Below are 288,358 nucleotides of genomic sequence, written 5' to 3'. Positions count from 1 at the left end.
AGATAGCAGAAAGCGAAGAGGAACTCAAGAGCTTCTTGATAAAAGTGAAAGAGAAGAGTGAAAAAGCTGGGTTAAAACTCAATTTTCAAAAAACAAAGATCATGGCACCCAGACCCATCACTTCATGGCAAATAGATAGGGAAACAATGGAAACAGTGTCAGACTTTATTTTCTTGGGCTCCAAAATCACTGCAGATGGTGACTGCAGCCATGAAATTAAAAGACACTTGCTCCTTGGAAGAAAAGCTATGACCAACCTAGACAGCATATTAAAAAGCAGAGACATTACTTTGCCAACAAAGGTCCATATTGTCAAAGCTATGGTTTTTCCAGTAGTGATGTATGGATGTGAGAGTTGGACTGTGAAGAAGGCTGAGCGCCAAAGAATTGATGCTTTTGAACTGTGGTGTTGGAGAAGACTCTTGAGAGTCCCTTCGACCGCAAGAAGATCAAACCAGTCAATCCTAAAGCAAATTAATCCTGTATATCCGCTAGAAGGACTGATGCTGAAGCTGAAACTCCAATATTTGGCCACCTGATGCAAAGAACTGACTGACTGGAAAAGACCCTGATGTTGGGAAAGATTGAAGGCAGGTGGAGAAGGGGATGACAGAGGACAAGATGGTTGGATGGCATGGACATGAGTCTGAGCAAGCTCTGGGAGTTGGTGATGGACAGAGAAGCCTGGCAAGCTGCAGTCCATGGGGTCCCAAAGGGTCAGACACGACTGAGAGACTGAACTGAACTAACTGAACCGGTATCTGAGCGGCAACAGTGTCAGGGGCTGAGCAGGCAGACTGGAGAAGACGGGGCCTGCCTTTGTCCACAGGGTGACAACACAATGATTTAAGTATCGTGTATCACATTCCTGATACACTGCCCGGTGCCCACGAGGCTGTGGAAACCAAGGGCATTTTTTTTTTCTTTCCATTTTTCAAATCATTTCTTACTGAGGTATAGTTTACTTACTTATGTACATTTCAGGTATACAACATAGTGTTTCACAATTTTTAAAAATTGTATTTCCTCCATTTATAGTTATTATAAAATATTGGCTATATTCACGAAACGCATTTCATCAGGAAATGGAGGGTCAGAGGAGGCTTCCTGGACTAGGGGCTCTTTCATCTCAATTTTGAGGGATAAGTAAAATTTGGCTAGAAAACAAAGCATAGGGGCAGGAACACAGGGCCTCTGACGCCAAGGGCACAGCAGGTGCATGGATGTGGGGGCGAAGAGCAGGATGCAGCATCTGGGGAACTGCAAGAAGCATTTGTGGCCAAGCTTGGCTGGGGGGATGGGAGGAGCCGAGTTCAGCCAGGGAGCAGGGGCAAGATCGGAAGGGGCCTCTAGGTGAGCAAAGGGGCGGGACTAAGATACTAAGCATCGGTGAGCCGGCAGCATCTGTGAGCCGGCGTTCTTGGGGTGGGGAGATGAGGCATCAACCTTTGAGTCCACGACCCAGAAGGACACGAAAGCAGGAAGGAAGGACCCAGAGGCAGGGCCTGTTGTCAACATGAGGTGCCCAAACCGCATTTCAGCTGTTCCTCCCTCCTGGTTTCCACCTCTCAGAATCAGCATCTCTGGTTATCATTTACCCCGCACACTCCCAGGGAGCAAGTTATCCCCCTAAACACGCCCAGGATGTGGCTCACAAACTTCCTGCCCACATCCTCCCCGCTCAGCTCAGCAGCCCAGACGGGCAATGGTTGGGAAGTTGTTCTGGAAAACTCCCCACCACACTACCCTGGGGAAACAGCAGTTTGGGAAGAGGCCGGGCTCCTTGAAAGATCAGCAAGAATAAGACCCCATATCTAACCTAAGTAGCAATGGGGGACTGTACACACGGGGACCACACCTGCGCTTCCCATGCCCAGAGAACGTCTAGAAGGAAATACAAGACCCTGGCAACAAGGCTTGTCATTGGTGAGTGGTAACTGAGAGAAAGTGGAGGGTGGGAAAGAGATTGGCTCTGTGTACTTCTGGCCTCATGAACTTTCATAATGTGCACGTACTTCTTTCATCAAGAAAAATAAGCAAGAACAGCGAACAACAGGAAGGATCGTTCTAGGAGCAGAATGGAAGCCCCCTAAGTCTTTAGGGAAATGGTGCAGGGGCTGGGTCTTAGGCTTACCCGCAGGAGCAGTGAGGGTCTCACAGGCATCCTGACCTAATGCAGGTGGGACACAAAGGGGAAAACTGGCAGGAAGAAAATACACTGAAGAATGAATAAAACTACTCTGGAAAATGAGTCCTTATGGCTGGTGAGGCCCTCAAAAGATTCAGCCTCATGAAGGTCTACCAGAAGATGAGTTTTGCTGAAAGATGCCAGCTCCAGTCCTGGGAAGTTGGGATGTCTGAGCAAGGGGTGGGGGTGGGGGCGGGGGCAAAGGCCAGGTCAGGCCACACATTTTAGGCCACTGTAACTCTTTAGATGTCTCTCTCAGGGTACCAGAGGGCCACTGGAGAGTCTTTTGCCTTTCCCACCTCACACATGTGTCAGTTGAGAGATACCATAATAAATTCCCAGACATATTTTGCTGAGTTTATAAAAGAACCTATAATTTCATTTTATCTATCTCTCAACTCTTGGCTGCTGCTGCTGCTAAGTCGCTTCAGTTGTGTCCGACTCTGTGCGACCCCATAGATGGCAGCCCACCAGGCTCCCCCGTCCCTGGGATTCTCCAGGCAAGAACACTGGAGTGGGTTGCCATTTCCTTCTCCAATGCATGAAAGTGAAAAGTGAAAGTGAAGTCGCTCAGTCATGTTGGATCTTAGCGACCCCATGGACTGCAGCCCACCAGGCTCCTCCGTCCATGGGATTGTCCAGGCAAGAGTACTGGAGTGGGGTGCCATTGCCTTCTCTGCTCAACTCTTGGACTCACAAACTAAAAATAAAAAGAATAAGTACACTTATTCTACCATTTTAAGGGTTAAGAGTTTATACAACAATCAGATACATGATTTTAAAACCCCCAAGTATAAAAATCACTCCTTTCAGAAAATTTTCCAATTCTTAAATCTACTGATTCACAAAATTTTTGAGAGAACTTTTTCTGAGAAGATCTTGGTTTGGATATTTTTTCAAAGTGGAACTGTGTATCTTAGGAAAGGTGTTCCCCTGAGAATGTTTCAAATATATCTTCACTTCCCACAGAACATGTATTGAGTGCCTAAAAATTAACTCACACTCATTCAAACCTCAGAGTCTGAATGCACTTTCCTAAATCATTCTAACAAAGACATCAATGATGTCAAAACCCTGAATTGTGAAACAGAACTTCTGTTCTCTTTCTAACCTCATTATTAAAACAGATTTTTTAAGGTTTGTTCATAACAGGATTGCCATTTTCCATGCTGCCTACCGATTATAAACAGAAGTAATTTTAAAGCCAAACTAAAACTCTCTCTGAAATATTCAAGATGTATTACCATCTGGTTTTATATCAGCATTTGAGCAGGTCCAAAAATCACTACATTACCAAGGATTCCCAAAAATAGTTCATCTCCCTTGCAAAGCACATATTCCTCTCAAAATACTTTCAAGTCACAAACTTTGAAAACTCACCTAATTTTTCAGATTATACCAGACATCCATGTACATCATCCATTGTATGTCAGACATCCTGTATGTCATACATACTTATATGTGTAAGTGATTTATCACTGATCACTCAGTAATACTAAACAAAGCTATTTTTATCATTAGGTCTTTTAGAAACTACTAATTTGTGAAAATAAAGCATACCTGATTACTTGGAAGCTGGTAGGAAGTGAAGGATAATAGTCTTTATTTGCAAATGTACACACTATGTAAAAATATGAATCTTTCCAGTCCTGAAAAAAGAGGTATCCCCAAAACTTACATAAATCCATCAGCCTCATTTCCAAACACAAAAGCGACAACAGCATTTCTCCAGAGGATGCTCAGCTAAAAATCAGCATGTGCAATTAAAGAGGAAATGGCAGGTGAGGAGATAAAGATGGGTTTCTAACTGAACCAGCCATAGTGCTCCAAGAAAGGCCCTTAGTAAGAGAATGGCCATAGGATTATCTAATTGTCTTAAATAGATTTCAATTGTTTATAAAATAAATAAGACCTAAATCTGGTATCTAAACATAAACAAATCTTTAGATGAAATTTATTTATAAGAAATCTTTTGCTTTCCCCAACTTAAAAAAAAATTGCTTTTTAGAAAATGTTTCTCAGTTCATTCATTCAACAATCTTGAGTACTGATTTCCAAGTAAAAATGGATGTTCATCCTGCCCCAAAGAGTTTACCATCCAGTAGTAGCAAGAAGACATGACAATAAATACCGTCTTTTACTTTTCACCATGACTATCACCTCCCGGCAACACACACACCACACTCACACACACCACACACACATGCACACACGGGCACACACTCCACACTTCTCTGCCATCTCACAGCACTGTATTCCATAGCAATCCTCTTTAAAATGTTAACTGGTTCAACCTGACCATTTCATTGGATATAACAGCTGTTCACCAAGCCAGCCTATTCCATTTATCCCATCTCTGTCAACCACCTCCTTGGAGAATACTGGGGGCTCCTTCTGAGTCTTTTTTAAAAATACATTTACTGTGCTTTCTGAAACATACCATTTTCCTTTAAATACTAATTTAAACAAGTTCAAAAGTAAGCTTTTATTGCTTAATCTCTATTGACTTTCTTCCCCTTCAAAACTATGAAAAGGATTGAGCAAAAGTCTATCAACATGCAAGTGATGTTTTAAAAGCTCTTAATATTTCATATTACAAATAGATTTAGGAAACTAAAGAATAAAACCAACAACCCTAACAATGCAGCCACAGACCACCTAGAGGGTCTAAAATATAAAACACACACATGTGCACACACATTAAAGTTACTCTAGTTAAAATGAGAAAATATATAGTTTAACTTTTGCATTTTTTGGTTTAACTGTACCAGAACAAGTTGAAAGCAACTTGGGAACAAATTAATGTACCACAGAAAGCAACAAAAATCATGATGCCATGTATACCCCAATGCCAACATTTTATAGGCAAGAAGTTACAAGAGTTAAATTACTTGCTATAAAAAGGGGTAAAATCATTTTAAAGAGAAACAGAACCCTTTTCATAAAGCAATATTATAATTCCATATGCATTATGCAACAGTCTTTTCCTATTATAAGAAATGGAACAAAATTTTTAAGATAACCCAACTGAACAGGCATAATATGCAAACCCAAAATTTCCTAATTTTTTTCTTATTCTGATTAAGCACATCAAATGTAGGATTCTTCTCCCAAAGGAAAGACTTGCTCAATATTTCTCCACATTCAGGTCCTCATTCAAATAATCACATTATAAAGTCATAACAGCTCTATCAGTCAGAGTAACTATTATTCTGTTTGTAAATCATCTCCCTTCCTGCCATTCCTCTTTCTTTACATATGGAAATTACAGGGTCAGATTTGGAGCCCACCACCAGCCACGGCAACCAAATTATCCTCCAGGGATGTCAATAGGGCTGTTACTCTTGTTTCAGCATTTTTATAAAAAAAAAAGGAAGGAGTAGCTATTTTCAGGGATCAGAATTCCTCTTGATCAGATTTCTGGCTCATTGGTAAATGCTTCTACCCTGAAATTATCCTTGGCTGCTAAATATGTGGCAAAAAAAAAAAAAAAAAAAGCCAAGATGTGGTACAGTGTTTCCAAATAGATATTGCTTCAAGGAATATACACTGAGTTTTGCAGGGAACACTTGGTCAAATTCTAATATTCCCCCATGGGAGCCAACACCAATTTCCAGCAGCAGCTCTAACTGTGCAGAATGGAATTTTAAAAACACACAGGGTAGTATATTCCAGCAGACACAGCCCTTCCTTCTACTCTGCGGTTGTTACATGAGACACCTTGTATGATACTCATTACTTAGAATATAAATCTGTTAAGGCCATAAATTAATCACAAAATGCATATAATACATTCTTTTTCCTAGCATTAAAAAGAAAAAAAAAACTGTGGATTCCGCCAAGGTTGAGCTGAAGCTGAATGTCACTGCTTAAGCTTATGAATCACTGCACATTAATAAGAATAAACAGCACATGCACATTTCTATAGGCTGCAAATGTTAGTAGAGAAAATGCATGTCATGGGGCTTCCTAACAGGGAAACTGGATTATCCATAGGCAAAAAGCATTCAGTTTTCTTAGTTCTTCTCGATTATGATAAATATTTTTGTTTCCAAGGCCACTGAAAACTTGCAAGGGGATCCTCCCATTTTTGTTTCATTAAAATGTTCAGATGATTTTATTCTAAACCTCAGGCAAATGTAATTCAGGGGTGGGGGTGGGGAAGAGAGGTCGTACTACAATATTACACTCATTTGGTAGCATGAGGTTCAAAATACCAGTCTCAAGGATATATATTTGTCACATGTCAGCCCAGGCTGAAGGCATCCACCAAGAGAATATTTTCACTATTTCAGCTGGCAGCCAGAATTGACTGCCACAAACCTGCATACTGATGACAGCCTAGACTCCCAGTCTTCTTCTTAACTACCTCTTGCCTCTGCAGAGGAGAGAAGCCATTTTACTAATTTATAAGCATCTGACTATGTAACCATCAAAAAAATATTTACTCATCAATAATAGTCAACTAAAAGCAAAAGTGCATCCCATAGGAGTCAGAGAATAAAACCGGCAACACCCATAAAATACATCGATCAACAAGACTCTGAATACTCACTAAAAGCAGCCACCGCCAGGGCCAGTGTGACGATAATGGAGAACCAGGAGACCCACAATGCCTTCTTTCTGTAGTTCTGGGCTTCATGAGGTTTTAGCCGAGTGCTGCTTTCTAGTAAGCCTGACAAACACAAGGAGAAAAGGAAGTTAGGCATTTCCTTATTAAGAAACCCACAACTAGAGCTATATGTTCTTATCCAAGGATTATAAACCAACAGCCTGCGGGCCAAGATGGGGGGGGTTGTTAATTGAAATATAGTTGATTTATAATATTGTGCTAGTTTCAGTGTGCAGCAAAGTGATTCAGTTATCCAAGAGGTGTTTTAGGAGAGTGGCATGGAAATCAAGCTTTGGGGCATCTCTTGAAAGATCGCTAGCTCAAGCGTATCTGGTTCATGTTCCCACAGGGAAATGCCAGCTGTCTTCTTTATAAAGGAGTCTGCCAGCCCACCAACCTCTGACCTGAGGACATATGACCCCAGCCATGCCCCTTCCCCTGTATTAACTCCCTTGGCTCACTGACTCAAGCCAGGTGCAGCTCCTTCTAACGAAGCCTTTCGTTAAGAAAACAGCATGAATAGCCCACATCTGGTTGGGCTTTTGGGCTCCTCAACTGCAGCACCATTTTGCGTTGATCCACCATCCTGGCCCGTACTGGTGGACCAGGTTTTGCCCACAGCAATGAGTCATGGAATACAAATGCCCTCGTGGCTCCCCTCATCAATTAACAGGACCATTTCTCTTTAACCACAACCAACAGCCACCTGACCTAAATTACATGCCAAGTTTTCTTCTCTCCTCTTTCTGCTCTATAGTATCTATTCCTTTGTATCAAGCTTATGTCAAAAAATTCTCAGACTATTAAGCAGGGTAAACCTGCTAAAACTAGGGGTCACTTCCCAGGCGTGCCACATACAATAAAGGTTTGATTTCATGTCCTCTGCTTTTGGCACTGAGTCCTCAACAACAGAAATTCAGGATGCCTCTGAGACAATGCCCAAGTTTCAACAGCCTTGAGTCAAAGAATAAAACATCAGTATGATCTTGATGGACATTTTTTCTTCTCCTTTGAAAAGAGATCATATACGGCATCTCTTAGTTGCATGGAGAACCAGATTCTCAGCCCAGCATCCCACTGGTGGTTCAGATGGTAAAGAATCTGCCTGCAATATGGGAGACCTGGGCTCCATCCATCCTTGGGTTGGGAAGATCTCCTGGAGGAGGGCATGGCAATTCACTCCAGTATTCTTGCCTGGAGAATCCCCATGGACAGAGGAGCCTGGCGGGCTACACTCCATGGGATCGCAGAGAGTCGGACACAGCTGAGTGACTAAGCACACATTCCACATAAACAGGACACCGTCTCTAGCCAAACAACCCGTTATATACTTTGTAGAGGTGGAACAGCCTTATCACAACGGCTCCAAATGATGAAGAAACTGGTAATCGGGGTTTAACCACCCATGTGTAAAATACTACACAGCATGCAACAAATCACACTTACACATTGTGTAAAAAGGCATCTTCCCACTAGACTGACTGGGTACGACATTAAACACTGGGTTACTGAAAACTGCATCATGTTCGAAATATAACAAGGACCCTGTCAAAGTTTCCCAGTTCCATTAACTACTCAGACCACAAGTCCTGAACAACGGGGAAAAGTCATGAAGCCTGCTTAGTGAGTCCAGTGTACAGCCAGATTTTTCAGTCATTGAAACCTGCAGACACATTTAAAACCAAAAGGGAGATGAATTTGCAAAAGGTAGGTATAAACTCCATCACCTCACTGCAAAAATCTCACCAAACCTTCCTTTAAAAAATGCACTTGGACAGAAAAAAGAAAAACCACCTCTCATCACATTATGCCCTGGGTACAAATGATTTCAAACTGTCCCTTGGTCTACTTCTTTTTGTCCCTTTGTCTATTTCCCTAGCTGCTAAAAACACACATTTTAATTTTCAACTGCAATCACCCTTGATTCCAGTTTAAGCTACAACCGAAAATATTATGCAGGTCCCACTGACTCCCTATAATTTATTTCCCTTTTCCCAAATGACACAAATCTTTCTTTCATCCTGGCCAATTGATTTTCAAGAGAAGTGAAGCTGTAACATTTAAGTACTGATTCAAGTAAGCAGTTCATTTCCTGGGTACTTTGACAGCAACAATCTCAAGAGGTTATCCACTGGGGGTGAAAAAACAAGGTTCCTTCTAGAAGATTTAATTTTCTAAGAGAAACAACCATGATCTGGGTTTCTGATTCCAACACATGACATTTATTTTTTCCTTCCAAAGCCAACTGTTTCCAACAATGTGACTGGAGCTGACTGCACAGCCAATCAACACACCTCACCCCTGAGGGGGCCAGCACTCCCCTTGGAGGAGTGTGGGCTGCCAGCTCACCTGGGCTGCGCTGTCCTGCGAGGGTGCTGCAGGATTGCACCTGGTCAGCAGGCTTCATAGTTCTTCCCCAGATCTGATCCTGTATGCGCTTCCCCATGAGATGTTTCACACTTTAAACGCTGGAGTAAATGTAATGGAGACTGTCCAGGAAGGGAGAAACTTTCCCATTCCTATTCAACCTTCACTTGCTTCCTACTAGTTTTCCTTCCTAAAAAGAGAGCTAAAACCTAGAATGGATAACTCTCCACTCCTCAAAGTGAAGTGGGATATAATGATTTATGAAGACCCGGCTTATAAATGAATTGTCTGCACACAGGTTCCTCTACCTCCCCCCTCCAACCTGTGTTAGCTGCATGCAGCGTTAGCTGCACTGTGTTAGTGCAAGCCAGAGATGTGATGAGAATTTCTAAAATTTTCAGGAAGCTGTGTTTCAAAGGTAGAAGAAAGGTAGCACAGCCTACAGAAGCCAAGGCAGGTCTCACATTTGCACACAAGGCTGGCTCCTAGAATAGGCCTTTAGTTGGCCTCCACATTCAAATTGTTAATCTCACTCAAATTTCACCTATTTGTAATTTGGACCCTGGCATAAGGTAAGCATAAGTAAGCATAAGGGTTGTATTAATGAAGGACTGATACTAGGGTTGGAGAGATGCAAATATACACAGGGAGGTTGACGCCATCAGTCATTTCCATGCTAGTATGAATTAGTTCCCATTACTTTCTCCTAAGAACTGGTCATGCTTGCATTCTCAGAAAGAAGGGGAATATTCGTTAGATAGGAAGGCAGTAGAAAATGCTGAAGCAGGTAACACTCTTAGGGCCCTAAGCCTTGGGGCAGAATGATGGGAAACACTTGTGGGGAGAAGAGTGGCACTGAAAGGGAGGGTGTGGAAATGCCTAAGACAAACTTGGCCTATGTTTTGTTTGTTTTAGTCAGTCTTGGACCACAAAGCTCTTGCTCCCTGAACTACAAGGCTCAACCAAATGGCACTGCAGTTACTGACAATATGAGCTAGCTAGGTTTCTGGGAACCAGCCCACATCACTTCTATGGGGGAAGGAAAAAAAATCTCTAAAGTTCCCAAACACTAGATTTTTATAAGCAAGCCTTTGATCCAAGTTCGATTGAGACTGTTAACAGGGTCCTGACAGCTCAGAAGGAACTTATGGCAAAAGAGAAGGCCAAATACGGGAATAGAACCAGGTGTCTGCCCTCCCACACACCCAGAGGTAGGTATTTAGGTTTAGAAGACAAGCAAGCCAGGCATGAGGTAGAGATACATAGCAGGCAGCTGCCCAGGCCTCCTCCTCCCCAAAGCCTCTCACTATTAGGAAAAATGTACCAGTAGTAGCAATCGAACCATTCCCAAGGGATACAAAAAAAATCGATATTGAAAAGATGCAGCCCCATAAGAAAAAATAACACAAACACAAAATATTTTAAGAAACCTCCCTAGATAAGCTTCTGATTTATTTAATAGAAATGACTCATTCAGCATTAACTCTTGGCTGCCAGGAACGGGTCAAACAGAAGAATGTCACACTGACTTTCAGCTTTCAAGGCCACACCGAGCCGGGTTCTTTGGGGGACAGGACTCATCTTAACAGACTGGCAGTGTGTGACACGCAGCGCTTTTACACAGTGACAGTTTATGAACAGTGAATGCTTTCATGCAATAACATAATGGAAAATGAAATTCAGTTGACCAGTGAAAAATAACCTTAAGAATGAATTCAGAAGGGCTTTTTATGCTTGAGCCCGAGCTACAAAATGACACTAAATATTAACTCGCCCTAGCACGTTTTTCCCCTCCTATCCTTTTGTGAGATAGGGAGAAATAGGCCAGCTTGATACAGACGACCTGCAGTGCTACAAAAATAAGCCCATCCCAAAGTTCGGTCTTTCTTCAATACAAAGATTTTAAATCCTACAACATCAGTTGCAGAGAGAAAGGTAATTAACACGATCTACAATAAAAATGATAGGTTTTGTTGGGTGCTTGTGATGTCACCCATCATCAGCTTGAAAATGATAATCGAGTTAGGTGAGAATAGGAGGAGAAACTGCAACATAGGTGCGGAACTCGTTGCAACCGGCGTGGCTCCAGTTCTCGCCCGAGCATCCCTGACGATTCTCTGAGAATTGCCGTTTCCATATCATTCTGGGTTTCACATGCTACAGTTTAAAATTTCTCAGAGGAACGAGATCGTGCCTCCGAACACTAAACCGGAATAAAAATGTACAGGAGATACCAAGAATATACAGAAACCTGCTAAGACTGAAATATACAAATCCGCCACAGCCAACAAAATAAGGCTTCCAAGAACAGGGGGTGGAGGTGGCGACGAGCCGCTCCCCCCGGAACGGCCGGCTGTCAGAATCCCGTTTCGGCCACTAACCGGTTTTAGCAGAGCCATTGAGTCTTTTTGAGGGGGCCGATTTGGATTCGATTCTACAAGAAACAAAAAAGGTACAGACGTGGCCAAGAAGCGGGCTGAAAGGAAACTAGGGAGGGAAAAAAAGAGAGATGTAGGAGGAGGAGATAGACATAGGAATGAATAGGGCAGTCTCTCGCGTTTTATGTGGGCAATTCAAAGGGGTAACCGGCTATCTGTCGGAGGGTCGGGCTTGGCCTCCTGGGATAGGGACGTTTGCCAGCGTCCAGGGATTTTGAAGAGGCTGGGATGCGCGCTCCGAGAACCACCAGGTTCCAGCGGCATCCATCCAGGATTGGTGGTCCAAATCCAAGTGTCCCAGTCCTCTGTACCATCGGCAGACAGCGGGGCAGCGACCCACGATAAACTGGGTCCCTAGTAAATGAGGGTCGGAGGTCACCCGACTCCCCTTCGCCGGGGCAGTCGCCCCTCGAAGCTGAATCCGCAGAGGGAAGTTCTCCCTGGTAAACCCACGGAGCCGAACGGGGCTTGGGAAGGAGCATGCTACCGGGAGCGCTCGGCTCGGAAAGCGGAGGTGGGGGTGGAAATCACACACACACGCCTCCAGGAAACTTTTCCAGTGGGCGCTGGAGGAGCCAAGGCTGGCCGAGAGGAGGGTGAGGGCCCCGGCGGGGTCTCCCAGGAGGCAGTCGGGTTCTCGGGTTCCGGCGGAGGCGCCGCGACTCGGGCGGTGCCGGCCGCGGAAGGTGGGGCTGCCGCCCTCAGCTCTCCACGCTTTCGCGGGAAGTCGGAGCTCCGCGCCCCAGCGCGCTCAGAGGCGCCGAGCCCGGCCCCACCCGCCAGCGGAAAGGCGGGCCCCGAGCAGCGGCTCCTCATCGCGCCCGCCCGGCCGGGGAAAGGGGCCGGGCCAGGGGAAGGGGCCCGGGGCGGCGCGCGCTCACCTCGGTCCTCCAGCCCGTCGCTGAACTGGCCGCTCTCGCTGATACGCAGCTGCCGCTCCTCCTCGGGCTGCGGCGGCTCGCGCGCCGGGGAGCTCAGCGGGCCGGAGGCGGTGGCCAAGGGCGCGTGGCCCCTGGGCGGCGGCGGGACTGCGGGACCCGGGGTGCTGCGGCGCTCGCTGCCCGCGGCCGTCTCCATGGCGCGGGGCGGCGGGTCCGGGCGGCGACGACGAGCGCGGCGGGGACTCGAGTCAGAAGTGCGAGGCGCCGCGGCTCGGAGCGGGCGGAGGGACCGACCGACCGCGCGGGCGCCGCGGAGTGGAGGTGCGGCGGCGGCAGGGGGCGGGGGGGTGTGCGGGAGCCGCGCGGCTCGCGTGGCCGGTGGCAGAGACTCGGGCCCAGCAGCAGCTGCCGCGCTCCGCCCCCGGGGGCAGGTGCGTGCGGCAGGGACCCGCCCCGAGGCCCCGGCGCCGGAGCCCGCGCCCCGAGGCCGGTGGGGAGGGAGGGATCCGGCCAGGCCTGAAGCCCGGAGGCTCGGGGTGTGGGCTGGACTACTGGGAAAGCCGGGACCGGCAGAAACCCGAGCAGGGCCTGCTGAGGGTGTGATGGGAGACCCGCCCCACTCGTGCCGCGGGATGGTGACCAGAGGAGATCACCTCGGACCCGCTTCCTTTACTGTCCGAGAAGGCTGCGCCCGAGCTTGGTTAGGAAAGCGGTCAGCGCCCTAATGTGGCACCCTTCTCCTCTGGAGCTGCACGGGCTTCACAGACTATGCAGGATCTCCTGCCTGGGCTGCCATCCTCATCGCCCATCTCAGGAGAACGAGGTTCACCTGCCTCCACCCCCACCGGTGTTGGGTCTTCTAAGAGCGTCGATTACCCTCTAGCACCAACTTAAAGAGACCGGGTATCTTAGGACCACAGGGCGTTCTATAGAAGTTTGGACCCTAACCGCGCCCCCCTTCCCCCCCGCCCCCAACTACTACCATTGAGACTGCCCTTGGACCATATATCCAGCCAGTCCGCCACCAGCTATTTCCTCTCTGAGTAGCCAAGTCTTGCTGATACTTTAGGCTTTAGATCGAAGCCTCCCTCCTACTGGAAGTCCTCCGCTGGCTTCCTTGGCGCTTCCTCCCTCCTCTGACCGCGCGGAGCTCGACCCTGGCGCGCGGTCCGGCTCGTCTCCGCAGCGAACCAAAGAGGTGGGTGCACCCTGGGACCCACGCCCTGTGGTGTAACCCGGAGAGGTGCCAAGGGGGACCGGCCATTTATCAGATTCGGCTTGAATATAATATCCGTATCCAGATTCACAAAGCTAGATTTCCTCTTCCTAAGTATATCATTCTTAAGATTTAATGAGTCTTCTAAAATGCCAATTCCTCATTTAAAGCCTGCCTACTGTGGGGGAGGGCACCGTTTTTTGAAAAGTAACCAGTTTCTCATTCTCGCTTTGCCTGCGATGGAAATCCGAGTGGGATTAAAATACCTTTGTCGTGCAGTGGAAATATCACTAGCACTGGGAAGAGGGTCTCATTTTGTTGCTGCTGTTGGGTTTGATTGAGAATATCTGAGTTGACCTTGGCCAATTTACTTTACCTTTTTTAAGCAATAACTACAAACTTTAAGAGGTGGACAAGGGCATTTCAAAGGCCCCTTCTTGCTAGGAAAGGAGGAAGGGGGGGGGGGAGAAAAACGCTATTATTATTTGAGCACACACAAAAATAAATAAATTTTACCCACTGGTCTTGCTTCTGTCTTCTGAGGGGCTTCCCTGATGGCTCAGTTGGTTAAGAATCTGCCCGCAATGCGGGAGACCTGGGTTTGATCCCTGGGTTGGGAAGATCCCCTGGAGAAAGGAAAGGCTACCCACTCCAGTATTCCGGCCCAGAGAATTCCGAGGACTAAAGAGTCGGCGAGACTGAGCGACTTCCAATTTGGGGCTTCCCTGAGAGTTCAGTTGGTAAATAATCTGCCTGTAGTGCAGGAGACCCAGGTTCGATTCTTGGGCTGGGAAGATCCGCTTGAGAAAGGAAACGCTACCCACTCCAGTGTTCTTGCCTGGAGAATCCCAGGGATGGGGGAGCCTGGTGGGCTGCCGTCTATGGGGTCACACAGAGTTGGACACGACTGAAGTGACTTAGCATAGCATAGCATAGTCCATGGGGTCGTAAAGAGTCGGATAGACTGAGTGACTTTCACTTTCACTCTGAGGTAGAAAGCCTTCAGGTATTTGCAGACAACTCTTACTTCCTCCCACCCAGACTTTTCTCCAGGTTTTCCCATTTAATTCCTGTCAATAGCTCGCAAACATTAGAATCACCTGGGGAGTTTACCAACAAAAATACTTTACTGCAGGAAATTCTAATACCATAGGTGAAAACGTGGCTATTTTTTAAAACTCCTTCCCCATTTTTAACTCATCTGGAGAAGTTTTTTCTTTTTTAAATTTATTTAAACGCTGACTCCTTGTTATTTGAGATTCTGATTCAGTAGATCTGGGATCTGGCTGAGAATCTTCATTTGAATAACACAGATTCTGATGTAGACGGCTTGCTCTACCACCACCTTTGAGAGTCTCACTAACTGCCCTCCACAATCTTGGCTAATCTGGCCCCTGCTCACTCATCATCTCTCTCCCTCCTTCCCTCTGTCACAAACACACCCAAGATCTGTGTTCTCTCAAAGGCTAAAGTATCCTTGTTCTTTCCTCTGGTCCCTCAGATGGTTCTCTAGTCCATCACTTCACAACTGTAATGTGCAGTTGAACACCCGAGATTCTTGTTAAAATGCAGATTCTAAATCTGTCTGGGGTACAGGCTAAGATTTCTAACAAGCCCCCAGACACTGCTGAAGCTGCTGGTCTGAAGACCACACTCTCAAAGCAAGGATCCAGGAGTTATTTATTATTCATGGAATAAATATATTTCCTTCAAGTTGCAGCAGCCCTGGCTCAATAAGCCATTCTTGTCTCCTCCAGAAAGATTTCTCTGACTCCAGCTCTCCCCGGGCTCTCCTTTTTGCGGACTGTAAGTGTTTAATAACTCACTGCTGATGGAAGCAGGGGATGTGGTGCATGCCTGATTCCTGTCTTCACTCACCCACATCTACCTGGGGGAACAATCTCTGCTGACTGACTGGGAGATAATATTAGCTTACATCCTGGAGCATGTACTGTGTGCCAGGCACCTCACTAAGTGTTTTACATGAATTGTTTCCATCCCTTAACTACTACTCTCCTCATTTTACAAAGGAAAACTCAAGGCAAATCTCCTGTTTAAAAAAACTATACTCCAATAAAAGTTAATTCAAAAAAAAAGATGGCAAATCTCCTGTTAAACTTTAGCACTACAGCCCACAACAGTACCGCCCCCTAGGGGTATTTTGGAAATTTACAGATGCTTTAATTGGGTCTAACAACAAGGGGCTGAAAAAGGCGATGGCACCCCACTCCAGTACTCTTGCCTGGAAAGTACTCCAGTACCCCAGTACTCCAGTACTCCTCCCATGGACGGAGGAGCCTGGTGGGCTGCAGTGCATGGGGTCGCGAAGAGTCGGACTCGACTGCGCGACTTCACTTTCACTTTTCACTTTTATGCATTGGAGAAGAAAATGGCAACCCACTCCAGTGTTCTTGCCTGGAGAATCCCAGGGACAGGGGAGCCTGGTGGGCTGCCGTCTACCGGGTCGCACAGAGTCGGACACGACTGAAGCGACTTAGCAGCAGCAGCAACAACAACAACAAGGGGCAGAAGGAAGTGGCATTTAAGTGGAGGGTAGAGGAGGTTGCAGAAAGTCCTGCCAGGCCAGGATTTTGCAGCGCAGTGATTGTTTGTGTCCTGCATGGGCTTCATATGTCAGATTGGACATTTGAGGCAGTTAAAATATGCTTCTATTACATTAGACCTTCAACTCCGTTTTCCATATAAACAAAATATTTTTGCACCACTTGAATACACAGTGCATTTTCTGTAGATGCAACTACTGTATAAATCTAGGGAAGACTACTTTGTTCACTGTTTTGAAAAATCAGGACAATGACACCAGTCCCACTCATGGCTTGTGAGTCAACAATCAATACATCAGCACCTGTCAAATGTGTAACTGTCACAGGCCCAGTAATTCCAAACGTGTATCTAGATATTTTTATTTAGCTCTAACCTCAAAATGTCAAAAAATAAAGAAAAAGTGTTAATAATATACCAGAGTCTTGTCTTACTGCTCTTAAACTTAAATTTGTATAAATACCTAACTACAGAGTTTTGTGAAGAGAATGCACTGGCCATAGCAAACACCCTCTTCCAACAGCACAAGAGACAACTCTACGCATGAACATCACCAGATGGTCAATACAGAAATCAGATTGATTATATTCTTTGCAGCCAAAGATGGAGAAGCTCTATGTGGTCAGCAAAAACAAGACCAGGACCAGACTGTGGCTCAGATCATGAACTCTTTATTGCCAAATTCAGACTTAAATTGAAGAAAGTAGGGAAAACCACTAGACCATTCAGGTGTGATCTAAATCAAATCCCTTACGATTATACAGTGGAAGTGAAAAACAGATTCAAAGGATTAGTTCTGATAGAGTGCCTGAAGAACTTTGGATTGAGGTTTGTGACATTGTACAGGAGGCAGTGATCAAAACCATCCCCAAAGAAAAACAAATGCAAAAAGGCAAAATTGTTGTCTGAACAGGCCTTATAAATAGCTGAGAAAGGAAGAGAAGTGAAAGGCATAGGAGAAAAGGAAAGATATACCCATCTGAATGCAGAGTTCCAAATAGCAAGGAGAGATAAGAAAGCCTTCCTCAGTGATCAATGCAAAGAAATAAAGGAAAATATTAGAATGGGAAAGACTAGAGATCTCTTCAAGAAAACTAGAGATACCAAGGGAATATTTTATGCAAAGATGGGCACAATAAAGACAGAAATGGTATGAACCTAACAGAAGTGGAAGATATTAAAAAGAGGTGGCAAGAATACACAGAAGAACTATACAAAAAAGATCTTCATGACCCAGATAACCATGATGGTGTGATCACTCACCTAGAGCCAGACACCTTGGAGTGCAAAGTCAAGTGGGCCTTAGGAAGCATTACTATGAACAAAGCTAATGGAGGTGATGAAATTTCAGCTGAGCTATTTCAAATCCTAAAAGATGATGCTGTGAAAGTGCTGCACTCAATACGCCAGCCAATTTGGAAAACTCAGCAGTGGCCACAGGACTGGAAGGGCAATGCCAAAGAATGTTCAAACTACTGCACAACTGCACTCATTTTATATGCTAGCAAAGTAATGCTCAAAATTCTCCAAGCCAGGCTTCAACAGTACGTGAACTGTGAACTTCAGATGTTCAAGCTGGTTTTAGAAAAGGTAGAAGAAACAGAGATCAAATTGCCAACATCCATTGGAACATAGAAAAAGCAAGAGAATTCCAGAAAAACAGCTATTTTTGCTTCATTGGCTAAAGCCTTTGACTATGTGGATCACAACAAACTGTAGAAAATTCTTAAAGAGATGGGAATACCAGAGCACCTTACCTGCCTCCTGAGAAACCTATATGCAGGTCAAGAAGCAACTAGACATGGAACAACAAACTGGTTCCAAATTGGGAAAGGAGTACATCAGGGCTGTATACTTTTGAAGGAGGAAAGGAACAGGCTGAGCTGACACCATCTTGAAAAAGAAGGAAACTCCATCCTACATTCCCAGTGAACTGCAGACTATGTGCCTGGTAGCAATGGAGATCACATACCTACAGCTGAACAGTCCTCCTGGACTGATAGACACCAGATTCCATACTAAGATTTCCCTTCACCGTAAAGAATGTAATAATCCCCTATGTAGTCAATCACCTTTGTAATCTTTATGGCACCCACTGATATAGGTTACAATGTATAACCAGCTGACCCTTCTGATTATGAATCATGTCTATAACCTGACTGTATCCCCCTTTAACATTTTCCAGTCTAGGTTTAAGGAATTTGGGGATGTGGACTTGAGCACATACACCTAAGATATATAAGGTTTTCATAAAAGTATTTCGGGGTCCCTGGCTAAAGAAGAAACTCTGCCTCGGACCCACCAGTGTAATAAACTGCACTCCACTACCCACGCTGTCCTGAGTGAGTCTGTTTCCCACAGAGTTTGGCTATAACACTGTCACCCTGCTTATTTAACTTAAATGAAGAGTACATCATGCGAAATGTCAGGCTAGATGAAGCATAAGCCAGAATCAAGATTGCCAGGAGAAAGATCAATAACCTCAGATATGCAGATGACACCACCCTTATGGCAGAAAGCAAAGAGGAACTAAAGAGCCTCTTGATGAAGGCGAGAAAAGAGAGTCAAAAAGCTGACTTAAAACTCAACATCCAGAAAACTAAGATCATGGCAACCAGTCCCATAGTTTCATAACAAACAGATGAGGAAACAATGGAAACAGTGACAGACTTTATTTTCTTGGGTTCCAAAATCACTGCAGATGGCGACTGCATCCATGAAATTAAAAGACCCTTGCTCCTTGAAAGAAAAGCTGTGACAAACGTAGACAGTATATTAAAAAGCAGAGACATAACTTTGCCAACAAAGGTCTGTCTAGTCAAAGCTATGGTTTTTCTGGAAGTTATGTATGGATGTGAGAGTTGGACCATAAAGAAGGCTAAGCACTGAAGAATTGATGCTTTTGAACTGTGGTGTTGGAGAAGACTCTTGAGAGTCCCTTGGACTGCAAGGAGATCCAACCAATCCATCCTAAAGGAAATCAGTCCTGGGTGTTCATTGGAAGGACTGATGTTGAAGCTGAAACTCCAATATTTTGGCCACCTGATGTGAAGAGCTGACTCATTTGAAAAGCCCCTGATGTTGGGAAAGATTGAAGGTAGGAGGAGAAGGGGATGACAGAGGATGAGATGGTTAGATGGCATTACCGACTCAATGGACATGAGTTTGGGTGGACTCCAGTAGTTGGTGATGGACAGGGAGGCCTGGAGTGCTTCGGTTCATGGGGTCGCAAAGAGTCAGACACGACTGAGTGACTGAACTGAACTGAACTGTTATAAAAGGGAAGGCTTAACTGTCACAACCAAGAGGAACCTAAGGAGACATGACAATTAAATGTATTATTTCCTAGATGGGATCCTGGGACAGAAAAAGAATATTAGGTTAAATTTTAAAACATCTGAACAACTGGGGTCTTAGTTAATAATAATGTATCAATTTGTTGTTGTTCAGTCACTAAGTTGTGTCCAATTATTTGTGACCCTATGGACCGTAGCATGCTAGCCTCCTCTGTCCTCCACTATCTCCTGGAGTCTGCTCAAATTCACATCCAAATGTATCAGTTATACTTCACTAATTAAAGCAACGTACCATGCTAACATAAGACGTCAATAATAGGGGAAACGGAGTGCCAGGTTTATGGCAACTTTCTATACTACCTTCTCATTTTTCCTGCAATCTATCAAGAAAAAAATCTATCCTAAAAAGTAAAGTCTACTTTAAAAAAATAAAATAAAATTAAGTGGGGAGAGATGAGAAGGCTTGAGTCTGAGAGGTAGACATCCTAACCTTAAATTTTGCCCATTGCCGAAGAGAAACCATGGAAAGACAAAGTACATGAGGTACTTTAATAATACTTTAAAGTTTCTTGGAAATTTTAATATGGTTATCAGGAGTACAATGTTCATGAATAATGGTGAGAAAGGATTTTGTTGTTCGACTCTTTGCAACACCAGGGACTGCAGCATGCAGGCTTCCCTGTCCTTCACTGTGTCCCATAGTTTGCTCAAACTCATGTGCATAGAGTCAGTGATACCATCCAACCAACTCATCCTCTGTAGTCCCCTTCTCCTCCTGCCTTCAGTCTTTCCCAGCATCAGGGTCTTTTCCAATGAATCAGTTTTTCACATCAGGTAGCCAAAATATTGGAGCTTCAGTTTCAGCATCAGTCCTTCCAATGAATATTCAGGACTCATTTCCTGTAGGATTGACTAGTTTGATCTCCTTGCAGCCCAAGGGATTCTCAATAGTCTTCTCCAACACTACATTTTGAAAGCATCAATTCTTTGGTACTCAGCCAAGAATTAAACTAATAGTCACAATTTTAATCCAGTTCCACTAGCTTTTCCTGGGACTTGTCAGTATATTTAAGGATTTTGGAAATTTTGTGAATTTTGTGAAATCTCAAATTCTTAAAACAGGGCTTCCACCAGGACACTCTGGAAAGTCACATTTGGGTAAAAGCACATGAACATGTAACCTGACTACTGAAATATACAGATTGAGTGGTATCTTTTTTTGCTGTTTATTCCCTTTTACATGTTCAATACAGGCATGCCTCATTTGGGGGCTTTTCTGGTGGCTCAGATGGTAAAAAATCTGCCTGCAATGCAGGAGACCTGGGTTTGATCCCTGGGTCAGGAAGATCTCCTGGAGAAGAGAAGCAACCCACTCCAGTATTCTTGCCTGGAGAATTCTACAGACAGAGGAACCTGGCAGGCTACACTCCATGGGATTGAAAAGAGTCTGACACAGCTGAGTGACTTTCACATCACATGCTTCATTTTATTGTAGATAGCATTTTTTTAAAAACTGAAGGTTTGTGGCAACCCTCATTTAGCAAGTCTGCGTGTATGTGCATGCTAAGTCACTTCAGTGTTCGACTCTTCAAAGCTATGGACCATAGCCAGCCAGGCTTCTCTGTCCATAGGATTCTCCAGGCAAGAATACTGGAGTGGGATGCCATGCCCTCCTCCAGGGGATCTTCCCGACACAGGGATCAAACCCATGTCTCTTATGTCTCCTGCATTGGCAGGCAGGCTCTTGACCACTAGCACCACCTGGGAAGCCCATTCACCAAGTCTATTGACATCATTTTTCAAAAGCATTTGCTCATTTGTGTTTCACATTTTTCTAATTCTCAAGATATTTCAAACTTTAAAAATTATTATTAGGTTTGTTATGATCTGTGATCAGTAATATTTGATGTTACCATTGTAATTGTTTTGAGTGAGTGAAGTCGCTCAGTCATGTCCGACTCTTTGCAACCCCATGGACTGTAGCCTGCCAGGCTCCTCCATCCATGGGATTTTCCAGGCAAGAGTAATGCAATGGGTTGCCATTTCCTTCTCCATGGGATCTTCCCAACCCAGGGATCAAACCCTGGTCTCCCGCACTGCAGGCAGTCTCTTTACCATCTGGGGCTCCACAAACCAAGCCCACATAAGATGGTGACCTTACTTGATAAATGTGGTGTGTGTTCTGACTGCTCTGTCACCAGCCATCAGGCCAATTAATAACCCTACACTGGCATCTAAGTGTTCAAATAAAAGGAAGATTCACACTTCTCTCACTGTAGGTCAAAGACTAGAAATGAGTAAGCTTGTGAGGAAAGCATTACAAAAGCTGAGATAAGCCAAAAAGCTAGACCTCTCGCCCTAAACAGTTAGCCTCCTTGCAAATACAAAGGAAAAGTTCTTGAAGGAACTAAATGTTACTCCAGGGAACACATGAATGGTTAGAAAGCAAAACAGCCTTACTGCTGATATGAAAAAAGCTTCGGTGGTCTGGATAGAGAATCAGACCAAACACAATATTCCCTTAAGCCAAAGCCCCCTCAGAACAAAGCCCTAATTCTCTTCAATGTAATGAAGGTTAAGAGAGGTAAGGAAGGTGCATAAGAAAAGTTTGAAGCCAGATCCCTAATCCTAGGTATTTATGCAAGAAAGTGAAGGACAAGAAGCCCAAAAAAACAAAGCAGGCAATAAGAGCCTCAGCTGCAGTTACGTCTGGTACAGCCACTTGCTAAGTTCATGACTTCTAAGGATATGGCAGGAAAGAGTCCACTTAGCCCTCACTACCCTGTAAAGCAGGTATTAACAGTATTTCCATCTTAGGGATAAGGTTAAGTACCATTGCTAATGAACCCAGGAGTGGAGCTCCCTGAGCCCTGCTCTTAACCAATACACTGTTTGGCTGCTGTTGTTGTTGTTGTTGATTTGTGTCCAACTCTGCAACCCCATGGACTATAACCCACCAGGCTTCTCTGACCATGGAATTTTCCAGGCAAGAATATTGGAGCAAGTTGCCATTTCCCTCCCCAGGGGAACTTCCTGACCCAGGGATCAAACCCACATCTCCTGCATTGGCAGGCAAATTTTTTTTACCACTGAGTCACAAGGGAAGCCTGCTTTTAAGGGACTTAAAAGAATGGTCTAGTCCTGCATCCCTACCGTTGACATCTGCTCTTAAGCAATGCATCTTAACTCTACCTGCATGTTATAATCTTCTGGGCTAGAGAGACTGACTTGCCCTCATTTGCTAAGGATATTTCTGGTCTTAACAACAACAACAACAACAAGAAACAGTTCTGGAAAAATGGGACAGTAAGGATATACTTTAGAATCCTAAGGTCCTAATCAACTCCCTGATCAATTGGAACAGAACCACTAAGGGTGGAACCTAGGCATGAGTGTTTTTGGAAGACCCCCAGCTTATTCCAACGTGTAGCCAAGTTGAGAAAGCACTTCTCCAGGAAAGTGCTTCTTAACTTGGAATGCGCACAAGAACCACCTGGTGATCTTGGTAAGTTGCAGATTTCCATTCAATAGGCCTGGTGTGGGCCCCAGTTTTCTGCATTTCTAACTAACTCCTGCTGCTGCTGCTAAGTCACTTCAGTCGTGTCCGACTCTGTGCGACCCCAGAGATGGCAGCCCACCAGGCTCCCCCATCCCTGGGATTCTTCAGGCAAGAACACCGGAGTGGGTTACCATTTCCTTCTCCAATGCATGAAAGTGAAAGGTGAAAGTTAAGTCATTCAGTCGTGTCCGACTCTTAGCGACCCCATGGACTGCAGCCTATCAACTCCTAGGTGATGCCAATACTGGCATATGACCCACCCTCAGAATAGAAAGGGTCAAGGGTCTGGAATGCATGAGCAATAGGTTTGGTTTCTACTTCAAAAGACTCGCAATATAGTCAGGAATGGAGGACATATGGGGAAAAAACTGACAAAAGGGAAAAAGTCAAATCAACAAAACATGAGTAACTAGTAATACAGTAAAGAGAGGGAGCAGGACCTAGGGCATTACCCTCTGGGATTTATCAATGCTCAACACACACACAGTGGTCATTCAACACGGAGAAAATGGCAATCTGGACAAGTTTCAGGAGGATGAATACTAACAGTGATACATAGAGGGGCATCCCAGGAAAGGGCTTCCCCAGTAACTCAGCACTCAAGAATCTGCCTGCCATGCAGGAGACGTAGCTTCCATCCCTGGGTTGGGAAGATCCCTTGGAGGAGGGCATGGCTACCAACTCTAGTGCCTAGAGAATCCCATGGACAGAGGAGCCTGGAGGGCTACAGTTCATACAGTTGCAAAAAAGTTGGATGCAACTGAAATGACTTAACACACACACACTGCTTCCACTATCTCATGCTAATTCCTTTCAGTTCAGTTCAGTCGCTCAGTCATGTCCAACTTTCTTCAACCCCATGACTGCAGCACACCAGGCTTCCCTGTCCATCACCAACTCCTAGAGCTTGCTCAAACTCAGGTCCATCAAGTTGCTGATGCCATCCAACCATCTCATGCTCTGTAGTCCCCTTCTCCTCCTGCCTTCAATGTTTCCCAGCATCAGGGTCTTTTCCAATGAGTCAGTTTTTCACATCAGGTGGCCAAAGTATTGCAGCTTCAGCTTCAGCATCAGTCCTTCCAATGAATATTCAGAACTGATTTGTTTTAGGATTGACTGGTTTGATCTCCTTGCAGTCCAAGGGACTCTCAAGAGTCTTCTCCAACACCACAACTCAAAAGCATCAATTCTTCAGTGCTCAGCCTTCTTCATGGTCCAACTCTCACATCCATACATAGCTAATTCCCTAGCCAGGTATTGATACCTTGCCTGTTTGTGGGAATTTTCTGAGGCCTACCTATGTCACCAGAATATTCAGGGCTTCCCTGGTGGCTCTGACAGTAAAGAATCTGCCTGAAATATGGGAGACCTGGGTTTTATACCTGGGTCTGGAAGATCCCCTGGAGAAGAGAATGGCTACCCACTCCAGTATTCTTGCCTGGAGAATTCCATGGACAGAAGAGCCTGGTGAGCTATAGTCCATGGGGTCACAAAGAGAGGGACATAACTGAGCAACTAACACTTTCACTTCATTGCAGGAAAGGGCAAATATAGGCATGAAGATTCTGTGATAAAATTAGCTCAAACTTTGTGTAAATGTATACAGACCCACAATTCTCTCCATATAGTGCTTACCTATGGGAGGAAGGGGGTTGGAGTGAGGATGAGGACAGGTCCCGTTGAACAGGCTTCTGGCATGGCTGGGGAAGTTCTAGTTTTTGACCTGGGGAGCACTTGCTTTATAGTAATTTGCTACACCACACTTTTTTTTTTATTTGTGTGGTGTGCAATGTGTGTGTTTTATTTTGCAATCAAAATATTTATAAAAATTCTCTCCAGAATAACCATCTAGATTGTGAGGGTAGGTCTTCCTTGGCAGAAGCAGATTGTACTGTACTGAACCCCATCAGAAGTTGCCAGGGGACACTGAGCAGGATTAATGAGACATCACAGCTCAATGGGCCATCAAAGATAGGGAGGAAGAGGGAATTAAAAAGAATGAAGTACAAAGGGGAAAATGGGGTCACATAAACTCAAAAAAAAGAAAAAAAAACACTTGCATTTTCTTTTGCTAATGTAAAAATAAAAGTTATGGTGTCTCAGTTCAGTTCAGTTCAGTCGCTCAGTCGTGTCCAACTCTTTGCGACCCCATGAATCACAGCACGCCAGGCCTCCCTGTCCATCACCAACTCCCGGAGTTCACTCAAACTCATGTCCATCAAGTTGGTGATGCCATCCAGGCATCTCATCCTCTGTCGTCCCCTTTTCCTCCTACCCCCAATCCCTCCCAGCATCAGAGTCTTTTCCAATGAGTCAACTCTTCGCATGAGTTGGCCAAAGTACTGGAGTTTCAGCTTTAGCTGAAACTGGAATGGTGTCTACTTTCCCCCAATTCTCCTCTCATCTCCCCAGAGCCCTAAGATGCAAGCCCCCAAGTCAATAAAGGTAGGTTGAAGATTCTCAGGTTTTGGGGAAGAAAGATAACATGTTCTGCCTTGGACATGCTGAGTTTGGATAATTACAGCTCCATTCACTGTCAGCTTGAGCCAGCCCCCTAAAAATACCTCCTCTTGACTTCACTCTCCCTCACTCCTTACAAGCAGCAGGTAATTGTTGACTGACCTCTGTGGATTCCACCTTCTTGACATCTATTATATCAGACCTACCTTTTCTATCAGGCTCCTCTTGTTTTATTGCAGGCCCCCACCATCTCTTGCCTGTATCATCGCAGTGGTCTCCCTGCCAATGTGTCTTCCTCTGATCCAACTCCTTCCACCTTCTGTTATACAGCACTTTTTCCAAAAAGTTACTCTGACCATGCTGCTCCTCTGCTACTGTTTATAGAATAAAGGTTTTAAAAATCTGTTCAGTTGGTGGGGAAAGCCCTCTTCATCTGTGTCCTGCTGCCATTCTCTCACGACTCTCCCCATTCCTCTAGTCCCTATCTCTTCAACTAGGCAAAATCTCCTTGGGTTCCCAAACTTGCCTGGATAATTCATTCACACCTCTGTGCTTTTGCCTTTGTGATTCTCTCTTCCTAGAAGAGCTTTCTAGACACTCTCTCAATCCCAGCCAAATACAGGCATACCCAGTTACCTTCTGTTCTTTCTACAGTTCCATTCTCTGCGTGCCTTTCCTGATACACCCACCTGCTAAGGTGTTCTGATCTTTCCTCCTGTTTCTCTCCCACTATTCGTACGCTATCCATACTTCTGTTATAGCCTGAATAACACTTTATTTCTCTAATTTTGATTATACACCTACTTCTGTCTGCTTGATGGGAAATTTCTCAAGGCAGGAACACAGTTTTTTCATCCTAGTGTTTTAGGCATTTATCACAATGCATGCAGAGAGTTTTTTTTAAAAGTGTTGAAGGAATAAATGAATAAACTCAGCTACTCCCATATCAAGCGCTTGTGAAAGCTGTTCAGTCATGTCCAACTCTTTGCAACCCCATAGACTATACAGTCCATGGAATTCTCCAGTCCAGATATGGAGTGGGTAGCCTTTCCCTTCTCCAGGGGATCTTCCCAACCCAGGGATCAAACCCAGGGATCCGGCATTGCAGGTGGATTCTTTACCAACTAAGCTATCAGGGAAGCCCTATATCAAGCATTAGTTAACTGCTAAAATGGGGGGGGGGGGAATGTATCATTTGTACCATCCCCTTAAAAGATGGCAGACACCCCCTCGCACCTTGGTCTCAATGGCAGACGCTTTTGAATTTACATGGTTTTAAACTTGGCAGACCCTCTTCTGAAAGCCTGCATTGTTTTTATGTAAATCTTTTACTGAAGTTCAACATATTGCTTTGGCCAAAAAGGTCATCCTGGTTTTTCTGTAAAATGTTGTGGGAAAACCTGAACAACCTTTTGGTTCAACCCATTACATGCAGGAGAGTACACAAATCCTAAGGTGGAAGCTCAGTTTTCACAAAGCAAAGTTCCACATGGAGCCAATTCAATAAACAGAATATTATCAGTCCCCTCAAAGTTTCACCACTGTCCACCATCAGCCACATAGTTTATGATTCAGTGGTTAGGACTCTGCACTGGATGAATCACAAGCTGGAATCAAGATTGCCAAGAAAAATATCAACAACCTCAGATATGTAGATGATACCACTCTATTGCAGAAAGTGAAGAGGAACTAAAAAGCCTCTGGATGAGGGTGAAAGAGGGAAAACTAAGAAAACTAAGATCATGGCATCTGGTCCTATCACTTCATGGCAAATAGATGGGGAAACAGTGGAAACAGTGACAGATTATTTTCTTGGGCTCAAAATCACTGTGGACAGTGACTGCAGCCATTAAATGAAAAGGACACTTGCTCCTTGGAATAAGAGCTATGACAAACCTGCTGCTAAGTCACTTCAGTCGTGTCCGACTCTGTGCAACCCCGTAGACGGCAGCCTACCAGGCTCCCACGTCCCTGGGATTCTCCAGGCAAGAACACTGGAGTGGGTTGCCATTTCCTTCTCCAATGGATGAAAGGAAAAGTGACAAACCTAGACAGTATATTAAAAAGCAGAGATATATCACCTTCCCAACAAAGGTCCGTCTAGTCAAAGCTATGGTTTTTCCAGTAGTCATGTATAGATGTGAGAGCTGGGCCATAAAGAAAGCTGAGCGTTGAAGAACTGATGCTTTCAAATTGTGCTGGAGAAGAATCTTCAGAGTTCCTTGGACTTCATGGAGATCAAACCAGTCAATCATAAAGGAAATCAGTCCTGAATATTCGTTGAAAGGACTGATGCTGAAGCTAAAGCTACAATGCTTTGCAAAGAGCCAGCTCTTTGGAAAAGAACCTGATGCTGGGAAAGACTGAGGGCAAAAGAAGAAGGGGGCAACAGAGGATGAGATGGTTGGATGGCATCACTGACTCAAAGGACATGAGTCTGAGCAAACTCCAGGAGAGAGTGAAGGACAGGGCAGCCTGGCCTGCTGCAGTACATGGGGTTGCAAAGAGTCAGACATAATTTAGAGACTGAACAACAACACACTTGATTTACAGTGTGTTAGTTTCAGGTGTACAGTGAAGTGATTCAGTTATACATAGAAGCTATGCTTTTTTGTTTATTTGTCTTTGACTGTGTCAAGTGGTATGTGGGATCTTTGTTCCTTGACCAGAGATTGAACCCAAGCCCCCTGCAGTGGAAGTGCAGAGTCTTAACCACTAGAAGGCCAGGAAAGTCACCATGGCATGTGGATTCTTTTGAGGTTAAAGTAATGGAGACTATGTGGGGTCAAGAGAAACTTTTACCCTCCCTTAACTACCTAGAAGAATTTGTTTGTTTATTTTTGACTGCACCGTGTGGCTTGTGGGCTCTTAGCTCCCCAGTCAGGGACTGAAAAGGCATTTGGCAGTGAAAGCACTGAGTCCTAACCACCAGTCAGCCAGGGAATTCCCTAGAAGAATTTAAATTGGAGATCTTTCCCAAAATGGGTATCATCATCTGAGTGACCCATCTGTATGAGAGGGCAAACAGGTAATCACCCACCATCTGCTCCCCTTCTTATCATCCTGTGAATGACACTCCTGTCCTTGGAAGCCCCGGAACCTACCCCATTCCTCAGCTCAGGATGGCTATATCCCTCATTTTACCTTTCTATCTTTGAATCTCCCATGTATTTGGGGTTCCTGGATATGCAAAATTTATTTTTTCTTGTATTAATCTGTCTCACATCCATTTGATTATTAGACCAGCCAAAAGGACCATTGAAGGGTAGAGGAAAATTCTTTCTCCCCAACACTGCCAAAAGGGCCACGTGCTTCTTCAGAGAGGGGAGAAGGGAGGGAAAGGAAAGCAAAGCAGAGAGAAACTCAACAACCATGGAGTGAACATCACAGGCTTCATTCTGATCTAACCAAATCTGGCCACATGCTTATTTATGAACACACCATTGAGGCCTGGGGAATGCCAAGTATTGACTGGGTCAATTCCGATTCCTGAATTCAACCTTTGTGGCAGAAAGTATGAAATTGTCCTAGTCGGCTCCATGAATAGGGCCAATTTCTAGAGGTGGACATGGGGTCCTTTCCATTCAAACTCAAGTCACTATACAATGGGGCACGCAGCCATGGGTGGATGCTGGGGAGGACATCATGTTACTCACTACAGTGAACATCCTTTGAAAAAAAAATCCTTTGAGTCTCTTTTATTTTTTTGGTCTAAACATACACTCAACTATACATAAACTTATCTAATTTTAAAATAAAATGGGAAAATAAAAAGAAAAAAATGGGATCACAGTATTCTGTAACACATTATTCTGCAACTTTATATACATATAAAGCTACCTCAGGTTTAAAATTACAGGATATTCTATCATGCTGCTAAGTCACTTCAGTCGTGTCCGACTCTGTGTGACCCCATAGACGGCAGCCCACCAGGATCCCTTGTCCCTGGGATTCTCCAGGCAAGAACACTGGAGTGGATTGCCATTTCCTTCTCCAATGCATGAAAGTGAAAAGTGAAAGTGAAGTCTCTCAGTCGTGTCCGACTCTTAGCGACCCCATGGACTGCAGCCTACCAGGCTCCTCTGTCCATGGGGTTTTCCAGGCAAGAATACTGGAGTGGGGTGCCATTATAGGTAAGCAATAATTTATTTAACCATTTCTTTAATTGGTGAACATTTAAACTGTTTTAAACATTTCTTTTACAAAAATTCTATGTTGACCATTTCATTCTGAACAATATCGTAAACTGAAGATGTAATTTTTAAAAATTTATTTGTTTTTAATTGGAAGATAATTACAATGTTGTATTGGTTTCTTCCATACATCAACATGAATCAGCCATAATTTTTGAAAGCTATTTTTTAAATGATTTTTATAAACACAAGAGGACACAGTGTTCTTTAAAGGTCAGCAGGTACATCTCTACCAGTCTCTATCCAAAGAACAATTTCCTTTTCTTTTATCACTTTGTTTAATATAGATACAAGCTATACTGTCTCTGTCAAGGGCATAGTAAATATTTCTTTGGTGATTTATATTGAAAGGAAATAAAAGTCAGATGCAGAAACAGAGTTCAGACTGGGAGATGTAAAACTGTTATTGGACCAAAGAGGAACCTGAAATTGATGAAACTGGAGGATTGAAATGAAGCCCAGGAGTTACCCAGCCATCCCCCTGTCTTCACACCAGAATCTATTCAAACACACCCAGACACTTTGCTAGAAGGCTACCTGGAAGGGATTTGAAGTCTTAATGCAAAACATTTGATACAAATACAAAGAACTTTCCTTCCCATTGCCATCAACCATAAGCACAATGTTTTTGTCCTCTCCTCCCTAATATTTTTCTAGTTTTTTTTTTTCCAAACCATAACTCTGTCCCTTTTATTCATGACCCTGAAGAGTTGACTCAGTATCTGAATGAGGTCTCCCGGTGATCTGCTCCTTTCTGTCAGAGGCTTTCTGAGGTGTAATCTAAAACCTTCTTGCTATAGCTCGGGCCTGTGTTCTCTCAGCCTGCCTTTGAGAAAAAGGATCTATTTCTGTGCTCTCATTTCTTATGGGTGTCAGAGCCTATCTGTCTTCCTCTCCCTTTCCAGCTCTGAGATGCCTGTTACAGGTTGCCTGTGTTGCCCCAAAATTGATTTGTTAAAGACCTAAGTCCCAGTACTTCAGAATGTGACTGGAGGTGGGGGCCTTTAAAGAGGTAATTAAGTTAGGGTGGACCCAAGACACAGGAGACATGAGTTCCATCCCTGGGTCTGGAAGATCCCCTGGAGGAGAAAATGGCTACCCACTGCAGTGTTCTTCCCTGAGAAATCCCATGGACAGAGGAGTCTGGCAAGCTACAGTCCAAGGGGTCAGAAAAAGTCAGACATGACTGAGCAACTAAACAGTCATGCATGGACCTGAATTTAATATGACCAGGTACTTACAAGAACAGGAGGTTAGGACACACACACAAACACACACAGAGGAAAGACCATGAAAGATACAGGGAAAAGGCAGTCATCTACAAGCCAAAGAGAAGGGCCTCAGAAGAAACCAACCCCACTGACACTTTGATCTTAGACTTCCAGCCTCTAGTACTGAGAGAAGACAAATGTCTGTTGTTTCAGCCAACCAGTCTATGGTACTTTGTTATGGCAGCCCTAACTAACAAATACAATGCCCAAGCCCAAGCATGCGATGGAAACTCCTGACTGGACTGGATGGAGCTCCCTTGACCTTCCATCCCTGTCTGGGTGTCCCTGGGTCCCTTCTCCCTTGTGTCCTCTTGGACTTCTGATGGCAGTGATCCCAGGAGCAGGAAGACCTCTGCTCCTTCCAGGTTCTGTTGGCTACCGCCCTTACTATCCCATAGAGTGCTTTTCCAATCTCGGAGCACTAAGAATCACTGTTTTGTGAATGCAGAGTCCCAGATCAGGACTCCGGAGACTCAGATTCACTCTTGAGTGATGGGGCTAAGAGCCTGTACTTCTAATAAATGCTCCCAGGTAATTCTAAGAAACCCCATCAGAGATATTTCCTCTCCCCTATCTCTCTAACCCAGTGGTCTTCCCCTCTTGACTGCCCATTACAGTCACTGGAGGAACTTTAGAAACCTATGGCCAAGCCCACCCAAGATAATCTAAGTTAATTAATTTGGGGTAGAGCCTTGACATAGTGTCTTTTTAAAATTCGTTTAGGTGATTTCTATGCAGTCAAAGGCAGAATGACTGGTCCAGCCCCATGGGCTTTTCCCTAAGGTCTGGCCACTCTCATAGTCACCAGAATTGAGCAAGAGCCTCCTAATGTCTCCCACCCAACTCACTCTCCACAATGCAGTCAGAGAAACAGCTTGAAAACACGAGTTAAGGGAATTCCCTGGTGGTCCAGGAGTTGGGACCTGGAGCTCTCATTGCCAGGGCCCTGGGTTTGATCCTTGGTTAGGAGGACTAAAATCTTACAAGCCACGTGGCTCTACACACACACACACACACACACACACCCCAAAGAAAAGAAAACATGAGTCTAGTCATGTCTTTCCCCAGTGAAAAGTCCATCAACAGCTCCTCGTTATGTCGGGTTAGTATTTCCTAACTCCTTAACCTGACAACCAAAGTGCTCCATGTTCTGACCCCTGAAGGGCCTCTCCCCCTTCAATGCCTAAACTCCAGCCACACTCACATCTTGGGTTCCCCCGAATCACCATGTTCCCTCACCACTCTGCCTTTACCTTTGCTTTCCCACTACCTGGAATGTGTTTCCATCTGGCTAATGCCCTCAGCTCCGTGATGATGTGGCCTGGGAAACTTTCTCTAACACCCTCCCCATGGCAAGGCTGGGAGATGAGCCTCCTTTTCGGAAGCCCACCAGTGCCTGCCTCTATCAGAGCATGTGTGACCCTGTATTGGAATTGCTACTTGTCTGTCTCTTTCACCTGACTGTGAGCATCTTTCCTTTCAACCTCTCTGGGTCTCAACACAGTGTACAGGTACACAGGAGGGCTTGGTGAACATTGTTTGAATAAACAAATGAATGAATGCCTTGCCCTTTCCCAGCTATCCCCAGTGCCCGCTGTCCGCTCTCTCAAACCCATCCACAAACAGGCTTGTCTTCCTCAGTTCTGCTCAAATCTCAGGCTATTTGCCCCAGGCCTCATCCCAGCCCAGCTCTAGAAGTGAGAACAGGTAACAGAATCAGGGATACTCTGGGGCAAGAATTTTCCAGTCTTTAATACTCATATGTTGTTGTTGTTGCTTAGTTGCTAAGTCGTGTCCAACTCTTTTTTTGACCCCTGAACTGTCCACAAAAGAATTTCTCAGGGAAGAATACTGGAGTGGGTTGCCATTTCCTTCTCCAAGGGATCTTCCCAACTCAAAGGTGAAACCCACGTCTCCTGCGTTGGCAGACGGGTTCCTTACCACTGAGCCACCAGGGAAGCCCTTAATACTCATGACCACTATACAAAGTCATCATCACATGACTCCATTTTACAGTGGAGGAAACTGAGGCTCAGAGAAGTTGAAAGTGACTTTCCCACAACCACCTAGATGGGGGGTAAGGGCTGGGAGCAGTTAGCCAGGCCTGAAACCACAGAATCTGATCTGGAACCACAAGTGTCCACCCTTCCAGCTGGACCATGTGTACAACCACTGAAAGGAGAGGCAGCTGTGTAGGTGGGAAGGAGAAACAGCTGCCCAAGACTCAGCCTCAGTGACTCAGCTCCCATGAATGGTCCTTGAGCAGTCCCCCTGTTCCACAGCCCTCAGTGTTTCTGCCATTGGTCATGGCATATGCAAATGACCTGTCTGTAATTGAGTCACCAAATTACAGGGTGACCTGTAATTTGAGGGTGGTGTAATTGGAGCCACCCTCCATCAAATATATTTAGAATGTGTGATCCATAGCGACAAGGGCTTTTGCCCATTTTGTTTACTGACGTATCCCAAGGGTCTAGAATAGTAGCTGGCATAAGGTAGTTGTTTAATAAAAATATTCCTTAGGGGGCTTCCCTGGTGGTCCAATGGGTAAGAATCTACCCTGCAGTGCAGGGGACACAGGTTCCATCCCTGGTCTGGGAAGATTCCACATGCCACAGGGCAGCTAAGCCCATGTGAGGCAACTACTGAGCCCATGTGCCTAGAGCCTGTGCTCCACAGCGAGAGAAGCCACCACAGTGAGAAGTCTGCCCGCTGCAATGAAGAGTAGCCCCTGCTCACCGCAACTAGAGAAAGCCGGCACGCAGCCATGAAGACCCAGCACAGCCGACAGTAAAATAAATAATGTAAATTAAAAATATGTACACGTATATATTCCTTGGTTCAATGAAAGAAAGAGTGAATGAACAACCACTCTATTAAAAGAACTCAATGTAGTTTTTCTCTGAACTGTGCAGGATTTTAGAAGCCAATTCTCCGAGCAACCCATCTATAATGGCTGAAGTATTTGTTCTTCTCTCTCCTTCATGATATATTCTTCCATTTTTCTCATGAAGAGACTGAAAATTGTAAGTACTGATAGGGTAGAAATCAGAAATTTTCTGATAAAAAGCCCCTTAGTAGGTAAAAAAAAAAAAAAAATGTCCTGATACCACTTTCACTCCAAAATAGTAATCCCGGCGGCACTACCTCATGGGGCCATGAGGCTCTGTAGCTGTTTTTAAACTTGAAAATTGAGTCTAATTCATCACCCTGAGCTGTTGCTCATCACCTTGACACTGACTTTTAAGTCTTGGTCCGACCTTGAGCTTTCATCTCGAGATTCCAACACTGTTGAAACAGGCTCAGATTGTTCTATATCCAAACACAACACATTTAAGAAAGACCTCTTCTATGACTCTTTGATCTAATGGAAATGAAGAGACAAGTGACTGGGTTCTAGTTCACCCTTAGCCAGAGCAGTGTCCTCATACATCTCTAGACCTTGAGTTCTTAATATCTGCAAAAGACATTGGGGCTTCCCTAACAGCCCAGTTGATAAAAAATCTCCCTGCAATGCAGGAGACCCCAGTTTGATTCCTGGGTCTGGAAGATCCCCTGGAGAAGGGATAGGCTACCCACTCCAGTATTCTTGAGCTTTCCTGGTGGCTCAGACAGTAAAAAAATCCACCTGCAGTGCAGAAGACCTGGGTTCAATCCCTGGTTTGGGAAGATCCCCTAGAGAAGGGAACAGCTACCCACTCCAGTATTCTGGCCTGAAGGAGAGCCTTGCAGGCTACAGTCCACGCGGTCACAAAGAGTCAGACACGACTGAGTGACTTTGACTTCTGTGTAAAAGACATATGTATTTATTGTGTCTAACCAAAAAGAAAGCCAGACTAATAATTGTGCAAAACTGAGAGAGTTAGATGAGGCCACAGAGGTTATCTAAGTTTGGCTGAGGTTCCATGATACAGATGAGGATTTTTTTTTTTTTTTTGGTTGCACCATATGGCATGTGAGATCTTAGTTCCCCAACCAGGGATCAAACCCGAACCCCCTGCCTCACATGTGAGGCTTCCCTAATGGATCAGTGGTGAAGAATCCACCTGCAATGCAGGGGACACTGGAGATTCAGGCTCAATCCCTGGTCAGGAAGATCCCCTAGAGAGGGGCATGGCAACCCTCTCCAGTATTCTTGCCTGGAGAATCCCATGGACAGGGGAGCCTGGTGGACTACAGTCCATAGGGTCACAAAAAGGCAGACACGACTGAATACCAATACCACCATCCTCACGTATGAAAACAGAAGGTTCTGGAGAGATGCTTTTTTCTCCATTCCCACCAAAAAAAAAAAAAAATGCCTCATATACCCATCACTCCCTGAAGTCTTTTAATGGGAAACTATATTTTTTATTACCCAAATATGTATCTAGCTTCCAAAATGCCCTAGAGAAGAAGTTGCAATATGTCATATTCACATGGAGGCATGTGTAAGTGTTAGTCACTCAGCTGTGTCCTACTCTTTGTGACTCCATGGACTGTAGGTCCCTCCGTCCATGGAATTTTCCAGGCAAAAATACTGGAGTGAGTTGCCATCCCTTCTCCAGGGGATCTTCCTGATCCAGGGATCGAACCCAGGTCTCCCACATTGCAGGCAGTTTCTTTACCATCTGAGCCACCAGGAAAACCCACATGAAGGCATAGTTACAGGATATTCAATCCCCTCCTGAGAAGAGACTTTACTGCAGGGAGGGGCGTGGCCACATGAGATGCAGTCAGGTGATGTGGAGGAGGACAAAGAGGAAAGTTGGTGTGTACTTCCCCATGTCCCCCAGAACCAGCCAGACCTGGAGTGGCTCATATCTGCAAGAACTCATCAGAACTCCCAACCCACAGTGAGTAGATTCCTAAAATTTCCCTGGAGGAATAAACATAGTAGCAAAAACCACAATAAGACAGAAAGTCCCATGAAGACACCCTGCCTTGCTGGGGTTCAGCAAAGGCCAAAAATATCCCTGAGATATCCCTTTTAGCAAGCTCCTTTCCCAACTTCAGATCCTTGCCTGCTGGAAAGACCTGGGGGAAGACGGCTCTGCTGGGGGATTTCTGGCTGGATCAGATTCTCTAGACCAGGGGTCCCCAAACTCTGGGATCTAATGCCTGGTGATCTGAGGTGAAGCTGATGTAATAATAATAGAAATAAAGTGCACAATAAATGTAATGCACTTGAATCATCCCAAAACTATTCCCCGCCCCATCTATGAAAAAGCTCTCTTCCATGAAACCAGTTCCTGGTGTCAAAAAAGGTTGAGAACCATTGTACCTAGACATAGTTACATCTTCAGAGCTTCTTTCTAGCTGATCTGCGTCCTGGTCATTCATTACCCAGGTGCAAGGGCTGGTAATTCTCTCACTGGAAAAGCTGGAAGGTTGGAATAAAAGGAATAGGACCCAGAATCAGGAGAAACTGATTTCTGGTGTGCTAATTCTCACTTTCTGATGATGGAGCTGGTGATATGCCCTTGGGAAATCTAGCCTGTCTCCTGGAATGCTTCCTCCTGCAAGTGACAGCTAGCTGTGCTCAGTGCAGCTGAGAAGTTTTTCAAGTGCAACAAACAGAAATCGATGACAGGCCTGCCCCGGCTTGTGTAACTGGGAAGGACAGGATGTATCATGCATGACAGATCCAGGACTGCACCATATTGTCAGGACCGCTGCTTTCTCTCCAGCCACCTCTTGGTGCTGCTGCTTCTCCCTGGATGCTGGCTTAGTCTCCTTGACCTCAGAAGGGCTCTTTCCACATAGCAGGGAAGATGACCCCTCACAGAACCCAGGTTCAAACCCTTCCAGCATCTCAGAAGCAGATTTTTCTCTTGGTTTCCACAAAACAGCCCCAATAAGTGTTCTGATTGGATGTTATTGGGGCCAATTAGCCTGGCTTGAGCATGCACTCACTTCTGAACAAGTCTCTGCAGCCCAAAGGAGATGGTGCACTGGGCCAGCCATGTCATATGCCCACATATGGTTGAAATCGGGTGGGGGTGGGGAAGCAAGCTGTGTTATCAGTGGGAAGGACAGGAGGAAAATCATCAGTTCAGTTCAGTTCAGTCACTCAGTCATGTCCAACTCTTTGCGACCCCATGAACCGCAGGCCTCCCTGCTCAAAACCAACTCCCAGAGTCCACCCAAACCCATGTCCATTGAGTCAGTGATGCCATCCAACCATCTCATCCTCTGTTGTCCCCTTCTCTTCCTACCCTCAATCTTTCCCAGCATCAGGGTCTTTTCAAATGAGTCAGCTCTTCGCATCAGATGGCCAAAGTATTGGAATTTCAGCTTCAACATCAGTCCCACCATTGAACACTTAGGACTGATCTCCTTTAAGATGGACTGGTTGGATCTCCTTGCAGTCCAAGGGACCTCAAGAGTCTTCTCCAATACCACAGTTCAGAAGCATCAATTCTTCGGTGCTCAGCTTTCCTTACAGTCCAACTCTCACATCCATACATGACCACTGGAAAAACCATAGCCTTGACTAGACGGACCTTTGTTGACAAAGTAATGTCTCTGCTTTTGAATATGCTATCTAGGTTGGTCATAATTTTCCTTCCTAGGAGTAAGTGTCTTTTAATTTCATGGCTGCAGTCACCATCTGCAGTGATTTTGGAGCCCAGAAAAATAAAGTCAGCCACTGTTTCCACTGTTTCCCCATCTATTTGCCATGAAGTGATGGGACCAGATGCCATCATCTTCGTTTTCTGAATGTTGAGTTTTAAGCCAACTTTTTCACTCTCCTCTTTCACCTTCATCAAGAGACTCTTTATTTCTTCACTTTCTACCATAAGGGTGGTGTCATCTGCATATCTGAGGTTATTGATATTTCTCCCGGCAATCTTGATTCCAGCTTGTGCTTCTTCCAGCCCAGCGTTTCTCATGATGGACTCTGCATATAAGTTAAATAAGCAGGGTGACAATATACAGCCTTGACGTACTTGGAACCAGTCTGTTGTTCCATGTCCAGTTCTAACTGTTGCTTCCTGACCTGCATACAGGTTTCTCAAGAGGCAAGTCAGGTGGTCTGGTATTCCCATCTCTTTCAGAATTTTCCACAGTTTATTGTGATCCACACAGTCAAAGGCTTTGGCATAGTCAATAAAGCAGAAATAGATATTTTTCTGGAACGCTCTTGCTTTTTCAATGATCCAGTGGATGTCGGCAATTTGATCTCTGGTTCATCTGCCTTTTCTAAAACCAGCTTGAACATCTGGAAGTTCATAGTTCACGTATTGCTGAAGCTTCAATAAAGCTTTGCTGAAGCCTTGGAGAATTTTAAGCATTACTTTACTAGCATGTGAGATGAGTGCAATTGTGCGGTAGTTTGAGCATTCTTTGGCATTGCTTTTCTTTGGGATTGGAATGAAAACTGACCTTTTCCAGTCCTGTGGCCACTGCTGAGTTTTCCAGATTTGCTGGCATATTGAGTGCAGCACTTTCACAGCATCATCTTTCAGGAAAATCATGCCATCAGATAAAATCCATGACTGCCTCAGCCCCCAGCTTGCCTGCTTGCCTGCGGGTGTCCGATAGCCATGGTCCACGGCGGATGATGCAGGACAACGCTGAGACAGAAGCCAGGGAAAGGATGAAATAAGAGTGAACCCAGAGGGTGGAGAGCCTGTGAAGGTGAAATTTCTCCTCTTATACTTGGGAAGCAGTAGTTTCAAAGAGGAGAAACCTCCCCTCCATGGACAGGGAGCCCAGAGTCATGTCACACCTCCAGAAGCTATGTGAGGTAACTTTACTGGGGACAGCACCTCCACAATTTCACTCTGAAAAAATACAAAGAGTAGCTTTGCACTCATAGGGCTTGTCCGAGGTTCTATAGAAGCAAGACCTGAGATGGAGATTCTCGGTAGGAACTCTCTGGGGAGAACAGGAATGAGGGAAGTGGGAGAGGATAGAGGAAGAAACCGAGAAGGAAGTGGCGCATCTGAGTTCTGACCTCAGTCTGACCCCGCAGGGAGCTCTGTAGCTCTGATGGCACCAGACTTATCCAGCCTTGAGACAAGGGACTGGGCTTCTGCAGCCCATATCTGTCAGTCCTTGGCTGACAGAGGGAAGCAATCATTTCTAGGCAGCCCAGGGCTCAGAAGGAGGAAACAGCTGAGAGCTGTGAGCAGCCAACATTCCCAACTGTGGGGGGAAGGGTAGCCAAGTAAACGTGATGAGGGTGGACCCAACAGCACCCCCTAGAGGGCTCTAGTGAGATAATGTAGCCATCAAAATGCCGCAAACTCTCATCACCATCATTTTCTCTCTGTTGTATAAAGGTAAGAGAAAACATCACATAATTCACGGTTCTCTGCCAGATACTGCACTCAGTGATGTAAGCATGTGTAGGCAGTAGCAGTCTAGACAGACATAGGTTCATATCCTGTGCCAGCCCTGCCCTGGACTAGTTATGTGATTTGGGGCACGTAATTTAACCTTCTTGAGCCTGAAAAGGTTCCTGCTTCCAATTCCAATGTGTGTGTGTGCGTGTAGGCTTCCCACACCAACAAAATCAATATCTACAGAGATACAATTAGATTCCACAGGTAAAGAGTTCAGTCCCACAAGACTGCCCTTCACCTCAAATGTCAGGTGCAAGCTGAGGTTGTTACCTGTGCTTCTAACTGACTGGCTATAAATCAGAAGCTCCCATGACCTGTTCTTTGGGTTTGATGAATTTTCTAGAAGAGTTCACAGAACCATTTACTCACTAGATTGTCAATTTCTTACAAAGGATATCAAAGGATATGAATCAACAACCAGATGAAGAGATACACTGGGTGAGGTTCCCAACAAAGGAGCTTCTGTCCTTGGGAAGCTTGGAGTCTGGCCCAGCAGAACATGGAAGTATTCTGGTTTACCAAGGTAGCTCTCCAAAAGCCCTCTTTTTTTTGTTTTTGTTTGTTTGTTTGTTTTTTGTTTGTTTGTTTTATGCAGGCTTCATTACATAGACATGATTGATTAACTCATTGACCACTGGGGACTGAATCAACTTCCAGCCCCTCTTCCCTCCCTGGAAATCATGGGTGAGACTGAAAGTTCCAACCCTTTCTTCCTATGTGGTTGCTATGGCAACACCCTCCCCACTTAGATGCTTTACAGAAGTCGCCTCATTAACATAAACCTAGTTGTGGTAGAAAGGGCTTGTTATAACTAACAAGGCACCAATTTAACCTTCTTGGCTCTGAAGACATTCTTTTTTTCAGGAATTAAGGACAAGAGACCAAATATTATAACAAAAGATGTTCCCATTCCTCTTATTGCTCAGGAAATGTCAAGGGTTTGGGGAGCTGTGGATGAAGACCAAATATATCTGAGAAATATACTCTGATCATCTGGTGGACCTAATTGTATATATTTCTTATAAATCATAATATTGTTAGCCTCAGAGTTCTAATCCATAGAATGGGATAATAGTCAGAATTACCTCTTGGGGCTGTTGCAAGGATGATGTGAGGTCACCTCTGAGATGTTCTTGGTGCTTGAAACAGAAGAGCTCTCAAGTGATTCTTAGTTATTATTAGTTTCTGGGACCAGCCTGTCTAAAAGACCAATGCTTTAGCTTACAGACATGTGGAGGTCACTGACTGATTTCACAAAAGACAGGAGTAAGAATTTGCATTATGCACAAGATGAAGCCAGCTGTGATTAAGGAAGCGAATCTGTTCTCAAAAAGAGGATGCGAGAGCACAGCCTGAGCCTGTCTGGGGAGGGGGAAGGGGGCCCTGGTAGCAGTTCCTCTGGTCCACACAGATCACTGCTCGGAACCAAGGGGCCTCACCCTGGGCTTCTGAGAAGACTTGTCAGCCTGAGGTCACTACCTGTCATTTGGTGGATCAGCTTTTCCTGTCTGTAACCAAAGAGGAGGTGTGTCTAGGTACAGATTAGCTCAGGCTCTGCCATCAGACAAAGTGGGGTGTGCCCTCACGCTGCACCCTAACAGGTGGGTGGCCAGGACCATGTTACTTGGTGCCTCTAAGTTTCATTTCCTTCTCAGTTAATGGCAGAAAATCATATCTGCATCTAGGGTTATGATAATTAAATAACATTTGTAAACACTTCAATCAGTGCCTGCTCCCAAAGAGCAGCTGCTGTTGTTGTTATGGATGTTTATTTGTTCAATTAACGTTTACTGACTGCCTACTATGTGTCAGCCCTGTTCTTGGTAGTGGGAAGTCTTTGCCAGGAAAAAAACATGAGGTTTCTGCTCTTAGGGAGCTTACATTCCAATAAAAATGGTTAATAATATAACCAAGAAATGGTTAATAAATAACCAAGAAAAACTCCAAGGTAGTTGTCATGTAGGAATTAAAACAGGATATGGGATAGAGAGTGATGAACTAGAGCCTTTAGTCTTGAGAAAGGCCTCCCTGAGGAGGTGAGGTTCAGGCTGAGATCTAAAAACAGGATGGTACCAATGATGACATCATGTAGAGAAAAGGAAGTTTCAGGACCAGAAGGCAACGGATGCAAAGGTCCAGAGGTGGAAACAAGTTGTGTGTGGTTAGAGCAAGCTCAGTATGTTTGAGGGACACACACATCTCAGGTGGCTGAAGTACAATAAGGGAAGGTGGCAGACAGGTAAGTGGTGAGTTTGGAACAGTAGACAGAAGGGGCCACTTAGGACTTTTATAAGTCAGGTGACGAGGCTGGGTCTTGATCTAAATGGAATAGAAAGCAACAGGATTTGGGGAATTTGCTGGTGGTCCAGTGGTTAGGCCTCTGCACTTGTACTGCTGAGGGCCCAGGTTCAATCCCTGGTTGGAAAACTAAGACTCTGCAAGTCACACAACCAAAAAAAAAAAAAAGAAAGAAAGGAAACCAACAGGATTTTAAGCCAAAAAGAGACATAATTTGAAATAAGCTTGTAAAAGTTCACCTGGATAATTTCATTCAGTATTTAAAGTAATAATACCTCCTACATATCTGTCAGAAAATTGAGGATACCGGAACACTTCCCACTTCATTAGATGAGGCTGGCATTATCCTAACAACAAAGCCAGATAGACATCACAAGAAAACTAAAGACTGATCCACATGAACATCAGTGCAAAAATTCTTAATAAACAATAGCAATCTGAATCCAGTAATATGCCTTTAATGACTTTTCCCCTGATCCTCCAGCTGCAGCCTTGAGACCTTCCTCTTCCAGCTCCACCCACGGTCTATATTATATTTCCAATATTAGGTCTATCAAATCTCAAACACTTGTAAAAAATGCATTTGACAAATGCAACACCATTCATGATAAAAGTTCTCAATAAAATAGGAAATGAAGGGAAATTCCTCAGTCTGTAAAGGGGTATCTGTGGAAAACCTACAGCTAACTTCATACTTAATATGAAACACTGATTGGTTTACCCTGAGATGAAGAACAAGGCATAGATGTCTCCTCTCATCGGCCTATTTCATGTACTTGAGGTTCTAGTCACTGCAGTAAGGCAACAAAAAGAGATAAAACAACTCTATAAAGAAAGCTGAGCACCGAAGAATTGATGCTTTTGAACTGTGGTGTTGGAGAAGACTCTTGAGAGTCCCTTGGTCTGCAAGGAGATCAAATCAGTCAATCCTAAAGGAAATCAGTCCTGAATATTCATAGGAAGGACTGATGCTGAAGCTGAAGCTCTGATACTTTGGCCACCTGATGCAAAGAACTGGCTCACTGGAAAAGACCCTGATGCTGGGAAAGACTGAAGGTAGGAGGGGAAGGGGAAAACAGAGGATGAGATGGTTGGATGGCATCACAGACTCAATGGACATGAGTTTGAGCAAGCCCCGGGAGTTGGTGATGGACAGGGAAGCCTGGCATGCTTCAGTTAATGGGGTTGCAAAGAGTCGGACATGACTGAGCGACTCAACTGAAATTGGATAGAACGAAGAAATTGGAAAGAACGAAGTAAAAAACTCTCTTTATTTACAGATGACATGATTCTGTATGTAGAAAATCCTAAGGAATCTATCAAAAAACAAACATGCAAGCAAACAAACTCAAACTCCTACGGCTAATACAGTCATGACTAATACTCTAATTTTTAAATGAGCGAAGAATTTGAATAGACATTTCACCAGAAAAGACTTCCAAAAGCCTATTAAGCACACACACACACACACAAAAAGCTAGTTGTTTCAGGAGCTACTGAATAGCACAGGGCACTCTTCTCAACACACTGTAATAACTTATACGGGAAAAGAATCTAAAAACATATGGATACATGTATATGAATAACTGATTCACTTTGCTGTACAGTTGCAACTAGTGCGACATTGTAAATCAACTATACTCCAAAAATTTTTAATTAAATGAAACTGAAAAAAATAAAGTTTTAGAATGCTTAACTTTGGTTTTGGTTCCTATAAACTTTCCCAGTGATCCTCTTAAATGTCATGAGCAAAGGTGTCCTGTTCCCGTTCACATTCTTCAGCCCTGGGACTACCAAGACCAAAACCAGCATTCTCCATGAGCTCTGTTCTTTCTCACTTGAATTCTGTTGCCCAGAGGGGTGAGCACCAATCCCAAAGGAGGGTATGGCTTTGGAGGAGAAAGGCTAACCAGGGCTGTTGTCTCTGGTTGCCCATGCCATGCCCTCTCACTGGGGAACATACTGAAGTGATCTAATCACAACTCTTAGATGAACCACAGAAACTATCTACTTTCAGTGAATTCACAAGCATTCCCACAAACCTTCTAAATAAGTCTTCCTCCCTTTTCTCTCTGGCTATGCCTCCTTCTTCTCGAGACTATTGACAGAAGATGTGCAAGCCTGAGTTTGAAACCTCATATACTACCTCACAAACCACGTGGCCTAGAAGTTCTGGGACTCAATGAGCTTATCGGTGAAGGAAGAATGGAACAAAGTCAGTGGTTCTTAACCCTAGCTGCATATGAAAAACACTAGAGGAGTGTTTAAAAATTACTGATGTCTGGCTACACTCCCAGATACTTGTGTCAAAATCTGAGTGGTAGGAGGCAGGCCTTAGTGTTGTTAGAAGATCCCCAAGGTGATTCCCATTGCAGCCAGGGCTCAGAATCATTGATCTGTGTGATCATTAAAGGTTCTTGAAGCTCTTTCTTTGATCTATATTTTCCTTGGCTTCCCCATCTTCCCCCCGACCACCATTACAAGGCCAAGGTAAGTAGCAGTCTGTGACTGGCCAGTACCCAGGGAGTGAATCCACTCAGTTTGACAAGGACCACATCTGGCCTGGCTGCTGAAGAACCAGTAAGTATTAAAAGTGTATTTTTGAGCAAGTAAGGAAAACCAACTTTCATGGATGCATTTAAGACCTTGCCTTTAGTATCTCCTTAATCAGCTGTCCCCAGCCTTTTTGGCATCAGGGACCTGATTTGTGGAAAACAAATTTTCCATGGATGGGTGGACAGTGGATGGTTTCAGAATGATTCAAGTGTATAACATTTATAGGGAACTTTATTATTATTACATCAGCTCCAGTTCAGATCATCAGGCATTAGACCCTGGACATTGGGGACCTCTGCCCTAAATGAAGAAGAACTACCACTTTATGGGGATCAGGAGTTATATCTCTTAAAGACATTGTCCAGAAGTCTCCAAATACTACAGAAAGGCAAAAATGGGCTGTTTTCTCGTCTTTTGTTTCTGCCCAGTGAAGTGAAGCAAGGGGAGAGTACATTGGCTTTGCAAAACGAAGACTATTTTTAAATATTAATTTGACTTTTTGGATTGATCAGATGTCAACATTAGGCAACAGAATCCTGTGAAATTTGACGAAGCTAAATTATATGGAAATCTTTAGCTATATTTTCTATGGATTTAGAAATTACCCATTATTCTTTATGTTATGAATAATCCCCAGATCTGTAAAACAAAGAATGTAAAGACAGAGTGTGAAAGCTTCAAGTTGCCTTCTTCCTGGAATTCCCTGGAGGTTCAGGGAAGACTCTGTGCTTTCACTGCTGAGGGCTTGTTGGGGAACTAAGATCCCATAGGCTGTGCAGCACAGCCAAATAAATAAAAATAAATACAATAAAACAAACTGCCTTCTTCCCATTTTAGCCAAAATGATTCTAAACTTCCTGTGATGTTCTCCACCTCAGCACAGGGCACCATCTAAAAACCCTAAAGTATCCTCAACCCTGCTCTTTCATGCTTATATGCCTAGTTCAGTTCAGTTCAGTCGCTCAGTCGTGTCCAACTCTTTGCAACCCCATGAATCGCAGCATGCCAGGCCTCCCTGTCCATCACCAACTCCCAGAGTTCACTCAGACTCACGTCCATCGAGTCAGTGATGCCATCCAGCCATTTCATCCTCTGCTGTCCCCTTTTCCTCCTGCCCCCAATCCCTCCCAGCATCAGAGTCTTTTCCAATGAGTCAACTCTTCGCATGAGGTGGCCAAAGTACTGGAGTTTCAGCTTTAGCATCATTCCCTCCAAAGAAATCCCAGGGCTAATCTCCTTCAGAATGGACTGGTTGGATCTCCTTGCAGTCCAAGGGACTCTCAAGAGTCTTCTCCAACACCACAGTTCAAAAGCATCAATTCTTCAGCGCTCAGCCTTCTTAACAGTCCAACTCTCACATCCATACATGACCACAGGAAAAACCATAGCCTTGACTAGATGGACCTTTGTTGGCAAAGTAATGTCTCTGCTTTTCAATATGCTATCTAGGCTGGACATAACTTTCCTTACAAGGAGTAAGCGTCTTTTAATTTCATGGCTGCAGTCACCATCTGCAGTGATTTTGGAGCCCAAAAAAATAAAGTCTGACACTGTTTCCATTGTTTCCCCATCTATTTCCCATGAGACCAGATGCCATGATCTTCGTTTTCTGAATGTTGAGCTTTAAGCCAACTTTTTCACTCTCCACTTTCACTTTCATCAAGAGGCTTTTTAGTTCCTCTTCACTTTCTGCCATAAGGGTGGTGTCATCTGCATATCTGAGGTTATTGATATTTCTCCTGGCAATCTTGATTCCAGCTTGTGCTTCTTCCAGCCCAGCATTTCTCATGATGTACTCTGCATAGAAGTTAAATAAGCAGGGTGACAATATACAGCCTTGACATACTCCTTATCCTATTTGGAACCAGTCTGTTGTTCCATGTCCAGTTCTAACTGTTGCTTCCTGACCTGGATAGAGGTTTCTCAAGAGGCAGGTCAGGTGGTCTGGTATTCCCATCTCTTTCAGAATTTTCCACAGTTTATTGTGATCCACACAGTCAAAGGCTTTGGCATAGTCAATAAAGCAGAAATAGATGTTTTTCTGGAACTCTCTTGCTTTTTCCATGATCCAGTGGATGTTGGCAATTTGATCTCTGGTTCCTCTGCCTTTTCTAAAACCAGCTTGAACATCAGGAAGTTCACGGTTCACATATTGCTGAAGCCTGGCTTGGAGAATTTTGAGCATTACTTTACTAGCATGTGAGATGAGTACAATTGCGTGGTAGTTTGAGAATGCTTTGGCATTGCCTTTCTTTGGGATCAGAATGAAAACTGAGCTTTTCCAGTCCTGTGGCCAGTGCTGAGTTTTCCAGATTTGCTGGCATATTGAGTGCAGCACTTCACAGCATCATCTTTCAGGATTTGAAATAGCTCAACTGGAATTCCATCACCTCCACTAGCTTTGTTGGTAGTGATGCTTCCTAAGGCCCACTTGACTTCACATTCCAGGATGTCTGGCTCTAGGTCAGTGATCACACCATTGTGATTATCTGGTGAAGATCTTTTTTGTACAGTTCGTCTGTGTATTCTTGCCACCTCTTCTTGATATCTTCTGCTTCTGTTAGGTCCATACCATTTCTGTCCTTTATCGAGCCCATCTTTGCATGAAATATTCCCTTGGTATCTCTAATTTTCTTGAAGAGATCTCTAGTCTTTCCCATTCTGTTGTTTTCCTCTATTTCTTTGCATTGATTGCTGAGGAAGGCTTTCTTACCTCTTCTTGCTATTCTTTGGAACTCTGCATTCAGATGTTTTTATCTTTCCTTTTCTCCTTTGCTTTTCACTTCTCTTCTTCTCACAGCCATTTGTAAGGCATCCCCAGACAGCCATTTTGCCTTTTTGCATTTCTTTTCCATGGGGATGGTCTTGATTCCTGTCTCCTGTACAATGTCATGAACGTCATTCCATAGTTCATCAGGCACTCTATCTATCAGATAGGCCCTTAAATCAGGCACTCTATCTATCAGATAGGCCCTTATATCTATTTCTCACTTCCACTGTATAATCATAAGGGGTTTGATTTAGGTCATACCTGAATGGTCTAGTGGTTTTCCCTACTTTCTTGAATTTGGTAATAAGGAGTTCATGATCTGAGCCACAGTCAGCTCTTGGTCTTGTTTTTTTATATGCCAAAACCATCAACAAATCCTGTTGGCAAGACTCCATGATATAGCCCCAGTCTGACCTTTTCTCACCAGTCTTTTTTAAGCACATCTCTTTCTTGGATCTGGTTCAACACCCATTTTCTTTGTTGTTGTTGTTCAATCGCTAAATTGTGTCTCACTCTTTGAGACCCCATGGACTTAGCACACCAGTCTCCTCTGTCTTCACTATCTCCCAGAGTTTGCTCGAACTCATGTCCATTGAGTTGGTGATTCCATCCAGCCATCTCATCCTCTGTCGTCCCCTTCTCCTCCTGCCCTCAATCTTTCCCAGCATCAGGGTCTTTTCCAATGAGGCAGCTCTTTGCATCAGGTGGTCAAAGCATGGGAGCTTCAGCATCAGTCCTTCCAATGAATATTCAGGCTCAATGTCCTTTAGAATTGACCCATAGGGTGCTGGCCTAGCTAATCTCTGAGGTCCCTGCTAGACCCCAGAGTCTAGATGCCTAATCACAGAGGGGAGTGAACACTGAGCAAGTGTGCACCGCATGCCAGGTGCTCTACCTTTGTTATTCATTCATCCTTCTACCAATGCAGTGAGGCAGGTATCACTATCCCCCCCCTTGAAGAGATGAGGCAACTGAGACTGATGCTTCTGGTTGCCAAACCAGGGCCTCCACCACTTGCCTCCTCATTAACCAGGCCTGATTTTGTTGGGGATGACAATGAGCCCAGGTCCTCGTGAATCAGCAAGTCAAGATTAGTCACAACCAGTTTTGGTGACCATATGCTGTTTTACTCATGGTTGGTACTGATGCAGGCATGAGAGATACAAAGACAAGACTGTTGAGGGTTCCTGGGAAAGTGTTTTCTCCTTCATGAGAGAAAAAGGAGTAGAAGAGAAAGCCCTTTATGCCTCGCTCCTACTGCTTCAGGCTTTGGATATTATCAGGAAAAGAAGTGAAGCTGGAGGCGTCGTCAGTCTATGGCAAGCAAGAGGCAGAGATGGGACGCATCTAAGGATGCAGGAGGAAAGGATACGTTTGGTCGTTGATGGTCTCATTGAGGCTGGTATGCCTATCTCTGGGCTTTTTCTCCAGCAAATCACAAATATCCTTATGAATGAAGCCAGGCAAGTTGAAAATCCTGTCACATGGAACTCAGCGCATCCTGACACAGAAGTAACTTGCCAAGGAAATGCAGCTAGGAAGTGGCAGCACCAGGCTGCAAAGCCGAATCTGTCTCTGAAACTACATACTTTTTAAACATGATTTCTTGTTATCTGTTTCTCTTTTTCAACATTCTATAAGCTCTATGAGTGTGAGGGAGCTTATATTTCTTTTTACTTGCTATTGTGGTCTGGGCAGCTAACGTGGTGCCTGGCATTTAATAGGTAGTTAATAAATATACATGAAAAGAATAAATTACTTAAAGTATAACAGAGAGGGAAAGGAAGGAAAAGAAGTGGAGACTAGTGTAACAACTCTTTTAAAAAGACTGGCTTAGAGGAGAGAGAATAAGTAGTGGTTACAAAGGACAAAGAGAACAGCGAGACCGTTAATATGACAGATGGAAGAAAAGGATGGGAGAGAAATAGGATCTTCAAATCAAGACTGTCTATGGACAACCCCAGGTGGCATCATTTACATGGCATTTCATGCGGATGACACCTCCTATGGCTGTGTGATGCAGCAGCCCAGCTGCGTATAAGAAAGAAGCGATTACTGATGGAAAAAAAGATAGAGCCAAGGCTTAGAGCACAGGTTAGCCCTAATTGGGGTACTCATCCTTTGAGATTGGACAAACAAATATATTAGGGATAAACTGAAAGGCAGGAAATAAGAACAGTTTCTGCCAAACAACCTAATTTTTGGTCACATAAGGAGATGAAGCCACCTGACTATGAGGGAGCTGGGTTGTGTGAAAAGCTTAAGGAAAGTGATGAGGATTTGGAAGGGAAGAGGAAATTGACTAAAGACAAGTAAAAGGATGTAACTAAACCCCGAGCTACTCTTCAAGGATCATGGACCTGGTCCAGCACCAACAGAGGGCCCTGGCAGACCTGGGATCATCACAGAGAAAGGAAAGGAGGCACCAGGATTAAGTGGTGAAGGCTAGAAGGGTGTCTTCCATCACAACCTCTGATCTACAAATGGTTTCAAAACTAATTTTAAAGTAAGTTATCAGGACTCAGAAAGCATTGTCCTATTGGAATGATTGTTTATACTGGTTCAATTCTCCAGCCAGCAACCTGCCAAAGCCCATTTATCCTTTAAGGTCCCTGAAGTCCTGAGCTAATGCTGTATTAGTACTTGAATGTCACCTCTCATGATTGCGAATTAACAATCTTTTAAGGGAAGGGAAAAGGTATTATTCCAAGTTACAGAACAGTAAGCCAGGAACACTTCTGCCCACTATCCATCTCTGAGTCTCTCCCACAGTATTCCTGCCTAACGTGTAGTGAGAGTTTTGGTCAGGGCCAGCCCCTTTGGTAGAACGAAACCTCTATGCACCCAGAACTTGTTAGTTGCATTCACTGACCAGGCACTGGACGGTATGCATTTGTAAAGGGACCAAGAGCTCCCCCAGGAGTTCTGAATTGCACACTACAGACAACGCCCTCACTCAGGCTTGGGGACTGCACTGTTGGAGAAGGGCACACTCTCAGGCAAATCTCTCTTTGGTGGAGAGGTCATTTCTATGTCATAATGCTTGACCAATGAAAGGGTCTTTAGAGTTTGACCTAGCAGTTCTGTTGCTAAAAATCTACCTTATTAAAATACCTGCACAATTTTAAATTTTAAACTAATTTTTAAAGGATATTAGGTACTGTAAATATGTCTGTGCACCATAAATTAACTATAAATAGATTACTATCCCAGTGAAAATACCAAAGGACCTTTTCTTTTTCTTTCTTTTTTTTTTAATCTAACAAGCTGATTCTAAAGTTCACATGGAAAAATAAACATACTAGAAAAACCAAAAGTTTTCTGAAAATGAGAAGAAATGAGAGAGACAAACCCTAGCAGATATTAAAATGCACTGTTAAAACTACAATAATTAAGTCAACTATACTCCAATAGAAATTTATTTTAAAAACTATAATAATTAACAGAATTACCTGGAGACTAACCTGTGAACAGACATGCAGTTCAATTCAATAGGCTAGAGCCCAGAAATAAACACAAATGCTTGTGAAAAATTGCTATTGGATCAAGGATTCCGTTCAAGCCAGTGGGGAACAGCATTGGAACAACTGGGTTGTCAGGGAGCAAAAAAGAACTGAGTCTCTCATCTGATCCCTATACCTAATAAATTCCAGATGACTCTAGATATAAACAATAAAGAGAAAAACTCTAAAAGTATTAGGATAAAGTATGAAAGAATATCTTATAATAAAGGAATGGAGGCAAGTCAGAAATAGAGACAAAGATGTACAGAACAAACATCTGGACGCTAGGGGATGAGGGGGGTTGAGATAAATTAGGAGACTGGAATTGACATCTATACACCAATATATATAAATAGATAATTAATGAGAATGTGCTCAGTGCTCTGTGGTGACCTAAATGGGAAGGAAATCCAAAAAGAGGGGATATGTGTATACATATAGCTGATTCATTTCACTGTACAGTAGAAACTAACACAACATTGTTAAACAATTATACCTCTATTTGGAAAAAAAAAAAAAAAAAAACAAATCAGGGGTTTTCCTGGTGGTCCAGCGGTTGAGACTCCGAGCTCCCAAGGAAGGGGGCCTGCGGATCAATTCCTCATCAGAGAACTAGATCTCACATATTGCAACTAAAAATCCCACAGGCCACAAAGAAGACCTGGCACAGCCAAATACATTTAAAAATATATATATCCATTACAAAGTTCTTCCTTTCTTAAAAATTTAAAAGGGATGCAGAGTAGGACTCGGTCATCTCTGGGGGTCATTACTCTACCCACCACTAAGCTGATGCCTCTTCTGTCCCAGCCACCAAGGATACAGCAGGACCACAGACACACGACCCTGGCCTCATAGAGTTCACATTCCCTCAGGGGGTCTCGGGGAGGGAGACAATAAACACAAATAAAATAAATCCTGTGCAATGGTGATTAGTTCTATGGAAAGGAGCAGAGCAAGAAAGGATTCAAAGGCAAGTTGAAGCTTGGTGGAGGGATTTAGAGCCAGGAAGCTTCCTGGGTGGCTCAGTGGTAAAGAACCCACCTGCCAATGTAGGAGGCTTGGGCTTGATCCCTGGATCAGGAAGATCCACTGGAGAAGGAAATGGCAACCTACTCCAGAATTCCTGCTGGGAAATCCCATGGACAGAGGAGCCTGGTGGGCTCATCTGTGGGGTCGCAAAGAGTCAGACACAAATGAGCAACTAACCATGCACACACAGCCTTCACTGGAAAGGGGACACTGGTATGAAGAGCTGCAGAAGGTGAGGGAGCTGCTGTGCACACACCTGGGGAAGAGCATTTCAGGTGGAGCGGCAGCAAGTGCAAAGGCCTGGAGGCTGCTGTGCATCTAATACGTTCATAGGGCAGAAGGTGACCAGTGTAACTGGGGGAGGGTCAGAGAGATGTGAAGGAAAAAGGCCAGAGACAGTGGGGAATCTTTTTCTTCCAAGTAAGATAGAGCCTCTGGATGAATCTGAGCAGAGATGTAACAAGATCTGCCTCCTAAAATTCTATTCAAATGCAAGGGAGGAAGCGAAGACGCTATCATGGTAATTGTGGTAGAGAGTGATAACGTGGTTCATGGTATATCAGTGGAGGTAAAGAGAAGCAATTTGATTTTATGATATGACAGGATATGACACATATGCTAGCCAGGTCTACAGACAGTTTGTAGGGTGTGAGAGAAATGGAGAAGTCAAGGATGACCCTAAAGCTTTAGGTCTGAGCATTGGAAAGATGGAGCTGCCATCACTGGAGAAAGAGGTTCGTGAGAGAAGCAGATTGGAGGGTGATAATTAGTTCAGTCTTGGAATATTAATCTTGAGAGTCTATGTTAATATTAATAAATGTTAATAAAAATGTTAATTTTGAGACTTCCAAGTAGAGCTGCTGAATGGGCAGTTGTAAATCCAAATCTTGAGTTCAGAAAAGAAGGCCAATTAGAGATACGAACTGGGAGTCAGAAAAATGGCATTTTAAAACATGCAATAGGAGAGGGTGTGGAGAAAAGGGAACCCTCTTACACTGTTGGTGGGAATGCAAACTAGTACCTCCACTAAGGAGAACAGCGTGGAGATTCCTTAAAAAACTGGAAACAGAACTGCCTTATGACCCAGCAATCCCACTGCTGGGCATGCACACTGAGAAAACCAGAAGGGAAAGAGACATGTGTAGCCCAATGTTGGTCGCAGCACTGTTTATAATAGCCAGGACATGGAAGCAACCTAGATGTCCATCAGCAGATGAATGGATAAGAAAGCTATGGTACATATACACAATGGAGTATTACTCAGCCATTAAAAAGAATACATTTGAATCAGTTCTAATGAGGTGGATGAAACTGGAGCCGATTATACAGAGTGAAGTAAGCCAGAAAGAAAAACACCAATACAGTATACTAATGCATATATATGGAATTTAGAAAGATGGTAACGATAACCCTGTATGCGAGACAGCAAAAGAGACACTGATGTATAGAACAGTCTTTTGGACTCTGTGGGAGAGAGCGAGGGTGAAATGATTTGGGAGAATGGCATTGAAACATGTATAATATCATATAAGAAACGAATCACCAGTCCAGGTTTGATGCAGGATACTGGATGCTTGGGGCTGGTGCACTGGGATGACCCAGAGGGATGGTATGGGGAGGGAGGTGGGAGGGGGGTTCAGGATGGGGAATATGTGTATACCTGTGGCAGATTCATGTTGATGTATGGCAAAACCATACAATATTGTAAAGTAATTAGCCTCCAATTAAAATAAATAAATTAAAAATAAAAACACGCAATAGGGACCTCTCTGGTGGTTCAGGGGCTACGACTGAGTCCCCAGTGTAGGAGGCTCAGGTTCGGTCCCTTGTCAGGGAAATAGATCCCACACGCTGCAACTAAGAGTTTGCACGCTGCAACTAAAAACCTGCCACAGCCAAATACATAAATAAATATCTTTTAAATAAAATAAATAAAAACACAAGCTTGAACAATGGTCCACCAATTGGCAAAGCAAATGTCTGAACCCAGATCTTGCTTCTGCCTTTCTACATTGGAGATTTGAGGTGGAGAACTGGCTGTTTTCATTATCCTTTGTCTTGCTTAGAACAATTCATTTCTATTTTTCTTTTTTTTTAGTAGGAAAGCATTTCATGTTAAATTTAGAGGCCAAAAACCAGATAATAAACACCAAAAAGGTAAATAACCTCTAATCTTATTAAGCATAATCACTCTTAGCCATTTGATAGATTTCCTTTCAGACTCTTGATGATGTCTATATTTTGTATGCCACATGATGCCCAAAAAGTATTAGTCAGTTTTACCTTTTAATAAAGAAATATGGGGCTTCTTTGATGGCTCAGTGGTAAAGAATTCACCTGCCAAGCAGGAGATGTGGGTTCGATCTCTGGGTCAGGAAGATCCCCAGGAGAAGGAAATGGTAACCCACTCTAGTATTGGTGCCTGGGAGATCCCATGGACAGAGGAGCCTGGTGGCCTAGAGTCCAGGGGGTGGCAAAACAGTTCGACATGACTTAGCAACTAAACAACAACAAAGAAATATGAGAAAGGAAACGCAGGGCCCCTTGGGAGAGTCACCTGGCAAATATCCATCCATGAAATAGCGTCACTATCCTACTGCAGGTTCTCTGCAAAAGATGCTTCATTTTGCAGAAGTGCTTCGCCCAACCACTCAGCTCTGCCATCTATAGAGCAGACAAGGAGCCTAGTTCTCTGATGTGCAGCTGTGGCATTGGGTGGATAAACACATAAATGGGCACTTGGTTGGTGTGACTGTCTTATGGTTAACGTGCCTCACCACCACAGGACTTCCGCCCACAGTTGGGTGAGAGGCTGGTTCTGTGGCAGCAGGAAATTTACTTCCTTATACAAACTGTTAGGTTCAGGAAAAGTTATTCAGCAGTGGTTTCATAGTGCAAAGACAAAACCCATGGGAATTCATTTTGTCTTTTTAGTTCCCAGAACATCTCATTCAGAGAGGAACTGTCATCTTTCTATTCCTGACCTGGTACAAGGCTCAGAGCTAATGACCTGCCTGCATTTTGCCTGAAATCTTGGAAAATGTGAGACCCAAAGAGAGAGCAGCTGCTCCAAATACTGATTTGCAAAGGGAGTAGAGGGTGTGGGGCAAAACCTGCTGGCCCCTCTCCCTCCCCCATCCTTCCAGCTGCTCCTGCCAGGACAAGCTGAAACTGTGACCACAGGGGCCCCAGAGTCAAGGATTTTATCACCATGGAGGTCAGTGAGCTCTTGCCACAATGCCCGCACGACACTTAGCCTCACTCAATCCTGCTAGAGGCCGGCAGGATGTGCTGGTAAAAGCACAGGTTTTAAAAGCAATACACCTGGGCTTAAATACCACCTTGATCAAGTTACTTAATCCCAGACTAAGTTTTCACACCTGCAAAATTGGCATGATAATATCCACAAGTCTGTGCTGCAAGACTAAATAAAATGTCTACAGATCCCCTGGCCCATAGGGGTCACAGCAAACGTTATTTCCTGTTTCTGTTCATGAGGACCTGCCTTGCTGACATGGACACTCTCTTTCTCTCTGCATGTTCCTTCTGGGGACCTCAGGAGGTCATCTGACAACACACTTCCTCTTTAGCATCTTCAATCGGGCTCTAGAAAGGGAATCACGCGTCACAACCTTGACATTTTTGTTGATACTAAAATAGACGTAAAGTGAAGTGCCAAGACTCACAGTCACACTTCAGGGCCTAAAGAGGGTTCAAAATGAAAATGACCTGGGGGAAAAAATTAATTTGGGAAAATGTGAGTAACTCTGTTTGGGGGGAAGTGTAGGTTTCCACCCAAGTTGTCCCAACCGTGACAGTTGGTGAAGAGAGTGGCGTGCCAGCAGTCTAGGTATAGAAAAGTCATTCCTATCCTGGGGTCTGAGGGGTCTCGTAGGGTGAGAACTGCTGCTTGGGTCCAGGTGAGGCCTCTAGAAGAATCGTGTGTGTGGTCCCGAGAGAAATGCCTGAGTCCTGCTATTATGAATGGCTTCCATCAGATATCTCACTGACTCTTCACAGAGCCCTCCCAGAGGAAATGGGGAAGCAAGAGATAAGCCACCTCATCCTTTTCCACTTAGGCATCATTAGAGGATACACAGCAGAGAGCAGTGCAGAATATAAAAGCAATTTCAACTTAAAGCTTCTAGTTTCAAGAAAATTTCTGCAAATGAGTATTAAGTGCCTCAATGTGACAGGTGGGATAAAGGCTGACTCAATACAGAACTGTATTCGCATCCTAGAATACGTGTCTCTTTCACACTCGTGCACCCCCACAAAAGCCCTTCACAAAAGCCCTTCATTCTTCCTGATCTCAGCTCCCAGTGTGAACAGTGGTTGTATCCAAAGTCAATCCTGGTGTCCCAATTCCATGCTGGCCATTGATGTGGGTGTGAGCATGTAACACAGTTCTCACAAAAAGATGGAAAGAAAGATGGAAAAAGGTGCTAGAGGAAGAGGAGGTTCTGGGAAAAGTTTTTTCTCACTAATTAAATTCCATTTATTTATCTACCTTTTTTTTTTTTTTTTGGCTGTGTTGCAGGCTTGTGACCTCAGTTTCCCAACCAGGGATTGAATTCAGGCCCTCAGCAGTGAGAAGCACAGAGCCCTAACCACTGGACAGACAAGGAATTCCCTTTTCCCACTAATTAAACAAAAAAGAACATTAAACAAAAATTTCCTTTTATTCTGCCAGACACTGTCATGTCTGCGTGTGAAACCTGGAACCATGGCAGCCACTTTGTGACAGGAAGGGAGCTAAGCTAATATGAAAAGGACTGCAAAGTGGACAGAATCTTTATTTTTTTTTCCTTAATTAATTTACTTATTTTTGGCTGCACTGGGTCTTCATTGCTGTGTGAAAGCTTTCTCCAGTTGCAGCAAGCAAGGGCTATGCTTCGTTGTGGTGCACAGGCTTCTTATTGTGGTAGCTTCTCTTGTTGCAGAGCACAGGCTCTAGGTGTGAAGTCTTCAGTAGTTGCAACTCTCGGGCTCTAGAGCACAGGCTCAGTAGTTGAGGCACATTGGCTTAGTTGCTCTGAGGCATGTGGAATCTTCCCAGACCAGGGTTGGAAATCAAGCCCCCTGCATTGCCAGGTGGATTCCTATCCACTGTGCCACTAGGGAAGTGCTTTTTTTTTTTTAACTACATGTTCCAACCTGGGAGGATTTGATGAGGAGTTGTTTTTTTTAACAATTTATTTATTTATCTGGCTGAACTGGATCTTCTTGGTGTGTGCGGGCTTTCTCGAGTTGCTGCAAGTGGGAGCTGCTCTCTATTGTGGTGCTTAGGCTTCTTACTGTGGTGGACTCTCTTGCTGCAGAGTGTAGGCTCTAGGTGCGTGGGCTTCACTAGCTGCAGCACAAAGCACAGTGGTTTCGGCTTCTGGGCCCTAGATCGGGGGCTCGGTAGCTGTGGCTTGTGGTCTCTAGAGCATGCACTCGGTAGTTGTGGCTCACGGGCTTAGTTGCTTCACAGCAGGTGGGATCTTCCCAGACTAGATATCAAAGCACAGTAGCAGGCAGATTTTTAACCACTGGACCACCAGGGAAGTCCTGAATCTGGGGTTTTGACAACACTCTTGAAGGCAATGAAATACTCAGCCCTGGTGGCTATTCTGTCTCAAGATTTCTTGCTAAGTGAGATGATACATTTTCCTTATAGTTGTAGCTACTTGGGGTTTTCTGTGCATTGCCACTAAAAGCATACTGATACATGACTCAAAGTCAATTTTTAGTGTTCTCATTTAATCATATAAATAGTCACAAGGCTAAATTGTCTTTCTCCGAATCTTCTAGTTTGCTTTGTGAAGGGTTGGGAGAAACTGAGGGCACTGTGAGGGAAGGAAAGCACAGTCTCTCTTGACTGTCCATAATCTGAGACCAGCGTTTGCCTGAATGATTGTTTGTTTCTCTGGAGATGGGTGGTGACTTTTCTACATTTTACTAGGATGTGTGTATGTGTGTGTTTTGAAGATGAGGATACACTTGGACAACTTTTTGTAAAAGTGAGGACACGAGGGAAGAGCTAAAGGAGTACTTTTGTTGTTGTTTGGTTTGGGTTTTTGTTTTGTTTTTGTTTTTTGTGAGAGGTTTTTGGGAAGTCTGTACTTGGAGAGTCAAGGCCTTTTTTTTTTTTGCCCTGCCCAAGAGCACCTGGCCAAGGGGGTGAGTGGTCACAATAATCCAATCTATTTCTGGCACAGCCTGCACCCACCTGAGAGAAGGGATGCATTTTTCCTAATCCATACAAAGGCACCATAATGGCTAGTGATAGCCTTATGGGTGATACTGTTCAAGGCCAGTAACAAAGTGTGGTCTAGAGGTCATGAAGCAGATAAGAGGATTCATGGCCATATTTTGCTCACTGATGCTCTGGAAGTCCAGGAAGCAGACTTTAGCAACAGCAGGAGAGAGCTCTTTGAAACAGATGTTCTTGATAATTCCAGGCACATACCACTGTTTCTTTCCTTTAAATATTTCATCACTGTGTGATTACATGTGTGCTAGTTGATTTAGGCATCATCTCTAAGCATATTGGCTGTCCAAAGAAACAATACACACACCAGTGGTGATGAGTTGGCCTTACATCAGAAGGACAAAAACAGAGTGTTTCTGACGTCAGTCTTATCTTCAATACTTTGCTGATCACAACCGTGAATATCAGAAATTGCTTTTCAAGGATGAAATTAGCAACTTGCTGATCAATATGATTCATGCCTAGAAATGCATTCTCATTTGGTAAAAGAAATTACATTTAAGATATGTAGGCTGGGAAGATCCCATGGAGAAGGAAATGGCAACCCACTCCAGTATCCTTGCCTGGGAAAACCCAAGGACAGAGGAGCCTGGTGGGCTATAGTCCATGGGATTACAAAGAATTGGACACAATTGGGTGACTGAGCAGGAGCATGAGGCTGGACATAGTATTTTAGAGACATTTCCCACTCTTAATAGTCAGGAAGGAAGAATCTTGCACAATGAGGAATGATTGTTCCAAAATGATCTGATATCCAGCCACTGTTTCTGAGCACTATTGGTTGCCAAAGCCCACTCTAACCCAAACTGAATTCAGCCTCTGGGATATTGGATTCATCAGAGCAACTTTAATAGCAGAGAGCTGGAACCTCCACTGAAGTTACCGAAGTGGTTTTGGGGACCGTTTTGGTCCCTGCTGTTTGCTAATAAATGTTCATGTAATAAGTGTCTGAAGGGGTGGCAGAGTTGATCTGAAGCTTGTTTTTATTATAATAAGATTGTGAGCGTCCACTGAAATCTCCCCAAACCATCCCTGAGCTTAGTTTGTAATAGGCACTATCCTCAATGGCAATATAGAGTGAGGTTCCTTTAGGAAGTTTTGAGAGCAATGGGTTTCATCCTGGGGAATCCAACCAGAACGTGACAGACAGAACATGGTGAACACTGCATGGTCACCTAGTGGACAAACAGGTCTCTCAGCACTTGTAAAACACTCCTTTAAAAACCTCCAGAAATACGGAGAAGGTAAGAGCTTCTGATATCTCACAGTACAGCTGGCTAAGGCTCAAACTATCTTAGTCTGGGCATCACAAGCAAATGTAACCTTATTTCCTACCTACACACTGGAAAAGCTTGAAATACTAGTTATATCCAGTGAAACTAAGCACAGTTGTATACAACACATCATGTAAAGTGGGTAATGGTTGCCTCCTGGGGAGAAAAAACAGTTGTAATAATCTAAAAGCAGAGGTCTTATCCAAGATATGGCTTCTGTGAGGTTTATGGGAACATGGTTCCTTTTCCTGTACTGGGCTTGTGAAGAAGTTTTATCTACTACTTCCGATAGTTTTAGGTCCTATTTTCCTGGGAAAGGTGGAGGAGGGAAGAGGGATGGTAACACCTGTTGTGTCAAAGTCTTGTCGTGGGGACCCTCTCGCTGGTGGCATCACATAACAATTGTTTAGAAAACAGGGAGATTTGGGGATTCTTGGATTTCTGTTTTACCTTACAAGGCCATTTTAATGGGGTGACTTCAGGAGCATGGATGCCGCATGGAATGAGAACGTTTACACAGGCCTTTGAGGGGGTCACAACCACAGCTTGACAGAAGGGCCCTGGTTGCCTCTGTCCTAGATGGCAAAATGAAAAGTTGGACAAGTCAGTTCGCCGATAAGGTATTGAGGTCTTGTTGGGTGCTCGGCAGCACCGTGCTAGTCACTGTGACCCAGGCTTGCTAGGAATAGTGTCGTTAACAGGAAAGGCAAAACAAAACGTGTTAGCAGCCGCAAATAAAGAGGGGGAACGAAAGCCGATGCCTTCGGGTTTGTCATGCTAGCCAATTCGTTAGTACTAATAACTACAACAACTTCAAGTTAATTTAGATGTACTCTAAATTCCCTCTTCCTCCCTTTCTTTTTCCCAGTAATGAAGAATTTTGAGCACATAATGCATTTCAGGCACTTGTGCTAGATTTTGAGAATACAGAGATAAAAACACAAGTTACGGCCTTTTGGAACTCATGATCCTCTGTGTGTGTGTGTGTGTGTCTATGGGAGGGTGGTGGCAGAAAGAAAAAGATTAACAGACAATTAAGATACAACTTGATAGGGAATTCCCTGGTACTCCAGTGGTTAGGACTCTGCACTTTCACTGCTGAGTGGGCAGGTTCAATCCCTGGTCAAGGAACTAAGATCCCACAAGCTGCTGTGCACCAAAAAAATAAAATAAAAAATAAAAGCCACCCAGCTTGATAAATACTAGGCTAGTGAGGCCTCAGGTAGCTCAAAGGAGACATATCAAACTCAGAAAATATGTTGAAGCCATAAATAGGCTCCCTGGAGATGATGCCACTTGAGCTAGGTCTTAAAGGACAAGCCAAGTGCCAGGGTGGAGAAGCCAGTGGAAAGCCATCAAGTCAGATGGCAGCACATGCAGCATTTGCTGCTGGGACTGCAGGAGGCTCAAGAAGGGTCCAGGGAATTTGGGTTTCAGTGGGCAGGACATAGGATGATTAGGAAAAAGGATGGCATCAAAGCAAGCTGGAGCACTGGGCTGAGCCTGGGTCACAGAAGAAATTGAACTTAATCTTGAAGGTGACAGAGAGTCAAAGGATTTAAAACAGAGAAGAAACAGAATATATTTTTGTTAAAGGAGGTAGAGGAGAGCCTGAAGTAGAGAAGAAAGGGACAGGGCCATTATGGTGGCTTGCAGTGTACATTTGTATACGTGTAAACCTTGTATAAAATACATAACTAATGAGAACCTACTGCACAGCACAGGGAGCTCTACTAAGTGCTTTGTGGTGACCTAAATGGGAAGGAAATACAAAAAAGAGGGGATGTGTGTATATGCATATCTGATTCATTTTGCTATACAACAGACATTAAACACAACATTGTAAAGCAACTATATTGTAAAGCAACACAATATTGTAAAGCAACTATACGCCAATAAATTAAAAAAAAAAAACAAAGAGCCCATTCAGGTGTATTTATTCATAACATCAGTTTACTCTTATAGGTAGTCTATAGATTAAGATTTTTAAGTTGGAGCCTCATTATTCTCTAATACTCATACCTGAGTCCAGGAATGTTATTTTTCATTCCTGGGAAATCATGTTGCTGGGCAACTCTCCATCTGTTGCTTCAACCATTCTTCAATGGTTCTTTGCTTCAGAGAGAAGGTGACACCACTGGGATCAAAGAAATCAGCTTTGATCTCAGCTTTAAGTTTCAAACTGATTTGAAGTCCACAGCAAAGATAATAATCTTGAACGCTGGGTTGTCTTGAGTGACAAAAAGTGATTTTCTAAATTTGGAAACTTTCCCTTAAATAAGAAGAAGTAAAGTTTGGATGATAGAGAATGGAAGAGCTTGGATAAGGGCAAAATATTTGAAAGGGAAAAGGGGAGAAGGAGCAAAAAGTTCATATGCAAATGTCCTAGCTTGTCTTATGGGGTGGAAACTTCCAGAAGGGACATAAGGAACCCACTCTTACATTTTGAAAAACCTGAGAACATTGGAGTTTTAGGTCAGAGGAGACTGCAGGGCACTCAAAGAAGTCCCATACTGGGCAATGGCACTGCACTGAGGCTCCTAAGAAAGGGTGGAGAGTCAGTGTTCCCAGTGGACCCCCATCTACATGCTACATGTAAGGCTTGAGGAAAACCCATAAGTATCAGTAGGGGATGAGAGAGTGCTACGAAAACTGGTGTACCAGAGGAAGCCTGGCATCAGGAGGAGACCACAGAGTATAAAGCCTTGTGACTAAAGGAACTGTATCAGGAACTTTCGACTTTAGCAATGACACCCAAAATTCCAGCCAAGACCCATTACTTCTCAGCATCATGGGTAGAGAAGGCCCAGAGACCCTGCAAGCTGAGGGCCATCTTGTGGAAGGCAGGAGAGACCCAAAGGACCCTCCTTTCTGCACCTAAGTGCCTGAGGAGAAGGGAGACAAAGCCCTGAGATAGGAAGTGAATTTGAATCCACTATTTACCCCCCAGCTGACAGTTTTAAACTAGAAGAGATTGAGTTAAATTTAATAAAGAAATTATAGATGTCTTCATCAGCATGAGCAAGAAAGGAGTTAGTCTGAAGCAGGATGGACTAATTTCATGTATATAAGGTTACTTGGTTTTCTATTTTGCATCTGAGTTGTAGTGTGTAAACTTCTATTCTGCTTCATCTCTGTATATCTCATACACACACACACACACAGGTTTTTGAATTCCTTCTCTGAAAAAAAAATCATCATGTCAAAAAATATGCTCCAAAGTAGTAGACAACAGAAGATCCTAGGGAAGGTTGGCTTTCAAAGGGAAAGGTTGAGGATTCGTTTACTTTATAGTATGGGAGGTAACCAAGTGCAGTGGTTAAGACCACGCAGCCCAGTGTGCAGTCTTCAAACCCAGGTTTCACTTGGGCAAGTCCTTTGTATCTCAGTGACGCTGTTTCCTCCTCAGGAAAATGGAAATAACAATCATGCCCACTTTATATGGATTGATATGAATACTAACTGCGTTTTATCTGGATAGCGCTTAGAACAGTTCCTGGCATATGTGTAATGCTCTTTTAGTGTTTAACAAACCAACTCTGAGGACTTTCTTGGTGGTCCAGTGGTTAAGACCCTGCCCTTTCAATGCAGGAGACACAGGTTTGAACCCTGATTGGGTAGCTAAGATCCCTCATGCAACTCTGGTCTCGGAATGTCAAACTCTTGAGGGACTTGTGATTGAAGGCAGGGTCACATGTGAGATGGTGACTTAGAATAACAAATGTCAGCTTTTCATCCAGAATTCCAAATCTGGACAGGTCCTTTGGCCATAGCCCTTCTTTCTCTCTAAATCTGTCTATTCAGTGGATAGAAGATTGTTTTGTCCAGGGACTTCCCTAGTGGTCCAGTGTTTAAGACTCCACGCTTCCAATGCAGGGACTGTGGGTTCAATCCCTGGTTGGGGAACTAAGATCCCACATGCCACACGGTGCGGCCAAATTTAAATTAAAAAAAAGAAGTGTTTTGTCTGTTTGTGATACTAAAGGACTGTGAAAATTAATGAGGACAAAAGTCTGTGAAGTGCTTTGAATTTTTTAAAGGAAAAGTGAATAAAAAATAATGTAATTTTTAAGGCACTATTTCACCATCTTTGACAATCAACTGTTTCATCATTGTTGCATTTCTTCCAGGGCTCTCCACTGACTTGCTGCCTGAAAAAAAAAAAAAAAAGAGAGAGAGAGAAAGAATAGTCATCACAAATACAGTATGTTTCATGAAATGTTTGGCATTTAAGTCACTCATAAAATCTGGAGCTGAATGGCCTACAGTATATTTTAGATATATTTGCTGGTAGACTTTTTAAAAACTTCATCACAGTGGTAGCATTCAACACGTGTGAAGGAATTTCTCTAGACCTGAATCCAGAAAATTAATCTAACACCTGTGTAAAAATAGAGATGGTTACTTTCTTCTATGCCCTTTTCTCTATTTTTAAACGCCCATTACTTGCTCATTCGCCTTCCCCAGATGTTAGCTGGGAAAAGGAAATCTTTTTTAAAGCCTATCTAGAAGAATTCACAGACACACAAAAGTGTTGATAGCACCAAAGGTGCAACTTACATCAAAATTTCACAGAATTCACAATTTTAAGGATCTGTTGTTGCCACTTCATCTTCCATTATTAAATGCATAGAAATCACAAGGTGTATACCTGTGAGAATTCTGTGAATTAACAAACATCTATAATGGATGTTATAATGGAGATGACATTTAGGCTTTGAGGTAGAGCTAATTCAGGTTTTCCAAAGTTTGATCAGCTGTTTAATACAAATATTGTTTTTAATCTACTGCTATGATCACCTCATCATTATAAGTATGTTTCTTGAAATGGCAGGAAACTTGAGATTTGAGATACTTTTAGAAGGCATAGTTCCTATGAACCTTCTAGACGCAAATATGAATTACACTCAGCTAGATCTACCACCATGATCTAAAGCAATTTTTTCAAACTGGGTCGTGGCTCATTCACTGGCATTGAATTCACCTTATGAACCAAAACTAGCATTTAAAAAATGGAAGATAATAGAAAGCATAACATCATAGTGGTAGGGCATCTTACGTTGAAAGAGAAATCTTTGTTTCTGTATGTGTGTATGTGTGTATTGGGTTATGATACATAGTGGGTTATTTTTAGAGTGAACCAATAAGATATATTTGAAAGCCACTGATCCAAGATTACAATATGCATATTTCTCAGCCAATATAACTACTAATAAGAGGAAATTAGTACACACCTAATGGAAAAATAATTTTTCAATAAATTTCATAGACCTTGATATTATCCACAGCCTCTAAAGCAGGTATTCTATCTTTGGATATTTATCTTAAGCATAGAATCCAAAATTCAGACAATGATTATTATATAGAAATATTCACTGCACTGTTATTCATTGTACTGGGAAACCCAAACATCTTAAATGCTCAATAACAGCACTGGTAGGTCACTTTAGAATATAAATGGTAGTTGAGCATGGTATCATCATTAAAAGCAACATTTTTAGAGAATTTATAGTGACGTGGGGAATGCTTATATTAAATAAAAGGATCAAACTTATACTCTGTAATCTTAAGAACTGCAAAACTTGTTAAAAGAAAAATCCTAAAATAGTGGTTTTCTGAGTTGGGTTACAGATTATTTTTATTCTGTGTTTCTACATTTTATGTTTCTACAGTGCACCTGTAGCCTACCTACTGTCTAATGAAAAGAGGTATTTCTTTCCAAAAGAGTTCCCCCGATAAATGAAACATTAAAACAGGGCAAATCCATGCAAAGAAAAAGTAGAACAAAATAATCACCACTGTTTCCTCTTTGTTTAATGTTTGGGTACGATCATATCAACATGGATGTAGAAGGTGAGGAGCTATTTAGGAAAATATTAACATCTGTTCTGCCTAGGGTATTGTTTAAGTGTTTATACGGTTTTGTTCAGTTACAAATATTTGGACTTTTACTATGTTATTTTTATTTTGCATGGATACATTATTCTCTTTATTTATTTTTGTTACCTTTATTACTTATGTTATTTTGTTATGTATTTACAACTCCATTTTTAAATAGTGCTTCTGGAACTTAAAAAAAATCCCCCTTTCTAGCTTAATGTATATTCTTATCTGCCAAGTAACAATGCTCATCATCATGGGCTTTTGTAGGGCTGCCACCTTGGTGGACCTGTTGAGCCCGAAAGAGTAATATTTTCCTTCTTTCACATGCAGTTCATAGTGTAATGACTTTGAAGACTCCAGTTCATGCCATCCCTGAGTGATTAGTGCCTGTCCATGAGTAACTTTCCTTTTCTCAAGACCAGCACTTTAGTGAACCATCCCTGCTGTAACAGATTACCACTAACATGGCAGCTTATAACAACCCTAACTTCCTATCTTACAGTTCTGAAGATCAGGAATACAAGATGGTTCCCACTGGGCTAAAATCAAGGTGTCACCAAGCCTGAGATCCTTCTGGAGATTCTAGGCAGGAATCTGCTTCCTTGCCTTTTCCAGCTTCTAGAAACTGCCTGCTTTCATGGCCCCTTCCTCCACCTTCAAAGCCTGCAGCATAGCATCTTAAACTCTCTCTCTGCTTCCATCTTCAAGTTGCCCTCTCTGCCTCTGAAACTCCTGCCTCTCTTTTAACAAACACTTTTGAGATTGCACTGGGTCTGCCTTGATAATCCACGGTAACTCACTATCCTTAATTTAATGATATCGGCAAAGTCCCTTTTGTCATGTAAGTAATTTACAGGTTCTGGGGATTAGGACATGGACATCTTTTAGGGAAACCATTATTCTTTCTACCATCACCCCATTGCCAGGTTGGACAAAACAGCTTAAAACAGGGGTGGATGGGGGGAGGATCATCTCTCTTGCATTACAGGTGGAGTGATTTGAAAACTGCACTGTGCCTGTAGCTGCCCCCAGTGTGTGTGGACCAGTGATTTTCCACTTAGAGGACAACATCCATTAGCAACAGGATCTGTCACTCAGTCACTGGCAATAGCCAAAGGTTAACCAAAGAAGAGATGGTTTCCAGCTAGCCTGTTACTATTCAAGTCTAAGCATCACAAAAATGTAGATAAGGTGCAAAGTACACATAAATAGACACCAAAGAACCTGCATGTTTCCTTTCGATCACTGTCTCTTGGGCTGCTGCTCTGTAAAAGGGAAATGAGCCAGAGATGGGAGATTATGAGCTCAAAAAAATTCAGAGGTTATTCTAACTTGTGTCTGTTTTTATTTCAGAAATTTTAAAGTTCCTCAAGTAATACCACACTGGAAAAAAAAAAACATTTAGAAAATACAGTTAAGCAGTAATAAAAAGAGTGTTATTTGTATGTCCCATCTGGTTCTTCAAAGCTAAATACAAAACAACTAGGTGCCAGGGTTTTTTTTAAAGACCTTTTTACTGAGTTGTGGATTTAGAAGATTAAAATTCATTTAAACAACTAAATTAAACTTCAAAGCAATAAAAACTTTTGGTTATGAGCTTAACTATCTCCATACCTACTGCTTTTGTTTTAAATGCAAGAGTGTGCTATTTTTTAAAATGTAATTGAAATTATAGTCAGTTTTCTCCAGATTTGAGCAGACCCCTCTGTCCCCCAGCTTTTCTTTCATAGTCCAGGTCATGTTTTTCCTGCTTTCCTTCAAAATTGACAGATGAAGTAAAATGCCAGCATTCACAAGCAAACGAGTCTTTTAATTCCTCTTTGTGGACAATAAAGATATGTGATTCTTTCCTGTCTGTCTCTTCATTTCCTTTAAACTATTTCTTCTCAAGCTGTTACCCTGCCTGAAATATTCCAGCCTCCTCCCCACAAGCCTAATTTCTGCCCATGCCCTCAGAGTGAAAGTGCTCAGTTATGTCCGACCCTTTGCGACCCTATGGACTATACCTTGCCAGGCTCTCCATCCATGGAATTCTCCAGGCCAGAATAGTGGAGTGGGTAGCCATTCCCTTCTCCAGGGCCCAGAGATCAGAACCCAGGTCTCCGGCATTGCAGGCAGACTCTACCATCTGAGCCACAAGGGCTTGCCTGGAGCCTGGCATTTTTGTCATCTTCTCCAGCTTACAGGACCTCTGTTCACAGGAGTTAGGTACCTGTTGCTGAGTCTCCTATGATGTTCAGCAACCAACCTGGGCACTCCACCCATGTCTCCTGACCCTTTTCCAGGGCTGGAGCTCTCCTCCACCCTCACTGCCCCTTGTGCCATCATATTCCAAAAATAGACTTTTACATTTGTTGATGGGATTGACCTTTCTGATATTTGCATTCTTTTCACCCTAGATGCATTATAAACTGCATGAAGGTAGAGATCAGCAAATGTATACCGAGCTCCTACTCTTTGCCAGGTACTAGGCCAAGGACTAGAAATGCAAGGGTAAATTAAGACAATTTTGTTGTAAATTTCTAAGAGTCTGGCGCAGGACACAGAAGTAAACCAACAATGACATGGTCGTATGGAAAGTGTCCTAAAATAGAAACATGTGGGATTGGCCCAGACAGCCTAGGTATCGGGAAAGCCTTTGAAAAGGAAAAGGCCTCCAACTGAGGCATGAAATGCAAGGAGAGCAGGAGGGAGGAAAATTGGTATTCATTTAGCAGGCACTGAGCGCTCGACATGGACCAGGTGTCACTCGTATATCGCTTCACTGGATCCTTACAGCAATCCTAGGAAATATGTGGGGAGGGCAGACGACATCAGACAGGTATGATTCCTTTACTGTCTCATCATTCATCACTAATATCAGCAAAGTCCTGGGCAGCACTTCTCATGGTCTTTCTTTTTTTTCTCTCTTTTTTATTTGGTTGTGCCAGGTCTTGGCTGCAGCATGCGAGATTTTCATTGCAGCACACATAAGCTTTAGTTGCAGCGTGTGGGATCTAGTTCCCCGATACGGCCCCCTGTATTGGGAACGTGGAGTACCAGCCATTAGACCACAGGGGAATTCCCCTACACAGCACTTCTAATGTGCCAGCACTATTCCAAATACTTAATGTATGTCACTCATTTAATGACTACAATAAACAACTCTGCAAGGTAAGTATTATAGTTATTCTTATTTTACAAATTGGCAGAGTAAGCACAGAAAAGTTAAGTAACTCACCCACAGTCACACAGTGAATAAGTAGGCAAGCTGGATTAAACCAGACACTACAGAAATTCTACCAGACTATTTTTTCATCCCTTGAATATTTTTACTGGTGAAAGTAGTGCATATCCCCCATGGTTCAGCAGGTAAAGAATCTGCCTGCAATGCAGGAGACACAGGGGATGCAGGTTTGATCCCTGGGTTGGGAAGATCCCCCGAAGAAGGAAATGGCAACCCACTTCAGTATTCTTCCCTGGGAAATCCCATGGACAGAGGAGCCTGCTGGACTACAGTCCAAAGGTTCACAAAGAGCTGGACATGACTACACATGCATGCATTCTTACCACAGAAGCCAACAATCTAAAGTTGTGTAAAATGTAAGTTACTTCTTCACATATCCCCTGATTCCAATGCCAGTTTACATTGATGAGTTTTGATGCTAGATGTATTGATAATTATCCCCATTTGACAGATGGAAAAAGTGAGTCTCGTAAATGTTAAATAACTTGTCTGGGGTTACTGAGTTATCAGGTGGACATCTGGGATTCAGCACATTTCTGGGTCCATCTCCTAGGTGGAACTACCAGGCAAACTGGGGACTCTGGTGAAAAGCCTCTGAGCTGACAACAAACACATGCTTCGTCAGCAAAGTAGAGAAAGGCTGCACCTGCCATGCGATGAAACTGTTGGTGATGTGCAAAGGAGCATATGAATTGGACCACAAAGAAAGCAATGCTTTCAAATTTTGGTGCTGGAAAAGACTCTTGAGAGTCCCTTGGACTGCAAGGAGATCAAATCAGTTAATTCTAAAAGAAATCAACCCTGAATATTCACTGGAAGGACTGATGCCTTCTAGTCCTGAAGCTGCAGTATTTTGGCCACCTGATGTGAAGAGCTGTCTCACTGGAAAAGACCCTGATGCTGGGAGAGATTGAGGGCAGGAGGAGAAGGGGACTTTAGAGGATGAGATGTTGGATGGCATCATCGATTCAATGGACATGAATCTGAGCAAATTCTGGAAGACAGTGGAGGACAGAGGAGCCTGGCATGCTGCAGTCCATGAGGTCACAAAGAGTTGGACACAACTTAGTGACTGAACAACAACAAAGGGGGCACAGAACACTGCTGACCTTTCGGGAAGTTCTCTCGGGTGATGGTGCGGCAGGTGGAACAGCAGAAACCAGAACCTGGAATGAAGCAGTGGTGAGGACTGACACATACTCATGACACTGGTGGGATGGAACAGCATGATGGAAATTCATGACAGATTTGTTGTGCAACAAGAGGGAAAAGGGCATTCGGTCATGCATCCCTGGCTTCTGGTCTGGGTGATGGGCTGGGGGAGGGAGTATTGGGCACCTATGGCATCCCCAGAGGTAGGGAGGAAACTTTTTTCCCATTTGGAGTTTGCTTGTGACAGGGAGCTGATGCTTGGTAAAATCTCAACATTTGCTCAGTCCAGACAAAATGAAACAAAACAAAAAACTTTTGTCTTTGTTATACTGACTGTGGAATGGCTAGAAATTTTACTTTTCTAGAAGTAGCCTCTCATTAGGAGTTCTAGAAACTCCTTCAGATAGTGCAGGCATTCTGAAGTTACTCTTCTGCTCCTTTCTTTCTCTAGCCCCTCAGGGGAAAACTTTGCCATGCCTGAAATCTTCCGCCCACTGAGATTTCCTATCAACCCATCTTTGAGCAAACAACCTAATTCTGGGATATGGCTGATCACCTGCATATGGTAATGTCCCTTCTCTGGCCAGCAGCACCAACCTCAACAGCTGGACCAGAAAGCAAGGAAGCAATAAAGAAAAGAGGGGCCATGGGGACTTCCCTTGTGGTCCAGTGCTTAAGAATCCACCTTCCAATGCAGGGGACATGGATTTGATCCCTAGTCAGGAAACTAAGATTCCAAATGTCTTGGGGCAACTAAGCCTGTGTGTCACAACTAGAGAGAAGGCTGCACACTAAGACCCAAAGCAGCCATAAATAAATCAATATATAAATATTGTTTTAAAATTCATTACTATGTAACCACTTAAATGAAAAAATAAAAAGTGGTCACAGAGTGGGTGTGGAAGTTGATTATCAGTTTACAAGACCACAGCATGGCAAAAGCAAGCGAGTTTGCCACTAGGAGGCCAGGCCTGGGAAAAACTGCAGAAGTAATAGGTCTTTGTTTCAGAGTTGAAAATCTTGACCAAGACACAGGACCAGGACAAGGGAACCCACTACAGCAATAATTCTGTAGAATTCTCTGTAACTCAGAGTCAGCAAACAGATTCACTGCAGCATCTACTCTGGGGTTTCCAGACGATTTTTTCTGGCTTAACAGCTCAGATCTACCCTGCTAAGTCTGAACCTGACAGTTTTCTGGACTTGATGAGAATGCTGATAGGAGCAGAGTAATTACTGGCCAGCTAAATAGTCAAAATCCAACAAATGATAAACAAAAGGAAGACAGCTGTTGGTGTTCAGTATAGAAGTCTTTGAGCCCTAAGGAAGTCACTTCAGTGAAAAACTGTAGTGTAGTAAGGGTGATGCCACAAACTACTTTATGGTTAATATTATCATTTTACCTGGCAGTGAAACAAAATGTTTATCCAAAAAATTTCCACCCAGATGCCTAATTTGTGTGCTTAATGCATAGATTTCAGGTCCTTGGAAAACTCACTCCTCGCATGCTGGGAATAGATGCTGGGAACTTGTCTATTTACCACTTTCTCCCAGTTCTTTTTCTTTTGGCTGCTCCCCACTGTATGTAGGATATTAGTTCCCTGACCAGGGATCCAACCTGTGTCCCCTGCATTGGAAGCATGGAGTCTTAACCACTGGACCACTAGGGAAGTTCTTTGTTTTCCTTTTTTTTCTCTCCCGGTTCTGGCCAAGGAGAGACCACCTATCTGAAACTGCAGAGAAATGTCCTTAGGGCAGAATAAGATGGTGGACTGGCCCAGGCCCCACCCAATGGCCTGCAGAGGAGAGGCTGGGCTGGAGGAAGTGGGCAGTACCTCCCGTGGTGCCCTGCGCGCTCCTTGAGAAACCCAAGGCACTGGAAACTGGGGGTCCACAATCCTGACCCCCACCTGGATAGACACTAGAATATCTCTGCCCTCCCCTCCATCAGACACGTCTCTGTTTCCTGTGATTTCCTTCCCATCCAAGCCTGCCCCTGGTACTCATTCATCCCACTTCACTGGGATAAACAGCACACAGAGGATGGTTTCTCAGACCTGCCCTTGATGGAAGAGGTAAACCACGCCAGGAGTTCCAGACTCTCCTGCCTCTACTGGCTGGTAGGGAAAAGTAAGTGTGAAGCAGTCAGCTTCCTGTCAACATTTGGAAGTGGGGACATCCTGTAATCCCAGTCATTTCAGCTCAAAGTTCGTTTCTTGGTGTCATCATCCTAGTCAAACAAAATACAGTTGATCCTCACTATAGGAGAAGGCAATGGCACCCCACTCCAGTACTCTTGCCTGGAAAATCCCATGGACGGAGGAGTCTGGTAGGCTACAGTCCATGGGGTCGCTAAGAGTCAGACATGACTAAGCGACTTCACTTTCACTTTTCACTTTCATGCACTGGAGAAGGAAATGGCAACCCACTCCAGTGTTCTTGCCTGGAGAATCCCAGGGGCGGCGGAGCCTGGTGGACTGCCGTCTATGGGGTCGCACAGAGTCAGACACGACTGAAGCGACTTAGCAGCAGCATTGGAGGTCTGAATTTGCAAATTTGCCTATTCACTAAAATGTATATGTATTTGTAACCCCTAAAGCAATAAAGGGTTCCTTCAGTAGTCACAGGTGAAAAAGTGAAAGTGTTTGTCACTCAGTCGTGTCTGACTCTTTGCGACCCCATGGACTGTAGCCCACCAGGCGCCTCTTCCACGGGATTCTCCAGGCAAGAATAGTGGAGTGGGTTGCTATTCCCTTCTCCAGGGGATCTTCCCAACCCCGGGATCAAAGCTGGGTCTCCTGCATTACAGGCAGATTCTTTACCGTTTAAGCCACCAGGGAGGATAGTAGTCACAGGGGTTCAAAGACACCCCACCAGACACCAAATTCTATGGCTGCTCAAATCCCTTTTATAAAATGGTGCAGTGTTTAAATGGAATCTACACACATCTTTCTGTATACTTTAAACCATCTCTAGATTACCTATAATACCTAATACAATGAAAATGCTATATAGATAGTTGTCATTGCAAGCAAATTCAACTTTTGCTTTTTGGAACTTTCTGGAAATTTTTTTTTTTTGGTATTTTTCAACGACTGTTGGTTGAACCTGCGGATATAGAGGACTGACTGTACTTGCAGCACTTTTGTAGTCATTTGTACATAAATGCAGTTTAGTGAGAAATTTGAGTCTCTGGGCAGTTAGCTGAGATTAAATAATCTGATATTCTGCCTTCTTGTTTCAGCTCTCACACTGTAAACAGCATCATTTGCACAGGCTATTTAGTGCCACACTTTTCAAAATTTTGAGCTTTTTGTTGGTGATTTTGCTATTTAAGGGGGCTTCCCTGGTGGCTCAGATGGTAAAGAATCTGCCTACAATGCAGGAGACCCGGGTTCGATTCCTGGGTTGGGAAGATACAGTGGAGGACGGCATGACAACCCACTCCACTATTCTTGCCTGGAGAATTCCCATGGACAGAGGAACCTGGTGGGCTACAATCCATGGGGTTGTGAAGAGTTGGAAATGACTGAGTGACTAACCTTCATACACTTGGCTATTTAAAATGACTCCCAAGCATAATGTTGAAGTGCTGTCTTTTCCTAAACTCAAAATGGCTGTGATGTGTCTTATGGAGAAAATGTATCTGTTAGATTAGCTTCATTCAAGCATAAGTTTAGTGCTGCTGGCCATGAGTTCAATGTTAATGAGTCAAAAATATACATTAAATAAGGTGTCTACCCTGGTAGCTCAGGTAGTAAAGAGTCTGCCTGCAGTGTGGGAGACCCGGGTTCGATCCCTGGGTCTGGAAGATCCCCTGGAGAAGGAAATGGCAACCCACTCCAGTACTCTTGCCTGGAAAATCTCATGGACTGAGGAGCCTGGCAGGCTACAGTCCATGGGGTCACAAAGAGCAGGACACGACTGAGTGACTAACTGGGTGCTTCGAATAAAGAATAGGTAATGCTGCCTTGTGATGACTTCCCTTTAACTAGATAAGGTGTCTTTAGGGCTTTCCTGGTGTCTCAGGCATTAAAGAATCTGCCTGCTATGCGGGAGATCTGGGTTCGATCCCTGGGTTGGGAAGATTCCCTGGAGGTCATGGCAACCCATTCATTCTTGCCTACAGAATCCCTATGGACAGAGGATCCTGGTGGACTACAGTCCATGGAGTCACAAAGAGTTGGACATGACTGAGCAATGAAATACAAGGTGTCTTTAAACAGAAACACACATAAAATAAAGTTATATCTTCACCACTGATGGAAATTTTGTGATCAGAGGCTTGCAGGAACCTAACCCTGCATTTCCCCTAGGAGCAACGATTCAGTATTTGCTGCAACTCCATAGACTATAACTACCAATAATAGTAAATCATCTGGATCTGAAACCCCTCATTTGGCTATCCATTTGGGAGCCCTCATTTGATGACCCTATTTTAGTACTCAAAGTTCTCAGCGTTCTCTCTCATGGGACTTCTAGGATATGGTGGGTTATCGCTTGGGACCCATAATAATATACTGGAATTTGTGTATGATTTTTTAAATTAGGTGAAATTTTAGTATTTCCTATTGGAGAATGCTTTCTAGAATGGGAATATGTACTGGTCACAGTCTCCACAGCTGGCATTGGCCAAACCTAGCTGGAAACCAGCTGACAAAGGAGCCTAGGAACAACTTCTGGAGTTGGAGAAGGTCAAAGAATGGATCTAAGGGAGGGACAAATAGAAAATTAAATCTGTAAATAGAGCACAGATTTAACTAGGCAATCCCATCATTAATATTCATTTAAGAAGGTCTTCTAATCTCTCGAGGGATAACCACAACAATGTGGTCATTCACCTAGAGCTGGACATCCTGGAGTGTGAAGTCAAATGGGCCTTAGGAAGCATTACTATAAACAAAGCTAGTGGAAGTGACAGGATTCCAGCTAAGTTATTTCAAATCCTAAAAGATGATGCTGTTAAAGTGCTGCACTCAATATGTCAGCAAATTTGTAAAACTCAGCAGTGGCTGCAGGACTGGAAAAGATCAGTTTTCATTCTAATCCCAAAGAGGGGCAATGCCAAAGAATGTTCAAATTACCACACAATTGCGCTCATTTCACATGCTAGCAAGGTTATGCTCAAAATCCTTCAAGCTAGGCTTCAGCAGTATGTGAACCAAGAACTTCCAGGTGTAGAAGCTGGGTTTCAAGGAGGCAGAGATCATATTGCCAACAACAATTATTAATGTACACATCCTAAATGCTCTGAAGGAAAAGAGCTTGATGTTCTGACCGCTAAGGACACAAGACCATGACCTGGACAGGGAGTGAGGGGAGGCTCCCCAAAAGGAAAGCTTAAGATAAGCCCTGAAAGACGAGTAAGAGACAAGCAGCCCAATCAGAGGGAAGAACATGTACAAAGGCGCTGAGAAGGAAGGGGGCAGGATGCTCACAGGGAGCCATTAACAAAAATGTAAAATCTATAGTGTTTTGAGGGGAAATTTGGAAGTTACTATAATAAATATATATATGTGTATATATATATATATTTTAGCCATGCCATTTGGCTTTCAGGATCTTAATTACCTGACCAGAGACCAGGAAATAAACCTGTGCCCCCTGCAGTAGAAGTGTGAAATCCTAACCACTGTACTGCCAGGGTATTCCTAGGAAGTTGCTATAATATTTTAAATGTGCACACTCCTCAACCCAGCAAACCTATTTGCGCAAGTAGCATTAACCTGACAGTGAGGAGAGCCATGCTTGTTATAACAAAACTCTGGAAACAGCCTAACTGTCCATGAATTAGACAATGGTCAACTAAACTGCAGCCTGAAGTGCTGCAGTCCATGGGGTCACAAAGAGTCAGGCACGACTTAGTGACTAAACAACAACAAACTAAACTATAGAACATCCATTTTACAAAATTCCAGACAGCAATTAAAAAGAATAAAGTAGTGGAATTCTCTGATAGTCCAGTGGTTAGGACTCTGAGTTCTCAATGCCGACGGCCTGGGTTCAATACCTACCTGGTAAGGGAACTACGATTCCACAAGCCACATGGCACACCCCAAAAATAAAATAAAGTCTAACCTTTTAAAAAATAAATAGGTCAAATTTTTTTTAAAGGAATGAAGTAGACAAAGACACGGTAGCTTGGGAATACCTAAAAGATTTAGTGGTTAGAGAGAAGAAGGTTATTGGCAGCTCTGTTCCAGTAGGTACTCACCTCTACAAGTACTCGGCCCCTGAGCGAAGGCAATTGCAAACAAGGGCTAATCCTTCCTTGGCATGTTTTTCAAAAACTATAAAGCAGAAGGCTCTTTCATGAGGTAAACTTTCATTGCTTTCATGACACATCAGGAAGATCCACGGAGTTATACATTAGGGGGGCCTGACATATTTATTTTCTATTAATAAATCTGAGCTTCTCTTGAGGCACCAAGGTAAGCTTGATTAAAGTTCTCTTTCAGATGATTCCCGAGTGGGAGCTTTCTCTCCTGTATTTCAATGCCTAGTGCAGCTCCTTGTCACACGGTTGCCAGGAAATAGCAGAAGAGCCAACTCCCCATCTCCTCTGCTATGGTAACACGCCATTATTTCCTGATCCATCTTCTTTCTGAGGGAGTCCATATTTCTGAGAGTAGTATGCTACCCTTGATTATTCAGTTAATCTTGCGGAGAGAAAAGACTCCTTCCAACCCCCCTTCTGCACAAAGAGGCCTCCTCATGTGGAAGCAGCCTGCCACTGGCTTTTCCTTTGGGACCTCGCATTGAAGCTGCCATCATTCTGTCTTATCCTTCCAAGGTTGCCGTGAGACACTTCTGGGAACAGAAATAAACTTTGGACCCTTCCAAATACAATAACTCACTTAATTGGTGACTTCTCAAATAGAAGGCAAGGTCTTCATAGGTTTTTCCTAACGTGCGAGCAGAAAGTGTGTTGAACATGGGGTTGATGGAAATGGGGCTCACCAAGTGTCTCAGTTTCTTCATCTGCAGAATGGAGATGTTGCCCCTTGTAGGTTTCTGTGAGGATTAAATGAGTGAGTGTACGTGATGCCCTTAGAACAGTGACTGGCACATGGAAGAGGCTCAAGAAACATCAGCTATTATTATCATTATAAGTAAAATGGACTCCCACTTGTTTTGACCAGGAATTTTAATCAAATTTATAGGAAAAAGAACTAAAATATAAATTATTAGGACTGTTTCATTTGTAAGTGACCAAGGCATCTCTCATTAAGGCATCCTCACTTTATTGTATTTGGCAGATACTGTGCTTTTAACAAATGGAAGATTTTGTCAACCCGGCATTGTCAGATGATGGTTAGCATTTTTTTGGTAATAAAGTATTATTAAATTTTACTTATTTGTTTCTTTATTTTTGTCTGCCTTGGGTCTTCATTGCAGTGCACCAGCTTTCTTTAGTTGTGGCGAGTGGGGGCTCATTGTGGTGGTTTCTCTTGTTGCAAAGCACAGGCTCTAGGCACACAGGTTCAGTAGTTGTGGGACACGGGTTTAGTTGAGCCAAGGTGTATGGAATCATCCCGGACCAGGGATCGAATCCGTGTCCCCTCCATTGGTGGGCAGATTCTTAACCATGGGCATCGAGTGAACTGCCAAGAAGAGTTACTGACTGGGAGATGGTAGAGCTGAAGGATCATCAGCAATAGGAGACGGAGGGCAAGCTGCAATTTCACTCATGCCTGACGTTGACAGCACAGGTTCTGGTTCCTTGGTGGATTCAGTTCTACCTAGCCTCTTGAAACAAACAATCCAGTGATGTCCAGGCTCCTTTTTTCTCATCATAGATGACATGGTAGCACTGAGCTGCATTCTAAATGGCTGCTGCAGCCTTTGTGTTCTGTTCTATGTTTGGGTCCTGTGCCTCCTCAAATAAAGAAAATCCCCTTGCCATTTCCTCGCATCATGAATTTCTTTGGTTCTTCAGTTACTTCTTCTTATTGTCTCTCACTGTCCTTTCTCTGAGTCAGTGCATTTTTCTCATCACTGCTGCTTTTTGCTTGCTTCCAGACATTCTGGGCTTGATATAAAGATACTGTATTACTGTACTTTATACAGTACTGGGGCTCTTTAGTTCCTCTTCACTTTCTGATATTAGAGGGGTATTATCTGCAATGACTAGATTTGTCAGCCAATATTTGATATTAATTTCTCAACAAACGCAGGAAAGAAAAATGATCAAATGAAGACTGCTTGCAAACAGGAGTGCCTAAACCTTGACATGATGCTGACTTTGGTTTTATTGGGCCTGCCATTGTTGCGAAAGGAATACAACAAGGTTGAATATTGTCACCCTGCTTATTTAACTTCTATACAGAGTATATTACGCAAAATGCCAGGCTGAATAAATCACCATCTGGAATCAAGGTTGCCAGGAGAAATACAACAACCTCAGATATGCAAATGATATCACTCTAATGGCAAAAAGTGAAAAGGAACTAAAGAGCCTCTTGATGAAGGTGAAAGAGTGAAAAAGCTGGCTTATAACTCATCTTTCAAAAAACTAATATCATGGCATCTGGTCCCATCACTTCATGGCAAACAGATGGGGGAAAAGTGGAAGCAGTGGCAGATTTTATTTTCTTGGGCTCCAAAATTGCTGCAGACAGTGATTGCAGCCATATAGTCAAAGCTATGGTTTTTCCAGTAGTCATGTACGGATATGAGAGTTGGACCATAAAGTAGGCTGAACACCAAAGAGTTGATGCTTTCAAACTGTGGTGCTGGAGAAGACTCTTGAGAGTCTCTTGGGCTGCAAGGAGATCAAACCAGTCAATCCCAAAGGAAATCAACCCTGAATATTCATTGGAAGGACTAGCTGAAGCTGAAGCTCCAGTACTTTGGCCACCTGATGTGAAGAGTTGACTCACTGGAAAAGACTGATGCTGGCAAAGATTGAAAGCAAAAGGAGAAGAGGGCAGCTTGGGATGAAATGGTTAGATAGCATCACTGACTCAATGGACATGAATCTGAGCAAATTCCAGGAGATACTGAAGGACAGGGTAGCCTGGCATGCTGTAGTCCATGGGGTTGCAAAGAGTTGGACACAACTTAGGGACTGAACAACAACAGCCATCCTTGTATGACTGTCTTTGGTTTTGAAGGCTGGACTTAAACATTGACCAGATGACCACTGACAGTGCCAAATCAAAGCTGAGAAGGAATAAATCTGTGTAGGCAGCTGCACACCAATATCAGTGGACAAGATTTGGAGTTTCAGTCTGTCAAAAATAGGTAAAGACCTTGATACCCAGTTAGACCCATCAGGCCCCAGCTGAATCCCATTTGTTACTGTAGCTAAATATCCATTGATCCCACTGCTTTTTTTTTTCCCCTAGAGAAATCAACAACTATTCTTTAATTGGAATATATCCCACTCATATCCTGAGGCCTGGTATGAAATTTTCACTGGCAGACCTGGCATGGGAGGCTAGGCATGGACAGTAGGAGTTTTGGCCTTATCATAATTCCAATTTGATTTTCCCCAAGAGGGTGATAAAAATAAAGGGATGGTCAGAACAAGAATATATTTAGACAATTACTTGCCTGCTAGTTTCTGGGTAAATTGATTATCTGCTCTGTTACCAATGTAGTCAAACATATTATTTAAATGTATTTATCTGCAAAAGGTTGCCCACTGACAATGAAATAGAATCTTATTACAGCCTTTTCACTGACCCAAGTATGCCCTGACTTTCTGGGTTAGGGTTATGTTACCTATCTTGCATTATATTGTAATTCCCAAACTTTTTGGCCTCAGGACCTCTTTACATGCTTAAAAATTGTTGAGGACCTCAAAGAGTTTTTAGTTATATAGGTTAGATCTATCAATATTTACCAATTCACATAGAAATAACAACAATTCCATTTCATGTTAATATAACATTTTCTGAAAAATAACCATCTTTTCCAAAACCACAAGAGAGAGGGGGAGAGAGAGAGAGTTAATTTTTCAAATCTCTTCAGTACATGGCATAGTACAACACTGCAGATTTTACATCTGTTTGTGTGCTAAATAAGTTGTGATGGCTTTGGTTGAAGGATATGAAGATTACCTGGGCTCCTAAAGATACAGAGTTGGAAAAGAGAGGGCTGTTATAATAGCCTTTTCAGATGATTTTTGGATATTCTTCTTTGATACTACACTAAAATTTGACAATTGGTACTTTCTTAAAACATCCCTGTGGTGGATTCATTTTGATATTTGGCAAAACTAATACAATTATGTTAAGTTTAAAAATAAAATAAAATTAAAAAAAATAAAAAATAAAACGTTAGCTGCAGTATAGAATCTGAAATCACATCAATGACTTTTTTTGTACTCTGTCACATTAAAATTCATTGGTTTATCTCACATTTGGAAAGATTTTGTATCGTCATGCATTCCAACACCTGGAAAATACTGGTTTTCTGAATTAGGCAGGTCTCCCAAATGTTGACCCAATTCATTACACAATATTTAAAAAGTAACAGTCACCACCAACTTCATCAGAAAAGCTGCTGATGGAAAGCTACTGAATTCATGGACGTGGATGCAAGTTTTTCAAAGTTCTATTTCTGAAAAGTTTGAAAGCTAGAATTTTACCACTAGCAATAAATACTGCTGGTTGTTTACTTTAAAGTAGCAAATCCATTTTGCTAGTTTTCAACAAACTGTCTGTCAGATATCCAGGCCTCACTAGCCACAGTTTGCTGACAGTTATTCTTTCAGGTAAAAATGGCATTTCATAAGGAAGGTGGCTAGTTTAGCTAATAACTCAGATAGTCACCTAAGATATGCATCCTTCAGGATATGCAGGCCCAGATCTTTATGAAGATATTTCTTTTTGCCACACTGAATATTAAAAAGGTGTATAATCAAGAGTTGAGGTTTAATAAAATTAATAATTTCTACTGTTTCACTAAGGACATTCTTCAAGTTAAACTGACTCTTTTTTTTTTTTTAATGCAAGGGTGTAATGATGAAAATACAATCACTGCTAACGTAATTCTGTGCCCTTGCCTTGATTCCTACTGACGTCTCAGCAGTTCTTCTTGTGATTACTTTGGCACTATCAGTGCATATTAACTGAATTCCTCAGTGTTTGTGTGTTTTAACTTTAATCCAGTCTGTTCTTTGATCCATGGACTCGGTGACACAAGCCGAGAAAAAGTGGGACAGACTTTTTGCATGGACAGACTATCTGCATGTTAAGTTTAAACTGAAAAACTGAAAATCATTTTTTTTTAGATATGGGCAGATATATTTTCTTCATTGAAAGATAAAACACATTTTGAATAAGTACATATTGTTTTACTGATTCACAAAATTTGACAAAATAATGGCTCAATAATTCATGGTGGCCTTTACCACCATTCTCTGTCTAGCAAGACAAGCTTTCTTTCCAAAGAATGGGATATACATACTCTTTTAAAAAAAATAATAATGAGACACTGATGTATAGAACAGTCTTATGGACTCTGTGGGAGAGGGAGAGGGTGGGAAGATTTGGGAGAATGGCATTGAAACATGTAAAATATCATGTATGAAACGAGTTGCCAGTCCAGGTTCGATGCACGATACTGGATACTTGGGGCTAGTGCACTGGGACGACCCAGAGGGATGGTATGGGAAGGGAGGAGGGTGGAGGGTTCAGGATGAGGAACACATGTATACCTGTGGCAGATTCATTTTGATATTTGGCAAAACTAATACAATTTTGTAAAGTTTAAAAATAAAATAAAATTTAAAAAATAATAATAATGGCTTTTTTGCATATGTTTTATATTTCTTCTAAGAATTTCATTCACTCTTTCATACATTATAACTTAAATATAATTATAAAATATAAAACAATTATATTGAAGCTCTGCTCAGTGACCACAGTATCAAGCATAAACAGAGACTAAATAGTTCAACCAAAAGCACCTCCATTCTTACATTCCAGCTGGGGAGATTAACAAGGAAACAGCAAATTTATAACTTTCTACAGGTAATTTCTCTGTCTTGACTCTCCTGACATCCCATGCAGTAGGCAATTGTAGTAGGCAGAATAATGCCTCCCCAAAGAAGTCTATCCTAACCCCCCAAATCTGTGAATATGTTACCTTACATGGCAAACAGTGATTAAGTTAAGGATCCTGAGATGTGAAATCATCCTAGATTATCTGAGTGGGCTCAATATAATCACAAAGGTCCATATAAGAAGGAGACAGGAAAGTTAGAAGGAGATGTGACCATGGAAGCAGAATTTGGAGTAATGCAGAGCCATGGTCCAAGGAATGTGGGAGCAAATTCTCTCCCATAGCCTCCACAAGGAATGCAATCCAGTCAATAGCTCACTGAGACCCAGTTTGGACTTTTGATCTCTAGCAACTATAAGATAAGATTTGTGTTGTTCAACTGTAAGATTTGTGTTGTTCAAAGCAACTAAGTTTGTAAAAAACTAAATATAGAACTATTATATGATCCAACAATCTCACTCCTGGACATATATCCAGAGAACACCATAATTAGGAAAAATACACCAATATATTGTATTGTATTATATCAATATATTATATTGATATAATGTATTGTATTATATCAATATATTATATCACCAAAAATACACCAATGCACCCCAAAGTCCATTGTAACACTATTTATAATAGCCAAGACACGGAAAAACCTAAAAGTCCATAAAGAAGATGTGGTACATATATACAATGGATTATTGCTCAGCCATATAAAAAAATGAAATGATGCTATTTGCAGCAACATGGATGGACCTAAAGATTGTTGTACTGAGTGAAGTAAGTTAGACAGAGACAGATAATATCATGATATCATTTACATGTGGAAACTAAAAAGAAAATGGACTTATTTATAAAACAGAGTCACAGATGTAGAAAACAAACATGGTTTCCAGGAGGAAAAGGGGGAAGGGACAAATTGGGAGATTTGGATTGATACATATGCACTACTATATATAAAATAACTAATAAGGACATACTGTATAGCACAAAGAACTCAATACTCTGTAATGATATATATGGGGAAAGAATCTAAAAAAGAGTGGATATATGCATATATATATATATATAACTGATTCACTTTGCTGTACACCTGGAACTAACAAAACATTGTAAATCAACTATACTCCAACAAAAATTATAGAAAAAATCAGCAACTAAGTTTGTGGTAAGTTTATTACAGCAGCAGGAAACTAATACAGTTGGGCATCATTACTGGCCCCGTTTGACAGATGAAAAAAATGAGTGAGATGTTCACATGACTTAAACCACATACATTGTGGAGAAAGTACATAATGGTATAACTCCCGTGGAAGACATTTTAATATTATCTATCAAAATTACCAATGCATTTACTCCAGTTACCTGCCTAAGGCAGATATACCGACTTGCATGAAATGGCACATGTTCAAGTCCAGTCACAGAAGCATCATTCATTAGAGCAAAATATCAGATACAATCCAATTAAGAGAGACCAGAAATAAACCCACACATCTACAGACAATTAATCTTTGACAAAGGAGGCAAAAATATAGAATGGAGAAAAGTCAGTCTCTTCAGCAAGTAATGTTGGGAAAGCTGGACAGACCTCACATCACACACAAAAATAAATTCAAAATGCCTTCTCAGTCTAAGCTCAGTCACGCAGTAGTGTCCGACTCTTTGTGACCCCATGAACTGCAGCATGCCAGGCCTCCCAGTCCATCACCAACTCCCGGAGTCCACCCAAACCCATGTTTATTGAGTCGGTGATGCCATCCAACCATCTCATCTTCTGTCATCCCCTTCTTCTCCTGCCCTCAATCTTTCCCAGCATCAGGGTCTTTTCAAATGAGTCAGCTCTTCACATTAGGTGGCCAAATTATTAGAGTTTCAGCTTCATCATTAGTCCTTCCAATGAACACCCAGGACTGATCTCCTTTAGGATGGACTGGTTGGATCTCCTTGCAGTCCAAGGGACTCTCAAGAGTCTTCTCCAACACCACAGTTCAAAAGCATCAATTCTTCGGTGCTCAGCTTTCTTTATAGTCCAACTCTCACATCCATACACAACCACTGCAAAAACCATAGCCTTGACTAGATGGACCTTTGTTGCAAAGTAATGTCTCTGCTTTTGAATATGTTATCTAGGTTGTTCATAACTTTCCTTCCAAGGAGTAAGTGTCTTTTAATTTCATGGCTGCAATCACCATCTGCAGTGATTTTGGAGCCCAAAAAAATAAAGTCTGACACTGTTTCCACTGTTTCCCCATCTATTTCCCATGAAGTGATGGGACCAGATGCCATGATCTTCGTTTTCTGAATGTTGAGCTTTAAGCCAACTTTTTCACTCTCCACTTTCACTTTCATTGAGAGGCTCTTTAGTTCTTATTCACTTTCTTCCATAAGGGTGGTGTCATCTGCATATCTGAGGTTATTGATATTTCTCCCAACAATCTTGATTCCAGCTTGTGCTTCTTCCAGCCCAGCATTTCTCATGATGTACTCTGCATAGAAGTTAAATAAGCAGGGTGACAATATACAGCCTTGACATACTTCTTTTCCTATTTGGAGCCAGTCTGTTGTTCCATGTCCAGTTCTAACTGTTGCTTCCTGACCTGCATATAGGTTTCTCAAGAGGCAGGTCAGGTGGTCTGGTATTCCAATCTCTTTCAGAATTTTCCACAGTTTATTGTGATCCACTCAGTCAAAGGCTTTGGCATAGTCAATAAAGCAGAAATAGATGTTTTTCTGGAACTCTCTTGCTTTTTCCATGATCCAGTGGATGTTGGCAATTTGATCTCTGGTTCCTCTGCCTTCTAAAACCAGGTGGAACATCTGGAAGCTCACGGTTCACATATTGCTGAAGCCTAGCTTGGAGAATTTTGAGCATTACTTTACTAGCATGTGAAATGAGTGCAATTGTGCGGTAGTTTGAGCATTCTTTGGCATTGCCTTTCTTTGGGATTGGAATGAAAATTGACCTTTTCCAGTCCTGTGAGCACTGCTGAGTTTTCCAAATTTGCTGGCATATGGAGTGCAACACTTTCACAGCATGATATTTTAGGATTTGAAATAGCTCAACTGGAATTTCATCACCTCCACTAGCTTTGTTCGTAGTGATGCTTAAGGTCCACTTGACTTCACATTCCAGGATGTCTGGCTCCATTCCAGGATGTCTGGCTCTAGGTGAGTGATCACACCATCGTGATTATCTAAGTCATGAAGATCTTTTTTGTATAGTTCTTCTGTGTATTCTTGCCACCTCTTCTTAATATTTTCTGCTTCTGTTAGGTCCCTACCATTTCTGTCCTTTATTGAGCCCATCTTTGCATGAAATGTTCCCTTGGTAGCTCTAATTTTCTTGAAGAGATCTCTAGTCTTTCCCATTCTATTGTTTTCCTCTATTTCTTTGCACTGATCACTGAGGAAGGCTTTCTTATTTCTTCTTGCTATTCTTTGGAACTCTGCATTCAAATGGGAATATCTTTCCTTTTTTCCTTTGCTTTTCACTTCTCTTCTTTTCACAGTTATTTGTAAGGTCTCCTCAGACAGCCATTTTGCTTTTTTGCATTTCTTTTCTTGGGGATGGTCTTGATCCCTGTCTCCTGTACAATGTCATGAACCTCCGTCCATAGTTCATCAGGTACTCTGTCTATCAGATCTAGTCCCTTAAATCTATGTCTCACTTCCACTGTATAATCATAAGGGATTTTATTTAGGTCATACCTGAATGGTCTAGTGGTTTTCCCCACATTCTTCAATTTAAGTGTGAATTTGGCAATAAGGAGTTCATGATCTGAGCCACTGTCAGCTCCTGGTCTTGTTTTTGCTGACTGTATAGAGCTTCTCTTTCTTTGGGTTAATGACTTTAATATAACACAGGACACCATAAAACTCCTAGAAGAGAACATAGACAAAACATTCTCTGACATAAATCATGGCAATGTTTTCTTAGGTCAGTCTCCCAAGGCAGTAGCAATAAAAGCAAAAGTAACCAAATGGGACCTAATCAAATTTATAAGCTTTGGCACAGCAAAGGAAAACAAAGACAACTTATGACCTGGGGGGAAAATATTTGCAGACAGTGTGACTGACAAAGGCTTAATTTCCAAAATATACAAATAGCTCATACAACCCAATAACAAAAAACAAACAAACCAATGTAAAATAATGGGCAGAAGACCTAAATAGACATTTCTCATGAGAAGACTTACAGATGGTCAATAGACACATGAAAAGATGCTCATTATCCCTAATTATCAGAGAAATCCAAATAAAACTATGTTGTGGTACCACTTTACATTGGTCAGAATGGCCATCATTAAAAAGTTTATAAATAATAAATGTTGGAGAGAGTATAAAATGCGAACCCTCCTACACTGTTGGTGGGAATGTAAATTGGTGTGGTCACAATGGAAAACATCATGGAGGTTCCTTAAAACACTAACAATAAAGTTACCATATGATCTAGCAATCCCACTCTTGGGCATATATTTGTAGAAAACTCTTATTCAAAAAGATACAAGTGTCCCAATATTCATAGCAGCACTATTTACAATAGCCAAGACATAGAAACAACTTAAACGTCCATTGACAGATAAGTGGATAAAGATGTGGAAAATATATACAATGGAATATTACTCTGCCATAAAAAGAATGAAATAACACCATTTGCAGCAACATGGATGGACCTAGAGATTGTCATATGAGTGAAGTGAGTCAGAGAAATATCATATTTCTCTTATATCATATTCCATTTATATGTGGAATCTATGATGCAAATAAATTTATTTACAAAACAGAAATAGACTCACAGACATAGAAAACAAATTCATGGTTACCAAAGAGGAAAAAAGAGTGAGAGATAAATCAGGAGGTTTCGGATTAACAAACCACTATATATGAAATAGATAAACAACAAGGTCCTACTATATAGCACAGGGATCTATATTTAATATCTTGCAGTAATCTATAATGGAAAAGAATGTGAAAAGCATATATACATAGCTGAATCACTTTGCTATACACCATAAACTAACACACTATAAATCAACTACACTTCAATAAGATTGTTTTTAAAAGAAACAATCCAGTTGTTTATCTCTAGGGGAGTAAAAAGGCAGAGGAACCAGAGATCAAATTGCTGACATCTGTTGGATCATCAAAAAAGCAAGAGAGTTCCAGAAAAACATCTATTTCTGCTTTATTGACTATGCCAAAGCCTTTGACTGTGTGGATCACAATAAACTGTGGGAAATTCTTAACGAGATGGGAATACCAGACCACCTGATCTGTCTCCTGAGAAATCTGTATGCAAGTCAAGAAGCAACAGTTAGAACTGGACATGGAACAACAGACTGGTTCCAAATCAGGAAAGGAGTACCTCAAGGCTGTATATTGTCACCCTGCCCATTTAACCTATATGCGGAGTACATCATGAGAAACGCTAGACTGGATGAAACATAAGCGGGAATCAAGATTGCCAGAAGAAATATCAATAACCTCAAATATGCAGATGACACCACCCTTATGGTAGAAAGTGAAGAAGAACTAAAGAGCCTGTTGATGAAAGTGAAAGAGGACAGTAAAAATGTTGGCTTAAAACTCAACATTCAGAAAAATTAATATCATGGCATCTGGTCCCATCACTTCATGGCAAATAGATGGGGAAGCAATGGAAACAGTGACAGACTTTATTCTGGGCTCCAAAATCACTTGCAGATGGTGACTGCAGCCATGAAATTAAAAGATGCTTACTCCTTGGAAGAAAAGTTATGACCATATGACCAACCTAGACAGCATATTAAAAAGCAGAGACATTACTTTGCCAACAAAGGTCCGTCTTGTCAAAGTTATTTTTTTTTTCCAAGTAGTCATGTATGGATGTGAGAGTTGGACTATAAAGAAAGCTGAGCACCGAAGAATTGATGCTTTTGAACTGTGGTGTTGGACTCTTGAGAGTCCCTTGGACTGCAAGGAGATCCAACCAGTCCATCCTAAAGGAGATCAGTCCTGGGTGTTCACTGGAAGGACTGATACTGAAGCTGAAACCCCAGTACTTTGGCCACCTGATGCAAAGAGCTGACTCATTGGAAAAGACCCTGATGCTGGGAAAGATTGAAGGAGGGAGGAGAAGGGGACAACAGAGGATGAGATGGTTGGATGGCATCACTGACTCAATGGACATGAGTTTGAGTAAACTCCAGGAAATGGTGATGGACAGGGAATCCTGGCATGCTGCAGTCCATGGGGTTGTAAAGAGTCGGATATGACCGAGCAACTGAACTGAACTGAGAGGAGTAAAGAAATAAACTTCACAGTGGAATAGTATGCAGCTGTAGAAAAGAATGAGGAAGCTCTCTACATACTGATATGGAAAGATCTCTAAGAGACACTGCTAAGTGAAAAAAAAAAATATAGTATGCTACCTTTTGTGTATGAAAAGGGAGAAAACAAGAATATATTATTTTTATTTGCTTATTTTTGAATAAAATACTGGAAGGACACACCCACAACTAACACAAACTATAAAGTGAAAGTGAAAGTGAAGTTGTGTCCAACTCTTCGCGACCCTGTGGACTGTAGCCCACCAGGCTCCTCCATCCATGGGATTCTCCAGGCAAGAATACTGGAGTGGGTTGCCATTTCCTTCTCCAAAATACAGAAGATAAGGCTGTGTGAAATGAGGAATGTATTGGGAGAGAGGTGGGGGATAATTTTTTTCAATATATATATATTTTTTCATATCTGATTTTAACTATGTGAATGTGCTACCCTATTTTTTCTTTTTCTTTTTTTATTATTGTTTTATTTTATTTTTAACTTTACAATATTGTATTGGTTTTGCCATATATCAAAATGAATCCGCCACAGGTATACATGTATTCCCCAACCTGAACCCTCCTCCCTCCTCCCTCCCCATACCCTCCCTCTGGGTCGTCCCAGTGCACTAGCCCCAAGCATCCAGTATCGTGCATCGAACCTGGACTGGCGACTCGTTTCATACATGATATTTTACATGTTTCAATGCCATTCTCCCAAATCTTCCCACCCTCTCCCTCTCCCACAGAGTCCAAAAGACTGTTCTATACAACAGTGTCTCTTTTGCTGTCTCGTATATAGGGTTATTGTTGCCATCTTTCTAAATTCCATATATATGAGTTAGTATACTGTATTGGTATTTTTTTCTGATTAATTTTGAAGTGAGTTTAAATAACTAGCTGGTCAAAGGTTGTGCAATTATAACAATAAAAGCAACAAAACCACAGTGGCACCAGTTACCCCTTAGGCACCAGGCACTTTCAGGTGTGTCTTATTAAATCCTAACAATACCCATGTCAGGCAGGGATCCTTATTCTACTTATAGATGGAGAAACTGAAGCTCAGAGAGGTTGATACTTGCTTGAGATCATTCAGCTTGTAAGCAGAAGAGTTGGCCTCCCAGCTGGTATCTCTCTGATTCCAAAGCCCACACTCTTGGCCACCAGGCTGCAGTGTCTAGAAACCACGTGTTTTAATTCTTGCACTAGTGCTCTTAATATGACAACATAGCTTGTTGTAAACAAATTGTTGACAGATTAAAGTGAGAGCCAAATTGGCTAAGGGAAATATAAGCATTTACCCTTTTTCTGCCAAGCTCTTTTGCGAGGCTTTGGAGAACCTGATTTGGGGACAATTCATTGTTTCTTAAATCTGTAAAATTTGATAGTCAAAGCAGATTCATCAGTATTTGCACCACAGAATTATATTGACAGGTGCTTCCTTACTGCCCCAGGCCACGATCTGAGTCCTGACCTCCTGAGTTCTCCACCTGCCCTCCAGGTCAGTCTCTAACATTTACAAGGTCTGGGGCAAGGGAATTTCCAGGTGGCACTAGTATTAAAGAACCCACCTGCCAATGGAGGAGACAAAGAGACTCAGGTTTGATCCCTGAGACGGAAGATCTCCTGCAGCAGGGCATAGCATTCCACTCCAGTATTCTTGTTTGGAGAATCCCATGGACAGAGGAGCCTGGTGGGCTACAGTCCATGGGGTCGCAAAGAGTCAGACATGACTGAAGTGACTTAGCACACACAGCACATGGCAAGGATATAAATGGAGACCTATGTGGATTTCCCTGCTGGTCCAGTGCTAAGACTCCACACTCCCAGTGGTACCCAGGGGGCCCAGTTTCCATCCCTGGTCAGGGAACTAGATCCCACATGCTGAAACTAAGAGTTCACATGCTGCAATTAAAAAAAAAAAAGATTCTGAAAAAAAAATCCCATGTGCTGCAACTAAGACCCAGTGCAGCCTAAATAAATAAATACATATATAAATAATTTTAAAATTAAAAAAACAAATGGAGATCTATGTGCCATAATTATGAATATTTATAAGGACAAACCAACCCAAGAAACTGGAATATATTCTATCCAAACTACTTTTACAAATATACCTTCAGAACCATGTGGAAAGCCAAGTTTGAAGTTAAAATTCTTGGGTTCTTAAAGGTTCTGTGCCCAATCATGATACTGCAGAGAGCCCTGGTCCCCAGACCATTAAATATGCCCCTATCTCTTCTTACCTCTAGGTCCCCTCCTGGTCTCAGACTCCTAGCCCACATGCCTAGGCTCCATTTACACACCTCCAAATAGCCACTCCTTGGTCACACTTTGGGCCTAGAGGTATTGATGTGGGAACGTCTATATTAATACATCCATGGTTATCAGAACATAATGCAACAATTTTAGAGATGGTTTAGGATCAAAAGCAGCTTCAATAACTATCATCAACTACTATATGACTCTATATACCCACATCTTGTCTCTAATCACCCCTGCCACTACCAACTGACTAGCCAGGGTTTTCCTCAGTCCCTGGCTCTGATGATTTCATGCCCTCTGCATGCTAGTCTCTTTTTGTGTGTATTTTTTTGGTTCCAGCCATTGGTTGATAATTAAAGCAGTTTGCAAATCTTCTAGTTCTATTCCTTCTAAGAAAATAAGATTGTGTTTACCAGCCCACTAGAAGTTATGTGGGGCCATATGATTCTCTTTGGCCAGCGCAATTGAGCAGAAGTGACACATGTCACCTCCAGGGGTAACTTTAAGAGTCAGGGTGTGCTTCACCACGCACTCCCTGTATCCTCTGCTATGATCACGGCCAGGATGTCCCAGACAGTGGCTGCTCCATCAGGCTGAGTCTCAGAGTGAGGAAGCTAACACTAACATTGGAAACTGAGCACCCAGACAACCTACAACAAACACGTGGCCCAAACAAGAAAGAAACCTCTGTTTCCTTCAACCATGGAGATCTGGGGCTTGTTCGTTACTATAGCAGAAGCTAGCCCAATTAGCCCTATAAATTATTCTAACGCTCACTGAAGTCTGAGCACCACTGACCCAACCTATCCCGTTTGATTCTGCTTCCTTCCATTATCTGGCGCTCTGTATACAGAAATAAAACACAGAAAGAATCTGTCTGGTCCAACTGAATCACCATCAATCTACTGGGTAGAATTCTTATACCACAATACTTTATAGGCCACTGTCCAGACCATAAACTGATTGTCTTGGGCCATGTGTCTCCTCCAGGTTCAGCCAGCCCTGTTTCCAGAGGACGCAGTTTGGAGGGGGCAGAAATGATCAGTGACACGGAGCATGGCTACACATGCCTAGAATAAACACCTAGAATTCCCTACTCAGCATCAGTCAAGGGTATAGTAATCTAGAAGGGGACTATATGTGTAGCATGAATGTCCTCCTCAGTAAATTATAACAAATATAGAATATAGGACAACAAAACAGAAGACTTCAAAGAAGTCGTGATGGATTCGACCGAGCTGTCTTAACAATCATTTCTCATCTTCCTCTTTCCTATTTTAGTTTGCCTTCTACCAAAAGTCAGCTTCCAGAGTTTTACAGCTTAAACCTTTTAAGGTTTATTAGTCCAGTGTTTCTGAAGCTTGGTGCACATTAGAATCACCTGAGGAACTTTTTAAACTACCAGACCTTTCACTTCTGAATCTTGTTTGGGGATTTGGGAGGAAGGGTGTTTGTATGAAAGATTTAGCAAGTAAGAAGACAGGGTGTACAGCTAAATTTGAATTTCAGATAAATAATGAATTTTTTCATATAAGTATGCCCCAGGCAATATTTGAGAAATACTTATAATATAAATATTATAAATTCAAATTTAACTAGGCCTCTCTGGACAGGGAAACCAGGGACAAGGGCAGGGGTTGGAGGGAGGAAGAGCAACATTTTTAAAGTTCCCCTAGTGATTACCACTTGGGAATTAAGATTGAGAATCTCTGGTCTTTCTCAATCCATCCTCAACGTCGTGGGATAAAAGTTATTATTTTCTATCATTAGAACTCTGAGTAAGTCTAGAATGGAATTATTCTTTTTAAAATATACTTTAGATTATGGATTTCACATTCATTCACTTCTGCTTCTCCCCTCCATAGCACTGTGAAAGCATGCAATGACTGACAGCCGTAGCATTGTCTTTATGAGTGAGTGAATAACACATAATCTCCCATTACGGAAATGCCTACCGCCTCATTTCTGAATTAGGCATCAATTATGGCAATTGTGAATGAAGAGAGTGGAGAGCTGATCTCTGAGTCAAAGTCACAGTGGGGAAAAAAAAGAATAAAATCCAAGTGTACCACTAGATGTTAGGTTGACACTCAATAAATCTAATTTAGAGTGAGCCGATCATTTTTCCTGACTTCTGTGAGACATAATTCTCCATGAATGTAGAATCTTACTAGGTTACACTGATCTGGCAAAAGCTAATGTAATCAGAGGAGATTCTGGATTGAAGCTTAATTTTTGGTTTCTGCAGTTGATTTAAAAAATAATTCAGGGGGCAACTGGAGTAGAACATACAGCACTGTGGGATTACTGACTCAATCGTTTAAGTAAACAGGTAAGCTACATGCTAAGGTTATCAAAGTGAGATGAAAACATTAGATAACCTATTATAAAACTCCCTAGACAAGACAAACCATTGTGATTCACAGAAAAAGATGACATTAGTTATAGTGACTTTTGAGACCACATTATAAATTCCTTTAAAATATATTTTTATAAACCTTTCCAATGATTAGAGTATTATAACTTCATTATGAAATATTTTGAAAATACAGAAATTAAAAAAAAATTCAGAATTTCACTACTCTAATAAAACCATGTTGTGCATTTATATTTTCTCACCTTGAGGAGTGTCTTTTTATTTTCTAATAATCATGCAATTTATTTATTTATTTATTTTTCACTTTACAATATTGTATTGGTTTTGCCATATATCACCATGAACCACCACAGGTGTACACGTGTTCCCCATCCTGAACCCCCTCCCACCTCCGTCCCCATACCATCCCTCTGGGTCATCCCAGTGCACCAGCCGCAAGCATCCTGTATCCTGCATCGAACCTGAACTGGCGATTCATTTCACATATGATAATATACATGTTTCAATGCCATTCTCCCAAATCATCCCACCCTCGCCCTCTCCCACAGAGTCCATAAGACTGTTGTATACATCTGTGTCTCTTTTGCTGTCTCGCATACAGGGTTATCTTTATTTGATCTAATGCCTTTTTTTTTTTTTTTTTGGCCATGCCACACGGCTTGTGGAATCTTAGTTCTCAGACTAGGAATTGAATCTGAGCCCCTGGCAGTAGAAGCTCAGAGTCCTGACCACTGGACCACCAGGGAATTCCCTCTAATGCTTTTTAAAAATCTTTTTTTATTATTTTAAAAGATTTTTATTATCATTGATTTATGGGCTTCCCAGGTGGTACTAGCGGTAAAGAACCTGCCTGCTAATGCAGGAGCCACAGGAGATATGGGTTCAATCCCTGGGTCGGGGAGATCCCCTGGAGGAGGGCACAGCAACCCCCTCCATATTCTTGCCTGGATAATCCCATGGATAGAGGAGTCTGGTGGGTTACAGTCCATAGGGTCCCAAAGAGTTGGAAACAACTGAAGCGGCTCAGCAAGCACGCATGCATAGTTGATTTTGAATGTTGCGTTAGTTTCTGCTATTCAACAAAGAGAATCAGTTATACCTATACCCACTCTTTTTTAGATCCTTTTCCCATATAGTTCATTACAGAATATTGAGAAGAGTTCCCTGTAGCTATACAGTCGGTTCTTATTAGTTATTCATTTTATATATAGCAGTGTGTATATGTCAATCCCAGTCTCCCAATCTATCCACCCCCCTCACTGTGTGCATTTATAGCTGTATTTTCTTCCAGACTAAAAATTCCTTTGTGTGTTTTCAAGTGGTTTTCCATTAAATATTCTGAAGGTCCAACTTCACTATAGCCTCTATGCTGCTGTTCATCCCCTAGCAACAACTCAAATGCCATTTTAAAGCTGTTCCTTTCCTTTCTTTTCAAACTTCTAGCCCTAACTCAGTAGATGATCTCAATTTTCACCTCAGAAAGACCATGTATTTTAGCAGCCCTTGATGGCTGAGGCTTTGGACATCACAGCCCCATTGTATCCCTTCCTATCTCCCTTCACCCTAAGAAGAAGGGATTCCCCCTCTTCAAAGCTAACCCTCTACCTGTACTCTGGTCTTTATTTCTTCCTGTCCTCCTGAGCTAAACTTCCTCCTAAACTTTGATCTCCATTGCTCCAGGCCTCCTCAGGTGGCTGATGTGCTCAGTCACTAAGTTTTGTCTGACTCTTTGCGACCCCATGGACTGTGGCCCACCAGACTCCTCTGTCCATGGGATTTCCCAGGCAAGAATACTGGAGTGGGTTGACATTTCCTTCACCAGGGGATCTTCCTGACCCAGGGATTAAACCCCTGTCTCCTGCTGCATCTCCTGCATTCCAGGCAGGTTTACCGCTGAGCCACCAGGGAAGCTTTCATCCATTGATAATATGGCCTATAAATCAAGGGATTATCAACCCCATCTTGCACCCAAAAACCTCCCTTCACATGTAACACCTGGAATTCTGAGGAGAACTTGCAAAAATTTCATGTGTCATCATATAAATGTATGCAAAATGTAAGTTTCTCTACTTTTCTATAATCTCTCTCAGTTGTTAATACAAATCCTAATGCCATCAGATGGCAGAAACTTAATCAAAGTTATTTCAGGTTTTCTCTTATCCACACATTTTCCTTGAGGTTTTGTCTAAATTCTGAAGGGCTTATGTGATGACAATAATATGATAAATGACAACTAACAATTATATACCACTTATCTATGCTATGGAGAAGGAAATGGCAACCCACTCCAGTACTCTTGCCTGGAAAATCCCATGGACAGAGGAGCCTGGTAGGCTACAGTCCATGGGGTTGCAAAGATTCGGACATGACTGAGTGACTTCACTTTCACTTTCACTTTCACTTTATCTATGCTAGGCATTATTTTCTTTTATTATTTTATTTTTTAAAAGAGACTTGCATTTTCATTTTATTTTTTAAAAAAAATTTTGGCCATGCCATGCAGCAAGTTGGATCTTTTATATATATATATATATATATATATTTATATTATATAATTTATTTGGCTGTGCTCAGTCTTTATTGCTGAGTGGGGTTTTCTCTAGTTGTGGCGAGGGGGGCTACTCTTCATTATGGTGCATGGGCTTCTCACTGCAGTGGCTTCTCTTGTGAGCACGGGCTCTAGGGTGCATGGGCTCAGTAGTTGTGGCTCCTGGGCTCTAGAGCACAGACTCAATAATTGTGGTGCACAGGCTTAGTTGCTCCAAAGCATGTAGGATCTTCCTGGTCAGGGATCAAACCTGTGTCTCCTGCATTGAAAGTGTGATGTCTTAGCCACTGGACCATCAGGAAAGTCTGTAGGCATTGTTTTATATGCTTTCCATGTCTTAACTCATTTTAATCTTACAACGACCCAAGGTAGGTTTTATTATTCTCTATTTAAATATGGGGAGATGAGTACATAGAAAATTAAGTGATCTACTCAAGGAAATAAAGTTTGTGTCTTCTATGCTATAGTCCATGCTGTAAACCATTACCCCAGACTCTCCTTACTCTCTTTTGTAGCCCAAGGCATTAGCAGGCTGAAGAGGTATTACCAAACCAAACTTGGGTCTGCTCACCTGCCAGGCAGAAGAGCCAATGTACTGACACTGGGTTGGGGCAAAGGAAAGTACAGAGTTTATTGTAGGGCACCAAGCAAAGAAAATGGGCAGCTAATACTGAAAAGACCCGAACTCCCTGAAGGCTTTCAGGGAAGAATCTGCTGTCAGCCGCACTGTGTGGCATGCAGGATCTTAGTTCCCCGACCAGGGACCAAATCTGTGCCCCTGCAATGGAAACATGGGAGTCCTAACCACTGGACCACCAGGGAAGTCCCAGCGAAGAGTTGTTAAGAGCAAAATTAAGGATCAGGGTTGACTTTCTTCTGATTGATTGGTGGTGAGGTGACAGGGTGATGTTTAATCATTAAAGTGTTTTAGTCACTTTCTGGTTCCAACCAGTCTGGGTTCTATGTGTTTGTGATCAGCAGGCACCTGTGTGCTCTGATAATGGAAGGAACATGTATCAATATACACGAGCATGAAGAGTGATCCCAATGACTCTTTGGAACTCAGGGGAGGCCTAGGAAGCTGAGGTCTTTTTCTACAAGAAACAGGGGACACAAAGGGGCTTTTGTAGCGGGGAGTGCCCCACAGGGTCCTACTAGGTTTCAGGCTCCCCTTCTCTTTGATACTCTTCAGTCCTGAAGGGAACAGGAACAGGATAAGCAGGAGAGTAAAGTTTTGAATAGAGAGGTTAATTATAAACTCAGCAGGGGAACTCAGTTTCAGTGGTATTTCATTTGGGTCACTGTTCATGCTGATGTATATTGAAACATGTTCCATCGTCAGCACACACAGGCGCCTGCTGACTCATCACCTCCTTCCCCCAAGGCCCCTTCAAGACTGGCTTGCTTTCAGCTACTTCCACCCTCCTTTTTGGTTCATTCTGCAGCTCTCTTGCCTTACTGAGCCTTGGGCACTCTGCTTACGTATATAACGCCTTCTCTGCTCAGCTACAACATTCTATCACATTTTCTTGCTGCCTTCCCAAGCAATGCCTGGGAATCCCCTGTCCTACCAGATCAAGATCTCACAACCAATCTGAGATTTCTCCTCCTATCCCACTCCCAGGCTTGGCCATGGGAGGCAGGGCAAAGGGATGATCTCCTCAGGACCCACAGTATCAACACACTTCCTTCTCCTTCTCTGATTCCCCTTTGCCTGCTCTGGGAGGTCTTTATTTCTCAGGGAGGAGGTCTTTATTAAATCAGAGACGGGTGAAAATTTCATCTCAACTCCAGATCCTCCTAAGTCTATGGTTCAAAGTCAACCATTGAAAAGTCAACCACCGAAGCTTTTAAAACTCAAAATCACATACATCAAGAACAGACTGGTGGTTGCCAAGGAGGAGAGGGTTGGGGGAAGGACAGGGTGGGAGACTGGGGTTAACAGATGTAAGCTTCTACATAGGATAAACAACAAAGTCCTACTGTATAGCACAGAGAACCATAATCAATATCCGATGATAAACCATAATGGAAAAGAATGTTTATAAAAAGAATATATATATATATATATATATGCATATCTGAATCACTTTGCTGTAGAGCAGAAATTAACACAACATTTTAAATGAACTATGCTTTAATTTAAAGAAAAAGCTCAAAATCCAAGAGTTGGCTTCTGTTTTTACCCTTGAATACCTTAATTTTCCAAAAATAAAAAGTGCCAGAGAATTCACAGAAATACTGGGAATGACACCTGTTGCTGCATGCTATTGAATAAAGGCTGAAACCTTTCGCATAACAGTTCATACTTATAACGTGAAGCTCAGACAGTAATGTTCCAGAAAAATACATCTACCTATTCATGTGTATTTAATTAATGATGAATTAGTTAATCAAATATTTAATGAAACACCTATAAAACACTGTATTTTTTGAGGTTTCTCCAAGGAAACAGAACCAAGATGTGTGTGTATGTATATACAGAGAGAGATTTATTTTAAGGAATTAACTTGACGTAATTGTGGAGGCTAGCAAATCCAAAATCTGCAGAGTAGGCCAATAGGTTAGAGAGCCAATAAAGGGTAGGTGCTGCAGTTCAAGTATGAAAACCACCTACTGGTGGAATTTCCTCCTCATCCAGGGTTGTCAGTCTTTTTATATTAAGGCCTTCAAATGATTGGAAGGGCCCACCCCCATTATAGAGGGTACTCTGCTTTACTCAAGACTATTGATTCAAATGTTAATCCCAAATCTGGTCAACCACTTGTAAAAGAATGAAACTAGAACACTTTCTAACACCATACACAAAAATAAACTCAAAATGGATTAAAGATCTAAACGTAAGACCAGAAACTATAAAACTCCTAGAGGAGAACCTAGGCAAAACACTCTCTGACATACATCACAGCAGGATCCTCTATGTCCCACCTCCCAGAATATTGGAAATAAAAGCAAAAATAAACAAATGGGACCTAATTAACCTTAAAAGCTTCTGCACATCAAAGGAAACTATTAGCAAGGTGAAAAGACAGCCTTCAGAATGGGAGAGAATAATAGCAAATGAAGCAACTGACAAACAACTAATCTCAAAAATATACAAGCAACTCCTACAGCTCAACTCCAGAAAAATAAATGACCCAATCAAAAAATGGGCCAAAGAACTAAATAGACATTTCTCCAAAGAAGACATACAGATGGCTCACAAACACATGAAAAGATGCTCAACATCACTCATTATCAGAGAAATGCAAATCAAAACCACTATGAGGTACCATTTCACACCAGTCAGAATGGCTGCGATCCAAAAGTCTACAAGTAATAAATGCTGGAGAGGGTGTGGAGAAAAGGGAACCCTCTTACACTGTTGGTGGGAATGCAAACTAGTACAGCCACTATGGAGAACAGTATGGAGATTCCTTAAAAAACTGGAAATAGAACTGCCTTATAATCCAGCAATCCCACTGCTGGGCATACACACTGAGGAAACCAGAAGGGAAAGAGACACGTGTACCCCAATGTTCATCGCAGCACTGTTTATAATAGCCAGGACATGGAAGCAACCTAGATGTCCATCAGCAGATAAATGGATAAGAAAGCTGTGGTACATATACACAGTGGAGTATTACTCAGCCATTAAAAAGAATACATTTGAATCAGTTCTAATGAGGTGGATGAAACTGGAGCCTATTATACAGAGTGAAGTAAGCCAGAAAGAAAAACACCAATACAGTATACTAACGCATATATATGGAATTTAGAAAGATGGTAACAATAACCCTGTGTATGAGACAGCAAAAGAGACACTGATGTATAGAACAGTCTTATGGACTCTGTGAGAGAGGGAGAGGGTGGGAAGATTTGGGAGAATGGCATTGAAACATGTAAAATATCATGTATGAAACGAGTCGCCAGTCCAGGTTCGATGCACGATACTGGATGCTTGGGGCTGGTGCACTGGGACGACCCAGAGGGATGGAATGGGGAGGGAGGAGGGAGGAGGGTTCGGGATGGGGAACACATGTATACCTGTGGCGGATTCATTTTGATATTTGGCAAAACTAATACAATTATGCAAAGTTTAAAAATAAAATTAAAAAAAAAACAAATGTTAATCCCATCCAGGAAAAAAAAAAATGAAACAAAACCCACAAAACCTTCAAAGAAACTTCTAAAAAAGTGTTCAATCAAATATCTGGGCACTGTGGCCAATCTGACACATAAAATTAATCATCACATCACCTACTCAGTTGCTTTTCACTGAGGTTATAACAGAAAAGACAAACATGGTCCCTGACCCTATGATATTTTCTCAAAAATTCATTAATTCAACAGTTTCCCAATGTAGACAAATTCAAACTCAAGTGCAAAAGACTGAAGCCAGATCCTCTTCAAATAGCAAATATTGATAAGGAAGAAAAAGAGGTAAAGACATCTCTGGGTGCCAGAAGCAAGAGGCTGGGTAAAAGATAGCAGAAAGGGATTCTGTTACCCTTGAAGATGAACTTTAAATCTGCCACAGCTTTACTGGGGTCATTTCTACTCACTCACTCCCTCAACTAACTAAGTCTCCCAGGAGTGGGTAGTCCTCCTTTACCATTTGTGGATAGAAGTAGTCTGGAGAGGCTTCATAGAGGAGTGATATTTAAGTTAAATGTTCAGTGACAGTCAGAGAAGCCATAAGTAAAGACAAAAATGGAAATGCATTCCATCTGGGGAGGCATAAAGTGCTCCCTAAGCCTAGGGCACAGAGAACAGTGGCACAGCACAGAGGTAAAAAGTAGATATGGGACCTTGCTTCCCATGCACACTTGAACTTAGAGTGAGAAACCATGGAAAACATTCAGCTGTAAGGAAATGAGATCACATAGAACTTTAGAGAGATCACACTGACCTAGAGTCCTGGGGATGGATTACAGTGGGCCAAGACTGGAGTCAGAGACCATTACTGGACGATTAAACAGTCCTGGAGAGAGACGATGAGGGCCTGAAAGTGACACTGGAGAGGAAGGAACAAGGTTGGGAGATCCATGGGGTTAGGAGTTGAAGCCTTATTGATTGTGGGGAAGAGAAAGAGAATAGCAAAGACTGAAAAATTCAGTTTGGACAGTGTCATCCACTGAGAGAGGAAACACAAAGAAGAAGAGCAGGTACAGGAAGAAAGAAGAATTCTAATTTGGAGTGGGAGCCTCCAGGAGAAGTCCTTTTCCACCAGTGGAGCTGCCTAACTTCAAGTGGATCACAGGCCAGGCCACGGAGAAATACAATAAGGACCATCACAGAGAGGGTGTTTCCACCCCACAGTCCTGCATCACATAAACCCAGGGTTCTTATATAATCCACCATCAGACTTCCTGTCATTCTGCATATGGTAGATTAAGAAATAATTGGATTACATGTCATCTTCTAATTCATAGCTGACAGTTTTATGTTATTCAAGTTAATGCTTAACACAACTTTATGAATCAGTTCTTCTACTATCATCCCTATTTTTGTTGTTGTTCAGTTACTAAGTCATGTCCAACTCTTTGTAACCCCATGGACTGCAGCACACCAGGCTTCCCTGTCCTTCATTATCTCCCAGACCTTGCTCAAACTCATGTCCACTGAGTCAGTGATGCCATCCAACCATCTCATGTTCTGTTTCCCCCTTCTCCTCCTGCCCTCAATCTTTCCCAACATCAGCATCTTTTCCAATGAGTCAGCTCTTTGCATCAGGTAGCAAAGTATTGGAGCTTCAGTTTCAGTATCAGTGTTTTTTCATGTATATTCAGGGTTGATTTCCTTTAGGACTGACTGATTTGATCTCCTTGTCATCCAATGGCTCTCAAGGGTCTTCTCCAGCACCACATTTCAAAAGCATCCACAGAGAGACTAAGTAACTTTCCCCAGTGATATCTGGGTAAAAATCCGTAGAGTCAGGAACTGAACGTTGGTAAATATTTGAGCTGATTCATAGCCATAAGATTAGGGCCAGGAGAAAGCAACTACTCAGACTTGGTTTAAGCCATATTTTATTTTTATACAATGAAACTACTGAATAATTTAAGGATCTCTTGCCTTCTTCCACAAAGTAATGCCAGTATAAAGCTCATCTGATTCATAATTCATTTTCTAGATGTGAGATGAGATGTTATACAATTTTCCTTTTGCTGTCGCTTTCCTTAGTGTTATAGTAGAAACTGAAAGAGTACTTTCTTTAGTTCATGAGGACACTGTGACCTCCTGCCCTTTCAAGCCAAAATGTTTGCCTGTCTTTATGAGCAGACGTAAAAGCATTGCTCTTTTCTGGACCCCTGGTGGCCCAGTGGTTAAGAATCCACGTTGCAGTGCAGGGGATATAGGTTCGATCCCTGGTCTGGGAAGATCCCACATGCCTTGAGCAACTAAATCCATGTGCCACAACTACCAAGCCTGAGTGCCCAAAGCCCATGCTCCACAACAAGAGAAGCCTGCTCATTGCAACAAAGAATAGCCCTCATTGCAATGAAGAGTAGCCCCTGCCGCAACCAGAGAAAGCCCGGGTACAGCAACAAAGACCCAGTGCAGCCAAAAATTAATTAATTAATTAATTAATTTTTTAAAAATGCATTGTTCTTCTGTTACATGTATGCTGACAGGACTCACTGGATGTATTGCACATGCAACATTTTAAATCTCTTACTTTCCCTTCTGCTTGGGAAAGACTACTGCTTGGTAAAGGTAGTCTTTCTCCTCCCTCTGGATGAAAACCTAGGCAGTCTCCTTGACATTTCCACTCATTTTTAGCTAATAAAAATTCCTAAAGCCACTTTAAATTGCAAACCCATCCTTAGGTGAAGAAGTAAAAATGTCCAGTACAATATATTAATAATCTCTTCAATCCTCATATTGAAAGATTTGCCTTCTCTTTCTGAAAGTGAACACATGGTCTTTTCTACTCCTTCCTAAACTGGCACTTCTGCTTCTCCTTGAGCTTGATCTCTTTGATTGGCAGAGTCAAATCAAGGAAAGAGAAGTGGAAGCCCTCCCCAAACTGCTCTGACAACCCTCTATTTCTCCCAATACTTACACTCTCTACAAGTACCTATAACAATGTATGTATCATTCTAACTCTAATACAGCCTTATATCCTCAGCACACAGTAGTTCTCAATAAAAATTTGTTAAATGAATGAATGAATAAATAAAAGAGGACTTCTCTGGTGGCCCAGTGGTTAAGACTCCATCTTCCAATGCAGAGGATGTGGGTTCAATCCCTGGCTGGGAAACTAATATCCCACATGCTACAAGGTATGACCAAATAAGTTTTTTAAAAAAATGAAAACAAAGCAATGGAGGAAATTACATATACAAAGTATTAAGTTCTTTCTATGATTTAAAAGTAAATTATATTGGTTATACTCCAATAAAATATAAAAAGCTAAACAAAACCCCACATAATACACAACTCAAGGACTGGACCCTAATGTAAACTATGGATTTTAGTTAATAAAAATATATCAATATTGACTAATCAAGTATTAAAAAAAAGTAAAGATGAAACTTCCTTCACAACTTTGCAACATCCTAGATTATCGTGAACAAGACAATTGCTAAGTATGGTTTAAAGACCTGGAGGTAACTATGGTACAAAAAGCAAAAAGCATTACTTGGTTTCTTCTAAGGAATGAAACCAAGAATAAGAACAGATGAGTCAGGGATCTATTAGTTTCCTTTAAAAGCTTTCTGATACTTGATTTCTAAGTATGTATATCTTCATAAAAATTAAAATATTTAAAAACAAAGATTAGTCAGTTTTAGATCTCCTGTACTCAAAAGCAGCCTGTAAGTATGTTTGACCTCACAGGCTTTAGTAGTTGTTTTTTTTTTTTAATTTTGTGCCCTGAGTCCTGATTACCAAAGAGTTGTTGACCCAAAGCCAAGTAGACAAACAAACAGAGCAGTGGACTTTAAGAAGGCAGTTCCAGTGGATCTAGACCAGTTAAGCAGGCATACCAAGCGGTGTGGCAGCCGTAAAGAGACTAAGTAAATCAATTAACTCCATGGTTTTCATGAAGACCTCTTCATATCAAAACTTCTTTCTTTATATGCATCTCCTCTGATCCTGTGGCAATGAAGATTGACATCCACACTCATATTTTACCAAGAGAATGGCCAGACCTAAAAAAGGTAATGGTGATTAATTTGCTGAATTATTTCTAAAGCTTCTCCTAGAATTATTTCTAGGGTTTCTCAATGCCTCTATTACAGAATGATGTCTTCTTTTGGGAATTAGATGTTAAATTTCTCTGCTTTAGGAAGTTTTTAAGTTATTTGGTAGCTCTTATTTCCTAGTTTTTTAAACTGATTTCATATTTACTTTGAAAGAAACTTGATTTTAAAAGTAAATGTTCTTTAAAAATCCCTTTTCCCCCCAAATGAAGCATTCTTTAAAACTTCTGGACAATATAAGTCAAGCAATTTTGCTTCCATTTAAGTCACATATTCAGCTGCTAGGAAGATAGGTGCCACTTACAGAATTTAAAGTTACAGTAAGAGAGTATTAAAAACTAAATGTGATCGGTTCCCAGGACTTCTAAAATGTATTTCCTTTCCAAGATGTTGAAAATAAGTTTTGGAAGCACCAAATGATAGCTTTGTAGAATTTTTTTTAATCTATTTTAAAACACTGTCTAAAACCTTTCCTTTTTGATTTCTAAGCTGTAAATTCTTGTTATGAACTAGAGAGTAGGAACATAAAGAAAAAAAAAATCTAGCAGAAATGACATAAAACCTTTGCACAATGAATGTCTCTCAAGACTTTTCTCTGTGTTTCTCAAAAGATGGCAATTTCCTTTTGCCATTAAAAACTTCTAAATGAATACTAAAAAAGAAAGTGGAGAACATGAAAGAAATTTAAAATTGGTTTGAGTTTTACTCAGGCTAAGTATCCGATTTTACCCATTCAGACTTCTCTAGTACTTTTAGATGACTCATAACGTTTCATCTATTTTTATCCCAAGTGAGGAAAAGGGAATGAACCCAAACTCTAATTAAAATGTGGTTTCACTGTTTCATTGTGCAGACAGAAGAAACTATTTTCTTCCCATAGTTGTCTCCTGGAAGAATGGTCATCTTAAGTGTTTCTTTGTCCGTTGGTATTTTAGGTAAGATGGATAGTGAACATTGTAGATCAAAAAACGCAAGTGATACTAAATCATCTTTGAAAGGTTTTCCTATTGCAGTTAATGGTAAGAACCAACCCTATGGGCTCAGCAGTAAAGAACTTGCCTGCGAATGCAGGAGATACAGGTTCAATGCCTGGGTCAGGAAGATCCTCTGGAGAAGGAAATGGCAACCCACTCTAGTATTCTCACCTGGGAACTCCCATGGACAGAGGAGCCTGGAGGGCTACAGTCCATGGGGTTGCAAAAGAGTAGGACATGACTTAGTGACTAAACAACAACCCGATTGAACTAACCCCTCCAAAAGGAGCCTAAGTGCCTACATGGGAACTTGCTGTTCTGAATGCTGTTGTCCTCGTTATATTTTATTATTAAAGTGTAGACATCACTTCACAATGTTAGTGATGAACAATTGTAGTAGCCTAAAAGTGTACCTCCTTTTTGCTAAGGGGAGAAAACTTTCTACCTAGTATCTCATGTCATAACCCCACCTCCCATGACTTGCCTCCCACCAGAAGACTGCCTCCAGTTTCAGCAGAGAACTGGCCACCAACAGCCGCAAATATCTAGGTGTCCCGCCTAATGCCGGGTGCTGAAGGCACTGCCAAAACTGCTCCGGAAGCTCCAGGATGCAGAGCATGGAGAGGCTATAACCACAAATGCATGCGCTGTAGGCTCCCCACACACAAGTTCCACTGGCTCTTGAGGGGGCATTCTATGCTCATAAACCAGGATTTTATCTAGCAGTCTCACAGCCTGCAAGCAGATAACTGATACACTTTTAAAAAAGTTACTGAAGTATAGTTGATTTACAATGTTACATCAATCTCTTCTACGCAGTACAGTGACTCAGTTATATATATATATGCTTTTTCATATTCTTTTCCATTATAGTCTATCACAGGATACTGAATATAGTTCCCTGAGCTATACAGTAGGACCTTGTTGTTTATCCATCCTGTACATGACAGTTTACATCTGCTAATCCCAAACTCCCAATTCTTCCCTTCCCTACCTCCTCCGACCCCCCTGCCTTGGCAACTACAAGTCTGTCCTCTGTGAATCTCTTCTTGTTTTGATAACTGATATATGTGATGATGATGGTGGTGGTAGTAATAATAATCATAATACTCTTACACTTCCAGAGAGCAACAGAAACATGTAATTTGATTCACATAACATCTTGTGAATTGCAAATAGGATTTCTGTCATTAACCTGGCTGGACAGATGAGGTCACTGAGACTCAGAAATGAGCCTAGAATCCCAGAGCTTCATGGGGCTGTGGTGGCCACTCCATAGCTCTTCATCCACACCCACCCACCCTCAGAGAGCTGGTCCAGGGCTGCATTACTGCTGGGTGGGATGTCCCTGCTTCCCTCTGCGCCCCACCCCTCCAAGGCCACCCTTGACACCAGTCCCCTTCCCAATTCCCCACACTCACGTAAATCACTGAGGGCTTCCTCACAGCAGGTGATCTGTTATGTGGTAGGCGTTTCCATTGGAATGTAGGCAAGTTAGTCATGAAACAATTTGCAGAAAACCGTTTCTGTATTTTCGAACTGGGAAGAGTGAGATCAATACATCTAAATCGTCCTGGGATCCTTCTCTCTCCCTATTTCCAGTCTATATGATCAACTATATCATCAGTCTATATGAATATTAAAGTGACATGAGTGAATAGCAGATATGCCTTGGTGTTCATAGAGTTCAACAGTTCTAGCAGATTTTTCTTTGTCTTCAAATAGTTTCTTGTAGGTAAAATGTTATTTCAGAGCATCAATCTCTGATCTTTTCTTAGCATTTTTTCAAGCTTTCCAATAAAGAATGAAAAAAATAAGCCAGCCCTAGTTTCATTTTAGAAGATGAAGCCCCTCTGGAAGAACTGATATCTCTTTTCAAATCTGCCTTTTCTTGTTAAATATTAATAGACACGCTTCAAATACCTTGACCTCCTTAGTCAGTGAAGAAATAGAAAAGCAGAATCAAACGCTTGGCTTGACGATTAACCAATGATTACAAAGGACTGGGATTTGAGAACTTTTTTCATTTTCACTTGCTAATAATGAGTGTAGTCAGAGTTAGAGTTAAGATCCTTGGCGGGGGTGGTGGGTGGAATCCGAGGTGGAGAGAGAGCAGATTCAGGAGGGTGCACTTGATTAAATTGTTCCTGATGAATCAGGAACCACACTCTGGCGGAAGAAACCTGTGTAAAAGTTATGTGGGGTTGATTCACAATGATATTATTTGTAACAACAAGAAGGTAACAAAATTTCAGCTTTTTCCTTCAGCAAGGCTTTACTGCCCACCTACTCTCTGCCTGACAGTAGGGCTTACAAAGATGCTTTTAATTTTAAGGGGGCCTTTATTTAAAAATTACATATTTACATCTGCTTTCATTAGTAATGATTCAATTGCACTCAATCACTGTAACGTTTTTAGGAGAGAAAATCCCAGACAAAACTTGACTTTTAAACATCTCCTCTGAGAAAATAGAGATCTGGTTTCATCACTTGGGAATTCATTATTCACCTCATGAGTGTGAGGTCCCCAAGACATTAAAAGTGTCATTCAGTTCATCAGTCTCTGATTCATACCTAGCCACTTCAGAAACACAACTCTTGTATATAGAACTTAATTTCCTTAAATTTTAAATATTTTTTTAAATTTGTCATGGCCATAAATGCCTATGGGACACTGTTCAAAGTCAAACGTTTTCAGATGGTAAATGCCTCCTTGTCATTTGCTCTGACAAAAACTACTCCCAAGGTCATAAATTTCAATTTTAGCCTCTTTCAACCTAGGATGAGACTTGGGGGATTGTGTGCAGCCCAGATTTGGAACAGATAAAGTTGCCCCAAGTAGATTAAGCCTTTGTAAAGTTCAAGGGAAGTATAAAGTGTTCCAAAGTGTTCCAAGTGCTTTCCAAGACAGGGAAGGGAGGAACACAGAGTGACAAAGGGCTCCTTCTTTCTCCCCTTAGTGGAGGGTGTGCCTTATTTCAAAACCTCAGAACGGAACAGGCTGTCGCCACCACGCCACCCGCACCGCCATTATTGCCTGTCACCACCACCATCATCATCACTGGGGCCACCACTGCTAAAAACTCACTGCCACAACCAGGGCCACTGCCGCGCCATAGCCTCCAGTGCCGCCACGCCTGCCGTGACCACCGCCGCCGCCTCTGCCGCCCGCCGCCCTCACGGCTGTTACCATCATTATCGCTGTTACCATCGATGAGCCCCTTTCTATAAGCCGGGTCTGGTGTCGATAGCTTTCTCTGAATTGTTTCAGTTACTTCCCATAAAACCTTATGTCACTAAGACTCCCGTTAGCCTCATTTCACACCTAAGAAAACAGTGACTTCAAGATGGTAAGTTGCTCCAAGAAAGAAAAGGATCTTGTAAGAGGAGTGTTGTATGTGTGACAAGACCCCTCCATTCTGCCTCTGCCTGCCTCTCTGCCCTTCCCCAATGCAATGTTTCTCTCACCTGTGAACTAACGGGTTAACATTCCACAGGGAATGAAAGGAAAGTAAGAGAGTGAGGAAGGAGGGGAAATAGCAAGGAAAGAAAGAAGGAAATAAAATCTTTTCTTTCACATTAAAGTAAGCTTTCAATGGCAACCTTCCAGTTCAAGAGTGTATTTAAGTTTACTCTAAAGCATAACTGATTGAGGCCATTCCAGCCCTTCCTCCAACACATTCTGGGCAGCTTTATCCAGGGGAAGAGAGAAGTAAAACACAAGGGGACCGAACGCATGAAGAGGGTGGGCATGCACCACAGAGGAGAAACTGGCTGCAGGAAGGAGGCATGCAAGGGGTCCAAGGTAGACAGGGCCCCTTGTACGCACAGCCTACTAAGCCAGGTCCTCCTGCGTCACTTGGGAAGCAGCAGGTAGATTTCCAGAGCTAATGTGAATATTTGGAGCTAAAATTCAAGAACAGACCTTCTACCCAGGTAGAATAAAGTTGGTAGAGAATTAACCAAATCTGAAGTCTATTGGGGAAAAATCCAGGGACAGACTCAGGAACACACGAATGCCTCTGTGCTTTAAGCCCAGACCTCCCCTCTCAGTCTGGAGGTGAGATGGAAGCCAGGAAGGAAGAGATCTGTCAAACCCTGGCTCCCTCTACACAACCTCCCTGCACCATGACATAAGAACCAAACTACCGTCACCTGTTCTCATCCAACCACAGCAAGCTAGGAGTCGTTGTGGAGTTCATTAACTCTACCCATTTTTGCTGACAGGAGCTGTTTACTAAGCCCTTTACATCATGGTCTCTGGCCTCCATGCCCTCCCTCTGACCTCACTCTTTGAGAACCATTGCTTTAGAGCATGGAAATACTGAACACTGGAGGTTATACTCTGATCCAATCCCAGATTACCTTTCCAGGCTCCCTCCCATGACACTGCCTGACCCAGGTGTGTGTTAGCATGCTCCTCCAGGCTCCCAGGGAACTTGTGTGTCACTCTGGCACTGCAGGTCTCACACATGATAAGGCTCTTCAGTCATCTGCCCAGCCCAGCCCAGCGTTGGCCTCTCAAGACTGTGTTCCCTTCTTTTTTATTTTCTCTGCCCTAGAAAGGCTGGTCATGGTGGGACTCCATGAGGGTTTGACAAATGAATGAATGAATGAATGAACACACAGAATGAGATTTTAAAACCTATTGTTAACATGAGTCATATATACCTATGTTCTTAGGCGAAGTCTTTCAGATCTTTTTATTCATGACTCCCAAGAAAAAATATATTTCATATTGTGACTCAGTACAAACATTCATATACATAATGGAAATAAGAGTTTCCAAAACTAATAGGCATAGAAGGCATTCTATCCTATCCTATCCTATTCTATCCTTCTTTATTCTATTCTATTTCATTATATTCCATTGTTTTACTATCTTAGCTTGAGTTTTCCAAGAAGCCGACCTTGAGATAAGGGTTTAAATGCAGTTAGTTTACTTTGGAGGTGATCCCAGGAAACACTAGTAGAGTGGGGAGATGAGACAGAGAAAGCAACATAGCCCATCAAAGTGTAGAATGTGTGCCTCACCTCAGAGCCACCCTGCCCAAGGGGCTGAGAAAACAGTGTATGCTGTTTATATACAAATGCCCTCAGTCATGACTGAGGGATCTGGGGGACAGGCAAGAAAGGGGTCACTAATTTCCTAGTATTTCTGATCCTCTGCTGCTGCTGCTGCTAAGTCACTTCAGTCGTGTCTGACTCTGTGCGACCCCATAGACGGCAGCCCACCAGGCTCCCCCTCCCTGGGATTCTCCAGGCAAGAACACTGGAGTGGGTTGCCATTTCTTTCTCCAATGCATGAAAGTGAAAAGTGAAAGTGTTCACTTTCTGATCCTCTGCTGCTGCTGCTGCTGCTAAGTCACTTCAGTCATGTCCGACTCTGTGCGACCCTATAGACGGCAGCCCATGAGGCTTCCCCGTCCCTGGGATTCTCCAGGCAAGAACACTGGAGTGGGTTGCCATTTCCCTCTCCAATGCATGAAAGTGAAAAGTCAGAGGTTGGTTAATCAAAGTTGGCTCCAATGGCAAAAGGGAAAATCTTGTCCAAAAAATGTGAGCGCTTTTGCTTGAAAGAGGGCTGGCGTTCACAGAAGCACTACAGGGAAGGAATATGGGTAGGATACCAGTGGTGTCTGTTACACATACTATTTCAGGTTTTCAGAACATCTGGGTTATTAACTACTAAATTGATTTCATGATCTACTCACGGATTGCATCCCACAGTTTGAAGAGCAGGGTTAATGTTCTAAGATGGTATTTCCTAAAGAGTGGTCCTTCCAGCCTGTACTGCTAGTGGTCTGAAAAGGATTTTAGGTGGTACACAAGCAAATATTTTTTAATGTTCATCCTTATCCAGAAATTGCAGGGACTTCCCTGGTGGTCCAGTGGTTAAGACTCCACACTTCTCCTGCAGGGGGCATGGGTTTGATCCCTGATTGAGGAACTAAAATCCCACATACCACATGGCCAGAAAAATAAAGTAATATGTATAAATGAATTAAAAATATAAAAAATAAAACAAATTTTTAACATGCTATAACATGCATTAGGAAAAAAAATAATAAAACTAGCACTTCTGTGATATAGAATTTTCTTCCTGAAAATTTCCAGAAAAAATAACCTGATTGGAATATAAACATGGAATAAGTGGTCATGGGCATGGGAAAGGAAATGGGAAGTTGTTTGAAAGGATGGCACTTGGATGCTCTGGCCCAGGGACTCCGCCTTCTTGCAGTCCTCTCTGCTGTGGTCTTCTAGTCTGATTGTTCTCCCCTTTCCCCACAGAGATTCGGTTATGGAGGCTGGGTGCAGCTCCAACACAATGGCAAGGTGAGTGTCTCCCAAAGAACAACTATGCCTCAGACCCCTGGACAAACTGAGTCTGAGACCTTCCTGCACTCGGTCCTCCAGGGACCCCCAACTCTTTTGCCCTCCAACTGAGCTTTATAGTAGGCAGCACTGAGGTTTCTCCAAAGAATTTTGAAAAATGGGTGTAACTTCAAAGAGCAGCATTTAGAAAGATAAAATTGAAATTGGAGAAGCCATGAAGAAATCTCTCTCTCTCTCTTTTTTTTTTTTATTTTTTGCCCTGGAACCAATTTTAGCATTACTCTGCCTCAAGGAAGCGACCTAGCTCTCTCAACAGTTATGACAGTATAGTAAGGCCGACCAAATACATGGAAGAGTTTAGGTTTGAGCGCAGGTGGAGAAATTAAACATGGAGACAAAACCAAGAAGAAGCCACTGTTATTAAGGGTGGAGTTTAGTCTGAGGAAAGAGCAAGAGGAGGAAGACTTGGGGCAAAGCATTTAGCACATAATGAGGCCTGAGAGTGAGCTGCCAACTAGGGGTCTGGGCCAACTTCATTTTCAGAGGCATCACATGCCCTCATGGAGGGCAGGGGGAACCCTCCTGAGCTTCCAGCAAAGCACAAACATGACTAAGTTAGCCTTGAAGGACTGGGGGTATGGGAAGACCAGGGATAATTCAAGGCACTGTGACAAGATAAGGACCAGGTACTGGAGGATATAGATTTGGGCACCAAGGATTTGGAGAAGGCCTCCTGGAAGAAGTGATGCTCTTCCTGAGTCTGGAAGCAGAGGTGAAGGTTTGCCTGAGGAATAAAGGAAAAAAGAAAACAAAGACAGGGAGCGAAGGCATGGGGATATTAAACATCCGTAAGCCCAGAACTCAAGCACTTGGCCAGGGCTGGCATCAGCATTTCTCAACGTATGGTCTGCAGACCAGCAAGTTCAGCGTCACCTGGGAACTTGGGAGAAAGGCCAATTCTTGGGCCTCACCTCAGACCTACAAAATCAGGAATGCTGAGGATTGCGCCAGCAATCTGTATTTTGACAAGTCTCCAGTTGACTCTGATATTCACTCAAGCTTGAAAACCACTGGCTCTATCCACTCACTCACTCACTGATTTTTATGACACCTATTTGATGCCAGGCCCACCAGGCTAGACACATGGAATATGCTGGTGAACAAGACAGACATGCTCCCTGCTCAAATTCTAGGGGCAGCAAACAAACATAATCACTTCAGAGGATGGAATAAAAAGCAGTGCTGGAACAAGGGGTGACTGGGAGATTTGTCTGGGCTGGCTGGTTGGGGAGCTAGCAAAGACTTAAGATGATGAGAAGGAAAACCCTGGAAGAGTGTCCCTGGATGAGGGAATAGCAGTTAAAAAGGCTGCCATGTGTGGAAGGGCTGTGTTCAAAGAACAAGAAGGAAGGCAGTTTGGCTAAGATGTGGTGCAAGGGGAGATGGCAGGAAAAGAGGCGAGCAGGGACCAGATTATGGACAGACTTGAAGGACATGCTAAGGAGGCCAGATTTTAGCCTCAATGCAATGCAACCTCCTTGAAAGGTCTTAATAGCTTAAACAGGTCCCCTGGGGACTTCCCTGCCAGTCCAGAGGTTAAGAATCTGCACTTCCAATATGGGGAGTGCAGGTTTGATCCCTGGTCAGAGAACCAAGATCCCTCATGCCATGCGGCATGGCCAAAAAAGGAAAAGCATTAAAAGGTCACCTAGTGTACTCTGTAGGGGTCAGATAGAGGCATATAAGAGTTTTGGGGGCAAGGTGGTAGGAAGAAGCTGGAGAGGTAGGCAGAAGCCTCATCAAACGGGGCCTTGGGGGATGGGCTTAGGCCTTTGTACTTGATCCTGAAGGCAGTGAGGAATCATTAAAGAGTTTTTTAAACATCAGAATCTATGGGGCAGCTCATTCTCACCTTCATCAAAGACTGCCCACTAAGTGCCAGTTTAGACACCAGACTGCACTTCTCCCATGAAAAGTGCCAGTTCCTAGCCTGGGAGCTGGTGATCTAAGCTGGCCTCCTGCTCGTGCTCAGTCATCAAGTCGTGTCCAGCTCTTTGCAACCCAATAGACTATAGCCCACTAGTCTCCTCTGTCCATGGTATTTTCTAGGCAAGAATACTGGAGTGGGTTTTCATTTCTTCCTCAAGGGGATCTTCTCAACTTAGGGATTGAACCTGTGTCTCCAGCATCTCCTACATTGGCAGGTGGATTCTTTACCACTGAGCCACCCGGGAAGCCCTAAGCTGGCTCTCAAGTCTGCCCAAAAGAGAAAATAAGCTGAGTGGAGATGATGACAAGGCTACTAGGAAGCCCCAAGTGAAGGATGAGCAGCCTGTAACTTTTTTTTTTTACTCCATGTCCCAGGCTGCAGTTTCTACCCTTCATGACTAGATCTGAATGGCCTTCATTTCATTTTTGTGTCAAGAGAAGTTTGGTAAACATAACAGCATTTCTCAAAACAAAAACAAAACAAACAAAAAAAACTCAAACAACTACCACTTGCATAGTTCCAGCAAAATTGGATATAACAGTAGTCTAATCAAAGTGATATTCTCCTTTCCTCCATTTCAAATACAAAACAAAGCAAACCAAAGCAGAACTAAATTGGTATTTTTTTTTTTTATAATTACAGTGGTCAGGGATCACAGTCACTGGAAAACGACATACAAATACATACAAATTGCAAATTCAGCTTAGAGCAATTCCTTTTTATTTGCCTACATTCCTTTTGTGAATATTTTCTGTCCCCCATCCATGACCGATTTACCTCAGAGATTCCTATTTCCTGAAAGGTATTTCCCAAACACACCTTTGGTCTGCCCTATTTGTTTCTCTTCTTAACCTTTGATTTTTCAATGCTTTTGGAATGAATCAAGGGGTATTGTTTCCCATGGCAAAGCCTTGTTCAGAACTGAAAAACATCATTTGTCCTTGGGTTGAAATATTTGGTTGAAAATTTCTAAAACTATGTACACCCTCGTCTCAGGAGCAGCATGGGGTAGGGTAGAATTAAGTGCTGATGGCAGGAACAACCCGCAGCGTTTAAGGGAGGCCAGATCCACGGCCCAGTTCAAATACATGGGCCATCGACGTCTGAGTGTTTTTCAGGCCCTTGAAATACAAACACACACACCATTGCGATCACACTTAGTATTTTCACCCACACTATTCTGTGTGATCTTCAATCATCAGGTTCCTGCTCTCAAAATGATTTCCCTCTCACTGGGGAGCCAAGAAGACACTCAGATGAATAAAGAACATACAGATAGTGACAAAATTGTGCTGAGCAAAAGAGTGAGCGAATTCAGAGGGTGGGAAGGGCAAGACAGCGGGCAACTTTTATGAAGATAAAAAACCATAGGACTGTAGGCCTAGGGATCATCTAGTCCAGTGTTTAATGGGTTGCAACCTAACAATGCAGAGAAGGCAATGGCACCCCACTCCAGTACTCTTGCCTGGAAAATCCCATGGATGGAGGAGCCTGGAAGGCAGCAGTCCATGGGGTCGCTGAGGGTCAGACACAACTGAGCGACTTCACTTTCACTTTTCACCTTCAAGCATTGGAGAAGGAAATGGCAACCCACTCCAGTGTTCTTACCTGGAGAATCCCAAGGACGGGGAGCCTGGTGGGCTGCCGTCTATGGGGTCGCACAGAGTCAGACATGACTGAAGTGACTTAGCATAGCATAGCAACCTAACAATGAGTAATAATATCAATTCAGTGGGTTAGGACAGCTTTAAAAATAAAATACATTACAAAAGAAAATAGCAGAATGTACTGTTCAAGCTGGAATCAAGATTGCCGGGAGAAATATCAATAACTTCAGATATGAAGACGACACCACCCTTATGGCAGAAAGTGAAGAGGAACTCAAAAGCCTCTTGATGAAAGTGAAAGTGGAGAGTGAAAAAGTTGGCTTAAAGCTCAACATTCAGAAAACGAAGATCATGGCATCTGGTCCCATCACTTCATGGGAAATAGATGGGGAAACAGTGTCAGACTTTATTTTTTTGGGCTCCAGAATCACTGCAGATGGTGACTGCAGCCATGAAATTAAAAGACACTTATTCCTTGGAAGGAAAGTTATGACCAACCTAGATAGCATATTCAAAAGCAGAGATATTACTTTGCCAACAAAGGACAAAGGTCCGTCTAGTCAAGGCTATGGTTTTTCCAGTGGTCGTGTATGGATGTGAGAGTTGGACTATGAAGAAGGCTGAGCACCAAAGAACTGAAGAATTGATGCTTTTGAACTGTGGTGTTGGAGAAGACTCTTGAGAGTCCCTTGGACTGCAAGGAGATCCAACCAGTCCATTCTGAAGGAGATCAGCCCTGGGATTTCTTTGGAAGGAATGATGCTAAAGCTGAAACTCCAGTACTTTGGCCACCTCATGCGAAGAGTTGACTCATTGGAAAAGACTCTGATGCTGGGAGGGATTGGGGGCAGGAGGAGAAGGGGACGACAGAGGATGAGATGGCTGGATGGCATCACTGACTCGATGGACGTGAGTCTGAGTGAACTCCGGGAGTTGGTGATGGACAGGGAGGCCTGGCATGCTGCAATTCATGGGGTCGCTAGGAGTCCGACACGACTGAGCGAGTAAACTGAACTGTTCACGGTGAGGGTAAGTGTTGTTTCATGAAACTTTTGCCTCAAGTTTGTATCTTTATAAATAGATATATACAGATGTACTGGGTCACAATGGAAAATATTCCTTATAATATGGGGTTCTCAACCAAAATTGACTGAAAGCCATTCATTTTGCCCAATGTCCTCATTTCATGTTTTTATTTTTAAGATTAATTTTCCATTACATAAGTAGAATCTGAGTAAATTCTTTTTAAATTTAAGCTGTTGAAGATAAAGCTACAGTTTCATTGGATCAGCATTCCCCATCCTCAAAAGTAATTCCTATTAACAGTTTGGTGGGTATCTTTCCAGACATTTTCCTATGATTTTACTTATATGTACATGCACCTATATAAAAGGACATAGGATTATTTAATATATTTATATATATATATTTTTTTAGCTCAGTCAATCAGTTTCCAAACAGAAAACAAACAAAATACTTAGAATATTTTGAACAGAGTTAACAAAGAGCCTATTTATAATAAACTGTGGAAAATTCTTCAAGAGATGGGAATACCAGACCACCTGACCTGCCTCTTGAGAAACCTATATGCAGGTCAGGAGGCAACAGTTAGAACTGGACATGGAACAACAGACTGGTTCCAAATAGGAAAAGGAGTACGTCAAGGCTGTATACTGTCACCTTGCTTATTTAACTTATATGCAGAGTACATCATGAGAAATGCTGGGCCGGAAGAAGCGCAAGCTGGAATCAAGATTGCCGGGAAAGATATCAATAACCTGAGATATGAAGATGACACCACCCTTATGGCAGAAAGTGAAGAGGAACTAAAAAGCCTCTTGATGATATTTGGCAAATCTAATACAGTTATGTAAAGTTTAAAAATAAAATAAAATTAATAAAAAAAAAAAAAAAAAGAAAATGAAAGGGGAGAGTGAAAAAGTTGGCTTAAAGCTCAACATTCAGAAACGAAGATCATGGCACCTGGTCCCATCACTTCATGGGAAATAGATGGGGAAACAGTGGAAACAGTGTCAGACTTTATTTTGGGGGGCTCCAAAATCACTGCAGATGGTGACTGCAGCCATGAAATTAAAAGACACTTATTCCTTGGAAGGAAAGTTATGACCAACCTAGATAGCATATTCAAAAGCAGAGACATTACTTTGCCAACAAAGGTCCGTCTAGTCAAGGCTATGGTTTTTCCTGTGGTCATGTATGGATGTGAGAGTTGGACTGTGAAGAAAGCTGAGTGCCAAAGAATTGGTGCTTTTGAACTGTGGTGTTGGAGAAGACTCTTGAGAGTTCCTTGGACTGCAAGGAGATCCAACCAGTCCATTCTGAAGGAGATCAGCCCTGGGATTTCTTTGGAAGGAATGATGCTAAAGCTGAAACTCCAGTACTTTGGCCACCTCATGCGAAGAGTTGACTCATTGGAAAAGACTCTGATGCTGGGAGGGATTGGGGGCAGGAGGAGAAGGGGACGACAGAGGATGAGATGGCTGGATGACATCACTGACTTGATGGACGTGAGTCTGAGTCAACTCCGGGAGTTGGTAATAGACAGGGAGGCCTGGAGTGCTGCGATTCATGGGGTTGCAAAGAGTCGGACATGACTGAGCTACTGAACTGAACTGAGACACATGATTAAGTTGTGGGGACAAGCAGGGGTTAGATGATGAAGCCCCTTAGGTCAGGTTAAGGGGTTTGCATTTCATCTTCAGGACAATAGAAATCCATTCAAGAGTTTCCGGTGGGGAACTAGCAAGATCTGACTTAGGGTTTTACGAGTTTACTCTGCTGCTTTGTGGAGACTGGGTTAGACAGGAATAAGAATGAAAGCAGAAAGAGATCAGGCTTGAGGCTGCAGCATCATTCAGATGAGAGAAGATAGGGCTCGGACCAAGGCTGGAGCAGTGGAGGTGGAGAAATGTGGATCCCTGCAGGGTCTATTTTGGAGACATATTGGAAAGTGGATGGGATGGTGACATGTCAAGCAGAGGGAAGTGAAAAAAATGATGTAGTCTCAGAGGGGTGAGAAAGATAATGCTGACCTCAAGGAGAGATGCAATAGAGCCAGGAGGACAAGCAGGTCTGAGCAAGAGATGAGCAGTAGCAGGTTGAGTGAATACAGCTGGAAGGGTTGTAACATAGCTTCCCATGGAGCTGTCCTTCAGAAACTTTAAAGTGACAGCTGCAGAGGCTGCTTCCTGGTGACAGTGTCTGGGTCATTTCTGCCAGCTCTGCACGTCAAGCCCAACCAGTCTAGTAGCTTGCATGGTCTAGAGGTAGAGCTTGAGTGGGCACCTGGGGAAGGGGGAAGAGAATGGAAATCTGTTGATAAAAGAGAATTTTAAAATACATATTTTTTCTTTTTCCCCCTGCGCTATTATTTTCCTTCTTGTCCACTATTTGTATATGTAATAGCTTGCATCTACTAAACCCAAACTCCCAGGCCATCCCTCCTCCATCGTCCTCCCCCTTGGCAACCACAAGTCTGATCTCTATGTCTTTTAGACTGTTTCTGTTTCATAGGTAGGTTCATTTGTGCCAAATTTTAGATTCCACGTATACATGCTATTATATGGTATTTCTGTCTCTCTTGCTTACTTTACCTAGTATGATAATCTCTAGTTGAATGCATGCTGCTGCAAATGGCATTATCTCATTCTTTTTATGACAGAATAGTATTTCATTGTACTACATCTTCTTTATCCATTCATCTGTCAATGAACATTTAGGCTGTTTCTATGTCTTGGCTATTGTGGATAGTGCTGCTATGAACATAGGGGTGCTTGTATCTTTTTGAATTGAAGTTTTGTCTGGATATGTGCCAAGCAGTGGGATTGCTGGATAACATGGTCATTCTATAAAATACACTTTTTAGTGATACACAATACCAGACATTTGAAATATCAGCTATATTTAGACTCATTTGTAGACAGTATTAAAACTAGAACTTAAGAATCAGAAGAGTCACAGGTGAGGTTCTGAGGTTCCTTGGGAATCAGACTCTGAGATAGAGATGAGCATGCAGAAGGTTTAATAGGAAGTGCTCTCAGAATGGACATCAGTGGAAGGGAAAAGGAGGAAGTAGGGTAAAACAGGGCAATGTTGAGCTGTGATGTTCTCAACAGAGGTCTAAGCTGACCCTTAAGAAGCTCTAGAGTTAACCTCCACAGGGGTCCCAAGTTGGGTGTGGGGGGCAAAGAAGAGGGGCCTTTTGCTCCACAGTAATCAGTCATTGGAAATGGGCTTCCCTGGAAATGAGGCAGGACTTTGAGGGAAGTGGTTCTCTTCACCCAAGGCAATCTTCCTATTTTCTCCATAGGGACTGACAACTGAGAGCTGTCTGCCAGCAATACTCCCTGGCAATTCTCAGAAGCTAGGAGAAGAAATCCTCTTTTCTTTATTTGGCCATGTTGCACAACTTGAGGGATCTTAGTTCCCTAACCAGGGATTGAACCCAGACCCCCACAGTGAAAACACAGAGTCCTAGCCACTGGACCACCAGGGAACTCCCAACTCCTCTATTCTTGAAGGGGGATCTTGGTGGCACATTATACCATCTTGGGAAGGATAACTGAATCACTTTGCTGTGTAGTAGAAATTAATAAACTCTGTAAATCAACTATTTTTCAATAAAACACATTTTTAAATAATAAACTACTAATATCTACAAAAATAGTAGGCTTATGGAACCTCTGCCCAATCAACTCAAGTACTCTGTTCTTTGTCTCCATGGATGGAAATCTGTGCCTTAATTTCTTCCTTTTCTCAGTCCTTCCAATCTCCATGCTTATGACCTAAATTTTAGTGGTAGATTATTAACTTGTCTTTTTTCCTCAAGTGTGTATCCTTTCTTTTTCCAACTGTATATCCTTAAAGTTTTTACATCAGAGAAAGTAAAGTAGGTGCTAAATTAACATGTTTTATAATGAAAAAAAGAGCAAACAAACAACAAAAAAAGAGCAAACTGAGGTTCAGAGATGTTTAACTTGCTTATGGCTATACAATAAGTTGCAGAATAATGATTTGAACCTGAGCAGTATGATTTTAGGGACCTGATCAGAACTTTTCCCTTTCTTTAGGGATCAGCAACCTGAAGCTCAATTTAGAGCCTAAGCAGCAGCAGCAGCCATGCTTTGAGAAGCCATTTAGTTTGGCCCGCCTTCCCTGAGTATTAAAAGGTAGTGTACAAGGCAGGCACGATGCCTGGGAGAAGCAGCAGCTCAGCACCAAACTTCACGTGCACATCTAGACTGGGTCACCGCATGGCCTGCCTCCCCCTGCAGGTCCTGACATCCGCGGGCCCTGCTCTGCCAGACAAATTATTTCCTCTCACTATCCATCTGTTGCTTCTTTATAAAACAAGAAGTTGGGGCTTCCCTGGTGGTCCAGTGGTTAAGAATCCACCTGCCAATGCAGCGGACATGGGTTCAATCCCTGGTCTGGGAAATCCTACACACCGTGGAGCAACTAAGCCCATGTGCCACAACTACTGAGCCTGCATGCCTAGAGCCCATGCTCCGCATCAAGAGAGGCCACTGCAATAAGAAGAGTAACTCCCACTCACTGCAGCTAGAGAAAACCTGAGTGCAGCAACAAAGACCCAACACAGCCAAAAATCAATAAGTGAATAAATATTTAAAAAAAAAAAACAAAAAACAGGGATGGACAAAATGGCCTACCTCAGAAGTCCTTACTGCTGCTGCTGCTAAGTCGCTTCAGTCGTGTCCGACTCTGTGCAACCCCATAGACCTACCAGGCTCCCCTGTCCCTGGGATTCTCCAGGCAAGAACACGAGTGGGTTGCCATTTCCTTCTCCAATGCATGAAAGTGAAAAGTGAAAGTGAAGTCGCTCAGTCGTGTCTGACTCTTGGCAACCCCATGGACTGCAGCCCACCAGGCTCCTCCGACAATGGGATTTTCCAGGCAAGAGTACTGGAGTGGGGTGCCATTTACCAGTTCTAAAATGTTATAAATCTAGAGTTTTCCAGATCCTGGGCCATCCTCTTAGCTTTTGGAGCCAGCAGTTCAGAATGGCAAGGTAACCTACACAATCCTCAGTTGTATAGTCCCAAAAGGTCATGACCATGACCTGGTTCTCTCTGTATCCAGCCTCTGACACCCACAGAGCACACCCCTTCAAATCCAAGTCAATATTAAGGCAGGGGGAAAACAAGTTGAGTTCTGCTAAACAAACAAATTTGTACTTCTTCAAGGATTAAGGAAAAATGCCTAAAAAGATTAGGGGAGAACCACATTCCAAAGCATACAAGGAAGAATTAATCTAAGTAAGCTTGTGTGTGTGTGTGTGTTAGTCACTCAGTCATGTCTGACTCTTTGCAACCCCATGGACTGTAGCCCACCATGCTTCTCTGTCCGTGGGATTCTCCAGGTAAGAAAACTGGAGTGGATTACCGTTCCTTTCTCCAGCTAAGCAAGCTTAGGTCACCTTTTGCTGATGTGAGTTTTCTGTCGTAGGGAGAAGCAAAGATGCTGAAAGATGGGAAGGTCTTCAGAGTGGTCCAAGAGAACTGCTGGGATCCAGAAGCTCGTCTTAGAGAAATGGACCAAACAGGTACTTACAATGAGAAAAGGTATCAATGTTTCCATCTGATGTTAGAGGCAAGTCTGCCCTTTGATTACCTTACATGATTTATGTGATGGCAACCTCTGATCCCATTTTCTCCACTGTTCCAGCTTCACTGGGGGAGGGATGGCACCCTCCACTATAATGTTTTTGGAGTGTGGATTTAAAATTTAGATATGTGTGTGCTCCGTTGTGTTTGACTCTTTGAGACCCCATGGACTGTAGCCTCCCAGGCACCCCTGTCCAGGGGATTTCCCAGGCAAGAATATTGGAGGGGGCAGCCATTTCCTTCTCCAGAGGAATCTTCCCAACCCAGGGATTGAACCCAGGTCTCCTGCATTGCAGGCAGATTCTTTACCGTCTGAGCCACCAGGGAAGCCCCCAAATTAGGTACACTTGTTTTAAAGTAGAATGCTGTGTTATCGGGGCTTTCTAGGTAGCACTAGTGGTAAAGAACCCTCTTGCACAATACAGAAGACATAAGAGACTCAGGTTCAATCCCTGGGTCGGGAAGATCCCCTGGAGGCAGGCATGGCAACCCATTACAGTATTCTTGCCTGGAAAATCCCATGGACAGAGGAGCCTGGAGGGCTACCATCCACACGGTCTCAGAGAGTCAGACATGACTGAAGCAACGTAGCACACATGCACACATGCTATATTATCAAAAATATAAAAGTAGTATTTTATTCTTTTAAAAATGTTAAATTCACATGCATAGTATTTACTTATAGAGCCAATTAAAACAGTAAGAATTAGGGATTTCCCTGGTGACCCAGTGGTTAGGACTCTGGGTTTCCAGGGCAGGGGTCCTGGGTTCCATTCCTGGTCAGGGAATTAAGATCCCACATGATATGGCATGGCCAAACACACAAACAAACAAAAACAGTAAATATTAGAATTCACAGATTAAAGATGTCAACTGCTTTCTTAGTTGAGTCAGGATTCAACTTGTTCCTGCAGTTTGCTTTAGCACAGTACCCAGAACATCCCCACGGACACACATGGGGTGGAAGCAGGAGCAGATACAAAAAAGCAATCAGATAGTCCCACTATACTCTACAATAAAACCAATCCAGACATTTGAAAGGGGAGAGTTAAGAAATTTTTATTTCCTAGCTAAATCAATAACAATTTCTAATAACTGCTTGCATTCCTTATCCTATATTTAAAAATCAAACAAGTCCCCCCAGTTCAAAAGAATTGTGAAAGCCTATCTAAAATATGATATGATGGACGGGGATGAAAAATAAATAAAATTTAATTTTTAAAGTATGGCATGACAGCCACATTGTGCTTTCACTTGTTATTACCTGGCTGGCTGTGCCACCAAGGAGAGTGTGCTCCAACAAGGGCACCCAGCCTTCTGTACACCCATGGGCCATGCCCAGGGGCTGTGATGAGGAGCCCCCACAATAACACTGTCAGGCCTAAATTTTAACATCAGTAGTCTAGATTTAATCCAGAAAACAAACAGTTCATATACACAAACAAAAGAGTTTGTATCTACCACCTTTATAACCAAAGACAAATGCATGAGAAGTTCAAGTACATACACAGAGATAGCAGGAGACATTTTATTCTAAGGTCTGCACAAACTGAGTTGAACCATCAGCCCCAAAATGAGCAGGTGGTCTCTGGCAACTCTAAGCTAGATGGGCTTCCCCGGTGGCGCTAGTGGTAAAGAACCCATCTGCCAATGCAGGGGACATAAGAGATCCCTGGGTTGGGAAGATCCCCCTGGAGGAAGGCATGGCAACCCACTCCAGTATTCTTGCCTGGAGAATCTCATGGACAGGGGAGCTTAGCAGGCTACAGTTCACTGGGTTGCAAAGACTGGGACACAACTAAAGCAACTTAGCATGCACACACGCATCCATGCACTCTAGACCAGATATTGCTTTATAGATTTTTTAAAAATAATTAAAAGCATGTCTAAATTGCATTGACATTGAACTTTGTGGACAGCCTGAAGCACCTCTATAGGCCATTCCAGAGAAAACAGTACACATGCCCCTGTTCTAGAACAGGGATGGGAGGGGCACTGGAGAGAGAACTGGCTTCCCAGACTGATAGCAGAGCCCAAGCTGAACCAGAGCTCCCACCTCTCAAGGGGAAAACTAGTGGAAATGATGACTAGTGTCAGAACTATTGTTCAAGACTGCAGGTTAGATAAAGAATGTCCCCTTTGGTTTTGGTTGTGTGTTTCATTCCATGGCTATCCTTAAGAGAACAGTCATGGCTAACCCTTGCTGAGCATTTATTTTGTTTCCAGGCATTGTTCTCAGCACCCAACATGTATTAAGTCAATTTCTATAACAACCATAGGCAGTAGCAACTATTATTATACCCATTTTACAGATGAAGAAACTTAGGGACAGAGGTTAAGCAATCTGTCCAAGATTACATAACTTATAGGGGGCAAAACAGGGATTTGAACCCAGGCAGTCTGGCCACAAGGGCTTAACAGTGTATCCTTCTGCTTCCGCCAAGGTAAGAAAATAAAATGAAAAGGCACAACACAGAAGATCTCAGCATGCCATGCCACTTTCACCGGGAGACAAATGTAATTGGTAGCTCCTGAGTTACTTCATCACATTACGTGGCAGGCATTGTTGTAACTATTCCCACCTGAGGGATGCAAAGGGTTTAAATGATTTGCTTGGGAACACACAACAGTAAATGGTAGAGCTGGGACTGTACTCGGGACTGTCTCTCCCATTCCTTCACTCTTCCAAGAGAGCTTTTCCCAAGCCTCCCTCAGGATAAGAATTGCCTGGGGTGCTTACTAGAAATGTTTTTTAGGCCCCATCCACTGAGTCAGAGTTTCTAAAGGAAGGCCTCTGAATTTGTTTTTATGATGTCACTTCTCTCTACCCCTGGCCTCTGCCCACTTTACTCAAGGTAAAGTGGTAAATTTGGGGAACGCTGTGCTATGCCAAACTTTTAAACACCTGTTTGTTTGTTTTTTTAAAATATCAGCTCTAATTGGATTAGACTTGTTTTTTCCCCTCTCAATTCCTAGAGACTAAAGAATAGCTATCCAAATAAATCAGCACATAAATAATGCAATTTACTATGTTAATAGGAAATGCAGTGACAAGTGATGGCCACTGGGGTATAGGGAAGGAGCCAAGCTGGACAGGAGCTTCATCCCACCTCTGGCAGGCCATGTGACCTTAGATCCAATCTATAAAGTGGAGAAATTAAGCAGAATAATGTAAGCAAAAGCATTTGTGTAAAATGTGAAGATTTTACAGTTGAAAGGGATTTGTTTGTTGCAAACTAATCAATGGACACAAATCCTATCTGTGGCAATGTTTAACGATGCTCTGTAATCAAAAGCTGTAGGGTCTAGTCCTCACTAAACAATGATTTATGTTTTCATATATGGGTATGTTCAACATGCCAGCCACTATTCTGGACACTAGGGATGGGACATAGACAGACAGGTTCATGTGGTGTTTATGATCAAGTAAGGAATGGCACAGAATAAACAATTAACTACAGTCATGACAGACTGTAATAAGTCACAGAACATTAAAAGAACAGAACAGTGAGACAGAGAATGCATGGAGTTAGGGAAAGCCTCGCCAAGAATCTGGTGTTTGAACAGAGCTCTTGGGGTGAAAAGGAGCACATCCTGTGATGAGCCAAAAGAAGAGCATTCTAGGCAGATGGAATAGCCGTGCAAAGGCCCTGGGGCAGGAAAGAGCTCCAAAGAACAGGCAGGAGGCAAATGAAGCTCAGTGTGAGCAGGAGAGACTGTGTGGAGCCTTATACCATGTTCAAGTCTGGATTTTACTCTAAGTGTGATTTTACTCTAAAAGTACTTGGAAGTTTTGAATAATAGAGTGACTTGATCTAAGTTTTAACACTTACTCTGGCTTCCAAGTGGAGAACAAACTGTAAGAGGACAAGAGTGATGGTAGGAGACCAGCTTGGAGGCTTCTGCAGCAGTCCCCATAGGAAATGCTGGTGGCTTGGACCAGGCAGTGGCAAGAGATGGGGAGGGGTGAGTGCATAAAAGGAACTGGAGTAGAGCAAACAGGACTTACTGTTGAGTTGGATGTGGGTATGAGGGAAAGAGGGCCCATCCTTGGTTTGGCAGCATCTCTCCCAATACCCCAGCTCCAGGAGTGTGACTATCAGACAGTTTAGGCATCCTGGATGCTGGAATCTGGAACCACACTCAGGGCCTCATTCTGGGCATTCCAGACAGTGGGACTCTACCCAGACTCACTTAGGAGATGAATTACAGGGCCAGGAAGGTGACTGAGAAATATACTCTGTCGTGCATGACCTAAGATGAAACACCTTAAAAAAACTGATGGGGAAATGCCTTGCTTAAATACAACTTCACAGTTGTTGAAATAACCTTTGAAAAACAGGCATTTTAGTTTTTCTTCAATGATCTCATTTTTGTCCAGTCTTTCCTCCTCCTCTTAGAACTGAGGCTGAGGGATGAGAGAAGCCTAGGACAGAGACCCTGAGAGAAGGAGACAGGGAAGACACAGTGAGGGAGGGGAGAGCAGAAGGAAGGTGGGATGGAGACTTCCTAGGCTCCAAGGCCCTGGGAAATGCAGAGGTGCCTGGGTCATTCTTCTCACTGGCTTTGCCTTTGGTTCTGTGTCTAGGGGTGACTGTGCAAGCCCTTTCCACGGTTCCCGTCATGTTTAGCTACTGGGTGAGTGTGAAATCTCAATCCATCTCCTTGGTGAAAAAAGGTTCACATCCAGTTCCCTAGCAAGTAGACAGATGCCTTGTCTTGACATTGCCCACCCAACTCTCCTTTAGAGATCAGCAAGACCCCTCACACTTGCACTGTTCTCTCCCAGGCCCGTCTTCCTAGTCATGTCCTTGCTCTAGAACTCCATAGTCCAGTATGGTAGCCAATAGCTGCACGTTACTATGTAACTTGAATTGGATTTCCACTAGACAGCACAATTCTAGACTCAATCTTAATCTCCGTCAGAATGACCTATTGACTCATTCCTGCCAAGCGAGGCTCAGTAACTGACAAACCAGTTTATTCTAAAGTGATAAAGATTTTGAGGTGACAGGAGTGATGATGATGGCCTAATATGTTGCCTCTCCCATGGAAATACACACAATTTGAAACAGGATTCCTTGAGTTGGATGTCTTTCCCCAAGTGATTAAATCTTGAGTGCTAAAAGTTTCAGGCATGATGGCAAGCCTGCAAAAGGACACTTTTGTAAGTAGTTGGAGGTACAGTAAGTACCCGCTCAACCAAATAAATATTCAGGCATGTGGTGATTTAAGGAGCATTGGAAATACCACCTATTCTCACCTCCGCCACCTATGCTCATAATTCCAGTATCAGTGATTCAATACTTATCTGTTCCTATGATAAAATTCACCGCTTAAAATAAAAATACCCTAAGACCTCAAGATACCTGAATTTACCTGATTGCGTGCTATTCTAACTGGACAACTGGCATTGCTGGAGAGTACCAAATTCTTAGCAGTGGGGTGGGATGATGTTGAAAAGAAAGACAGAAAGGAAGGAGGGAGAGTTAGGAGAACAGAAAGCAAACGTTGTCTGCATCAGCATCTTGCTAATAAGGTAACTCTTTGAGTGTTACCGCCAACAGGAAGGACAAGGAGAAAGACAGGGACAGGAGAGGTTCATGAGCAGCCTGACATCCCCAAGGAGGCGTGACAAGGAGGTGCCCTGATATCCGGCTCAGTTCCTGGTGTGGGTGGGGGGAGCCTTGCAGGCTCCTATCTGGGTTGGTGGAAGGTCTGCCCTCATTCTATGTCTAGTGTAGGATTCCAGGCCCTGATTACATCAGTTTGCTAATTAATCAGCAATATCCTAGCAGTTTTCTTTACCTTGGTAATGACTGGCTTCTGGGTCTTCTGTGGCCAAGTGCCTATCTCAAACTGTGCTTCAGGTTTATGAGGTGTAAAGCCACTGGGAGGGACAAATGATTGAGCCTAGAGGAGGTGCTGAGCAGAGTAAATATCTAAAGTAGGTTTTGAACCATGTGCTTTCCCTTGCCTGTCTCCACCAGGCCAAACCTCAGGACACTTTAGACCTGTGCCAGCTTCTGAACAACGACCTAGCTGCCACCATTGCGAGCCACCCCAGGAGGTTTGTGGGTCTGGGGACGTTGCCCATGCAGGCCCCTGAGCTGGCGGTTAAGGAGATGGAGCGCTGTGTGAGGAAGTTGGGCTTTCCCGGGGTTCAGATCGGCTCCCACATCAACGAGTGGGACCTGAACGCACGGGAACTCTTCCCAGTGTACGCGGTGAGTATGAGGTGCCCACTCAGCCAACGTGGAGCAGGCACCGTGCTGGGTGTCCCTGGGTTGGAGAAATGCCTGATGACAAGCTGGATGCAGGGGGACTGTGGAAAGAGCTCCCCCACAGGAAGGGCCAGCCTACTAAAAAAGGGACAAGTGAAAATGCTTCCCAGGGCAGCCTTAACTCAGTGAAATCTCTCTTCTTTTGAGCCCTCTTGCTCTCCTTTTAAAGTTTAATTTGGAATAAAATAGATAACCAACAAGGACCTACTATAAAGCACAGGGAACTCTGCTCAATATTCTGTAATAACCTAAATGGGGAAAGAATTTGAAAAAGAATAGACACATGTATATGTGTAAACAAATCACTTTGCTATACACTTGAAATACAACATAGTTAATCAACTGTGCTCCAATATAAAATAAAAAATTTTTTAATTTAAATAAAGAGGTTTCATTTGGAAGCCAAATTATTACCCACATCACAGCTACTGTGCAAAAGGATCAGGTTAATGACATGCCCCAAAGTATTTACTTTTGCTTTGGAAAAAAATTCTTATCATTTTTCAAAACTATGAAGTAATCCAATTGTGGAAAATATAGAAAAGCATAAGGAGAAAAATAACTATACATAAACTAAAAAAAGCAACAAGGATTTACTGTACATCACAGGGAATTAAACCCAATACCTTGTAATAACCCATAATGGAATATAGTCTGCAAAAAAAAAAAAAAATCACTATGCTGTACATTTGAAACTAACACAATATTGTGAATTGACTATATTTTAAATAAATAGGAAAACAAAAATAACCCATAATTCTGCCACCCAAAGATGATTAACCATGGTTAACAGTACATTTATCTTTTTATGTGCATACATCTGCATATTTTATATTTTAATGGAATTGGAATTCTATTATACATGTGATTTTATATTCTAATTGAGAATTTCTAACCTAAGTGAAAATTCTCCCAATGCGTGACTTAAAGTAACTGCATAGTATTGCAATATGTCTTGTTTTATTTAACCGACTCGCAATTAAGATACTTTTTAAACCATTTATTTTTAAATGTAGTATAATAAAAATATGCAACAAAAATATACCACCACAATGTTAATATTTGATGATACTAGATAGTAAATGTATAGCTGTTCATTGCACTATTGTTTATAACTTTCTATATTTGAAACATTGCATAATAAAATATATCTTCAAAAATGCAGTGGCAGCCATTTCTGAAATATCCAGCAGAAGAGTCCACAATCCCACGGTCCTCTCTACTTTGGGAGGTTCTTTCTGTACCTAAATCTGCTTTCCTTAATTCCAGAATTCAAGATGCATAATTCTTTATTCAATTGCATTTTAAAAAATTTCTTCTCTCCTAGAATGATAATAGTATCATTTTTGGCTATTTTCATTGTAAACACAAAATCTTCAGTAATGAATCAAGTACATGTTGGTGGACCCATCAGGTACTATAATCACTGATCATTTATTTCATTTATTATTTATTGAGCTCTGACTACATGCAGGATGTTTTCCATGTCTGTGCCTATGGACACTGCCCACCAGTTGGGGCACTGCCTGTTAAATTGCCTCCTAATAACCTGAAAGATTTAATGCTCCTCTAAATATTGCACTCCCAGAAGATTATTGGCTGCAGTGGCTGAACTGATCCAGCAAAAGTTTTCTAGAAACTTTAATGAGCTCTGAAAAGAGGATTTATTTACTTGTGTATAAAATTGTTTCAGCACAGTGTGAGCAAGCCTTCAGCTATAAGTCATTTTATTATTCATTGGACTTAGCTTTATGAATTACTAAGGTGCTCAGAAAGCAACAGCAGCCAGTTGGGGTCCAAATAAATATTTTCATTTATGTGATCAGTTCAATTAATCATTCTAACTAGGCTGTTTTGGGGTCTGCCAGTCTCTGTGGGGATTCAAGAAAGCATCCTGGCCCCATTTGACTTGTGATGTCCTGGGGTTGACAGCACATTTGTTTGGTTAGCAAGACTTGCCAGCCTCACCACTAACTTGCTGAAACAAACGAGAGGAGTTTCTGTGAGCCAAATTGGCTTTGTCATTGCAAGGTCAGCCAAAGCTCCAGAGCACCTGATTGTCCCCCTAATCTCCTAGACCTCTGTTCTCAGTGAAGGAACCCAACAACATGCTCACATCAGTTTTCAGGTATAAAAATAACTTTGTTGTATGAAGCAGAGTGGCAGTGGAAAACTGCCTACCATTTATTAGCCAGAAGACCTCAGTAACTTACTTAGCCTCTATCTGCCTTAGTTTCCCTCTCTATAAAATGGGAATAATAAAAAGTACTCATCTCCTAAAGGATTAAGCTAGTTAACAATTGTGAAATTGCTATATATATAATACATACATATATGCATGCGTGCTAAGTCAAATCAGTCATGTCCAACTCTATGCGACCCTATCAACTATAGCCCACCAGGCTCCTTTGTCCATGGGATTCTCCAGGCAAGAATGCTGGACTGGGCAGCCATTCCCTTCTCCAGGGGATATTTCCAATCCAGAGATCAAACCCACATCTCTTACGACTCCTACCTTGGCAGGCGGGTTCTTTACTACTAGCGCCACCTGGAAGCCCATATATAATATTATATATATAATATACATCTATATAAATATAACAGTTTTGGCACATGGTCAGTCAGCCAATTCAGTCACTCAGTCATGTCCGACTCTTTGAGACCCCATGAACCGCAGCACGCCAGGCCTCCCTGTCCATCACCAACTCCCGGAGTTTACCCAAACTCATGTCCATCAGGTTGGTGATGCCATCCAACCATCTCATCCTCTGTTGTCCCCTTCTCCTCCTACCCTCAATCTTTCCCAGCATCAGTGTCTTTTCAAATGAGTCAGCTCTTCTCATCAGGTGGCCAAAGTATTGGAGTTTCAGCTTCAAAATCAGTCCTTCCAATGAACACCCAGGACTGATCTCCTTTAGGATGGACTGGTTGGATCTCCTTGCAGTCCAAGGGACTCTCAAGAGTCTTCTCCAACACCACAGTTCAAAAGCATCAATTCTTTGGTGCTCAGCTTTCTTCACTGTCCAACTCTCACATCCATACATGACCACTGGAAAAACCATAGCCTTGACTAGACAGACCTTTGTTAACAAAGTAATATCTCTGCTTTTTAATATGCTGTCTAGGTTGGTCATAACTTTCCTTCCAAGGAGTAAGCATCTTAATTTCATGGCTGCAATCACCATCTAAAGTGATTTTGGAGCCCAGAAAAATAAAGTCAGCCACTGTTTCCACTGTTTCCCCATCTATTTGCCATGAAGTGGTGGGACCAGATGCCATGATCTTAGTTTTCTGAATGTTGAGCTTTAAGCCAACTTGTCACTCTCCTCTTTCATTTCACCAAGAGGCTCTTTAGTTCTTCTTCCCTTTCTGCCATAAGGGTGGTGTCATCTTCATATCTGAGGTTATTGATATTTCTCCTGGCAATCCTGATTCCAGCTTGTGCTTCCTCCAGCCCAGCATTTCTCATGATGTACTCTGCATAGAAGTTAAATAAGCAGGGTGACAATATACAGCCTTGATGTACTCCTTTTCCTATTTGGAACCAGTCTGTTCTATGTCCAGTTCTAACTGTTGCTTCCTGACCTGTATATAGGTTTCTCAAGAGGCAGGTCAGGTGGTCTGGTATTCCCATCTCTTTCAGAATTTTCCAGTTTATTGTGATCCTTTTGGCACATAGTAAGTGCTCAATAAATTTAGAGTTATCATGATTTTGAAGGTGTAAGTGACTTATTTTTATTTTCTCTACAATGTCTCATATGCCAAAGGTGATCAAAAATATGTGCTAATTTTAACTGAATAGAAATGAACCATTACAATTACACAGAATGAAGTTTTATCCTCATGAAGAGTGAAATCCCACCAAGATACCATGATCATGTGCCTTTATCAAGCACAAACCATCCCAAGAAGTTGATACTCCCCAGCCTACATCCACTAGTAGAAACCAACTAGCTCCTCTCCCTTCAAGAGATTTATGTCTCTTCCACTCCCTGGAACCTTTTGAATTAGAAGTCCTTTCTTCAATCTACATTTTGCCTGCCACTTTCAGAATCATCTGTTGTCCCAGGACTATTTCTCCATTTTGAAAATGTTTATGCACACAAGTCACATTGCATCAGCCTGATTGGCCCAAATGTTTATATGTAGACGTAGGATGAATCATCCCAGCACCTTAATATATTTGGAAAAGAAATGCTCCAAGGAAATTTGTTTTGAACCATGGCAAGCCACTAATATTAAACACCTGTTGAGAGGACCTTTTCTAATTAAACATTGTGTTAAGTAAAGGTCATGCCCTCCAGATGGTATTTCCAGTTCCCAAAAGGTCCTGGAGCAGTTGTGCTCATGACATTCTTTTCAGTACCTGCTTTGCTGCAGCACTGAGAGCTCTTCCCTTTCTCAAGTCATCTTGCTCACAGCCGCTCAGCTGTGGTCCTGAGGCTTTGTGAGTGCCTGTAGATCCCAGAAATTCCCACCTAATGTCAGACTCGGAGAGGCCAGATGATATAGGTCAGGCCAACTTGCTCCAGGACAGTCATGAGCCCCTGGCTCCCAGCCCATCAATTCCTCACTTTCCACATCATTGGGTTTCCAGGAGGGGCAGAGGAGGGAACACTCCAACTATGACTCCAATGATACAATCTGAGCAATCCTTCTGAAAGAGTGGACCAAATAGGAACCGGCAGGTGAAATTTCCTTGGCATTTGAGGTGTGAGATCAATCCTTGAGTGTTTTGCCAATGCTATTTTTGATTCTAACCAACACCCTTGTTAATTCTAAGTGTCCTTTTTTAGTTAGTTTTTCAATGATTCTGTTATATAGATCAGAAAAAACTTCAAAAATAGTTTATTTATTCAGATCAATATAGACCCAGAGAAAAGTAATACCCTAAAATAGTGCCCTATATTTGCTGGCTCATCCCAATAACCCCCTCACCCTCTGATTGCTTCTTTGAAGGAGGCTGAAAGGCTGAACTGTTCCCTATTTGTGCACCCCTGGGACATGCAGATGGATGGACGGATGGCCAAATACTGGTTCCCTTGGCTCATAGGTTCGTGTCAGCTTGTGATCTGGAAAAGAGAGTCAAGCCCTTGGTGTTTTCCAGTTATCTATGGATGCTATTATGTCAAAGAGGGAAAATATGAATAATTGACAGGATTGTGAGTTATTGAGTTCTTATTGCTGTATGTATTATCTATTTAATTTTTTAAATTGAAGTACAGTTGATTTATAATGTTCCAAGTGCATAGCAGAATGATTTAGTTAGGTTACTTCATTTAATTTTAATCTTATTCACACAAAACTTTATGAGGTTAACATTATAATAGCCTTTTTTCTTTTTTTTTTTTTTTTGCCATGCACATAGCTTGAGGGATCTTAGTTCCCCAACCAGGGATCAAATTCATGCTCCTTGTAGTGGAAACTCAGGATCCTAAGCACTGAACCGCCAGAGAATTCCCTAAAATATCTATTTTAAAGATGAAGAAACTGAGTCTCAAAGTGGTTAGGTAAGTTGTGCAAGTCACATAGTTAAAAAGTGAAAAAGCAAATCTGCCTGACTCCAAAGCTACCTCACTACACGGACTCCCAAAAAAGTCTCTGAAAAAAAGCAGCCATGCCTGTCTAATAGATTTTTTAGAAGCCAGTGATAGCATCAGCCTTTACAAATGAGAACCCTGGAACTGTGAGTAGAAGGTCAACTTCCCCCATCGAAGGACCAGGCCTTCAAGTTCCCTGTACATGCTCTTCCCCACCCGCACTGTTCACTCATGCTTCCACCTGAGGATAAGAGGAGAGACTTCTACTAGGAAAAGGAGGCGAGATCTCTACTAGGCCTACCAGACTCAAATAAGACTTGGTCTGGATTCTCTTTCTGCCCTGACATTTTATGCCCCTGTCATTGCTTTTGGAGACCAATGAATTTAGTAAGGCAGCTTCCTCCCCATCCCCCACCAAATTCTGGAGCAGCAGTTAGAAGAGATAACCTAAGAAGCCTCAGTGCTCTGCAGCTTCAAAGAAAATCTCTTCTCAATTCATACAACACACTTTGACAAGTCCCACAAACATATTTGTATTGCAACTTCCCACAGGAAAAACAAAGGAGAGCATTTACCCAGAGGATCATCTCATAACTTATTTTGCAACACAAATATATATTGATCCTTTCCAGCAGGTCAGGCCCTGTACCTGGCACTAAGGATATACCAAGCATGGGCAAAACCTCTGCCCTTCTGAAGCCAGAGGTGACAAACAAGTCCACAGATCATAAACAAGCAGACTACTTTCAGTATTTTATTCTGGATGTAAAGGCAGTCTTTAACAGACTGGAGAATTCCCAGCAGGCAGGGGGGTCATGATCCAATTCACATTATAAATATTCCACTTTGGCTCCTATATGGACAATGTACATGGGGTTACTGTCCACGTGTGATGCTACTCATCTCCCCACTGGAGGGAAACTCTGCCCACAAACCACTCCCAGATAGAGATGAATACACCATGCTTCCAGAATTCTCAAGAGGCTAAGGATTGAGGGAGCCAGAGGCCTCTCTGTCTATGGAACAGTGACAGGCCTAAGGCAGGATGAGCAACCAGTAAAGCCCCATTCAGCAGCCAGAGAGTCAGCTTCTCCAGAAGGCCCAGGGCTCAGTCACAGAGCCCCCAGAGAGTTCTTCTTTTTTTTTTTTTAAACATGAAACATGCTCTTTACTAATGACCCCATAGACTGTAGCCTACCAGGCTCCTCTGGCCATGGGATTTTCCAAGCAAGAACACTGGAGTGGGTTGCCATTTACTTCTCCACCCCAGAGAGTTCTTAATCACAGACTGAAAAACAGTCATCTGGAAATATTGCCCAGATTGACTCCATGGACGTGAAAGCATCAGGTGTGGACCAGCCAGCCACCTCTTCTAGAAGCACAAAGCACTTGAAATCATTCATTTTAATCCAGTTACTTTCAACCTCAGCTCTAAGGGGACAGCAAAGATTTGGCAGGAATATTAATATTAGTTGATACTTTCTGAGCACTCACTAACTGGCAAGAAGTAACCATTATAATTCCCATTTTACAGATGAGGAAAACTGAAACACAGGGAGGCAATTCATATTTGTTGAGCACCTGTAATGTGAAATTCTGGCCAAGAACTTTCCCAATATCATCTTTGCAAGGCCTTGCATAGCCTTGCAAGATGGGCAGTACTGTCCCCATTTCACAGGTGAAGACCCCCAGACTCAAGGGTATTATATCAGTTTCAAAGGCCAAGAAGCAAAAAAAGTGAAAGAAGAAGGGTTCAGCCTAGACTCACTGTACTCTACTTGACCCACTGAATCCAAAATGGAAGCTGGAAGAATCAGGACAAAAGCCAGGTCCTCTCGCTCCTCGACTGTTCTAGCCATTAGATGACTTCACTTGCAAGTGGCAAATAGGGGGTGTCCCAAGGTTTCTGCTTGCCAAAGTCATGGCCTGCATAAAACCAAGCCATGCTGGGGCACAGGGAAACTGTGTTTCTCAGCACTGACAATTACAGTAAGGTGCTATTCCCCTGCCATTAGCATCACTGAACCTCTTGCTTGTAGTGACAATCCCTATACATCATGACTGTTTCCTCTTCCAGGAATGCCAGCTGAGACCACTGCAGCCATCTGTTCCATGATCATGGGTGGAGTGTTTGAGAAGTTTCCTAAACTGAAAGTGTGCTTTGCACATGGAGGTAAGACCCTATCTGTATTGGTCAGCTTGGGCTGCCAGAACAAAATACGACCACAGTCTGGGCAGCTTAAACCACAGAAATGTGTTTTCTCAGAGTTATGGATTTCCAGGATCAAGGTGCCAGCAGGGTTGGTTTTTGGTGAGACTCTTCCTGCATTACAGAAGGCTGCCTTACTATGTCCTCACCAGTCCTTTTCTGTGTGTGTTCACAGGAAGAGAGAGAGAGAGTTTAGGTGTGTCGTCCTCTTCTTATGAGGACCAGTCCAAGCTTATGACCTCATTTAACCTTAATTATCTCAGTAAAGGCCTTACCTACAGATACAGCCACACTGGGGATCAGGGACACAATTTTGGAGGGATACAATTTGGTCCTTCTAGTCACTGTTTTAGTTATAAAATATATCATGTTTCAAGGACCAAATTCCACTTTGGCAGACAAATTTAGTTTGGCTGGCACAGTTTACTTGATTTTGCTTTGTCTGTTAGACGATAAGCTTTCCAGTTTGCAATAGTCTTTACCATTCACTATTGTTTAGAAATAGGCTTGTTTCATTCCTTTACATTTCCTGCTTTCCTGTCTCTATAGGTAAATGAGTTTTAAATTCTTGGTTACATACACACAATATCCAGCTGTACATACTGTTCTCTAATCTGCTTTTCCTTCTCATCAGCATATAGAGACATCTTTCAATGTCAGTGAGTACAGACCATCATCATTTTTGATGGTTGTATGTATAGCAATATGTTTTATGGATATGCCATCATTATTTAAATATTTCCCAACTGATAGGTTGCCTCTGTATTTTTCTATCATAAGACACTTCATTTTTAAAATCTTGACCACATATCTTTACACACTTGGCTTCTCTCCCTAGGATGCATTCCTTAAATCTGAATTTCTAAATGAGTTAACTTCATTCTATATTCTGGCTCCTTTATTCTAGGTCATCTTTCAGCATTTGGAACCCAGTAGGTCCTCTGTAAATGTAGTTAATTAGCTGGGCTATAGGAACTTCTCCTTGCATACAACATGAGGATTGAAAAGAATCCTTTTCAAGTAACACTAACCTCTCAGGAATGCGTTTTACTTGCAGGTGGTTCCTTCCCCTTCACAGTTGGAAGAATCTCCCATGGATTCAGCATGCGTCCTGATCTGTGTGCACAGGACAATCCAACCAACCCAAAGAAATACCTTGGTTCCTTTTATACAGACTCCTTGGTTCATGATCCTCTGGCCCTCAAACTGTTAACAGATGTCATAGGAAAGGTAAGCCAGAACTGCTATTCAGATAACTTACGGGGAGTAGAGTGCAGGACCAACAACCAGTTGCCTGGTGTCTCTCCATAAAAGGGGTATGGGGGAAGAGGCATTAGAAGAAAAAAGAGGGACATTAAAGTATGGAATTAAGTTTGCTCACACGGGGTATCCTATCCAGAATCTCCTTCAACACAGACCATGTGTCACCAGGAAACCGTCATGGATGTATGCCAGGGAAATCCCAGATAACCCACATGGCTGGTAGCTCCCAGATAAGTTCCTCTTCCTACGGTCACCTGTGTAGTGATCCTAAGGAAGTGACTCATCACGATGAGGTAAGCAGGAAAAAGCCACCAGTTTTGAAGTCAAATACACCTGAATTAAAATCCTGGCTCCACGTCTTATGAATTAGGTTAAGTGTGACTCTGTCAGGTGGTGCTGGCGGTAAAGAATCCTCACGCTAATTCAGGAAACATGAGATGTGGGTTCAGTCTCTGGGTTGGGAAGATCCCCTGAAGGAGGGCATGGCAACCCACCCCAATATTCTTGCCTGGAGAATCCCATGGAGAGAGGGATCTGGCAGGCTACAAGTCCATGGGGTCGCAGAGTCAGACATGACTGAAGCGACTTAGCATTCATGCAGAGGACTCTAACTGTCCTCATCCACTAAATGAAGGAAACTGGAACATTAAAGGGAGGGGACAGCACTGGTCAGGGAGGCAAGGGAAGATGCTGAAGGGTCTTAGGCACTATTTGAAATGTTTCTCTGGCCTTTGTTTTGAAAACAATTTTCTCGTTTGGCCAAAAAGATCAGCACGGTAGTGCTTTACATCTCACAAGAGAAAGTCCTTCCTCTGCTGTGGTCTGCTAGCAGCTCTCCTGTTGATAGCATCTACATATTTGAAGGCTGGCAATGTGGTACTTGGATTGAGAGTAGATTCCAAGGCATTTACAATCTTGTTTAGCAGAGAAAAAGGTCCACTATTTGAAAGTTGCAAGTAGTGTTCTATCTCCAAAATGGAGACTATATCTCACTTTAAAGCTGACTGTTTCTCTGGCTTGAGAAGCTCACTAGAATAAAAATGTTGAACATTCTGGTTTGGGAATAAATTATGTGACTGAGCTCTGTTTCTGAGCCTTCTGGCTTTTGCGTTGCCCCTGCTGAAATGGAAACTTAGCTAGTTGTGACTTCTGATTATTACTGGTTTGGAAAAAGGGGCTATGGGCAGGTGTATAAGTAGGAAACTACAAAATGGAGAAACTGAAAGATACTGTGAGCTCTGAACTTCAGGCAACAGAGGACAGGGACTAGGAAATTGATGTGGAATTGGGGAAAGGGTCATTCTCACTACCTCCCATCAAGCGTAGTATCCCTGGTATTTCTGACAATGGCAACTTCAGGAAAAAACACCCTTGGCAAATATTAATATAACAACCATCCTATGAGGAATATCATTAGCAACTTTAAACAGAATTCAGGGCGATATACATTGGCCAGGAGGTCACAGCAGAAGAGGAAGAACATGGAAAATGCCTTGTGGTAACCAGTGGATAAACTAGTTAGTAAGTACATCCCTTTTATGGACTCTTAGAAAAACTCAGAGGGGACTTTGCAAAATTGCAAAGGTGCATTCAAACTGTGAAGACCTGAGCCACAGAAATGTGGGCGTCAAAAGCAAATGTGACCTCATTTTATGTGACTTCACATGCTGGTGAATCTAGGACACAGAGGCAGTATATATTAATAATTTAGGATTCTCTTTAAAATATTTATGTTTCTTCATTTTGGTTATATTCACATTAGCAAAATCTTTCAAAAACAATCCCCAAACCATAACAGCTAAGGAAAGTCCTAGCATGACAGCCAGTCTAGACAGAAACTGTCAAAATTAGAGCTAGAGCAGGGAGGTTAGAGCTGTCGAGCTGTGGAGAGAGGTCCAGGACAGATAAAATGAAATGGATGGATTATTTGATGTGTTTGAATTTGAAACAATGATCACCAGCCAGGCATTCAACAGATCTATTTATGCATTAGGAACAAACAAGCTGTATGTATATAGAAAATATAGCAGAAGAAACAAAAGGAAAGAATGGATGGATGATTTGACGTGTTTGAATTTGAAACAATGATCATCAGCCAGGCATTCAACAGATCTATTTATGCATTAGGAACAAACAAGCTGTACGTATATAGAAAATATAGCAGATGAAACAAAAGGAAAGAATAGATGGATGATTTGACGTGTTTGAATTTGAAACAATGATCATCAGCCAGGCATTCAACAGATCTATTAATGCATTAGGAACAAACAAGCTATACATATATAAAAAATATAGCAAATGAAACAAAGGAAATAACTCCAAGAAAACAAACATCCATACAAAGACAGATAATCACTGCACACTACTTGACTCAACAGTGAACAATATATTTCTAGTGTAAATATTAAGCATTAACTTAATTGAAAATTATAATTCTACTAGGAAAATGGAGAGGGGAAGTTGGGGTAAGAAATTCTCCATGATCATAATGGGAAGTCAGTAAATACTCTCTAAAGCTAATAAATCAAGAAACAATATATAATCTTATTATCTATATCTGTGAGGGTGATTATCAGAAGATTCATGATAAAAGATAAAAGAGGCTGCTTTCAGCAACAAGAGCTGGGAAAGTGGACCCAGGACTGTATTTTATAATAAAGACATTAGTAATATTTGATTGTTTAACTATGTATTAAACATAGTTTAAAAACCTTCTCTGGTGGCTCAGACAATAAAGAATCTCCCTGCAATGCAGGAGACCCAGCTTTGATTCCTGGGTCGGGAAGATCGCCTGGAGAAGGAAATGGCAACCCACTCCAGTATTCTTGCCTGGAAAATCCCATGGACAGAGGAGCCTGGCGGGCTACAGTCCAGGGAGTTGAAAAGAATCAGACATGACTGAGCGACTAATACTTTCACTTTCAGTTAACTATGTATAGGTGTTATTTTGATAATTCAAAATTCTAAATAATACCTTAAGGATAAATAGATATATGTCATATATACACCAAAACCATTTATTGCACCCCTACTACTTCTAAAGTTCCCTCCAAATAGAAGACTTAAATTACATAATCTCTTAGCTTCCTCCCATCTCTAAAATTCTTTGCTTTTTCTCTACTTATTTTTAAAGACAGATGCAAAGAATACTGGTTATATTTTACTGGTCTATCAATGTGAAAAATATGAAAAAACTTATTGCTTCCCAGTTTTAACATGATCAGGGCTTCCCTTGTGGCTCAGCTGGTAAAGAATCTGCCTGCAATGTGGAAGACCTGGGTTCGATCCCCAGGTTGGGAAGATCCCCTGGAGAAGGGAACAGCTACCCACTCCAGTATTCTGGCCTGGTGAACTCCATGGTCTGTACAGTCTATGCGGTAGCAAAGAGTCAGATACGACTGAGCGACTTTCACTTTCACTTTAACATGATCATAGAAAATTCACTTTATATATTTAGGTAGATAGATTTTGAGAGGTCTGTTATCCTCCCCTTATGATTGCATCATAATTTTGGCTAGATCCAGTGCTAAGCTCTTTGCTGCAGAAGAAATTGCCCTAACACAGTGGATCAAAACAACAATAAACATTTATTATCTCATATGGTCTCTGTGTCTGGCATTTAGGAACAGCTGAGCGGTCTCAGAATTTCTCACAAGGTTGCAGGCAAGTTGTCAGTCAGAGTTTCAGTCACCTTAAGGCTCAACTGGGGATGACAGATTTATTTTCCAGGTGACTTTTATACATTACTGGCACATGGGTGCTGGACTTTGGCAAGAGGCCTCACTTCCTCCTCATCTGGGTCCCTCTAACTCTCCCTCTGGGTCCCTCTAACTCTTCTTAAGTATCCTTACAACATGGCACCTGTCTTTCCTAAAGAATGAATGATCTGAGAGAGAAATGGGTGTGGGACAGGAAAAGAGAGCAAGGGAGAGATGGAGTGTGTACCAGGCAGAAGCTGCCCTTTTATGACCTACCCTCAGAAGCAAGTCACTAAATCTGGCCCACATTCAAAGGGAGTGGAATTCAGCTCCACCTTTTGAAGGGAGGAGTATCAAAGAATTTGAAGACATATTTTTAAACTACCACACTATACACTCTGGTGACAAATTATTTACGAACTAAGTAATTCCTCCTAAATGCAAAATATCTTTAGTCCTCCCACAACCACCTCAAAGTCTCGTCCATTTATAGCATAAGCTTAAAGTGTAGGATCTCAGAGTTTAAAGTAACTTGTGGATGGCGCTCCTCATGTGGAGTTTCTCTCAGTCTGAGAGTGCACATACTCAAACTACAAAATGGTGAGACAGGCAAACGGTAGTTGCTTCAGACCCTCCTTTCCAAAAGGGGGAATCAGGAGACTTAGAGGAGTTACTCATCACCAACAAATCTGAAATCTATCAGGCACATGTTAACAATTCCTTGATTAGAGCTCAGAGCATAGAATGATTCTCCAGTCTTGGTTCTACTCTCTGAGTCATCCCTCCTTTTCCATGAAAGGTAGTCCATGTTTGTGACTGAGTAGTTTCTACAGCGGAGAAGGCAATGGCACCCCACTCCAGTACTCTTGCCTAGAAAATCCCAACGATGGAGAAGCCTGGTAGGCTGCAGTCCATGGGGTCGCTATGAGTCGGACGCGACTAAACGACTTCATTTTCACTTTTCACTTTCACGCAATGGAGAAGGAAATGGCAACCCACTTCAGTGTTCTTGCCTGGAGAATCCCAGAGACAGCAGAGCCTGGTGGGCTGATGTCTATGGGGTCGCACAGAGTCGGACACGACTGAAGCGACTTAGCAGCAGCAGCAGCAGCAGTTTCTACAGACTGCTTCATGCTCTCCACAACTTTTGAGGCCCAAAGGCTTCATTTAGTTCTAGCTGTTCCTTTAAATCCAAGTTGGTAGTGTTTCTGCAAATACAATTCTCTTTGCAGGTCTTTTATGAATCTTATTAGGCTTCAGGTGTGTGTGTGTTAGTCACTCAGTCGTGTCTGATTCTTGGCAACCCCATGGACTACAGCCCACCAGGCTCCTCTGTCCATGGGAATATCCCAGCAAGAATACTGGAGTGGGTTGCCATTTCCTTTTCCAACATTAAGCTTCATACCATTGCGCAAAAGCCTTACCCACAAATTTCTGAGAAAAGCCTTTCTCTACATTTTCTGCAAAGGCTGCTGAGGGACAACACTCTTAAGCTACCTAGAAGCCCTTATTGTCTGATGGTTGTTCTTTGAGGCACTGTCTTAAATCTTTTGAAGTCATAACAAACATATTATAGTTACATCTTGGGTTCATTTTTAGACTATATCTTTCAGATTGCACCCTGCTCTTAACCTTTGCTGGAAAGCTATCTCTAATTTTAGTATCATTTGCCATTAGAGGGGCTGAGAAATTTCAAACCCAACAATTCCTTTATTTATAATGGTGTTGGTTTAGTTGCTAAGTCATGTCTGACTCTTGCAACTCCATGGACTGTAGCCCTCCAGACTACTGTCCATAGGATTTTCCAGGCAAGAATACTGGAGAGGGTTGCCATTTCCTTCTCCAGAGGATCTTACCAACCAGGGATCTGCACTGCAGGCAGATTCTTTACTGACTGAGCGATCATTCCTTCCTTTAAGGCAGTCCGCTTTGCATTTTACTATAGGCAGCAAGAAGCAGGCATGCAGCACTTCCAGCACTGTCTGGAAATTTCCTTTGCAATGTCACCCAGTTGATAAATATAATTTCTACTTTGCATATTACTGTTGGTAACAATATTGCTTTTTTTTTCTTTTTTTTTTTTTTTGCCACAATGTAGCAAGGATCTCCTTTCCTCTAGTTTCCAGTAACATTTTCCTTATTCTCCCAAAGTCCTTGCTGGTAACTTTCTCACAAGTTATCACACTTTTAATAACAGTCTTAACAAGAGTCTCCAGTCTTTTCACTATCTCAAGATCCTTACAACTTCCTCCGACCAATCCATTCCAAAACCACTCCCATGTTTTTAAGTTTTCATTATGGCAATGGCCTACTTCCAGGCACCAAAATCTGTATTAGTTATCTATTGCTACATACTACATTAACCTAAAACTTAGATTAGGTTTGGGGCTTCCCTGTGGCGCAGTGATAAAGAATCCACCTGCCAACGCAGGCGATGCAGGAAATGTCAGTTTGATTCCTGGGTAGGGAAGATGCCCAGGAGAAGGAAATGGCAACCCACTCCAGTATTCTTGCCTGGAAAATTCCATGGACAGAGGAGCCTGGTGGGCTACAGTCCATGAGGTCTCAAAGAGTCAGACACAACTGAGTACGCACAACCAACCAACTAGGTCAGGTTTAAAACCACAATGAACATTTATTATCTCATTCATTTCCTCTGAGTCAGGAATCCAGGAATTCCATGGCTGGGCAATTCGGATTCAGGCTTTCTTATGAGGTTCAGTGAGACCACTACAGCCCAACAATATCGGTCTTTCATTCTTTCACCTTTTAAATTTTTTTGCCCATTACTTTTTACACTAAATTAACCCCAAACTCTCCACCAATTTTGTAACTTTCTTCTCAGAACATTTAAACACATTAGATACAGTAGTCTATTAATTCTTTCTTCTTGGAAAAATATCTCAGGAGTCTCTGACTTGCTCAAATATGGACTGGGTTGCTATTTAGACCTGCTGCTCAGCTGTCATCTTGAGATCCCCCTTTGCATGCCTCATGTTCTCTCTCTCTCTCTCTCTCACTGGGTTCCCAGCTTCCCGAGACCCGCAATTTTCCAATTTCTTGCTTCAGTCCTTTATCTTGGTAAAGAACATCTTCTAATAACTTTCTAAGAAAGACAGTATGGGAGATAAAATTTTTGAAGCCTTGGTTATCTCAATATTTCTTTATTCTTCCTCTGTTGTTCGGTCGCCAAGCCATATCTGACTCTGCAACCCCATGGACTGTAGCACGCCAGGCCTCCCTGTCCCTCACTATCTCCTGGAGTTTGCCCAAGTTCGTGTCCAGTGAATTGGTGATGCCATCCAACCATCTCATCCTCTGTCACCCTCTTCTCCTTCTGCCTTCAATCTTTCCCAGCATCAGGGTTTTTTTCCAATGAGTCAGCTCTTTGCACCAGGTGGCCAAAGTGTTGAAGCTTCAGCTTCAGCATCAGTCTTTCCAATGAGTATTTAGGATTGATTGGTTTAATCTCCTTGCTGTCCAAAGGACTCTCCAGAGTCTTCTCCAGCACCACAGCTCAAAAAAAATCAATTCTTTGGCACTCTGTTTTCCTTATGGTCCAACTCTCATATCTGTACATGACTACTGGAAAGATAGCCTTCACTATACAGACTTTAGTCGGCAAAGTGATGTCTTTGCTTTTTAATAAACTGTCTAGGTTTGTCATAGCTTTCCTTCCAAGAAGAATCATCTTCTAATTTCATGGTTGTAGTCAACATCCACAGTGATTTCTGAGCCCAGGAAGAGAAAATCTGTCACAGCTTCTACCTTTTCTTCTTTCATTTGCCATGAAGTGATGGGGCTGGATGCCCCATCTTAGTTTTTTAAATATTGAGTTCTAAGCTGGCTTTTTCACTCTCCTCTTTCACCTTCATCAACAGGCTTTTATAATTACTCTTCACTTTCTGCCATTAGAATGGTATCATCTGCACATCTGAGGTTATTTCTCCCAGAAATCTTGATTCCAGCTTGTGATGTGCTCTGCATATACATTAAATAAACAGGTGACAATATACAGCCTTGTACTCATTTCTCAATTTTGAACCAGTCAGTTGTTCCATATAAGGTTCTAACTCGCTTCTTGATCCACACACAGGTTTCTCAGGAAACACGTAAGATGGTCTAGTATTCCCACCTCTTTAAGAGTTTTCCACAGTTTGCTGATTCACATAGTCAAAGGCTTTAGCATAGTCAATGAAACGATAGATTTTTTTATGGAATTCCCTTGCTTTCTCTATGATCCAGAGAATGTCGGCAATTAGATCTCTGCCTTTTCTAAACCCAGCTTGTACATCCGGAAGTTCTTGATTCAGGTACTTGCTGAAGCCTAGCCTGAAGGATTTTTGAGCATATTCTTCCCTTGCAAAGAGTTAATTGTTTAGCTAAGTATATAATTCTAGCTTGGAATCTGTTTTCCTGATGAATTTTAAATACATTTTCACATTATATTTTGACTTCTAGAGTTGTTATTGAATAATAAAATGCAAGTCTAATCTCTGAAACTTCATATAAAACATACTTCTCCCTCCTTCACTCTCAGTTTCAAAGACTAAAAGATTTTCTTTTTGTCCTGAAATTTCTTAGTAATGGTCTGTTTTTGCCCATTATGCTAGCCATTTGGTGAGTCCTTTTATTCTGCAAATTTTCTTAGTTTACTTCTTTAATGACTTCCTTCTCCCCCGCCTCTGCCCCCATTTTTTCTTTCTGGAGTTCCTATTCTAAAGTTGAATCTTTTTTTTTTTCTGTCTTACATCTCCCCTTTTTGAGCTTTTGTTTTACTTTATGGGAGATTTCCTCAATTTTATTAATAAATCCTTCTATGTAATTGGGTTTAATGTTTAATTTGCAAGATCTTGATGTTACTGTTCTTGTTCTGTAAACCTTTTTAAAACATCCTGTTATTGTTGAGTGAGTGCCATATCTTTTAATACTCTAAAAATATTAATAATTTTGGGAAATATACTTCTCCCCACAAGCCTTCCTGCAATTAGTTTTTTGTCTTTTAAGTCTCAGTATTTCATATTAAATGCTTTCCTTAAATGTCCATAATCCCCGGCTATCTACTTATACTTAACAGTGGTCACTAAAAAGATGATTGGAAGTCTCTGCATATGGATGGGACCTGGTCAAGTGGGATTTTCTCTACAGAGTAATCCAACTGGGCCATGTCCTTTGGAAATTCTAGATATTTGGTCTTTCCTTTTTGATTTATCACTTTCCCAGAGAAGTTCTTTCAATTTCTTATCTGAATGGTAAAGTCCTCAGTCACTCAGTCGTATCCGACTCTTTGCGACCCCATGGACTGTAGCCCACGAGGCTCCTCTGTCCATGGAATTTTCCAGCCAAGAATACTGGAGTGGGTTGCCATTTCCTACTCCAGGCAATCCTGATCTAAGGATTGAACCTACATCTTCTGCATCTCCTGCATTGAAAGGCAGATTCTTTACCACTAGCACCACATGGGTTAAAACCAGTAAAGGCCTGGTTGCCAGTATTCTAGGAACTGAGTGGAGAATAAGGGTTGGGATGCTCAATTTTTAATAAATAAACTTTTGCTTTCAGAACATTCCATGCTCTCAACTGTGCCTGGTATCTTCTAGTTTAGAGGCTCTCTCTTTCACCCCCTTTTGAGGCTGACCAATCTTTTGTCTGAATGAGGGGAAAGCAGACACTGGACTAAGCAGTGAGGGAGGTGGTCTAGGGTCTAACTGCTTCTGCACAGGCTTGCAATGAATCTTCCTGTTGTTAGTTCAGTCTTTGTCTTGACTTCCAGAGGTACCTGGTGCTATCTGTTACAGATATTTGGGGGCTTGGTGATATAAGCCAGATTACTTTTTGGCCTATCTCATACTAGCTAGGAATTTCTCTTTCTTGGCCTTCTAAAGTTAGTTATTGTCCAACAGCTTTCCAGTTTCTGAAATTTTCTTATTTCTTCTGTCCTGTTCTCTTTGTCCTTGTGGGTGTACGCTTTTTAAAATCCACTTTACCATCTATTTCATGGGGTTTCAAACTGTGATTCTTAGATCAATTCCAGCCCACAAAGATTTTGTTACCAGTCTATGGTAAGAGGAAGAATTTGTGCCAGAATGTAAACTGATTTACTAATGACACAGTTTAGTTTAACTGACTTTTGGGGTTTTATTTTTAACTGCACTGGGGCTTTGTTGCTACACATGGTCTTTCTCTAGTTATGGTGAGCAAGGGCTGCTCTCTAGTTGTGATGCATGATCTTCTCATTGCAGTGGCTTCTAATTGCAGAGCACAGGTTCTAGGGCAAGTGGGCTTCTGTGGTTGCAGCATTCAGGCTCAGTAGCTGTAGCTCTTGTGTTCTAGAGCACAGGCTCAGCAGTTGTGGTACATGGGATTAGCTGCCCTGCAGCATGTGGGATCTTCCTGGACCAGGGATACAACCAGTAACCCCTGCGTTACAAGGCAGATTCTTAACCACTGGACCATTAGAGAAGTCCTGATTCTGTTTTTAATGGCAAGACTTTTTCAGTAAAGGAAGTGGTGCATTGATTTACATTCTAGGGTAAGTTCCTCATGTCATCATGCACAAGTGGAAGACCCGTTTGGATACATGTAATAATACTAGTCTTGAGCTTTCCTCCCTTTCTCTAATGAAATTTATCTTACTTATATCTCATCCTCCTATGGCCCAGCTTCCAGTTCTCCGAAGTCATATTCATGGTTACATGCAGTAATAGGTTAGCAGAAACTACAGCAATAGAAGGTCCGGCCAGATTTTCAGAATTTAAAGAATATTCTAGTACTCTCTCTGGCTTAGATTGAAGGTAGAAAGAAGAAAGATGATATGCCTCTTTCTGAAGTAATGATGTAAAATAAGGCTTGGATCTTCTATGGCAACTTCATCAAAAGTGAAGAGGGAACAAGATAAAAATAAGGAAGAACCTAGAAAGCCAAGCACATGCCAAAGCAGGATATTCTCAGGAAAGACAAGATAGGGCCCTATGCTTTAATCTCTCCCTGATCTTTAGGATCAGCATCAGCAGGAAGTGAATGCCAAGACGAGGTTGTAAATGGCCTGGCCAAGTTTTCAAGGAAGGTCCATCACAGAGCCAATCTGCAAAGACCAGGAGAGGTTTTTTCCTTGTCTTTTTTTCATTCTCTTTTTGTTCTGGGAATTTAAATAACTCTTTATCCAAACATGAGCTGACACAAGCTTAAGTAACAGAGACTTCAGAGAGCATATATAACAAAGAATGTCTTTCAAAATAGTTTGAAAAGTCACTAAATAAACAATACAAAGCACACAAAGAAATATCAATGAACCCTGAGAAGAAGGAAGAATCTGCTTACCAAAGTTACCATATCACAATATTCAGAATGTCTAGTTTTCAGCAAAAAATTAAGAGGCATTCAAAGAAAAAAGAAATTGTGGCCCATTCCTATGGGGGAAAAAAAAAACTAACAAACTGTCATTGGAGAAACATTGGACTTACTAGACAATGATTTTAAATCAACAGCCTTAAATATGATCAAGAAATAAAGAAAAATCATAGACCAAGAACTAAAGGAAACCAGGAGACTAATGTCTGAACAAAAAGAGACTAACAATAAATATATAAAAATTATGAAAAGAAAACAAACAGAAATTCTGAACCTAAAAAGTACAATAATTTTAATGAAAAACTCACACGAAGGTCATACACCCAACAAGAGACTTGTATTCAAATATATAATAATCTCATATATCTCATAATTCAAATATCTCATAATTCAATAATAAAAAGGCACATAACCCAATTAAATTGAGCAAAGGATTTGAATAAATTTTTCTCAAAAAAAGATATTAGTATATAAATGGCTAACAAGCACTGGTAAAGATGTTCAACTTTACTGGTTATTAGGGAAAGGCAAATCAAAACCATAATGAGATAACCTTCATCCTCACCAAGATGACTATAATTTTTTTGAAATGGAAAATGTTGACAAGAATGTGAAGACATTGCACACTGATGGTTGGAAGATAAAGTGGTTATCTTCCAGTAGCTGCTGTGGAAAACAGTTTTGTAGGTCTACAAAAAGTTAACCATAGAATTAGCATGTCCCAACAATGCCATTCCTGGGTAGATATCGAAAAGACTTAAGACCAAGTATTCAAACAAATACTTGTATACAAATGTTGGTAGTAGCATTATTTGCAAGAGCCAAAAGGTAGAAACAAATGTCCATCAACAAATGAATGAATAAACAAAATGTTTTATACCCATACAATGGGATATTATATTCAGCCAAAGAAAGAAATGAAATACCAATATATGCTACAACATGGATCTTGAAAACATGCTAAGTGAAAGAAGTCAGACACAGAGGTCATGTATTGTATGATTCCATTTCTTTGAAGAATCTAGGATAGATAAACCCACAGAGACAGAAAGCAGAATAGTGATTGCCAGGGGGTGGGTAGGAATGGAGAGTGACTTCTTAATATGTACAAGGTCTCCTTTGAGGGTGTAAAAATGTCTTAGCACAAGATAGAGATGATGGTTGTACATCACAAGAAAACATGAGTGGAAATGTACTAGATGTGAATGTACTAGATGTCATCACAGTATACACTTTAAAATGGTTAATTTTACGTTTGCAAATTTCCCCTCAATTTTTTTTTTAAATGAAGAGGACTCTATCTGCAAGAGAGACTTTCAACCACCCAAACCAAAGCATCTATTTATATGTTATTTTGTATATTTTTAAAAGAGAAAGCAGAAACACCTGTTCTGCAAAATAAAATATTTTATCTGACAGTAAAATAAATGGCTCATTTATAGAAATAACAATGTTATTTGGGGGCACTTTATGGACCAGTTTTTACAGTGGGCATGCATGTGATCTTGTCTTGGGCATTTGAATCTGTGGGTTAGAAAATGGACCTAAAACTAGAGACCAGTCAGGCCCAAAAGCCAAAGCTTTTTCTTCATTCATTTCCTAAGTCTTCTGACTCTTTAACATTCAGGACTGCTCTATTTTGGGATTCTAAAGCAATGAAAAGGTCCTTTATCACCAAAGATGTGATTATATCTATTGTAGGTGGTGGAGTATACCATATGTATTAGAAATGTTTCCACTCTGACTTGAAAATTAAATGTATTTTAATACTTCTGTCTGTAAGTATTCTGGATAAGTGATGTTTTCTTGTGCACTGCAGTCCTCAGTAGAGTGGAACCCTTTTTGATGCCTGTAAGCTTCCCGAGAATAAGAGTATAACTTACTACGTTCTCAAGAAGTTATGGTAAGTGAGAGACAGTTCAAGTCCTGGCTCTACTGCATGTCAGCTGGGTGAACTTCAGTATCAGGTCACAATTGCCTTCAACCTCAGTTCCTCAACTGTAAAACACAGATGATAGATAGCCAGAGTTGATGTGAGGAGCTAACATAACACAATGCCAAAGGACTCTCCAAATGTCAGTGCTTTTTGCACAGTGGTTGTAAAGTTAATATTTGTTTAACTGAGTTGTGTAATGATCTTGTGGATATAAGGCTAATCTTGCTTTGCACTGATTGAATTAAATCAAGCTATTTCTCTAGGAAATTATGTCTCAGAGAACAAAGTGAATCCTTGATATACTAGGATTTTTGTAATAAGCTATGTTGTAAGAGAGGTGTGTTGTATTTACCGCAAATGCTACTAATGAAATATGCTAATGAGAAGAGAGTTAATTGTTCCTTTTCCAGAAGACAAATGAATTCTCTTCCACTATTTGAGTTTCTTTAGTAAGTCACATCTTTCAGTGTTCACAGAATTCCCTGAGAATGTGAAAAGTTAATGCGTCCCAGCAGGTGAGCAGTTTCTTTCTTTTCCCTGGCAGGAATATTAATCACTATTATTATCGCTCAGAAGTCTTTGACTTCATAGGGAACGTGTGCCACTAACTTTGGGGAGGGAAATTATGTTGGGGCGGTGTTAGTGTGGAGAAATCAATCAGGATTAGCCACTGCTTTCCTGCCTAATAAGGAAAGCCAGTACCTGTTGAGAAGGTTTAATTTTAGAATCCTAGAAGAGTTAGCCACACTACCTAAAATGTCAACTATTAAAATTATTCCTCTGAGTTTAGTAGAGTCTTTAGAAAGGGCCCACTAAAATGTAGATGTTAATAAATATTACTGTAGCAAATATCACAGATATCCTTAAAAAATTGGTTCATAATTATGGTCAGTCCCAAAGGACTAGAAGTCTAGATCACAGACAAGAAGGAAAAAGAAAGAACAAAGTTCTAGCTTTTGGAAGGCTAGGACCAGGTATGTTACTTGGAAGCCTGAGGTATCACAAGAACCTTGGATATCCCACAGAGCTTGTATCAGTGGGAAACGAGGCAACAGTCATCCAAGGCCATATTCTATGCTTCCTTAACCAGACTCTGCATCCATTTAGAACACAATCAATTTGCAGTTATAGTAGGTGATAGAAATAGCAATAGGGGCTGTCCTGGTGGCTCAGTGGTAATGAAAGTGCCTGCCAATGCAGGAGACATAGGTTCAATACCTGGGTCAGGAAAATCCCCTGGAGAAGGAAATGGCAACCCACTCCATTATTCTTGCCTGGGAAATTCCATGGACAAAGGAGCCTGGAGGACTACAGCCTGCAGGGTCGCAAAAGAGTTGGACACGACTTAGTGAACTAAACAAGAAATAGCAAGACAAAAATTATTTTTAACTCAGTAAGTATTAAGCATCTATCAAGCAAAGACTGGGAGCAAGTGACCTTCATCCTACAGGACCATTTGACTCTGAAGGAATCTCTTCTCCCCATCTCTTCCCTGTACTATCCCTTCTCTGAATAAGAAATCCATTTAACAAGAACTCTACCTCCAGTTTTTTTATGCCTACTTCCCTCTCCCTTAAGAAATCACTAACAAGTTAGAAATGGTCAAAAGTTTATCAGAAGGTATCAATAAAAGGTGTTTAATTGGATAATAGGTATGAAAAATTTACAAACTAGATTATCACAAATGGATAATTAATCTCCTATAGAGAGGAGTTGTGAGCAATAGCTATTAAATAATAATTAAATACTGCCAAACCATAAGTTGTACCTTCCCTGGTGACTCACACAGTAAAGAATCTGCCTGCAATGTGGGAGACTCAGGTTCAATCCCTGGGTCAGGAAGATTTCCTGGAGAAGGGAAAGGCTACCCACTCCAGTATTCTTGCCTGGAGAATTCCACAGCCAGAGAAGCCTGGCAGGCTTCAGTCCATGAGTCGCAAAGAGTCAAGACACGATTGAGCGACTAACACAGCAAACCGTAAGGCTGGTGTTCTGCAACAGGCTTCCAAAATCAAGTTAGGCGGGAGAACAAAGAAGTGCCCTAACCAGGAACAATGAATTGCAGAGGAGTGGTTCATTTCTGCTTTAAAATCATTTGCTTCCTTTGCCATAGAACAGAACAGACTCCTCCATGCTTAAACCATATTTGTATCTGAGAAGGCCATAATACTTGGAATGGAAGAATTCCTGACTAGAATGAAAAATCATTTTCTAGGTTTCAATATCATGTTAATGTGGTTGACAAATGTAATATAAGCATGGGACTTTTTAAAATTATGTTATGTTTTGCAATTGTAAACAACTTTAGCTAGAGGAGTAGAGGTAAGGACGAATGAACCTCCAGTGAATACCAAGCTGGCAGTTCAGAACGAGATCAGCTGTTGGCACAGATGTGAGGAGACATAACTTTGGGTCTTTAGGGTTTCTACCAGAAGGTGTATTTATTTGCTTCGTTTTATACAGTACATGAATACAGGAATCTAGAGATAGAATTGTGAATCTATCAAGGCCTTCCTCTAAACTTTAGTATATACTTCTCCACATTGTTTCATGTAAATGTAATCATAAAACCTAGGAAAATCTTTTTTTCTGGTAGAAATCAAAGTGTCATTTATCCTTACAATAACTCAACTTGAGAGTACTTAAAATACATTTAATATATTCTGTATGAATGGTGGACAGATGTCACAACATGTTTGTCAAAACCCACAGAATGTACAACACAAAGAGTGAGCCTTACTGTAGAATACAGACTTTAGTTAATATTAATTATAATAACTATGGACTCATGGAAAAAACACATTTAATATTTAGGCCTAGTAACAATCTGACTTCCCTCTTTCATATATTCAAGCCTTCATCCCGTCAACACACAAAACCACTCTCAAGACTGATTATAAGCATAGGTCAGAGTTTTATTTCAAATGAAGAGGCTTTCTGAAAAGCCCAATTCAAAGATTCTATCTTAGTAGAGTCATTTTATAGGGGAAAAATGGCTAGACAGTTATTATTAGACTATATTTTAAATACAGAGATGACTATCTAGTTAAGGACAATTAGCCTCTTTGTATTATTGGCTAAAGTTCTTAGATTAGTTTCAAGACTAATAGTCAACTGAATGGCTTTCCTAGGAGGCGCTTTTGGCTTCCTTGGTGGGTCAGTGGTATAGAATCTGCCTACCAGTGCAGAAGACCCGGGTTCAATCCCTGGGTCAGGAAGATCCCCTGGAGAAGAAATAGCAGACCACTCTAGTATTCTTGCCTGGAAAATCCCATTGACAGAGGAGCCTGGAGGGCTATAGTCTATGGGGTCACAAAAGAGTCAGACACAAATTCACAATTAAACAGCAACAAACAGCAGCAGGAGGGGCTTTTAAGTTCTATAAAGTCTATCAGAAAATTGCTCAAGTAGTTTATCAAGAATACTAAACTATATATGTAGAAAAAGCACTCAACAAACTCCAACAGTCTTTCATGATGAAAACACTCAAAAACTGGTAGAAAGGAAGTTCCACCATCTGATAAAGGACATCTATGAAAAATCCACAATTAACATCATACTTAATGGCAAAAGATTGAAAGGTTCTGCTCTCACCACTTCCATTCAACATTGTATTAAAGATTGTAGCCAGGGAAATTAAGCAAGAAAAAGAAATAAAAGGCATAAAAACTGGAAAGAAAGAAGCAAAATTATTTGAAGATGACATGACTTTGTATATATAAAATCTAGAGAACCCACAAATAAAGCATCAGGGCTAATAAAGAGATTCAGCAAGGTTGTAGAATAAATATATAAAATATATACAAATATATAAGATAAATAGACAAAAATTACCCACATTGCTATATACTAGCATTGAATAATCCATAAATGAAATTGAGGAGACAATTCCATTTACAATAGCATCAAGAAGAATAAAATACTTAGCAGTAAATTCAACTAAAGAAGTGAATACTTGGACACTAAATTACAAAATACTGTTGAAGAAAATTAAAGAAGACCTAAATAAATGAAAAGACATCCCACGTTCATCTGCTGGAAAACTTAATGTTGTTAAATGGCCATACTTCTCACATTGATCTACAGATTGAATGCAATCCCTTTCAAAAATCCAGGGTTTGTTTTGTTTGTCTTCACAGGAATTGACAAGTTGATGCTAAAATTCATATGGAAATACAAGGGACCCAGAATGGACAAAATGATTTTGAAAAAGAACAGAATTGGAGGACTCACACTCTCAATTTCAAAACTTTCTACAGATATATAGGATAATCAAAACTGGGTGATGGTGGCTTAAAGACAGACATTAAGATAACTTATTCTGAACAAAAGTACCAATACAAGTCAATAAAGAAAGAATAGTATTTTCAATATATTGTAGTGGGATAACTTAATATCCACATGCATAAAAAGAATAATAATTAAGTTGGATCTCTTCTTCACACTCAAAATACACAAAAGTGAACTCAAAATGGACCAAAGACCTAGAGGGAAGAGCTAAAACTACAAGCTCTTAAAAGAAAACTTAGTTGTAAATCTTCGTGATGTTTAGGCAATAATTTCTTGACTATGACACCAAAAACACAAGCAACCAAAGAAAATAATTAAATTCATGAAAATTCTAAAATTTGGGCTTCAAAAGATACAACCAATGAAGTGAAAAGACAACCCACAGAATGAAGAAAATATCTGTAAATCATACATCTGGTAAATCTCTAGTATTTAGAAAATATAAAGAACCTGGCAACTCAACAATAAAAAGGAAACACATGGGCTTGTATAGACACAAAGGACATATAGATATTCCTTCAAAGACATACAAATGGCCAATAAGCACATGGAAAGATGTTCAACATAATTATTCGTTACAGAATGCAAATCGAAACCACAGTGAGATACCACTTTACACCTACCATGACAGCTATAGTTAAAAAAATGGACAATAACAAGCGTTGGTAAGGATTTGGAGAAATTGCGACCTTCACACATTGCTGTTGAGAATGTTGAATGCTGCAGCCACTGTGAAAAACAGTTTCTCTAAATGTTAAATATGGACTTATCATATGATCCAGGAACTCCACTCCTAGGTATATACCCAGGAGAAGGGAAAAGGTTTTCATAAAAAAAATTTTATGAAAACACTTGTTCAGAGAAGCATTACCATAATAGCCAAAAAGTAGAAACAACCCACATATCCATTATCTGATGAATGGATAAACACAATGTGGTGTATCTATTCAATGGAATATTATTTGGCCCAAAACGGAATGAAGTACTGATTCAGGCTATAGCATGGATGAACCTTGAAAATGATATACTAAATGAAAGAAGGCGACATACTGCATGATTCCATTTACATGAAATGTCAGAAGGGGCAATTCCACAGACACAGAAGATAAATTAGTGTTTTCAGGGGCCAGAAGGAGGACGTAACAAGGAGTGCCTGCTATTGAGTATGCAGATTACTTTAAGGTGATAAAAATGTTTTCAAATTAGTGGGAATGATAACACAAATTCACGAATATACTAAAACACATTGAACTGTACACTTTTAAAGAGTGGATTTTCTGGTATGTGAATTATATCTCCAAAAGAGAAAAAGGGGGCTCTCCTACACCCCCGAATCCTAGTCTTCATTTGTGGAGACACCTAATGATACTTGTTTCTTGGCCGCTGCGGCTGCTGTTGTTCAGTTGCCCAGTCGTGTCCGACTCTTTGTGACCCCATGAGCTGTAGCACAGCAGGCATCCTTGTTCCTCACCATCTTGTTTCTCAAGAAACAAGAAACTATCTTGTTTCTTGGCTACCATTTATGAAATAGACTTTACCATACAAATATATTTGTGTTTCTATAGGTTTCTTATTAGAAACAGAAATATGAGTATAGCAAATACATTGTCCTAGACTTTGTTTTCCCCTCTTTATGATATAACTTTCCCTTTTTTCTTATTAATTATTTTTATAGGAGTATAGTTGATGTACAATGTTATGTTAGTTTCTGCTGTATATTAAGTGAATCATATTTTATTATGTACATATACATTATGCATCATACATATACCTATATCCATTCTTTTCTAGATTCTGTTCCCATATAGGTCATTACAATACAGAGTAATGAAAGGAATTTTCATCCCAATCCCAAAGAAAGGCAATGCCAAAGAATGTTCAAACTACTGCATAAATGCACGCATCTCACACACTAGCAAAGTAATGCTCAAAATTCTCCAAGCTAGGTTTCAACAGTACGTGAACCATGAGCTTCCAGATGTTCAAGCTGGATTTGGAAAAGGCAGAGGAACCAGAGATCAAATTGCCAACATCCCTGAATCACTGACAAAGCAAGACAGTTCCAGAAAAACATCTACTTCTGCTTTACTGATTATGCCAAAGTCTTTGACTGTACGGAAGATGGGAATACTAGACCATCAGACCTGCCTCCTGAGAAATCTATATGCAGGTCAGGAAGCAACAGTTAGAACTGGACACAGTACAACAGATTAGTTCCAAATCTGGAAAGGAGTACATCAAGGCTGTATATTGTTACCCTGCTTGTTTAACTTTTATGCAGAGTACATCATGTGATATGCTGGGCTGCATGAAGCACAAGCTGCAATCAAGATTTCTGGGAGAAATACCAATAACCTCAGATATGTGGATGACACCACCCTTATGACAGAAAGCAAAGAACTAAAGAGCCTCTTGATGAAAGTGAAAGAGGAGAGTGAAAAGTTGGCTTAAAACTCAACATTCAGAAAACTAAGATCATGGCATCTGGTCCCATCACTTCATGGCAAATAGACGGGGAAACAATGGAAACAGTGAGACTTTGTTTTCTTGAGCTCCAAAATCACTGCAGATGGTGACTGCAGACATGAAATTAAAAGACGCTTGCTCCTTGGAAGAAAAGTTATAACCAACCTAGACAGCATATTAAAAAGCAGACATTACTTTGCCAACAAAGGTCTGTCTAGTCAAAGCTATGGTTTTTCCAGTAGTCATGTACAGATGTGAGAGATGGACTATAAAGAAAGCTGAGCACCAAAGAATTGATGCTTTTGAACTGTGGTGTTGGAGAAGACTCTTGAGAGTCTCTTGGACTGCAAGAAGATCCAACCAGTCAATCCTAAAGTAAATCCATCCTGAATATTCATTGGAAGGACTGATGCTGAAGCTGAAACTCCAATACTTTGGCCACTTGATGCAAAGAACTAACTCATTTGAAAAGACCCTGATGCTGGGAAAGATTGAAGGCGAGGAAAGGGGATGACACAGGATGAGATGGTTTGATGGCATGACCAACTCAATGGACATGAGTTTGAGTAAGCTCCCAGAGTTGGTGATAGACAGGGAAGCCTGGCATGCTTCAGTCCATGGGGTCGCAAAGAGTTGGACATGACTGAGTGACAGAACTGAACAGAATGTGTATATGTGTATATGTCAATCCCAATCTCCCAATTTATCCCTCCCCACTTCCCTCTTGATAACCATGTTTGTCTTCTACATCTGTGACTCAATTTCTGTTTTGTAAAAAGGTTCATTTGTACCATTTAGATTACACATATAAGCGGTATCATATGATATTTGAATTAACTTTAGTAAATTCCATTTGACAGCTATTATATTGTATTTTGTCAATTACAAGATTCATTCACAATGTAGTGTTAGCATCTGCTGTGAGGATCATTCCTTTTTACAATATAACTTGGTGATTATTTCATTTCAGCATATGCAATTATCCTTCATTCCTTTTTATTTGGGGATATGCTATAATTTAATTTGATAGTGTTTTGCTACTATAATACTGTTGCAATTAATTTCCTTGAAATATTTCTATTACATGCATATGAGTGGGATACTTACCAGAAGTAAAATTTCTAGTTGAAAATATGTTCCTCTTATTTTATTTCAATAGATGGATTTGTTATTGATTATTGATTTAGTGTCTCTCTTACTAGATCATGAGGTTTCTGAGGAGAGGGACCATTTCTGTCTTTTTCTCCAAAATTTGTTCATTGAACACTGTATACTATGCCATTACACAAATATATCATATTCTTATCCATTGTATTTTTAAAAATTAAAGTACAGTTGACTTACAATGCTATATTCATCTCAGGAATATCTTTCATCACTTTAATTACATCATGCCATTCTTTTCTGGCCTGCAGATTTTCTGCTGAAAAATCAGCTGATAGCCTTATGGGATCCCCGTGTATGTGACTAATTGTTTTTCTTTTGTTGCCCTCAAAATTCTCTTAACTTTTGCCATTTTAATTATGTCTTGGTATGGATTTCTTTGGGTTCATCTTGTTTTGGACTCTTGATGTTACCTGGACCTGGAGGCTTGTTTCCTTCTTAGGGAAGTTTTCAGCTATTATTTCTTCAAATACTACTTCTACCCTTTCTCTCTTCTCCTGGGACACCTATAATGCAAATGTTAGTACACTTCATATTGTCCCAAAGATCCCTTAAACTATCCTCATTTTTTAAAATTATTTTTATTTTTCCTGTTTGGCTTAGGTGATTATTACTACTCTGTCTTCCATATCACTTAGCCATTCTTCAGTATCATCTCCTCTACCAGTGACGCCCTCCACTGTATACTTCATTGCTGTTATTGTATTCTTCAACTCTTATTGGTTCCTTTTTATATTTTCTAACTCTTTGTTCAAGTTCTCACTTGTTCATCCATTCTTATCCTGAGTTTGGTAAGCATCTTCACAATCATTATCTTAAACTCGTTCTCAGGTAGATCACTTATCTTCATTTCGTTTAGGTCTCTTTCTTCAGTTTTGTCATGCTCTTTTGTTTGAAACATACTCCTCTGTCTCCTGAATTTGCCTAATTCTCTAAGTTTACTCCTATGTATTATGTAGTTAGTTACAACTCCCAATCTTGGAGAAGTGACTTGTCCTAGGGAAGGAAGCCCAGCAGCATGTTCCCCTTTGATCACCAGAGTCAGATACTCCAGGGGTGTCCCCTACATGGGCTGCATGAGGCCTTCTATTGTAGCAAGCCTGGCTGTTGCAGATGTGCCGGTAATTGGGGCTGCCCCGGGCGCTAACAGGCTAGAGGGAGAATTCCAAAAAAGCAACCACCAGGGCCAGCGTCAGCATGGTAGAGAGAGATTATGAAAACAGCTGCCAGAAACATGTCAGTTCCCAAGGGGAGTCCCAGCTGCCCCCTGTTTCTCCACAAGACTCTCTAAGATCAGCAAGTATGTCTGACCCAGACTCCTTTCAAACTGCAGCTTCGGCACAGGGACTTGGAGCAAGGAAGTTTTTGCACATGCCCTTTAAGGATGGCCCTCCAGCCTCTAGTTCTAACATAGGCCCCACTGATTTTCAAAGCTAGACATTCTGGGTGCTCATCTTCCCAGTGCAGGACCAGGCTGGTGACCTCAGTGTGGGACTTGGACACCTGGCTCCTCAGGTAGGACCTCCACAGTTGATTTTCCTCCTGTTTGTGAGTCACCATGGCAAGAATGTGAATCCTGACAGCCAGTGTCTCCACCCTATTACCTGTCAAGTTGTGGTTCTTTATGTCTTTTCTACTAGCCTTCAGGTCATTCTCAGAGATAGTTGCCCTGTTCAGTAATGTAATTCAGGTGTGACAGGGGGTGAACTTGGGATCCTCCTATTCTGCCATCTTGAGCCCTCCCTGTCCCCATTTCTGTTTTGTTGACCAGGGCAATCTAGATTTTAGCACACTACTTGACATAGTGCTTTATTTATTTGTAGACAGACAAGCCTGTGTGCTTTATCATACAAAGTGTCAAATAGAACTTCAAAGCTACATCATTGAAAAACACAATCTAGTTTACAGAGATAGTAATTGTTTGTGGGGGTGGGGGGGAACTGGTTAGTTTTTGTTTTCTTTTCATTCATTTCATCCAGTTGTTAGTTTTTTACGTTTTCCTTTCTAACTCTAGTATATTTTCAAAAATTGTGGAGTCAATTGCAATGCATCATTTTAAGAAATATAGAATCACTAATTTCATTTGAAGACATTAGCATGTTTTATTAAACAAATGCCTGCTTCTTAGATTTGAGTGTTCTGCAATTCAGTTCCTTAGAAAAAACAAGGGAGGATAGAGGTTTATTTGCAGTTTTAAGAGACCTAATATCACCACCTGCTGGACAAAATGTCAGAATACAATTTGAAGCCATTAAATCCTAAAACTTCAAATCAATTTGCTTCCATTAATCAGGGGAAATTTTGTTATTTTATCATAGGAGTGTTTGTAAATACAATTAAGTTTATAAGAGGTTCTTTGATGCTTTAAAAAAGTAGGGATAAATTTGTTCTTTTTTTAGGATAAAGTCATTTTGGGAACTGATTACCCCTTCCCACTAGGTGAGTTGGAACCTGGGAAACTGATAGAATCCATGGGAGAATTTGATGCAGAAACCAAGGTATGTGCCTTTTACTTCATGATCTTATTCCTGAATCTCCCTGATCTAACTGTGTTTGGTTTCAGAGCACTTTGATATGGGATAGCAAAGGACAGAGAAATTGTTGCACTTAGTATTCGCAATGGCACCCCACTCCAGTATTCTTGCTTGGAAAATCCCATGGACGGAGGAGCCTGATAGGCTGCAGTCCATGGGGTCGCTGAGGGTTGGACACGACTGAGTGACTTCACTTTCACTTTTCACTTTGCTGCATTGGAGAAGGAAATGGCAACCCACTCCAGTGTTCTTGCCTGGAGAATCCCAGAGACAGGGAAGCCTAGTGGGCTGCCGTCTATGGGGTCGCACAGAGTCAGACACGACTGAAGTGACTTAGCAGCAGCAGCAGTATTCCTAGAACCGTTACTTGATCTTTAGAAACGGCTGATCTATTAAAGAGCAAAGGAAAGTTAAAAAGCTAGAAGTCAACCTAGTACAACTAAATTCATAAATACAAGAAAGAAAACTGTAAAGAAGCATATTTAATAATATATTTAGATGTGCATGTTAGATGAATAAGAAAACATGTTTCTATTACATATCTACCAATCTCCAAAGTTGTAATGATTCTAGTAATTTGGATATTTAGACTCAAGTCTTGATTAACAGGACTCAAGGATGCAGAACCCTCAAGCAACTGGATTTTGTTTTTCTTTCAGCATTTGACTTTTAGGGTAGCTAAATGTGTCTTAATGCTGACACTTCCTATTCTGCCCCTTAGGTTCCTGAAACAACATGAGCTTAAAATGAGGCACTGTGTCTCCAGATTTCCTCTCCTTTGCCATCCCCTTCACATCCCATGGGCTTCTCTGGTGGTTCAGATGGTAAAGAGCCCACCTTCAATGCTGGTTTGTCCCTGGGTCAGGAAGAACCTCTGAAGAAGGAAATGTCTACCCACTCCAGCATTCTTGTCTGGAGAATTCTATGGATGGAGGAGCCTAGCAGGCTACAATCCCTGGAGTTGCAAAGAGTCAGACATGACTGAGCAACTAACACTTTGACTTTCCCATCCTACAGTGGTAAAGAATCCACCTGCCAATGCAGGAGACAAAGGAGACAAGAATCAGACCAACTGAGTGACTGAGCATGCAAATCCCATTCCACACCTGCTCCCAACGAAACAAGTTCTTCCTAAGACTTCACCACTAGGGGACAGGAATGCCAAAATGAAAACACAGCGAGATGTAAATTCTTAAAAAATTTTACAAAAGTCTGTCATAACCCTTTTGTATGAGACTTGACTTTCTTCTAAACTAGGATCCAAAAGTTATCTTCATCTCTAATTCTCTACTCTAATTGTTAGGGATACAGCTTATCACATCTTCTTAGACAGCTTGAAGCACATTAACAGATGCCAAGAAGAGTACATTTTGATATATACTAATTGCAAGTTATTAACTGGGAAACCTCAGACTGCTTTAAACAGGAAGTGTCTCCTTTGGCACTTACCCCCCTTAAGGAAATAAAAATCCTGAATTGTTAAATGGTAGTGGTGGTTTGCCTGGAGAATCCGAGGGATGGGGGAGCCTGGTGGGCTGCCGTCCATTGGGTCGCACAGAGTCGGACACGACTGAAGCGACTTAGCAGCAGCAGCAGCAGCGGCGGTGGTGGTTTAGTCACTAAGTCGTGTCCTACTCCTGCAACCCCATGGACTGTAACCCTCCAGGCTCCTCTGTCCATGGGATTCTCCAGGCAAGAATACTGGAATGGGTTGCCATTTCCTTCTCCAGGGGATCTTCCCGACCCAGGAAATTAACCCAGGTCTCCTGCATTGCAGGCAAATTCTTTACCGACTGAGCTATGAGGTAAGCCTTCATATAATTGTTAAATATATACTTATTAAAGTAGAAAGCAATACTAGGATTTTCTCTTTTTATATCAAAAGTTGAAAATGAAAAACTCCCTATAACATGAATGAAAATAAACTAAAACCAGACTACCCCAAGCTCCTGTTGTTGTTGTTCAGTTGCAGCCATGTCCGACTCTGCGACCCATGGACTGCAGCATGCCAGGCCTCCCTGCCCTTCACTGTCTCCCAGAGTTTGCTCAAACTCCACGTCAAATATCCTGATTAGGACTTTAATGGAATAATAATAATTACTATTATATGCCTTTTGTTATTTAATTTTATATGTCTACCACTTTCATGTTTTCAGAAAATCTTGAATAAAAATTTTATGCAGTCATAAATACATGACATTCTGTAACATTACATGTTACTCATCATAACATTGTAATAAAGACTAAAAACAATCTACAGGGGAATAGTTAAATAAATAACAGTATGTCTATACAATGGAGTCTATATAGCCATTCAGTTCAGTTCAGTTCAGTCACTCAGTCATGTCCGACTCTTTGCGACCCCATGAATCGCAGCACGCCAGGCCTCCCTGTCCATCACCAACTCCTGGAGTTCACTCAAACTCATGTCCATCAAGTCGGTATAGCCATTAAAAAGTATTAAAAATCAATTTCTAAGATATATTAAGAAAGGTACAAAAATGCACATATTTTCATTTGTAAATAGCACACTCTCCATTTGTGAAAAAAATTTATAAACCTACATATAAGAATTTGCTTATATATGAATAAAATATCTCTGGAAGAACAGATAAGAAACTGATAAGTCTGGGAAGAAAAAGTAGTGGTTGGGCAGTACTAGTAAAAGGAAACATACATTTCATATCTTTTGAATTTTGAGCCACATGAAGGTAAAATTTCACTAAAAAAAATTTTAATGAAATAAATAAATCCATTTGATGAGCACAACAACACTGGGAGATAGGCAAATGCATTCCACCAGGTAGATGCACAGGAGGAAATCAAGACTTGGGTGTTAAGTGATTTGCCAAAGGGATATAATTGCTGGATTATAGCACATGAACTCAACTCCAAATCTCCTAACTCCAGGATCAGGTCTCTATCCAATACACCAAAATGTATCACCTTCAAAGGATACTTGGTAGCAACGTATTTTAAAAAGTAAAGCAAATAGTTTTTCAGAGCTGCAGCCATTATTTCTGAAGTCTTCCTTTAGAGAAGGATAACCCAGGATGAATCACGGAAGAACCCCAAGTAAGAGGTCCTTGCTTCACATTACCCACTCTGCAAGCCTATGTGAGAACCCTGACATGGTCATGATACACAGATACACATTAATGGTATGGATGTTACACAACCCCATACATGTTTCCTTCCACCCTCAGCCGCATGCCTGTCCTTTGCAAGCTAGACCTGTATCAATTAGGGTATCACAAAGTTAACTCTCAAATCACAGGAGCTTTTTCTGTGGAGCAGATCTAATCTATAGCTGGGGAGTAGGTGAAAAAAAACTTGGCATTCTCATGTGAAATTTATCAATGTACATATTTGTACAATATTCTGAGACTCTTATTCAGGGTCATGTGAAAGGACAACACATATACGGAGAAGGTAGTGGTACCTAAGCTGTACCTTTTCTCTGTATTTGACTCCAAGTAATTCTTAAAACTCATTGGAGGGTCCTGTAGAGGTTACCAAAGAAGTCATTTTCCTAGGAGGGTTTTCCCTGTTGAAAGTCTCCTCCCCTCCTCCTACAACCAAATTTCAAACTTAGATTTCAAATAGAGGGACAAAGGGGGAATTAGAGAAGGCAGTCAAAAGGTACAAATTTCCAGTTACAAGATAAATAAGTACTAGGATTTTAATCTTCTTATGCTCAGTCATTCAGTCGTGTCCGACTCTTTTGTGACCTCATGTACTGCAGCCCACCAGGCTCCTCTGCCCATGGGATTTCCCAGGCAAGAATACAGAGTGGGTTGCCATTTCCTTCTTCAGTGGCTCTTCCAAATCCAGGGATCAAACCCGTATCTTCTGCATTGACAGGTGAATTCTCTACCACTGAGCCACCAGGACTGTAACGTACAACAGGATAAATATAATTAACACTGCTATATGTTAGTTATTAAAAGACTAAATACTAAGACTCTTATCCCAAGAGAAAAAATATTTTTTCTATTTCTTTAATGTTGTGTCCATATGAGATGATGGATATCCACTAAACTTATTATGGTATTCATTTCATGATGTATATAAGTCAGATCATTATGTTGTACTTTTTTTTTTTTTGCTTTTATGTTATTTTATTTTTAAAACTTTATTGTCATAATTTTTTAAATTTATTTTTTAATTGAAGGATAATTTGTTGTACATCTTAAACTTATACAGTGTTGTATATTAATCATATATCAATAAAACTGAAAGAAAAAAAAAACATTCCTTTTGGGTGCTGAATATTCCATTTATGTGTATACCACGTTTAAAAGCCTACTCATCTGTTGATGTATACTTGTGCTGTTTCTTTCAGCTGCTATGCATAGTACTATTACGAACGTTCCCTTTCAAGTATCTGATTGATACTTTTAAAAATTCTTTTGGGTATATTTAGGAGTGGAATTGTTGGGTCATACTATAATTCTGTTTATAATATGCTTAAACCTATCATTGTACTTACTATTTAATATAAAATGCATTTGCAGAAATATTTCATTAGAAACTGCTACTATAAAAAAACATAAAATTATACATTTTCTACATTAGCTATAATGTAAATAATACATTATTTACATGTTCAAAAATTTAAAACCTCTACCATGTTTTGTCTATGACTGTCAACATATTTGAGAAGTAGAGAAAATAATTAAAGCATAAATATGCCACCCACCATTCATATTTTTGCTTTTAAAATATTGCTCAATACAAATACATGAATATAATTTTAAAAATAGTACGGCAAAACATGGGTCAAGAGATCATTGTTTAAACACCTAATATTCTTCTCTCACATTGGGGAACTGAGTTTTTAAAAACCTGAAGACAGTTAATAAGCTTTAAAACAGCCATTAAATAATGCTTTAAAGTAAAACCTTTTCTTTTCTTTTTCAGGATAAACTCAAAGCTGGCAATGCCCTAGAATTTTTGGGTCTTGAAAGGAAACAATTTGAATGACTGAATTTACTACAAAGGCAAATTTCAAGAAGACATTTTACTTTTGCTTTTAAATACATATCACATATGCATTACTGAAATCCTATTTTGAACTCTTTTATCCAGAAATAGAATATATCCAAATACCCTAAACTATTCATAACAAAAATGATTTTCATGTTTTTGTTCTGAAAAGCAGTACATTATTTCATGTGCAAATCAAAAATTATTTTCCTACAGCCTTTAAAATTAATGGCAGAAATAAAAAGCAAAATGCCATTAATGATTCATATGAAAAAAATAACAGATTCATCCTAGAGGGTTCATGTAGGTTCTCTACTTTGAGCAAATATTTGTTAATAGGTCCCAAATAACCTGTTTTTATTCACTTTAAATACCTTCCATTAGCTCAGAAGTGGGCTGGGAATGCTTTAGAGTCCAAAAAAAAAAAACACATTTTCCATAATCTCTAGGAACTTACAGCCCAATTAAGGAGGCAAAATACATGTTTATGGAATAATTACTAAGCAATAAAACATGCATGTCACAGAATTTCAGTTAAGAAAAATTCACTTGATTCCAACTTTGGGCACATCTTCACAGAAGCTGGAACTCGAGATGAGTCTATAAAGATGAATAAGGCATGTTAAGAGTTGGAAGATGGTAAATAGGAAGGCAAAACAATGGGAACATAGTTTCCATATGAATAAGAACTTATCTATTCTGGAGAAAAGTTTCAGTATGTAATTTACTTTTACCAGAAACTCTTTCCATTTGAAATACTGAAGAGACTGTGTAAAGCAAGCTGTGGAGGTTCAGCAGGGCAATACCAGGGTAGCCTGTTATACTCACCACATTTCTATTCATTCCACCTGGTCTGCTGAAGATGAACTTGGTTCTGGGAGGGGTGATGAACATCTGTGGTTCATGTACCTCTGGCTGAATTCTAAAACGTAATTTTTCAAAATTATCCGCTTGCTCTAATTGTGGTTTTCTGGCTTTTTGTTTTTGTGTGGGGTTTTTTGGCCTCGCCATGGCATGGGGGATCTTAGTTCCCTGACAAGGGGTTGAATCCATGCCCCGTGCAGTGGAAACACAGTCTTAACCACTGGACCACCAGGGAAGTCCCATCCTCTTGATTCATTCATACTTCTTTTCCCTCCTATTAGTCAAGAGTTGAGTATGACATGTAATTTGTACTGATTTAATCTTTGCTAAACTACACTCATCCTATTATTTTATTTTAGTCTATAACTCCCATCTCTTTCTTGCTCCTCCTGTTGCTTTCTAAGACTTTACCCACCCAACACTTTGCTTGTTATTCCAATCTGCTTTAAAAGAAAAAGTTGAGTCAAAGGACAACATGAAGCATATGTTATTATTTTTTACTTCCCCATTCTTTGGGGGAAAAGGTCTTGTTTCTTTTTAAATATTCTGTATTTGAGCACTTTTAACATAGTGTTTGAGGACTGCTTTATTATGAAAAGTAACCTGATCATCTCATTCAATGTAATTTTAACAGATATATAGATAAATACATAGTTTAAATAGATTTGGGGTATATTCATATTCACAGAGTATTTATGTGATATGCCAGGGTTGTAAGGCAGTTCCACACACTGGGGACATAGAAAGTTAACAAAAAGGATAAAATCTGTTCTCTGATGAAACCTACAACCTGTAGGGTAAGAAACTATAAATAAATAAAGGAGGGAGGACAAAGAAAGGAGAAATGGAGAGCAAGAGGGGAGAAGGAGGGAGGGAAGAAAAGGAGGGAGGGAGGAAACTTTTCTTATACTGATAAACATTATGCAGAAATTAAAACAAGAAGATGTATAGAATGACTCGGGGAAGGATGGGAGATAAAACATTAAGTTGTAGGGCCAGAGCACACCTGTTTAAAGAGGACTTTGAACTAAGACTTGAGTAACAGAAAGAAATGGCCATGGAGAACAGTCTTCTGGGGAAGGGCTAGAGCAGCAAAGGCTCTGAGGCAGAAAAGAGCTGGGACAGAGCTTGTGAGCAAGGGAGAAACAGGGATGAAGCTGAAAAGTTGGCCTGATAAGTAAGCTGTGGTCGAGAGTTTAGATTTTCATATTAAGTATTTTAGTAAGCCAATGAATGGAGTTTTTAAAATAGGTTTGTGACATGCTCTGTCTTATGTTTTTAAAAAACACATTAACAGCTCTGTGGAGAATTATTTTAAGGTGTCAAGAAATGATGGTGACTTGGGCAAGAGTAGTAGAACAGGGACAGTGATATGGGGTTGTAGGGAGAAGCAACAGCACTTGATAAATGTGAGGACAAGGGCAAATGGGAAAGAAAAAAATCAAGGCTGATTCCTAGGTGTCTGTGTGTGTGCACACCATAGTTTGTTCAATCTCTTACATTTGGACATTATATGTAATTTCCAATATTTTACAATTACAAATAATGCTGCAATAAAATTAGGTTCATTTGTGATACCACACATAAGGATAACTCCAACATAGATTTGATCAAAGATTTAACTCCAAGATAAGGGTAAAACTATGCAGACACTAGAAAAGATGAGAAACTTCCTCTTTAATCCAAATATAAAGAAGGGCTTTCTGATGATGTCCTTTCTGTGCAATAATTCTGGGGATATTTATCCTCTGTAATGTAGCTAAGGCTGTTAAACTCATCCATACTTTAGATAGATGCCTTGACTCCTAGTTTTTTTCACTTGAGCATCTGGGTTGATTTATTTTACCATCATGAGGAAGACTGACAAAAACAGGTTTGGGAAGAAAGAGAATCAATAGCTCTGCTGTTGGACTTACTATATTTCAGATGTGTCTTAAACATTTAAGTAGGAATGTCCATAAGCAGTTAGGTACACTATTTTGGGGAGTTAAAGAGGGAAGTTGGGAAGAGGGCATCAGTGTATAGAAAGTATTTAAAGAAATGACACTGGATGAAATCACCAGGAGAAAAAGTAAAGCAGAGAACCAAAAGAACCCAAGACTAATTACTATGATTCACCAGCACTGGAAACTAAGTAGTGCTCAGTGAGATAGGAAGAAAACCAGAAAAAAATGTATTCAGAAGTAAGGGGGAGACAATGTTTCAAGAAGGCCTAACAGCTTTAGGCATTAAAAAAGAAAAAATATAAATTATTATGGTACTGGGCTTCTTTGGTGGTACAGGGGCTAAGAATCTGCCTTGCAATGCAGGGGACACAGGTTGGATCCCTAGTCTGGAAAGATCTCAGTGCTTCGGAGCAACCAAGCCCACGAGTCACAACTACTGAAGCCCTTGCACCTTAGAGCCCGTGCTCCACAACAAGAGAAGTCACCGCAATGAGAAGCCCATGCACTGCAGCAAAGAGTAGCCCCCGCTCGCCACAACTAGAGAAAGCCCACGCACAACGAAGACCCAGTGCAGCCAAAACTAAAGTTTTTAAAAAATCTTTAAAAAGTACTAAGTACCAAAGTATTAGTACTTAGTACTTGGGGGCAGAATCATATGCTCTCAGTATAACTCAATCCCTTTATCTCAAAATAATTCCACTTCCTATAGTCCCAATTCTGATCAATGGCATCACCCAGTCACTTAAATTTTCTCCTTCACCCATATCAAACCTGACATTAAGTCTGATAGATTCTGCCATTTTTATATCTTTCACTTATCTATTCTGTCTTCCTTAATGTTTTCAACTAGATTCAGGTCCTCAACTCTCATCAAGATTATTGATATTATCTCTTATGTATATTCCTGCTTCTTGGCTTAGTCTGGCATAATCCACCTTCCACCCTATGGCCAGAAAAAATTTTCCAAGTATGTATCTGATAGCATTGCTCTTTCTCTAGCTCTCTTTAAAATTCCTCAGGACCTAGAATGATGGTTTCTAGGCTTTGAGATGTCATTAATCAGTATTTTCCCCTTTTAAAAGTTGTGCTGATACTGCTAATAGCAGACACTTCTCAATTTGAATTGCAATTGCTATCTCCCCACTAGACTGGAACTTCCTTGAGAGCAGAAACGATGACCTAATTAATTTGCATTCAACAGTATTTACTGAGGGTGCACTATGTACACTAGGTGCTGGGATAATGTAAGTAAAAACAAACATGGTTCCTGCCCTCAACTGCGCTTATAATCTAGTTAGGGAGACAGGTACCAAACAAGCAACAAATTGATGTAAAATTGCTACTGTGACAAGAGCTAGGAAGGAGACACACATAGTGTATACTACTAAGTCGCTTCAGTCGTGTCCGACTCTGTGCGACCCCATAGACAGCAGCCCACCAGGCTCCCCCATCCCTGGGATTCTCCAGGCAAGAACACTGGAGTGGGTTGTCATTTCCTTCTCCAATGCATGAAAGTGAAAATTCAAAGTGAAGTCGCTCAGTCATGTCCAACCCTCAGCGACCCCATGGACTGCAGCCTACCAGGCTCCTCCGTCCATGGGATTTTCCAGGCAAGAGTACTGGAGTGGGGTGCCATTGCCTTCTCCACACATAGTATATATAGAGCTTAAAATACGGGACATGAGCCCATTAGAGTTGGGGAGAGAATTTTCAGAACTGTTGCTTCAGCTGGGTTCTGAAGAGCAGACAACAGCTAAAAGGTAAAGCGGCAAAGAGGAAAGGGAAGAGCACAGAGAGAAAAGCATAGATGAAAGCCTTGTGGCAGGAGAGAACACAGCAGGAAAGGATACCACTGGGGCTGGAGGTGAGAAAGCAAGACATTCTTGGTACAAAGAGACAAGATCACATAGGGCCACACACTGGTTTGAGGAATTTGATCTATCAAAAGGCTGTGAGGTTTTTAATTAGGATATGTCAGGGAATGTTTAACAGTAGGATTCCTGTGTGCTGTTGCCTGTCTCTCTTGAGCCCTCTGTTCCTTATCAGTTCCTGTCAGGAACGAGTGGAGCGGCAAGCCGCTCCCAGGACTGAGATCAAAGAGATGGGATGCTTGCATAGGATTTCCTTCATTAGCTTTTCCATATGGGGAAAGGGATGATTTACAACCCTCTTTTGATATGGATGTCTTTTGGCTTTATGGCTTCTATTACTCCTTGTTTCCTTGGTAACTTGTAAAGTCTGGTCTTTTGATGTTTATCTGAAGCTACCTTGTAATAAGGTATATATACTCACACAGAGTTCAATAAAGGACCCTTGTCCCACTAGAGACTTGGGTCCCTGTGTCCTTCTTTCTTTCTTTCTTTTTCTCTCTGTCTCTTTCTGGCTGATTCTCTGGAGCGTGGAAGCCTGCCGAGCTCATTTTCCTGCCCGGGCTTTCAAGACTTCTCAAGACCTCTTAAGAGGGCGCCCTGTGCCTACGTGAATGGTACAAGCCCTGTCCTAGGGTTTCATTGGTTTTCTGCATAACCCAGGGAATATTAGCCTCTTTCCTTCTTTCACTTTCTTGTCGTTGACCCCGGACCACCAGGTTCCAGTCCATTAAAGGACCGCAACAAGGATATAACTAGTTGAAATTTGAAAAGACCCTTCTGGCCCTAACACGGCACTTATCACACCCAAAATCTCAAAAATCGCTCAAGAAAATCCCCCTTTTAGGCTTTTCTCTCCCTTCTTATCTAGTATATGTACTTTGCCAAAACATAGCCATAGGGGGAAAAAAATCCCACCACCATCAGATTCCAAAGGACAACTCTTCATAGTCACCCATGTATTTCTCTTCCTTGGACTGGACCCTTCTCCAAATTTTCTATCTCCCCTAAAAAGGAAGCCAGTCTAATTCAACCCAATATTTATTACCCAACCAGAAAACTTACACCTATATTCATCAAAAAGAATGATACAAATGAATTTACAAAACAGAAACTCACAGACATAGAAAACAAACTTATGATTACCAAAGGGGAGAGGGATAGATTGGGAGATCGGGATTGACACATACACACTGCTGCTGCTGCTGCTGCTAAGTCGCTTCAGTCGTGTCCTACTCTGTGCGACCCCATAGATGGCAGCCCACCAGGCTCCCCCGTCCCTGGGATTCTCCAGGCAAGAACACTGGAGTGGGTTGCCCTTGCCTTCTCCTACTGTATACTAAACAGATAACCAACAAGGACCTACTGTATAGCACAGGAAACTATATTCAATATTTTGTAATACCCTATAAGGGAAAATAATATGAAGATGAATATATAAATAAAGTATTATATATAAATAAAATGCTGTTGTTGTTTAGTTGCAACATCATATTTTACTTAGGACTCTTTTGCAGCCCCATGGACTGTAGCCCGCCAGTGTCCTCTGTCCATGTGATTTCCCAGGCAAGAATACTGGAGTGGGTTGCCATGCCCTTCTCCAGAAGATCTTCCTGACCCAGGGATCAAACCCTTGTCTCCTGCATTGGCAGGCATTCTTCACCGGGGAGGCCCAAAATAAATACATACAAACATAAATAAATATTTATTTAAATGTAATTGGGTAGACCAAAGTTTGTTCAGGTTTTTCCATAACATCTTATGGGAAAATCTCAACAAATATTTTGGCCAACCCAATATATAGCTAAATCACTGTGATGAACACTTAAAACTAATCAACTAACCAACAATTCAACTATAGTTGATATCATAAATCAACTATGCTGCTGCTGCTGCTGCTAAGTCGCTTCAGTCATGTCTGACTCTGTGAGACCCCATAGATGGCAGCCCACCAGGCTCCCCCGTCCCTGGGATTCTCCAGGCAAGAACACTGGAGTGGGTTGCCATTTCCTTCTCCAAAAAAATCAACTATACTTCCATTTAAAATATATATATTCAATTATTTAAGATGAATTTAATTAAAATAAATACCAACTTCATATTTGTTTAGCTTACAACAATTCTGAGGCTTTTTCTGAAACAAAATTGAACAAAAGTGAATAGAAGTTTCCATTTCTGAATATAAAATACTGCTCACTTTTATCAGATACCTAATAAAAATTTTTAAGTTCATTTTTGAGAAGTCAATCCACAAACATGGTAGAAGAGTTCAAAAGCATTAAATTCAATGTATGTCACCCAGAGGGAGCCAATTTTATCTGTTGTCTGTATATGTGTATTTTCGTAAAGGTAATCTATAATTATACAAGTACTGACTATGCTGTACTTTGACTGTGTGGATCACAATAAGCTGTGGAAAATTCTGAAAGAGATGGGAATACCAGACCACCTGACCTGCCTCTTGAGAAACCTGTATGCAGGTCAGGAAGCAATAGTTAGAACTGGACATGGAACAACAGACTGGTTCCAAATAGGAAAAGGAGTACGTCAAGGCTGTATATTGTCATCCTCCTTATTTAACTTATGTGCAGAGTACATCCTGAGAAACGCTGGGCTGGAAGAAACACAAGCTGGAATCAAGATTGCCGGGAGAATCTTATCTCAATAACCTCAGATATGCAGATGACACCACCCTTATGGCAGAAAGTGAAGAGGAACTCAAAAGCCTCTTGATGAAAGTGAAACAGGAAAGTGAACAAGTTGGCTTAAAGCTCAACATTCAGAAAACGAAGATCATGGCATCTAGTCCCATCAGTTCATGGGAAATAGATGGGGAAACAGTGGAAACAGTGTCAGACTTTATTTTGGGGGGCTCTAAAATCACTGCAGATGGTCATTGCAGCCATGAAATTAAAAGACGTTTACTCCTTGGAAGGAAAGTTATGACCAACCTAGATAGCATATTGAAAAGCAGAGACATTACTTTGCCAACAAAGGTCTGTCTAGTCAAGGCTATGGTTTTTCCAGTGGTCATGTATGGATGTGAGAGTTGGACTGTGAAGAAAGCTGAGCGCCGAAGAATTGATGCTTTTGAACTGTGGTGTTGGAGAAGACTCTTGAGAGTCCCTTGGACTGCAAGGAGATCCAACCAGTCCTTCCTAAAGGAGATCAGTCCTGGGTGTTCATTGGAAGGACTGATGCAGAAGCTGAAACTCTAATACTTGGGCCACCTCATGTGAAGAGTTGACTCATTGGAAAAGACCCTGATGCTGGGAGGGATTGGGGGCAGGAGAAGGGGATGACAGAGGATGAGATGGTTGGATGGCATCACCGACTTGATGGACATGAGTTTGGGTAAACTCTGGGAGTTGGTGACGGACAGGGAGGCCTGGCGTGCTGCAATCCATGGGGTTGTAAAGAGTCAGACACGACTGAGCGACTGAACTGAACTGAACTGAAGCTAGCTTAGGGCTTCCCAGATGGCGCTAGCGGTAAAGAACCCACCTGCAAATACGAGAGACTTAAAAGATGTGGGTTCAATCACTAGGTTGGGAAGATCTTCTGGAGGAGGGCGTGTTAGCAACCCACTCTAGTATTCTTGCATGGAGAATCCCATGGACACAGGAGCCTGGAGGGCTCCGGTCTGGTCCACAGGGTCACAAAGAGTTGGATATGACTGAAGTGACTTAGCAAGCAAGCTAACTTCAATTTGGATGCATTATAAAACTCTATATTTATATTCCCTTCCCCACTGATGTTGTATGTTTTTGATATCACAATTTATATCTTTTTATCTTGCGTGTCTCTTAACAAGTTTTTGTAGTTATAGTTATTTTTACTACTTTCTTTTAATCTTCAAACTTTGAAAGTAATTAACCTATCACCTTTACAACTTTATTCTGATTTTTCCTACATAACTTACCAGTGATATTCATCCTCTAATATGTTTTCCTGCAGCCAATTAACACTCTTTTGTTTCAGCTTAAAGAAGTCCTTTTAACATTTCCTGTAAGGCCAGTCTAGTGGGGATGAACTCCATTACCTTTTGCTGTCTGGAAAACTCTCTCCTTCAACTCCTAAGGACAGCTTTTCTGATAGAGTATTCTTGATTGGCAGCTTTTCTTCTTTCAGCACTTTGATCCCTTCTTTTTAATAGGGGACTAGTATTTCATTGTATAGATATATCAAACTATTCAATCCTCAAATCATGAATGGTCATGCTTCCAGTCTTTTAAAATTACAAACTACTACTAAGAATGCCCTTAAATGATGTTTAACATCTTTTCAAATGTTTATTTGCCATCTGTATCACTTCTTTGTGAAGTATCTGTTCAGATCCTTTGCTCCCTTTATTTTTTTTTTGGCCACTTAGCATGTGGGATCCTAGTTCACTGATGAGAAATGGCACTCATGTCCTCCTGCATTGGAAGTACAGAGTCTTAACCACTGGACCATCAGGGAAGAGCACCCCCTTTGCCCATTTTAAAATTGGGTTCTTTGTTTTCTTATAGAGCTTTAAGAGTTCTTTGCATATTTGGAACACAAGTCCTTTATTAGAAAGTGTTTTGCAAAGACATTTTCCTTGTACTTTCACTCTCTTAACTGTCTTTCACAGAGCAGAAGTCTTTAATTTTAATAAAGTCCAACTTAATTTTTTCTTTCATGGATCATCTTTTGGTGTTGTATCTAAAAACTCAGTGCCAAACAAATCACCTAGCTTTTCTCCTGTTACTTTCCAGAATTTTTAAAGCTTTGCATTTGACATCTAGGGACATGATTTACTTAAAATTAATTTTTGTTAAAAGTGAGATCTTTGAGATTTTGTGAGATTTGTGGGGGTTTTTTGCCAGATGGATGTCCAGTTGTTTCAGCGCTATTTGTTGAAAAGATGATCTTTTCTTAATTTAAGTGCCTTTGCTCCTTTGTCAAAGATCAGTTGACCATATTTCTATAGGTCTATTTCTGGGCTCCCTATTCTGATCCACTGATGTATGTCTATTATTTTGCCAATATACACTGTCTTTCATACTGTAGCTTTGAGGTTGGGTAGAGCCCATTCCACTTCTTTGGTATTGTGTAGGCTATTTTGGGTCTTCTGTCTTTCCATATAAACTTTAGAATCAATTAGTACTTATCTATAAAAGAACTTGATAAATTTTTTATTGGGATTGCACTGAATTTATAAATGAAGTTGGGACGAACTGACATCTAGTGATGTTAATTCTTGGAATCCATGAACTCAGAATATCCTTCCACTCATATCTATTTTCTTTAATCATAGCTTTATAGTTTTCTATAAACAGATCCTGTACATATTTTAGATTCACACCTGTTTTATTTTTTATAAACGATATTGTGTTTTTTAGCTTCAAATATCAATTACACATGGCTGATACACAGGAAAGCAACTGACTCTTGTGTATTATAATCCTGCTATAGTCACCTACTAGTTCCAGTTTTTTTAAATACTCTTTTAAGATTTTCTACATGAACAATTATGTTACTAGGAACAAAGTCAGTTTTCTTTCTTTGTTCCTGATCTGCTTAGCTTTGATTTCCTTTTCTTACAGGACTTACGGGACAACTTTGAAAGGAGAGATAAGACGGAGTCATGCTTTAGTAGGAAAGTTTCTCACCATTAAGCATGATACTAGCTCTAAGGTTGTATTAACTTGACTAAGTTGCAGAAGTTCTCTTACATTCCTAGTTTGTTAGAGCTTTTATCATGAATGAGCGTTCAAAGTAGACACTTTTTAAGTGTTGCTTTCAGTCAATCTGCCCTGGAACTTCTAAGCAAGGTAGGTAAGAAAGTAAGTTATTTAGACAACCGTTCACGCCAGGTGACTACCAAAATACCTCAATACTGTGTGTGACGGGGTGGGGGGCAAGCAAAGCCAAGATACATCAGTACATTGAGCGTCGGAGCGCCCAAACGATGGCAAAAGCCTGGAGATTTAATCAAGAACTCAATGAAAGTACCAGTTGCCTTTAGAAGTATGTCTTCCTGTGCTCTAATCTTGGCAAATAGGAGCCTGGTGGGCTTACCGTTCAAGAGATCGCCAAAGTCGGACAGGACTCAACAACTTAACAACAAAAATTTAAAAACTTAGAAAATTATTCACACACAGTAGGCGTTGGCTCAAAGCCAGAGACGCACCCACTCCCAGGGTGGAGCTCTGCGGAATTTTCTTACAGGAACAGAAGAAAGGGTTAATGAATACTGTTACCATATTCAACACTGATAATTTTTTTCCTCAGTTGTTTTTACAACACCTGCTTCTCTTCAAACTTCTCTTTAAAATCACAGATATTAAAAAACCACTACCGAAACGGACTCGAAACCTAGTTTGAAAATCCAGCTACTCTGATTGCTAATTGGATAACCCTTGGCCTGCGTAGTCGTGGAATTCAAACAAGATAATGTAGAGGAAAAGCACTGAAGAACAGCACAAACGTGGAGCGTCATTTCTTCTGCACCCTTTCTCAGGTAGGTCCCTGCCAGAACCACCCATTGGGGGAAGGCTGTCCGCCTACCACTTGAGAGTAGGGAGCCTACGATATTGCGCAGACCGACGCTGTGAAAAATAGAGATGTGCCGCACGACTGCGACACAGCAAGGTTTTGTGGTTTTTTTTAAGCGCTGCCAGACTCCAGATTCCAGCATCGCTGGGATTTGAGAGTTCACGCCCAGAACACATGGCGCAGCCGCGTGCCCGCCTCTCTCGTCACCCGACCCGAAACCAGTCTCTCCCTTCCTCTCCACCACGCCCTTAGCCCAACCAATCCTAAACCCAGCATGCACCGCGCCGACCTTTTCCTTCCAGCCGACCCCCACCTCTGGGCGCCTCCAAATGACAAGCGGCGCGGAGCATTGTGGTCCCGTACGCGAGAGCGAGGATGGAGGCAGGAAAGAGAAAGCAAAAGGCTCGGGCGAGCCGATAGGGCGGTCCCCGCGCACGCGCACGCGCGGCGACGGGGGTGAAAAGGGGCAGTGCCTGGTCTACGGCGAGCGGAGTGGGGCGGGGTCGCGCGGCCTTGGCGGGGAGTCCGCGAGCCCGGAGGGGCGGGGGGTGGGTGAGGGAGCGGGCGGAGGAGGAAGTGTCATGGCGTCGGGCCGTGGAGCTTCTTCTCGCTGGTTCTTTACTCGGGAACAGCTGGAGAACACGCCGAGCCGTCGCTGCGGAGTGGAGGCGGATAAAGAGCTCTCGTACCGCCAGCAGGCGGCCAACCTCATCCAGGAAATGGGACAGCGTCTCAATGTGTATCCTTTCTTATTCTTGGCCTTCCCCGCTCACGCCCTGTCCCTCTCACTACTCGCCGGGTCGCCGGGCCTGGTGCCCCGCGAACATGGCGCCGTCGCCTCGGCCTTTGCTGGGCCTCGGCCGCGCCGTAAGGGAAGGCAGGTTCGGGTTCGGAAGGTCGCTCGCGACCGGCGGAGGAGTGGAGGAGGAGGGGAGACCGGGAATGCGGGCCGGGAGGCTGCGTTGTGTAATCTGTTTGGGGCCGCGCGTGGTGGCGGCGGGGGATGGGAGTGCCGCCCAGACGAGAGGGGACTTTTAGGGATTATCGCAGAAAAAAGGCGGTTGCTTCCACTTCTCGTCCGAGAAGGGCTGGAGAGCTAGCTCTCCCAGCGAATTTGATGGCGGTTCTCTCGTACCTGGGGAGCGCACGGGAGGTCTTTATATTCTTGACAAGGTTTTGTATGGGTGTGCGCGCGCGTGTTTCAACTCTGATTTGAGGTTTAGTCAGCCGTAGCCATTGATCAATCTTTCCTGGGCTCGCTTAATTTCAATATTAGAGCGAAATGCTCGGCATTTGTTGTTACTGTTAGTATTACCATTTCGGTGTGAAGCTTTTTATAACCGCCAGCCCCCACCCCACCAACTTGTTATTTATTTATTTACTTACTTATTATTACAGTTTGGGGATTGGTTTTGAGTGAACGGGTGGCGTTGGAAAAGGACCGTAGATCGGATATTTTCCTTCAAAATTGTTTTTGAAAGAGATCTTGTTTTTCTCCAATATTTCCTAAATGTTACGTTCCAGCTCTCAGCTTACAATAAACACTGCGATTGTTTATATGCACAGGTTTTACATGCACCATTCTTTCACCAAATTCAGTAGATATGTAAGTACTATTTTATTGTTTGTTTTTACTGCAACCAAATTTTAAGGTACAATCGATACGTAGAAAGGAGTTGGTCGTGGATTTTACTACTGTATTTAGTGTTCCAAATTAACAGTGAAGGTGAATGGCTTGAACATTTTGCTTCAAATGCGCGGTTTCTGGTTCGTTGGTTTGTTAGTTTTTTAATTTGGGATGACAAGCTGCCAGGCGCTGTGTCAGGCTCTGCCGGCTCTTTTGAGCTGAGAGAAATCAGAAGCATTTCTTTTCTCAAAGAGTGTTTATTACATTTGTATGCATTTAAGTTTTATATTCGACATTTAAACAATTTCAGGTAATTAAATTAAACAATTTTAATGTACAATGTGATGGGGAGACGCGGTCATCTGTATTCATATTGTTTCAAATAGTATGAATTGGGCTTAGTTTAATTGCAACTTTGTTTTGTAATAATCCTTTGAAAGAACTGTTTTGCTATTTTAGCAAAAATATTTCACTTGTTAACACAATTTAAGTTGTCAAACGTTATTTATCACAAGTTCGCATTAGTTGTCTACTTAAATTTTTGGTGATTTGAATTGTATCTTGCTTCAGACAAAACTATGTCGTGTATGTGTATAATTAGTTTGAAGTTCATCTTACCTTGCAATACTAAGGTACTGATTTGGAACATATGCTGTAAATCTTGTGTGTCACAAATTGAGTAGTGGCTTTTAGTTGCAATTTTAAATTATGAAACAGGGCAGTTGGGTGTGTGCTCTTTTCAGAGAAACATGCATACTGTGTTGTACCTGTTAACAAAACTACATATCATTTAGAAATACTTTAAGGTAAATATTTTACCTTATTTCTCACCATGTTTTTTACTTATAGCTGTTATTTTAGAATGTTACTCTGAAAGATGTGTGGAAAAATTGACCATGGAAGACTTCATGCATGGATTGTTATTAGACCTTTTAAGAAAACAGTTTTTGAAAAGGTTCTTTTTTTGAGTTGGAAGAAAGGAAAAGCTTCATAGTTTAGATTGATTCCTATATTAATGTCTTCTGATCGTAAATCTGACTTGGTTTATCAGATTGGCATATAGGTTTATCTTAAAAACAATATACATTTCTTATATACATTTTGGTCTCTTGCAGTCTCCATAGCTTCTACTCTTCATCTTTTAAATCTGTGTGATTCTTGTTCTGTTTTTATTTCCCTAGTTATTTCTTGTGCATGGAACTTAGATCAGTGATAGTGTTGGGAAGAGAGAGGAAACCTTTTTGGTAGTAATATTTAGATTGAGAGAAATAGCATTTTTATTTAAATTGTCTTCTAAGGCAGTAGTGAACTGATAAATACTAATATGAATATGACTTAAGTAGCCCTGGAAAATACTGGTAGGAGTCACAAATTAAAATAGTTCTGGAAATTCTTTGTGTGGCTGCAGATGCCCATTTGCTTGCTTTTCTACTTCAGTAATGATTTCACTACAAGACTACACTTCTCATTTTGAACCATCCCTCTTTCATAATTTGTCTCTATGGCCTGTTTGGTATGCTTTAAAGCAAATGCTTACAGCCAAAATTCACAGCTGGAACTTTAAATTGACTGGTGAAGCCCAGGTCGCTGGCATTCTAACCCTTGTTATTTTATTTAAGTGCCATCATTCAGTAAGAAAGCCAAAGTACTCATTTTTATTACCCTACTTTCTGTCTTATGTGTGTATAAAGGCAAACCTCAATGTTGTACAGAGTTGTTATTAGCAGAATAATTGAAATCTGATGTTAGTTTCTGTTTTGAGAAGTAAATTGCACTCTTCATTTCTAACCATTGTCTTTTTTTACCTTTGCTATTATATCAAAAGTGGTTTTAATATTTGTGTTGGTGCACTTGCAACAATTGCACAGCCTCACTCTTTTATCTTTTTTCCTATTCTTTTAGGGTGAAGGGGGTGGTCTCAAATTGAATGTGAGTCACTTTTAAATTCATATTCTGCCACATTATTGGGAAAAGTTTTCTTATAAGGCTATAATGGAATGTCATAGTAAACTTTAAGAAGGTTTAAGTCATTACAAAGTAAATTAAACACCATTTGGTAAATTAAACCATAACAAGCTTAAATTTAAAGATGTTGGTGACAAAATATATCCAATTTTATAATAAATATGCTTTCATTATATTAAAAAATTTATGTGGCTTTATTTTTTCTCACATTGACAAATTTAAAAGTAAAAAATCCCCTAAAGGTCAAGTTGCTCTTGTGTTAAAAATCAGTGTCAACAGAGCTGTCTTTCATCATTGTCGGTTTCTCTTTTTAGAAGGTTGGCTTGCTATCAGCAGGAAATGAGTTTTATATGTAACCTAATTACATAAATCTATCTTTTGCTCACTGGATGCAGTAAGATTTATGTAATTAAGATTAGTAATTGAAGAATGGCCTTGCTGGATCAAGCTCAAGATGAATCTAGTGAAGTGTATAAAAAAAGCTCTGGAAACAACAGTGCCTCCAAAGTATATCCTGTGGGAGAGCATTGTCCCCTGTGTCAGTCATAGAGCACATATTGACTCAGCTTCTCCTAGAAACTCTGTTCATTAGTTTGTTTGGTTAGTCAAGCTTACAATGCACTTGTTTTCTTGTATTAATTCCAAGTCTTCTGAGTTCTCTTCAGATGAGGTTGTAAAGAGCACATTCTTAGTATTTTTATTGGTCATTGTCTAGTTTCCTAGCATTTCTCCAGTTCATGGGGTCATTTTAATCTTCTCTTTACTTTCTTTAGATCTGTTGGCCTCTTTCTTGAACTGCAGCAATTGAAACATTTATGCCAAACTTAAATGTATTTTATTAGTTTAAGGTATCAAATACATGGTTAGCTAAAGGCGGTATTCAGAACTAATGATTTTTGACTTCTAAGAGTGCGTCATCAATGTCATATCTGAGTTTCACTAAATACATTAAAATTAGTCAGCTGATAAGCATAAAAGAACTTGTATTTGCTTGTGCTGAAAAATGATTACCACTTTTTGTCTTCAGTCTTAATCGTTCGCAGTTGGCTTGGCTCTTGACAATAGACAGCATTTGAAAATTTAAAGATGTTCTTTTAGCATTCTTTTCCTTCTCTGTAAAGACTTAAATGATTTAAAGGAAAGCCATTCTTAAGTCTATCTAGAAAGTTGCCCATAGTCCCGATTGTTTGTCCTATAATAAAGCATTCTCCCATTCTGATTTTTAATAATAATCTTTGCATCAAAATGTATTCAAGGTGGTGGGGCAGGGCTGTCGCATGCAGAATCTTAGTTCCCAGACCAGGGATCAAACCTGGGCCCTCTATATTGGCTGCTAGAGTCAACCACTGGACCACCAGGCAAGTCTGGTGCAAGATTTTTTTTTTTAACAGATTTCATACAATTTACACTAACTCTTGCTTATTTATACTCAAATTGCTCATAAAATCGCCATAAAATATTGACATTTGTGAAAGAAAACCAACATTTTGGTAGAATTGGTTAGCTAAAGATTTTGTTCACATTTTTATTGTGAAAGCTGTAAATTTCTGTCAAGCATAGGAATATAAATAAGTTAAATGTAAAAATTCACCACCACCATTCACCCCAGGCTAGAAGGTGAGCACCGTAAGGACAAAGGGGCGTTTGTTTATTTCTTTTCTTTTTTGGCTATATTCACCATTACCTCACATGAAATAGATATTCAGCAATGGTTTGTTAACAGAATGGATCAACTCTTGTTGCTTCACAGGTGTGTTGAATGAATTCTTTTACATTTTCCTCTATATACATTCTTCCCATGTAGATACATTTAAAGTGTTTTATTATTTGAAAATTAACAGACACGTGTTAAATGAAAACGGTAGAAAAGGGGATATGATAAATCTCCCTCCCATCTAAGTGTCTGAGCCCCGTGCCCTACACCATTGCTGTTCACTGTCTTTGTGTGCCCTTTCAGAAATACTTTTTGCTTGTGCAAACATTTGTGTGTATCTTTATCAGGAGAGGAAAGGGTTTTTGTTTGTTTTTTCACAGGCATTGGATCCAGCACATAGCAGCAAATGTAAAAACATACAGAATTGGACTGATCCCAGTTGGGGACAGATGTGGCTGTTTCTGGAGAAGTAATTTTTAAGGTGGCACTAGCAAAGGATGGTATAGATTTACCTAGTGGTTCTCAGCCAGAGGCGGTTTTGCCCACCACCCATTTAACAATGTTTGGAAACATTTTGTTTGTCACAGCTGGGGAAAGGGGTACTACTGATACGTAGTGAATAATAGAAGCCAGAGATGCTGCTAAACATCTTACAGTGCACAGGGTTGCCCGCTAAAGCCAAGAGATAGCTGGTACAAAACGTCAGTAGGGCTAAGGTTGAGAAAACCATGGGTTAACCTAGAGAGCTAAGGAGACTAAAGCTGTGTTATCCTTAACTAGATTAATTTTGAGTGTTTGGTGAAATTTTCTATGTTCTAGTAAGAAATTGCTTATTCATCTGTAATTCCTCAAGGACCTTGGGAACAATGATCAATTTGTGATCTTTTTCTAATTTAGGGCTTAAGGGAAACATTTTTGATATCCCTAAAATTTAAAGTTTAAATTTAGTTTGCCTTTCTGTGAAGTACTAATGTGTTCCTTAGCCTCTTATTTGAGCTTTTTGTGAATTTCTTATCATGTTAGCAAATATTTTAGTAGTTTGTCTTCTAATTTTGTTTATGGAGGTTTTTGACATAATTTTTTTAGTTATTTAAACATACCAGCCTTTAATTTTGCTTTATTATCAGGAGATAAGTGTCTGTTATATTCATTTACTGGTTTCATGGGAAGAGTTTCTTGGGCTTCTGTGTTTGTTTTTCCTCCTTAAGTTAATTTTGGTGTGTCGTTCTTAAATATTTATCTGAAGTTGGTTACCCTCTTATTGCAAATAAGGAAGAAAAGAATCAAAGGTTAAACACTTTGTCTGAAGTCACACAGCAACAGAGTGACAGAAGCAAAAATCTCACCCAGATCTAGACTCCATTGTTCATGCAGTTATCACTATTTCTACCTCAAGTATCTGTTGTTAGGAATCTTTTCATAGCCTTGAAATTTATCACCGAAAGCAGTACATACAAAGCTTTTGCATTGTGCCAGTAGTGATTCACCAGCTTCCTGCATGAGAATTACCAAAATGTTCCTTTAAAATATGCTTTAGTGAACTATATCTTAAACCTGTGTAATCAGGATACTTGTGGTGAGACCTGGCATCCTCTCTCTTACTGTTAAAGTAACACTGATATCTGCTAAAGTTGAAGATTGTTCATTTTAATTTTGATTTCTCCTCTGTGTCTCATAATCCATTATACAGTCAGCCCTCTGCATCTGTGGGTTCAACCAACCGTGGATTGAAACTATTTGGAAAAAATGCAACATTTCCAAAAAGCAAAATTTGTGTTTACCCCACACCAGCAGCTCTTAATATTTACATAGGAGTTCACTAACAGAGAAGGCAATGGCACCCCACTCCAGTACTCTTGCCTGGAGAATCCCATGGATGGAGGCGCCTGGTAGGCTGTAGTCCATGGGGTCGCTAGGAGTCGGACACAACTGAGCGACTTCACTTTCACTTTCTTGTGTTGTATTAGGTATTATAAGTAATCTGGAACTGATTAAAAATACAGAGAAGGATGTGGGTAGGATATATGCAATCCTTGACTAGTATTAAAGATTTGATAGATTTCCTGTCTCAAAGTACAGGTTTCCTCTCCATCCCTTTCTTTTACTTGAATTTTGTCTGTTGAAGGACCTAGGACATTAGACCTGTAGAGTCTCCACCTGTCTGAATTTTGCTTATTGTATGCTTATAGTACAGTTTATTGTTTTCCTTTGTTGTTCTTGTTATTCAGTTGCTCAGTCATGTCCAACTCTGTGCAACCCCATGGACTGCAGCATGCCAGGCTTCCCTGTCCTTCACTGTCTCCTGGAGCTTGCTCAAATTTATGTCCATGGAGTCGGTGATGCCATCCAACCACCTCATCCTCTGTCATCCCCTTCTCCTTCTGCCTTCAATTTTTCCCAGCATTAGGGTCTTCTCCAGTGAGTTGGCTCTTCACATCAGGTGACCGAAGTATTGGAGCTTCAGCTTCAGCATTAGTCTTTCCAATGAATATTCAAGGTTAAATTCCTCTAGGATTGACTGGTTTGATCTCCTTGCAGTCCAAGGGACTCTCAAGAGTCTTCTCCAACACCACAGTTCGAAAGCATCAATTCTTTGGCGCTCAGCTTTCTTTATAGTCCAGCTCGCATATCTATACATGACTGCTGGAAAAGCCATAGCTTTAACTACACTGACCTTTGTTGGCAAAGTGTTGTCTCTGCTTTTTAATATGCTGTCTAGGTTTGTCAAGATCTTCCCTGTAGCTCAGATGGTAAAGAATCTGCCCGCAATGCAGGAGACCTGGGTTCAATCCCTGGGTCAGGAAGATACTCTGGAGAGGGGAACGGCAATCCACTTCAGTATTCTTGCCTGGAGAATCCCATAGATAGAGGAGCCTGACAGGCTACAGTACATGGGGTTGCAAAGAGTCAGACACGACTGAACGACTAACACACACACAAGGTTTGTCATAGCTTTTCTTCCAAGGAGCAACCATCTTTTAATTTCATGAGTGCAGTCACCATCTGCAGTGAGTTTGGAGCCCAAGAAAATAGTCTGTCACTGTTAGCATTATTTCACCATCTATTTGCCGTGAAGTGACGGGACCAGATGCCATGATCTTAGATTTTTGAATGTTTAGTTTTAAGCCAGCTTTTTCACTCTTCTCTTTCACCTGCTTCAAGAGGCTCTTTAGTTCCTCTTCTCCTTCTGCCATAAGGGTCGTGTCAGGTGCATATCTGAGGTTATTGATATTTCCCCTGGCAATCTTGATTCCAGCTTGTGCTTCATCCTGCCCGGTGTTTCACTTGATGTACTTTGTTCTTGTATTCCCTGAAAATTGCCAGTTGGGTCCAGAAATTTTATCAGACTCATGTTAGATCCCTTTGGCAAGACTGCCAGTGCTGTTACATTCTTCAGTCAGGACACTGCTCATGTCTGGTTTCTTTTTGTGGTGTTGGCAGCTGTTGATATTCAGTGCCTTGATCCTTTAATTCATTGATGCTCTTAACTCATCATTTTTTCATTTTTAAGTTGTAGTATTTTTTATAGTGAAATGCTGTGATTCATCTACTATTTGGACACTTGCTGGTACAAGTTTATATGGGAAAGGTAGAGTAAATACTTGATTCTTGCCCCGTGTTTACCACCTTTGTTGAGGTAAAATCCCCACACTGTGCTTCACCTTTTGAAAGTGTACAATTCAGTGGTTTTTGTGTGCGTTCATGAAGTTGTGTGCATCAATTTAAGAAATTGTTATTACCCCAAAAAGAAACCCCACATCCTTTAGCCATCTCTTCCCATACTTACCCCCAGCCTATTGGACAGTCTCTATAAATGCAGTTATTCAGTCTGTGATCCCTTGTGACTGACCTCTTTCACCTTAGTACATGATGTTTTCAGGGTTCATCTGTGTTGTACCGTGTATCAGGACTTGATTTATTTTTCATGCTGAACTACCATTATACTACATTTTGTATGTACATTCATCAGCTAATGGACATTTGTGCTGTTTCTGCTTTTTGGCTGTTCTATTACTGCTGTAAACGCTTATGTGTGTTTTGTGTTTCCACATAAATGTTTTGAAACCAGAACCATGTTTTGGTTGCCCTTGTATTTTCCCAGGAGTAGAATTGCCAGAGCATATATAATTCCATACCCATATAATCTGGGATAGTTTCCTCAAATATTTTATTATAGCAAGATATTCCAGGTTCATCTTGTACTCTTCCTTTTAATCTTCATTCATGCTTAGTTCTGCAGGTAACTTTATTTGTATTGTTCACTTGAAAGTGAAAGTATTGGTCGCTCATTCCGACCCTCTGCAACCCCAATAGCCCGTCCAGGCTCTTCTGTCCATGGAATTCTCCAGACACGAATACTGGAGCGGGTAGCCATTCCCTTCTCGAGGGGGTCTTCCCAGCCTAGAGATTGAACCCAGGTCTCCCGTACTGCAGGCAGATTCTTGACCATCTGAGCCACCAGGGAAGTATTGTTTACTGAGAGTTGAAAGTATTAGTCACTCAGTTGGGTCCTACTCTGCGACCCCATGGACTGTAACCGGCCAGGCTCGTTTGTCCATGGGATTTTACAGGCGGGAATACTGGAGTGGGTTGCCATTTCCTCCTCCAGGGGATCTTCCTGACCCAGGGATCAAGCCCAGGTCTCTTGCATTGCATGCGGGTTCTTTACTGTCTGAGCCTTTGGTGCTTATGTTGAAATCTCTGAGTCATTTTGTTTGAAGTTCTCTTGAAGATCATGGCAACAGTATTGTCTGAATTCTTGCATGATAATAGTTTGTTCCCTTTATACCCACGGTCAATTTGGGGGTGTAAAATCCTTGGCTCTTGCTTTCTTTTGAGTATCTTAAATTTATGTACACTTTTTTCTTTCCTGGTATAAAGCATTGCTGGCAGTTGGGGTGGTGATCTAATTTTTCTTTCTTTTTATTTTTTTTGCCTAAGTAGCCCAGGAGTTTATTTTTCCCTTTAAAATCAGTAATCGCAGTACAGTGTGTGTTTGTGTTGGTTGTTCTAGGTTGATATGATCAGGTGTGTGATGTGCTCTTCAAATATGTGATTTCATATCCTTATTATTTTATGTTACGAATCGGTTTTTTAATGTCTGTTTGGAGGTGAGTTAGCTTTTTGGTGTTGTTTAATTGTGGTAAAATATAGCATAAATGTGACATTTAAGCCATTTTTAAAGTGTATTAGTTCAGTGGCATTAAGTACATTCACATTGTACCCTAACCACCCTCCATCCATCTCTAGAACTTTTTTATCTTCACAAACTGAAACCATTCAATAATCAAACTTCACATTTCTCCTTTCCCTCAGCAACCACCATTCTACTTTGTCTATGAATTTCACTCTTTTGGTACCTCTTATAAGTGGACTCTTAAAATATTTGAACTTTTGTGTCTGGCTTATTTCACTTTACATAATGTTTTCAAGATTCATCTTTGTTGTAGCATGTGTCAGAATTCCCTTCCTTTGCTAAAGCTGAGTATGTACCACCAATTGTATCACAATTTGTTGATCCATTTTAATCTGTTAATGGGCAAATGTATAGCTATTATAAACATGAGTGTACAAATTGCTCAGTTCCTTACTATCAGTACTTTGGGGTATGTACCCAGATACGGAATTACTGGATCACATTGTAATTCTGTTTTGTTTTCAGAAACTGCCATCCTGTTTTCCCCAGCACCAGCACCATCTCATATTCTAGCTAGTAATGCACACAGATGCTAGCTTTACATCCTCTAAGGTTTACTCTTTTCTGGTTTTCTCATAATAACCATCATCATGGGTGTGAAGTGATTGAAGTTTTGATTTGCAATTTTCTGGTGACTACTGACATTGGACACCTTTTCGTGTGTTTATTGGCCATTTATATGTATTCTTTGGGGAAACATCTATTCAAGTCTTTTGTCCATATTTTAGTTGGGTCTTGCTACTTTATGAGTTCTTCATATACTCTGAATATTAATCCGTTATAATATACATGATTTGCAAGTATTTTCTCCTATTCTATAGGCCAACTTCTCTTTTTTTCCTAATGCACAAAAGTCTTTAACTTTGATGATGTGCATATTACCTATTTTTATTTTGTTGCTTGTGCTTTTAGTATCATATCCAAATAATCATTGCCAAATCCAGAATTATGAAGTTATTCCCATCATCTTCTAAGTTTTATAGTTTTAGTTCTTACATTTAGGTCTTTGGTCCGTTGTGAGTTAATTTTTGTATATAGTATAAGGTAAAGGTCTCATTTTTTCATGCAAGTATTCCATTTTCTCAGTACCTTTTGTTGAATTTTTTTTAAGAAATTGTTTTGTTGCTGTTTTGGCCGCTCTGGGTCTTCATTGCTTTTGTGGAAGTTTCTCTTGTTGCAGAGCACAGGCTCTAGATGTACGGGTTTCAGTAGTTGCAGCACGCTGCTGCTGCCGAGTAGCTTCAGTTCTGTGCGACCCGGTGGACGGCAGCCTACCAGGCTCCTCCGTCCATGGGATTTTCCAGGCAAAAGTACTGGAGTGGGGTGCCACTGCCTTCTCTGAGTTGCAGCACGAGGCCTCAGTAGTTGTAGTGCTTAGTTGCTGCAGGGCTTAGTTGCTGCAGGGCATGTGAAATCCTTCCAGACCAGTGATCGAACCCATGTCCCCTGCGTTGGCAAGGGGATTCTTACCCACTGCGCCACCAGGGAAGTCCCTGAAGCACTTCTCTCTAGTATGATTTTGATGTTTAGGGACAACTCTTATAATTTTTTTCTTACAGTGTTTTTGTACGACCTAGATACTTTTTATCGAACCCTTTTGAGAGCTTTAATAAGTTAGATGTGCTTCAGGGGAGCTTGTCTAACTTCACTGTTCCTTTGTGTAGTATTCAGAAATGTAGCAGGTTTCTTTTTGTGTTCTGGAATCCTATTTCTGTGAGTCTTTGCTGAAGCTGCGCCATTACCATTTTTCCTTAACTATAGTCATAGTCCCAAATTCTAAGCTGCAGTACCTAGAACTTGTTGGATATTTTTTAATGAAGCATCCTCAAGGCACAGAAAATAGTTAATTCTGGTCTTAGGGGACAGGGAGTGTTAGGGCAGTTAAGGGATATGGGAGAAATAGCCTCACCAGCCTCTGGGAACTAAAGATGAAACCTAAAAATATATTAGAACAAGCTTGTTGATAATGTATTAGCAAATAGAAAACAGACTTTGAGTTCTTTGCTTCTGTTAGGGCTTTTTTGGGATTAGGAGATTGAAGAGTAACAAAATGACTGTGGCTCTTTCTTAAATACAAATGATGTATGCACAAAGTTTATGTCGTAAATTACTTAAAGAGTAAAGACAAAAATGATTTATTTGAAACTGATGGTGATATAACCATTTTTGGTGTCTTAACAATCACCTAAGCTTTTTGTTAATGCAAACTGACCTTGCCTCCAACTGTCAAGGTTGAAGCCAGCAATGAGAGTGAAGAATGTCAGCAGTGAGAGCATCATGAGCAGGCAGAGGAGACAGTGGCCAGGAATGGGCTGGAGGAGGATAGAGAAGGGAGGGAGTCAGACTGAGAGGGAGAAATCAAAACATACAAAGGAATAGAAAAAGGGAAGTGTGGAAAAACAATTGGAGCGAGGAGAGAAAAGAGTTACAAGTGTAATCATTAAAGTAAAACCAGGTGTCATCAGTTGAGTATTTGAATCTGTTTATTGTAATAGTTAAATAGTTAGGACTGCAGTGAACCCTTTAAAGAACTGAGTTTGTACAAGGAAGAAGATGAGCAAGAAAGGAGGGAATTTTAAAGAGTATGTTAAATCACTTTTTAAATTTAAAATCAACAGTAAAAATACACATCTGTTTTATTTTGCAACATAGTACACTTAATCTTAGCCAAAAGGCCTAGAAGCAATATACTAGTAATAATATTTGAGTCTTCATACACAGCTGTGGTTTTATTTTGCAACATAGTACACGCAATCTTAGCCAAAAGGCTGAGAAGCAATGTAGTAATAATATTTGAGTCATATTAACTGGGAGGCACTATTCTAAGTGCTTTACGTATATTGATTCCTTTCATCCTCAGCACAACTTTATAAGCAGATACTATTTCTCCCATTTTACAGATGCAGAAACTGAACCACAGAGAAAATAAGTAATTTGCCTAGGCTAGTCAGATAACAGAGCCAGGATTCCACTGAGACAGTCTGACTACTCTGCTACAGCTGGCGTCATCACCTCCACCTCCCCCTCTCCATCATTTGTATGGTATATTTCTGTAGAAATTTGTCTTGTTTTGAGAATGTAATATCCCCTTGAAATAGTTGTACATCTGCTAGAGTGTGACAAACTCTGGACACTATTTAAAGATCAATTTTTATTACCTTTAGTTAGAGTACCGTGAGAAAATTTATTAAACTAGGTACCAGAGCACAAAAGATGGATAGTTCATGGTCCCTATCCCCAGTAAACTGAATCTCAGTTTGTAATTGGTCATGTGAACCAACCAAGTGTCTACTCCAATACTGGTATAAATTCTTTGACTTTGAACCAAGTTTGGTAATGAATGTTTGTTGCCTTCAGAAGTGTGTTCACCTTTAAAAGCCACAGACCAACTAAAAATGTTGTTATTACTTAAACTTTTGGAGTTATTTTCATTTTAGTAAGCCATACAACAAAATCAGCTTTTCATACGAAAAGCAGTAGTACCTAGTTTAATTACCTTCCTTAGTCATCCTTAAAATTAAAGCCTCACATGGATATTCACTAAGTATTTATCTAAAAAGGTGTTTTGTTTTGTTTTGTTTTTACAGCCCTGATGGAGTAAGATGTTTGCAGGCAGTAGAGGAGGAAATGTGAGTGGAGTTAGTGGATTTCACCAGGAACTTTGGAAGAGTGTTGGGTATTAGTGTTGCTCTGAAGGAGATTGAGACTTAAACGCTATTTAGAGGGAGAACAGAAAGACTTCTGTTAGGCATGTGGGTAAATAAACAAGAAACCTACCCTGAAGATCAATGTTAAGCTTCTCGAATGCTTTTTTTTTTTTTAGTTTTGGTAGAATTTTAGACTCATTCACTAGTATGCTTATTGTGACTCATTGAGACGGTCTTCTAAGGTGTGACTTGAAAGTTCTTCTTGATATCGAGGTTTACAAAAAGTCTGAAGAGGATGGAGCTGTTACTAGAAGTCCTAAGAGATTTTTACCAAGAAAAACTCATTGGAGATTTTCAGAAGTGCCTTTTAGGAAAGTTAAGAGAAATTATCTGGCAGTTAGGCAAACAGTTTATTAAGTTCAGCCTAATTTGATTTTTCACTTGAGCCTATATGCGTCACTCTTTGACAGATCTAACATTTGAGTTTTGGTGTAGCCATTCCCCGTTTAGACATGAATGAGATAATAAATGAGAGATTGTGGGAAACTGAAAGTATATTCATTTTATTGTTTCTTGCATTTCATACCTTGGCGTTGGCTCTTAGCTTTTTTTTACGACATTTGGAATACTGTGAACTTAATATTGGTACCTTTATATGGATTGTCCACATGTCATTCATTAAGTATTGTGAACAGCAGCTGCACAATGCTAGATAATGGGAACACAAATGAATAATTTAGTCTCTGTGTTCAAGCTGCTTCTAGACTGGTAGGGCAGGCAAATATAATAAACCAGAAGTTAGAGTACAGTATAAGTACAATGGCAGAGGAATATACTGTTTCCTATTGAATAAAGAAGAGCATTTCGCTCTGATTCCATAAGTTGGGAGGATGTGATCTTTTGAGGTAAGCTGTTAAATAGCAAAAGAATTAATCAAACTAGGTAACAGTGATAAGAAATTTTCACTATGTAGAAAAAATCACAGAACAGATGGAAGATAATTGTAAGATAACTACTCTCAGTTATCTTACACTTTTTACAATTTAGGAACCCCCCCTGCCCTGGATCACTGCTATATAACTGGTATTACAAGAATACTGACTAATTTGGGTATTGCTTGATTAAATCAGTTTAGTCTACATCCATGAAAACTTTAAGTATAAGTTGCTTTTTTGAGCATTCTAAATTTTTTAAGCCTGCCTTGTCATTTTAATTTTAAAAGACTGAAATAAATTGAAAGTCCAAGGTGGAATTATTCAGTCTATTTAAGGTAACATTATTTTTGGTTGTTTAGAGCCAAACTCACTTAATTTTAGGTCTGTTTTAAAGATTTTTATGTAGTAAGACAACTTCATGAAGTCATTTTTACTCCATTTACTTATCTGCAAATGCAGTTGTATTAGAGAAGGCCCCTTTCAAAGCCACAATCCAAGGATTAAGTTTTATGTCTCAGGAATGATATTTGTAAGTTGTTTGAAGAGCTGTCAGAAGAAAGAGTCCATCTTCCCTATATCAAGTTTTCTGTTTATTTTGACTACCCAAAACATGTAATGGGATTTATGCCCTCCTTCCTCCTTCCGTCCTTCTGTTGGCATTGTTTCTGTGTAGGGATTGATTACCCGCCTCCACGCAATTAGATGTTCATCTCTTAAAAAATAATGGACCTGAATCTTGACATTTAGAAATGATCCTTTCATGACCGATTTCTTGTGTGGAATCTTTGAATGTTACTAGAATTTAACATATGTCAGTTTTCTGATTCAGCAATTATTTGGTTTAGTACTAACTTTTTGGATAAATAATTGCTCAAGATGGTGTTCTCTTAGTCAATATCTCTATAGTGCTATGTTCTTACATTTCTATTTCCAGTAGATAACTTACTAAAGCTAAAACAAATTGATGATTTCTTCGTCTCCAGTTGGCAAGGTTTCTACACTATTGGTTTGTCTTACATGGTTTATTACCTGAATTTTTAGGTTCTTTTAATATTGCTTTATTGAAGTAATAGAGAAATTAAGTAGCAGTTTCATGTTCAGAATCCTCTTATTTTGTCTAGGAGATTTCTTTTTCTCTCTTAAGTAAGTGGGTATAGCTCTTAACCAAACAATGAAGCATTGATTAAAAGAGTACCAGTGAGTGGTAACTGCCTCAAAAGAGGGAAAATCTGACTATACTTGACCCACTTTCTTTTTTTCTTTACTTTCTTCCTTCCTTTCTTTTTAAAGAGCTTTGGCTTTATTATTTTGCTTTAGTTTTTTCCTCTACCTCCCCAGTGTGCATTATTATTGTTATTTAAACTTTCTTTTAAAGTGTAAGTCTTTTCCTTTTAGATTTCTACTTGCAAAGCAAGTAAAACAGATTTTATAGACTGAAGTAACAAGTTACGTCTAATGAATAACTTTCTAAAAACTTAACATCAATCTTGTCATAGCCCAGTTTCAGTTCATACTGTGAATATTACATTCCTTTTTTGCATCCCCCCTTAGAAAGTAGAAGGTGTTTCCAAAATGTGTGTGTTTTTAAATCACCAAATTTTGTCTTTTCTGCAGATGATATCACCTACTGCATTATTCTTGGCTGCAAAAGTAGAAGAACAGGCTCGAAAACTTGAACATGTTATCAAAGTAGCACATGCTTGTCTTCATCCCCTAGAGCCACTGCTGGATACTAAATGTGATGTATGTAAAAATTCATTGTTTTGAGTTTTCTTTGTAAATTTGAAACCTTTTCATCATTTAAACCTAATAAAAATGTAATTCAGTTAGTGTTGCCGTCCTGTGCTGCTTATTTCTGTTTTCATTTAGGAAGGTAAATACCAGGAAGTGATCTGACAGAAACACATTTCATGTTATGTTTGTGAGGTTTTAGTCTTTCTGAATCATTTAAGTCCTTGATTCAAAGGTACTCTTTACGTGTTTGAAGTTTTATTCATTCTTACAGCAAATCAGTGATACACGTAGAGGGTACATCATATCACCTTTGGATGTATTTAAGGCCATAGATAGTTATTTTCTTAAATTGTTAGCAAATGAAGGAATAGAAAAGTCTCTGGATTTATCTCTGGACCAGTAATTAGTCTTTTTACAAGTGTTCTACTATCAGTACATACATACTACTGCTTTTCTCTGATACATAAAGATGCATTTTACTATGCTTACATGAGTGGCATTTCAAAAATATTTTTATTTTCCTAAAATAGTCTGGAGGGGGAAAAAAAAAAGAGTAATACTAGTTTCCAGCTTGTATCCTCATCAACATTTCAATAGGTCTAGTTTCAAAACCCCATTTTTAAGTCTTCTGATGTCTTAAAACAGAAGCTATAGCATTCTGGGCTCTTGAAATCCTTTTTCTAGCACTCCTATGTAATTGAATTGCTTTATCAAGAACTTTTAACTACTGAATGACTACCAGTATTAATTCAGTTCGATTTGGATCAAGTTTAAGGTCCAGATTAAATATATCTGATTCTATTAATGACAAGTATTTATCCTACATGTTGGATTTAAGAGACTAAAATATTAATGTGGCCATTCAGTATAGTGAATGAGATTATTTAAAGTTATTTCTTGTAGTTTCTATTAACTTTACGAACTCAGAATTATTTCTTGCGATTACTTAGGGTATTGTTTAAATAATAGAAAAGCCTATGTTTTAAAATGAAGCTCAGTGATCTTCTCAAAGTGGGCATTAATAAAATTAAAGGTGCTTTCACTCTGAGTTTAGAAGTATGTCCTTACGTAAATGAATATTTATATATAATATGGTTTTCTTATCACCCTAGTCATTTGTCATGATGCAAGAATATCATGGCAGAAAATTTTTCATACCTTTTCTTCCCTGAGTGATTACATTTGAATGATTTAGTGAAGTTGAGGAAAAAGATTCTCTATTTTTGTCCCCACAGGTGTTCGGTACATTGTTTTGGTGTTTTATAGCTAAAAAAAAAAAAAATTTTTTTTTAATCTAAGGGTTTGAGGATTTGTTTTGATTTTGTCTTCTCTGAAAAGAGAAAATTATTCTAAAAAATAACTCACTGACCAACTGTGGAAGTCAAGGAATTAATACATGGAGTAGCCTGTAGTGAGCTGATGAGCCTTTTGTTTAAAAGCCAGTTTGAATTTGATCTTTCTTGAGTTGGTGCTTCCTGTCCTTAATGGGACTCGAAGTGCCAATGCCTAGGTAAAGTTTTACCTTGCAGACTGGAGATCTCTTTTTTTCAGTTAATCTACCCCCTTTTGTATTATTATCCTTAGATTGGTTTTGTTTTATTTTAACATTTGTTGTATTAGAAGTAACTGAATCTATTTATTGTAGAAAATAGGTTTTATCTGTCACCCTCAGTTCATTTTCGTATTTCCAAAAGATTTTGTTGGCGTTTGTAATGAATCTATGATTTAATCTTAAAAGATTTAACATTCCCATGGTCTGGTTGTGTTATGTTTATTAAACTTTTTGATATTATTATTTTTACCTGGCAGACTTATCTTCAACAGACTCAAGAACTGGTTTTACTTGAAACCATAATGCTACAAACCCTAGGTATGTACTTACATCAAGTATTATTTGTGTATGTGTTGTTGAATGCAATATTCTAAATAAAGGAACAGATTTCTGAAATAATTTTATCATTGAAGAAAGTTTCATTTGAAAATACAGCTTGGAGCCAGAGTAGTAGTGCTTGGTTCTGAGGAAACCATTTTTAAAATTTTAATTTCATTTAGCATTTAATTGAATGGTCAACATAGCTTTCAGTATGATTTCTCATATTTTCAGATGGTTAAGACTCTGGTTCATTCTGGATTTGCATTGGGGAATAAAATGGTCCTTTAGGGCTGTCGTATATGATTATAATGTTATAAACATCGAAGGCAGTCCTGCTATGCTAAAGCTTATGAATTTATCACATCATTTTAAATGTGACATAGTAATTTAAGTGTCCATCATCCTTGTCTAAAAGTTAAATTGTCTATAAGGTTTGTGCAACTTAAGTCATCTTTGAAGATCATTTATTCTGATCTTTTACTTTACTCATGAGGAGATTGAGCTTTAAGTAGGTGTGGACTGTGTAAAGTCATGTATTACTTCTGGAAGGACCTAGCAGGGTGTCATGGGAAGAATATAGGCTTTATTGAGATCTGCACTTAAATATATACTCCTCTTTATTTACTTTGTAAACTTTGTCAAAGTTCCTTTACTTTTATCCTGTGTGTGTAAGGTGGAATAATAATTCTACTTTAACACTGTGAATTTGAAGATGAAAGATTTTTTTTTAATTGCCACATAGTATTTCATAAATAATCATTGTTTATTATTAGTTGTTTTTATCTTATTTATACTCAATTCCCAGATGTTGAATAAAAGTCTAATAATCGTAGCTTTCCATTATGACAGATTTTTTTTATTACGCAAGTAGGTTGTTTGAAACACATATAACTTGTTGAAGGTTTTTATAACATAAAAAGATACAAAAATGAAAGTGAGAATCTGGACGCAACTAAACAAGAAAAATAAAAGTGTAAATCTTTTTATTCTCTCCAAATCCAGTGATTTAGCATGTTACTGTTAATATATAAATCTGAGCTTTGACAAATATTCATATAATGAAAGTTGAAGGGAAAAACATTCTTTTTAATAGTTATTTTATCATATAAAGTCCATCATATTCATACTACTGATGACAGATTTCTTAAACACAGAATGAACAGCATTATTTTAAGGGGAACATTAGAATTTACAAGATACAACTCATGGCTAAAGTGTAATTTTTGCAAGTTTAATAACAGAAATATGAATAGACCACACAATAACTTTAAAATCGAGATTACCTGCTTATTGGAATATTATTCCTTTACTACTTCTCATGGCACTATACAACAACCTCCACTTCTAAGAAAGGAAAAGGAGAAACTATGCCCTACCTACAGGGTTCACTTGCCTTAACAGTTTTATTTTTATTAGTAATAAGATGTCATTACAAGCTAACTGATTAAAACTCTTTCATCTAAGGTACACTGAGAAAATAAGAGGACTGTATCATTTAAAAGATCACCTCTCCCACTGTAGCCCAAAGATTATATTTATGAAAAATGTTCTTGTCACATCTTCTGAAAGAAGGAGTTGGAATATATTTAAGAAATATGTTACATAGTTGAATTCCCTGCTTAAATTGTGGGGCTGCTTTAATAATTGTCATGATTGTAGTTTGTAACTTAAAGATAATCTCAACTAATTGTAATTCAGAATTTTGAATAAATACTATTTATCTCTAAGTAACTTTCAGTTTTCGTAATTGAAATGCTTTTCGAGATATTACTTCTTATGATTGAAGGTATAATAAGCATGTCAGTGATGAGAAACTAACTTTTGATTTTTTAATAATGAAAAATTAATACTTACAGTGTGTGATGAGTGGGATTTCTCAGGCAAGTATTGTACTGGTATAAGTGATTGGGAAAAAAAGTGCTTTTCATTTCAGGTTTTGAGATCACCATTGAACACCCACACACAGATGTGGTGAAATGTACCCAGTTAGTAAGAGGTAAGTGATCTTTGAAACTTTTAAATTACTAATGCTTTTTATTGTCTATATTTTATATGACTGCCGTTTTGTTCTCCTAGTTTTTTGGGGGTTTTATTATTATAAAATGACAAGAAATGTCATTTTGAAGCATTATGTTTCAGTGTTCTACACCTGCCTATTAATCTACTTCTATATTTGGTCCTTCCTGGTGAATTAACTTCCTTTAAATTTAGGTGAGAGTCTCTTTTCACTAAAAAAATAATAATAATAATTAGAGGGCTTCCAAATACTAGAACTCTTTATTTTGGGCTATACTCATCCCATTTCAGTTAATATTTAAGATGTGGGCCATTTAACATATAGGTGGAGGAAATAGTATTAATTTCCAATTTATATCAAACTTCATTGACTTCTTGAAAACTGATTACAGTTTTCGAATTTGGAGGTCACCTTCACATCTTTCAGATAAAAATTGCCTTTAGATTTGTCATTTTGGGGAATGTTACACCTGTGTTCATTTGGCCAAAATTGATTTAAGTTCTTTAGCCTTAATAAAAGTGGCTTCCTTTTTGTGTATAATGAGAAAATTATTACATAGCATGATACATAACAGCATGTGATGTACCTATTAAACTGTTTATAAACAAGAGTACAAAGTTTTGTACTGTTTCTTTACTCCTTATAAAGCATGTGGTGTATGTTTTTCTACTCTTGTTAATGAATCCTATATATCGTTGTATCTCTAGAAATAATTTTTCACACAGATGCATGCTGTACTACTTTTCCTTTCCTGTTTACCATTTGAAGTGGTATGCACTAATAGTAATCACTTGGAACTTGTAGTGTGCCTTTTTCTGTTACTTCTTTTTGAAAATGAAATTTTGCGGTTTTACTCCTTTACCACTAGACTTCTTTAGGTTTGTTCTAAACAAAATGGGTAAGACTTTTGAAAGCCTTGTTTCTAGTGTTTACCTGAATGTTCTCTTATTTTATTCATTCTAAATTGAATTCATTTTATACCTAGGTAGGATTTTATTGTGTTAATGGCTACATTTAAAAAAAAAAACAAAACTTATTGTCTGATAACTGAGTTGTCATTGTTAAGAAATGGACTTAGATTTTTTTTTAAATCTAAGAGCAAATGTTACTTATATTTAATTATGGTTCCTATTCATGGTTATATGTTTTGTAGCACTTTCTCATCCTTAGTATTAACAGGATAGTATAGAATTGTATGGATAAACTAGTGTAGACATGGAATTAAGAAATAAAGCTTTAGAGAAGTTTTGTTTCCCTGGAAACTTAAAAGGGTGAGCTGTTTTGTTTGAATAATGGAGAGCCACTTAATTTGCCCTAAGTTGAGCTTAGTAAAGAAAGATGTTGAAGAAAGATACTAAATATAGGTTAAGAAACACGCACACACACTTAGTAGAAAATGAAACTGAATTTTCAGCTTGGTATTGTGAAATTTGAGTCAGCTTCTCTTAAATCCTGTCTAAAGAAGCTAGAGAGATTAAAGTCCATTTATTTTGCAAAACTGAGTAGTAAAATATAAACATTTACAAAATCTGTAAATTGGATATATCATCCAAAGCAAAATATTTAAATCTGATTTTTTTTGTTACCGTTATTAATGTTTAAAATGTGATGAATTCTTAAATTTTTGTAAAAATCTCGTTTAATGTCATTTTTGTCTGACATTTTCAAGTAACTATAATTTGCATCTTAGTCCATCTTTAAAATGTTCTTTCATGTTTGGTATATATTTTTTTCCTTTGCCCTAAAACCACTTTAAGCTAACAAAAGAACATTTTCCTTATGTTTTTCTCTGTCACAATGGCTTTTAATAGGTTACTGAATTCACATATATTCTGAGGTGAAGACTACAACGGCAATTTAAAATTATTTTTACTTATCTATATATTTTGATTCTTTTGTGGGGTGGGGGTGGGGGTAAATGGTTTGATTTCTTTGAAGTTCTCCCATGCCCCCCATGTCTGGAGATGAGAAAGTTATTATGCTCTTTGCTGCAAAATTGGCTAATGTCATTTTACAGGGACCTTTCATATCTGTGATTTCTCCTTCCCTCTCCACCAGGAAAGAATGCCTTACTTAAGTCACAATGCCTCCAAGACATCCGATGCTTTGACACTCTTCCTTAGCACAGCTCTGCTAAGCCCAAATCCCTTTTGTAAACCTTTATGTTGATGATCCATGGGGAAGCGGGGAATTACACGTGCCACGAATAAAACTAGGAGAGGGCAAGGAACTTGAGTCCTGTTAGAATGGGGTGAGTGGAGGTGAATTAATCCTAGGTGAGCAGAGAGGAAAGGTATGTCAGTGATTATGAATGTAACTGGGGAAGAAAGGGAAACGGTAGCAAAGGCATCCCTCTTGGGAAGAATAAGAAGTAGAAGAAGGGAGATGGGGGCTGTTTTCAATGTCAGTATCTTAAGAAACTAGTTATTAAAAATTGCTTTTCTATGGAGGACCAGTATTGAAGTATCCTGATTCCCTCTAAAGTACTTATATCTTTTCTAAAGTTATCATTAATTGGATTATATAATTTAAAAATAATCACACTGGTGTTTTCTATACATCCTTGTGATGTTTTTAGGTTGTTTATTCTGTTGATGCTTAGTAACATGATGAAAAACTGAGCAGGTTGTCCTCTCTGAGTTTGGGGGTTGGGGGTTTATTTTTGATTTTTGTTTTTTGTTTTGTTTTGTTTTTTTGGTGGAAGTACTTAAACCAACTTAAATGTGATGACTGAGGATTAAGTCTGGCAGGCAACTCTTTGTATTTTGTATTAGACTTCAAAATCTTTTCTTCTTCTTCTTCTTTTTTTTTTTTTTTTTTTAAATCCAGGAGAATGCTTTATTGCAACTTTTAGCTGACTAGATGCTTAACTTAGTAACAAGTTTAGCCCTTGTAACTGGCTAGCTAAAAGCAAATCGGCTTGTTTCTCAGATCTTTGGGGGATAGCAAGAAACATTTGAGTGAATGTTGTTGAAGATTTTCAGTAGTATAGAAAATGATGGCGCTCTTGTGATATTTGTAAGTAGTAAGTAAAATTTACTTTTTGTGTACAAATCTTTGAAGTTTTTGTTGTGTTGAGAACTTTTTGATGGTAGCATGTTAAAGCTGATAGTATTGTCTTCGTTTTTTTTTCTTTTCTTACAGCAAGCAAGGATTTGGCACAGACATCCTATTTCATGGCTACCAACAGGTTGTTATCCTGACCCTCTTTGTTGCACTGTTGTAGCACACTATAGCTTCCTTTAATGCAGGGCCCCCTCAATGTGTCTCTCACCCTTGTTGCAGCAGGAGACTGGACCATCTACTGTGGTGGTACCTTCCTGTCTGCTTTGCGGTGTATTGTACAAGGGACTTTTGGCACAGAGGGGTTAAATGCACAATGTGAAGTGTAGTGGTGCTTTCTGGTGACATATTCTCGATTTGTGAGTGCATAAGTCTAAAATTGGTAGCCTGAATAGCAGCTAAAGATTACAAAGAGCTAAACTTAACCTAGAAATTCGAGCAACTTGGTAAGTATAAAGCTATTTCTAGTTTACAATTATAGTTAAATGACAATTTTTAAAAATTTCACATTGATCCTATCTTAACTTTAATCATTAAAGTTTTTTAATAAATAAAATTTATATAACTTGGGTTTTTTTTCCAGATAATACCCACCAGTAGTAGATTAGTAGTAGTCACATCCTGCCTTGATTTGCATACGTGTAATTTTTACTTAAACGTTCAGTATTTTCTCTTTAGTTCATTTAAAGAACGGTATCGGTTTGTGCTTTACCAGTAGACATTTTCATCAGTTCTGAAATAGAACTGGAAGAATAGTTTTTAAAAGTTTTTCATATCTAATATATAATTTTGTTCTGGATTGATTATAATGATTTAAATTTGTTTTTTTAAATGAGTCATTGGGGAGGAGTGGACTAAACCAGCTTTATGTGGTCCTTAATTTCTCGTGATACTGTTATGTTTTGTTTAAAACTTTGAATTGCCAAAAAAGCCAGTATATTTTCTTAGGTATATATTGTTGGAATTTAACCTCTGTCCCTAGAAATACTGAACAAGGCAAGAACCACTTAAATTTAAAATTTGGGTTAGAAAAAGCTAGCTGTGACATGTTGCAAGTGCAGTTTTTGGCATGTCATGGAAGGAGAGAGGTAGTATTTTGGTAGATTTAGCAGCATTGGGCCTTGAAGCTATTCAGCAAAAGGTAAGTTTTCTCTGTGGCATTGCTGAGAAGATAGTTTTACCTAAATAAGTGTTAAACATATGAGTTACTTCAGAATGAATGAATGTTAAGCCACATGGAATGGTAGAATCCCTGATTATAATGTGGTATTGAAATTACCTTGTCAGTTGTACAGTTTTCTGCTTTTTTCTTTATTCTACCATGACATTACAAAAGAAACAAAAATACCACCCAAAAAAGTTTTAAGTCATTTTACTTATATATAGTAATTACTGGAAATGTACTGTCTTCCTCTGCTTTTATAAAGAAGTAAAAATAGTTGTAATTTAGATGTAAAAACAAAGTTTAGATATACTGATGTATTAGTATTAGTAGTATTAATAATATACTCTGGGGAGTAAGAATATGAAAACATTGATAATCTATATGGGTTTTTAGTGTTTGAGTTTTTGTGACCATAGTCATAAAAAGTGTCATAATGTTAGCTTTTAATTTTATAAAATAAGGTTTTGTACTCTAGACTTAAAAAAGAAAACTTACATAATTTTGTTTTTCCTCTAATCTTATTGGTAAATGTTTTTCTTTGTTTTACATATTTGAATTTCTATGACTCTTCGTTCCAAATCTGCTCTACAACAGTCTGCATCTTACAACCTTCTGTCTTCAGTATAAACCAACAGTGATAGCATGTGTGTGCATTCATTTGGCTTGCAAATGGTCCAATTGGGAGATTCCTGTGTCAACTGATGGAAAACATTGGTGGGAATATGTGGATCCTACAGTTACTCTGGAATTACTAGATGGTAAGTAGAGAAAATCTTTTTGTTACAACAAAATATTTTCTTACTTTTTATCATGGATTAAGCATTCTGTCTGCTTCTGTATAGATTTTAAAAAATTTTGAGTTCCCATATATTCATGGTCAGTTGAACAGTTTTGGCCAGTCCAGGATCCTCCTTCACCCTATAGTTACTTGATGCCAATCCCAGGTATCATTTCATCTACTGGTATTTCCTCTTTTGAAAAGATAAAAAATCTTTAAAAACATAGTTCTATTTTAACAATTTGGCAATAGGATTTAAAAGTACAGTTACATGATCTCATGAATAGGATGAGAATAAATTCATTAGCCTAAAGGGGGAAAAATGAACATATTATTAACCACTACTCAATATCTAAAGCCCTTTCATGACTTTTCAAAGAAATATGATTTAATATAATGCTGCAGGTTGATAATACAAGCATACATAATTTTAAAGTATACTAATTTTGTTGGGTTTAAAATGTATAAACACAAAGTCATGTATTAACTTACTGTAGAAGATGTGAAGCAGTAAGCTAATGGTATTTTCATGGTAATATTCCTTGTTGTGTTGTTCTCCTGGTGATAAAGTGTGTCATTGTTGCCGTGCATTAATAAGTATGAATTGACAAGGAAAAATTGGGAGTGTAAGTTCTATAAATGAATCTGGCATTTAGGGGTCTCCTGATAGGAAATTTTTCTGGCAGGCCAGAGGTAGAATATCCTTGCAGATTAAGACATTTTAACCAGGAACTATAGATTTCAGAAAGGAAATAGATAACACTTCTTAAATCTAAACTGGTATGTTAGGTTTTCAGCTTCTTTTTGTGTGCTTTCCCCAGCTTCCTTTACAAAATTGAAACTGATGAGAAAACTGGATTTACAGGACATCTGTTACGTAAAAGTGAGAGACCCCTAAGGCTTTGGAATGTGGTTTTCCATTAATATCTCAGATGCTGCTTTAAGGTAGAAATTTATTTAAGGGTCTGCACCCTTTTCTGTGAAGGGCCAAATAGTAACTATTTTAGGGTTTGCGGGCTATACTGTCTGCAACAAGACAACTCTGCCACCAGAGCTAGAAAGCAACCACAGGCAACTGTAAGTGTTATAGCTGTGTTCTAGTAAATATATTTACAAAAACAGGATACAGGTCATACTTGGCTCACTAATGATAGTTTAAACTTTATTCAGAGTAGTAGGAAATCTTCAGTGAGTTGAAATATAACATCTTCTAAAAACTAGTGGGAACTTTTTATTTTCCCATTTGTGACTTGAAATTGTCTGTGCCACCATCTTATTTTAGTAGTCAAAAGGTAAGATAAAATAGTTGTCTGATCTGTTGATATTATATAATAGATATGGTAAGATATAAGATAAATAAGATAAAAACTTAATAAAAATAGTTTCTATACATGTCTCTAAAATAAAGTTTACAGAAAGCAAGTAATCTGCCTTTTATCCTGCTCTTAAATTGTAGGTAAAGTCTTTTTTGACACAACATCACAACATGAGCCATCTAAATATCTCTTTGCTTCTGTTCTGAAAAAGCTCAAGTTCACATTCATTTGAACATTGAATAGGAATCTTGGACACTTAACACATTGAAAATTTCAACATATGTAGCAACAGCCTTTTCTCTATTTTGATTACATTAAAACATAACAAAATTTCAGATGTTAAGAGTATCTGAATTTTACATTTAATGACTGTCACCAGAACAACATTGATTGTATTTGGCCTACCTATAAGAGGGTTGGTGCAGGGGTGGGGGGGGCGGTTATTGACGAATAACAAACCCTCATGTGTTTTTTATAATTTGAATTTTTCTGAAACTGAATCAGAATGATTTATTGTTAATTTTGGACCCAGGGGCATTGTGTATCTGCTGGATTTACTACTGTGTCCAAGTAGAAAAGTGGTCTTTTTTTTTTTCAAATGAAGAAGTGGTAGTATAGGCAATAGATCTTTTTTTCATCTAAACTGAATCAAAAGGCTCCTGAGACTTTAGCAGGAACTAGTTGTCACAGATTATGAGCACATAATGATGCAAAATTTTTATCAGTCTCTTTATACTAAATGGGCATTAATAATATTATATGACATTCTCATTTGATATTATTAATACTTACGTTGAGAGTGGCCAGTAACTTTATTAATAACACTATTTTTCTACGGAGTTGAAAACTATAATTTGTCTTAACCATACCACTTTGGAAAAGTGAATCATCTCTTATTTCATTGTAATCCTAAATTTAAGAAGAAAAATTGTAGAAATGTGACCAGGGTGATTTACTGAAATGTTAATAATATGTTGACTGCTAGGAAGTTACAAATATAGGTAAAGAAATTTTTTCATTTTAACTTTGAAATGGTTTTAAATTTAAAGAAACTGTGAAATGGTACAGATTCTGTGCTGTTATACCCTGTACCCAGTTTCTCTAATATTAGCATCTTACATAATAACAACATCTAAGAGCCCATGTTCCATTTAGTTGCCATGCCCCCCTTTAATCTCTCTTCCAATCTGTGATAATTTTTCAATCTTCTCTTTCACGTCCTTAACACTTTGAAGAATAATGGTCAGTTATTTTATAAAATGTTCCTCAGTTAGAGTTTGTCTCATGTTTTCCCATTGTTAAATTGAGGTTTTGCATTTTGGGCAAGAATACCACAGAAATGAGTTGTCCTACTCAATGCATCATCAAGGTGTATCATGTTGATATGTTTTATTGCTGGTAACAATAGTCATGATCACTTGGTTAGGGTTGTAGAGTTACTAATTTTCTTTTTGTAATTAATATCTTGATTATACAAATATTCTCTTTTTTCCTTAAACTTTTGGGCACTGATTGTAAAGAATCTAATGATGGACTTTGCCCACCACAATTATTCCTGATGTTTGCCTGATAGCAGTTTTCTGTTTGGGAGCAGTTTTTTAAATGTGACTAAATTTTTCAGAGATTCTAAGTAAGCATTTAAAATCAGGGACATGTGGGAGGAGGGGTTTTTGTTTGATTGTTTTTTGGATTTTTTGTTTGTTTGTTTTGGTTTTTTCTTTTTTTTTAATCAGAAAAAATTTTTTTAAGATTCATCTTTGAAAATACCAGTTCAGAGCTGTGTGTACTTCTGTATGTGCTGATGGTTGAATTAGGAAGGTGATCATGAAGTAGATGAACTCTTGTGCTTTCTTTTTAATATTGCCCACTTGAGAGAATTCTAAATCTAAAGGCACCTTCTAAGTTTTAAATTTAAATTTTATTTTTAGAGCTAACACATGAGTTTCTACAAATATTGGAGAAAACGCCTAGTAGGTTGAAGAAGATTCGATACTGGAGGGTAAGAGAATTGACAGGGTTTATCAGAACATCAATTTCTAATAATTTGAATTTTTATGGTTAAATATTCTTATTTCTAATATTTGAAGTAATTACAGTGTATCATAAGCTACATGCGCTCATAATTTATCCAACTACTGTGTCCAGTAGACTTTGCTATAAATACTTTATGGATTTCTTATTCTCTTAGTGATTACTGTGGAAATAGTATCCTCACTTTACAAAAAGGGGAATTAAAGCTAGACAAGTTAAATTCCTCTCTCAGATGCTGGGCTGGAATTTATTCAGTATCTAATTTAAAGCCAATGCTTTCACTATATATAGTCTTATTTTATGTCTCTAAATAAGATGTTTGTTTACTCGCAACAAAGTCCAACCCCAGGTGATTTTATTTTCATATATTTAATATATAATTTTCCTAAGCAAAGACATTTCTATTAAATTCCTTTGCTGTCATTGTTTCTTCTGTGTTTTATTTAAATAGGCTAACCAGGCAGCTGGGAAACCAAAAGTAGATGGACAAGTATCAGAAACGCCTCTTCTGGGTTCATCTTTGGTCCAGAATTCCATGTTAGTAGATAGTGTTACTGGTGTGCCTACCAAACCAAGTTTTCAGAAACCATCTACATCAGCTTTCCCTGCACCAGTACCTCTAAATTCAGGAAATATTTCTGTTCAAGACAGCCATGCATCTGATAATTTGTCAATGCTAGCAACAGGAATGCCGAGTACCTCATATGGTTTGTCATCACACCAAGAATGGCCTCAGCATCAAGAATCGGCAAGGACAGAACAGATATATTCACAGAAACAGGAAACATCTTTGTCTGGTAGCCAGTACAACATCAACTTCAAGCAGGGACCTTCTGTATCATTGCATTCAGGATTGCATCACAGACCTGACAAAATTTCTGATCATTCTTCTGTTAAGCAAGATTATACTCATAAAGCAGGGAGCAGTAAACACCATGGGCCAATTTCTGCTACTCCTGGAGTAATTCCTCAGAAAATGTCTTTAGATAAATATAGAGAAAAACGTAAGCTAGAAAGCCTTGATCTGGATGCAAGGGATCATTATATAGCTGCCCAGGTAGAACAGCAGCACAAACATGTACAGTCTCAGGCAGCCAGCAGCAGTTCTGTGACTTCTCCCATTAAAATGAAAATTCCCATTACAAATGCTGAAAAACCTGAAAAATATATGGCAGAGAAGAAGGAAAAGAGTGGATCACTGAAATTACGGATTCCAATACCACCCACTGATAAAAGTGTCAGTAAAGAAGAACTGAAAATGAAAATAAAAGTTTCTTCCTCAGAAAGGCACAGCTCTTCTGATGAAGGCAGTGGGAAGAGCAAGCATTCAAGCCCACACGTTAGCAGGGACCATAAGGAGAAGCACAAGGAGCATCCTTCCAACCGCCACCACCCCAGCAGTCACAAGCATTCCCACTCGTACAGTGGCAGCAGCAGTGGTGGCAGTAAACACAGCGCTGACGGAATAGCACCCACTGTTCTGAGGAGTCCTGTTGGCCTGAGCAGTGATGGCATTTCCTCTAGTTCCAGCTCTTCAAGGAAGAAGCTGCATATCAATGATGCATCTCACAACCATCACTCCAAAATGAGCAAAAGTTCCAAAAGTTCAGGTAGTTCATCTAGTTCTTCCTCCTCTGTTAAGCAGTATATATCCTCTCACAACTCTGTTTTTAACCATCCCTTACCCCCTCCTCCCCCTGTCACATACCAGGTGGGCTACGGACATCTCAGCACCCTCGTGAAACTGGACAAGAAGCCAGTGGAGACCAACGGTCCTGATGTCAATCACGAGTACAGTACAAACAGCCAGCATATGGACTACAAAGACACATTCGACATGCTGGACTCGCTGTTAAGTGCCCAAGGAATGAACATGTAATCATTTCTTTAGGTCAATTTTTCCTTTCCTTTTTTAATTTAAAAATTGTTAGAATGGAAAACTTCCTCCTGATCTAGCAGTGGTAACACCTGCTGTTAGTACCACTGCTTCAATATTTGTAAGTGCTGCTTTATTCTTCATTCTGAAAAGAAGAGATTATAGTAAACAAGTCTTTATCTCCACATATGATAGTGTTATAAATACTGTAAAAGCATGGAAGGTGCAAAACTCAGTATTTCTACAATTGCAGCTAAGAACATTAGGGTGAATGGCTGGCTGCTTCTAGGAATATAAGATGCCTCAAGCATTCGTTTATTTATAATTTGAATACTGTAGCTATTTTTTGTTGTTGCTTGGCTTTTGAATGAGTGTAAATTGTTTTCTTTTGTGTATTTATACTTGTATGTATGATTTGCATGTTTCACTGATAAAGGGATAAAACAGTATACTGACAACTGTTTACAAGAAAGTGGAGAAAAATGTACATACATTTTTGTATGTTTAGATATTACCATAAATACTCAGGATTGGAGCTGCTTGTAAGTATAACAATATACAGAATAACTTTATTTTATCTTGTCAGAGTCCATCACTAATCTAAAACAAAGGTGGCACTTTTTCATGTTAACCTTAAACTCTAGGCCTTACTGGAAGCCACTGAAGGGGGACACTTCACTACCGGATGGGTATGCAGTGCCACAGATGGTTGTTTACTCCATGAGGCACTGATTCTGCCTTCAGAGGTTCTGACCAGACTGGCTGCTGAAAGAGCCCCTGAATTTCTGAAGGCTTGAAGAGGAAAAAATAAAGTTTACATACTCTTGATGTGAAGTGCATTTAAGTGTTTGTTGGCTTGTTGCAGTACTATAAACACAGAGGTGTTAATAATGGTTAAGTAGATTACTGTGATTTGAAAACTAAATTCACAAAAACTTACATTAGTGCAGAATTAGTAAGTTTTTTTCTTAAATAAAGAACTTTAACACTACATATTTTAACCGTAAACAGAATCGCTTTTCCTTTGGCATTCAGAATGACACCATGTTCTTAAACATACCCCTCCCTTGAAGTGTGTTTGTGTGTGATGCCATATTTCTTTTTCAGGTAAATGCAGTCTTCCTTATAAAAATGAAATTAAACCTATTGCTCTCTCAGTTGTTTTATATTCTAACAATAAATAAACAAAAAAGGTCACTGACTGTGCATTGTACCTGTATTTATATCTTTCGGTTGTTAACAGGAAGCTCTCTGAGGGGAAGAAAAAAGGTAAGCCTCCAGATAAAACAGCTAGTGGAGGTTTTCCATGTGTTTGCACATCTCAGTATATTCCTGTTGAGGTCAAGTTTGCAGTCTTCTGACTTCTGAGCAAATGATAGACTTTAACTTGTTTAAAATTTGTCTTAAATGCCAGTAACGTGACTCTGGTTTATCAGCTAATCTTCAATTCTGTGGTAAATCTTTGAGCTGTTGAGTATCTTTGAGATGGGTTGAATTCAACTTCTGTTGAACTGAAAACTGTCTTAATTTTTTCCTCTATGTATATGAATTATTTTTGTTACAAAGCCACTGATATGTGCACAATTGTAATTTTACTCAAGTATGTTGCAGTTGTAAATATTAGAGTTTAATCTTGTGCTCTACTTTTATTTAGCAATTACCTGATTTGCCGGTAGCTTTATAATTTTTTTAAGATAATTATTCATTATTTTGTCAATGTTATTTGAATTTAGGATACTAGGAGTCTCTTTTTAGGGACTTTGCTTAGCTAGCATGTCCTAACTTTGTTCTTGTCTTGCATAACTTTAGTAATCTTTGTCATTACATGTAACTTTGTTGCTCTGTATGGCATATTATTGTATCCATAAACATGGTAATTTTGATACAGTTATACTTTTACAGTGGTACATAATCCAAGGACTAGTATAGAATTAAGAGGAGTGCAAGATGAGGGAGGGAAGGGTTTTTTTGTTCTTGGTAATTTAGATGTGAAACCTCTATGGAGCTATCATGTGAAATGATACTGGGTGGTTGTGCTACTGTATAATGGGGATGATAATACCAGGAATTTTAATAAGATTTTGTAAAGAATATCCAGAAAAGTAGTGAACTTATTTTCAGTATGACATAGAAAACAATGTGAATATTTAAGGTCTGTGACTATACTTAAACTTCACTAAGGATTTGCAGAATTGTTTTGAGATGTGAGAATAAAGGTAATTTTGTTGAATCTTTTGGTGCTAATGATGGACAGTTAAAAAGGTAGTTAGTGTATATTGTTATGGGGAAGTACTTATTAGTTACTTCCAAAATTGATAATGCTATGTATTCACTTTTCACTCTGTAAATGTAATTCTTTACAATGACTTTATTTATTAAAGGGCAGACAGTTGTAATTTTTACAGGGTTTTGTGAGCTATTCAAACTCTTTAACTTCTGAACAGGATATTAGCTTCTAAAACCACAGTGGGGATAAAATATGGAAATTCTTTTAAGTTTCATTTCCATTAAATGAGAACCCTTATAATTCATATTGCCATGAATTTGACCATCTTGTTTGCATAAAATAGTTCATCAGCCTGGTCCCAGTAGGCTCAACCAAAGAAAAAGACTCCAATGAATGGACATTATTACTGAGTCTTCTTGTAAGTAGCCATAAATAAACCAAAATAGTATCAAATTTAGGTATGAAATTCCACATGTGCAAAGTACTGTTAAGGTGATACATTTTTGATGAGATTTTTAAAAATATTTGAACTATTAAAAACCGTTATCTTTAAACATCCTATAAAAGAGTGATTCATTTTGCAGTTGTGTTTTCCTTAGATCAGAGATCATTGATTTGTTACCTTTATGCAGAAGCACATTACATAGAAAGGCTTTACTTCTACCTCTTTGAACTAATTTTTTGATATTGAGCTGTGCCCCCTAAATATTTGCCTTAGCTGTTTTAAAATACACTGTTTTCAGAACCAAAGCAAAGGAGTGGTTTTTTCACAGAAACATTCTCAGAGGCAAACATTATCCCAGAAAACTGGTGGTAGCATCTTTTAGTAGTAAGACCTTGCAAAATGTCCTAGTTCCTTTTTTTTTTTTTTTTTTTTTTTTTTTTAATTAACGCTGCGGTTCATTTTTTGTTGCAGGTATTTAAATACTGAAAAGTCATGTAGTCACCCCAAGGTTTATCTTTGAAAACAGTACAAGTGCGTCTTGATCTCTGTATGCAGATTCATTCTTGTTAGAGTTCTTAAGAATCAAAAAAAATTTCTACCATGATAAATGGTTTCATGCAAAATGTCATAAGGGGTGCTTACATTACTTTGTGCAAACAGATTATAATTATGTAGGATATATTTCCTGGCCTGTCTATCTACTTTGAACTAAAGAAATGACTAGTTAAGGTCAATTTCAGGTAATCAAATTTGAAATGTTTTTGTTACCGAATGTCCTGCCTTAAAAGCATTTTAAGCACATGTTTTTGGTTATATTTGAGAACTTAAATTATTTTTATTCCTTAACTAATCTTAAGATTAATCTTAACTAATAAACCACTGCTTATATATGCATGACTATTACATACTCTTTAAGTAGTACCCTTGGTTGGTTAGATTTTTTTAGGGTTTTACATTTACTATGGAAATAGAGTTTTAAAGAACATGGTAATATCTCTAAGGGAAGATAGTTCTGTCAAGATATTTCACCATTCCCAAGTTTATCTAAACAGAAAAGCAATTTTTTGTGACCTACTACTGTGCTTAAATAGCTAGGTGATTTTTAAGATCTTTGCTGAGAAAAATCAGAGCTTTTGTTACAAATAATTCTTTATTCAGCAGTCTCTGCTTTCTTGGAAGGTAGTAGGATTTCCTAACCACATTTATCCAGATAAAAAAATGAGTTAAGTCCCACAAGTGAGAAAACACTTGGTGACAAACGCTAATTTCATGGACCAGTTTGTTAGGCTGACTTAGGAGATTCTGGATTGGAGAAGCAGCGCATTCTGCCCCCGTCCTTCTCAGGTGTCAAATTACAGTACCAGTGCATTAATTTGAGGATTCACAACTATATTGATAACCTGAAATTTTTTTTTTCCTGTAAGCCAAGTAGTCAGAAGTTTGTCTTGGTAAGAGAAGTTTGCCTCTGAAACATCTGTATTCCAAGCATTTTAGGTCTGATACTATGCATCCATTTTTTATTTTGCAATGTTAATTTGGGCACAGCCACCTTTTGCTTCTATGACTCCTCTTCTGTTCACTTACCAGTATGTGTTCTGCTTGAAGTTTCATAAGGTAGCTTGCTAAATAAGCAAGATACATTGGAAGGTTGTGTGGCTAGGAGTAATTCTGGTCTCTCAAAAGTGACTTACCCTGTTCTCTGTGATCCATTAATCGCAAAAGTAAATTCTGAGGGCTGATTTCCTTTATTTCCAAGTTTGGGGGAGAAATCTCACTTAAAACCTGTTTAGTGGTTGATTTAACTTGATTTGCCTATTGTTAATGAGTACATTTTTTTAAGTTGTGTTTTTCAAGCAGTTTCACCCACCTAGTTTGAAAAGCCTATGTACTCATTTGTTGGCAGCAATAATTGGGATTTCATTTTGTGAATGTACTCAGAACCCCCAAGGACTATTGAACAGGATGTTTGCCAATAGAAAATCTAAAACAAGAGTTTGTGTATATGGCATGAATTCAATTAGACATTGAATTTCATCTCAATATCTATTACAAGAAATTATTAATAAAGTTTGTTTATTGACAACATAAATCCAAGGCTCCAACATGTCTTGTTAATGTAAATCAGAAATAACTTACTGGGAGATGTGGGAAATGAGATCTCTAATATAAAAGTTACTCTTTAGTTGAGTGACTTCATGTATCATCAAGGAGTGTGGCCACTAGGATCAGATTGTCCATATTCCAGTCTCAGCCCCATCACTTAGTTGCTGATGTCTGGGTAAATGACTTTGTGCCTTGATTTCCTAATCTACAAAATGTCAGCAATAGTACCTATTCATTGCATTGTGAGGCTTAAGATTTGGTTGATCAGTGAAAGCTAAATAGAATGGATGGTGTTGAAGAGCATCCATTAGAAGCAGGTTGCAGCTAATTCAGGAAACTGGTCAAGGCCAGGCCAGGTACAGTAAACTTGTGTGTTAGACACTGCAGGCCTACTGTTTACAGAATTCGAGTTGTTCATTCCGACTCATACTTTGGTAGTTTCTTGTGTATCTTCTTGCATCACCTCCACCATTAGTCATGTGAAATTTAATCAAACTGCTTTAACATGGCTGTTCTTTCTAACCCCTTTCCCTCCTACACTGGTTTTCATGCACAATACTTGAAAGAAATGGAAGCCTGCAGTGGCTTTCATAAAAGAGAACTAGGATAGAAAAGTTACTTTCTCTAACAGGCACTTTAAGCCTAAATATAAAATAAATGTCTTGAAATCACATTAGATTTGTCTTTGTTTCATGTTGATAACACCAGTAAGGAGTGAAAGTAAAAGTCGCTTAGTGGTGTCCAACTCTTGCTACCCCATGGACTATACAATCCATGGAATTCTCCAGGCCAGAATACTAGAGTGGGTAGCCTTTCCCTTCTCCAGGGGATCTTCCCAACTCAGGAATCGAACCCAGGTCTTCTGCATTGCAGGCAGATTCTTTACCAGTTGAGTCACAAGGAATAAGGAGCCAGTAAGGAGTAAGGGTTTATTGTGTTTTTGTTTTTTGGTTTTTTTTTAAGAATATAATAAATGAGTTTTATTTAGGAACATAAAGTCAGTGATTCCCCTTAACCAAAGTTAGTAATCTCATTTAGCAATTCACCCTTCTCAATTGTTTCTTCACTTCCCCCTCCCCCCAGCCCCCTTCTGCTTTTAGTATAATGGAGAAAATTGTTCATTTTTGTTTCAGGTCTTGTATATGACCTGCCTGTTCCCTCCACCCCAACACTACCTCCCAAATGAGGGTTTTTAATCGTACTGCCATGAAATTAACAGGCTTATTGAGACCTTAACCAGTGTCCAGGCATATCCCCAAGATAAGTTTTCTTTAGTCTTTCAAGTCAGAAACAATTGCTTTAGAGACAAGTCAGCTGTGGATTTTCACAAGTTTAAAGAGTCATAACAATATGAGTGCTACAGCTGTTCCTCAGGGCTGTGTGTATGTAGTTCAGCTTTTCACAGTACAGTGCGGTGCACAGAACTCTTCTTGTTAATGATCAATGAAGATACAGACTGCCTACACCCAGTATTTTCAACTTGAATCACCTGGAAAGCTTTTTAAAACGTAAGTTGCTTTAGTTACATAGCTGCCTTCAACTGAATACTTGGAAGTACAGCAGGTATGAGGAATAAAGACGGCCTGGTACATGATGGAGGCTTTTCATGGTCTTTGAGTAGATAAGTGGCTTTTTATATTGGAAATGCTCAGTACACTAAAGGCCCAGGACTGTTCCCATGGTCAAGCAGGAGAGTGTGGATAAAGTAGGTGGAATCGTGCACGTCCCCCAACCCCATACTCCAGCACTCTGGCTTTTCCACAGTGGCAACTCTCCTAATTCAGCCATTGTAAAGTATCCACAGCATAAGGGCTAAAATAAGGTAAAGTTAAGGAGGTTCTAGAGTTGGAACTACTTTTAGGATTTTACTTGGGAAGTTAAATTTCCTTTGGTTGACCTTAAGACCCGTTCAGTATGTAATGAAATTCACTTCTGAACGTGCTTGAAAACAGGTGGTGTGCCTGGTCAGATGGGGATATAGGCATAGAAAGAAATACAGTGTTGCTAAATGAAAAATGAGAAGCTTTTGAGACCAATTAAGTCATCAGAATCATTGTACTGGTGAATTTATCAGCATCTCGAGTTTTTTTTCGAGTAGAAATAAGGTAACTGATTTCATTTATAAACTGCAAATCTGGGAGGCAACAGGGAAAAGACTGAAGTCAGATGTGGGTAGCAGCCCCAAGTCACTCACCAGTTGGATGACCTTGAGAAAGTTAACATGCTTCTGAGCCCTACTGTCTGTTAATAAAATCAGACTACCACCAACCCAGACAGCCAGAATTAAATGATGTGTGCCTTTCACTATTAAGAGCTCAACGAATGCTTGCCCTCCCAGCCTTGACCTTTCTGAAATCCCAGTCTTCTTTCAGGACCTGTACCTCCTAAAAGAAAATACAAAGGAAGCAAACACCTGGGCAGTGATATAAGCTTAATTTCAACATTAATAAATGACAAAACAGAAAGCTCTTAGGATCAAGACTTGCCTATTAAAAATGTACAAATTTTGAAGGTTCTGTTAAATTAGTGTTCAGTGTTTTCCTGTATCCGAAGAGGGATAGGTTTATTAACACCAACTTTGTGTGTCCTTCACTGTGATCTCTATACATAGTATAAACATTTCTTAGTCCCTGCCCTTTCTTCACAGGGTTTTTATAGTTAATTGCTCCAAAGTCAGATATAATCAGACTGAAACCCATACTAAGATTAAAAAACCCTACTTAAGATGGTGTTGATACACAAGTAAAATGAGCAAAGTATCCCTTCAGTTTTTATCAAATGTGAGGGAAGAAGCCTACAAACCAGAGAGAGAGAGGGAAGGTATACCCTCAAAGAACCTTCTAAACATGTTGGCCAAAGTAAACTCTTAGCTCAGCTGGACCGTGTTTCACACATCTCAAAAACTTATCAAGAAGCAGCTTGATTTTGACAAAGCTTCACAACTGGTGAGAATTAGAATTCCCCTCAAGTTAGCTTGTAGTTATGCCATCTTCAAATGATACCAGCTACTAAATATCTGTAGACCTAGCTTAAGACAGTAGGTGTCAATGAAATATAGATGAATGGAGTCACAGCAAACCTTATCAAAAAGTCCACCAACTTGAGACTGTAATAATTCTGACAACTTGTCCCCATTCACTTTTGCAAGGTTTTTCAGTGTCCTGGAAATGAAAGAGTGACCTTAGCAGGGATGTCCTTCCATCAGGTGATGTGAGCAAAATATCCTAGAAAAGTTTGTATGCTGACCCACTCTCCCCTTATCAGATCAATGAGCTTTTATCCCACCAGCTGGCTTATGTTTAGCTAGTTCTCAATGCAGTAATTATTATATTAACACTCTATAAACAAGTGAAGACCTCAAATCATAGTACAAAGCACAGGGAAGGCAACCTGAGGATTATGGAGCCCACCTTGTAGAGCCCAGCTTCTTGTAGGTGGGAACTTACGAGGAGTTAGGGGACCCTCTGGCTATGAAAGGCCAAGACCCTTAGCTCTTCCTGTTAATGTTGAGGCCCCTGTAATCGCCAGTGTTAAGGCTGCTGCCTACGTAATCTGAATCTAGTGACTTTCTCCTCCTTTACCTTCTCACCTTCCTCCACTCTCCTTTGTAAGAATTTAAGTGCCTTTGCCTACCAAGCAAGAAAATACATTTACTTTTTTATACAATTTATTTTGAGCTAATGACATTAACAGGCAAAAAAAAATGGAAATAGCATATAAATCAAGAGAATTTGTAGTTCCTGGATAAAACTGTAAACACTGGAATTTTTCTCTTTTTACTGTTTAAAACAATTTGCTCATCAGTTCAGTTCAGTTCAGTTGCTCAGTTGTGTCCGACTTTTTGCGACCCCATGAATCGCAGCACGCCAGGCCTCCCTGTCCATCACCAACTCCCAGAGTCTACTCAAACTCATGTCCATCGAGTCAATGCCATCCAGCTGTCTCATCCTCTGTCATCTGCCCCCAATCCCTCCCAGCATCAGGGTCTTTTCCAATGAGTCAACTCTTCACATGAGGTGACCAAAGTATTGGAGTTTCAGCTTTAGCATCAGTCCTTCCAATGAACACCCAGGACTGATCTTTAAGATGGACTGGTTGGATCTCCTTGCAGTTCAAGGGATTCTCAAGAGTCTTCTCCAACACCACAGTTCAAAAGCATCAATTCTTTGGTGCTCAGCTTTCTTCACAGTCCAACTCTCACATCCATACATGACCACTGGAAAAACCATAGCCTTGACTAGACAGACCTTTGTTGGCAAATTAATGTCTCCGCTTTTGAATATGCTATCTAGGTTGGTCATAACTTTCCTTCCAAGGAGTAAGCGTCTTAATTTCATGGCTGCAGTGACCATCTACAGTGATTTTGGAGCCCCAAAAAATAAACTGACACTGTTTCCCCATCTATTTCCCAATTTGCTCATATACATGGGCAATTGTGCCTGAAGCTAGAGAAGGCTAACGTAATTACAACTTTTCAGTTAGTGACATTGCAGGATCTGGTTAAATTGGGTTAGATTGACTTTCCAGTAGGAAAACAAGGGTCCCTAAACCATCATTTCCACAATGAAACAGTAACAAAGTATCTGTAGTGGAGCTGAAAAGTCCTGATGTCTGTTCAGTGACTTCTCTTCAAGAAGGAGTGCTTCAGAAGCTGAACAGCAGAGGGTCGCTCATGCTGGTCCCTAAGAAGGCAAAAACACATTAGAATAAGCGCCCAGCAACGTGCCTGCCAACTACATCTACTTGACTCAAAATACCTACTGTAATAGTGGAAGTACAACCTGTGCCCGTCAGACAGATTTGGTTTGAGTCCAGACTCCAGATTTTAGCTGTGTAATCTTAAACCAGGGACTCCAACTCCTCTCATCAGTAAGATGGGGATAACAACACCTAACTCATTGGGATGATTTTTCTTTTTTAATGTATATACAACTTTTAAAGTGTAACATAGTAATAATACAAAAATACTACCTGATTCAAAACCAGTCCCTACATTTCCATAGTGCTTTTTTTTAATTTGTTGGGGTATAATTTATACAGAGTAAAATACACTTTCAGATGTACAGTTTAATGCACTTTTAGTTAGCATGAAATTTATTTTTAAATTTAGAGAAATCCAGGATTGAAAAGCCCTTTAGAAGTAGACATTTAAATATGCTTTGGTGATTAATTTAAATAACCCCATTTGGGGTACTCTTGGATGAGCATAAAGGGAGACAGTTTCTTAATTACCAGGTGGCACGAGTGGTAAAGAACCCACCTGGCAATGCAGGAGACATAAGAGATGCAGGGTTGAACGCTGGGCTGGAAAGAGCCACTGTAGAAGGAAATGACAACCCACTCCAATATTCCTGCCTGGAGAATCCCATGGACAGAGGAGCCTGGTGGACTACAGTTCATAAGGTCGCAAAGAGTCAGACACAATTGAAGTGACTCATGAAGTTGGACACATGAAGTACACATGTGGCTTGGGTTTTTTCCCTTGCCTCAAGAAATCAAAATGGGGAGGTATGTTCAAGTGGGAGGGGACATAGTTAAACCTATGGCTGATTCATGTTGATGTTTGGTAGAAAACAATGCAATACTGTAAAGCAATTATCCTTCAATTAAAAATAGATTTAATAAAACGCTTTTGACAATGAACTGGTCAATGAACCAATGAACTGGTCAATAGTTTTCTGCAGTAAATTATTCCTTGGGCATTCTTTTGATTAAATTTGCTATCTTGATCATTTTGGAAGCAAATGACCACAAAGAACAGCCCAGGCGAAAATGAAAATAAAAATAAAATACTTTTAAAAGAAAGTGATCATGAATGATTCTAAAATAAAAAATCTCTTCCCTTCCAGAGGCTCTTTCTCTAGTCTTCAAAACATGCAGAAATTTCCTCTCCAAAATGTCCTTAAATGACCATCATTTCTAGCTGCCATCCTATATCTTCTATTCCTGCCAAATTTCTCTAAGTTCAGCAAGTCCAATAACTTGTTTTCAACATTCACTATCCTAAATCTTTACTATTTGGCCTACTTATCTCTCTACAAATTGTCCTTTTAAAATTAATCCTGACCAGGGAGGACTTTCCTGGCAGTCCAGTGGTTAAGACTCTGTGCATCCAGGGCAGGGGGTACTGGTTTGATCCCTGGTCAGGGAACTAAGATCCAACGTGCTGCACAGTGCAGCCAAAAAACAGGGGGGAAAAAAAAAAAGTAGTCCCTGTGAAACTAAGCATAACCTTCTCCTTACCATATTTAGTGAGCTCAGCCTCCTTGTCATTTCTGTAGCATTTGAAGTATTCAGTACCCTGCTTCTTTCTGAAACAATGTCTGCTTGGTCTTAAGAGAAACTGTCCTCTTTATTCTCCCCCCATGGGGCAACTCGCCTCCCTCCCTTTCTTCCAGTTGAGTACTAGAATTAATTCTATGCATACTGTGTTCTTTTCTCCCATGAGTATTTTCAAAACCATTTTCCTCAGCCCTCTAACTTTTTCATGGCTATAGCTGCCAACCTTTTGATTTTCAAATACGCATCTCCAATGCTCACTGCTTTCCTGAGCAGCAACTCCATAGCTTCAAATATTTCCTTCAACTTCCTCCACTATTGCTCATTGACAACTTTCTATTATTTCTCCCATTATCCAGGTTCAAAACCATGAGATCCTATCATCATCCATCATCAAGTCCTGATTCACCTTCCTCTAAAATGTCTTGGAATCTCCTTTACACTCCCACTGCTTCCATTACCATCAAAGTCCAAGCTCTAAATTCCAGAATGGCCTCCATTCAAGGTCCCTCTACAGAATCTGCTACCTGACGTCCCTCCCCAAAGACCTTTCTTTTCATGGTGTCCTTTACCCCAAATTCTTTGCAGTTCCCTGCTCTCCACTGCCTATTGCAACAAAGTTAAACTCCTTGGCCTGACTCCCCAGAATTTCTGAAACCTGCCCATAGTAGTACCCCGTCATTATTCTGACTGCTTCCCCAAATTCATTTGTTATATTCAGTCCTTTTTCCTAGTTTTTAACCTGATCATCTCTACTTTGAGTGCCTTTCCCTTTTATTTATGAATATCCATACCTCCAAGGAGTTATTTTCATAGACAACAGGCAAGATTCTAGAGTCCTTAGGGTCTTTGGCTTAGAATTTCAGGAGATAATTATATGCTTGCATGACACTCATTAGGTAAGGTGTATTAACATTCTCCCATGGGTTATTAATGGTGGAGCCCTAATTATGTACTCCATGCTATGCTAAGCAATTACACACACCATTTCACTTAACCTTCACAACAACCCTGTTAATTGATTATGAGTTGTGTATTGCTTAGTTTATGAAGCAACAGTTCAAAAGGAAAGTAAAAAAAAAAAAAAAAATTCCACCCTTTCTCTTTAAAGCTGTTTGTGTGTATAATGAGAACTTGAAAAAAAAAAAAAAAGAGTAGCAAGCAGTTGTTGTGGATCAATAATAGATCATTGTTCAATTCAGAAGAAAGTAACCACAGTAGTTCTAAGAGGTAAAACCAATCTCCCAAACTAGTACTGGTCCATATGATATTCCTAACACATTTGTGTCCCTTTTCTGAGGTGTTTTGGCAGACAGGAAGGGGCAGCTCTGTGCCCACAGCTCTGCCTGCAAACCCATCCTTGGATACCTAGGGCATCTGCATCTGGGGATGCCCAGAACTGCACCCCACCCCCGCCCCAACACTGGAGTATGTGGTGCTGTCCTAGCCTCTGTGATTCCCTGAAATCAACCAGGTCAGGCTGATTGATATAAAGGTGCTGGAAGACGAAGACAGAGGTGACCTTCTGGGACTTTTCTGCTTCCCCAAACACTACCCACTTGATGCTTGAAATACTTCAATTAGAGATTTGTTCCTTTGACTCAAAATGTTTCCTCTCACTTTAAATGCAAGTGTTTCTGGGGGAATAATACATTAAATCTGTCAATCATCGATTAATCAATTCATGTCATTTCCTGGATATGAATGAATTTCTCACATACTTTCCTGAGAGCCAGTTTTAGGAAGGAATGAGAACACTGGTTCCCCAAAAGGGGAGGGAAGCTAAGCACAGATGATGCCATTTCACCATGGCCACTCCCTGGGAAGATGTCTCTTTGGTAAATAAACAGATCTTGCAAATAAATAGCAATTCTTGCACATCCATTGATTTGACCAAGTACTGTCTGGACCTGATAAGACATTTAATTGAGACACTTCCCACTTGAAGCATTACCCCCACACCCTGACACAACACAGAACACATCACCCAGTGTGGCTACTCATGATTCTTTTCAGAGCAAAATCACTCCCCACTTGATTTTGTAACCTGAGCAGAGCTAAAAATGGGCCATAAATCTCAGGGGAAATGTCAACTGCTTGAAATCTCTGGGGATTTATCCTCCTTTCTTGCTTTCAGTTTCTTACCTGGTGAGGCATGCACGCACAAAGTCTGCTGCGTTTTCTGAGAAGCAATCTGGTAAAGGAGGCATCAGCCCTCGGTGTGCGCCAATGTAAAACATGGCTGCCATCCTGTCCATGGAAGCCAGTGGAGGCTTCCCAGTGGCCATCTCAAACACAGTGCAGCCAATGCTCCAGATGTCTGACTTCCGTCCATAGCCAGACTCATTGATGACTTCTGGGGCCATCCAATATGGAGTCCCATGCATGGACTTGAGCATGTCACTGTGGGTGCCATTTAGGCCAGCCCAGGCCAAACGCTTGGCACAGCCAAAGTCAATCAGCTTTATGATTCCAGTTGGCATAAGCATAACATTATTTCCTTTGATATCTCTATGCACTACACAGTTCTCATGGAGATAAGCAACACCTTGCAGAATTTGTTCTGTATATTTGCAGAACACCATCTCAGGCAATGGCCCAAAACGGTTTATAATACTAGAGATGGAGCCACCAGGAACAAACTCCATGAAAATGCTTAAGATGTTTTCTTCCAAGCATGTCCCCAAATAGGCCACAATGTTGACATGTTTCAAGGCTTTGAGCAAATCAACTTCTTCCTGCAGTTTCTGATATTCTTTTTCAGTAGCTAATTTATCAGAGGTATCCAAAGCCACCTGTTTTACAGCTATTAGCTGTCCTTGGCTAGTAAGACCACAATATACCTAGAAGCAAACCAATACCTTATTATTAAATATAAACGGTGACTCATTCACAAAATGCCTCCCAAACCCTTGTTTTTCTCTAAGATGATACATCCTTGTGTAAATGTGAAGTATTATACTTAAACAAATTGAAAGTTGCAGGGAAGCAAAGATTGGGATAAGTAGCATGGTGAATGCATATCATAATAGCTTAGGTTCAGTCATCTCTAGCAATCTGTGCAAATACTGGGTTGCCCAAAAAGTTTGCTCAGGTTTTCCCATCCCATCTTACTGAAAAGCCCAAACAAACTTTTTGGTTAACCCAATACCATGTACAGTGCTTGGGCTTTTAAAAAAATTTTTTGGAGTAATAATTTTTATTGGACTGCAGTTGATTCACAATATTGTGTTAGTTTCCAGTGTACAGCAAAGTGAATCAGCTATGCATATACATATATCCCAAATGGCAACCCACTCCAGTATTCTTGCCTGGAGAATCCCAGGGACAGAGGAGCTTAGTGGGCTGCTGTCTATGGGGTCACACAGACTCAGACACGACTGAAGCGACTTAGCAACAGCAGCTGGGACTTTAGATGGTATTTTATGCAATTCACAAAATATAAGAAATATCTTTTGTTTTTGCTTCTTGGCAACGGCTCTCCCAACTTCGGGTAACATAACTTGAATTGTTGAACAAAAAGACCTCTTTCCCACAGGACTTGACCCTCAGAGAAGGAGAGGCTAGAAATACAATGAGTGCCAAAGAATTGATGCTTTTGAACTGTGGTGTTGGAGAAGACTCTTGACAGTCCCCTGGACTGAAAGGAGATCCAACCAGTCCATCCTAAAGCAGATCAATCCTGGGTGTTCATTGGAAGGACTGATGTTGAAGCTGAAACTCCAATATTTTGGCCACCTGAAGCGAAGAGCTGACTCATTTGAAAAGACCCTGATCCTGGTAAAGATTGAGGGCAGGAAGAGAAGGGGGCGACAGAAGATGAGATGGTTGGTTGGCATCACTGACTCAATGGGCATGGGTCTGGGGGGACTCCAGCAGTTGGTGATGGACAGGGAAGCCTGGTGTGCTGCAGTTCATGGGGTCGCAAAGAGTCGGACACGACTGAGTGACTGAACTGAACTGAACCATCCCATGAAGCCTGAGAACGAGAGCCAAAAGGAGAGACAGAGAGGCCAGACTCTGATGACATTATTTGACCTCTGAAACCAGCTGTGCCCCAAGTCAGACCTACTCCAGACACTTCAGTTGCATAAAACAGTGGACATCTTTTCTTCAAGCTGGTTTGGGTTGGGTTTCCTATTACTTCCAACTGAAAGATCTCTAAGTAAAAGTGTATATGGAGTGAGGAGGGCAAACAGGAAGATTAGGAAAGAGGGAGGGGTCGAGGAGGAATGGGTTTTTTTAATTTCAGCAAGCTTCCTGTTTCACTTACTGTGCCATATGCTCCCTTCCCGAGGATCTCACCCTTGGTCCACAGGATAGATTCTTCATACTTTAAACTATTTTCAGAAAATGTCTTCTTTTCATGTGAGTTGAAAAATCTCACCTCTTTGTCATATCTCCTGAAGCCATTACTATATCTCTGGAAGAATGAGACAAAAAATGTCATCATTACATTGAGTCCTTGGGACAGAGAGAAAGGGCAGATAGGAGAATCTTCCTTTTCTAACTTCGGACCAATCAGAGAAGGCCACATATGCACCCTTAACCAATCACACGGGAGGCCCCTTCCAGTTAACCATCCCCCGAAACAACCTCCCCAGAACAACAGCCTCCAATCAGGGCACTGCTGCTGCTGCTAAGTCGCTTCAGTCGTGTCCGACTCGGTGCAACCCCATAGATGGCAGCCCACCAGGCTCCCCCGTCCATGGGATTCTCCAGGCAAGAACACTGGAGTGGGTTGCCATTTCCTTCTCCAATGCAGGAAAGTGAAAATTGAAAGGGAAGTCGCTCAGTTGTGCCCGACCCTCAGCGACCCCATGGACTGCAGCCTTTCAGGCTCCTCCGTCCATGGGATTTTCCAGGCAAAAGTACTGGAGTAGGGTGCCATTACCTTCTCCGAATCAGGGCACACCTGAAGCCTTTTTCCACTAAAAATCTTTCTCACTCCTCTGCCTGCTTTTGAGTCTCTGCTGCTGCTGCTGCTGCTAAGTTGCTTCAGTCGTGTCCGACTCTGTGTGACTCCATAGACAGCAGCCCACCAGGCTCCCCCTCCCTGGGATTCTCTAGGCAAGAATACTGGAGTGGGTTGCCATTTCCTTCTCCAATGCATGAAAGTGAAAAGTCAAAGTGAAGTCACTCAGTCATGTCCGACTCTTAGCGACCCCACGGACTGCAGCCTACCAGGCTCCTCTGTCCATGGGATTTTCCAGGCAAGAGTACTGGAATGGGGTGCCATTGCCCTCTCCATTTGAGTCTCTACCAAATGCAAATGATGGTGGTTGACTCCTTTGTTATAATGAGCTCTGAATAAATAGCCTTTGCCTGTTCTATTTCCACAACACACACACACACATAAAGGAATTTATACCTACATTTCCATACACATACACACATATATACACAAATATACATACATATAGATATTCTCTCTCTCCTTTTTTTTTGGCTGTGCCACATATCTTGTGGCATCTTAGGTCCTCAATCAGGGGTTGAACCAGAGCCTTTGGGAGTCTTAACCACTGGATTCCCAGGGAATTCCCCAAACCTTCTTTCTTACATACATGTGCATGCATCCACAAGCATAACAAGCAAGTCTGAAGGTCAAGACCAGCTGCAATAGACTAAAGATCCATGGTCCTCTAGACCCTTGCTACTCAAAGGAGAATCTGCGAACCAGCTCTATCAATATCCCATGGGAGCTCGTTAAACTTGCAGAATCTCAGACCTCAGACATATGGAATCAGTTCTACATTTCAGTGTGATCCTCAAGAGATATGTATCCACAGTAAACCTTTAGAGGCCCTGCCCTTGGGAAATAAGTATCTTTGTAGAGCTTACACCACGTTTTCCAACTGTTTGATCAGAACCAAAAATACTTTGTCTTGATCTCCTCTATGAGTTCTTAAAAATAAATGATGGTGATGTAGAGGCACAGAGAAGGCCCTTAAGAATAAGACATGGCACAGGATCACCTTTCTTAGAAATGACCCCAGGTGCCTTCAAAGGGCCTCATGGGTTCCTCCTCCTCCCCAGCCTTTCATGTTTCTATTCAAACTGAAATATAAGGACTGCTTGGAAATGAAAGATCACAGAAGGTCAGTTTTTTATTCCAATTGCAGGATAGGATTATGGGCTGATTATATTTACCAGCTTGTTAGCTTTTCTTGAATGTGAACTGGCAGACTTGTAGACCCATCTCAGACACACAGGCGTGTACACATGTACCCCTGTCTCCCACCCAAGCCTGGCAGCCTTTCTGCATCACTATCCACCTCCCAACAGAGACCACGCTCACCATGAGGGTGGAGCTGGCCTTTTATGGCAAGGAATATTCCCACTGTATAGTGATTAAAAGTGTTGGGCTGGAATCAGGATGCCCCTCCCCACCGCTCACTCCCTGCGAGACTTTCTAAACCTCGATTTCCTCATCTGCAGAATGGAGACTTGTTATTACCTCCAGGACTGATCTCATGGAGCTATTATGAAGACAGAAAGGAGACAGTATAATGTGTCTCACTCATATATATCAAGTTCTCACCTTGTGTATTCTTCTGTTCGATTATTTAAAATAATTATTTCTGATCCTGAAAGAGCATGATATAACCCTCGTTAGTGTTTAGTGAATGTTTCAGCTAAACCGAATGCTTCTATCTTTAAAATTTAGGAGAAGATAGGACTTCCCTGGTGGTCCAGTGGTTAAGACTTCACACTTTTCCAAAGCAGGGGGTGCGAGTTCTAATACTGATCAGGGAGCTAAGATCCTGCATGCCACAAGGTACAGCCAATAAACAAACTCCAAGTCTGTTGGGGTAGGAGAACAAGCAAACAAACAAAAACTTTCATCTTAAAAAAAATTTAGTAGAACAGGAGGGTGATATACTTCAGTGAAAACTAAAACAGCCATAACCCTACCACCTGTTAATATTCTTCTCCCCATCCCAACTCCAATGCCAAACAAATTTTTTTTAATGTATTCAGGATTATTGCTTATGTTTTCTTGAGAGCAATGGCTGTGTCTTGTACCCTATTATGTCTCCAGTTCTTATCCCAATACCAGGAACATAGGAGGCATCAATATTTTTCTATTAAAGCAAACCATTTGGCAACAAATGCTCAAGTGCAGGGAATCTTTGAGAAAAGATCTTTTCGTGTCTTCATATGTTTTTTGGAACTAGATGGTGAGCCACTTCAGGGACTGTGTATCTCACATACCACCTAGAGTAATGCTTTACCCACAATTATCTCCCAGCTGTTAGTTGTTGATTGAAAATATCATCACCAAATATATAATATCTACCTATTTTAGTAAGTAGTTTTGCTACAGTAATGTGCCCAAAGTGATTCCAATGCAGTGTCAGGCTAGCTAAATTCTAGAAGTGAGGCAGCATAATGAAAACAGCATGAGAGTCAGGGGACCTGGATTCCAAACTTGCAACCAAACAATGAAACCTTGATGAAACTGTTTAACTCCTTAGGGTTTCTGATTCCCCATTTGAAAATAAGGGGTTTGAAGCAGAGTGTCTCTGAGGTCCCTTCCCGCCCCAGTGAATCTCTGATTATTAGTTATGTGATGTGCGGTGCTTAGTCACGCAATTGTGTCTGACTCTTTGCAACCCCATGGACTATAGCCCTCCAGGCTCCTCTGTCTATGGAATTTTCCAGGCAAGAATACTGGAGTGGGTTGATATGCCCTCCTCCAGGGGATTTTCCCAACCCAGGGATCAAACCCAGGTCTTCCGAATTGCATGCGGATTCTTTACTGTCTGAACCACTAGGAAAGCCTGATTCTAGTTATACCAACCTGTATTTTGACATTTGTTGCCTCTCTACCTAATTCTTGCATGGTATTTCCTCTCTTGCTGAGGACAAAATCTCGGCTTTCAGGATCTGTTTCATCTGCCATTATTTGGCAAGAGTTGTCATCTTTCTCATCAAGAGCTAATAGTTCTGCAGCTAGACAACCTAAGAGTTCATCTGTCAATTCTTCATTCTTTACAGAGTCTAGAATTTCTTGGGAAATTGAATCTGCATCACTTAAAGTTTTTCCAAGTGTTTGATATGGAATTGACTCATTAGCTAAACTATCATGATCCAAAAACGCCCAGTGTTGATATGCTTGAGAAGTTACACTTTCTTGTTTCTCTTGGGAAGAGAAACTCCTAAGAGTTTTTGACTTATCTGAAAAACTATCAAAGTCTACATCGTTAGTTAAAATTTGGTTGGCATTTGTTTCACCGGGAGATGCTACCTTCTGCTCTTCTTGCAGTACATGCATGTTGGAACTCTTCTCACTGGGTACTGCCCAGCTGTTTTCTGAAAGGACAAATGGGGTCTGGTGGCGTAGCTCTTCAAGCTGATGCAGACCTCTGAGGCTCGTGGCAAGTATCTGATTGTTAGAAATGTCTTCTTCATCAGCCGACTCTTCCATAGAGACTTCTTCAACAATGGACAAATCTGAGACAGGAAAGAAATCATTCTGTTCAGTGAACTGCTCATGAGCCTGAACCAAGTTCATGGGCTGAACTTCATCTTTGGAAGATAGAAAGTCATTTCCTGAAGACTTAATCTGCCACCCTGGTTCTGAAATGCCATCACCAGTTTCAGCATCTTGTAGGGTGCTACCTACAGCCTGGAAATCCTTTTCTTTAGAAATTAAATTTCTGTGCTTTTGTTTAATGCCAAGAGAAGATCTGGGGGGTTTACTATGCTGTCTTTTCTGAGAAAGTCTGTTTCGGCTATTGCTGCTCCTCTCACTGTGTGAAGATCGACATTTATTGGTGATGCATCTGCCTGATGGAGCTGAGCATATCTCTCGGTGATACTTGTTTTCATGCCGTTCAGCCTCTCGCATGTGACAATAAACAGGAGTTCCAAACATTTCATAGATTCCAGGCCCATTCGCAGTTGAATTGATCTCTTTGAACATGTCACTATACTTCAGATCTAAGTAATTCAGTCTTGGCTCTGCTGGTTGAGCAGAGAGAGGAACAGAAGACTTTTTTATTCCTGGATTTTTATAGAGGCAAGGGAATGACGGCTTTTTAGGTTTCAAAGCCTGGTAAGCAGATTGCTTCCTTTCTGTCTGTGGCATTCGCCTTTGAAACTTGGATGGTTGCCAAGGTCTGGGATCCACAAGCCCCAAAGCAGGAAAAACTTGAGTTTTTATACTGGTTTTATGCGTGGTAGGCTTCACGGAACCTTCAGTGGAAATCATGAAATTTTGAGGTGTCCTGTTACTGGTCTTCGTCTTTGAATCTAACTTATTTCTCTGGGTTTTCACCTTATGCCTGTCATTTTCTTGGTGTGCAAGTATGTTCAAGCTACTATTGCTACGAAGGATGCCCTTTCGTTTTTGGAGGCTTGGTTTGGTTATTGCTGGTTCTTTGGGAGTTTCATCTCCAGGGAAAGTGATGTGGATAAGAGGCACTGTCCCATTCATTTCTGGTTTGGTTGTTTCTGCTACTGATATTTTTGTGCTTGTCTCCATGCTGCTATGATCTTCTGAGAGCTTTTCAATGCGGCCATCAGTGACTACATCAGACAAACTTTTACGAACAGAGTAATCTTCTGAAATATGGTCTAGTTCAATTGCTTCGCCTTTAAGTGCTGAAGCACTTTTTGAATCAGCTTTATCACTTTTAGTCCCTTTATCCTGGCTTAGACCTATATCTGATGGCAGGGCTTCTTGGAACTTGATTGGCTTGGTATATCCAATTTCTGAATCTTGTTCATAGTTTCTGGCTCCTGAATCCCCTTTCTTTCCTGATGAAAGAGATGGAGCGTTCTCTTCTGCTCTTCTCAGTTCATTACCATGGCAGGCAATATCCTCTTCCCTATCTGCAGGAAAATTGCCTTCCTTGAAATTCTCCAGGGACACTAAAGATTGTCCTTTTTCAAAGTGAAAGACTTCAATGTTGACACATCCTTCTCTTTCCTTGGGTTTCCTACTTGCTTCCTTTTCCAGGTGTTGTCTGTGATGGTGAGACTTCCAAAAAGAGCACATGTTTCTGGACCAAATAGAACCGTCAAAGGATCTGAGAGTCTGATCTGCTAACATCTTGATCGGTGCTTCCTTCTGCTTATTTGATGGTCTAAATTCATCAGATTGACTAATAGGCTCTGAGAGCTTAGGTATGAAAGATACAAGGTGTGGCATATTTCTTTCTCTCGCCTTTTGATCCTTGTGACTTAGGGGTATAGTAAGGAGACCAGATCTTTTGGGCAGAGATGATAGTGGTGGCAGAGGGAACTAAAAGGAAAGAAAGAAAATTAATGAATGTAGAAACACATATGCATTTCATGTTAACTGGTTTCAAGTAATGTGAAGAGATTTTAAGATTCTCTTTAGGAAGGGCTTTAAAGTACAAAGTTATCCTGGAGATCACAATTTAAAAAACTAAAATCTCATTCCTGGTGTTTTCTTATGACCAAGGTAAGACAATACTTTTAAAAACTAATATTAATATTAACATTACAAGATTCATGCTTATCTATTAAAAATAAAGTCTCTATCATATAAATTATAAAACATTTACATTTTTAAAGATTTCTATTGTCATTTCTATCTATATTCTGTTTTATTTCTACTTTGTATCTATTCTCTTTCCTGTTTACTTTCCATGGAATTTATCCAAAACTTAAAATTCCCACTTGCTGCTGCTGCTAAGTCACATCAGTTGTGTCTGACTCTGTGCGACCCCATAGATGGCAGCCCACCAGGCTCCCCCGTCCCTGGGATTCTCCAGGCAAGAACATTGGAGTGGGTTGCCATTTCCTTCTCCAATGCATGAAACCAATGCATGAAAGTGAAAAGTGAAAGTGAAGTCGCTCAGTCGTGTCCGACTCTTAGTGACCCCATGGACTGCAGCCCGCCAGGCTCCTCCGTCCATGGGATTTTCCAGGCAAGAGTACTGGAGTGGGTTGCCAGTGCCTTCTCCGAAAATTCCCACTTAGAACAGCTTAAAATTGCTGTTACATTTATTTACTCTGTGATCATTCAGACCAACTCAGAATTTTCATATGGAACACAACTACTCCTCATTGCTTGGCTGAATTGTTTTGCTGAAGGTGGCTTATAAATCTGCCATGCTATACACTTGAAAGTTAGCTCCTGGGACTTCCTGGATGGTCCAGTGGCTGGGCCTCCGTACTTCCGCTGCCAGGGGTGTGGGTTCGATCCCTGGTTGGGGAATTAAGTTCCCACATTCCTTGAAGTGTGGCCAAAAAATCTAAAAAGAGAAAGTTAGCTCACTAAATTTTTAAAATTTCCTTGGCTTTCCAACTATTTTCAAATTCAGTTCAGTTTAGTCTCTCAGTCGTATCTGACTCTTCGTGACCCGATGGACTGCATCACGCCAGGCCTTATTATTATCAGCCTCTAGAGGTCAGTGTAACCCAATATATAATATTTAGCTTTTTGGTCAGTTAAGCTATACACTCTACATGTTTCACTGTGGCCTTGTGTATATAGATTTGATACCTAATGATATAGCATAGAAAAGCATAGATCATGAGTGGTAATTAAGAGCTACATGTTTAATTTTCATTCTGTTGCCACCCGCGTGTTAGAAGAGAGGAAAAGAAATCTGACTAGAAATACGCATGAAAAACACCAGAGACACAGTATAATTCCCCAGTTTTATTGCCTACATGACTTCTCAAAATTAGAAGCAGATTCTTCCAGTGCTTTAAACATCTCCCTAGTAGCAGCCTTTTTTTTTTTTTAAGGCAAATGAACTTTTTTTTTTCAACACTAAGCAATATATATGTGTTTTCTCAAAGACTTATAGGATACAGAAGAGTCAGACAGTTGGAGAACTGCAAGCCTCTTTCAAAATGCTTTACTTACAAATGAGACAACCGGGAAAATCTTTCTACCATGGAAAAAGAATCACCTAACTTTTCAATGCATTAAAAAAAGAAAAATTAGGTATGTCCAAAAGAGCTACTCACTTCATTATGTGGAGAACTATACCCAGAAAATATATATACACGTCAAGATATAATTTTCTCAGAAATTATTTGCTCCTTTATAAACTATATGTGAGTTGTTGTTTTTCCAAGATTATATGCTGAGGATTTGGGTTCTGAGTTTTTTGATAGAATTTGTCTCTGACAAGATTCTTTGGTTTTAATTCGTAAGCCAAAAATGCTCAAAACTACTCTTACCTCAATTCTTCGGCTAGTATACTTCATGTCAGAGATAGAAAACTCTGTAACAAGAAAAATAATAGTAATTATTATTAGGTATTAGTAGTAGAGTGAACATAGTCAGCCCTAAGCCAGGGGATGTGGATGGAGTGATCCTGTCTCTGAGGTTTGAGGGAAAGTTGGTAAAATGAAGTTTTTTCCAGATGTGATCTACATGGAGGTGGGTGCAGAATTACCACACAAAACTACTGCCACTTAGGGGGGTGTTATTTTAACATACTAGTTTTTATATAAATACATGTTATACATATGTTTTATATTTATAACATTTGTACACACATCATGTGACATTTATTTACTTATTTTTATTTATATTCCTTCTGGAAACACGTGCCCTCTGGATCAGAAAATAGAGCACTTATCACCTGTGACTCATCCCAGTGCCAGTTCCTTGCACCGCACTTCCCTGCAAGCTGGTGCAATGAGAACCAGATATTTCCCTGCACATGTGGTGCGATTGCACCACAGGAGGAGACCCTGAAATTAGGAGACTCAGAGCTTACAGAGAATGTCGGCAGTTCGAACCATCTTTCCCTTCCAAGAAAGAGAGACCTTTACTATGAAATGTATGCTAATGTCCCTAGGAGAAAGGGGAAATGTGTCTCTGAGTCTTGGTTGTTTGTTTCTTACCCTAGAAAGTTAAGCAAATGGCATTTGGCAAAATCAGCCTTGATCTTCTGGAGCAATATCTTATCTCTAATTTCCAAGCCATATTTGTCCTTCAATCCTTTTTTAAATTGGTCTCCCAATGCTTTTTACTCAAAAAACCCAGACTTCACAGAAATGTGAAAATATTTGCGTATTATTGTCTCGCAACTGTTGTTTGAACTCAAATATGGGATAGAGCATAAAGTCTGAAGGGGCGCAGGGAATGGTGAGATGGAATTTACCAGGAAGGGTAAAACCTAGTTGTTTTATTCTTACGAAAACATCACAATGGTCCCTAAAACCCCACTCACCATTGCAGCTTAAAGTTGAAGCCAAAGGCTCCAAACGTAATCAGGGTTGAAGTGAAAGTAGCTTAGTCATGTCCGACTCTTGGCGACTCCCAATACTGGAGTGGGTAGCCTTTCCCTTCTCCAGGGGATCTTCCCAACCCAGGGATCGAACCCAGGTCTCCCACATTGCAGGCAGATTCTTTACCAGCTGAGCCACAAGGGAAGCCCAAGAATATTGCAGTGGGTAGAAGAAAGCACATAAATGGATGAAGTGGGGCAAGTAGGGACAGTGGTGAACTAAAATCATGTGCCCCAACTACTGGGGCATCCATTTCCCAGTTTCAGCTGGTGCTGTCCGTTCCGGCTGGGTAATCCAGCACTGCTAGATCTTCCAATTGCCAAGGGAAGCCAGAGGGCTGGAGACTTTATGTGAGATCTCCCTCGCCTTCTTTTTAAAAATACTCTGAAGGCAAAAAAAAAAAAAAAAAAAATGTCTGTAGGTCCTTTTTTAGGCACAGGCTGCCATTTCGAAATTTCACTTCAAGAAATCTCTCTGAGATGTATCACAGGGAGAGAAGCCATTCTAAAGCAAAAAACGGTCACCTAAAAAGAGGATCCCAATAAGAAAGGACGCAGGCATTCTGCTTAGCCACAACTGGCCAAAGAACCACCCCAATTCTTTATCCATTTATTCAGCCAATATTTACTGAGTTCCTATTGAGTAGCCAACACTGTCCCAGATGATGACAATATAATTGTGAATGACAGACTAAATTCTTGCCCTCGTAGAGGTTGTATTCTAGAGGTTGAGACTTTAAAATATATTACAAAATAATACTAGAAATATAACGGAATATGATTTATAGTTGCCTGCATAGGTACAATCCTCTGAGCTAAAAAATCTTTCAGTTATTATAAATATTTAGAGGGATACTCTCCAGTATTGATGAGGAATGACAAGAGATGGAAAGGCACTCTTTATATTTCTGATGAGAATGTAGAGGTAAGATCTTTCCAGAAGGTAATGGGATAATATTTATTGAAAGCCTTTTAAAATGTGTATCAAAACTTGCCTCCTTACGGCAGTAGGTAGCATGTCAGTCTCATAAAAAGAGTATTGAATTAAAAGTATGAGTTAAAAGATTGAATGTACAAACTTTCCTCCTCTCTCTCCACAAACTCCACTAAAATGATGGTAAACTAATTTTTTTTAAAGGGAAAGAAAGGAACTCCCTGGGTCCAGTGGTTAGGGCTCAGTGCGTTCACTACCGGGGCCCTGGTTGGGGAACTAAGATCCTGCAAGTTGCCCAGCCAAACAAAAAATAAATAAATAATTAAAAGGTAAGGAAGAACAACAACAGAAACCCAGCAGGTAAAGTAGCACACGCATGACATCAGTGAAATTTCAGACAGTGAAAACTATATAGATAAATAATAACCTGTCGAGTTGTCAGCTTTCTCTGCAGCAGGGAGAACTCAACAAGAAATGAGAACCCCAGAAAGGAGAAGGAATTGAAAATATTAATACCAGACACCTCTAAAGGTGGGGATGCAAGTGAGACTGAAACAAGGGGTTGCTTCAGTCTGTACGAGCAGTAGATTCCAGACTCCCTGTCCTGCCCCAATAGCTGAGGGTTGCTCTTCTCCATTCCTGGCTGGAAGTGTATTCTCTGAAGAGCCTGAAAGATGCTAAGGTGCTAGGTAAAGCTGAGAGCAGAAACAGGGTGCTGGAGTGAAAAAGTGAGGATAAATGAAAGCCTCGACCTTGACATGTGACACTCCAGTCTTATAACCTACAGGCAGGAGGCTGGATTCTTCTCACTGGAAAACTAGCTGAGAGAAATCCCTCACCCAGCCATTCACGTCTCTGCCCATTCCACAAGTCCCCGTGAGCCCCTGGCACTTTTTAGACTCCCCCTCTTAAAAACCAATAATCACCAAGGATCAACTGACATATGGGAACAGCCTCTAACATGAAAATATGGAGAAGAAAACAGGAAGAAAGAAAAAAGCTCAGAGGAAATTGAGACAGTGAAAACTATCATTAATATAATCCATGCATCTTCTTCAGGAAGCTCCTGAAATTATGTACCCCCCCACCCCCTGCCAAATGAGGTATAAACCAAGGGAGAGGAAGCTGTGTACACAGCATACAGGGGTCAAACACAGACAGCCAAGGCACTTCCAGGATAATAGTGAGGAACTCCCAGAGAGACAGCTGGTCAGGAGGTCCAAGGACCAAAGAACACAGGGTGAAACAGGAGGGCAGAGTGTTCCAGGAGTAATGTCTCCAAAAACAAAACAAACCAATGAATTACCTGGTGTGCAGTTGCCTGTACTGAGGTGCGTTTCTCAGGTCCATTAGACAGGATGGGGATGAATTAGTGACAGATATACAGAAAGTAAACAAATGCTGAAATGAAGCGGTTATTAAAGCCAGGATAAATAGAATGTCTCAAAAGAAAAGCAATGCCATCAAAGCACAGTCTGGGGCTCAGCTGTGAATGATATTTTATCTAGTCATAATAAGGGAGACATGAAATATTAATTTTTTAAAGCACAAAGATTTCAAAGATGGCCTTGTATGCAGATAGTAATGTTAAATTTTTAAATTCTAATATCTATGAGCAATCAAGCACTGTAGTTATAAACATATTATTTAAAAATGTGGAATTGCATTCTAGAAGAAACCGGAAACAGTATTTGTGCTTCTTATTTCTTATTTTTTATTTCTGCTCATCTGTCTTTTCTGAATTTTTCTTAAACAACATTTATTGATTATCTTAAGATTGCATGTAAACAAAAAAAATTTTTTTTAAGAGAACAAACACCAGCCTGGTAAACCCAGCTGATTTTTTTCAGACAAGATCATAACACCTATGGAGCAGACCCCATTACAGAATACTGACCTAACCCAGTTTGTTTTTGTTTGAATGTGCTGCTTTTATTACATCTTCAAGATTCTCTGTGGTTTGGCCAAGAGAAATGCTATTTCCACAATGTCCAGTTCAGTTTCTCCATCTATCCTTTCTCCACTTAGTACCTGTACCAACTGCCCCTCCTTTTCTCTAAACTCACCTCCTCTAGAAAACTATGTTTCTCCTTTTTTTCCCCTCATAATTAAAGTGAGGCTCAGATGGGAGTTGTGAGCTCTGAACACATGTGACATGGTGCTTAATTATGTTGGCTTTGGAGATGGGGGTCCAGGTTTGAACCCAGCCTCTGTAACCCACTAGCTATGTGACCTGAGCATACACTTAACCTCCTGAGGCCTCATTTATAAAACAAGCATGTTAATATTAGCTATATCAGTGAACATTTGTGCCTTGAAGTAATAAGCACTCAATAAATGTTTACTGCTGTTGTTGCTACTAATTCAATATATTTTTTTAAATAGTTACATGTCAGATCTGGAGCTTTGTGTGGGGAGGTGTGATGGTTTTTGCCTTTGTCGTCTGGTGAAGACCAGCACATAAAAAGATAGTGACAATTTAGCATGATGTGTGTTGGTTGAAGACAAGGTTAGGATCCTATGGGAGACCAAAGGCATGGTGACTCACCCAGTCTTAGAGACATTCAGGAAGACTTTCCAGAGGAAGGCATATCTAAGAGCATACCTGAAGGATGGCTTAATGTTCCAGCGGAAAAAACAGTATGTGAAAATATTCACATATCTGTTCTGGGAATGGAAGACATTTGGTGGTGCTGATGTTTATCGTCTGGTGAGGAAGAGTGAAAAGAGAGGAGGCTGAACAGAGGCTGTGGAGAGCTGGGAGTGAACTTTACAGATTTCAAGGAATAAGACCCTTGGGTCTATATCACAGTCCAGCTTGATGCTGACTTTTACACACAGCCTCTAGAAACACAGCTTCAACATCAGGTCAACTGAAATCAGCCAGACAGGGAAGGACAACTATTCAATGATTTCACTTTTATGAGGGACCTAGAATAGTCTATTTCATAGAGATAGGAAGTAGAACAGTGGCTATCAGAGGTAACAGGAGAAAGGAGAGTTTAAGTTGAATGGTTGTTGGACTTCCCTGGTGGTCCAGCGTTAAGAATCCGCCTGCCAATGTCAGAAACATGGGTTTGATCCCTGGTCTGGGAAGATTCCACATGCCATGGAGCAACTAAACCTGTGAGCTACAACAAGAAAAGCCCTGCAGTGAGAAGCCTGAGTACCACAACTAGAGAAATCCCCACTCTGCAACTAGAGAAAGCCCTGACACAGCAATGAAGAGCCCATATGCCACAGTGATGACCCAGCACAGCCAAAAATAATCAATATATAAATAATGAAAGCATAAATTAAAAAAAGTCCTGTGGCTGTCAAGCTTCAGTTTTACAAGATGAAAAGTTCTGGAGATGCAGTGGTGATGTTCATGCCACAATGTAAATGTATTTAATGCCACTAAACTGTATGCTTAAAAATGGTTAAAGTAGTACATTTAATGTTATGAACATTTTACCGCAATAAATTTAAAATAAAAAAAAAATTTAAACGTTGTTTCTTTTTTTTTTTTTTTTAAACGCTGTTTCATTTAAAAATTTCATTTAAGCTCTACTCTCACACCCTAATGCTTCCCTGGTGGCTCAGATGGTAAGTAGTCTGCCTGCAGTGCGGGAGACCCAGGTTCAATCCCTGGGTCAGCAGAAGGAAATGGCAACCCACTCCAGTAACCTTGCCTGGAAAATTCCATGAACAGAGGAGCCTGGCAGGCTACAGTCCATGGAGTTGCAAAGAGTCAGACACAACTGAGCGACTTCACTTTTCTGGTACCCAAATCCTATCATAATTATGCTTTTTTTTCTTTCTCCTTTGTTTGACATTTCCTCTGTTGCGCAATGCCCCTCATTGTAATAAGCCAATAAATGCCAAATTTGGGGCTGCAAGTTTGTCTCTGGTGGTTTAGGTCAATTGGTTTAGGACAGTGTTAAGCAGATATCAAAGATAGCAGTGCACTAAGGGGAAACGCTGGCATCAGTGTGCTATCTAGTAAATAAGTTTTGGGCTAGATAGAACAGCTAACTCAAATCTTGAATGAAAGTATCCTCACTGTATGCCCCCCAAAGCTCCCACAGATAATGATCAACCAAATATGAATTCCCTGTAAAGATTTTCAAATTCTCAAGAAAAAGATGAATAAAGAAATATTTATTGACCAAAGAATAAAGGAATCACTGTATAATTCAATGAACTCACCTTCAGATTTCCTTGGCTGCCCCTTCAGAAAGTGAGGAACATCTTCTCTGGCTACAGACTTGGAGATTATCGTTTCTAAGTGAGGTCTTGGCAACGAAAAGCCCAAGTTCATATTGAAGGGTTCCTGGGAATGTTCCTCTTTCTTTGCAAGTAAAGGCTCCGTGGTTACCATTTTTGTTCTGAAGCCCACCATCTCAATGTTTTTTGGACGTGAAACAGAATGTGCTGGTGTCCATTCCTGATGCCCTGAGGTTATCTGACTAAAGGGGGGAGGAAATAGTTTAATTTAAAAGTCATTCCCCATGTCTTCTGGATCTCCAGTTCTTAGCCCACCTGACATCATTGAAAAGTTTGGAGAACTATTTCCAAATGGTACTGCTGAGTGGAATAGCTGTATTGCTGAAAGAACAAGATCTCCCCATTCTCTGACTTGCTCCCCACCTCAGCAGCCCTCTGCCACTCACACTTTGGTTTTCCCAGTCTCTGTTTCCTCAAGCAGAGGAATTAGAGGAGGAAAAGGCAGGGATAAGGGGGTGCACCCTTGTACTTCTCCAAAGGCATTGACCAGAGGCCTTTGACCATTCTCCAAAGGCCCAGTACTTCTCAAACTATCTTTGGTGAAGAATCCATTTAAAATTTTACATTGCATTGTGGATTGAAACTTTTGTAAAATGTAATCAAAGTGAATGGCTATAAACATTAAACAAAAATTGAAAACATGAAAATAAAAAAATTTTCCACTATCAGATCAATAAATATAAAATTACTTGACTAAATTACTTGACTAAACCTTTTTAAAGGTTTACATGTCCAGGTTCTATACTGACTTCATTATTGACTGGTAACAGGAGGACCTCAGAACTCTGTTTTGAGTGGCACTGCTGCAAGGTCAGCAAATGATGGTCCTTGGCCCAAATCCAGCCTCCAGTCTCACTTTGGTAGTTTGATTGGATCATACCCACACCCATTTGTTTCTATACCATCCATGGAGGCATTCAAGTTACAACTGCAGAGTTGACTCATCGGAACAGAGGCCATATGGCCCACAAAGCATGAAACTTTTATTATCCAGCTCTTGCCACAAAATTATTTATTATGACCCCTGCTTGGGGATGTTTTTCTGAATGTGGGTTGCCACACAAGTATATACTTTAATTCCAATCTAACCTTTCAAATAATACGTCTTACTTGTTTTCTTGTAAATCTTCTTGGCCCATTTCTTGGGGATGGCTGACATCTCTCGGAAAAGTAACAATAATCTCAACACCTATGAAAGTGCAGGTCAGTAATAAGAAGAAGAAAGTAATGAATTCCAGGGGTAATCAGGAATCAAATGTTTTATTTTTGGTTATTTGGCTCATGTATTCTTAGTAATTACATGATGAACATTAACTAGGACCTGAGTTTTAACCATCTTTGTATCTTTCCTGTCCTAAATAAATGCTTGCTTAAAGGGCAAAGAATTTTTATAACAAAACATTCCAGAGGTAAAATAAAGCTTTATGATGAGCAGTGTTTTCTTCCTGAATGGAGAAAACAAGGCCTCCTTCTGTAAAGTGTGACTGATATCACCTACTTCACAGGACTGTTGTGAGAATTAAATGAGATAATTTATGTTGCCCCATCGGAACTTGCTTATATTTGTCATTTGGTCATCTCTTATATGATTCCAAGGAGCGACTTTTAGTATAACCCTTAAGACAGAAAGTTCCAACTTATAGAATGGATGCATGCCTACAAAATAGCACATTAAACAAACTGACATTAAAAACTAGTGTGGTGACTTTCCTGGTGGTACAGGGGATAGGAGTCTGCCTGCCAAGGCACAGGTTCAATCCCTGATCCAGGAAGATTTCACATGCCACAGGACAACTAAGCCCGTGCACCACAACTGCTGAAGCCTGCATGCCTAGAGCCTGGGCTCTGCAACAAGAGAAGCCACTGCAATGAGAAGCCTGGGAACTGCAACCAGTGAGCAGTCCCCACTCACCACAACTAGAGAGAGCCCTTGGGCAGCAATGCAGACACAGCACAATCAATAAATATATAAACAAAAAATAAATAAAATTCAAAATCCTAGTGTGAACCACACCAGAATTGTCTGTCCTTTAAGATTTTCCCTACTTTCTTCAATTTCAGTCTGAATTTGAAGAGCTGACTGTGGCTCAGGAGCTGACTGTGGCTCAGACCATGAACTCCTTATTGCCAAATTCAGACTGAAATTGAAGAAAGTAGGGACAACCACTAGACCATTCAGGTATGACCTAAATCAAATCCCTTATGATTATACGGTGGAAGTGAGAAATAGACTTAAGGGCCTAGATCTGATAGATAGAGTGCCTGATGAACTATGGAATGAGGTTCCTGACATTGTACAGGAGACAGGGATCAAGACCATTCCCATAGAAAAGAAATGCAAAAAAGCAAAATGGCTGTCTGGGGAGGACTTACAAATAGCTGTGAAAAGAAGAGAAGCGAAAAGCAAAGGAGAAAAGGAAAGATATAAACATCTGAATGCAGAGTTCCAAAGAATAACAAGAAGAGATAAGAAAGCCTTCCTCAGCAATCAATGCAAAGAAATAGAGGAAAACAACAGAAGGGGAAAGACTAGGGATCTCTTCAAGAAAATCAGAGATACCAAAGGAACATTTCATGCAAAGATGGGCTCGATAAAGGACAGAAATGGTATGGACCTAACAGAAGCAGAAGATATTAAGAAGAGGTGGCAAGAATACACAGAAGAACTGTACAAAAAAGATCTTCACGACCAAGATAATCACAATGGTGTGATCACTGACCTAGAGCCAGACATCCTGAAATGTGAAGTCAGGTGGGCCTTAGAAAGCATCACTACGAACAAAGCTAGTGGAGGTGATGGAATTCCAGTTGAGCTATTCCAAATCCTGAAAGATGATGCTGTGAAAGTGCTGCACTCAATATGCCAGCAAATTTGGAAAACTCAGCAGTGGCCACAGGACTGGAAAAGGTCAGTTTTCATTCCAATTCCAAAGAAAGGCAATGCCAAAGAATGCTCAAACTACCGCACAATTGCACTCATCTCACACGCTAGTAAAGTAATGCTCAAAATTCTCCAAGCCAGGCTTTAGCAATACGTGAACCGTGAACTTCCTGATGTTCAAGCTGGTTTTAGAAAAGGCAGAGGAACCAGAGAGCAAATTGCCAACATCCGCTGGATCATGGAAAAAGCAAGAGAGTTCCAGAAAAACATCTATTTCTGCTTTATTGACTATGCCAAAGCCTTTGACTGTGTGGATCACAATAAACTGTGGAAAATTCTGAAAGAGATGGGAATACCAGACCACCTGATCTGCCTCTTGAGAAATTTGTATGCAGGTCAGAAAGCAACAGTTAGAACTGGACATGGAACGACAGACTGGTCCCAAATAGGAAAAGGAGTTCGTCAAGGCTGTATATTGTCACCCTGTTTATTTAAGTTATATGCAGAGTACATCATGAGAAATGCTGGACTGGAAGAAACACAAGCTGGAATCAAGATTGCTGGGAGAAATATCAATAACCTCAGATATGCAGATGACACCACCCTTATGGCAGAAAGTGAAGAGGAACTAAAAAGCCTCTTGATAAAAGTGAAAGTGGAGAGTGAAAAAGTTGGCTTAAAGCTCAACATTCAGAAAACGAAGATCATGGCATCCGGTCCCACCACTTCATGGGAAATAGATGGGGAAACAGTGGAAACAGTGTCAGACTTTATTTTTCTGGGCTCCAAAATCACTACAGATGGTGGCCGCAGCCATGAAATTAAAAGACGCTTACTCCTTGGAAGGAAAGTTATGACCAACCTAGATAGCATATTCAAAAGCAGAGACATTATTTTGCCAACAAAGGTCTGTCTAGTCAAGGCTATGGTTTTCCTGTGGTCATGTATGGATGTGAGAGTTGGACTGTGAAGAAAGCTGAGTGCCAAAGAATTGATGCTTTTGAACTGTGGTGTTGGAGAAGACTCTTGAGAGTCCCTTGGACTGCAAGGAGATCCAACCAGTCCATTCTGAAGGAGATCAGTCCTGGGAGTTCTTTGGAAGGAATGATGCTAAAGCTGAAACTCCAGTACTTTGGCCACTTCATGCAAAGAGTTGACTCATTGGAAAAGACTCTGATGCTGGGAGGGATTGGGGGCAGGAGGAGAAGGGGACAACAGAGGATGAGATGGCTGGATGGCATCACTGACTCGATGGACGTGAGTCTGAGTGAACTCCGGGAGTTGGTGATGGACAGGGAGGCCTGGCGTGCTGCGATTCATGGGGTCGCAAAGAGTCGGACACGACTGAGCGGCTGATCTGATCTGATCTGATCTGATCTAAGATTTTCACCTGTTCACTTTTTCCTATTCAACAATCTTTTATCAAGTATATGCCAAGTGTAACTCATTGTGCTAAATGTAAGGAAACAAAGAAGGTACAGCTGTGGCCTTAGCAGAGACTATAAATAAGAAAGCAAAGAGCATAGCCAGATAAGCACTATGAAAGAAGTGTGCAATGTGTGTGTAGAACATAGAGGCATATCCTTCCAGGAAGATGTAGGGCTTTTCCCAGTATTCAGCTTATCCATCTATCTGTCAGAGCCATTCATTCAGTCTGTGGATGCTGGAGGAGCCATGGTTTTAATCAGCTCCATTGATCGAAGTATAGTAGAGAAGATTTGAGCAGGTCGTGAATCAGAGAGATCTGGATCTCCATCCCTCCTCTGCCACTTCCGGGGGGACCTTGGGAAAGTTACTTAATAGCTATTGTCATCAGTGTGTGCATACTGTCTTGCTTCAGTCATGTCTGACTTTCTGTGACCCTATGGGCTATAACCCACCAGGCTCCTCTGTCCATGGGATTCTCTAGGCAAGAATACTGGAGTGGGTTGCCATGCCCTCCTCCAGGGAATCTTTCTGACCCAGGGATCGAACCTGCGTCTCTTAGGTCTCCTGCACTGGCAGGCGAGTTCTTTACCACTAGCACTACCTGGGAAGCCTAATCACCATCAGCGTATCAATTAAAGTTTTTATTATTTTTAAAGGACATTGGGTATTTTGTCAAATATATAGGAACCACCATAAGGAAAGCATTTTTAATGTTAAATGTTTATGCTTGTGTTATTTATAAGAGTGGTACATTTAAAAAAGGTAAATATTTCCAAAAGGAGTTTCGTGGGTTTTTTTTGTTTTTTTTTTTTTGCAATCTCTAAAAATGAAGTTCCCTTGGAATAGTGGATTTTCTTTTTAACTTTTCAAATATCCTATCACCACACTATGTAGCACAAAATGACAGGCTTGGGATTATAGAGCTGGGAGGAACTTTGAGGTCATCGGACCCAAACCTTTCATTTTAGAGATGAAAAAACTGACAGTCATGAGGTTGTGAGATGGCTCATAGCCACTTTTGTAATGAAGGCAGATGAATGTCTTTCATGCCATTTTTGTAGCCATCCTTGAGGGCAAACACCTAGCTGACGTGTTAGAGTAAGAAAAACATACAGCATACATTCCTAATAACTCAACCGCCAGTGAAAAGGATGCTCTGTAAGACTAGGCACAATTAGACTTTGCTGTAGAAGTTAGAAAATTGGGCAGTATCTTCACGTGAACATGTTCTTAACAATGACTGTATTTTTAGAATCATTGAGGACTAATAAACCTAGATGATTTTTTTAACCAAGAATGTTTTTAAGTAGATTTAATAAACTAAAAATTTGTTAATTGGTTGATTTCTCTTTTTTTAAACCAAGGAAGTAAGATGCAATAGCAAGTATAAGAAATTCCTGACTTTTTAGACATTGTGAAAAGTTAATGGTTCCTAAATGGGGAAAAAACATTTGGTCGTAAATGGCAGGGTGGGGGGAAGGATATTATAAAACTTTCTGACACTGAAATCATCTTGGAACATATATACTCTCTGTTTTGTCTTTTGAACACTGTGAGTGATCATAGGAGCTTCTGAACCTAAGAGTGGTCCAGGAAAGCAGATGTACTGTCACATGTGAAAATAAAACACTTGCTCCTATCTGAATGCATCTTTCCAGTAAGAAGATGCAAATTAACCCCACCAGAAAATGTTATAGTAGAGAGAAACTAAGAGGCATCATTTAAACACAACCAGAAACATAAACTTTCTTGCAGAAAAGGGGCAAATGATATTCATAAAGTCAGAAAATGATTAATTATTAATATAAGTGCTAAATTTTTAAAACAAAAACTTCTTTGGCCTAGCCTAATTCATTCAATGAAGAAAAATTATTTTCTCCAGAAAAGTCTTACTTTTCTGTGTTTTCTACTTGCTTTGTTTAAATGGATGGGAATCAAGGTTCAAAATATTTTGATAACCTCTCTACCTTTTGATAGTTTCCTAAATCATGATTTTCAACAGAATTTTTTACAGCTGCATTTACCAGTCTTTTTTTGCCACTAGTTTTCAGAAAGCTGAGTTGAGAGATGGATACCCAGGAGTTACACAAGAGAAGATAATATGGAGGTATCCTTTTGCTGATACGGGTGTCAACCGCGGAGGGAGGGTCTAAGGTCAATGCAGAAGCATTTTGTATGCTAGTTGTGGCTGAGGCAGTGTGATCTGGGGGTCAGTGACCAGTTTTGAGATGTAGCTACAAGAATTCTTTATGACAATCCAACCTGGGATCTGTTCTTCTCCTTTGTTTTTCAGTGGTCTATGAACTTTTCTAGTAACTTTTAAAACTTCCTTTCTTTTCACTCAAGTAGAGCAGATTTTGTTATCTGCACCTAAGAATCCTGATAGATATACACTGTAAGCCTAGTAATTTTAGAAAATAGGTTCTCATACACTCACGAAAATAATAATTTTACATGCTCAATTTCCAGTCTACAAGGTTTGCATCTGATATGTTCTGGGAAAATAGCTGATTAAGGAATGCAAGAAGATTTTTATAATAAGGAAAAGGATGAGGGATTGGGATGAGAGGCAAATTGTATTTTATAAATTACCATCAGTAAAAGTTCATAAGAAAGCAAATGTGTGTTGCAGGAATATTTAGCTGTTAAAGACCAGGGCAGTGATCTAAACATTAGAGTTTATATATATTTTAGTTAGTGAAGCTTCCTTTTTAAAAGAATAATACAATGAACAAACAGATATAAATTAAATGATTAAATGTGCATATCTACCATCAAATAGTCACATGTATGTGCATAAAGTCTTTATAAAGTGTGCAAACACTTAAACATTAACAACCTGGGGTATGTTAGAAGTATGTAAATGGAATTTAAAGAGATTTATTGTTATTTAAGATGAATACAATGCACAATAATTCCCCAAACATTTTTATTTCAGATTTTGTGACTTGAAAGAGTTACTAGCTTACTGAAGACTCTTACCAACTATGAGAAGAAAACTTAGAAACATAATTTCTTCTTTAGAATGTATAACTCAAGTTATGAAAGCTTAAAACTGCAAGAAGTTAGTTGAGATGCTGCCTAAGTGTTATGGTTCCTACATGAAAATCTAAAATATTACATACAAATTGATTTTAAAAAAAATTATTAATATGAAGGGACTTTCCTGGAGGCTCAGATGGTAAAGAATTTGCCTACAATTCAGGAGAACCGGGTTCAATTCCTATAAGCACCTCAAATGGTATGTCATCTCTAAATTGAGCTGAATAAACACAGTATTTAAACTCTTAGAAGGTGATTGGGACACAACTGGGCTTCTGAGAACTCAGATTTGAAGTCTTTGAAACTCAAAGGCAGATCACAAGGACTACTTGGAGGGGATCAGGACTTGTTTATTTTAATTAGGTCTTTCAGGGTTCATGATGTTTATAGTTTCTTCCCTGCCCTCAGCCAGGAGAAAGGAGGTACAGAGTGAGTTTGGGAAAGATGGGAGGCTTCCCAGAAGAGGGCAGCATTGCATAAGGGGTCAAAGGAGACAGTGGCTAAGCTAGCCCTTCAGGGTGGTTAACGGGGATGAGAAAAAAGACATCCAAGAGGGCAGCTTCCCTGGAGTGTTAGAAAGGCAAGTAGGAAAATTACCAGAAAAGAGATTGGAGCAGTTCAAATAAACGTTTCATTTAAGAAGTTTATAGGGGAGTAGATGACAGACAAATGTGATCGCTGTGATGACTATGTTCTGCAGTGAGAATCTGTAAATACCTTGTGATCTGTTCAATGCAAGGGCATTTAGGGATAGGACAGGATGACACATTTGGAATGGGTGTTGTTTTGGAAAATTCCAGACTTATGGCCTCCTAGAATACAAGAGTGCAACTTTGGCCTTTAGTTCTTTGTTCAGTCCCCCAACTCCCCCGTCAAGGGAAGAGGTCTGGGATGACAGCTAATGGAGAAATGTTTGGTCCTGGAAGAGAATAAGGCTTCCCAGGTAGCACTAGTGGTAAAGAACCCACCTGCCAAGGCAGGAGACATAAGAGAAGTGGGCTCAATCCCTGAGTTGGGAAGATTCCCCTGGAGGAGGGCATGGCATACTCACTCCAGTATTCTTGCCTGGAGAATCCATAGGATAGACATGGTGGTCTACAGTCCATAGCGTCACAAAGAGTCGGACACAACTAAAGTGACTTAGCATGCACACATGCACGGAAGAGAACAGATCCCCATAGCTGCTGGAAGATTTTGAGAGAAAAGAAGTGAGGGAAAAGGTGCTACCAGACAAAAAAGGAGGGAGCTGAGAACAGCAGGTTGAGCTAGAGTAGAGTAGAACAAAGGAGAGACTGGATAGGTTGCCAAGACTCACTGATTCAAATATGGACCAAAGGCTAGGATTTCTTTTCCTCTATGCTTGTCTGAGATTTCAAAGCTCTGCACTGAGCATGACTGAAATTAGGGGGAAAATCCAAATAATCAATATTGTCTTTGTAAACACATCAAGGACAGAAGATGGATACCTTCTGTCCTGGGTTGCCAGTCTTGTCCATCACCACTTGGATCTCCTTCTTCACTAATCAATATGGAATGAGAGCAGTAATCATCTTGGTCAGACTCCTGAAATATCATAAAATAGAAACTCAGTTTTTCAGTGTAATACTTGGTTGGCAGGGTGAATGTTGATTTTTTTTTTTTCTAGGCTAAAGTTTCACACTGCTGATTCCTTTTAAATCGGATAAAGTATTCAGGACTAAAATAATGGGAACGTGTTTGTCTCCAGAGCACCAGGCTTAGACAGACGTGAACGTGATTAATTGCATAATCAAAGATGACGATCAAAGCTGAAATTGCATAAACACAGAGAAATTCAATATTTTATACTTTATCATGTCTGTATTCAGGCTGTTAAGCTGCCAACAATTCCATCCGAGTGGGTAACTGGAAAGAATCCTTTGGCCACAGCCAGTGAACAGCCCCAAAGGAACATGGTCTTTTCCATAATGCCTCCCTGGGGCATCATTTACAGATGGTGAGGGTGGAAATCCTTGCCCCACATGGAAGCTGCAGATATAACCTTAGACTGAAAGGAGGCAGCAAAGCTGATTGAAGTTTTCACTATGACAGCCTTCTGATCTAATCGTGTTATGCAACTTCTCAAACTTCCCTTTTACGATCTAGAAAATGATCACACTGCTGAAAAACATGGTTAAAAAACAGCTTAACTTATAAAAAAAAACAACCAGCTTGACTTACAAAAAGTATTCCTGACTCTCGAAAGAAGAAATGTTTTCTACGAGACTGCATTGTTGTTGATAGGCTCCTCCTTTAGAAGTTGTTGCTGGTGAGTTTGCCCCTTTTAGTGGTTAGAACAGTGATAGATGCAAGTAGTAGTTAAAATACCCCGTCCTACCTGGATGTTATAATTAGCATTCTGGCTTCTGTGACCCAGATGAACGGTCTAGTTAAGCAGACTATTGGATAAAAAGTCTTTGCCCTAAATGCAGATGTTTGTTGGACAAGCGAGCAGACTTTATCATAAGGCCTCTGATATTTCATTCACTAATTCCCAAGAGAGAGTGGGAATCTTTTCACCTTGTTCATTTGACTTATCACTACCATTAAAATATTTTAGGTGTTCAATTTTTTGAAAACTTTTTATTTTGTATTGGGGTGAGACCGATTAACGATGTTGCAGTAGTTTCAGGTGAACAGGGAAGGGATTCAGCCACACATAGACATGTATCCATTCTCCCTCAAACCACCCTCGCATCCAGGCTGGCACATGCCATTGAGCAGAGTTCCATGTGCTACACAATAGGTCCTTGTTGGTTATTCATTTTAAATATAGTAGTGTGTACCTGAGCATCCCAAACTCCCTAAGTGTCCCTTCCCCTTGGTGGAAGGTGTTCACTTATAAGAGCTTAGTTATCATATTTTACTTTATACAGCAGTACACGCTTTGTAAAGCATTCTCTACCTCCCAGCACAGGTTAGGGGTCCTACCTCAAACCATCCTGGTTGTCAATGGCAGATGGGACAGCTGGATAGGTTCGCTCTGATCCTAGACTGTTGTCAATTTCACTGCTTATTCTTTGCATTTCAAAAATTCTACCACTCTCTGGCAAATTTCTTCTCCCTCCCATCCAATTACAAAGCATGAGTGGTAGGGGATTACTATTTTATAAAATGTGTAGAAATACCAAAACAGCGGTTCTTTAAAGAGCAGGAGACAAAATCACCTATAATCCTACAAATAAAAAGCAAACTCTGTTCACACAGACAGGATATTTTCTTTTTCCTAAGTGTTTAATAATAGAGCTGTATCATGTCATTTCATAACTGGCTTTTTTACTTATGACGTATAAATTACATAGCAATTTACTAACTAAATATCATTTTAATGGAATTTTATCAGAGGGTCATAAAGATGTTTAGTAAGTCCCATAAGTGTTATGATATAAACCCCATCATGCATAGTAGGCAGTTTTTAATTCTTCATTATCACACATAGTGCTGTGAACATCTTTACAAGTAATACTCCAATTTTGTATTATCTCTTTAGAGTAGATTCTTAGATATGGAATTATAAGCAATTATTGATCTGAAGAATATTAGAATTTTTTTTACATACGTTGCTTTAAAAGTAAATTTACACTTACTACTTACTGTCCGCTAGCAGTGCATAAGTCTGTTTCACTACCTTCTCACTTATCAATTATCAATTTTCATTTTTAGTAATGTGATATATGATCTGATTGTTTGAATGTGCATGCTTTTGTTAGTAGAAATGTTGGAGATAGTTTCAGATGTTTAGTGACCACTGAAGTTTCCTTCTTAGTATATATAATTTCTTTTCATATCATGTCTAGAACACTCTATGAGACTTCAGAATATATCTCTTCCATTTCATATAATTAGAGTGTTTCAATGAAATTTTTAGGCTGAATAAAACTAATTAACACTAATTTTTAGTGTTAAATATATAACTGGTTCTCATTTCAAGTTTCTATGTTGATTAATGATCTGCGGTTGGTCTCAACTGCTCAGTTCATTTATTATTTGGTCCTTGAGGAAAAGTTGGAAGATGCAGAGTATGGGCAAACTACCTGCAAAACCCATAACAATGACTAGCATTTATCCATACAGTGCCAGACACTGCTGGACCTTTCACATATTAGCTAACTTAATCCTCACAAAAACTCTAAAGGTAGAAACTATTACTCCATTTATACATGAGGTTCAGAGGAGTTAAGTAACTTAACCAAGGTCACCTAGCAAGCCAAATTCACACCCAGACTCTGAAGTCTGGTTACAGAATTCATAATCACTCTGCTTTCTTGCTACTATGAAAAATTTGAAACAAGAGAGTCTCAACAAGAACCAGAAGGAAAATTAATAATGGTGAGAAAATTAAGAGAAAGAATACCCAAACATAATTTATAATTTTTGCACAGGAAAAAATAAAAGATGTGTGATCCCTACAAACTCCTGACAAAAAAACTTCTTCCTTAAAAAAAAAACAAAACTGAAAAACCATAAGCATCACAAACAAAAAGGATGTGGGGAATAATACCTACTTTGAAGAGTAACATGAAAATGAAGACAAAAACGGCAACAGCTCAGAATTTTCTGTTTCTTTTAGAATCTTAAATATGAATGACTTTAATAGACTTCCCTTGTGGCTCAGCTGAAGAATCCACCTGCAATGTGGATCAAACCCAGGGTTTGATCCCTGGGTTGGGAAGATCCCCTGGAGAAGGGAAAGGCTACCCACTCCTGTATCCTGCCTGGAGAATTCCATGGACTGTATAGTCTGTGGGGCCGCAAAGAGTGGGACGTGACTGAGCGACTTTCACTTTCACTGGGTGACGGAGGAAGGGTTGAAATAATGCGGTCGTGAGTGAAGGAGATAAAACGTTAGAATAGCACATCCCAAATAAATGGAGCCCATCAACCATTCACAGTAACGCAAGAGGTGACAACAGACTAGACAGCATAGCATTCTAATCTGCAAACAACAGAATGCCAACCACACAGAAAAGAGGCATAGAAATCATACGCAATTAAATTTGGAAAGAAGATTCTTCTTAGATGAAAAGCAGATTGCAGAGGCCGGGAAGAGCCTCTCAGGAGCAATCCTACAAGCAAAGCAGCTGCGTATATTTGTAAACTATAAAAACCTATTGCAGATAACCCAAAAAGAAAGCAAGCTTTCATTCAAAGAAAAGAAGTAAAGAAAGACCTTGGTTTTTTTTTTTTATTTAAACCCTAGAGAAAGCACTAGAAAGAAGCAAATTCAATAGTGAGAGTCTATCTCTCCCTCAAAAATGAGTTCAAAGTTATTTCAACCATAATAAGAAAAATATAGAGTGAAAGTTCGAAAAATATCTTAGAACTGCATAAAAAATTAACTAAATTTGAAGGGACTTTGAGTCTTTAAAAAAAAAAAAAGCAAGTTTCCTAACTATACCACAAAAAAATGAAAAGTAAGTGTGTTTTCTTTTATCAATTTCTTTCTTTTTAAAATTTATTTTATTTTTATTGATTTGGCTGCAGTAAGCATATGGAATCCACCTCCCTGACCAGGGATCACACCCAGGCCCACTGCACTGGAAGGCAGATTCTTAACGACTGGACCACCAGGGAAGTCCCCTCCTGCTGTCCCTTGAGTTACTAAAGTGATATCTTACCTATTCCTTAGCTCATTCATCTGGCAAATCACTGGAGCAGTCAATCTGGGGACAGACTCAGGAGGATGAAGTCAGAGAATGGGTACCGTGGTCTGGGTGGGGTTAGTCTATGAGCCAAGGTTTGGGTGGGATTAGAAAGAGGAAAAAGTAAGGGACATTGGACTTGGAGCTGTGAGGGTTTAAGGCCAAGACTGATTTTCATCCTGATCCTATGATTTGCTCTATGTGCTGTGCTGTGCTGAGCTAAGTCACTTCAGTCATGTCCGACTCTTTGTGACCCTATGGACTGAAGCCCGCCAGGCTCCTCTGTCCATGGTATTCTCCAGGCAAGAATAGTGGAGTGGGTTGACCTGCCCTCTTCCAGGGGATCAAACCCGTGTCCGACCCAGAAATCAAACCCTCGTCTCCTGTGTTGTCTGCATTGCAAGGCAGATTTTTAACCACTGGAGCTTCAGGGAAGTCCCAAAACTTTGATTTTTAGATCAGCTAGGTTCTATCACTGGGGTGGTTACTGTTTCTCCTCCTTGCAAGTTGAGAAGAACAGAGGCTACTTTGCAAAGCAGTTAACGGTAGTCACTTCTCTTGGTGGCAATTCCTGGGTGAGAGTCTTGTGAGTCGCTGGGCCTTCCCTGTGGAGCCTGATGGGAGCTGTGTGTCCTGAGAACAGGGGAGAGAGTGGGACAGGTGGACTTTGCAGATAGTGAATGGGCCGGAAGTAGGTAAGTACTCTTAAATGGTGTGATAATGGCCATCTATGCATGCTAAGTCCTTCAGTTGTTTCTAACTCTTTGTGACCCCATGGACTGTAGCTGACCAGGCGCCTCCATCCATGGAATTCTCCAGGCAAGAATACTGGAGAGTATTGCCATGCCCTCCTCCAGGGGATCTTCCTGACCCAGGAATCAAACCCATGTCTCTTATGTCTCCTGCATTGGCAGACTGATTATTTACCACTAGCGCCACCTGGGAAGCCCCATCTGCTCTATTCATCTGCTATTAATAACTTGGCCAGAGGAAGGAGATGAAATGTTAGGCTGGGCAAGAAACGGGGAAAGGAGAGTCACCTCTCTCCTCATTGACGTACTGACTCACTGGTGACTTCGAAAAAAAGCAAGCCTCTTAAGGAAGTAGGTTGGGATCTTTTTACCAGTGATAACAGCAAAAAAGGTAAACAACCCCCACCTCCTGCCCCCAAAAGATAAAGTGATACATTACCTTCTGCCTTATTATTGCAGTTGACAATTGAATATTCTTATATCCTGTCCCCATCCTTCCAATAAATTCACCCTCTTTTTCTTATAAAATCAATAGGCAAAGTTTAAATTATGATTATTTGAGTATTGTACTATACTGTATGTATTGTACTATAGTCATGCAATAGAAATGTAGTATGATTATACTTTCTTTCTTGCATAACTTTTTTCATACATAAACTCCAAATCCCTTTTTTTATTTCATTCACAATTTTATTTAATATTTAATTCATTTTCTTATATTTTTTAAAATCTTAAATCTTCCCAACCTCCAGTGGTCTTTCCACATGGTTAAATATATCAGAAAATATACCAGTTCCACCTTCTTCTTGGAAATCCCCATTATCCTGTTCTTCCTCACCTCTCCCTTTCCCCAGTGATTGGAGCTCTTTGTTCTCCAGACTTCATACATGGGTTGAAGCCCTGGGACTTGCTTTCTGCTTTATACCAGGGATATCCTCCTCTCTTGTGTTGGGTTCCAGATCCTCTGAATCATGGATCCAATTTTCCCTTCTATTTTTATCTTATCCCCTTAATTTAAAAGAATACATAGTAGCTTCCTTAAAAGGCATGTGAAATGTAGAACGTTTGCTCATTTGCATGTCTGAAAAATGTCTTTATTCAACTCTAATATTTGGGGAAACAGTGTCAGACTTTATCTTTTGGGGCTCCAAAATCACTGCAGATGGTGACTGCAGCCATGAAATTAAAAGACGCTTACTCCTTGGAAGAAAAGTTATGACCAACCTAGATAGCATATTCAAAAGCAGAGACATTACTTTGCCAACAAAGGTTCGTCTAGTCAAGGCTATGGTTTTTCCAGTGGTCATATATGGTTGCGAGAGTTGGACTGTGAAGAAAGCTGAGCGCCGAAGAATTGATGCTTTTGAACTGTGGTGTTGGAGAAGACTCTTGAGAGTCCCATGGACTGCAAGGAGATCCAACCAGTCCATTCTAAAGGAGATCAGCCCTGGGTGTTCTTTGGAAAGACTGATGCTAAAGCTGAAACTCCAATACTTTGGTCACCTCATGTGAAGAGTTGACTCATTGGAAAAGACTCTGATGCTGGGAGGGATTGGGGGCAGGAGGAAAAGAGGATGACAGAGGATGAGATGGCTGGATGGCATCACCGACTCGATGGACCTGAGTTTGAGTGAACTCCGGGAGATGGTGATGGACAGGGAGGCCTGGCGTGCTGCAATTCATGGGGTTGCAAAGAGTCGGACATGACTGAGTGACTGAACTGAACTGAATATTTGATTTATAGTTTTCTGAATATAAAATACTAGATTGAAAACCATATTCTTTGCTCAGATATCTGAAGGCATTCACTCCTTCCCTTTAATTTACTTTTTTAAAATTTTATTTTTTAATTGAAGGATAATTGCTTTACAGAATTTTGTTGTTTTCTGTCAAGCCTCAACATGAATCAGCCATAGGTATACATATATCCCCTCCCTCTTGAACCTCCCTCCCATTTCCTTCCCCATCCCACCCCTCTAGGTTGATACAGAGCCCCTGTTTGAGTTTCCTGAGACATACAGCAAATTCTCATTGGCTATCTACTTTACATATGGTAATTTAAGTTTCCCACGTTACTCTCTCCATACATCTCACACTCTTCTCCCCTCTCCCCATGTCCATAAGTCTGTTCTCTATGTTTGTTTCTCCATCGCTGCCCTGCAAATAAATTCTTTGGTACCATCTTTCTAGATTCTGTATATATGCATTAGCACATGATGTTTATCTTTCTCTTTCTGACTTACTTCACTCTGTACAATAGGTTCTAGTTTCATCCACCTCATTAAAACTGATTCAAATGCATTCCTTTTTATGGCTGAGTAATATCCCATTGTGTATATTTACTTTTAAGAATAGCATATATTCAGGAATGTGCACATATCAAAACTGTATAGATTCATGAATTTTTATAAGTTGAACATACTCCTAAGTCAAGTAAAAGTCTTCTTAGACGTAATATAAAAATCAATACCCATAAGGGAAAAAATGGATAAATTGATTTTCATCAAAAATAAGAACTTTTGTTTGGTAAAAGAGCTGTTAAAAAGATGAAAAAAGTAAACCAAATTTTTCTCATTGACTAGCAGAAAATATTTGTGAGTTACACATCCAGAATATATAAAGAATTCTCTAAACCCAACAATAAGACAAAGAATTCAATCAGAAAATGGACAAAATATTTGAATAATTATAGCTGTTGGCAAATACATTTTTTAAAAAAGGTTTAACGTTGTTCATTAGGGAAATGCAAATTATAACCACAATGAGATACCATCATATACCTATTTTGGTTAAAAATTTTTTAAATGGTTAAAATAAAAAATACTGATAGTACCAAATGCCGCCAAGGGTATAGAGACATTGGATCTCTCATTTACTGCTGGTGGGAATATAAAATGGTTAGAGCCACTCTAGAAAATTGTTAGGCAGCTTTAAAAAAAATTAAACATACATTTACCAAATGACCCATTAATTGGATTCCTGGGCATGTATCCTAGAGAAATAAAAACATAAATTCACACAAAAATTTGTACATAGATGTTCATGGTAGCTTTATATGTAATAGCCCCAAACTGGAAACAACCTAAATGTCTTTCAACAGATGAACAGCTAAATAAACTGTGGGACAAAATAAAATTGTAATAGATTACTACTTAGCAACATAAAGAAACTATTGATACATAGAACAACTTGGATCTATCTCAGGAGTGTTATGCTCAGTAGAAAAAGCCAATCTCAAAAGTTTACACGTATGATAATGCCATTTATATGACATTCTTTTTTTTTTTATTTAAAAATTTTTTATTTATTTTTAATGGAGGATAATTGCTTTACAATGTTGTGTTGGTTTCTGCTTTACAACAAAGTGAATCAACAATAAGTATACATATATTCTCCTCCTTCTTGAGCTTCTCTTCCACCTCCCCACAGGAAATTTATAGAAAATAAAATGCAAAATACCAATATAGCTGTAAAAGGTGATACCCTCAATAATCAACAAGGAAATTAAAAAATAAAACAAAAATTCTGATGCCAATTTTTCATCCTTTAGATTAGCAAAAATTACAGGTTGATTATAGCAAGTGTAGCTAAGATTGTCAGCAGTTGCATATCATATATGACATTCTTGAAGTGATGAAACAATAGAGATGGAGAACAGATCAGTGGTTGCAGAGAGACCATGGCAATTAAGAGTGTAGTAAGGGGGTTTCTTTGTGGTAACAGAACAGTTTTGTATCTCCACCAAAGATTCAGGGGATAAAGTGTCACAGAACTACGCACACAGGCACACACAAACAGAAGAAAGAAAAAGGAATGCACGTAAAAACCAGTGGAATCCAAGGAAGGTCTGTAGTCTAGTTCATTGTGTTGTTGGGTTAATGTCAATTTTCTAGTTTAGACAATCAGCTACAGTTACAATAATTCCCATTGAGGAAAGCTGGTGAAGGTTATACAGGAACTCTCTGTACTATTTTTACAAGTTCTTATGAATCTATAGTTATTTCAGACTACTTTTTTACTTAAATTTTTGGTTTTTGTTTTCTTTATTGTCTTAGAATAATTTTTGGAAAGAGAAAGGTACAAAAAGATCTTACTTACTACACTATCTCTAAAACTCTTCACATGGTTTCTGTCTATTATAGTCCATACCTCATTAACTTGTAAAAATAAACACATTTGTGGTCATATTCTTTTTACCAATAAAATATAGAGTAGTAATTTTTAAAAAATTGTCACCATTGTGCCCCATGTGGGATCTTAGTTTCCCAACCAGGGATTGAACCCAGGGCTCTCAACTTTGCTCCCACTCCCACCCCTGCAGTGAAAGCATTGAGTCCTAACCACTAGACTGTCAGGGAATTCCTATAGAGTTGTAATATTTTTAACTGTTTGGACTATGTTAAATTTTATAAAAATTCAAAAAATACAAATGAATATACAGTACAAAGTTCTTCTCCATTTCAGTCCTTTTAGGCAACCACTGTTAACAGTTTATTATACCTTTTGGAAAGCATTCCATCATTTTCTGTGGGTCATAATGTTTGTTACTAGTACTCTTACTATACTTTGTGAAGTTATTCATCATGGGCAGGGGGTAATGACCAGGACCAAGAGGAGGCACCTCTTTTGTGGTATCCTAGGATGGATTTGACATGAACAGAATAAAGATTTTCTCTTCCTTCACATTAACATGCATAAAGACAAGCTACATTTTATTATTTAGCATGGATTCAGCTGCAACAATATTCTATGGTATACACATACACGCATAATGTATGAGACTTGGAATTGACTAGCTAATTACTGCCTTGAGATTAAACTCATGAAGCACTATGATTAATTATGCTTTAAGTTTCCTTATAATCACATTTAAATACATAATTGTAATATATTTTTGTTATAAATATTCAAGCAACTTAAATTAAGTAGATATAAATGAAGTAAATGTAGATGCAGTAGGTTATCCCTTTTTCTGTTAGTTTTTCTATTTAAAGCTTAGAGCATCTTACCTCACTGCTGCTGATGCTCTGCAAGATTATATTTTGGTTTTTAGTAACCATCATCATATCAGTTCGAGAAGAGTTTGTATCATGACAAATGTCAAGCAATGATTCAGCATGGCTTTCTGCCAAAAGAAACATAAAAATGTGTTTTGATAAGCTGCATCTCCAGCAATTTCACAGCAACATCTAGCATTAGGTTCTAAAAATGAGTTCCATTTTGTTTAAAATTTTCTTGAAATAGTGATCTGGGATCCTGAGGAAGCTTTGGGCCATAATTTTCACCGGAAAAAATGTGAGGACAAAAGGAATCCACAGAATGAAGGCGTTTTTGTTTGTTTGTTTTTTAAAAAGGGGGCAATGTTGCTAAGTGTAACCCCTAATAAGGGGCTGGGGATTATATTTGTGCTATAGTTGCCGAAGACAAAAGTGCTCAGCTGCTTGGAGCACCTTTCCCGTCTAGCACTTGAAGCCACATTAAATTGAGAGTTCTGAACACCAGACAATGGATTCCCAGTTAGTTCCTGGAGGACACTGTTCTCTTACATACCCTTCTCCTCTTATCTTGACTTTTTCAGATAAGCATGCGCTCTACCGTGAAAACTTCTTCCTCTTGCATCTCTTCCTATTTCATTGATCTTATTTCATTGATCTTATGAGTGATACAAAATTGAACGAGTGATCTCTACTCATAGCCTGCATTTCTTCACCATATTTTCTTTTTTCACTCTTTGCAACCTTTCTACTGCCTCCGTCCTACCATTGAAACCCTCACTTTCTTATCACATCTGCTTTGTAAACTTTTTTCCAATTTGATGCTGCTTCCCACCCCTTCTTTCTTGCAGTTCTCTCCTAATTCTCCTCCTTCCTTTCTTATACTTCAGTCCATGTGTACCTTCTCTGCCCAGCTCCTGCAATTTTCTCACCATCATCGATCCTTTAGTGATCTTACCTACTCTCAGATCTTCACAGTCTGTAGAGAACTTGCAGAGAACTTGTAGAGTTCTTGCAAAAAAACTCTTGAGTTTCTTTGTAGAGTTCTTCCTTGTAAAGAACTCGCAAAGAAACCCATCAATCCATCTTATCCAATCCTTTCCCACAAGCTCTGGCCTACAGAAAATTGCTACTTTGAAGATCACAAGTTCTCATCAAATGAGTGTTTTAGAACCCATTACCTTCAACATCCGCACCAAGCCATAGTGTTCTCCTATTTTGTTAGTTGTATTTCTACCTCCCTACTTCCTAGGGCTAAAACTTTGGAATCATGTTTAACTCAAGCCTCTCAACCCTTGTCTATATGTCTCCTCTATCAGCTTTGCATCACTATATTCTGTGAATTCTTTCACATTCTCTTAAACTCACATACCTAGAACCTCTCAGGCCCACTACATGCCATGTCCAAAGTCTCTTTTCCTGATCCTTGCAACCACGCATGGGTACTTCTATAGTTTCTTAATAGAGCTTGCTTGTCATGAGTCTCTTCCTCTCCTAAAACATGGCTTTCATCGTTCCCTGTCTTAAAATTCTTCAGTGACTCTATTTCATTGCAAAAAAAAAAAGTTATGTCCTTCAGTCTGACATTTAATGAGTCTTTGATGGACTCAGTCTCTTTGTGTATCTAATCTTCTGTATTCCTTTGCCCTGACATGAACTGTTGGTTCTAGTCTTTGGTTCGCCCCTGGGATGAGCCATGCTCACTTACAGCATGATGCCTCTGTCCACAAAATCAGCTCTCATGGTTTTTTTTAGAACCAGATTGAGTCTTACCTCTTCCATGAAACCTTCCTGGGGATAGCCTTGTTCCCTGTCCAGAACTCCCAACAAAAATCCAATCAGACAATAAAGTCAAGCAGTTTTCACGAAGTCACACATGGCTCAGTGGCACTTTTTCCATTACATTTTTTTCTGTGGCTGTTTTTTGTCTTGCTCAGACGCTTTCTCCATGCCTATATCACATCTTTTTGCTTCCTTCATATTTTATCCAGCATTAGAGAACCACAGCAAGTCCTTCTTCCCCTTTCAAGTTTATAACAACCTCTTTCTCTTCTGACTGATGTGGTGTGTCCCTGACTGTACTGAACACTTTCAGAAGTTTGGACCACATCTTAGTCTTCTTTGCCTATCTCAGAGTACCTAACTTTGGGTCTTGTACAAAGTCCCTGGACTATAAATAGCTATTCACTTGATTTCTTTTTTTTATTTAATTAAAGTATCTATTTACAATGTTGTGTTAACATCTACTGTACAACAGAGTGATTCAGTTACACATATATATACATTTAGCTTGACTTCTTTAAGAGGATCCATCAAATACATGTAAAAAACAAAAGTTTTCTAATAGGGCTTTTATAGTTAGAGAATTTCAAAAGTGAAATAAAAATATTACCTGGTTTTGGCATAGAATTCATTAAAATGTCCAATAACTGCTGCTTTCTGAAACTCTCTATTTGTGACACATAATGTATTGCTGATTTTCCACTAAAATCACAGAGTTTAGGGTCTCTAGGAAGAATAGAATCAACATCAAAGATTACTGAGTTAAATCTATTGAAAAAGAAAACCAATATGAGAGGAAAAACATTGACATCAAATAAATAAAAATAATTTTATATAGTTTGGGGATAGCAATAATGAATTCAAAATGCATGAGAGACAGAGAGAGAAAATTTTCAAGATTTTTAACTGAAGGGAATATGTTACATATTTTAGGCCACTTCTAGCCTAAAAACATTCTAATAATTTGCTGAAAATTTTCAACCTTGGACAAGAAGTTTCATAATTCTTTAATAATGCATAAAGCAAGTAAAGATAAAAACATCTTGATAAACTGTTATCTTATCATCCCAAATAGCTGGCTTCATTGATTTTTTTCTTCTCAGTGCTTTAGCTAACTGCTTATTCTCAATATTTCTTTTTCCTAACTCTAATACCGAGCTCTTTTATTATTCAAAATAGAATAATGCTAGTAGAATGGCCTAGCATTTCACCTTGAAATTAAACTGACATACTTATTTCGCAGACGCTTGGTTGAGTGGAGTGATCTTATCATAGAGCCTCTCTGTATGATTTTTCATTCCTCTTGTCCTGTGATTGCTAAGCCCCATGGCTGATCTTAGAGTTCCTTGCATCAGTGCAAATCTCCTGTCTATGCTGCCATGGATCCTAGAATTAGACATCAGCTCAAAGAGGTCCAGAAGGTAAATGATGGAAACTCTGTTTACAGATTATGGTGAGGGAAACAATGGCTAGACTTGCTTCACTAGTCACATTCTGTTTTTATTGGCTGTGTGGCATGTGAGATCTTTGTTCCCCGACCAGGGCCTGAACCACACCCCCTGCAGTGGAAGCACAGAGTCTTAACCACTGGACCACTAGAGAAGTCCCAGGTTAATGTTTTATGATCTATAATAATATTCTTAGGGCCTTTTCTCCCTCCATGCTCATGGTTCAAAAGAATTAGCATAGGTCCAAAAATCAAGGGACTGCCGCTAACCTTAATACATGGCCTTAGGCAAGTCACTTAGCTCTCTGGGACCTTAGTTTGCTCAGTTCAGTTCAACTCAGTCGCTCAGTCACGTTCGACTTTTTGCAACCCCATGGACTGCAGCATTCCAGGCCTCCCTATCCATCACCAACTCCTGGAGTTTACTCAAATTCATGTCCATTAGTCAGTGATGCCATCCTCTGTGGTCCCCTTTTCCTCCTGCTTTCATTCTTTCCCAGCATCAGGGTCTTTTCAAATGAGTCAGTTCTTTGCATCAGGTGGTGAAAGTACTGGAGTTTCAGCTTCAGCATCAGTCCTTCCAATGAATATTCAGGACTGATTTCCTTTAAGATGGACTGGTCGGCTGTCCTTGCAGTCCAAGGAACTCTCAAGAGTCTTCTCCAATACTACAGTTCAAAAGCATCAATTCTTTGGCACTCAGGTTTCTTTATAGTCCAACTCTCACATCCATATGACTGCTGGAAAAGCTATAGCTTTGACTAGATGGGCCTTTGTTACCCAAGTAATGTCTCTGCTTTTTAATATGTTGTCTAAGTTGGTCATAACTTTTCTTCCAACTTTTCCTTTTTTAATTTCAGAGCTGCAGTCACCATCCTCGGTGATTTTGGAGCCCCCCCAAAATAAAGTCTGTCACTGTTTCCATTGCTTCCCCATCTATTTGCCATGACGTGATGGGACCAGATGCCATGATCTTAGTTTTCTGAATGTTGAGTTTTAAGCCAACTTTTTCACTCTCTTCTTTCACTTTCACCAAGAGGCTCTTTAGTTCTTCTTTGCCTTCTGCCATAGGGTGGTGTCATCTGCATATCTGAGGTTATTGATATTTCTCCCAAAATCTTACTCCAGCTTGTGCTTCATCCAGCCTGACACTTTGCATGATGTATTCTCAGTTTCAGTTCAGTCACTCAGTCATGTCCGACTCTTTGCGACCCCATGAATTGCAGCACACCAGGCCTCCCTGTCCATCACCAACTCCCGGAGTTCACTGAAACTCACGTCCATTGAGTCAGTGATGCCATCCAGCCATCTCATCCTCTGTCATCCCCTTCTCCTCCTGCCCCCAATCCCTCCCAGCATCAGAGTCTTTTCCAATGAGTCAACTCTTCACATGAGGTGGCCAAAGTACTGGAGTTTCAGCTTTAGCATCATTCCTTCCAAAGAACTCCCAGGACTGATCTCCTTCAGAATGGACTGGTTGGACCTCCTTGCAGTCCAAGGGACTTTCAAGAGTCTTCACCAACACCATAGTTCAAAAGCATCAATTCTTCGGTGCTCAGCTTTCTTCACAGTCCAGTTCTCAAAATTCCATACATGACCACTGGAAAAACCATAGCCTTGAACAGATGGACCTTTGTTGGCAAAGTAATGTCTCTGCTTTTCAATATGCTATCTAGGTTGGTCATAACTTTCCTTCCAAGGAGTAAGCGTCTTTTAATTTCATGGCTGCAGTCACCATCTGCAGTGATTTTGGAGCCCAGAAAAATAAAGTCTGACCCTGTTTCCACTGTTTCCCCATCTATTTCCCATGAAGTGATTGGACCACATGCCATGATCTTCATTTTCTGAATGTTGAGCTTTAAGCCAACTTTTTCACTCTCCACTTTCACTTTCATCAAGAGGCTTTTGAGTTCCTCTTCACTTTCTGCCATAAGGGTGGTGTCATCTGCATGTCTGAGGTTATTGATATTTCTCCCGGCAATCCTGATTCCAGCTGGTGCTTCTTCCAGCCCAGCGTTTCTCATGATGTACTCTTCATATAAGTTAAATAAGCAGGGTGACAATATGCAGCCTTGACGTACTCCTTTCCCAACTGTTGTTCCATGTCCATGCAACAGTTCTAACTGATGCTTCCTGACCTGCATACAGATTTCTCAAGAGACAGGTCAGGTGATCTGGTATTCCCATCTCTTTAAGAATTTTCCACAGTTTGTTGTGGTCCACACAGTCAAAGGCTTTGGCATAGTCGATAAAGCAGAAGTAGATGTTTTTCTGGAACTCTCTTGCTTTTTCAATGATCCAACAGATATTGGCAATTTGATCTCAGGTTCTTCCGCCTTTTCTACAACCAGCTTGATCTCTGGGAGTTCACAGTTCACGTACTGATGAAGCCTGGCTTGGAGAATTTGAGCATTACTTTACTAGCATGTGAGATGAGTGCAATTGTGCAGTAGTTTGAGTATTCTTTGGCATTACCTTTCTTTGGGATTAGAATGAAAGCTGACCTTTCCAGTCCTGTGGCCACTGCCGATTTTCCAAATTTGCTAGCATATTGAGTGCAGTACTTTCACAGCATCATCTTTTAGGATTTGAAATAGCTCAACTGAAATTCCATAATCTCCACTAGCTTTGTTCATAGTGATGCTTCCTAAGTCCCACTTGACTTTGCATTCCAGGATGTCTGGCTCTAGGTGAGTGATCACAGCATCATGGTTATCTGGGTCATGAAGATCTTTTTTGTATAGTTCCTCTGTGTATTCTTGCCACCTCTTTTTAATATTTTCTATTTCTGTTAGGTCCATACCATTTCTGTCCTTCATTGTGCCCATCTTTGCATGAAATGTTCCCTTGATATCTCTAGTTTGCTCATCTACCTCAATTAGTGTTTCTCCAAGTGGTGTTCTTTGATTTCATGCTTTCTGGCCCCCACTTCAGGCTTATTGAACACCATCTCTGGGTTGATGTCCAGTAATCTCCATTTTTAACAATCTCCTCAGCTATTAACACTGAAATCTCAGGTCACTTCCCTGATGGCTCAGCAGTAAAGAATCCACCTCCAGTGCAGGAGAGTCAGGTTTGATCCCTGGGTCAGGAAGATCCCCTGGAGGAGGAAATGGCAACCTGCTCCAGTATTCTTGCCTGAAAAATGGGCTACATTCCATGGGCTACAGTCCATGGGATCACAAAGAGTCGGTCACGACTGAGCAACTAGCATGCACAGGAAGTCTGAGGTAGCTTCAGACTTCCATCTTCATCCTATTACAATAACTGATTCTTTTAAAATAGATCATATTCTTGATTATACTTTTGTCTTGGAAGTTCCTTCTACCTTTTTTATTCCCCACAAAAAAAATGCATATGAAATACTGAGGAAGAGCTTTGGCCATCTCTTCTTTTTTAATGACAAAATAAGCAGGTAACAAGCAGCATTGCGTGTATGCACGCTCAGTCGCTCAGTCGTGTCTGACTCTTTGCAACCCAATGGACTGTAACCTGCCAGGCCCCTCGGCCCATGGGATTTCCCAGGCAAGAATACTGGAGTGTTGCCATTTCTTCTCCAGGGGAGCTTCCCAACCCAGGGATCAAACCCGTGTCTCTTACGTCTCCTGCATTGGCAGGCGGATTCTTTACCACGGTGCCACTTGGGAAGCCACAACAACAGCATTAGGAAACTGCATTTCTGACATGAAAGACTGCTTATTAGCCCTCTAATTAAAAAAATGATTTATCTCCCTCCTCCTAAAAGAGCGTGTTGACATGTAATTTTTTTTGGCCACAGCATGAGGTATGCAGGATCTTAGTTTCCCTACCAGGGATTGAACCCTGGCCCCTGGCACTGGAAGCTTGGAGTTCTAACCACTGGCCCACCAGGGAATTCCCAACATATAACTTTCAGATAACTGGAAATCACTACTACAATTTATTTTTGATAATTGACAATGCTTTCTGGAATAATTAATAACATTTTGGGAGTAAGGAGCTACATACTCAAGAATTATTTGACAGTCTCAGGAACACCAAAAAGGAAGTATTTAAACAAATGAAATAAAAGGGCAATATCATAAAAATAATAGATAGCAACCTCTAACATATGTACATCACTTTGCAACTTTGAAGTCCCATTTATGAATATGCATGGGCATTTCATATATATATGTATATACATTATATTTATCTTTGTATACATACAGTATTATATAATATACATTATATATATACATGTATACAGGTATAAGGGGCTTCCTAGGTGGCACAGTGGTAAAGAATCCACATACAAGAGACACGGATTTGATCCCTGGTCAGGAAGATCCCTTGGAGTAGGCAATGGCAATCCGCTCCAGTATTTTTTCCTGGAAAATCCCATGGACAGAGGAACCTTGTGGGCTATAGTCCATGGGGTCACAGTCAGATGTGAGTGAGCACCACAGTATACATATATAAATAAACAATCTATATATCTAGGTTTGCAAATGACTTTGTAAGTAACAATGGCAGAGACGCCCTTCCATAGGTACTGGCTAATCACCTGATACTCACGCATGATGCCTGAGAAGCTCAGAGAGAACCTCCGCAGGTCTATAGAGCGTTAACATATCAAGCCTTTCAAACAGGTCCACATCTCTCACAGCCAGCATCAGAGGCGTCAAGCCATGTTGGTTTGGGAAATTTATATCCAGGAACTCTTCAGATGCCTTTAAAAACATGAAGCTTTATTTCTATTATGTCTTTACTGCATGTCCATTAATACTAATCTTTACATTTTCATCACCTGGCCAAATTCTTATTTTAATTTCAAGATACTGTTCCTCAATATCTTGAGAGGAGCTGATGAACTGAAAGAACACAAACCTGAGACAAACAGATTGGTGTTTGAATTTGAGCTCCTTAAATTGGTTATTTAAGTTCCCTGACAGGGTTATATCAAGGACATTCTGTTAAAAGTTGATAAAATCACCCTGATGAAATAAGGGACAGCTAGTTAAATACCAAATAGTTGGTATTTACTTGAAATTCAATGAGTGTCATTCAATTTTAATGAGTGTCCTGTATTTTTATTTGTGAAATCTGGCAACCTTATTCCCTGAACTTCAGGGTCTTCAGGTCCTTTCTTACAGGATTGTTTGGATGATTGGAAATAGGAAATGAAAAGCACTGAGCAGAGTGTCTGACCATGCTCAGAAAACATCTGTGGAGTGAATGACTGGTTTACAATTACAAGGTAACTTATTGAACAGGATTTATACAATCAAATGGAGGTGGATATATAGATGCTATTTGTTGTTTTAGTAAAATTTAATCTGGAAAATTCAGAGCTGAGAAGCTACTGGAAGGCCAAATTATCTGAATTGTTTATTTTACAGGTCAAAGTAATTCACAAATTTCCATCTGTATTTCACTTTATGCCACATCAATATAGTCAGCATCTACCTCAGTTTCTCCAGGGACAGACTAGAGATAATGATATTACCTCAGAGGGGTGCTGTGGGAATTAATTAGTTAGTATTTTTTTTTCAGTCTCTGAAAAGGCACCACCTCTTATATCAATGTTTATTATTAGTTAGAACCAACATAAAAGTTTTGAGCTGAGAATAGTTTTGCAATAGCACATTAATTGAACATTTGTTGATTAAGCTCTGGATCCAGTTACAGGTATGTTTTTAAAACTTGGAGGCTTATCTTTAGAAGTGAAAAATATGGTTATGAAAAAAAGACATTGAATTACAACAACAGTTGTCAAAAATTGCATTAAAATGAAATTCAAAGTCTTCCAAAAACATTTCTAAGCCTCACTTTATGATGTATGGCAATTTTAGACTATCATTTAGCACAATAGAAATATTTAGAGTCCTTTGGATTTTGTTGTCCATTTCCTTGAACTCTAGGTGACCAGAATATCTTTCACTTCTTCTTTATCTGTTTGTGTCTCTACTGTAAGGGAATAAAAGAAGCTGTTTCCTAGCAGCAATTGATTTTCTTTCAGATGGAAGGTCATGTGATCTGACAGTACCTCGGAAGGTAAATGCCAAGAGCCTGTTCGCCAATAATGAATGTCCTTGCTTATGCATGTGGTTTCGCAAGTTACTTTGGAAAAGAGTCTCTATGGGCAGAAAAATCTAAATAAGAAGAAGATCAATACCCTAAAAAGACAGCATTTTGAAAAATGTATTCTCTTCACTTTCATCCCAGCTAAATATTATGCAAAGCATACTCTCTCTGATTCCCTTTTCAGGATAAAGATAATCACTGCAGATGGTCCGAAGGGATCTGAACAGCAATTGTACAAATAGCAGTGATGTCAAGGGAACACCTCTGAGCAAGTTGACAGTGGTTCCCAGGGGCATCTTTGGGAGGACATCATTTCTCAGGGGTGCTACATGACTTCTTCTCCCATCCAGCTAGAAAGAAGGTGTAAATAGGCTGTGCTGCTGTGTTCTTTTATTATCTTGTTTTCCACCCCAAGTGTCCCATTTAATCCTGTTTCTGTCTCATATGTCCTGCCTGAAACTTTCTGGGACTGCATTTGAAAAGAACTTATTTTTCTTTAAAAGGAGTCATATGTAGTCTGTTCTCTTTTCAAGTCTCACCCACTCACCCAAAGACAGAAGCAAACACTGAATTAACTGACCAGCAAGTGTTGAAGTTGTTCAAGATCACCTTGCCATGAGCTTTGCAGAAGTTGCATTTGGGGAGCTTGGATTCCATTGATGGCCAAGAGTCGTCTTTGGACATCACAATTAGCCACATGGACCGCGGTTTGATTGCTGTAATTACACAGGGTGATATCTGCTCCCTTTTCCAGAAGAAATCCAACAACCTGCAAAATCACAGCATTCTTACAATCATGTCTTCTGAGTTGGGTAGAAAACTTACTTAGTTGGACACAGCTCTGATTCAAGATAATAAGAAATGAGAGTAAGATAGGCATAAAAATGGTGGCTGTAGTGATAAAGAACCTGCCTGCCAATATAGGAGGTACAAGAGACACCAGGTTCAATCCTAGGTCAGGAAGGTCCCCTGGAGGAGGGCATGACAACCCACTCCAGTATTTTTGCCTGGAGAATCCCATGGACAGGGGAGCCTGGCAGATTACAGCCCATAGGGTTGCAAAGAGCTGGACATGACTGTAGTGACTTAAAGGCACAAATAACTGCCATTTGCCTTTTTTCAAATTTGAGACACAAATATCTCCAAGACATGGATAGTTTGGAGATACTTTTTTTTTTTTAACTAAAAGTCTGTGAATATTTTATGTTAAACCCACATAAAATGTTGAAGTCGTCCTGTTACTGTTATCTATAATTTAGAATATAGAACCCCCAAATTCAGGCTTATAGATTCTTGAATGTTTCAGGTATTTCCACAAGTATTTTTAGGGAGAGAATAAACTTTATTTAAAATGGTAATGGGTTAATTTATTCAACAATTACGGATTGAGGGACTCATGTGTGTCAAGACCTGACTTTGGTGCTGAGACTCCAGCTATGAACAAGACAGGTAAACAGTCTCAGAATTTTTTCCAGTGGGTTTTAGCTACTTAAAGGGAGCTCTAGCCCTTTTGGGGGGATTTGAGACAGACAAATGTTTGTGGTAAACCACAAATGAGGAATTAACACTAGTTTAGGTTCTTCCTGGCCTGAAATGGGTTACAATGCTGATAGTCACCCACTAAAGAAAGAGAAACAGATACAAAGAAATCTAGACAAATTCTTGTGATTAGTCCTGCTGCCCCGGAAAACTCCTCTGGCCTTTATGTTAAAACTGGGTGAAAATTTACAAAATGCTGTTATCAAAATGGGTCAGCAAATTATTCAGATCAAGGTAGAATCCTTTTTTTTAAAAAATGTGAAAGTTAAGCCTGAGTCAACCAAAGGCTACAAACCCCAGATCCAGTCAGAAAGCAATATGGCTGTGGCCTTGAAGACAAGGGATCTCTGAAGGGGAAATAGATGGTGTCAATAATAATGACCTTGCTACCTGATCTAAGGCTTTGTATGAACCAAAAACACTGGGAGTTCATTTGGCTGAGCAGCATGTTTCTGGAAACTAAAAGTATATGCATCTTTTTTATTGGCCTAGAGCCACTCTCTCTTACCATGTTCCGAATCCTTCCCTCCACCTATACCTCATCCTCAGTTGCCCTATCTCAAGGGGATTGAAGTTTGCAGTCATCCACATGAAAATTTCGGTGACTTTGGGGAGGTGAGAGACTCAAACTTTCATGGCTCACTTGGATTCAGATTCCCAAGTCAGCATCCTGCCCAGTCCCTTGGGGGAACTGAGTCATTTGAATTCAGCTAATGAGGTTTGGGCAAGATTCACAATGAAGAGGGAAATATAACATGATTGGCCCTTTGAGCCATTCAATGTACAGTGATTTTTAAGGCTTCTATCTCTAGATGTATGCATGCGTGCCTGCTAAGTCGCTTCAGTCGTGTGACCCTGTGGCCTGTAGCCCACCAGGCTCCTCTGTCCATGGGGATTCTTTAGGCAAGAATACTACAGTGGGTTGTGATGCCCTCCTCCAGGGGATCTTCCCTACCCAGGGATGGAACTCTTGTCACTTATGTCTCCTGCATTGGCAGATGGGTTCTTTACCACTAGTGCCACCTGGGAAGCACCCCTCTAAATATATAAGAGGAATTAGTGTAATATCTGTGTATACCCCAAATTCAAGATTATGAAGTGTGGGGACACAATTCATGATGAGCATTTAGAGGGCTTTTGAGGCACTGCAATGATTTAATTTTTTGTTTTGGATGGTAGATACAATGGTGCTACTGTCATGGTTTTCCTTTTTTTAAAAAAAGCATATATGCTGAGTCCTCATATTCCAACTACTGAAGCCTGCACACCCTAGAGTCCATGCTCCAGAACAAGAAAAACCACTGCAGTGAGAAACCCCTGCACTGCAACTAGAGAAAAGCCAGCAACAAAGACCCAGCACAGCCAAAATAAATAAATAAATATTATTTTTAAAAAAGCATATATGCTATATTTTATACTTTGTTTTAAAAGTGTTAATAGAAAGGAGTCAAGATAGAAACAGAGCTAAGTATAAAGTCAAGAAAGAGGGTAATTGTGGAAGCAAAGATGGCCAAGCAGAGTTAACAGTCCACTTGCATTTAGCCCCCCCCAGAACTTGTAGAGGCACTGAGGTATGCAGTTGGGTGAAATTTGTCTTGAATTTTCACTCATTTCTTCTCTTCCCCTTGAAGCCTCCTCCTTGCTGCCCCTCCCTAATTCCAAGTGCCCATATTGCTATCACTTTTACTTGCATTCTTTTTTTTTTCCTAGGCCTCGCTGTATGGCATGCAGGATCTTAGTTCCCCAGCCAGGGATTGAATCTATGCCCCTCACATTGGGAATGCAGAGGTCTAAACCACTGGACTGCCAGGGAAATCCTTGCATTCTTTAAAAGAATCTTTTAAGTTCCCATACACAATTTTGTAAATGATCAATAAGACACAAATGGATTATTTATTCATTAATTTATCCATTACTTAGATGTGTCAGGCCTGCTAAGCTGGATATATAACAACAACAAAGAGGACAATTTCCTGCCCCTTTAAGTCTCATTATTTATTTACTCCTCTTCCCCTACTTTCAGGATTTTGTGCACCTGTTGGACCAGGGGACAAATTTCCAAGTACTGATGGGGCTGGGTGTGGGTTGTGGGGAAGGAGGGAAACATTCAGACTCTGTTATGTGGTCCCACTAGACCATAAGCTGCTCTTCAAGGGTGACGTCTGTATTTGGTTCACCCACCATGGTATGAATCATGAAGTCTGGTATATTGCCTTGGGTATTTTGGGAGTATCTGTTGACTGAGTGAAGAAATGAATAAAGATGGTGATGTCTAGATCATTTAGGGTCTCTCAGTATTCTCTCCAGCTGCTACCCCCTACCTCTGCTTTGTGCTCTCAAATATTCCTGTTTGGAGGTAGGTGACTATGCTATTCCTAACCATTTCATTCTTGGAATCCTTCACTTAGAAGACCATCCAAGGGCCCCTGGACACCACATATTACCTCTGTTAGATTTTCTTCTGCTGCAGTAATGAGAGGTGTATTCCCAGTCTTTGGATGCTGAAAGTCAAGGTTTCCAAGGATGGAATGGACTTTAGCAATATGGTCACAGATGAGTTCCACATCACGTCTTGAAACTACTTCCAGAAATTCATGAATCAGTTTATTTTTATTCATCTTGCTAGTTCCATGTAATTGCCTGCAAGAGGAAAGAAACTAATTAAATGAGATCCAACAAAGTAGTGGGTGGTTTAAATGTAACATATTCTACCTTTAGTGTCACCTGTTTCTTTTTTTTTGGAGAAGGCAATGGCACCCCACTCCAGTACTCTTGCCTGAAAAATCCCATGGACGCAGGAGCCTGGTAGGCTGCAGTCTGTGCGGTCACTAAGAGTCAGACACGACATGTGAAATATTATAACAGATTTAAAGGCAATTTTGAAAAAGAGGAAAACTGTCAGTCTTAGTTCTTTGCATACATTTAAAAAATTTTGCATACATATTTTAAATTAGGAACAATAATACTTTCACTGTCACTTTGCAGATCTGCTGTGGTACAGAAGAAGAAAGGATGGGTCAACACCAGAATGGAAAGAGTACAGGCTTTGGAGTCTGACAGAACCTGGGTTCAAATCCCACCTCCACATTGTGACTTTGGGCATCTCACTCAACTTTTCTGAACTTCCTTTTCTCATCTTCCAATATGGAAATGATAATCCCCCTTCAAATGGTTGGTGAGGATCTGAAACACTATATACAAAGCATTGGCACATTCAATTGGTGAAAATTATTGTAGAATTTTATTTTCTTTAGTGTTGTTTATTAAAACTCCTGTAATTACTTTCTTTATTAGAGCCCCTGTCTTCCCAATAATACTGTCAACTCTTCAATAGCAGGGAAAGAGTGATGCTAAAGCTGAAACTCCAGTACTTTGGCCACCTAATGTGAAGAGTTGACTCATTGGAAAAGACTCTAATGCTTGGAGGGATTGGGGGCAGGAGGAGAAGGGGACGACAGAGGATGAGATGGCTGGATGGCATCACTGACTCAATGGACGTGAGTTTCAGTGAACTCCGGGAGTTGGTGATGGACAGGGAGGCCTGGCATGCTGCGATTCATAGGGTCGCAAAGAGTCGGACACGACTGAGCGACTGATCTGATCTGATCTGATCTACATGTCTTAGGTTTGTGTGTCCTCCATAATTCTAGCACAGTGTGAGTCATAAAAGAACATGGTTAATACCAATCTAGATTTTCCAGGAAAGTCCTAATTTTAAATATCCTATCTCAGTTTTCCAAATCATTGAAATATCTCTTAAACTGCAATTTCTGAAGTCACCAACGACCTCCCGGTGGAGTGTCTTACTGTTGGAAATAGCACAAAATCTTTTTTTCAGATTATATTTTCCAGCTTCAAATTCTGACACCATTGTTGCTGTCTGTAAGCACAGGCTATTTCACTGAGTGGGCAATTTACTTACAATGCACTGATATTTGGCACAAAGAAAAAGAACAAAAGGCATTTCATAGCACAACTTTATAATGAAAAGTTAAGAAAAATAAATAAGGAAATGTCTAGAATTGGTCTTCAATGTCCTAAATATTTAACTGCCTTCAGTATTCATGGGCCAGACTACTTAAGCCTTCTTTCTTTCTCAAAGAGTTTGTGTACTTCACCCCAGAAATAATTCAATTTGAGAAATTTATCCATTCATTTAAGAGGATACTATACGTCCTTCAAGAACTTTTACTGACCTATACAATAGAACATAGCATAAAATAGTTAAGATAAAAAATTTTAAAAGTGTCAAACAACAAATAATGGAGAAATGGAATGGCCATGTGGGTTGGAATATGATGTGGAAAGAAAGGTATTAATAATAACTGGAAAACCAGAATAAATGAGAAAGAGTAGTTTAGACCAGGAAAAGAGTATGAACAAAAGTCTATACCTAGTGGTCCTGTGGGAATTTACTCTTTTACTTCTCAACAGGTTGGGAAGCCCATGGAATATTTTGGGTAGTGCCTTTTAGGAACATGGTCCTTTAAAAAAAAAATGGAATTATAATTGCTTTACAATGTTGTGTTTGTCTCTGCTATACAACAAAGTGAATCAGATATATATATATCCTTTCCCTCTTAAGCCTCCCTCCCAGCTCCCATCCCACCATCTAGGTCATTACAAAGCACTAAGCTGAGCTCCTTGTGAGCAGCTTCCTACTGCTGCTGCTGTGCTCAGTCATGTCTGACTCTTTGCCACCCTATGGACTATAACCCATCAGACTCCTCTATGCATGGAATTTTCCAGGCAAGAATAGTGGAGTGGGTTGCCATTTCCTCCTTCTGGGGATCTTCAGGACCCAGGGATCGAACCCAGGTCTCTTGCATCTCCTTCATTAGCAAGTAGATTCTTTACCACTGTGCTACCCAAACAACTTCCTGTTAGCTAGCTATTCTACACACAGTAGTGGTATAGGAACATGGTAACTTTAGTAAGATTCCTATGACAAAGAATGGAAAGGAAGAAACAAAATTTTGAAAGTAAAACTTAACAGGAATGTGACTTACTGGCCATAGAAAATGAAACATGAGTCCAGGAGGATATTATTGGGCAATCAGGGAAGACCTGATGTTGGGAGAGGTAGGCATTTGCTTTCACAGAATGGTAAGTGCTGAGGTCAGCAACAGAGACAGCACAGCACATAGAAGAGAGTCTTGTCTCCTTCGATTTAAAAAAAAAAATGTGACCTTAGCTTAGTGCAGTTTCCTAAACTAGCTTGAATATAAGAATTAGGCTGTCCACTGGTTATAAATAGGTTCCTAGGTTCCTTTTGACTGGGTAGGTCTGGAATGAAGCGGGGGACTCTCTTCATTTTTTTAATTAAAAAAATTTAATAGTTTATTTTAAAATAGACTTTATATTTTACAGTAGTTCAAGCTCACAACAAAATTAAGTGGAAACCACAGTGAGTTCCCCATATGTCTTCTTGACCCTCCACCACTCACCACACACACACACACACCTCCCCACCATGAACATTCAGCACCAGAGTAGAACCTTTGTTATACTTGATGAACCTGCATTGATGTATCATTAGTATTCAGAGTCCAAAATTTACATTAGGGTTCAGTCTTGGTGTGGCACATTCTAGGAGTTTGGACAAATATACGATGACATGCACCTACCATTGTAGTATCCAGTAGTTTCACTATTTTTTGTCTCACCTGTTCAAGCTCCCCTCCTTCCTAATCCCTGGCAACCACTTATCTTTTTTCTGTCTCTAGTACATACCTTTTTTGCTCAAGCTTTCAGGTGATTCCTAATATTAGGCAACTTTTGGAAACACTGACCTAGTAATTTGAATCCAATCCCAATTTTCTTTGCAATTCACTTTACTTTCTAGTTGACATTTATCATTACCACTTATTCCTTTTGATTTGAAGTTCTTAGGATAAATACTAGCTTTTCCTCCAAGTTTCTAATAAATAATAAATGGAAATAGAGAAGCAGTTTCTCAAGTTTTCCTCTACTTTTTCTCAAAGTGATGTTACCTACTAACGATAATATAATATCAACAATAATCTCCAACATTTATTGAATGCTTACCACATGCTATAGTAGTAGTAGTGTTAGTCGCTCAGTTGTGTCCGGCTCTTTGAGACCCCACGAACTGTAGCCCACCAGGCTCCTCTGTCCATGGGATTATCCAGGCAAAAATACTGGAGTGGATTGCCATTCCCTTCTCCAGAGGATCTTACCAAGCCAGGGATCGAACTCGGGTCTCCTGCATTGCAGGCAGGTTCTTTACCATATGAGCTACAGGGAAGATCCACATGCCATATTCTCTTCTAAATGCTTTGCATATATTTTACTTTTACATTTCAAACACCACCATCAGAACAGTAGTACTGTTACCTGTATTTTACAGATGAGAAAAACTAGACATAGGCATTAATAAAATGGGATCTCATGCTGGAGAGATGAGAGCAGGAGTGCCCAAAACATTTAACGCAACTAGCATATAAAGGAACATTTGTAAAATAGGCCTATTTTCATTTCCTTGTTGGACCTTAAAGGGATGTGGGTTAACCATATTCCTAATTAGCAGTATTTGGCCATGTCTGACTTCTCTCGTTTCATGTTTTTCCACCTTCATCTCTGCTCCGTTCTGCCCCCGCACCTGCCTCGCAGGAGCCCAGTCTAATGTGCCCAAGTGGTATCCTCAGATATGTATGTATCTTTATAAGGTGAATGGTGCTGTTATGTGTGTGGGCATATTTTAAATTTCACAAATGATAACGTACTAAAGATCTTGTTACTTATTTTTTAACTTGACATGTTGTTCTTTAGCTTTAGCCTTATACTTATGTGTACCTCTGGTTGGTTGTTTCTAAGGGCTGAATAGTAAGGATCATATTCAGTGTCTCTTCCCTTGGTGATGGACATCTAAGTGGCCTCCCACTTCCCACTCCACAAGCAACACTGTGATAAGTAGCCTGTTCAGGCCTTATCATGCACTGCGCCTGTGTTCCTCTGAGGTGAATGGTTTGAGTCTATTTAATTTCACTAATACTACTGGATTGTTCTCCACAGTGGCTGTGCCAATTTCCACTCCCACCAGCAGTGCCTGTCAGTTTCCTTTCAGCTCTTCTAAATAAAGCAGGCATTTGGTTGATTGCCGTCACTTAAGCATCATTATCCTAATCATTAACATTGAATAAGCAGGGTACTTGGAACTTTAAAACAAAGCTGACGAGCAAATGATACTCTCAAAATCAGGCCACAGAAAAATTTGAAACCCATATGTATGTCTGTCCCAGCAAACTGCTTTGCAAGTTGCACTTATATACTTATTACTGAAACAATATTTGCAGTATCATTTCAGTTAAAAGAAATGCGTTCAAAAACAAAAGTTAATTAAAACCTGTCCTTCAATAAAGCTGGAAATTGGATATTCAAATAACAACTAGATAAGAAATACATATTTATATCACCAGCTAACTCATAAAGTGGAAATAAAACCTCAAAGGTATTTTTCCCCCAGGTTATCACATCTAGCAATGAAATGACAATGTATGTTATGGGACTGTAGTTAAGCTCTTTAATATAACCTTTAAGTGAGAGTATTTCAAAAGTAGTATCTATCTCATAAATAAAAAATAAAATTAAGATTTAAGCCAACTGCAATCTGAGAATTATCAAGTCAAATCACTATAATACTGGGCAATGTGGTCTTAGTTTGACCATCTACCATCTCACTCTCAGTTGTGACTGAAGGAAGATGATGATTGAATCAGCATATAGCAGTGCTCTTTCAATTATTGTGGACAGACCCACTTGGCTTTTTATTAGTGAGTTCCATTTCCTCTTCTGATCTTCACTCTGTACATTCACAGCTTAAATTTTTTCATAAAAAAGCTTTTCTCAATTTTTCTTTTAGGATTGTTAGGACTAATGATATTTTTAAGCAATAACATTTCATTCCACAGGGATTTCTGGCTTAGCATCTGTTGAAGCCTAGTTTTTTTTTTATTTTTAATTATATGCATGGTTAACCTACTTGTAAAACAAAATCTTTTTTATTATAATATACATTTGATTTGGAATCTTATGTAATTGAGACTTAAAATAATGGGAATCCCTTTTCATGTTGAGAAAATATGACTGAGGACACATATAATACTGAGTAGTTCAAGAAGGTTTATACCAAATAAAATTAACAGATGTACAGGTGATTAAACTAAAATAAAAGGTTGTTCCTGGGTATAATTCAATGAACACAAGTATTTTTGTATACTTTTTGTCCTTATGCAGTTAGCCTATGGTCTAGAGTCATTTTTATAAAGTATTAGAAGGGATTATCTCAATACTTGAAAAGTCAAAAATAGCTTATTCCAAGAACTCTGAGGATATAATTATTTGAGGTTAGGACACAGTTTCCTCTATCAGTTTACCTAATGTTCCTCCACTGGGACATCTCTGGGGAGAAAAAAAAGTTGCAACATAAAATGTGGTGAAAAGTGGAGATTCGGCTTACCTGTTCTATGTTTTGCTGAGGAAGTTGGTACACAGTTGAGACACCAAGACAAACAGCAGTCAACATCATTCTAATTCATCAAGGCACTGATTCCTGGAATAGCTGTCAACCCACACTTCAACAAGGGATCCATTTAGAAGCAGCATAAATATAGATTTTTTTTCTTTGATTATTTTCCAATGTTTCACAACTCCAAGTACTTGTTAAATAAAAAGATAATTACAGCTGGTTCTGTGTGTACAGACTCTTCAGTTAGCTGCAGAGACTGCTTAGTTTACGGGCTGTCACCTGGGCAACCCTCCACTGTGCATTTAGCTTGGAGACTTGAAAGTGGGACAGTCTTATTCAAGAAGGGAAATAAGTGTTGTACATTCTTCAGAGTTCTGTTTAAAAGCTTGAAAGAGTTAGACTCCTATGCATTTGCATGTTTGGCACAAATGTCGTTGTTACCTTACCCACTGAGATTTTTTCCAGGCAAGCTGTACCTTTATAATCACTGTAATGTGCCAAATGGGTCCCTTTCCAAATCTGAATATAGGTTACGGAGAGGATCCCATAGATTGTCCCCAAACTGGTTGTATCCTTAGAATCATGCTCGAGAAAACACTAGTAAATGGAAATTCTTATATGAGGATATATTTCTTGTCTGGACTTGTGCTATTATCAAGCAAAAATTTCAATAAATAGACTGCATTTTTGTCTGAGTCATACGTGGTAATAAACCCAGGTGAAAGAGACTTTAAAATTATGGTCTATAAAAGCATACTCTTGAGGAAGTAGACTCAGGTCAATCCACAGCATAAGGTCACCTGGCATCTGTGTGCTGCCAAATTCTTTCTACCACTCACTGTAGCATGCAGGGGTTTCTCTTCTAACCATGTACTTCACAGTATATATACTCAACTGAATAGAGTTCAGGTATTTTGTCATAGCAACAACTAACATTTATTAAATGCTTACTAGATTCATCCTTCACATGAGATGCAGCCCTTTTTTTTGTGTGTGGCACTGCATGGCATGTGGAATTTCCCCAAACCAGGGATCGAAACCATACCCCTAGAGTGGAAGCACAAAATCTTAACTATTGGACCACCAGCGAAGTCCCTGTCCTTTACATTAAAGATGTCATTTAACCTTCACAACAACTCTGTGTAATAGATAGTATAATCACCATCATTCCCATGTTACAGATGAGGACATTGAGGCTAAGACATTTTAAGCTAATAAAAGGTAGAGCTGGGGATTAAATCTGAATAGCCTGACTACAGTGTTGAAATATTCACCACTTTTACTAAGCTAACATGCAATACACACACACATACACACCATGCTCATATACTCACATACTCACTCACACACACACTTCAGGGTAAAAACCACTGGGAGACTGCTAGGTTTATGCATATTGTTTCATCATCCAATTCAGCCTGACCCAGTTTGACATGAATCCAAGTACATATAGGTTGTTACTCTGTTTTTACTTCCTCTATCCTCCTTTGTTTCTACTCACAGGAGGAATAGTACTCTATTAAGCTTTTGTGTCAAGAAAGTTTCGAGTACTGTAGTTTCTGATGTTTAGCATTTCTGTAGGTTACCCTTGGGTTCAAAATGGTCTGCAATCCATGAACCTTTCACTTGATTCCCCAAAGAGTAATCCTCTTCTTCAATTTCATTTTCAGAAATAGTCATTCACATCATGTTTTGTTCTGTTTAATAGAAACTCAGTTTTTCAGAAACAGTAATGGGATGAGCATGCAAAACCAGGACCATATTAGGTGATAAGGCCAGCATGGAGCTGTGTAAAAGGCTCTAAGGAAACTAGAGGGGAATGTCTAATTTGGGGGGATATGTTAGTTTGCTAAGGCTTCCGTAACAAAATGCCACAGTCTGGGTGTCTTAAACAACAGTAATTTAATTTTTCACAGTTTTGGAGGCTGGAAGTTCAAGATCAAGGTGTCAATGGGCTTCTTATCTCCTGAGGCCTCTCTCCTTGGTGAGCAGATGGATCATTCTCACTGTGTCCTCACATGGTCTTTTCTCCCTGGTGTCTCTGCATGTGTCTTACTTAATCTCCTCTTTTCATAAGTGGGCTTGGATTAGGGCCCATTTTTGTTGTTGTTCAGTTGCTCAGTCATGTCCAACTCTTTGCAACCCCATGGGCTGCAGCATGCCAGGCTTCCCTGTCCTTCACTATCTCCCAGAGCTTGTTCAAACTCACGTCCATTGAGTCAGTGATGTCATCCAACCATCTCTTCCTTTGTCATCCCCCTTTCCCCCTGCCTTCAATCTTTCCCAGCATCAGGGTCTTTTCCAATGAGTCAGCTCATCACATCAGATGGCCAAAGTATTAGAGCTTCAACTTCAGAATCAGTCCTTCCAATGAATATTCAGGACTGATTTCCTTTAGGATTGACTGGTTTGATCTCTTTGCAGTCCAAGGGACTCCCAAAGAGTCTTCTCCAACACCACAGTTCAAAGGCAGCAATTCTTTGGTGCTCAGCCTTCTTTATGGTCCAACTCTCACATCTGTACATGACTACTGGGAAAGCTATAGCTTTGACTATACGGATCTTTGTCAGCAAAGTGATGTCTCTGCTTTTTAATATGCTGCCTAGCTCTTCTTTCAAAGAACAAGCATCTTTTAACTTCATGATCGCAGTCACCATTTGCGGTGATTTTGGAGCCCAAGAAAATAAAATCTGTCACTGTTTCCGTTGTTTCCCCATCTATTTGCCATGAAGTGATGGGACCAGATGCCATGATCTTAGTTTTTTGAATGTTGGGTTTTAAGCCAGCTTTTAAAATCTCATTTTAACTTAATCACCTCTTCAAAGGACTAATCTCCAGACCTAGTCACATTCTGAGATACTAAGGATTAACAGAAGGGCATAGGGAATTTCAAAGAAAGATATTTATCTGAGCTGAAACTTGAAGGACAAATAATTCATCAGGTATAAACCATAGACAGAGGCACATTGCAGATAGACTAAACAACAGCATGTCCAAAGGAAAGATAAAGGCATGAAATGTTGGGAAAATTGTGTGTGCAGTTAGAATGCAGAATAAATGAGGAGAAGGGGAAGTGAGACTATTTCCAGCTGAATTGAGAGACAGATTAAAAGATTTTATTCAGAAACTTCCCTGGTGGTCCAGCAGTTAAGACTTTTTACCTTCCAGCGGAGAGGGTGCAGGTTTGATCCCTGACTAGGGAGCTAAGATCCCACATGCCTTAAGGCCAAAAAACCAAAACATAAATCAGAAGCAATATTGTAACAAATTCAATAAAGACTTAAAAAAAAGATTTTATTCATGGAGAGGCACATTCAGGCCTATAGTTTGGAAACATTCTGACAGCAGGATTGAAAATTAATTCAAGGAGAGTGGCAGATATAAAAGTGAGAAGATTTTTATAAAGAGTCAGGAAAATGATGCTGACCTAACCTAAAACAATAACAATAAAGACAAATTGGAGGAGCTGAGTCACGATATTAGAGCAAAGAATGTTTTAGATTTTCCAGGAATATAGTAGGCTATGCTATTTAGACCAGTTCTTCTATGGACAGCAAATAAGAGGTGTAAGGTTAAATTACCTGAAGTTATACCTGAAGGAAAAGGAGGGCCCACTCATTCATTCATTCAGTATCATATCTTAAATGTCTCTTTTCGTGCAAAGCTTTATTCTCATCACTGTAGAAATACCAGATAAATAAGATTATAGACTGAATGAATAAATAATCAAGGTACTATCAAGTGGTTACAAATGCCATGAAGAAAATTAAAGTGATAGAGACTGACAGTTGTGGGCAGAAAGAGTTTTATTACATTGCATGTACATGGAAATTGTCCCTTATAGGTAAACATTTGATCTACTACTTGAATGAAAAGAAGCAGCCAGTCCTTTGAATAGTTGATGGCAGAACATTCTATGCAGTGGGAACAGCTGGGGCAAAGGTCATAATGTATATATAAACATAACTTGTCAAAGTTACAGGAAGATGGTGAAGGTATTAGAATTGAGATTGGAGAGGTATGCAGGGGCCATATTTTGAAGGGCCTCATAGGCATCATAAGGAGTTTGACTTCTTCCAAGTGCAATATAAAACCATCAGAGCACTTTCCTCAAGGGAGTGACAATGTCTGATTCTTTTTAAATCATATTGATAGTTCTACAGAGGAAAGATTGTAAGGTGCAGCAGTGGAAGTCAGAGGTGAATATAAAAACAATTGGTGCTTGGTTTACTGTAAGTACCTACTTGTGAGTGGAAGCTTTGAAGGCAAAATATAAAACTCTAACAGTATTCTTGGTTGAAGGATATTCTTACGAGTACATTTTTGTAAAAATCAAGGCAGAATAAAATAAAAGGCCTTGGGAAATGACTGCTTGCCTGAGGTCTCTATTTCTTCTTCAGCCCCAAGAAACCAACGTGAAATAGCATTTTTACAGGCTATGATTAAAGATGCTCAGAAACAAACTTGTAACACTTCCATTTCCTACCTCCACCCCCGCCCCCTAACCCGGCCACCTCTGATCATAGTTAAATATGGAAAAACTACACGTTTTTTTTTTTTCTTTTCTTTTTCTCACTACGGAGAATTTAGTAGTGTTATGGAAGATGTACACATATGAGACCTATTTACTTTTTGTTGAATATTTAAATATTGGGCAGGACGGAGTTAATATAGCTGGCCCTCATCCATTCCTCTCCCATTACTGGGGATGAAGAGGTCAAGATCCTCTCAGACAAAGAAAGAAAGTATTGATGAATAACTCAGTATTGTAAACACAACAATAACTGAAACTCCTGGAAGATACATGGTTATTTGCTAGGAGGAGCATCCTTGTTTATAGCATGTGCTTGTTGCAGGATATCCCTACTTTAGGATTGTCTATGGTAAATCTATGAAGTTAAGGAGCATGGCTTTCTGAAAAATGTTACAAAAATCATTCAGCTATATGTCTGTAAAATGGAAATGTTTCATTACAGAGAGCTTATGTCTTACATGGGAAGAAAGGACCTGGGGGCTTCCCTCTATGTCTCACACTTTCCCTTCTTTGCCTGTTCCTGTTGATTGATTATACCCCTGAAATTATTCATAAAGCTTGATAGTGGATGATGTTTTAGATCTGCATGCATCTGATTTGACAATATGATACACACATACACATTTAGCTACTGGATGCAATTATCTTTGAAACATGCTTTTGAGTTCCCCCCATAGGAGATATGAGGTATTTCAAGAGACAGAAAAGCAGAAAAATTAAAATACTAAAGAAAGATTTTGGAGGGAAGCAAGGAGCCCTAGCAGAGAAGGCAATAGCAACCCACTCCAGTACTCTTGCCTGGAAAATCCCGTGGACAGAGGAGCCTGGTACGTTGCAGTCCATGGGGTCGCTAAGAGTGGGACATGACTGCGCGACTTCCCTTTCACTTTTCACTTTCATGCATTGGAGAAGGAAATGGCAACCCACTCCAGTGTTCTTGCCTGGAGAATCCCAAGGACGGGGGAGCCTGGTGGGCTGCCGTCTATGGGGTTGCACAGAGTCGGACACAACTGAAGTGACTTAGCAGCAGCAGCAGCAGCAGCAGCAGCAAGGAGCCCTAGAAGAGGAGTATCTAGACTGAATTCTCATCTTCAGTGTAATCTAGCTATGTGACTTGGGGTTGTGCTTAGTTACTCAGTTGTGTCTGACTTCTTGTGGCCCCATGGACTGTAGCTGGTCCGGCTTCTCTGTCCATGGAATTCTCCATACAAGAATACTGGAATGGGTTACCATACCATTCTCCAGGGAATCTTCCCATCCCAGGGATCGATACCAAGTCTCCCGCATGGCAGGCAGGTTCTTTACTGTCTGAGCCACCACCAGGGAAGACCATTTTCCTATTTATAAATTGAAGGGGTTGAGTAAAATGAATTCAGAAAACCCCTCTGATTCCAAAAGTTTGAGAATCTAAAATAGAAAATAAGCAAAGTAATTTCATTACAGGAGAAAAGTCAAGAAATGGGAAATGATGCAGCGATAAAGTCCTCCCTCTGGTGATCCCCTGGAGAAGGGAAAGGCTACCCACTCCAGTATTCTGGCCTAGAGAATTCCACGGACGTCCATAGGGTCGCAAAGAGTCAGACACGACCAAGCGACTTTCACTTCACTTCACTTCACTGGTGGTCACCATGTTCAAAAGCCAGGTCTCATTCAGCTATACTCTTCAGGGCCTTTGTATTAATAGTTCCCAGGCTCTGTTAGTCTCTCTGATCCAATAAGCACCCCTTCAATCCACTCTATTCTCCTGTCATTTCGTACTTCTATTATGACAGAGTCTGACTTGTTTTAGAGTTATTTTTAATCTCTCCATTAGATTCTATTTTCTAGAAGACAAGTAACAAGTTTTAATTATCTTTGTTCTGCTATTGTGTCTTTATATTTTACGCAGAGAAGGTTCTCGGTGACTATTTCTAGAACTAAATGTACTCAAGAGTAGAGTGAAAAAACAATGAAGAATCTCATGAGTGGCCTTTTGCTTACTATGGGACAAGCTCAAGTTCTCGGTAGAGCTATGTTTTTTATTATTTTTCAGGCTAGGTAGAGAGGAGGAGAAAGGATTTCAGTGAACAATAGTAGCAAATGAGATGCTGTAAGTGGAGGGGCTTGAAAAGGACAAAAATTGAAGTTTTGAATCCAATCTTAGCTATAAGAATACACTAATGAATACTTTTGAATATCTGGGCAACCCCGCTGTATTGAGTGGGAAAGGATTAAAGGATTTAAAAATTCTGAAAAGGGCTTTTCTGCTGAGGCAGCAGTGGATTGGTTGTGAGCTGCGTCTTCTGCATATTAAGCAGGACCCATTTGTCCCCCGCAGTGCAGTGGTAGAAAAAGGTGGCAGTGTTTTCAGGAAGACCATGAAGAGACCTGCTGCTTTTAAGGAACCAACATACTTTTCTGAGGAACACTTTCTTCCAAATCTCTTCTTTTCCACCTAGAAGGTGGTAGAGTGAATGGAGGGTTGTAGGGTGATGGTGAAGGAAAGGAAGGAAGATAAATTGGGCATCTCGGTGGACAGAGAAAAGAGATGGAGGAAAACATTGAGATCCAAGGGGCATACTGGTCTAGAGAAATTCGATAGCAAGACCAGGGTTTTTTGTGATGCTGAGTAGGGTATATGGGGTGGAGTTGTTGGTTTCATTGACTTAGGTGTTCTGTTTTGCTGCTCAGAAAGAGAATGTGAGCAGGGACAGCTCCGATTCTATGAGATGGAGCCACAGATGATGTTCCATAAAGCCTTGGCAGCCAAATATGATTGAAGGTCAGCTTCATCTGGACAGATTTTATAAAAAACACAGATTCTTGCAATTCCATAGAAAAACAAGTGAAAGATTTGAAATCACTCTTCATAGGAGAGGAATATAAATGGTCAACTAACACAGGGAAAATTGTTTAATCTCACCAGGGCTCAGGGAGATGCAAATCAAAACATTTTTTGTTCAACATACTGGCAAAATCTTAAATGATTCAGAGTATAAAATGTGTGGGAAAATGGCTACTCTTTTACACTATTAGTGGGTATATAAATTAGTAATTCTCATTTTGGACATTGTGATCTGGTACTACCTGTTATACTTTAAAATGCACATCCTCTTCAACCCAGCATTTCCATTCCTCCATATCCACCCTAGAATAATTTTCACACATGTTCACAAAGATGTAGGCATAATTAGTTTTTACTCTAGTATTTTTGAGGGGAACACATTTATCATGGAAAATTTCAAACATGCAAAGTAAACAGTATAGTATCATGAACCCATGCACTTGTCACCCATCTAAGAATGTTATTTATTAATAGCTTTATTAATAGTTTCTGCTGTATAACATGATGAGTCAGCTATACATGTACATATATCCTCTTCCTCTTGAGCTTCCCTTGCACGTCCCCATCCCCTCCTCTAGATCATCACAGAGCACTGAGCAGAACTGTCTCCGCTTTACAGCAGGTTCCCACTAGCAGTCTATTTTACACATAGTAGTGTATATGTGTCAAGGCTATTCAAGGCTACTCTTTCAATTCACCCCACTTTCCCACCCCCTCCCAACATCCATAATTCTGTTCTCTACATCTGCACTTCTATTCCTGCCCTGAAAATAGGATCATCAGTACCATTTTTCTACATTCCATAGATATGGGTTAATATATGATGTTTGTTTTGTATTTCTGACTTACTTCTCTCTGTATGACAGACTCTAGGTTCATCTACATCACTTCAACTAACTCAATTCTTTTTCCTTTTAATGGATGGTAGTATTTCATTGCATATGTGTACCACATCTTCTTTATCCACTCATCTGTTGATGGACATCTAGCCTGCTTCCATGTTTTGGCTATTGTAAATGGTGCGGCAATGAACATTGGGGTATGTGTGAATAGACATACTAATTTGTGCAAAAATTAATTAAAATAATTAAAACTCTATATTGTGTCTCTATAAATGTTTATGTAAAAAGATGGGAAAGAGTCTGAAATTATTTACACTCAACTGGTATTGGTGATTTTATCTTCAGTTCAGTCACTCAGTCGTGTCCAACTCTTTGCGACCCCATGAATCGCAGCACGCCAGGCCTCCCTGTCCATCACCAACTCCCGGAGTTTACCCAAACTCATGTCCATCGAGTCGGTGACGTCATCCAGCCATCTCATCCTTTGTCGTCCCCTTCTCCTCCTGCCCCCAATCCCTCCCAGCATCAGAGTCTTTTCCAATGAGTCAACTCTTCGCATGAGGTGGCCAAAGTATTGGAGTTTCAGCTTCAACATCAGTCCTTCCAATGAACACCCAGGACTGATCTCCTTTAGGATGGACTGGATGGATCTCCTTGAAGTCCAAGGGACTCTCAAGAGTCTTCTCCAACACCACAGTTCAAAAGCATCCATTTTTTGGAGCTCATCTTAGGAGTATAGAAATAGAGAAGACAGTAAAGGAGGCCATTTGTTTTATGCATATTATTTGAAACTTTTACAATGAGAAGACATTTCTATTATAGTGCATGGACAAATTAAAGAACTCCCAGGCTCTGGCTTTGGTTATAAATAGTGATTTAAGTATTTCATATTTGGAAGTACATTGCAGTACGTGCTCAGTTACTTTAGTCGTGTCTGACTCTTTGGACCCTATGGACTGTAGACTGCCAGGCTCTTCTGTCCATGGGATTTGGGATTTTCCAGACATGAATACTGGAGTGGGTTGCTGTGCCCTCCTCCAGGGGATCGTCTCGACCCAGGGATTGAATCTAGGTCTCCCAGATTGCAAGCGCATTTTTTACTACTGAGCCAACAGGGAAGCCCATATTGTAGTACATAGGTAGGCAAAAGCAAAGAGCAGAGATAAATGGAAGATGTAAGATTCACTATAGCAAAATAGCAGAAGCAGTTGAGACTGAAATTAGTCCATCTAGTCTAATTAGAAATTAGACTGAAGTGGATGGTGAAAGGGCTCTGAGGAGCAGATAGTTACATATCTGGAGATATTAATGTAAATGTAGTTAGCAGGTTTTACAATATGATACAAAAAGTCGGGATTATACTAAAATTTTGCATTTATTCATCACTTGTAGCTAGAATTTTTCATATCCATATTCATATCTTTCCTCATAACAAGGAAAATCAGAGATTAAATAAGAATATGCCTATGTAAAATATGGTAATTAATTGTCCACACACACCACCCCACACAGCTAGAATACGCTCATTCTGTAAACTTGTACATAATTTTTATGACTCTTTTTAACTCTTTTGTTTTCACATTCTGAGTTCAAAAATACATTAACAATAGAATAGTTTAAATAGAAACATATAAACGTGGGCAAACTAAGTCAACCTGCCAGTAAGAACTGTCTTTTCTGGATCTAATACCAGACAAGAATTTAAGTTACAAACTTGGGAATTAGAACTAGCTGTTCTTGACTTAGCATTATCACCTAGAGGGACTTCAATTATATTTGAAGCTTCCTGAGGGCAAGCATCGTGTTTTTAAGTTTTTGTTTCTCAGTTTCTAGAACAGGGTCAGGCACATAGAAGCTGCTTTTAACAGGTGTTTGTTGAATGAACAAAGGAGTGAATGAATGATAAGTTAAGGAAGTTTGCATTACTTCTCTTGAAATTCTCTAGAGCTTCCTGCCTTGGTGGCTATAACTCTTTCTAGTCCAAGAAACAGTGGACTGCTTATTTAGGATACATGATATTGCCCGTGTGTTCAGAAAGGTTACTTGATTGTTTTCACACCACTGATTTTACAAAGAGCTTTAAGAAGTTGACTAACCATTGTGCTTCCCTTTATAAATCATATTATAGTTCTTTCTGACTTATCTCAGGCTGTGGACACCTTGAGGGCAGGGATTATTCTTCAAACCCCTCCCTATGGTTGACTATGACATGCCATGCTTCCCTGGTGGTTTCAGCAGTAAAGAGTCCCTCTGCAATGATACAGAACCTGTCTCCGTCCAGGAGACAAGGATTTGGTCTCTGGATCTGGAGGATCCCCTGGAGAAGGGAATGGCAACCCACTCCAGTATTCTTGCCTGGAAAATCCCATAGACAAGAGGAGCCTTGTGGGCCACAGTCTATGGGGTTGCAAAGAGTTGGACACAACTAAGCAACTAACACTTTCACTTTTTTCCACTTCACTGCCATGACAGTAGATACTTGATAAATTTTGCTGAATGAATGAATGAATACTGATAATTTTGATAATTCTGATAGTTTTGATTTAGAGAATTTCTAAGAGTTTCTTGTTCTCATAGTGTGTCTTCCTCTTCCCACTGTACCTTCTACTGCAACTGGTCTCAGAGCTATATCACAGAAAATTCCTGATTCTCTCTGCACAGAGGCCATCAAGGCAGATGAGAATGGTGCAGTCCCACTGCTGTTGCTCCTCTCACAATGTTTGCTCTCTCGCTAAGACCTAATTAAACTGTGATGCCCCTGCATTCCTCTGAGGACTAAGCCAAGGGTGATTTTTCCAGGCCTCTAATCTCTTAAATTGCCTATGCGTCAAAATTCTCCCTGTGGCCATTATTGGTAACACCTTGAAATAACTGCAAGGTATGCCAGAGAGGGAATACACTTGCATGGAAAAACCCTCGCCTTTGGACGTGCAGCAAAATAGCTCTTAATACTGAAGAAACAAAATCTTTTCTGCTTCGTGAACCAGTGAAAAATCTAATAAAAGTGTGCCTCCCCTGGGTACTTTACATCATTAGCATCCTGGCTTCATACTTCACTTTAACAAATAACTTATTTAAAAAGTTTCTCCAGGGAGAAGGAGCCAAAAATAACTTGGAAGGAAACTTTACCTAGCAACCTGATAAGGCTTGTTTCCTACAGTTTCTGAAATTTAACTTCATGCAGCAAAGTCTTCGTGGTTTTTCAGTTTCAGATTTTGGCATGCACTGAAACTTCTTAATGGTTAACCAAAAAGGAAAAAACGTAATACTCACATGTGAGTAACACGTTACAGTTTTCATTATATAAAGCATCCATTATAATTGCTACTACCATAATGGATCACCTACTACATGCCAAGACATTCTGTTAACCACTCTGCAAATGTGCATAGAACTTAATCTTTGCCACAGTCCTATGTGGTAAGAGGTATTACAAATCAAATTTTAATAATTAAGAAATTGATGTTTAGAGGGCTTACGTTATTTGCCCAGTCTTATAGGTAGTAAGTGGCTGAACCTGGGTTTGCTTGACCTTAAAACTTACAAATGTATTTCAGCTGGAGAGAATCTTAAAAGGTTAAGTGAACGGCTCTTTGATTCCCACCTTTCCCTCATTTGTTGTTGTTCAGTCACTCGTTTGTGCCCAACTTTCTGCAATCCCCTGAACTGCTGCATGCCAGGCTCCCCTGTCCTCCACTATCTCCTGGAGTTTGCTCAAATTCATGTCCACTGAGTCAGTGTTGCTATCTAACCATCTCATCCTCTGCTGCCCCCAATCATCTACTGCCTTCAGACTTTCCCAGCATCAGGGTCTCTTCCAATGAGTTGGCTCTTAGCATCAGGTAGCCAAAGTATTGGAGCTTCAGCTTCAGTACCAGTCCTTTCAGTGAATATTCAGGGTTGATTTCCTTCAGGATTGACTGGTTGGGTCTCCTTGCAGTCCAAGGAACTCTCAAGAGTCTTCTCCAGCACTACAAGTCAAAAGCATCAGTTCTTTGGCACTCAGCCTTCTTTATGGTCCAACTCTCACATCCATACATGACTACTGGAAAAATCAGCTTTGATTACACAGACCTTTGTCAGTAAAGTGATGTCTCTGCTTTTTAATACACTGTCTAGGCTTGTTACAGCTTTCCTTTCAAGGAGCATGCGTCTTTTAATTTCATAGCTGTAGTCACCATCTGCAGTGATTTTGGAGCCCAAGAAAATAAAATCTGCCACTGTTTCCATTTTTCCCTTTCTGTTTGCTATAAAGTGATGGGACAAGATGCCATGATCTTAGTTTTTTGAATGTTGAGTTTTAAGCCAGCTTTTTTGCTCTCCTTTTTGACCTTCATCAAGAGGCTCGTTTGTCCTCTTCATTTTCTGCCATTAGAGTGCCATTTCCTTCTCCAGGGAATCTTCCCAACCAGAGATTGAACCGACATCCCTTGTGTCTCCTGCATTGGCAGACAGATTCTTTACCACTGGGAAGCACCTTTCCCTTATCCCTGCATTTAATGTCATCAAGCTCTGACTATTGTAACTCCAATATATGTATCAAATCAGTTGACCTTGTCTGCTGACCCCCGGCAGTCAAAGCCTCCACACAATCTCCCATTGGATGCTGTAATAAGTCACTAGCTGTTCCTACTTCTTTTTTTGCAACCCCCCTCCCCCAATGCATTCCTATAGCAACCAGACCATTGCAAAATGTAAAGGATTTTATATTTTGGACCACAATGCTCTCTTGCTTAAAACATTTTAGCAATGCCCACTTTGCTTCACATAAGGGGCACATAGAAGGCTCTTTAAGGTCTGGCCCATGTGTACCTCTTCAACCTCATTGCAACCGCTGTGCTCTAGGTGTCTTCTTTTCGTTTGTTAGACAGATCAGACTTTCCTACCTCCAAGCCTCTGGATATGCTATTCTCTGCCCTTAGAAACCTTCCCTGCCCCCAACCTGGCTGCCTCCACTCTACCCTTCATCTGGCCCTGAAGATTCTTCTTGTCAGGGTCACCATTGGCCTCCACATTGCTAACAGGGATGCTGATACATATGGTACCTCTTCTTTTGGTTTGTGCAGTAAATTTTCAGTTTCCCTACTCCATCTTGAGTTCCTTCAAATCAGGGATTGTGTCTTCAGTATGTCTTCATTTCCTAGCAGTCTAGCATAATGACTGGTTTATAGTAGGTGTCTAATAAATGCCCATAAATGAATGAAAGTGCAAGTTCAGACCTTTTGGGAAAGATTTTTACAGTAGTAACTCTAACTCCCACTAGTGTAGTGAACTGAAACTAGAAGGAATATCAAGGGATGTGGGTTCAAGTCTTGGCACTGGCCATAATTATCAAATTCTTCTGACCTTAGTTTCCTCATCTGCACCATGTATATCACTGTATTTTTTATATATCTCTCTCCTAAGATTAAAATATTTAATTGCTAAAGCTGTATTTCTGAGTCCTCTAGCCACAAATTCCTTCTTGTGAGTCACAAAAAATCATTAAATGAGATTTAATTAAAAAAAAAAACTTAAAAAAAAAGCTTTTAGGGACTTCCCTGGATTTCCAGTGGTTAAGATTCTGTGCTTCCATTGCAGGGGGCATGGTTCCACTCCTGGTTGGGAACTAAGATCCCTCATGCCCCATGGTTTGGCCAAAAATAAAAATAAATAAATAAAAGAGAATTTAAGGAAAAAAGTTTTTAATTATGAAAATTTTTGGACCTAACAGTAGTTGAGAGAAAAGTACACATATCCATGTACCCATTATTAGCTTAAACAACAGCTTATGTGCCCATGGCTAATCTTGTTTTATTTCTAGCCATATCTACTTCCCTAGGGTTTCCCTAGTGGCTCAGCCATAAGGAATCTGCCTACCAGTGCAGGAGATGTGGGTTTGATCCTGTTGTGAAGATCCCCTGGAGAATGAAATGGTAACACGCTCCACTATTCTTGCCTGGGAAATCTCATGGACAGAGGAGCCTGAAGGTCTACAGTCCATGGAGTCCTAAAGAGTAGCAACTAAAAAACAACCACCCACCTCCTCCTCCAATTATTTGAAACAAATCCTGGACATGGTATGATTTCCTCTGTAAATGTTTCAGAATGTATGAGATATAATGACTAACAAGTAGCTGGCACTCCTATTCCTCAGTGGCTTAAAAAGTGTTCATTAAACAGCATGTTGCTCTTCTCAGAAACCAGATAACTGGTATAATGGTTTTATTTGATGACTTACCCAAACTGCCTGAAATCTTTGAGGTGAGG

The 288,358-nt window shown here is 40.4% G+C and overlaps 4 protein-coding genes across 17 annotated transcripts in view; 2 read left to right on the top strand and 2 right to left on the bottom strand.

Annotated features, from left to right (window-relative positions):
- The window catches only part of TMEM163 (transmembrane protein 163), a 270,059-nt gene extending 257,232 nt beyond the window's left edge, over positions 1-12,827 (bottom strand). The window contains exons 1-2 of the mRNA XM_025261843.3: positions 12,487-12,827; positions 6,744-6,863 (exon numbers count right to left, since the gene is read on the bottom strand). Coding sequence (XP_025117628.1) covers positions 6,744-6,863; positions 12,487-12,682 — 316 coding nt within the window. The 5' untranslated portion in view covers positions 12,683-12,827. The remainder of the gene's footprint in view (positions 1-6,743; positions 6,864-12,486) is intronic.
- Positions 12,828-102,772: 89,945 nt separating this feature from the next.
- ACMSD (aminocarboxymuconate semialdehyde decarboxylase) lies at positions 102,773-164,815 on the top strand. Of its 7 annotated transcripts, none has more exons than XM_006062938.4 (10): positions 102,774-102,971; positions 110,279-110,323; positions 120,407-120,503; positions 125,153-125,202; positions 126,555-126,791; positions 131,808-131,901; positions 134,466-134,561; positions 135,655-135,827; positions 159,204-159,262; positions 164,222-164,815. In XM_006062938.4, exons 1-9 carry the CDS (start codon positions 102,915-102,917, stop codon positions 159,225-159,227), a joined length of 873 nt encoding a protein of 290 aa, XP_006063000.2. In that variant the 5' UTR covers positions 102,774-102,914; the 3' UTR covers positions 159,228-159,262; positions 164,222-164,815. The 7 variants fall into 7 exon arrangements, with proteins under 7 accessions (XP_025132981.1, XP_006063000.2, XP_025132972.2 ...); XM_025277187.3 differs by having other exon boundaries at positions 159,164-159,262; XM_025277214.3 differs by lacking the exon at positions 164,222-164,815 and adding an exon at positions 160,020-160,198.
- Positions 164,816-175,046: 10,231 nt separating this feature from the next.
- Positions 175,047-209,153, top strand: CCNT2 (cyclin T2). 8 transcript variants are annotated; one of them, XM_006062932.4, is made up of 11 exons: positions 176,030-176,226; positions 177,012-177,093; positions 179,017-179,043; positions 192,127-192,255; positions 194,056-194,116; positions 196,053-196,115; positions 199,281-199,326; positions 200,959-201,122; positions 204,387-204,457; positions 204,941-206,099; positions 206,201-209,153. In XM_006062932.4, exons 1-11 carry the CDS (start codon positions 176,069-176,071, stop codon positions 206,266-206,268), a joined length of 2,028 nt encoding a protein of 675 aa, XP_006062994.1. In that variant the 5' UTR covers positions 176,030-176,068; the 3' UTR covers positions 206,269-209,153. The 8 variants fall into 8 exon arrangements, 7 of the variants coding, with proteins under 7 accessions (XP_044791993.1, XP_006062994.1, XP_006062992.1 ...); XM_006062930.4 differs by having other exon boundaries at positions 204,941-209,153; XM_006062933.4 differs by lacking the exon at positions 179,017-179,043 and having other exon boundaries at positions 176,031-176,226.
- Positions 209,154-215,686: 6,533 nt separating this feature from the next.
- On the bottom strand, positions 215,687-268,052 carry MAP3K19 (mitogen-activated protein kinase kinase kinase 19). Its single transcript, XM_006062927.4, has 13 exons — positions 267,866-268,052; positions 264,463-264,651; positions 262,374-262,528; positions 257,001-257,116; positions 254,624-254,739; positions 244,669-244,765; positions 236,962-237,040; positions 235,774-236,033; positions 229,591-229,634; positions 225,224-227,671; positions 221,693-221,842; positions 219,565-220,262; positions 215,687-215,822 (listed from the first exon to the last, which is right to left on the bottom strand). The coding sequence occupies exons 1-13, from the start codon at positions 268,037-268,039 to the stop codon at positions 215,756-215,758; spliced, it is 4,593 nt and encodes a 1,530-aa protein (XP_006062989.3). The 5' UTR covers positions 268,040-268,052; the 3' UTR covers positions 215,687-215,755.
- Between the last annotated feature and the right edge of the window lie 20,306 nt (positions 268,053-288,358).

The sequence above is a fragment of the Bubalus bubalis genome, chromosome 2, assembly GCF_019923935.1.
Source record: "Bubalus bubalis isolate 160015118507 breed Murrah chromosome 2, NDDB_SH_1, whole genome shotgun sequence".
Taxonomy (NCBI): Eukaryota; Metazoa; Chordata; class Mammalia; order Artiodactyla; family Bovidae; genus Bubalus; species Bubalus bubalis.
Note: the sequence above shows the minus strand (reverse complement) of the source record. Positions and strands in the feature narration are given on the sequence as shown.

Bases quoted from the DNA above. Each gene is read 5' to 3' on its own strand.
- ACMSD (XM_025277187.3), top strand. From the start codon at position 102,915: ATGAAGATTGACATCCACACTCATATTTTACCAAGAGAATGGCCAGAC. The intron at 110,324-120,406 runs GTGAGTGTCTCC...TTTCTGTCGTAG, and splicing joins AGCTCCAACACAATGGCAAG to GGAGAAGCAAAGATGCTGAA. The intron at 131,902-134,465 runs GTTCGTGTCAGC...TTCCTCTTCCAG, and splicing joins CTGGTTCCCTTGGCTCATAG to GAATGCCAGCTGAGACCACT.
- CCNT2 (XM_006062930.4), top strand. From the start codon at position 176,069: ATGGCGTCGGGCCGTGGAGCTTCTTCTCGCTGGTTCTTTACTCGGGAA. The intron at 194,117-196,052 runs GTATGTACTTAC...TTTTCATTTCAG, and splicing joins CATAATGCTACAAACCCTAG to GTTTTGAGATCACCATTGAA. The intron at 199,327-200,958 runs GTTGTTATCCTG...GCTCTACAACAG, and splicing joins TATTTCATGGCTACCAACAG to TCTGCATCTTACAACCTTCT.
- MAP3K19 (XM_006062927.4), bottom strand. From the start codon at position 268,039: ATGAATAAAAATAAACTGATTCATGAATTTCTGGAAGTAGTTTCAAGA. The intron at 264,652-267,865 runs GTAATATGTGGT...GTGATTTTGCAG, and splicing joins CAGAAGAAAATCTAACAGAG to GTTGTTGGATTTCTTCTGGA. The intron at 221,843-225,223 runs GTTGGTATAACT...TCATTCTTCCAG, and splicing joins CAACAAATGTCAAAATACAG to AGATATAGTAATGGCTTCAG.